The 269,139-nt window shown below is 65.3% G+C and overlaps 9 protein-coding genes across 23 annotated transcripts; 7 read left to right on the forward strand and 2 right to left on the reverse strand.

Moving 5' to 3' along the window:
- The first annotated feature begins 47,540 nt into the window (after positions 1-47,540).
- Positions 47,541-90,288, forward strand: NOTCH1 (notch receptor 1). Its single transcript, XM_080820754.1, has 34 exons — positions 47,541-47,652; positions 49,298-49,379; positions 65,426-65,688; positions 66,261-66,599; positions 68,575-68,697; positions 69,055-69,288; positions 69,626-69,781; positions 69,981-70,166; positions 70,311-70,424; positions 71,262-71,375; positions 71,503-71,736; positions 71,835-71,945; positions 72,396-72,588; positions 73,591-73,736; positions 73,878-73,991; positions 75,571-75,690; positions 75,979-76,131; positions 76,647-76,875; positions 77,470-77,671; positions 78,364-78,517; positions 78,604-78,788; positions 79,272-79,404; positions 79,716-79,973; positions 80,045-80,157; positions 80,600-81,171; positions 81,351-81,779; positions 82,267-82,415; positions 83,112-83,328; positions 83,466-83,553; positions 83,644-83,809; positions 84,356-84,651; positions 85,684-85,831; positions 85,921-86,018; positions 87,190-90,288. Exons 1-34 carry the CDS (start codon positions 47,592-47,594, stop codon positions 88,708-88,710), a joined length of 7,701 nt encoding a protein of 2,566 aa, XP_080676880.1. The 5' UTR covers positions 47,541-47,591; the 3' UTR covers positions 88,711-90,288.
- Positions 90,289-98,402: 8,114 nt separating this feature from the next.
- Positions 98,403-132,246, forward strand: SEC16A (SEC16 homolog A, endoplasmic reticulum export factor). Of its 5 annotated transcripts, XM_080819433.1 has the most exons (33): positions 98,403-98,533; positions 99,165-99,281; positions 103,640-106,175; positions 106,887-107,285; positions 109,084-109,223; positions 112,075-112,172; positions 113,249-113,375; positions 113,859-114,033; positions 114,132-114,306; positions 115,393-115,535; positions 116,092-116,153; positions 116,261-116,399; positions 116,806-117,051; positions 118,049-118,146; positions 118,780-118,861; positions 119,067-119,184; positions 119,370-119,481; positions 119,668-119,773; positions 120,367-120,507; positions 121,501-121,614; positions 121,792-121,984; positions 122,551-122,796; positions 123,208-123,290; positions 124,089-124,232; positions 126,383-126,463; positions 126,615-126,671; positions 126,778-126,889; positions 127,276-127,413; positions 127,632-127,726; positions 128,294-128,368; positions 128,834-128,893; positions 129,730-129,789; positions 130,623-132,246. In XM_080819433.1, exons 3-33 carry the CDS (start codon positions 103,704-103,706, stop codon positions 130,689-130,691), a joined length of 6,360 nt encoding a protein of 2,119 aa, XP_080675559.1. In that variant the 5' UTR covers positions 98,403-98,533; positions 99,165-99,281; positions 103,640-103,703; the 3' UTR covers positions 130,692-132,246. The 5 variants fall into 5 exon arrangements, with proteins under 5 accessions (XP_080675559.1, XP_080675555.1, XP_080675557.1 ...); XM_080819429.1 differs by having other exon boundaries at positions 103,640-107,285; positions 113,862-114,033; XM_080819431.1 differs by having other exon boundaries at positions 103,640-107,285; positions 109,087-109,223; positions 113,862-114,033.
- Positions 132,247-132,589: 343 nt separating this feature from the next.
- On the forward strand, positions 132,590-144,070 carry INPP5E (inositol polyphosphate-5-phosphatase E). Of its 3 annotated transcripts, XM_080819473.1 has the most exons (11): positions 132,590-132,651; positions 133,454-134,508; positions 138,234-138,357; positions 139,589-139,686; positions 140,214-140,338; positions 140,441-140,560; positions 140,773-140,880; positions 141,435-141,596; positions 141,677-141,792; positions 142,264-142,400; positions 142,713-144,070. In XM_080819473.1, the coding sequence occupies exons 2-11, from the start codon at positions 133,700-133,702 to the stop codon at positions 142,843-142,845; spliced, it is 1,932 nt and encodes a 643-aa protein (XP_080675599.1). In that variant the 5' UTR covers positions 132,590-132,651; positions 133,454-133,699; the 3' UTR covers positions 142,846-144,070. The 3 variants fall into 3 exon arrangements, with proteins under 3 accessions (XP_080675599.1, XP_080675601.1, XP_080675600.1); XM_080819475.1 differs by lacking the exon at positions 132,590-132,651 and having other exon boundaries at positions 133,574-134,508; positions 142,331-142,400; positions 142,713-143,708; XM_080819474.1 differs by lacking the exon at positions 132,590-132,651 and having other exon boundaries at positions 133,574-134,508; positions 142,264-142,380; positions 142,713-142,863.
- A 1,674-nt stretch (positions 144,071-145,744) lies between these two features.
- On the reverse strand, positions 145,745-154,862 carry PMPCA (peptidase, mitochondrial processing subunit alpha). Of its 3 annotated transcripts, none has more exons than XM_080819476.1 (13): positions 154,733-154,862; positions 153,443-153,645; positions 152,960-153,039; positions 152,636-152,718; positions 151,679-151,773; positions 150,549-150,649; positions 149,859-150,122; positions 149,105-149,197; positions 148,906-149,024; positions 148,718-148,808; positions 148,507-148,569; positions 147,052-147,196; positions 145,745-146,045 (listed from the first exon to the last, which is right to left on the reverse strand). In XM_080819476.1, the coding sequence occupies exons 1-13, from the start codon at positions 154,804-154,806 to the stop codon at positions 145,876-145,878; spliced, it is 1,581 nt and encodes a 526-aa protein (XP_080675602.1). In that variant the 5' UTR covers positions 154,807-154,862; the 3' UTR covers positions 145,745-145,875. The 3 variants fall into 3 exon arrangements, with proteins under 3 accessions (XP_080675602.1, XP_080675603.1, XP_080675604.1); XM_080819477.1 differs by having other exon boundaries at positions 145,745-146,041; positions 154,733-154,827; XM_080819478.1 differs by lacking the exons at positions 145,745-146,045; positions 147,052-147,196 and adding an exon at positions 147,664-148,316 and having other exon boundaries at positions 154,733-154,827.
- A 53-nt stretch (positions 154,863-154,915) lies between these two features.
- ENTR1 (endosome associated trafficking regulator 1) lies at positions 154,916-161,079 on the forward strand. Of its 2 annotated transcripts, XM_080819480.1 has the most exons (10): positions 154,916-155,129; positions 155,257-155,406; positions 156,036-156,104; positions 156,935-157,050; positions 157,328-157,741; positions 158,280-158,353; positions 158,669-158,780; positions 158,994-159,056; positions 159,399-159,538; positions 160,085-161,079. In XM_080819480.1, the coding sequence occupies exons 1-10, from the start codon at positions 155,060-155,062 to the stop codon at positions 160,179-160,181; spliced, it is 1,305 nt and encodes a 434-aa protein (XP_080675606.1). In that variant the 5' UTR covers positions 154,916-155,059; the 3' UTR covers positions 160,182-161,079. The 2 variants fall into 2 exon arrangements, with proteins under 2 accessions (XP_080675606.1, XP_080675605.1); XM_080819479.1 differs by lacking the exon at positions 155,257-155,406 and having other exon boundaries at positions 154,940-155,213.
- Positions 161,080-162,278: 1,199 nt separating this feature from the next.
- Positions 162,279-181,898, forward strand: SNAPC4 (small nuclear RNA activating complex polypeptide 4). Of its 3 annotated transcripts, none has more exons than XR_013967722.1 (24): positions 162,279-162,337; positions 162,971-163,109; positions 163,805-163,851; positions 164,787-164,954; positions 165,103-165,228; positions 165,753-165,831; positions 166,176-166,257; positions 167,025-167,129; positions 167,216-167,288; positions 167,636-167,800; positions 170,328-170,475; positions 170,585-170,691; positions 170,838-170,932; positions 172,523-172,617; positions 173,556-173,635; positions 173,951-174,430; positions 175,298-175,381; positions 175,517-175,757; positions 176,171-176,241; positions 176,704-176,814; positions 177,487-177,511; positions 178,053-179,683; positions 180,350-180,787; positions 181,693-181,898. XR_013967722.1 is itself a non-coding variant. In XM_080819562.1 (24 exons), the coding sequence occupies exons 2-23, from the start codon at positions 162,980-162,982 to the stop codon at positions 180,778-180,780; spliced, it is 4,260 nt and encodes a 1,419-aa protein (XP_080675688.1). In that variant the 5' UTR covers positions 162,279-162,337; positions 162,971-162,979; the 3' UTR covers positions 180,781-180,787; positions 181,693-181,898. The 3 variants fall into 3 exon arrangements, 1 of the variants encoding a protein (XP_080675688.1); XM_080819562.1 differs by having other exon boundaries at positions 180,664-180,787; XR_013967723.1 differs by having other exon boundaries at positions 162,298-162,316.
- Positions 181,899-184,930: 3,032 nt separating this feature from the next.
- Positions 184,931-191,871, forward strand: CARD9 (caspase recruitment domain family member 9; the record flags this gene model as incomplete). Of its 3 annotated transcripts, XM_080820680.1 has the most annotated exons (12): positions 184,931-185,114; positions 185,289-185,426; positions 185,994-186,298; positions 186,372-186,551; positions 186,709-186,858; positions 187,128-187,253; positions 188,584-188,775; positions 189,239-189,280; positions 189,494-189,539; positions 190,738-190,814; positions 191,246-191,322; positions 191,562-191,786. In XM_080820680.1, 12 exons carry the CDS (start codon positions 184,931-184,933, stop codon positions 191,659-191,661), a joined length of 1,617 nt encoding a protein of 538 aa, XP_080676806.1. In that variant the 3' UTR covers positions 191,662-191,786. The 3 variants fall into 3 exon arrangements, with proteins under 3 accessions (XP_080676806.1, XP_080676805.1, XP_080676807.1); XM_080820679.1 differs by lacking the exon at positions 190,738-190,814 and having other exon boundaries at positions 191,562-191,871; XM_080820681.1 differs by lacking the exons at positions 189,494-189,539; positions 190,738-190,814.
- DNLZ (DNL-type zinc finger) lies at positions 191,786-193,715 on the forward strand. Its single transcript, XM_080820683.1, has 3 exons — positions 191,786-192,189; positions 192,684-192,823; positions 193,461-193,715. The coding sequence occupies exons 1-3, from the start codon at positions 191,908-191,910 to the stop codon at positions 193,627-193,629; spliced, it is 591 nt and encodes a 196-aa protein (XP_080676809.1). The 5' UTR covers positions 191,786-191,907; the 3' UTR covers positions 193,630-193,715.
- A 2,128-nt stretch (positions 193,716-195,843) lies between these two features.
- Positions 195,844-223,289, reverse strand: GPSM1 (G protein signaling modulator 1; the record flags this gene model as incomplete). 2 transcript variants are annotated; one of them, XM_080820778.1, is made up of 14 exons in its annotated part: positions 195,844-197,492; positions 198,659-198,867; positions 199,289-199,445; positions 203,921-204,097; positions 204,919-204,989; positions 210,681-210,804; positions 211,979-212,087; positions 212,802-212,957; positions 213,639-213,754; positions 213,941-214,064; positions 214,599-214,741; positions 215,363-215,498; positions 216,208-216,429; positions 223,225-223,289. In XM_080820778.1, the coding sequence occupies 14 exons, from the start codon at positions 223,287-223,289 to the stop codon at positions 197,286-197,288; spliced, it is 2,016 nt and encodes a 671-aa protein (XP_080676904.1). In that variant the 3' UTR covers positions 195,844-197,285. The 2 variants fall into 2 exon arrangements, with proteins under 2 accessions (XP_080676904.1, XP_080676905.1); XM_080820779.1 differs by lacking the exon at positions 203,921-204,097.
- Positions 223,290-269,139: the final 45,850 nt, after the last annotated feature.

Consider the following 269,139-nt stretch of genomic DNA (forward strand, 5'->3'; position numbering starts at 1 on the left):
GGCTCTCACTCCGCGCTCTCTGGGTTCATCCCTTTTCTAGCAGGATCGCGGACAGACCGGCCTTCGGTCTGTCCCCTCTCCTGCGCTGGACGCGGCAGCTGCATGGGCTGCTGCACCCGCGCGTTCTCACCTCTCCGGGGCACACGCAGGCCTAGGAGGGGCAGGGCCGGGCCACGCGGCAGCCCCGTCTGAGCGCTGCCCCGTCTGACCGCTGGCCCCGGCGGCGTCTGAGGGCTCGCGGGCCAGCTCCCCACACGACCGACTGGGGCTCCTCTCTCCATGCGCGGGGCCGCCGTCCTGGGGGCCAGGCGTGGGAGTGAGCGCCCACCCCAGACCCACGCGTGCCGGACGGCCCAGGGATCAGCCCAGGGGGGCAGCGAGGCCAGCTCCCTGTTCCACGGGGACATGCTGGGCTCGGAGGGAAGCCCGGCTCCCAGCTTTGACTGGGGGCGCCGCCGGTCCTGCCTCCTCGAGGGTCCGTGTTCTCCCAATCCCGGGGGGCACGGCAGGAGTTTGCCACCCCCCCCTTCCCTGAGACCTGCCCAGGGCTTGAGCTGGATACTCGGCCTGGGGCAGGAGAATCCATGACCAAACAGCACTCCGGCGGGAGCTTCTAGAGGGTTCCAGAGGCACCCAGAGCTCCCTAGGCCCGAAGGAGAGTGGCCGGCCAGCTGTGGCCGGCAGCCAGCTGGGCTCAGCCCCACTGGGCTCCCTTGGATGCACAGGGGACCCAGCACCCGCCACCCCCTCAATGCATTCTTTTGGCTTGGACCCTCCCATCCCTCTGGGGCCCCCTTACCGCACGCTCACCCCTGGCTCTGTTCCCTGGTAGCCACCTGCCCAGCTTAGCCTGGGGGAAAGACCAGAACCTTCTCTGCTCACCAGCGTCCCGGCCCCGCCGATGCTCCTGGAAGCACGGTCCTCGTTACTGGGTGTTTGGGTGCCGTTTTGCCCCCTCTCGCGCGCCCAGAGCCCAGCTCTGCTCTTTGTCTGGAGGTGCTTCCTCACACAAAGGCATTTTTATTCCTGAACTCTTGGCCTGGTGCCCACAGCCTGTGGGCAGGGTCAAGCAGCAGCACCCCCCTGACCAGCTGACCCTCGAGCAGGCCGGTCACGCTGGGCATCGCTGCCCCCCTGCCCCGCCAGCCCCCTGCCGCTTGGCCCACACCGAGGCCCCTGTGACCAGAGGGATTTCAGGCTACAGCAGAAGGGGCCAGAGCCCAGCCCCGGGGACAAGGAGGGAGAGTCTGGCCGGCCCCGAGGGTTAACGGTAGCAGCCACTGCCCACCAGCCCGCTTCCTGCCCCCTGCCCTCGCACAGCTCAGGGGGCGGCACGCCATCCCCGCTCATAGGCAGGGAAACTGAGGCTGACGAGCAGAGCAAGGCTGGAAAACGCCAAGGCCTGTGGGTGCCGGTTTGTGGCCCCAAACCTGCCCTCAGACTGACTGCTGCCCCCGACGAGGCTGGCGGGCGCTGGCACTCGGGGCTGTGTCTGGGCAGGGCTCGCTGCCCCCATGTCCCCGGCACGGCCCGTCATCAGAGCTTCCCCGGTGTGGCTGAGGGGTGGCCTGTGCCCTGACACTCGGGCAGGACCGTCCCACGCACTGGCTTCCCAGAAGCTGCCCTCCCTGCCCCTGGCTGCCCACGGGTGATCGTGCGGGGCCTCTGGGCCCCCCATGCCAGCCGAGGCTTCTGGAGGGTTCGGGCTCACGGTGGTGCTCTGCCCGAAGCTGCCGGTCCGGTCTTCTCCGGGGAGGACTCGGGGGGCAGCCGCCGCGGAGCAGCCTGTCGGGAAGGGCGGGGCAGCCGAAAACCCCGGATGGCGTCCGCTTCTCCCCAGCAGAGACCAGGGCCACCTGGGACCCCATGCGTGGGGGCAGCTGACTGCCCGGTGGTCTGGAGCCCTGCCCCGCCTCCCTCTGCGCCCCACCCCCAGAGTTCCCAGGGGATGGGGTGCCCGGTCCCCTCCATGCCCCCAGCGCCTCACACAGACCCGACAAAGCAGGTGCCCAGAAGAGACTTGCCGAATGAAGGGGCCAAGACACCCCACGCTCCGGGACCAGGCCACAGGGTCCTACAGTATTCCCGGAGAAGCTGCTCCCCCCACAGTCACCCCCAGGCGTCGGGCCAGCCCACGGTTTAAGGGACCTTTGGCAGGTGGGCACCCAGCTCTCCGTGTGCTTGGTGGAAAGCAGCCCTACAGAGAGAGTCCCCTCGAGAGGGGAGAAGGATCCGAGAAAGGACAGGCAGAGGGCACTTGGGGCCCTTGCTTGCGGAGGAAGGTGCCCGGGGCGGCAGGTGGCTGGGGCAAGCCTGCGGGCGCGGCCTGGCCTCCTGGGTATTTCCCCGGAATGCCCTCCAGGGGCAGCTGCGGGGAAGGGCTGGGCCAGGCCGGCCTGTGTTGGGCAGTCGCAGTCGCCGGGCCCACGGCTCCTGGGCTTGCCTGCTGGGGCCCCTCCGCTTGGCCCTGCCTGAGAGGTCTCAGGTTCCCAGGACGGGGCTGGGGATGGGCTCCGTCCAAGGCCACGGGGCCCTGCCCTTCCCCAGATCCGCCCCCCCTCAGAACACAGGCAACTTCGGGCCTGTGTCTCTGTCACCAGAAGCTGGGCACACTGCCCAGTGGGGCCCAGTGGGGCCACGGATGAGTCCGTGGGGGGCTGGGAGCCAGGGGCGGGGCGGCTCTGGCCACACACACCATTTGCTGAGGCTGCCCAGCTGTGCCGGGCCTCACCCCTGAGAGGAGAGTTTCAGCCCATTTGCCATTGTCCCCCCACTGAGAACCTGTGGCTTCTCTCCTCAGGGAGTGGGGGCCTGTGCCCAGGAGAGGGGGAGGGGGGAGGGGGGAGGGAGGGCACGGAAAGATCCAGAGAAGAGACGAAGACAGGAACAGAAGCACAGAAAAGGCTGAAAGGGCCAGCCGCCCCTGCCAAGACAGGGCCCCAGGAGGGTCCGCCAGGCCCTCTCTGCTCCTCCGCCTCCCCCCAGCCTCAGGCCACGGGGACAGGTGAACCAGGGGCGGCCCACACACACTCCAGCAGCCCAGGCGGAGGCAGGGATCCCTTTGAAGTCAAGATCAGACGCTCAGGGTTTTGCTCGAGCCCTGGAAGAAGCAGCTGATGGGGAAGGGGGGCTGGCGAGCCTGGGGGACCTGGGAGCCCCCCTTTCTTCCTGGAGGAGGACGGCTCCAGGGAGGGTTGCCTTAACTGAGCCCATGTTGAGCACGCTCTCCGTGGGCAGGCCTGGCCCTGGTGCCTCCACACGCGGGGGCAGGCCCAGAAGGCAGCTCTCGGGTGGGCAGGAAGGTGTTGGGCGCAGCCACCCAGAAGGGGGGGTGAGGGCCCTAGGGTTGGGGGAGGCCTCCCAGGCCAAGGGGCTTGGGGCCAAACCTGGAGCACAAGCAGGATTGAGCCTGGGAGACCCAATCACTGCAGACTAAAGAGGAAATCATCTTCTTCAGTCTGGACACTAGACCTCTATTAATACCACCCAGCCAGCCTTCACACCCCGCCACTCTCCGCACACGGCATGCTCCCCTTGGCATCTCAAGCCCGTGGGCTCTATCCCAGGTTCAGCCCTGGCATGCACTCCCTTCTGGCCCCATGGGAAACTTCTAAGTGCCCGGTTCGTGGGGGATGGTCCAGCTGCCCCCAGGCTGGGGACGTCACCCTCCCGGCCCCACCCACAAAGCCTCCCTAGGCATATGTTGGCTCCCTCTGTAATTAGCCGCCAGTTGCACCTGCTTTGATCCCTGGCCTGGGAACCTGGCCTCTGCCTCCCCCACATGCCGCGTCAGGAGCAGCTGCCCACCTGGGCATCCTCCGGGCCCCCTGCCCGGAGCCCGCTGCCAGGCCTGGCCCTTTCCCTCGGCCCTGCCTCCCATTTCCAGTCCAGCTCTGGCCGTGGGCAACACAGCTCCCTCCACCAGCTTAGGGTGGCTGTGTGGTCTGGGAGGGGGAGGCTCCGGGGCAGCCCAGAATCATGAGCCAATCAGGACAGACCCTGACTCAGAAGCGCCATAAGTGGGGAGGGGTCTTGCCACACGGGACTCACGGGCTCCGGAGAGCTCAATTTCCACAGCCCGGGCATCCAGAGGGGCTGCTGGGCAGGGGAGAGCCCAGAGCTAGAAAAACAGCCAGAGCAGCATGGGGACCGGGCTCCCACCCCCGCCTGCCCAGCCCCGGGGCCAAGGAGGCGGGCTGGGGTCCCGAGGGGAAGCGCCTGCCCCATGGGCACTGGCCATCTAGGAAGCTGGGGCCAGCTGGGTCAGAGACCCCCCGCCACCCCGGGCCCCGGAGGCCTGCTCCTGGAAGGGCAAGGGCCCCTGAGATGGGCTGCTAGGGACAGATGCTCTTCGGGACCCCAGCCCCGGGGGGGAAGGAGGCTCACGGACACCCAGAAACTTTCCCTCCCTGACTATGGGCCAGTGGCCTTTGAAGTGGGAAGGTCTGCGGGGGCGGGAGGAGTCTTCGCACCGGGATAATTAGGGAGGACGGTTTCACTCTCTCTCACACACACGGAGCGAAACCAGCTGCGGACGCCCAGGGCAGAGCCGGCAGAGCTCCCCGGACAGGACCCAGGGCGGGTTCTCTGGGCTCCGGGCCTCCCTGGCTTCCATCCCCAAGAGGGGAGATGGCTGGACCCGCTCCCCCTGAGCCACCCACACATTTTGTAACTGCATGGCGGGGGGCCGGGGCCCTCCCCCCGCTGCTGCTCTGGGGGTCTCCGTGGCCTTTGGGATACCCTCAGGGCCTAGAATCTCTCCCTTCATCTCTCAGCGTCCTGCCACCCGGCGGCCAGCTCCTTGCCAGAGAATGAAGGGTGACATGGTGGCGCCTGGGGCTTTAGGCAGAAATCATGGCCAAACGCTGGTGCACTTCCTTTCCCAGGGAGGAGGGCAGGTAGAGGAGGCCAGGGCCCCAGGGCGGTGCCAGTAACCCCCATCTTGGCCAGGACACATCCCTCTCCCACCTGGGGCTGCACCTGGAGGGGTCTGGGCTCAGGGGAGGGTAGCAGGTGCGGGGCCAGCCCAGACCCCCCACCCTCACCGCTCCAGCACAGAACGTCCCTGCCTGCTCAGGGACAGAGCACAGGGCCTGGCCACCAGCCTCCCATCCGAGGGCTGGCGTGAGGCCAGGCCCTACTCCAGCCCCATCCCACTTCCGCTGGCAGCCAGGGCCTGTGCCGGTGAAGGAGGACCCAGGCTGAGCCCTCGGGGGATCCTGGGTCAACAAGGAGAATAGGCTGGAAGGTGGGGCTACAGGCCCGAAGCCGCGGCCGCCCCGTCTCACCCTCTCTGCCTGAGCACCGAGCCCCGTAGCACAGTAGCCCTGAGCCCTGAGCCCCTGCTTGGGTCAGTCCCCAGCCCCTCAGCCTCTTGCCCAAACCCGCGGTCTCAGCCGGGAGAGGGGCTCTGAGCGGCCGTCCCGAACACACGGCAGAGTGCGTGTCCGCAGCTGCGGCTCCTCCAGGCCCCGCGCACCCCTCCCGGCACCAACACTCGAGGCATAAACCCCACGGACTGTGCCCTCTCCCACTGGTCTGCGCGGTCCAGAAGACACGACAGGGCCTGGTGTTCACCCAGCCATCCGTCCGTCCGTCCACCCATCCACCCTCTACCCACCCTTCCCCCACCCACGTATCCAGCCACCGTCCATCCGTCCGTCCATCGACCTCCTCCCCTTCCATTCATCCAACATCCGCATCCACATGCACCTCCTCCTTGACGCACTCAGTACGGAATCTGGGAGCATCCACACTTGAACACAGAGGAGAGAACAGAGGTATGGGGCATCTTGAGGTCCTTAGGAAATGGGGTGTGGCCCTGCTGACCCAGGGCTGTCCAGCTTGCTGCAGCCTCCCCCGTCCCTGGTGTCCCCGGGGTCTCAGAGCCGCGGCCCAGGTCCAGCAACACCATTAACTTGGGTGGTTTGGGGGCTCCTGAGGTAGCCCGGGGAGTACTGAGCTCACTTCACACTGGGGATCCAACAGCACCCCCACGGGGGACCACGGCCCTGCCCCTCCCCCTCTGCCCTCAGCCAGCAGGAGCGGCGAGTGCACTCAGTGTCCTTGGGACTCAGGCTCGTCTGGCCCTGCCCAGCCCTGCTTCTCAGCCCTTGGCCAAGGGTGCACAGCCCAGGGGGGCAGAGGCCGTGCCCTAAGGGGCAGGTCCCTGGCCTGGGAAGGCCCCCAGGCAGGCAGCTGTCAGAGGAAGGAACCAATCAGTGGTTAGTGTGGCCCAGAGTCGGGGCAGTGGATGGCAGGCTGCCCCCCAGGACCCCCCCGTAGCGCAGGACATGCCAGGCCCCAGTTTCCCTATACTGCCGGACACCCAGGTGCCTCCAGCCGCAGGGGCCTCCCTGAGCCTGTCTGGGGAGCGGAGCACACTTCAAGCTCAGCCGAGATTCTGACTTGCTCGAGATCCTCAGAACCCACTCCCCACCCCACACGCACACCAACAGGTCAAAGGGCCTGGCCTGGCTGTGCCAGCCCTGGATGGGCTATCACAGCCAGCTTCCTGGAGGAGGCGGCATTTCCCTGACCCTTCGGTGGGGGGTGAACGTATGGGCCGAGATGATGGAGGGAAGAGCGGGGCCTGCTGGGGGCTGTGCAGGGGCCCGTCAGAGGCTGGAAGAAGAGGAGACCAGACTTGGGCACCCGACCTCCCGGCAGAAGCTCTCGGGTCTTGTGAGCAGAGCCTGGAGTCGGAGGCTGGCGAGGCCCTGTGGCTGCTCTTGTTCTCCCTTCCTTCCTCCCTTCCCAGGACCCGCCCGGCAGCTGCTCTGGGGGCTTGGGGAGCCCTAAGCGGTGGGATCGGGGCCCACAGGGACGTGGATTTCCTGTCCGGGAGCCGCCACGTCGGGGACCCCAGCCAGCCGCCGGCTCTGACACACACTCCCTCAGGAAATCCTGGCCCCATGGCGACACCCAGCTCAGGCAATCCGGAGCCCTGTGGGGTGCTCCCACGGGGCCAGCCAGTGGTCCTCCTACAGCCCCCCGCACGGGGCACCCTGCCAGCCCAGGTCCCCGGCCCTCCACTCCGGGCACAGCACCCCCATCACCCCGGGCCCTGGGCCTCACCAGCTCCTCCGAGTGGTGACTGGTACAGTTCCAACCCCAGCTTTCCTGGCTGCCTCCTCAGCCCTGCGACAGCCACTTGGGCTTCCCTGGGGGGGCTGAAGACAGCCCAGAGTCTGGGACCCATTGCGGACCCTCTCCCTGGGAAAACGCGTAACCGCACAGAATTTCACACCCAACTTTCAGAGTTTCAGGGGTTTACAGACCCAGGAAGCTCCGGACCATCTTGGGAGGAGTCCACGGGCCTCTGGCTAAGCCCTGACCGGGGAGGAGGTGTTCCCGCCCCACCCGCAGGTGCAAAAACAGAGGCTCAGAAGGGATGCAGACCCGAAGGGTGTCCGGGGTTGCTCAGAGCCCCGCAGGCTGGGTCTTGGCCTGCTGGCAGCTGGAGAGCCACGGCAAGGGGTGGGAGGCTCCCATGCCCCCCAGGCTCTCTGGGCTCCCCGGGGGGAAGCTCTGAGGCTGGGACAGCGGCTCCGTCACACCTGGGGCCTGGCGATGCCGGGGCCAGAGGACAGCCTCCCGCCGGCCCTGTCGCAGCACCCGCTGGTGGGGAATGCCGGTACTCCAGGGGCCCGGGCCGGCCCAGGCCCCGCCAGTATCCCCAGCATGGGGAAGAGCCTGCCCAGGGCTCAAATCCCAGCTGCAACCCCCAGCTGGCTGTGGAGACGGGGGCCACGTGGTTTCCCTTGACCTCAGTTTCCCTAGCTCACGGGAGCTGACCGCAAGTCGAAGACAGAGCCCTGGGCCCCAGAGCTTTCCTGAGAGACAAAGTCAGGCCTCCAAGCACAAACACCTCAGTCAGGCACACCTGGCCCCAGGCCTCTAAGCCTCTGGCCCGGTAGATTCCCCTGGGGCGGCTGGCCGGGCCTCCCAAGGCCTCAGTGTCCCCAGCTGTCCCCAGCTGTAAAGGGGAGATAGAATGTGGGCTTTTCAGGTTCGCCGAGCTGCTGTCTACAAAGTGGGCAGCGCGCTCTCGATCGGGGGTGGCCGATGGTGGCCAAGTCCCCCTCCTCACTCCGCTCTCCCAGGCCCGAGACTCAAGCCGAGAGAGAGGGCCGGGGTCATAGGGAGCAGTTCCGGGCGCTTCACGGGTCGGGCGCAGAGAAGGGCCTCTCACTGGGGTGGGGGAGGAAGCAAACGGAGCAGTTCACACCAGCTCAACCCAAAGCCTCAGAACCCTGATGAGGGCGGCAGCCCTGCCCCCACATAGTTCCCCCAACCCCAGCATCTCTGGAGCGCTGTGTCTAGGGTCCCACGTGTCTCTCCGGGACAGATTCGGGAGCGCAGCACGGGGCGGGGGCTTCCGCTGAGAACGCCGAAGGCCAGCTGTGCTCTAGAGGAGGGTCGACCCCAGCGCGGGGACAAGGAGCCCCCCCGGAGGCCCGAGGGACCGCCAACCTGCAGACGCTCTGTCACTCCCTGAGCCAGGGAACCCGCCCCGCCTCCTCCCGGTTTCGGAGTTTGTCCCACGTTTCCAGGCTCCTGGGGCAGGTGTTGGACACCCCTGCACCACCTCCCTGCCAGGATGAGGGGACCCTGGGGACACCACCCCTCCCCCACCCACTGGCTCCAAAAATCACTGCCTGGAGACACGGAGGCCCTGCAGGCCTGGCACTAGCCTCTGCCCCAGGGCCACCCCTGCCAGCCCTCAGTGGCTCTGCAGCACCCTGGACCCCTGTCTCTGGGCCACCGAGAGCACCTGTGTCCGAGGCGGCCTGGCTGCTGGGGATTACAAGGCCCCTTTCAAGAGCACCCCTGGGAATCCACAGTAGGGCCCTCATCTGAGGTGACTTCCGGGCCCTGACCCCGCTCGGCCTCGGGCTCTGAGCCTCCCTCTCCATCTGCCACCACACTGGGCTGCCTGCTCCCGGGGAGAGGCTCTGTCCCCATTTCCCCAGTGCCTGTCCCAGACTGGGTCTCGGAGGTGCAGCGAGGGGCCCCAAAGCTCCCAGTGGGGAAAGGAGTCCAGGAGACCCAGTGTCTGTCCCTGCCACCTCCTTTGGTCCTCAGCCAGGAGGCTGCCCCCGGGGTTCCCAGGAGTCCCTGGATGGGGGGGCCGTGCCGACTCCCTCCTCCCTGGGCCCGGGGTCAGGCTGCACTGAGATCTTACACCAACAGAGAGACCAAACCAAGGTGCTCAGGGCCCAGGCTGGGAGGTGGGGGCAGGTGCCTGGAGATGAGTGTCCTGGCAGGTGGATGCCAGGGCGGGATGGCAGCAGGGTGCGGGGGAGAGGGGAGGAGGGAAAGGGCAGAGAGGGGAGGTGCCCGGGCAGGTGTCTGCACACCCAAGCACAGGGCATGGTCTCCCAAGCAGAGGGCTCACGTGTGCACACGTGCACACACACACACACACACACACACACACCCCACCCTGGCTCTGTTCCCCCCCACCCCCGTCTCCTGCTGCTCCCTGTTTCTGAGGTCTGGGGGCTGCCGGGAGAGGGTTTTGTTAGGAAACTGAAGCCCCTGGGGTGTGGCAGGAGAGGACAGGCCCCAAGGTGCCGTGAGGCTCCGCCCAGCCTTGATGGCCTGCAGGGACAGCGGGCTCTGGACACTAGCCGCGAGGCAGCAGGGCCCAGCGGCCAGGACAAAGGGCCCTTTGTGCTTTCACCGCCTGCCTCACGGCCAGGGTTAAGGTGTCGGAATGAGCTCCTGGGATGTGCCCTCCCCCAACCCTCTGTATGCCAAGCTCCAGGGAGCAGGACAATGGCAATTACCTTGCCCCCAGCCCCCACTGCCTTCCTGAGCCGGACTAGAGCCTGGCAAGAAGGGGGGTGGGTGCTGGGCCCTGGAACCTTGCATCAAGGCCCAGGACCACCCTGGGCTCCCAGCTTCACTGTCCCTCCCTGGGGTGCCTCCCAAGGTGCCAGCGCCCCCCACCGCCAGACCTGAGGGTGCCGGGGGATCAGGTCTCAGGGGCTCCGTTCTGGGACCAGAGGCTGGGTCACCACCCCTTTGGGTGGTGGAGATGGGCAGACCCCTGCGGCGGGCTTGAGTGGAGGATGGGGGGACAAGGAGTGAGGTGGGAGAGAAGCTGAAGGGGAGAGGGGAGGAGGGTGTGTTGTCCTAGAGCTTGAAGGTTGGGGGCCTGGCTCTGTGAGCCCACCCCAACCCCACAGCAGGGACCTTTCATTCTTGGGGAGGGAAGGGCAGGCACACCCAGGGAGTGGCAGTGAGACCCCCTTTGGTCTGTCCTGTGCGCCCTTCCCTTCTGATCTCAAGACATCAGGTCCAGCCTCCTGTGGGTGCCTGCCTGCCCCCAGGACGGACCCCTGAGGACCGGGATGGGGGCAAGACAGCTTCCCAGGGTTCTGTGGGGAGGAGGGGAGCCACCCCGAGGGCTGGCTTCCTGGAAGGAGCCGCACCAGTCTCGGTGCCAGGCCCCTATCCGGCAGGGCTCCGTCTGCGGTCCCCAAGCACATGTGGAACCTCTGGCACGGGGAGGGGACAGAGCGGCCTGTCCCCGCCCCCGGCCTCGCCTGCTCAGTGCAGTGATGATGCTGCCAGCCTGGGCATCAGTCCACTGCCAGGATCCATCGAGAACCACGTGTGCCTGGCTGGACGTCCCTTGGTGCTCCCTGAGATGGACGCTCCTCCAAGCGGGGACAGACGGAACCTGAGCCGGGCAGCAGGCGGGCGGAAGGGGCGGTAGCTCAGGGCCACTGGGAGGCAGCGGGCGGGCCCCTCCCTGGAAGGAGAGGGACCTGTCCTCTGTCCTTTCTGCCCAGTTTCTCCTCCGCCTGGAGATCCTTGGCCACTCAGAGCGGGGCAGGTGGCGCGTCCCAGTCCTGGCAGCTGGGAGGAGGGCTGGGGCTGACCCCCAAGGCTGCTCACGGGCTTCCGGGCAGGTGTCCTCACGAGGAGCCCCTGCGAGCACAGCCCTCCCCAGGGAGGGAGGAGCTCACAGGCCCTGAGCAAGGTGGGAATCAGGGGTCCCCTTGGCTCCCGCCCACTAGGTAGCTGAGCCCCATGGGAACAGCTGGCAGGCCCCATTGGCCAGGGCTCGACAGAGCTGCCCTGTGGCCTCGCTGGGCCCTGACCACGACTGGCCGTGTGCGCCTGGCTCTAGCGTGAGCACCGATGAGCAGAGTCAGGACCCAGCTGGGAGGCTCGTGTCCCCAGGCTGTGACTCAGGATGCTGCCGGGGGTCTTGGGGAACCCAGACGGAGACAGGGTGGCCGCTGTGGCCTCAGCCCGTTCTCAGGTTACCCGGATTCCCGCAGGTGCCCAGTGGCCGGGGAGGGGCCTGGTCTGCGAAGGGGAGGAGAACGCCCTACGGAGAGCCCTATAACCTCCAAGGACCCAGGAAGGCCCCTCCTGCCCAGGGGGCCCTGGCTACCTCGCCACACCTGTTTGCTGCCCACGCCCACAGGGCTTTGGACACACACGCACACGCGTACACACGTGCACTGCCCGCCTCTCTCTGCTCTTACCGCTCAGGACGATGTTGGGGTCCACCCAAGGGCCCCACACATGTTGGGTTAGAACCAGAGGTGGGCCCCACAGGCCATGCTGGGCTCTGACGGGCAGCAGACAGATCGCCTGCAGCCTTGCTGACCGAGGGCCCGGGTTCCCGGGAGCCCCAGGGACAGGCCTGCTTCCGTGTCAGGAGCCTGGAGAAGATAGGCCTCGTGGGGCCGGGTCCCCAGCCGCGCTGCCGCCGCGTCCGCTCCCGAGGCCGGAGGCAGGAACCTGGTCTCACCAGGCACTCCCTCAGCCCGCCTTATTCTGGGCCAGCTCTGCTCTGGGCCCCAGTTTGCCCATCTGTAAACGGGACATCCCAGCCCTCAGATGCTTTCCCTGGTGCAGATGGCCCGAGATTCTGCTCTGGGAGTTTCTGGGCCTGGAGGTGAGGCCTGCAGGGTCGGGGAGGGCGAGAGGTGACAGGAGAACCAAGAAAGTCCGTGTGGGCAGAGCCAGGCCCAGAGGCAGGCTCCCTGTCTCCCACCAGCCCCTCCCCCACGACCCACCCTCACAATCCTGGAGCGTTTACGACCCCTCTCCCTCTCCCACTGCCTGCGCTCCCACCTCTCCCCGCTCTGAGGGCCTGAAGGCGGTGCATGCCACCTGCCAAGGGAGGGCGGGGCGGGAGCGAGCCCCATGAGCCCGGCCATGGAGCTCAAGACAGCCCAAGCCCAGCGAAACCCTCCAATAGCCCCAAGTCCTGGACCGAGAGCGGTCTGGGGGCTTCTCCCTTCACAGCCCAGCCCTCGTTCCCACTGCCCCCAACCCTGCAGGGGCCCCTGCCCGTGCTGGGCCTGGTCTCTGGAGGCAGCCTTGGGCTGAAGGCGGTGGCAGCCTGTCGAGACTTGCCCAGCTCCTAGAGACACCCGTCTCCCCAGGGCCCCTGCAGACCTGCCCCACGCGGCAAAGCCCAGCCCCTGGCACCCCTTCCCGCAGAGCTGGGGCTGGGAGGGGCTTTCTCAGGAGCAATGGGGGGGCCCAGCCCCCAGTCTTGGACACAGTAAAGACTGAAACTGGGAGTTTCGGGGGCAAGGCGGGGCGGGGGGCGGGGAGGGCCCAGGCAGGCAGGTGAGCGCAGCAGACTGGTTTCCCGATCCCCTGGAGGGCTCACCGTCTGACGCAGGCCTGGGTGGCCCGGGCCCCTCGCTTTCCCAAGGCGGGGAGGGCCCCCTACCCAGCAGAGCCTGAGAGAGCCAGCCTGGGGGCGTGGGCAGCAGCTGGGCGGCCTCAGTGTCCTCATCTGCAACTTGGGGCCGCTGGGCGTCTCATCACAGGGGCTGTTTGATGGAGTCTCTCCTCCGCCCCAGCGGCGCTGCCTCCTGTGGTCTCCAAGTGGCCCACCGGACCCGGGCTGGGAGGGCGTCCGGGGCCCGGGCTGGGAGGGCGTCCAGCGCCCCCCGGGCCCCCCAGGGCCCCAGCCGCATGGAAACCAGCCAGCCTGGGCTCGGACGCCGGCTTAATCTTTCGCTGAAAAGATAATTTCTTTCTGTGCCATTGTCGGGCACTGGGGTGGGGGTGGGGGACAAAGAGGCTTTTGTGCGGGCCGCTCTGGAAGGACCCCGCGAGGCCCAGCGTTTTCCCCTCCAAACGTAAAACCCTGCGACGGGAAGTCTTTCTCATAACCCGCCTCTTCTCAAGTACAGACTCACTTCTGTTCCAGAGGGCCAGGACGTGGCAGAGGGAGGGCCTGGCTGTCCCCTGCAGATGCCCCGAGCGCCCAGGAAGGAGGGAGGGCCGCCGCTCCCGGCCTGCGTGCGGCCGTGGGTGCGCAGAGGGGTTCAAGCAAACACGTTTCCCGGTGCCTACGGGGCTTCCAGCACCCACGGCGTCCCCGGGCTTGGGAGGTTCACTCCTCACCACCCCGCGGCCTGGCAGGAGGGCCAGAGGGCACAGAGCAGGGGCGCGGCCGCCACGCCCCCCTTGGCCCTGTGCACCTGCTGCGGCCTCTGGGAACGCAAACCAAAGGGGAAATCCCATACACCCACAAAATTAAGGACTCCCGGTGGGGCGTCTGAGCTGGGGGCCGCCTGAGCGCGTCCCCCCCGTGCTTCTGTGTCCCCCGACCCGCTCTGCACTCAGGGGACAAGCAGTCACCCTCCGGCTCAGGGCCTGCGGCTGCGCCACAGCCGGGATGCCCCCTGCAGAGGACGAGGTCCTCACTGGCAAACCCGCAGACATTCCCGTCCTCACACGCTCGCGTCCAACAACCCATCAGAGCGTTTCCTGGACCGTTCCGTGCTGTGACCAATCCCGCCCAGCAGATGAAGAGACGGGGGTCAGAGAGCAGCCCCACCGTACCCACCGGTGGGAGCGCATGGCCGGGGCATTTGGCAGGTGACACTCTCCCAGCTCCCCGAGGGCCACCCCTCTGGGCGTGGCAGGGTCAGCCCTGTCAGGGGCGCCTGTCCGCCAGTTCCTCGTGGGGCCTCCACAGTGGGACCCGGCAGACACTTTCTCCGGCATCAAGGCCAGTCCTCCGGACCCTTCCCCCCGTACCTGCGAGGGCAGCACAACCAGGGGTCCTGGGTGGGGGTGGGAACGGAGGAGGAAGGCCCCGCTGGGGGGGCCTGGCCCGGAGATGCAGCGAGGGCAGCCCTGGGAGGTGCAGGCGGGCTCTGGGCGCGGGGGTGGTGAGGGGGAGGAGGGCGGCTGCTGGAAACGCACTGACACTACACCCAGCTCCGCAGCCCAGACTGGGCGCCACCCTGTATGGGCGGCAGTGAGGTGACGTGCATACCCTCTGGTGTGTGTCCACCACGGGCCTGCCCGCCTGCCCCTCCCCAGACCTCTCGTTACACGGGGGGGAAGCCAAGCGGGTGGGAGTTCATCCAGGGACGCTGGGACCCCAGTACATGGGCGCCCACCCCCGTGACTTAGCAGCTCGGTGGGCAGCCCTGCTCACGGTCCCTCCGTGTCCGTGGTCAGCACCGTAGGGGGTCCCTGGGCAGTAACAGCAGAGCACAGGCCAGGGGCTGCCAACGAGAGCGGCTCTCCCAGCCCTGGGGCCACAGGTCTGAGTCCAGGCGTGGGATGCCCACTCCCTGCAGGGCCGCGGGGGGACGGTCCTCCCGCCTCCTCCGGCTCCCAGCGAGTCCATGTCTCTTGACTTGTGGCCATGTCCCCCCGGTCTCGGCTCCGTCTGTCCTCATGTGGCCTCTGCTCTGTGTCTCTGCCTCTCCTCTTCTCTTCTGAGGACACTGGGTGCCGGGCCCACCCTGATCAAGGATGATTTCATCTTGAGAGCCTTTCTGATTGCATTCGCACAGGCCCTATTTCCAAATAAAGTCACTTTCGGGGGTTCTGGGTGGTTGTGAATCTGGGGGGACCCTGCTCAGCTCGCTGCGGGCTCTCGGTGTCTGCTGGGCCCGCACAGGCAGCCGCCCCTCCAGGGGAAAGCCTGCTGCCGGCGCTGGGCTGACTCAGCCCTCCAGGGGCTCCCCCGGGCCTGGCACACCACGGTGTGACTCCGGCTGCGTGCACGGGTCAGCGTCCTGGCACCCGGCCCACGAGGCAGGACAGCTCGGTCCACAGCCAGAACTCTCTCTTTCTCTAGGCCTCACTCAAAACCAACAGTCTTCTGGGACCCCCACAACAGGGTCAGGGCGGTACCGGGCCCCTCAAACCCACAGAGGCCGGCAAAGCACTGCGGGGGCAGTTGCTCACAGCAGGGGCGCCTACAACCTCCTGCCATTGGAGAGGCCCCTGCTGGCTCCCTGTGGGCTTCTGGGCTGGCCGGGCTCTGCCCCAGGCTCCCAGACCACGGGCCCCCCCACGCCAGCCTGGCAGAGAAGCCGCCGGACCTCTGCCGGCCTCCCCGGCCCGCCGCTTGCCACTCCTGGCCCGACTGGAGTCCCTCGGCGTCATCCACCCGGTCCGATGGGGATGGCAGTCGGCTCGGAGCACACAGCAGGTGCCTGAGGTCTGCAGAGGCTCATCCGCCAGGTGACCCATCTGACCTCTGTGGGAGCCAGGACAGGGAGCCCAGCGGGCACAGCGTGGGGCGCCCCCTGTGCACCCTTGTAGCCTCCGAGCGGGCACCAGCCTGCCGCCCCCCGACGTCTGCCTGTGAGTTCCTGCCTTGCTAGAGGGGCTTCGACGTGGGTCTTCCTGACGGTCAGGCTCTCACTCCGCAGGAGAAGGAGCTCACATGAGGGTTTTGCCAGCTGCTAAGCAGAGCCCTCCCTTTGTACCCTCAGGGGGAGATAGTCTGCGGCCGGCCCCGTGAGCCCCCCTGGGAGACGCAGCTGGGTGGGACTCCATCACCACGGGGCTGAGCCTGTCTCACTGTGGTCCCCGATGTCCCTTCTCCAGGGCCCAGCCACAGGTCCCTCCGGGAAGCACTAGGGAGCCCCCATGTTCCTATACAACTTGGCTTTGGAGTTATGGGGTCCCTCCTCTAGTGGTAGGCTCGGTCCGATGAGCAGTGCCGGCTCAGGGCCTGGGGAGTGAGCCTGGGAGTGTGTCAGGGGCTGGGGTCAGCACGTTGTCCTGGTTCTTCTTAGCTGTGTCGCTGGGATAATCCCCTGCCTGCCCGTGGGCCCCGTGGCCTTGGCCTTATGGCAAATGGGCCTGCGGACACGCGTCCCACAGCTGGTGCCACATGTCTCCAGAGCAGGCCCCCCGGCTGCCGTGCTGCTCTGATACTCCCCAGCAGAGGGATGTGGGGTACTGGGGGGCCAGGCTCCGGACAGTGGCCCCTCCCGTCCACCGTGGCTCACAGGGAACGGCAGCCACAGCGCACCCCAGCCGTGTGGGGCCTGCTCCTGCTCCTCCCTGAGCACGTTGGCCTGGGGTGTCCTCCCCGCTAGGCTAGCGGAGGTGGATGGAGATGAGCGGAGGGTCCTCTGGCCCCTTCCAGAGCTCACCTTCTGACCGGCCCGCCTCCTTCTCCCATTGCTATTTGGGCAAGGCGAGCTGAATTTCAGAACCAGCTGCGGGGTTAAACCCTAAACCCTGAGGCAGGACCCTTGTATAAACAGACTGTCCCTCTCTGGACACATCCACGGCCCCTGCTCTCGCCCCGCGTCCTCCAGATCCCTGGCTATGGGGAGGTGTCAGCGGGTGCTGTCACCTCTCTCTGGCCAGTCCCTTTCCTCCCCCTGTGCTGTGGGACAGGGACTGGCCTGGAAGCAGGGGAGGCAGTCCTGTGGGGCCCCTGCCCAGATGCAGCCTCTGCGTGGGGCCCTCAGACACCCCCACTCCGTAGCGCTACTCCAGGTCACAGGGTCCCCTCTTCCCGGGTCAGCGCCCTGACTCTCCCCTCAGGGACTTCTCTGCCTCCCCGGTCATACCCGATTCCCACTGGTCCTGGAGCCCAGATTCCCCATCCCCAGCACTGGCCACACCATAAAGCCAGGCGCCAGTATGACCCTCATTGCCCGTGGGTGGAGAGGAGGTCAGGCTGGACACCGGCCCTGACCCGGACGTCACGACCCCTGTGGCTCCCAGGTGCTGGGGAGATAGACCCCCATGGCGGGGGCAGACCTGTCGCCCTCCCCTTCAGGGGTTGTGGGGCTCTTCAGCCACCTGGCAGGACAGTAGCCAGGTGCCAGGCCCTGCTCTGAGCACCCCACTCCTGGGGCCACTCTGGTCCCGCCAACCTCGTGTGGGTCCCCCTTGAAGCAGGCCTGAGGCCAGGATCCATGCGGCAGCCTTGGTTCGGGGACAGCGGGGAGGGCGGGAGCACGGGGGCCTCAGGCCACGGGGGGCAGAGGGGGCAGCACGAAGCACTCAGCCCAGAGCTTCTGGGGACAGCCCGTGCGTTGCCATCTCCAGCTCCAAGGTACTAGTCACCCTGGGCACTTAGGGCCTGTGTAAGGGCAAAGCGGGTGAGGATGTGGACCCCGGCCACAAGTGAGGGGACATGGGCGGTGCCACTGAGTTGGGGTGGGGGAGGGAGGGAGAGGCTGGCGCTGGGAACCACTGGTGTGGGGACCAGTGGTGAGTCAGCCGGCAAGACGGGGCAATCTGGGAGGGCTTCCTAGGGGCTGCCAACCCAGGCCTCACTGGGGAGGCCCCTTCTAAAGGGGGCCTGGAACCCACTAGATGAATACATCGTGGCCTCATTCAGTGGCGTGACTCCGGGGAAGGTGGTATCATTGCCCCCACTGTCCAGATGAGGAAAGAGAGCCCAGGGCAGCCGGGGGGCCTCCAAAGGACCCGCCCACAGCCTCCCAGGCAGCAGCTTCTCCGTGGCCCCAGAGCATCGCCTCCTCCGGCGACAGGCTCCAGAGGCCACCTGTAGCCCAGCTCCCCTCCTGGAGCTACAACCTGCCTCCCCCTGCCTTCCCAGCAGGCCTGTCCCCGGATGCCCACCACCAAACCCGCTCCTCTCAGCAGGTCGTGCCCCAGAAACCTGGGATTTTCCTCACGTCTCCCCTGCCCTGGCAACTACGTCTAACCACCAGCTAGGGTGAACCTCTAAAAAGTAGTCATAAACCACAGCATCCTCTGCTTAAAGTCTTTGACTTCCCATGGTAACAGGTCCGAGATCCAGTGCCTCCTTGTGCCCTGGGAGACCTTGTGTGATGGGCCCTGCTGAGCACCACGGTGACCTTCCTGCCCCAGCCCCTGGCTCCCCCACAGCCTTAGTCCCTTTCCTTCTGTTTCTTGGAGGTACCAAACACCCTCCTACCCCAGGACCTTTGCACAACCTGTTGCCTCTGACATGATGCTCCGCCCCAGCTCTTCGGGTCATTTAGGCAGCAAGGGGCCTTTCCTGACCACCTCGGGGCGATCACACATGCCCCGGAAGTGTTGGTGTCAAGTGTGTGCGGTGAACTCCTGAGGGCGGAGCCACACCTGTGCACAGTAGGCCCTCTGGGAACAAGTCAGTGAGGGCCTCGGCCAGGTGCCTGACCCTAAGGGACCCCAGCCCAGTGGCAGGTTCTGAGGGGGACAGATGGCTGGGGACGTGACGAGGGGCTGCTTGGGGAGCCCCCTGCCCACCCCAGGGCCTGTTTCTTGCCCTGACCCTCTGGGGTTCAAAGGGGCCTACAGGGGCAGACCAGACCAGTCGGAGAGGAAATCCTTGTATTTTTTGAGGACAAATGGAAACAAGCTCTTCTTGTTTATTTCCTGGTGCATTGTGGAGCCCTGAGAGGCGGTGGGGGGCGGGGGTACTCCGGTTAACTCTTTCTCCCCTGAATTTAATTGTCCCCCTTCCGGCCAGGCTCCTCCAGGCTCCGGCGCCTGGGGAACGGCTTTCCTGAAGCCGCAGGCTCCCGGTGTGGGGAGGGACTCAAAAGCCCGACAAATCAAAGCGGCAGGGACCGATAAGGCCCGTGGAGTCTGAACCCGGAAACGTGCCCACACTCCTTATTGGGGGGTGGGGGTCAGGACTGGAGCCAGGGGGTGTGCTGGGCCTCCGGAGGTAGGGACCCCTCCCCACAGCAGGGAGGAGCCACACTAAACCCTCAGCCCTTGGGCGGCTTTGGGGACCCTGGGCTGGGGGAGTGTGTCTGCGGCAAGTTTTTCCCATGACCTCATCCGGAAGGGCTGAGCGCAGGAGGTGAGCCTCCACCCCCCCCCCAGCCGCTGTCAGCCTGGGGGTGCTGTGCAGGGGCTGCCGGCGCCCCAGCGTCTTCAGCCAGGGCTGCCTGGGGCCTGGGCCCGGTAGATCCATGCAGGGGTCCCACGTGCCCCACCCTCTCCTTTGCACCCACCTGCCGGGCAGCCGGCCATGCACTGCTCGCCTGCAGCCTCCTGCCTCCGATGGAGGCCAGGGACCAGCCCACGGGCATGCAGCAGGGGGCCGAGCACACACAGGGGACTCAGCCCCAGGGAGGGTCCCTCTGGGAGGCCCGGGAGGCTGACCCCGGCAGGGTGGTCCCTGCCTGAGCCGGGAGGAGGAATGACAGCAGGTAGCCCCAGGCAGGGAACACCTGGGACAGGCCTGCGACCCATTCGGGACGGCCCCTCAGCAAGTGCCGGCTGGAGCTTGGGGACCTTGGCGGCTGGGGGGACACCCCAGCAGAGCCTGGAGAGGTCCTCTCCCGCCCGCCCTGCCTCTCCCTGCGGTGGCTTTGGCCTAGTCACCTCCCGCTCTGGCTCCCCCGCCCCCCCAGCAGAGGCTGGACTCCGCCTCCCGGACTTGGTTCTCACGGCTCCGGCGACTCCCACACGGCCCTGCAGATGGGCTTCCCGGACCCCCGCCCCCCCACTCTCTGGAAACATCAACCAGATGTTGGGACTGGGGCCTGTGGGCGCGGGAGGAAGTGGCTGGGGCCGGGGGTGGGGGGGACGTCAGCCTGGAGCGCAGGCAGGCCTGGCCGGGCTCAGAGAGAGACCGGAGTCCACGCCGCTCCCTCCCCGCGGTGCAGACCGGGGTCCTGAGGACCAGGAGGCCCCGGGGCAGACCTCACCCAGGCTGGGGGAGCACAGGCCTCCTTCTTGGCATCAGCCTCGCTGTGCCTCTGTCTCCCCGAGCCTGCCTCTCCACGGCGCACGTGGCAGAGGCCGGCGGAGTGCCTGCTTCTGCCCAGGGCCACCCCCGGCCTGCTGCCCACCCCTGCTGTCCACCCTCTGGCACCTTCAGAGGCCCCGCCCACGCGTGCTGGGTCCTCCAGGCCCGGGCCCCAGAGCCTGATGACAGCCCCATTCCTGTCCCGCACATACATAAGCACACACGCGTGCATGTGCACGCGTGGGCACATCTGAGCGTATGTGAGTGAATATCCATGTGGGCACACTCGTCCACAAACACCTGCTTGAGGACACGCACACACACTCACACGGGCACATGGGGGGGCCTCAGGCGTGTACACAAGCCCATGCCGCATTGACACATGCACGGGGCCTACACGTGTGTGCACATGCATGTGCAGGTGAGGCCGTGTTCCTGCACCCACGGTAACACCTGCACACCCGCCTGCACACTCACACGCCCACACATGCACCCAAAGCTTCCTTCTTCCCAGGAGCAGCTGTGTGAGCCCAGGCTCTGTACCCTGTCCTGGTCACGGAGCAGGCGGGACTGGGGGGGGACCCAAGAGGTGACCAGGGAACTGTGTGGTGCCCGGGGGCGATGGACACAGTCCATGAAGACAAACCCGGCCCAGAGCTCTCCAGTGCCCCTCACCTGCTCCCTGCACAGAAGGGCCAGGGCCAACTGCCCCGCCGCCCCCGGGGACGTCGAGAAGCCCCTCCTCCCCAGCATGGCCCCAGGCCTGGGCAGGAGGCTTGGGACTGGGACCTTCAGGTCCCACGCACACGGCCCATGTCTGCGAATAAACGTTCCCCGGGTACTTCCTGCCTGGACCCAGCCGGTATGCACGCGCCTGGGACCCAAGCCTGGGAGACCACGGGAGAGTGTGTGTGCGTGTGACAGGCCCCGCCGGGCCCCCAGCGGAGTGAGTGTGGGGGCCGGCGTCTGGCCTCCCTCTCCCTGGTTTGTGGGGTGCGGCGGGGTGCCCCCGGCGTCCGGGTCCCGGCCACTGCCGAGGACACAGATGACCCCACTCCCGCCTCTCTGTGGGTTCAGGAGGCCCCGCCCCTCCTCACGGCCTCAGCCCGACCTTGGGCGTCCTCCATGGACCCCGCGGGCCCACAGGCTCCCACCTCCCGGTGCGCACCATGTGGGGGGCTCCCAGAGACCCCACGGGTCTGACTCATGCTGTGCGCCCCGCAGATCCTCGCAGAACGAATGAGCGCGCCCAGGAAGGAGCAGAGAGCGAGCCAACGCGTGGCCGGGACGAGCCCGAGGACGCAGGACAGGGCTTCGGGGCTGGAAGAGGGGCTGTGCGTTCCCTTCTCCCAGCCCCTTCCAGAAAGGCCTTGCTCCGCACCCCTGCCCGACCGCCCTGCCTCCGGCTGGCCCCTGACCCAGTCTCTCCCTGCCGTCGTCTGCCATCCTGCACACGCGAGACCCAAAGGGACGTGGTTGCCTGAAGCATATGGGCCCAAACCCTTCAGCGCTGGGCTGGGGGCGGACGCCCCGGAGGGACCACGGGGAGGGCAGAGACTGCGCCACCTGGAAGCAGGTCCGGTGCCCCGTGTGCAGGCTCAGACAACCACTCGCGCACCGTGTGACCTCAAGCCGGTTGCTCACCCACTCTGGGTCTGTGAGTCGGGTGACCTGGGCCCCCGCTGGGCTGGCCTGTGGCCCCGTGACCCAAGGCACGCGGGCGAGGTCGGAGGGAGTGGTCCGCCCATGGGAAGCAGCGGGCAAGGTGGAAGGAAGGCTGGCTCCAGCCAGCCTGGGGGAAGGGTGAGTGCAGGGATGCCCCCCAGGGAGCTGCTCATTGTGGCCCGGGCCACAGGAAAGCGGGGAGGAAGTTGGGGGGGCTGCAGACCCCAAGCAGAGAGAGGGGAGGGGCTGGAGCAGGTGGGGCGGAGGCTCCCGAGCTGCCCAGGACACCCCCTGGAGACGGGGCAGTTCCCCCGTCACGGGCCAGCCCGTGGCAGCCCCTGCAGGCGGACGGAGAAGGGGGGTCCTGCCGCATGACACAGGTGGCTGGGGACCCCGACAAGCCCGGGATGGGGCGTGGGAGGGTCCAGGAGGCCCCCCAGCCCCGTGCCTGGGGGAGCCTCTGACGCAACGAACCACAGACTTGGCTGGAAAGAGCAGGCGTGTGTTCTCGGTCGCTCTGGAGGCCGGAGCCTGAAGTCACGACCGTGGCAGGGCCGTGCGTCTCCGCTCCTTCTGCACGCGGTCTCCCCTCCCGGACACCGCCTCCTCCTCGCACGACACCTGTCGCTGGACTTCTGGCCCGCCCTAGTGCAGGTGGATCTCATCTCCAGATCTTCACCTGACACCTGCCAAGACCCTCCTCCCAAGTCAGGTCTCGTCCTCAGCTTCCAGGGGGACGTGGACCGTCCTGGGGACTGGCACGCCACCCACCACAAATACTGCGGACCCCCAGTCCAGTACAAGATGCGTGCACAAGTGGGGCCCTCCCTGGTCCTGGCACTCAGTCCCCAGGCCCCTGAGGCAGGGTTAGCTGGGGAAGGTGTGGGGGCAGTGAGCCTGGAGGAGGGAGCGGCAGGGACAGGGGCTGGGAGGCGGGGCTGGGGCTAGCAGGTGGGCCTCCCGGTCTGTGACTGTCCTCTGTGCGAGGTCCTGGCAGCGTGTCCGGTGCTCTCCCTGAAGGCGGCCGGCCCTCCTTGCCGGGAAGTGGGAGGCTCTGGGCCCTGCAGCTTCTGGGGGACGGACAGCAATGGCTGTGGGCAGGCCCAGGGCAGGAAAGGAGACACCTCCTGGGGGCCCAAGGGCCTGGGAAGCCTGCAGCAGGTGCGTCCCCAGCTCCCGCAGCCCCGTCCGGGCTAAGGTTTCCCCGAGCTGGAGCCGGGTCTGGGCTGGGGCCTCCCCGCTGCGGGCCGGCCTGTGGCCCGGCTCCCAGCGTTGCAGAAATGTCTTTTTGTTGGTGGAACAAAGCAGCTTTGAGCCGGGCCCTTATCTCAGGCTGCGGTGAGACAGGACACCACAGCTCCGGGCAGGAGCCAGCCGGCCAGCTCGCACGGGGGGCCCCCACGCCCCCAGAGTGGCAGGGAGAGGCAGCTGGAAGGGGGTGAGGAGGAGGCTAGCGGGTGCGGTCTCCCACTGTGAGGGGTCTGCGTGGGCTCAGGAGGGGCACAGCAGGTAAGGCCCGGTAGACGCAGGAGGGCACAGGTGGGCACGGACGCATGCAGGCTGGGCCAGGATGGGGGTGGGCTGCCTTCCCAGGAGGAGGGAGCTGCTCACCCCGATACAGGCCTAGAAGCCTCTGCAGACAGAGCCTCTGACGCTGGCCACCCGGGGGGCGGGGCAGGAGCATTGACCTCCAGGAGTCCTTGCTGCCCAGCCCGCAGCCAGCCCTGTCCCAGGGAGCTCAGAGGCTGACCCAAGCGGCCTGGTGGCGGGGGGGGGGGGGTCACTCTGTCCCGCATCTGTGGCCAGGCTGGGCCCTGCCATCGCCCATCTGCAGTGAACCGGAGGGCCCCAGGGAGAACAGACACCCTGCTCTGCTCCCTCAGGATCCACCTCAGGCCTCCCGGAGTTCGGGTGCACCGGGAGAGACCCAGGGGAGAAGGCTGGAGGTCAGTGAGAGGAAACATGGCAGGCTTGAGCCCGTCGGCCCCGCACAGGGGACCAGCTCAGGTGGTGCTGTGCCCGCATGGGTCTGCAGAGCTCGGGGCCCCCCCGCCTCCCTTTCCCCCTCGTGTCTGTGTTGGGGGCACAGTGGGACTCGGAGTGAGCCACGGGTGGGCCACCAGCCCAGAGACCAGGGTGCTCCCAGCAGGAAGCCCTCTCATGGGGCCCAGAGACTGCCCAGCCCTTCTGGAAGGTAGGGGAGCAGGGGAGGGGCGGGAGGGGTGGGGGGAGCCCGACAGGAGCTCAGACTCCCTGACGGTGGGTCTGAGGCTGCAGCAGGGGCCCCCTTGCCTGGAGAGGCCTCTCTGGGCAGACACCATCCTGGCCCCACAGACTTCTCGGTCAGAGGAGGCCGTCCTGGTGGCTGGGCGGGGGGAGCCTCCCGGCTGTGCTCAGCGCTCCAGTTGGAGCGGTGCCCCAGGAGGACCAGACTCTGTGCCCTGTGGGGTGCCCCCAGCAGAGCCCCAGCATTGGCCAGCCTGGCCGCCCTTGCCCCCCCTGCCATGTGGCACCCCCCCACCCCGGCCCGGGGCCGGAGGCGGGGTCTGGCCTGGAGCAAACGGCCCTTCTGCTCTCCTCTCTGCCTCCCCACCTCCTGCTGACTTTCCCACAAACACTTTGGGACATAAAACACCTTCAGGGGAAGGATAGGGGCAGAGCCTCCCCCCGCCCCAGGTCCCTGTGCACAGACCCCACCGCCCGGGCCTCTGCTGGCCACTGGACTGGGAGACTGCTTCTCTGCCCACAATACCCGGACTGGTTCCCCGACAAGCAGCCTGTGTCTGGGAGTGCAGCCGCGGGGCCCCACGGCCTCCGTGGGGTGGGTTCTGGGTGTGTCGCTGGGGGGCCCCTCAGCATAGGGGACCCCCTGCTGCCCTGGCCTCACCGGCCTGATGCCAGCCCTCCGGCCCGGGGTTGGCTCGCTCGGCACCTGTTTTCATCTCAGCCTTCCTGCGTCCACCTACTGTGCAAATACCCACGAGGAGAGAGCCGACGGCCCTCAGGCACCGTCCTGGGCTCTGGGGACACGGCGCACGCAGAACGGAGGGGCGAGTGCTCCCGGCGCAGCCAGAGCCACGGCGGGAGCACGGGCTGAGCTGCAGGCGGAGGCGGTGAGGGGCCCAGCCGGCCAGGAAGGAATGCAGGGAAGGGTGTTCCAGCCAGAGGGAACAGCCAGTGTGAAGCGCTGAGCAGGTTCGAAGTGGTGTGAGGGAAGGGCTGTGGGGTCCAGGAGGCCACGGAGACAACTCCGGCGCTCACAGAGCACGGTGAGGGCGGGGGGAGGGGCAGTGGGGGGTACATTCTGCGTCATTCTGAAGCCTGACCGAGGGCGGCCAGCGGCCAGCACTCGCGGGGGTTGGAGACAGAGGGCGTTGAGATGCTGCAGGTTACAGGACACGGAAGGCTGGAGTCACCCGGGACGAGGGGAACCCGCAGAAACCCCAGGTCTGGGGGAAGGGAGAGCTCAGGGTCAGGAACAGTGAGGCTGAGAAGCTCCCCGGGCCACAGGGGTCGTGCCCGCTCGGCCCTCGGCACTCAGTCAGGCGGTTTCTGCGGGAAGTCGTCCAGGCTGACATGTGCTTTGGAGGTCGAGCCCTGATGTAGGGTTTGGAGCCACAGGTCAGCGGTCATAGCAAAGGAGGTGGGGAAAAGATGAGGGGCAGCCCTGGGCAGGGGCCGGGGGGAGGGGGGCCCCACTGAGGACGCAGAGAGGAGCGGCACCCAGGAGAAGAAGGAGCCCGGAGCCAGACGGTCGCCTGGGCTGTGAGTGACAGAAGCGCTTCTCCCCCAGTTCTGAGACCAAAAGTAAGAAATAGAGGTGGGATGGGCCCCTGTGGGCTGCTCTATCCAGTAGGACAGCCTGGCCATCCTGGGGGCTCTCCCTGCTGTTGGGGGTCCCCCCAGACAAGGCCACCATTAGTCGCACTTCAGAGAGGAGGTCGCAGAGCCGGGAGCCCCCAGGGCAGAGCCAGGACTGGAGTGTTTCCCACTGGGGAGCACAGGGCCCTTCAGCAGACCCAGTCTCTCCCCTCCACCCGCAGAATAAGCCCATAAAAGAACCTCGAGCGGGAGAGCGAGCAGGAAATGGGACGGAGGGACTGTTCCCGCTGCCACCGGGTAGGGCTCTGGGCAAGACGGGGCATCTCTCTCCGAGGGGCCCCTCTGGGAACGGGCCCAGTGGCCCTGAAAGGCGGAGCGGGGGGTCAGCTTGCAGCAGCCCCCCCCCAAGCTGGCTGCTCAGGCTGGTGGGAGGTGGGGGCCCCCAGTCATGGTGGCAGAGCCATGCCGGGGTCGAGGAGGGCAGCCTGGGGTCCCCCTGCGGCTCACACGGCGCACCCGAGAGCCAGACCCTGCGTGCTCCGGGCTAGGCCACCTTGGACCCCCTGCGGCCTCCCCGCTCCAGCCCTGGGACCCTCCTGTTTCCCCAGGTGGCTCCAGGCTCAGCGGTCCGGGGTCACATGCCCGGAATCTGCAGGCTCTTCTTTGAGACCCCTCTGTCCCCAACCAGGTGTGAGCTCCTCGTGGGCAGGGATGGAGGACCCCTCCCCCACGTCCCTCCCCCTTCCTCCTTTCCCCCATGGCCCCACAGGCCGAGCCCATTCCTGAGCGTGTTTGGGGCTAGGCCAGCCTGAGCTGAGGGACCCCCGTCAGCCAATCGAATCCTCAGAACGCAGCGGAGCCGGGGTCCCGGCTGGGCGCCCCCCCTCCTGCGGGCGGCTCCTCCCTCAACCAAGAGCCCCAGGGAGACGGGCTGGGGGGTGCTGGGGCGGCCTCTCTGCTCGTTCCCACGCTCACGGGTCCTGCCCTCAAGCCTGGGGCTCCCGGGGGGGGGGGCTGCTCTCTCCCTAATCCCTGCCCACACCTCCGTGAGGAGAGCTTTTACTAAATCTCCTCAAATTACCTCCTCGGAGCGAGTGCCCCATCTGTTTACTTCTCGACCCGTACCCGACCTCACCTTGGAGTAACACAAGCAAACCTCTCCATCTGTAGCCCGAAAGGCACACGACAAGATGCAACGAAATTCTGTTAAAAAAAAAAAAAAAGTAATAAAATCTGACTAGAGAACTACTTCCTTAACTTGATAAAATATCCTAACCCCAGACCGAGCTGTTCCTCATGGGGAAGCTTCTAGAAGCACAGCTGCTGAGCCGCGTCAGGACAGCAGTGCGGAAAGAGGAAGTGATGGTTATGTAGATGATCCTATTAAGCACCTAAAAACGGAAAGATTTCAAACAACAAAGGAATTCCTTGAGACCCTCCATGGGCGTAAACACCAACCCGGTAGCTGACGTATGAAGGAACAGAGCCTCTAGATGCTGGCTATAAACATTATAAAATAGTGGGAAATCAGTAAGAAATATGTCAGGCTCATATACATATATATTTAGAGAGAGAGGGAGAGAGCACGACGAACGGGAGGGGCGGAGGCCGGCGGGTGGGGCGGGGGGATCTCCAGCCGACTCTGAGCTGAGCACGGAGCCCAGCCCGGCTGGATCTCCAGACCCCGGGATCGTGACCTGAGCCGAAATCAAGAGTCAGACGCTTCACCGTGCCGCATTCCTGTGAAAAGAGCGTTCGGATGCAACTGAGGGTCATCCAGCGAGATCTCAGCACAGGGGAAGGCCCAGCCTTTTAATGCGCACTTAGTAACATAAACATATTGACTCCCTTTAATAAATCCATAATTTAGTTCGGATGGCACTCTGCTTTTCAAAAACTAACAGGACTTATTTTTAAATCAAACAAACTAGTTCAAAGGCTTGTGCGGAAAACTGCCTGAGCCAAAACAACCAAGAAAATTGTGAAAGAAAGAAGTGTGTGCTCATAAGGGTTACGTTTGGTTGCACACAACAGAGACTTCAACAGGTGGGTGCCTCTTTCTCTGTCTTGTGAAAGAAGCCCTGAGCCAGGGAGGCAGCCCAGGGCTATGGGGGCTCCACGGTATCCCAGACTCAGGATCCTCCCATCTCCCTGCCCCACTCTCCTGTGGCGTGGCTTCCCTTCTGGGTTGGCTGGGTGGCCCAAGGTGGCTGCTGGGATTCCGGTCATCACCCCCACATTCCAGGCAGCTGGAAGGAGAAAGGAAGGAGAAGCCTTCATGCCCTCCTCTACAGGGAGAGTCCTTAGAAGTGCCATACCTTCCTTTTGCTCCCCTCTCTCTGACCAGAACCTAGCCCCGTGGCCACATCTTGCTGCAACGAAGCTAGGAAAGGCAGGTGGTTCCTGCTTTGCTGCCTCTCCTAAAATCAGGTGACAAAGAAGGAAGAGAGAAGGCCACAGATGCCAGGGTGGGATCCCGCAGTTTCTGCCAAGGTGACAAGAGGGGACTAGCCCCTCCAAGTATTAAAATGTTTATAAAGCTACACTAATTAAAAGAGTGTGATACTCCACAAAAATAAGCAGGTAGATTAATGGAACTGAGTAAGCCCAGAAACAGACTCGAGGACGTAAGGGAGTTCAGTGTGTGACAAGGATGGCATCTCGAATCAGTGAGGAAAGTTGGGTCACTCAAGTGCCCGTCCACACCCGGCAGGGCAGGCGGCCGCTGGGAAAGGGTGAGCTGCATCTGTATCTGACGCTTCACACCAGGACAAATTCCCAACAGGTCAGGTTTCAAGGTAAAAAATAAAACCACAGGGGCGCCTGGGTGGCTCAGTGGGTTAATGCCTCTGCCTTCAGCTCGGGTCATGGTCCCAGGGTCCTGGGATCGAGCCCCGCATCGGGCTCTCTGCTCGGGCTCTCTGCTCAGCGGGAAGCCTGCTTCCCTTCCTCTCTCTCTGCCTGCCTCTCTGCCTGCTTGTGATCTCTGTCTGTCAAATAAATAAATAAATAAATAATTAAAAAAAAAAAAAGACAAAGAAAACCACAAAGGCCAGAAGGAAACGGGGAAGAAATTTCCTCATTAACTCAAGGTAACACCTTCCTAGGCATGACACAAAATACAAAAACCAAACACACACACACACACACACACACACACAACTTCTTTTACGTTCAAAGACATAAGAAAACTTCTGCATAACAACCCCCACCCCCCGAAGCTATCGAGGTCTGCAGCTTAGCAACGTAGGGAAGATGTCTGCAAACTACATCACAGAGAAAAAGGGCTCGTTTCTCTCATATATAAAAAGCTCCAACAAATCAATAAAAACGGTTAACAATCCGGTAGGGGAAAAGCGAAAAAGCAAAGGACTTGAGCAGAGAGTCCACGAGAAAGGAAGCGCAGAGGCCCACGGATGTGTGAAAAGATGCTCGGCTTCACTGTGGGTGAGAGACATGCTCGCCGCAACTTCCACGAGGATGGCGATGGTCACAGGTGCGCCTGAGAGAGCAGCTACATCTTTGTCGCACACCGCTGCGGCGCCGTGAAGACCCAGGCTCGCACACGCTGCTCTAAGAGGTGGCAACCTCGCAGAGGCCATCTGGCCAAGTATAACCCTTTGAGCCAGCGGCCCCAGTCCCAGAGAGGCATCCAGCCCACAGATCCCAAGTCAGGGCGGCTCAGCTCCTGAGCTGGCCAGAAAAACCCCGATGTGCCCATCCGTGGACCGTAGAAGGCACACAGTGGGATATTCTGTGGGCCCCGGACGTGCCTCAGGGAGGCCGTCTTCCACGCACCATCTGGGTCCTCCCTGCGTTCTGAGCTACGACGACAAGGCGTGTCCGCAGGGAACAGCAGGAGGAGGCCAGCAACAGTAGGGAGGGGCCGAATGGGGGTGCTGGGGTCTCCCCAAACCCAGGCCACGTGCTCCAGGTCTGGGTCCAGCTCTGCAGGTGTAGGGGAAGGGGGAGGGTGACAAGGTTGCTTATTCATTCATCAGACACAGCTGCATGGCCCCAGAGCTCAGCCCTGACCAAGGAGGCCCTACCTTCAACTCGGACCCTGGCAGGACCCACAGGGCGACACTGTGGACGGACAGTGACCGTCCTGTGTGACGAAGGTCCTCCTGTAGTAGGCCAGGCCCCGAGGACGGGCACCTCCCAGGCTGGGGTCCCAGATGGAGGGCAGGCAGATGCCAGGCCAAGGGGAGGCCCAGGGAGCAGGCTGCCCTCTCCACAAAAGGAGGTTCCCTCAGCGGCTGGCGGTTCAGCCCGGAGATGGGGGAGGAGGCGGGGGGGGGCACTCTCCCCTCCCTGTGGGGGGCCCCCTTTCTGGGGATCCTGGCCTGGGTTCATCCGTGCCTCATTTGCATGGCCATTCATCCTCTCCCATGTTTCCCAGCCACCCCAGAGACTGGGGCCTGGTCCCCCTGCCAGTCCCCCCCCCACTACCCCTCCCCAGAGGGAAGGACAATGGTGGTGAGGAGGGGGGGGAGGGTCTCGCTGGCCTGGCCAGGCGGGCGGGAACCATTGTGTGTGAGGCCCTGAATGTTTGCACTGCAAGTGCCTTGGCTGCTGAATGGGGCACAAGCATCCCAAGAATGCTGCCTGAGCCTGCAGACGGCTATGCTCTGGAGCACTTGGCCAGCCCAGCACATCCTTGCCAAGCTTCTGAATCTTCCTGTCACTCACACCTGTTGGGACGGAAGGTGGAGAGGGATGAGGTTAGCCAGGTTTGGGCACCAGATGGGAGTGACCAAGGGCCGCCAAGCACAGTGGTATAGGTTGTGCACTGCACAACACCAGGGTGGCCTGTTCACCTAGGCACCCGCCAACCACTACCTGTGACTCTTCGGCCTCCCAGTTGACCTCAGTGATCTCCAAAGTAAAACGGGACAGGAGATTCCTGTCCTGAGAGAGTATCTCTCAGCCCAAGGAGGAGGCAGGAGGGGAGATGGGGCAGAAGGACAGTGAAAGGAAGGAAATCCAGTGGGGCTGTGAGAAGGGACCGGCCTGTAGTCTGACAGGCCAGGGGATCCCAGACACAGTGGTGAGTCCATCCCGCAGATCAAGGGGGCACTGCCGGCAGCCCAGAAGGTGCACCTGCTTCCTGTCTGAAATGAGGGGGTGGGTTGGGGCCCGCACCCCCAGGGTGTGGGAGGTGAGTAGGCCGACAGACGGGGGAGTGAGCACTCCAGAAGTTGCTGCCCGTGGGGCTGGTGTTGCTCTCAGAGATGGAGGTGCTGGGCTGTCCTGTTAGGAGTGGGGGGGGGGCACAGGGAGGGAGCACCTGGCGGCAGAGGGAACCGTGAGGGGAAAGGCCAGGGAGCGTGAACGGTGTCGGGGTGAGATGGCGGCCAAGGGGCAGGCTGCCCATGGCATCAGCAACCGGCGAGGCTGGCACATGGCGGGGGAGGACAAGGGAAGAGAGTGGCTGGCTCGAGGGGAAAGGGACCCGGAGGGGCAGGCAGGAGGCCCAGAGGCCAAAGGGTCTGCCCACGTTCCCTGACCCAGCAGTGGGACTTTGCGCTGTCCCGGAAGCAGGTTTCCCGTGGAAGCCGTGGAGAACTTGGGGGTTGCAGGGCCCTGACCTGGCCCCGGCAAAGGGACACTGACAGGCAGCACGCCAGCCAGGACAGGGGCTCGGACCAGGCCAGGATCCCCAAGAGGCCTGAACTGGGGGAGGGCGGCTCCTCCTTTCTCTTTGTGAGCCAGTGGCTGGGCCCTGGCCGGCTCCCTGGGGACGACGCAGAGAGAGACGGACATTCTCGCCAGCTCCGAGGGGACAAAGAGGGGCAGAGCCCTCCCAGCCACACTGCGCTCTGTGACCTTGGGCCAGTGGCGCCCTGCCTCAGTTTCCCACCTGTACAATGGGCGTGGCCGCTGTCCTGGCCTGCCAGGGCTGAGGCGGGACTCTGGGACGCTGCTCCGTGGAGCTGGCGGAGAAGGTCCCCGTCGGTGTCAGAACAGGCTCCCTGGGGGACCCAGCACTGGGAGCAGGAGCACGTGGCAAGTGGGACAGGGCATCCGGTGGTGCTGTGAGGGCTGTGCTTTCGTGGTGAGGATGGGGACAGTGAGGCACAGAGAGAAGCAGGGGCTTGCCAAGGACACGGGGTGGGGTGTGGTGATCAGAGGGCAGACAGCAGGAGGAGATGATGGGGGCCCTGGTCACCAGGCCTGGCCCAGGAGTCATCGAAGCAGTAGTCTGGGCCATCTGAGGGGAGTCTCGGGGCACATGACCCGGGCCGCAGCTGGGGTGTGGGGGAGCCGGGCTCAAGTGGCATGTTCAGCAAGAGCCGTCTCCCTGACCGCTGACCCGACGTGACCCTGGCCAAGGGCCAGCTCGGACCACAGCTGTGTGCCTGGCAGAGCCCAAGCCACCAGCGTGCAGGAAGCTGTGTGTCACCGGGAGGAAGCCCTCTCTCTCCTCCTTCCCTCTCCGAAGCCGAAGCCGCTGCGGCTTCCCAGCCTGGACCCCCCCCCCCCAGCAACAACAGCCCAGTGGAGCCCAGGGCCGAGTGGGGTGCCCCGCCCCTGACACGCACGCACTTGCAGCCCGGGACAGTCACCCGGGAGCTGGCGGGCACGGAGCGGGTGAATGCCGGGGTTCGCCAGGCTCTAGGATCCCCTACCTTTCCCTCTGCACAGCGAGGCCGTGGAGATGAGTTAGGCCTGACCAGTGGTGGGGGGAAGGCCCCCCAAAGAGGGGACACTGGGCTAGAATGGGTGCCCGAGGACCATATCTCAGAGTCAGAGAGACGGTGGGGGTATGAGGGGCTGCACCTGGGGGACCCGGTGTGGTCTCCAGCTGTGCAGGGGGGAAGGCCTCCAGCGAGGGGCCAGGACAGAGAGAAGCTTCTGCACCACACCCTCCCCGGTCGTGGGGGTTGGCCCCCCATTTCAGGCAGGGCCCAAGTGCCCGTTGGGGCCAGCAGGAAGCAGGTCTCAGCCCAGCTCTGGTCCCTGGCCCAGGGTCCTGGCTCTGCTCCGGGGCCCCAGCTGTGTGCCTGGCGAGAACAGGGTGAAGGGAGGCCTGGGCTGGGGTCAGGGGCTGGAGGGACTAGAGGGTCGGGGTCAGCCACCCCAGATGTGGGTGGTAGGGCTGGCCATCTGGACAGAGTGGCGTGGCCTCGCAGCAGGCCAGCGCCCCCTCCCCAGGTTCTCCCAGGCCTGGCCCGGCCCTTGCCTGCCCCCCAGGATACCTGGGGAAACAAAGACCCGGGGCCCTTTGACTGGCTCTCACCTTTCCCTGCACCTCGGCCCGTGTTTCGGAAAAGGGGGCCAGTTCAGGGGACTCCCGGCCCATCCACAGTGAGGGACCTGGGTCCAAACCAGGTCACCTCCCTCCTGGAGCCAAGCTTGCTCCCCTAGGGAGGGGGACAGTGCCGGGCTGACCTCTGGGCACGGGACAGGACCAGGTGGGCCTGCTGCCCGGGGAGAGAGGCTTCACCCTACTCAGAACATAAAAGTGCCCACTTGACATATGTGTGTAAATGTTTATTTATTTTCAAGTTTTCTTTCTAAGTAATCCCTAACCCCCACGTGGGACTCAAACTCACGACCCTGAGACCAAGCGTCGCAGGCTCTACCGACTGAGCCGGCCGGGCACCCCAAAGATGGGCGCTCTGAAGGGAAGGATTTGGTGGCGTCTGGTACTTTCTCGCCACCGTGCCGCCGGCACCCGGTCCCGGTCCTCAGCCCGGAGCAGAGCCCGCTGAGCCCCCGGCCCCTGGCCGTCTCTGGGATTCCCTCCCGAGTACACATCCCCTCTACGCGGCCCGCCGCACGCGCCCCCCAGCCCGGCGCCGGGGCGTCCCGCAGAGCACACCGCGTTCCACGCTCCTTACGCTGCAGCGCGAGCCAGGGCTCGGCCTCCTGCCTTTACTCCTTCTTGAGACGTGCTGGGGCGGAGGCCAGCCTGTCCCGGCGAGGCCATCCCGGCCGTCCCCGGCTCCACCTGCGCACAGCCCTGTGAGGAAGCTGGTGCTGCCCCAGGTTCGGGGCGAGAACACTGAGGCCGCAGAGCGGGCTTCCCCGCAGGCCGCTGGGCTCGCCCCCCGCCCCACCGATGCAGGCACCGCGGCAGAGGCGCCGGAGTGTGGGGGCCGTCTCCACCAGGGGACAGGGGAGCGTGGCCTGGGGCTGGCCGGCAGGGAGAGCAGACGCACGCCCCGCTCAGCCTGAGGAGCCGGGGCGTCCCGTGGGGGTGCCGCGCCGGGGACCCTGTGCTGAGCCGGGGCAGCCGTGGGGCTTTAGGCGGAGTGTCCAGGCCCCTAGGGCTGTGCAAGGGAGAAGCTTCCAGGAGCTCCCTCAGGAGCGAGGCGAGAGGCGAGGCGTCCTTGGCGTCCCAGGCTCCCCGGGGCCAGGGGAGACCCAGATCTGCGCACGGGACCCCAAGCCCTGGCTCTTGGCTTGTGTGTGGTCCTGGGGGCTTTGCGTGCTCTGCTGGAGGCTCAGACCGTCTCCCCAGAAATGTTTCAGCACCTGTGGGACCTTGGAGAGGTGCTGAGGCAGCTGTGGGGCGGCCCGGTTGGAATCCCGCCGCTACCTGTCCTTACCATGGGTCTCGGTTTCCTCATCTTTGAATGGCCCTACCTCACAGGTTTGTTGTGATGACAAATCAAAAGAAATCAGTGTGGGGGGTGCCCAGCCAGCTCAGTGGGGGGACCGTGCGACTGTTGATCTCGGGGTCCTGGGTGCAAATCCCACGCTGGGCATAGAGTGCACTTAAAAAAATGTTTTTAAAACAGCAAGCGGTCAGAGTGGTGCCCACTGGTACGAGGCCGGGCACGGTCATTCCACTGCCTCCCCCCACCCGAGCTGCAGGACTGGAGTGCCCTGCGGGAGCCTAGCCCCTGGGACCACCCCTGCCACGTGGGGAGGGAAGGCCCATCTGTGGCCGCTCTGGGAGTGGGGTCGGGGGAGGACTGCAGGCTCGCTGTGCAGAAGCCGGATTCGCTGAGCCTTGCCCATCCGGGGACACTCGCTGGGCCTGCTCCGTGCCAGGCCCTGCGGGCACCGGCTGGACCTCCCTGCCCACCAGAGCCCCGAGGCAGTACCCAAAGGCAGCGGGACTGGAGCCTGGAACTGGAGCTTCTCCCAGGGGTCCAGCTCAGCCCTCCATCCCTTCCCCGCGCTCAGCCCAGCCGGCCTTGGGAGAAGCGCTGTCTGGACCCCCAGGTGCAGAAGCGAGTCCTCCTCGAAGGCCAGCGCACTGGAGCTCCAGGCCGCTTTCAGGGCGGGGACGCCAAGCCCCATCCATGTCCTCATTAAGGCCCCACAGGGTGTGGGGGTGGGAGAGGAGGTAGCAGGGGGCTGGGGCCGTAGTGTAGACCCCACGGCCAGCCATGCATCCCGAGGGCCCGGGGCTCAGAAACCGCCTCTGAGCCGGTGGGGGGCCAAGCACCAAGAAGGGGTGGTCCTGGCTGTGAGAACTGGCCGCTTCCCACCGACTCCCCTGCGGACCCCCTGGGGCACATGCTGACCCAGGGACAGACGCTGGGGGCCTGGGTGGAGGGCCTCTGCGTCTGGGGTGAAGGTCGAGCCCATAAACCACACGGTTTTGTAAGATGGTCCACACCACGGGCCACGAACGGGAGCAGAATGTGGCAGGAACCCACGCGGCTGTTTCCCCAGCGGCCGGGGGTCTTAATTCACGTGGGCACGTCGTGGGCAGGTCGTGCCTTTGAGGCTCTGTCCGCTCTGGCCGGCTAGAGCTCTGGGCTGAGGCCACGCCGTGCTTGGCCCTCCCCACCGCCCATCACAGAGCCAGCATCTCTAACTCTGCTGGAACTTTCCACAGACACGACTTTCAACAGCTGCACGTCCTCGGTCAGGCAGATGAGCGCGGGTCTCCGCGGGCGCCTCCCATCCGGGCCGATCCCGGTCTCTGACGGTCACACCGACTGCAGCGGGAGGGGCCTGGGAGGCAGGCTCTCGGGCTTCGCCGGAGCTCCTCGAGACAAGCTCCCGGGGGCAGAACACCCCTGGCTCCGGACCACGGACGTCTTCTACTCATCCCTACACAGGGAAGCAACCTGGACCGGGGCCGGACCTTCCGCTGAGCCGTCCTCTGCCCACACCGCAGAGGCCCGGGAGACGTGCGCTCTGGCTGAGCAGGGTACCTGCGCGGATCTCACCCAATTTCAAGGAATTCTCACACCGTGGGATGCCGGGGTCAGGTTTCCCCTGGGAGTGGTGACTCAGAGGTCCCCAGAATCCGCCAAGGTCTGGGGTGTGCTGACAAAGGCAGGCTGGGGTCAAGGGTGGGCCACCAGACCCAGAAGCAGAGACCGGCCGCTGACTCCTGGGGTCACCTCGAGCCGGTCCCCTCCCCACTGGGCCTCAGTTTCCCATGCACAGCTCCAGCTGGCAAGGAGGGGCATAGGACTAGGGGCCATGCTGGTGGGGGGGGGGCAGGTCCTTCCGCAGATGGGGCCCCCACCCTGGGGCTGGGCCACAGCGAGCCCTGAGAGCTGGCTGGGAAGCTGGGGCTTCATCTGGGGTGTCAAGTAGGTGCTCCCGAAAGCCACACATCCCAGGTCCCCAGCGTTGGGACCCTCGGCCTGAGAGCTGGTTCAGCAGTGGGGGGTGGGGTGGGGATGGGAGACAGAGACATTGAGAAGTCATCATTTCCTGCTCGTTTTAAACATTTTGTGAGACCCTTTGACCCAGCCCTTTCCTTTCTCCCCGGGCCTCCCGCCTCCCGTCGATTTTCCTGTTTACTGCGCCCCAGAGGCTGGCCCTGACCCGGCTTCGCTGGGGCCAGTTCCCGAAAGGATGGTTGGATGCCATTTCCAGCTTCAGGCCCCCAGGTCCTGAGCAGCTGGGCTGGCTGGGGCAGGGTCCTCTCCCACTGCCAGGTCTGAGTCCGGACCACATCGTCCCCTCCTTGGAAGGGCCTCCTGGCTTCTCCAGACCCACTTATGTTCCCTCCCGCAGAGGAAGGGCCCTGTAGGGGGGACACAGGGACCCCTCCCCCTCCTCCTCCTCCTCCCCCTCCTCCGTCAAGGGCCTCCAGCTAAGCTACAACGGGCCACCTACCTGCCCACAGTCTGTGAGGCTGGGGCTCTTGAAGGCCAAAACCCAGCGCCCAGAGCAAGGTGCACGGCTTGGCCCAGGCTTTGTTCAGTAAATGCCCCCCAGTTGTGAATGTGAGCCAGGGGTGTCGGAGTCTGGGACCCAAGGAGGACCCACCACCATCCTGACAAGCACATTTGCAAGGGTCAGTTTGGTTTGGGAGCAAGGTGGTGGTGACCCCCGCCTTCCAAAGTCCAGAACAGTCCCTGCTGGGGGATGCTGTTGAGGTGTCTCGGGGATGGGATGCTTCAGGGAAGGGCTCCACGTGATCCTATAAGCGCCTGCCTTGCTGTGTGAGCTACCACACACCCGAGGCAGCTCCGGCTGCCCAGGGCGGTCTGCGGTCAGGCCGCGTGGACCATCAGACCAGGAGAGCCCGAAGTCGTCATAACATCTGGCGTTCCCAGCCTGGGCTCACTTTTCAATCCTTGGCCAGACCTGTGGGGTGAGTGGGGTAGGAAGGAATATTCCCGTTTTCCAAAGGGGGAAAGTAAGGCTCTGAAAGGTGAGGTGACTCCTCCAAGGTCATGAAGACAGTGAGCGGCAGGACGAAGCTTCGGACCCCGGCTTTCTGCCGTCAGCGAAGGAGAGGACAGTCCTGGGGGATTTCCTGTCCTGGGGGGTCTGGCAGGATGCTGGGGACAGGGGCCGTGGGCTGAAGAGCCCGGTGCCAGGGGAGGCTGTTGCCCCCAAGGGCCAGGCTGGTGCGTCTGGCTCCTGGCCAGCTCCCAGGCTAGGCTCGAGGCTGGGCAGTGTCCAGGAGCCTCACGGGGACACGCAGCAGCGTGGCTGCCAAGGTGGGAACTTTCTTCTAAGTGTAAACAGAAGCAGTGGCCCCCAGAGGCCTCTGATGCCTGCTGTGTGGCTCTGAGGTCCCCCGAGCGGAAACACCTGCTCAGCCCGGGGGACGCAGGCGGCCGGCACAGCTCCGTGCGTGAGAGCGCGCCAGGACCTGGCCCCTTCCCAGGTAGAGCCGGTACACCCTCCCCTCAAACAGGGGCCGGGCCACACAGCCCCTGCTCCACTCGGCAGAGGAAGTGAGCAGGGGGGCAGCTGGAGGGGGTGCCTAGTGCTGGGCCTGGCTGGGGAGGGGCTGGCAGTGCGGCCACCACCTGGGCCAAGGTGGCCTGGGGAGAAAGCAGGTGGCTTCGGTGTCTGCTGTGATAGGTGGCGGCCGAGGGGCTGCACTAGGCCCCAAGGGGGCTGGCCACGGGGGCTTTCTCGGGCTGCCCTGGCAGCGGTGCAGACGCAAGTGAGTGGGCCTCCTGGAGGAGGAGCTGTTGGCTGCTGTTTGACAGGTTAGTGGGTCAGCTCAGGAAGCCCCGAGTGGTCATTCACATGCCAGCTGGACAGGCCAGCAGCAGTTGCCCCAGCCAGAGAGCTTCTGGAGAGGTCTGAGGAGGGAAGCAGGCTCCCTGGGCCATGCTGTATGCGGTCCTCTCCCTCTCCACTCCCTGTCCCAGTGGTCCTGCAGGCAGCCCCTAGCTGGACGGACCACTGTGAATAAAAGGAGAAGATGAAGATTTCATTGCTTTGGAAACAGTAGAGCCCTGGAAGGATAAATGGGGTTTTTAAGAACAGCTTCAGGTGTGGCTGGATCCAGGAGTTCCAGTGATGCCATCTAGTCTTTATCTCTGTCTCTGCGCTCCTCGAGCTCCACTCCCCACAGTAGGACAAAGACAGCTTGAGTGCCCCCGGCTCAGTGTCTCTTGCAGAAGATGGACTCTGTCCTGGCCAGCCTGGATCACACACCCCCTCTTGGGTCTGGCTCAGAAGGTCACCCAACTGTACTCATGCATCCGTCCACACATTGAGCGTCCACATTGTGCCGGACACTGCAGCACCCCCAGGTTGTCCCCCAACCCCAGACCTCAGGAGCGAGTTCTGATCCAATGGCATAAACCATGTTGAATGAAACCTTATGGAAAAAACTACTATTTCTGCCCCTACTGGTGGGCTTAGCCATCAGGTGGGACACGTGAGGAAGGTGCCCGGAAGAGGAGTCCTCGGGTGCTGGCAGCCACACGGTCCAAGACTGTCCCCCTGGGGTTCTAAGAACAAGAGAAGCGCCTGTTTCATTTTAAACGTGGCCTCTGCTGGGCGTTGCAGACGGCGGAACTTTCTTTATGCTCGTTCTTTGTGTCTGAATTTTTACAATGGGAGGAGAAATACCATTTTCTTTTGTGTAAAAAAATGTTAACTGGTAAATACAAACATGTTTGTTTTTCCTCAGTTGGTGCTGAAGTGAGAAAAAAAGTAACTTTGCACAAAGAGATGAGGGTAGGGAGGCCCAGGCCTCCAACGGCTGACAGTGTGGCCCCGCCCTAGGCCACTCTGCCTCAGTTTCCCCCTTGAGGAGCTGCAGCTGCCACCGGCTAGCTGAGACCAGGAGGAGGATGCCCCCTCAGAGGCCGTGTTCTCAGGCCATCCCTGAGTCTCCGCCCTTCTGGTCCCTGACCTTGACCTTCGTGGCTCAGGGGTCACGGCCCTCCCACAGCCGAGCGGAGGAGTCCAGGTGGGAACAGGGCCCTCCTCTCTGGGCTCCAAGGAGCCGGGGCCTCCCGTTGGGGTGGGGCAGGCAGGCGGGCTCCCTGGAGGCGGCACTGGCCAGGACGGGGCTCCCCACACCTCACGGCACCGTCCTTCCTCAGGGCCTCATGGGACAGAGGCCTGGACTGCTGTCAACACAGGGCCCAGCTCGGGAGTGGGCCACACGTGCCACGGGGACAATCCGCAGTGGGGAGGGGGCAGGTGCCTCTGGGAAATGGGCACCGGCTCCTCCCCTTCTGCCCAGAGGGAGGCTGAACCAACACCTCCCTGGTCCTGCAGAAACGGGAAACATGACACCTTGGAGGACGCCTCAGCCGGTCTCCGGCTCCCTGAGGAAGAAGCACACGGAGGAGACCAAACCCTCCGACGGGCCAGGACCTCCTGGGGCTTCCTCACCGCTCCCTGGAGCACGGGGACTGGGACCCACCGTCGCTGACATCCCTTCTCCATCCCTCAGGGCCGCCGTGTCCTTTCCTGGGAAGGGTCGGGCCCCGGGCTCAGACGGAGCAGGCCGGACGGACAGACGGAACAGGACGGGCGGACGCGGCAGTTCGGCTATGAAGCTTGCCCGCGCATTTCTCCCGCGTGTTTCCTGGAAAGCCTGGAGCGCCCGCGACCCCGCCTCAGTCACGGGGTCAGGCTGTCGTCTCTCGGCCTCCCCGCGACCGGGCACCACGGGCCGTGGACACAGTGGCGCTCTCCCTGCTTGCTGTGGCGGGGAGGTGAACCCCCGACATCGGGCATCTGGGCGCCTGTTACGGCTGTGCCCACGTGCCCACGGTGGACTGGGAGGCAGGGGACCGAGAACCTCTGCCCTCTCCACCCTCCTGGGATGCCCCCAAAGCCATCTATGAGGGAACCCCAGTCACGCTGCCCTCGGCCCTCACGTCAGTCCCCAGGGTCACTCTCCCAAGTGCCCGTCAACGTGGCGCTTTCAGACCGCAGAGGCTTATGCTCCCCCGGTTCTGGGGTGGGAAGTCTGACAGGCGTCGCAGGGCACGCTCCCTACAGAGGCCGTGGGGGTCCCTCCCGCCTGTCCCCGCTCCTGCCGCTGCTGGTGATCCTCACAGTCCCATGCGTCCCTGCTGCTCTGGTCCCGCGGCCACGAGTCACTGGGGGAGGCCCCAGCCCTCCCCGGCCTGCCTCATCTCAACGCGACCACACCTGCGAGGGCCGTGAGGGAGACGTGGTGTGTGGACAGGAGCAAATTCACCCAGATTTCCATCGAAGGACCCACCATGGGCCTGCGGCTCACCGGGCAGTCACCGACTCCTTGGGGCATCCGCGGTGGGTCCCCTCGGGAGCAGGGAGGCCGGGTGAGGAAGGGAGCTGCTCCGGCAGAATGTTCTTCCCCACGTGTCTGCACACCGGCCTCTCCCTTCCCCGGGTCTCTGCTCCTGGGTCACCTCCTCAGGGAAGCCTCCTGCACTGACCCCCACCCCAGACGGTACCCCAGCACTCTCCTCCTGCCTTCTCTTCCTCCCCCAGGGAGGAAGGAGCAGGGGCACCCCCATGCCCAGCCCAGAGCCACGGAGAAGGGACGCTCTGGGTCACTGTCCCGTGTCAGCACCGAGCACGGCAGGAAGGTGCCCCATAAGCACACCCCGGGTCCAGGAGACATAGCGACCTCCTCCACAGCCCTGCTCAGATCTACCCAGCAGCTCCCCAGGCCCCCTGAGTGCACTGAGTTTGTCCCACTGTCCAGGCTGGCGTCGGCCCAGGTAGCCATGCAGCCCGGGACGGGACGCGTAACTGCTAACCCAGGGGAGGGGCCCAGCTCCACAGACAGACGGACGGCTGGGCAGATGGGCAGGCAGGGTGCTGTGGCCTATGACCCGGCACATGGCGTCTGGCTCCCTGGTACCCGCAGGCCCTCGGCAACGGTGTGGGAGGGACAGGGACACCTGCGTGTTCTTTCCTCGAATCACCTCCAAGGCTTGCCGTCCTAAGTGGGAAGCCGACGTGAGTACAGCCTCACTTGGGAAAGGAGGCCCGATGGCCCTCTTCAGTGAGGGCCTCTGGGCAGCGGGGGGAGGGGTGCAGGTCCCTCTCACGGGCAGCATCCCCCCCCTCCGCCACCGCAATTCGCAGGCTCACCCCTCCCCAGCCCTGCCCTCTGGGAACCAGCTTTCCTCCGAAGTAGGAGAGCCCGTGCGTGCGTGATACCACCGGAGAGTCCCTCCCCACCCAGCCTCACGGGGCAGCCACATGCACAAGGTGCCCGCGTGCTGGGTGCTCAGCCCACACCCAGACCCCCACACCCAGACATCCACCTCCCCCCTGCCCAGAGCAGGGCACCGGCCTGAATGCAAGTCCCGAGTCGGGGGGCTTGGCCCAGCCCCAGCATCCCGGACCTGGCCTGACAGTGGCCCCGGGTGCCGTGTCCAAGTCCTGGCTGCAGCTGCAAGGCCCCCCACAGACACACACCCTAATCCCATTAGGGCCCGCCTGCTGGTACTGGCTGGGCGAGAGTATGCTGTCTCCCCTCCGCCGGGTGACGGGCCGGGCGGGGCGCGCCGATCTGATCTGATCTGCTCCGTGCAAAGACCCTCCGGTGGCTGAGGAACCCCAAGACAGGCTGGGGCGGGCCAGGAGCCCTCTCCTCCAGCTGGGCCAACGCACGCCCGCCACATGAAAGACTTGCCTTTCCTTGCTGATTTTTGAAAATTATTGCACCAAATGTTTACCAGTGAAACGCCGATTGTGATGATAAGGAGGCTGGGGGAGCCAAGAGAAAGAGCCCAGGGCGGGAGAGAGGGAGGTCACAAAACCCCCTTTCTGGGCACGGAGCTCCAATCCCAGAGCGTCCGCTGGAATTTGCCACCAAAGAGCCTGTTTTTATTTAAATGGCCCTGAGCGAGTCTCTGACTAAGCTAACATTCCCACGCCAACACTCAGGCATCTCTCGTTTTTTGGCCGACTTTTTCCTTAGCTGTCAAGGCAGAAATACAGAAGATTTCTGGTCTTACTGAAGGACCGGGTGCGGGGGGGGGTTTCCCTTCCCCTGGGAGACAAGGAACGAGCTCCAGCTGGGCTCTACCTGCGGCCTCCGAGCTGCGGTTTGCTTCAGGAGCACGCGTCCCCCCCGCGCCCTGTGGGCCGAACCCCGATTTCCAGCCCTGCTCGCTCTGCGGCAGGGGGGCCCGGGGGAAGTGTGGGGGAGGACGGAAGTTCTAAACATGTTTAAATGTGTCGGGAGCAAGCGGGGGTGGGGGGAGCCTGAGAAAGAGGCTGCGCTGAGGACGGTGGAGCCCCACCTGGGCCGCAGGCGCCCCGGCCCCCTTGCGTAATTCTTCCCTGTGAAAATAAAAGTGGACTAACTTTTAAAGGGAAATTTCCAGCTATTTTTAACCCCAGAAAGGAAGAAAGGGGAGGCCGGGAGAGAGGGAGGGAGAGAGGGAGGAGGGGCTCCCCGTGCAGCCAGCCGGCCTTTCCGTGAGTGACTCAGGCCTGTGCTAAGCCGCCGTTTCTACCGAGCCTGAGGGGTGGGGCTGAGCAGTTTCGTCCCCTGGGGCCCTCTCTTTTGGGAGAAAGTTCTGGGCTGCAGCCAACCGGGCTGGGCAGGGTGGGAGGTCCCCAGAGCTGTCCTCCTCGGAGTCCCCCCTTCCCCCCCGACAGGTTCTGTGGGGTCCTGGAACCCATGGGGTGAGGACTGGTGTGGGCAGACCCCGGTGCCGGGCTGGGCTCCACAACCACACTCAGAGCATGGGTGTCCTGTCCATCCCCCGGGCATGGGGACAGCTTCCCTGCTGGGTCCCAGCCCCCTTGGCCAGCCCCTGCCTGGAGGGTCATGTCTGAGCTCCAAAACCCTCTCAGAGCCTGTGCCCATGACGTTCCTCCTCCACGGAGCTCCCCTGATTTTTTCGGCATCCAAACAGTACCCTGGAGCCCCACAGAGCTTTCCTCCTCGGAGCCTCAGCCTCCAAGGGACACCCAGAGGTGAGCCACCAAACCCTGAGCGTCCCAGCCCCAGGCCCGGCTGGGCTGGGTTCCAGTTCTGTGGCCCGCTGAGGGGATCCGGGAACCTGGAGAGGTCCACGCGGGGCTCTTCCTTCTCAGGGCACGGGACTCCATGCCCAGGGCCACCTGCAGCGGGGGTTTCTGCTCTGAGCAGTGCAGGGGCTGCTGGGAGAGGCAGGTGGTCTCTGTCGGGCTTTGGCGCCCTGGCAGCCCGTGTCTCAAGTGACAAGTCTGTGGTCGTCACAGGCCACCCCAGCCCATGCTCACCAGCTCACCTGCTCAGCAAGGCGGGCTACCTGTTCAGGGACTTGCCCGGGCAACACACTCCCCGGGCTCCGGGCCGGGCTCCGTGATGCCAACCCTCCTTCCCAGCGCTCACCGGCAGGAGGGAGCGGGCCCTCGGCCTGCGCTGACAAGAGGCCTTGGGCCTCCTGCGCAGTGACCGCTGGGGTAAGTAGGTGTACAGGACTCCCGCAGGCAGGGCCCCGTGCAGAGCCCCAGGTTCCTGCTAGTCACAGCCGCACGGGGAGTGACAGACGCCATCCCGGGGCTCTGGGACGGCTTCCTGGAGGAGGAGAAGGCTAAGGGGTGAGGGGTCGTTTCTGCAGACGACAAGACGGGCGGACAGCAGAGCGAGGCTCTGACCCAGCGCTGACGGGCCCCCAGGGAGACGCCCAGCCCCTGCAGGTGGCGCCAGCCAGCCCGCTCCTCGCTCCTCGGGCCGACGGCTGGGTACACGCCTGGGCCTGGTGACTGCAGACCCCAGCAAGGGGCAAACGGGGAAGTGACTGTAGAGCCCGGCCTAGACCCTTCCTCCTCAGAACAAGGGGGAGCCCTCCAAGGTCTGCTTGAACCCATCCCCAGGAAAGCACAGCAGCACGCTAGGGGCCCCGCATCCAGCTCAGGGGACTGGGTGGCTCGGCCCGCCTGTCCACCCGAAGCAGGGCCACAAAGCCCTAAGTCCACACCTTGGGAAAACTCTCAGCCCTCTGGGAAATGCTCCCGTTTGGTCGCAAAGAGAAAAAAGTGGGTAGGACTCTGGAAAGGACGTGGCAAAAGGGCCACTGAGGCCCAGGGGGCAGTGCTGGTCCCTTGGGGGGCCAGTGGCCAGAGTCCGGTGCTGGGCCCGCACCTGGCGGTGGCTGGTTGTGGCTGGGGTAACAGGCTGGACACTCCTCAGGCCCCCGGGCTCTCTTTACAAGAAGGTCAGATATGTTTTACAATCAGCTTCAAAAGGTGGTGAGTGAGGCCCTGCCCCCGTTACAGGCCAGACCCTCAGCCCCGTTTGTGAGTTCCTTCCCCTTTGCTTCAGAACCCCTGAACCCACACCAAGCAGACCTGGGCTCACACCCTAAGTCCCACCGGCTGCCCCCACCTCACGAACCACATCGGTGGTGCCTGCCCGGCCCACCGCAGCCCTCCAGGGGCCCACCTGCCGCTGTGGACAGAGGCCCAGACCTGGCCTGGCCAGGAGCCAGCCTTGGCCTAGCTTCTCTGAACACTCAGGAGCATCTGCTTACTTTTCTCCAACCCCAAAGGGCTGTGAGGGGCTCCGGGGGGCCCAGAAGCACCCAGACCGACCACAGCGGGAGGAGTGGGCCCAGCACCCCCCAACCAGGAGACTTGGGCCTCACCGCTCCTTAGAATCCTGGGGAGCTCTAAACACATTGCCCACCCCCCCCCAAGCAGGCTGAGTCACTGCTGACCACCCCCTTGCCAAATGGGCCGGGAGGGGTTTTCTTATGGGGGCAGGAATGGCCCAAACGTCAGCATGGCCTCCCCAGCCCGCCCTGACCATGGCACCCCAGTATCTGGAGGCAGCAGGGAGGGGAGCGGACCCAAATCAGTCCGCCTGAAGTGAGCGTGCGGGGCCCTTCTCTCCGCTGGGGCCCGAAAGCTCACCAGGGGAGACACCGAGAACCTGAGCTGGCCCCTGGCCATGGCCAGCAGCCTCTCCGGAAGCCAGCCCTGCAGCCTCACCCCTACTGGTTCAAGCTCCCCAGCCGGCCTGGGACCCCTTCCCCAGCAGCCTTGTCTCAACCAGGAGCCCAGCCCCTCGCCGCCCCACCCCCCACCTCCCATCAGGTTTCTGGAGTGGCCTGTGCCCTGCGTCTACCTCCCTTCCTTTGCTTCTCCCAGGTGCCCCACATCTACCATCCACACGTCCTAGACTGGCCAAATCCCTCCCCTCCCTTCCCCTCCCCTCCCTCCAAACCCCTGGCCTGGAAAGTTTGATCAAGATGGGTCAGGCCAGGCCAGAAAGCTCAGGCCTAATTTGTGAACGAAAAAGCTCTGGATCCCCATGCCAGGGCCCTGCCCACCCCCACCCGTCTCAGGCCAGCCACAAACCCTTCCCAGCCCCAGCTACTCTGGCTTTCCTGGGTCTCCTTGGCCCCTCTTGCCCGTGGGGTACCCCAGGCAGCAGGTGGCACAGGGCGGGAAGTCTGGGAAGCTTGGCTGTCCTGTCTGCCAGGGTCTGGGGAGAGCCCTGGCTCCTGCCTGAGGCCCAGAGTGGAGTTAGCACAGCTGGGCAGACCCAGGCAGTGCTCCCCTCCGCAGTGCTCCCTCCTCCCCTCCTCTCTCTGGAGCTCCCCCCTCCACTCCTCCTTCCAAGGCTCCCTCTTCCCCTCCTTCCAGAGCTGCTCCAAGGCAGAAGCGTGAAAACCTGCTCCCAAGCCAGGGCTGAACTTCTGGCCCAAAGCCCATTGACAGAAAGCAGGGCCCCAGCGGAGGGCACCCAGGCAGGGGCTCAGGGAGGAGGGGGTTTCTCCTGAAGCCTTCAGTTCTTCCCCGAGAGTAGAGGGGGTGTGGTGCGCAGAGCCCTGTGCCTGTGGGCTGGGGAGGAGGGGACAGAGAGGGACTTTGCAGCCACCCTCTTCCTTCTACGGACAATCTGCTCCTCCAGGCCCCCCGCTGCTCTTACATAAACATGTCTCTGCCTCCAGGCGCCTCAGCTCCCGGGCACTGGCCCCGAGAGAAGTTACCCCAGGCTCTGGGAAGTGCAGCCAGCTTCTGGGGGGAGACAGGGGCAGCTGCCCTGGCCTGGCCTGGCTGTTCCTCCAGCACTCACAGCATCCCAGCCGCCACCAGTGCCACACACAAGCCCGGCGTGACAGGTGCGCTGAGAAGAGTCAGGTGTCCAGTCTGCCCACCACCAGCCATCCCACTCTGCCCACGCTGCGGGGCTCCCCGCAAGGGCTGCTTCGCTGCCAGCCCCGGGGCTCTACGGACCCCAGGTGCTCCTTCCCCAGGGTCCTTCACCCAGCTAGGGCCCTCTCAGCCTTCAAGGCTCCCCTCTGGCATCACCTACCCCAGAAGCCCCCCAGGACGCGGCGCCGGGGGGTTGGACCGCCCTGTGTTGGGACAGGGGTGTCTGTCCCCAGGGCCAGGCCATTAACTTTGCTTTCAGGGGGGACTGTGGCAGACATTTCGAACGCCCAGCGCTTAACCCGGCTGGGCACAGGATGCCCAAATCTGGCATCGCGGCGGAGAAATAAATCATGTGGAAGGAGCACGTGGGAGGCGCCCAGGGCTGCATAGGCGCTAGCAACGGGACTGGGGGGCTCGTGCGCTTTCCGGGGCATCTTAGGCTGCAGGCACCAGAAAAGGGGCTGGACTGTGACCAAGGAGCATCTAGGGGCGGGTCCCTCCTGGGGGAGCGGCAGCGCAATCGTGTGGCCAGGCGTTGGCCCCAGGTTGTCTCGTTGGGGCCCCCAGAACCCTCTTTCCAGAAACCGCAGCCCTGGTGCCACCGTCCCTCGGGGTCGCTAGAGCTAGAGCGTCCGTCGGGTCTCAGGGCTGCTGGGAGGAGAGCCCTGGTTCAGGGCTTACGTACGGCTGTCGGGGGCACGACCTCTCCCGCCCCGGGCCTGGGGACCCCTAAACGGCCTCGGCCGCCCGTCCCCACCGCGCACGGTCCCCTCAGACTCCCCTGTGCCCACTCCGTCCGCGCCTCCTCCGCTATTGAGATGCAAATCTTTGCCAATTGTCGCCGAGCGCGGCGACCGTCGGAGCCGGATCCTTCCGCAGTCCGGAACCAAACTTTTTGCCGCTGAAAACTTTCGAACAAGAAGTAGTCCCTAGGGCTGGCCCCCGGCGCCCCTTCGCCCCGCCACGGCCTCCAGCACCGGGGGACCGGGGTTCCGGGGCTCCGGACGCGCGCCCAGCCCGAGCCGACGCGGGCGGACGGCGCGCGCGCAGGGGCGAGGCCAGCGAGGGCGAGGGGTGCGGAGGGATCGGCGGGGCGGGCCCGGGGGGCGGGGCCGGCGGGCGGGGGCGGGGCGCACGGCGGCCCGCGCCTCACTAGTGCCTCGGCCGCGGGAGGGAGCGCAGGGGCGCGGGGCGCGGGCGCGGGCGCGAGCGCAGCGGAGGAACGAGCCGGGGAACGAGCGGGGGCACGAGCCGGGCCCGGAGGCCGCGGGGGTCCCAGCGCCGCCCGCCCGCCGAGAAGCAGGGAGCAGCCGCGGGCCGCCGCCGCTCGTGGGGCCGTCCGGCGCGCGCCCGTGCGCCCGAGCCCGCCGTCCCGGCGCAGGAGGCCGCCCTCGGCGCAGCGGGCAGCGGGCGGGCAGGCATGCCGCCGCTCCCGGCGCCCCTGCTCTGCCTGGCGCTGCTGCCCGCGCTCGCCGCACGAGGTAGGCGCCCGCCCGCGAGCCCGCAACTTTTCCGCGCCCTCCGGAAACTTTGGCTGCGCCTTGCGCGCGCGCCCCGGGCGGCTGGGAGCGGGCGGCCAGCGCGGGGAGGGGGGACCCGGCGACCCGGGGCGCGGGGAGAAGGACCGAGCCTCCCCCGCGCCGCCTGCGCGACCGGGGTGGGCCCGCGCCGCCCGCGCCTGGAGCCGGGCTTGAAGCCGGGCGTGGGGCGCTGGGGACCCCGGGGCCCCGGGAGGCCCAGCCCTGGGCTCGCCCCGTCAGCCACGCGTGGGGCTTGCCGCCGGGGCAGGCGGGCGAGCTGCCTACTGCTTTTCGATTTGAATCGAGTCGGTTTTGGTTTCCTGTTGCTTTGGGGGCCAGTATCTTTTCCCTCGCCGCTGGCCCGCGCCGCGGGCGGATGCTGGGGCGCTGAGCGTGGGGTCCGGGCCGTCGCGCTGCCTTTACGGAGCTGTGCGGCGCGGCCAGGCTGCCGGGCGTGGTGGGCTGCGGGGCGCCAGGCGGACCGGCCTCCTCCCCATTCAGGACAGTTGGCGAAGGGCCGGGCGAGGGGCGCGGACCCGGGGGTCTCTTTCCCACGCGCGATCGCTGCCCCCAGCCAGGCCCCCCGGCGGTCTGGCCGGGGCAGGGGCCGGGGTGGCGCGGGGGTGCGGAACCCCCAGCCGGGACTGGCGGGACTTTCACTTTGCGGGTTGGAGTTTGGAGACCCTGCGAGGGTGAAGGGGGACGTGGAGGAGGCGCGCGCGACCCTCTCCACTTCACGTCGAAGGATCCAGTGGAGATTAATTCCTCTCTGGCCCCTAAAAGTTGGAGGGGAGACTTAGCGCCCCCTCCAGAAGGTGGGATCCCAAGTCACACCCGTCCCCACCCCCCGAGGGGCTTAATTTACACAGCGCTGGTGAGATGGGGAGGCAGCAACCGGCTTGATCCCTTCTGGGGAAGGGGGTCGAATTCCTTCCAAACGGGTGTCTTCGTTCCCCTCCCCTGGATGAAGCTGAAGATGCCCGCCCCCCAGGGGCAGGTATTGGGTGTCCTAGAGGCGGGGCCGAGGTGTAGCCCGGTGCCCCAGGAGGCGGCCCTGGTGACAATGGGCTGCTCTGATTCCTAGGCGGGCGGGTCGTCAAGCCTCGCAGCTGTCGCCTTTTCCCACGAGCTGGGGGGGTGGGCAGTGTGGCCACCCCACCCCTCAGCACCGCCCCCTCATAGAACATGTTTGAACAGCAAGACAGTCCTGGTGGCTGGATAGGGGCCCAGCCCCCCTGGGCTCCCCGCTGAAGCCCCATTGAAGAGGGGTCGGGGGTGCTTGGGAGAGTGGCCCAGGGTCATGTTAGATTTCTTCACTGTTGTCCAGATGGCATCTCAGGCCACCCTGTCCACTTTGAGCATGACCTGCCCACCTGCCACCCAGCCAGCCTGTTACCCCTCCTCCCCATTTCTGACCACGGAACTCTGGGCAGAGTGTTGAAGCCCCTTAGGGTTCACATTTGGGAGTTTCCGAGGTCCCCTGCCCCCAGCAAGCCCATGACCTTGTAGGTAGAGGGGTGGCTATGCCGCTTGGGGGGGGGTGTCCTTCCCTGGGCTCAGGGCCCTCCAGCCGCCCAGGCTGACCTGTTGTCTTGCCCCTCCCCAGGTCTGCGATGTTCCCAGCCCAGTGAGAGCTGCCTGAATGGCGGGAAGTGTGAAGTGTTCCCCAACGGCACCGAGGCCTGTGTGTGAGTACGCACCCCTGCGCCCCTGTGGGGACCTGTTGCTTTTGTTGGGAGCAGAGCCCCTGCCTTGTGCATCAGGGGCCAGCAGGGACAGAACACTAGGCCATTGTCTTGTGGAGATGGCCCAGAAGGCTGGGCGCGGTCACGTGCTACTTTTATTGGACAAAGTCTGGCAATTACTTAATCACCAGCAATTACACTGTGTGTGTGGAGCTGGTCCGGCTGCTGGAGGTTCGAGCACGCCTTTGTGGGCCACCTTGGACTCCTGGGGTGTGCTAGGTGGGAATTCCCGGTACCCCATTTCTCTCAAGTCCCTGAGAAACAAGTGACCCGCCGGGAGGCTGTGGGCCTTCAGAGAGGCCGGGTCCCTGGTGGGTGCCTCCTCTGGGCAGGGCCTCTGAGCCAGAAATGGGCTGGTTCAAAGCCAGACCCGCCCCTCTGGGCCTTCCCGGCTCCCCCTCTCTGACCTCAGGGGAGGTTGGGGAGCTCATCCCCCAGGCTGGTGGGGGTGCGCGTGCCTGCCGGGCTCGGGTTCTGTCTTGGCATCTGTAGCTCCAACCTCCCTCCCCTTCCCCCCGCACCGTCCGGCCCATCACCCCACCCATCGGCTGCCAGGCCTTGGTCCCCGAAGCTGGGGCAGGAATGTGTGTTGTGGGGTGTGTACCCGCGGCTCGCCCCGATTGGGAAGGGGACTCCTGGTTTAGTCCCGCACCCGCCTGCCCGTGCGCACCGGCCGCAGAGGAGTGTTTCTGTTGCGCTGGTGGCCTGTGGCTTGACTTGGTGAGGTGGGAGTCCAAGGAGGCGGTTGGTGGCTGGAGGAAGGGCCCCTCCTCCCCTGGGGTGGGGGGCAGGGGCACAGAGGAAGCAGGGGCTCCCCAGCCAGTCCGGGTCCTCCTCGGGCGAGCTGCATTCCCACTGCTAAGGGCCCCTTCCCTTGACAACCCTTGGCCCGTGGGCAAGCAGCCCCTCCTTCCCCTGCCCCCACCCTCCCCGAACTGAAGCCAATTAAGCAGGTCTGTGAGCAGTTTAATAGACAAAGAGGATTGTGTCTTTGTCAGACGCTAATGAATGCACACTACTTTTTTTTTTTTTTTTGGTTTTTTGGGTCCTTTTTCTTTTCCTGCAGAAGCCTCACCAACGCTTGATGCCCTAAATCTTGTTTCCTTTCATTCAGAGACCGACAGCTGGGATTCAGGGGAAGCGCGGGGGCTATTGTCGGGAGGCGGATTAATGCCGAGTGATTAATTATGCGTGGCTTCCCAGAATGCATGACTCCCGACTCCCTTCCCGCCGGCCCTGCTCTCACCCATGGGGTGTGGGGGGGTCCCTGCACTTCTGCAGAGGCTCTGGGAAGGCAGGAGAGGCGCTGCGCTGGGGAAGGTGGGAGCCAGCTTTCATCAGTGCCACCAAGTAGCAGGGACATCCCGGCCCAGGAGCCACTGGGGTCTCCCTGGGCTGGAGCCAAGGCCACAAGGGGGCTGCCTTGGGATGTGGCCCCCTCCTTTCCGTTGGGGTGAGACCCTTCCAGGGCACAGAGTGATAGTGCAGTGTGCCCTCCCTTCCCTCCGTCCTAGCACCCTGCCAGCCGGAGCCCGGCCACTGGGGGCTGGGGTGGCAGGCTTGTCTCCTCCCTGGGGCCTGAGGCCCCCTCCTCCTTGGCGGGAAGCCTGCCTCGGTCTGGCCTGGCGCTCAGCCGAGCTCGGCCCACAGAGACCCCATTGTGCACACCCCACAGATCCACTTGGAAGACGGAACGGAAGCCCTGTCCTCAGAGGCCCTACCTCTGGGTCGCACCGAATTGGAGACTGGGGAGTAGGGATGGGGTGCCAGCCAGGCCCAGCTGTGGAGAGGCCCAGGTCTGGACTCGGGATGCTGCTTGGGGACGTCATGGCCACTCCTGTGCTGGGCCCTGGCTCCCTCTGCGCCTGGGGCCAGGGCCTTCTGCTGCGACCTTCTGTTCCCCTTGAGGCCCCGGGAAGTCTGCTAGGGTGGGAAGCGGAGCGGGGAAGGCCCTTTCTTTCCCCCAAGGTGTGAGGGCGGAGGCCCCTGGTGCCAGCCTAGGTAGGAATTCCGACTCTGTAGCATTCGTCCTGGACTCTCTCTCAGAAAGTCCTTGACCTCTTTGGGTCGGTTTGCTGGCTCCCCTGTGGAGACGGTAGTGTCCCAGGCCGGACATGTTAGTACCTGGTGAGTCATATGTTTCCACCCGAAAAAGAAGAAATCTTCCCCGGAACCCCACTAGTCAGGTGGCTGTAGGGCTCAGGGTTGGGAAAGAGGTTTTTGTTGGTGTGAAAGCCTTCCCAGGACCGCCACCAGGACTGGTGGGCCAGTGGCTGCCAGGGACAGGCTGTGGGGCCTGTTCCTGTGGGCCGAGCACCAGGCCCAGGGCAGTCAGTGCCGGGGTCAGGGGACACTCACGAGGGCTCCCACTCTTTTCTTTTGTTTGGAGGAGGGAGAAGGCCCAAGGGGATTGTTGTCCACTGGGGTGAGTGTGCATCCTCCATCTGAAAGCCTTACGGTGGGGGGCTGCCCCCGCCCGTGAGAAAGTCTGCTCCCCGGGTCGCCGCCCCGGTGATCGCAGAAACAGGCTGAGCCATCGCGCTTAGAGCACCTGGGAGGGAAGTCCAGCGGGCTGGCAGCTGGGGGCTTAGCCCCGGGACCATCCCGTGTTTGAGGCTGGCTCCGCCACCCACCAGCTCTGTGACCCCAGGTCGCCGGGTCACCTGAGCTCCGACCCACGACTGATCTTTCCGTGGTGTGAAGATTGTGTAAGAGCCGCCGGCCGAGTGTCCGGTCCCCCCGCTTCTCCCTTCGAGCTGACCGGGCGGGTTTCAGGATCCTCGTTCTTGAGTGTCTGGTCGGCCCACCAGTCCATTCGGAGGCGACAGAAGACGCTGCCCGGGGAGGGGCTCCCCGGAGCTGGTGGTTTTATTGCCACCGCTGGCTCGCATCCCCAGTCCCCTGTGCTCTCCCCCAAGATGCTTCTGAGCACCTGCCTGGTGCTGCCCGAGGTGCCGGCTGGCGGGCGCAGGTCCGCCCCAGCCCGGGCCCCCGTGGGGGTGCTGCTGTGACTTTCCCGGCAGCACCACGTGGGTGTGACGTGTCGGCGGAGGTGAGCGCAGTGGGCGGGGCAGCCTGACCCGGGGCTGACATGGCTCCGGCCTGTGACACCATGTGGGTCGGGTACGGGGCGGGGGTGGGGGGTGGGGCGCCCTGCCCAGATGGCAGAGCACAAAGTGGCACCTGGCCCACCCGCCCCTCTCTCTCTCTAAGCCTGTGTCCCTACCCGCCGCCCTGTCGCACCCGCGCCGTCCCCAGCTCTCCGTGGCTGCTCTCCGAGGAAGCAGGGCCCAAGGGACAACTTCCCTTTACCAGAGGAGGTCGGGAGGCTTGGGCGGGGGAAGTGACGGGGCCTGGCTTCAGAGGGACTGTTCCGTCAGCTCCCGTCACCTGGTCTGGCGGTTTCCACTGAGTCACCTGGGAGTCTTGGGCAAGGCTGGGGGAGGGACAGCCTGACTCTCCAGGCCACCGTGGGGCTTCCTCTGTGTCTGCGGCGTCTGGGACCCGGAACCGGGTTAGACACATACGGGCGAGACACCCAGGGTGAACCAGCCCGGCCTCCCCTGCTTACCTGCTCCGTGGGGAGACCTTAAGGAACTCGCCTTCTTTTGAAGGAAGGCGTCTCCTGGGGCCAGGCCCTGCCCCTGCACCGTGGCTAATGTTTTTCCCGTAGCAAGAAATACATATTTTGTTTTAAGAGAAAGGAAACTGTGCCCTTTGCAGGAAGAGGGTGGGTTCGGGTCAGCTGTTGATGGAGGAGAAGCTCTTCAGCAGGATGGCGGGGGGGGGGTGCAGCTCGGGGCTGGGACCCCCAGCAGCTGGCGGCAGGGGAGGGGCCCACGGGACCCCACAGGAGCCGGCGACGGCCCCCGCTGCACTCACCATGCTTTCCACAGCAGCCGGGGCACGCCGGGCCGCGGGGTGCACCGTCCCGGAGCAGGGAGGGCACCTTTCCTGTTTCGCGTCTTGTCTAGAAATAGTGGGAGGATGTGGCTTGCAGACCTGGTCGAGCGTCTAGATTGCTTTCCTCAACAACATAGCAGGAAGACGTCCGTGCACAGATGGTCGCCTTGACCGGCCCCCGAAGGCCCCGGCAGACCCGTTTCTCGGCTGGCTCACACCCCCTCCAGGTGCTGGCCGCTGCCCGCTGGTGCTGGCCAGCGCTGCTTATCTTTTTTTTTTAAGCCAGTTTACAGGTGGGAACAACTGAGGCTGCGAGGGGAAGGGGCCGGGCCGGGGCTGGGGCTCTGTCTAGGTCGGCTCAGCACTCCGTGTGCAGCCGTAGCCGCAGGTCGCCACAGGCCGTGACAGGCAGCCGGCTTCGGGGCATCGGACTGTGGGGCTGGCGTTTCTGTGGGTCCTGAGGCTCCCCGGGACGGCCGGGGCTTGGCTGGCTCTGGTGGGCTGTGTGGGCTCCCCACCCATGTCCTGCCATGCACAGTCTAGAAGATGGCGGGGCCCCCTTCAGACACACATCGCCTCCCCTAGGACTCAGTTTCCCCCTCTGCCCCTCCATGGCATCCCAGCAGGACCCTGCGACGGGCCCATAAATGCCCGGGTCGGGACGGGAGTGCCTGGCAGTGAGGGGGGGCCAGGCGGGAGGGCAGGTTCTGTGAGTCTGGGCCCCGCTGTAGGCTCCGGTGTTCCCAGCAGATGCCCGCCCCCCTCCCCGGGCTGGGCAGTGCCCGCTGGGGAGGGTGCAGTGAAGCACAGGTGTTCTGGTGGAGGGTGGACAGGCCAAGGAAGACCCTTTTCAGGAGCGGCCCGGGCCCTGGGGTGTCTTCTCAAACCGGGCCCCACCCCCCCGCCCCAGGACAGAGGGGCTGACAGGTGGGTTGGGGGGCTACATAGATGGGCATTTGGGGGATCAGTCACAGGCATCACGAGTTTTGCTGCTTTAGCCACTCGGAGCGCACCATCGGGCACCTACTGTGTTCCTAAGGCTGTGCCGGCACCAGCGCCATCCGGCTTGGGGCCTGCCGTCTGTCCACAGGCCAGCCCTGCGGCACCGCATCTCCTCTCCCGCACTGCAGGGCCTGCGTCTGCCTTGCCCGCCTCCAACATCTACTCAGTGCTCAGTAAAAACCCTCCTCCCGGCGCAGCAGGGAGGTGGTGGCACCCACCTGCCTTGGACCCCATGTCCCTGAGACGTCAGGGATGGGCTGGCGCTGGGCGTCAACACCCAGGTCCTGTGGTCTCGGGCTGAAGTACAGCGGAGGTGGGGGTTGGAAGGCTTCCTGGAGGAACTGGCACTCGTCTCCGGGCCTGGGTGGCCAGCCTGCAGTCCCAGTGACCCTAGGCGTGCGGCTTGGCATGTCCCCAGGGGAGTCACCCGGGAAGGCCTGACTTGCCTGTGGCCCCGGCCTGCTCAGGTCCACATCCACTCTGGACCCTGCTCTCACTGGCCGCCAAGCATCAGGCCGCCCCGAGGAGCTCGCAGGGCTGCGGTGGGAGGAGGGTCTTACTGAGTACTTAGTAGGTGCTGGGGCAGGCGAGGCAGACACAGGCCCTGCCGCGTGGGAGAGGAGATGTGGTGCCGCAGGACACGCTGCAGGACAGACAGCAGGCCCCGGGAGCGGGGTGTGCGGTCATCGCCCGCTGGCCTTTCTGGACTCGCAGGATGGGCTCAGAGTTACTGGGTGTGGCCCTGTGGAAGACACAGAGGGCTGGGGCCCGGCCCCTCGCTCTCAGACACAGACGGGGTCCCTGCAGGCTGCCTTTAGACTAAGGCAGGCTCCGTGTCTCCCCCGGGGCAGCACCACGGTCCCTCCCGGTCAGGGTCCCTCCCAGTCAGGGTCCCTCCCGGTCAGGGTCCCTCCCGGTCAGGGTCCCTCCCGGTCAGGCAGACTTGGGCACGTTGGCACCCGGGCTCACCCCTGTCGGTGGGGGCGCGGCTTTCTCGGCTTCTCTGAGACCCGTGGAATTCTGGGGCAGAAACTCTCCCCCGCAGTGTTTCGCCAAGTGGCAGCAACGTCCCACCCTGCGCCCCCTGCTCCTGGGGGGTAGCGTCCCGGCAAAGGCAGAGGCGTTGCACAGCTTTCTCCTGGCTGGGCTGGTCCGGGGCGGGGACAGCGGGTCAAGCCATTAGCGCTTTCAGGCGAATTACTTTGCTTAAGCCCCTGCTCCCTGGCACCCCCCCTGACGCTTCTTTGAGTGGGTCTGGGACCCCTCGGTCTCCCGCCGGACAGCCGACCCCCTCCTGCCGCCACCACCATTTGTTGTCCTGTGGGTCTTGAGTTCTCCTGGGCGGGGGGCGGGGGCTTTCTCAGGAGGTCACACCTGCGCCTCCCTGCCCCGCCCCCGAGCAAATGAAGGCAGCTCTCCTGGGTGCACAGCTGCCAGGAAGAAGGGCCTGGGGTCCCGCTCTCACGGTGGGCCTTGGTGGGGAGATGTGCACTGGGGAGCCGGGCCTCAGACGCCCACACGTGCAGCTTCCAAACCCAAGCGTCCCCCGGACACAGCGGCCAGCCCCCGGCCGGGTCTCGGTCTGGGACGCCCCACACGGTCCTGGCCCAGCCGTGGCTTTGGACCCTTCAGCCCGAGAGCTCGCCCTGCCGAGTTGGGGATGCTCGCTCCCCGGGCACCCCCCGCCCCTGGGCTGCTCAGAGATGGGTGGGCGTGTGGGTGGGGGCCGCTGAGATGCTCACCAGAGAAGTGGCCACATTCTGGTGTCGGTGCCGGTCTGGGGCTGGGACCCATCCTGGCCACATGCTAATGAGCGGGTGAGGGTTTGTCCCCAGCTGTCCCAGGTCACCCATCAGTGGGCCGGCTGTCCGTCGTGTGCTCTCGAGGGCTGCAGTTGGTTCCGTTAAGCTGGGTAAGCGGCGCCCTTGTCGCTGTTGACACTGTTCATTTGCTGGGCAAACTGCTCCCCCGTGGGGGAGCTGAGGCCTCAGGGAGCTGGGCGGATGGTCACGGCCGTCCCGCCGTCACAGCAGTGGGCCCCGGGAGGCTGGGGTTTGAGAGGTGGCCCCAGAACATCTGAGACACCCCCCACCCCAAGACTTCTTGGACCCACACGGGGTCATGCAATAGGATAGGAGGATGCCGCGGTGGCCCTCGGGCCCTCGGCTGCTCCCTTCTCTGGGGACACTTCCGGGCCCGGGCGGTCGCTCGGCTGCTGGCCTTCTGCCTTCACCACCCCACGGTCGTGGCCTGGCCTGGGTCACAGCTGAGCCACAGGCATCCGCCCAGGGGGCCAGAACCGAGGACCCGGCCAGACCCGCGGTTGACCCTCTGCTGACCGGCCTGGGTCACAGCGCCTGCTCAGTGCGCCTGCCCTGGTGGGGTGTCCCCTTCCGCGACAGGAGGAAGTAGCACAGGCCTCCCACCAGCCCGGCCAGGCTGCGGGAGACAGGCGGGGGCGGGGGGTAGCCGCGGCAGGACGGCGGGAGGGGGGTAGGCGGGGAGAGCGGCAGCTGGCAGCCTCTGGAAAGGTCTGTCCAGGCCTGCGCAGCAGGGCCCTTCATGGGGCTGGGGACCTGCCTCCCACCATTTCCTCTGTGTCGGTTGCTGGTGAGCGGAAACTGCACAGTTACTGGAAATGAGAGGTTTGGGGAAGAAGCCAGAGTTTTGAGTGTGTGTGTTTTTCCCCCGACAGCTTTTCAGTAAGAGCAACGCTGAGCTCAGCCCAGGCGGTGGAGAGGGTCCTGCCGCATGTCCACCCGCCCCTCAGAGCCTCTGTGTCCCCTCCCTCCGGGGCCTGGGTGAGGTGACTACCTCTGGGCCTTCCGGGCCAACCTGTCCGCCTGGCTGGTCCCGGCTCCCATGGGCGGCCCATGGGGCGGGGCGGCCCCCTCCCCACTTCCCCTCCCCGGGGTCAGAGTGAGGGCGGTCTCGGCCCTGTCTGCCCAAGAGCCCGGCAGTCCAGGCTGTGTGTCCCGGCGTCCACATGTCGCCGGGACTCAGCGTGTGGCAGCCTGTTCCCCTGGTGCTCGGCAGGCACCGTGCTCTGCTTCTGAGCCCAGGCTAGTGCTGGGGGTGGGCATACAGCGGGAAGTTGAGGCCAGAGGCCGCTGGGCGGCTTGAGATTCTGGAAGGAGGGGCAGTCCCGGTTGCCCTGAGCAGGGCTTTCCCCCGTTTTAGCATGCTGCTCCCGCGGAGCTGGGGTGGTGTTTCTTTTCTTTTCTTTTCTTTTTTTAAAGATTTTATTTATTTATTTGACAGACAGAGATCACAAGTAGGCAGAGAGCCAGGCAGAGAGAGAAGGAAGCAGACTCCCTGCTGAGCAGAGAGCCCGATGCGGGGCTTGATCCCAGGACCCCGGGATCATGACCTGAGCTGAAGGCAGAGGCTTTAACCAACTGAGCCACCCAGATGCCCCTGGGGTGGTGTTTCTATCAGCAACACAGGCCGTGGAATGCGCTTCCTCCCCCCACCCCCGGGCTGTGTGGCCTTGGGCTACCCACTCACCTCTCTGAGCTCCTTTCCCTTGGGGAGGACGGGGACCAGGCGCCTCGAGCCGGGTGAGGCGTCCCGCAGAGCTCCTGGCTGGCAGGTGCAGCCCTTATGGCCCGTCTGGGGTGATTCCAAGTCAGTATCCCCTTTCGGTCTGTCTGGGTTCACACGTGGCTCTAACATGGTCGGTCCCTGACAGCAGGTTGGGTGAGTTCTTCTCTGCACCAGAGCCCTCCTCTCATGCTCCGAGGCCTCGTCCAGAAAGTTCTCCTGAGACAGGCCCCACCCGGGCACTTAGGCCGAGCTCATGCTAGGGCAGAGGGTCAAGCACAGCCGGAGAACCGCCTGCTTTCCGTGCAGGGGAAAGCCCTCCCGAGGGCCTAGACCTGTGCCAGCTGTCTCCGGACAGCCAGGTGTCCCCAGGGGATGAAAGTGCAGGCCCCACCTTCACCTCCTCGACCCCGGGCCTGGCCTCTGTCTTCTGGCATTTGCTGCGTCCCAGGGCACCTCAGAGGCCGTGCCGGGCCTGGGGTGACGGCCAGGGCTACACAGCCAGGTACGCAAGCCTGCGGGGGAGCGTGGGGCCTGGTCTCAGGGTGGGGGTGCTCAGTGGGCATGAGTGGGCAGCGGAGGCCAGAGAGGAAGGGCTGGTGAGTGGTGCAGGACGGGAGTGACCTCTAGGACCACCACAGACCGTATTCCCGTGCTGCGGCCCGGCCGGAGGGAGCCCACAGGTGGCCCCGCCGGGTCCCCGCAGGCAGGGTAGCCCTGCCATGTGCAGCAGGGAGCAGGCTGGCGTGAGCTCCGGCCCTCTCGTGCCAGCGCCTATGGCTAGGAAAGCCCCCTAGCCCCGTGGAGGAGGATGACCGGTCCTCCCGCTGGACGAGGGCTGCAGGGGAGCTGGGCCCAGAGACAGCCCACCGCCAGCTGGCTGGGAGGCTTCCTGATTCCCAGACCCCCACCCCCCACCCTGGGTTTTGTGTTTCAGCTGAGCTGGGGGTAGGAATGCATTGTCTGCTGCGTCCCTCTGGGGCTGGGGCGGTCAGGTGAGAAACCCAGGCCTCCTGGGCGGGGTATCTGGGGTGTAGGGGACACACACACCCTCCTGCTGGACCCGTAGCTGCTTCCGGGCGGGACTGGGGGGCGGCCTGGCTCTGATGGCCCCTGGGGGACTGGCTGCTGGTTAAGAGCTGTGTTCAAGTCCAGCTGGTGCAGTGGGCATAACGTGCCTGGGCCCTGGTTTCCTCATCTGTGAAATGGCCCCAGTATGTGCCTGCAGGGCCGGCGTGGGAGCCCGGTGAGGGGAAGCTGGTGGGGTCTCAGCACAGGCTCTGTTTCTTCATTCTGGAAGCCGCGTGAGAGGGTTCTTGGCGTACTCTGCAGACTCCGGAAAGGAGCTCAAGTGCCCCTGGGGGTCCACCCTGGCCGGCCGGGGGTCAAGGGTGTCACTGTGCAGGCTTCTCCTCTCCCCACGCCTCCTGAGACGGCAAGTGCTCCTAGGAGCGGAGGCGGGAAGTTGCCAGAGTCATTTCTGGCTTTGGTGGGAGCTCAGTCTGCGGTTGCTGACTTCATTAATCGAGTTTTGGATTAAGCCCTCCCTATGGCCTCGTGTGCCTGTCGATTCCTTCATTGCTTCTGAGCGATTGCGGGTATGGGTCTGGGCTCCGCCCTGCTTGGGAGCAGAGGCCCCTGCCTTTGTGGGGGGCAGTGGGCCTTCGGGAGAGCCCAGGAGAGGTCACACCTGCCACCCTTGTCTCTAGTTTGGGGCTCTGTCTTTTGGCGGACCGGGGCGGGGGCGAGGATTCTCTGAGTGGGGGTGGGCAGCAGACTTTCCTCACACGCCTCATCTCCACGGGGCTCTCTCATGACCCTGGGGGACCCTGTTCTTGCTGGCTGTGCCAACCAGCAGCCCTCCCCACCCCATAGGTGGGCCTGGGTTGTCTCTGTCCCCGCTGCTGAGCCATCTCGGAAAGCTTCCCCGTTCCCGCACTGGCTCCCGCACTGGCCTCTCCCTCCCTCCAGACCACCGGCCACTTCCCACGCCGAGGGTGGGGCAGCCCCGAGTGACATGGGGACAATGAGCCACTGGGGGCATTGTTTTCCCTGCTGTGGGAAGGGTGACTTCCCAGGAGAACAGGCTCCTCCCCCACACGAAGGGCTTCCCCCGAGTCGGGGAAGGGAGCCGGGTTCTTCCTGCATTTCCTTTTCCCGGCACATTTTAGACCTTCCCAAGATGCGACTTGGGGAAAAGATTCAAGACAAAGAGCCAGCAGGACCGCCAGCAGCTGTTGGGGCCGGAAAGCCTGGGCCCTGGGTCAGTTCTTACATCTCCAGTGGGGGGGTGCTCTCCCCAGAGCTGAGCTGTCCTGGCCGTTCCCAGTGGGAAAGGACGCCAGGTCCCCAGATGGGCCACCGTTGGGGGAGGCCCCCAGAGGTCGCCGAGCTCCCTGCCCAGCCTGTGGTCGTCACATCATCCCTCAGCTGTTGCCTCCTGTAAGACAGGTGGCCCCTGCTGGGATATGGGGGGGGGGGGACTTGGACTGGCCCTGCCCAAGGGAGGGGCCGAGTCCTAGGACTCCCCACCTCCCCCCGCCAAGCCTTGACCCGAGAAAGGCTCGAGCTCACTGACCCCACTACCCGTGGCTGTAGCTCCGGGAACCTCGGGTCTGAGGTCTTCCTGACCTGCCCTCGGGCTACCCCTGTAGCAAAGCACAGGTGGCCCCATTTAGGTGGGACACGGATTCTCTTCTCCCCAGGCCAGGGGTCTCCAACCTCCCGGCCCAGCTGCCAGGGGTGGGCGGGCCCTAGTTTTGTGTCTGGTGTTGGTGGTGTGGCTGGAAGGTGCTGGTCCTTCGCCGAACAGCATAGGATTGGGCTCTGGGAGGAGCAGCAGGCAGCCAGACTCCCCCGGCCCTGGTCACCAGTGGACATCAGTGATGTTGACTTGGTTGACCCAGACACAGCAGGAGCCCAAGGGCCCCCGAACTGCTTCCTGGGCAGAAGGCTCGTGGAGGGGCAGCAGGGGTGTTGTGGGGAGGGGCTTCTAGGCAGGCAGTCCGCTGCAGGCCGGGCGGGGGCCATGTGGGTGTTGGGTAGCTTGGGGGCCGGGGTGGTGAGGAGTGAACCTCCTTGTTCTGCTCCCCAGTAACCGTTCCTGCGGCCACGGGGCACGGGCCCTGCCGGTGGTGGTGGGAAGCTGGCGCTTCTGCGGGGCCGGGTGGACTCGGTTAAGGAGGGACGCTGATCACATCCCGGTGCCTCTCCATAGCAAGGAGCCCTGGCTGCAGGCTGCCCGGCGGGCTGGACGCGGTGCTCCTTCCCTGCGACGGGTGGCGCGGGCCTTGCTCCCCTTTGGAGTGCTCCCCCCCGAGTCCTCCTGCACCAGAGCTCGTCCAGGTCCCAGCAGGGTGGGTCGCCCCTGGGAGGGCGTGTCCTTGCGTCCCCGCAACTCTCCGTGAACACGCAGAGCTCAGCTGGGTCCCTCCGCGTGCTCCCAGCGACGCGGTGACTCACGCAGAAGCCAAGTCCCGCGCGGGCGAGCGCGCGTCCCCTCCGCCGGACGGTGAGGTCGCCGGACGACACGCACGAGGGCCCTCTGAGCACGTGCAGTCCGTTGAGCTCCCCCCGACTCCACTGCACTCGGGAAACTGAGGCCCAGGCAGAGTGGGACGGAGAGCCCCTCCCGCGCCCGAGCCCCCAGAGCCTCTCTGCTCCCGCTACACTCCCCCCGCACCCCAGGGAGCAGCTCTCCTGGGGTATCGGGTTCCTCCCGCAGGGACGGAGGGAGGGGTACCCCGTCGCTGCCCCCGGCCCTCAGCTGGCCAGGGTGCAGACCCCGTGCTTCCCTCTGGACCACAAACTCCTTGAGGGCAGAGCCGAGCCCAGCTCTCCTCACCCCTCCCTCCCTCTCTGTCTCCAAGTTTGGGGCCGAGGGAGCTGTCCTCTGTCCCCTGGGGGTGGCAGATGGCTGCTTAGCTTAGAAAGGAAAACAGCACAATTTAGAATTAGTCCCGGGTGAAAGGTCACAGCAACATCTGCCTCCAGATGCTTTCTGGAGTCGCATTTCTATGGAGCGTTGGGCGGGGAGGGAGTGGGTGGAGAGACTGGGGTGGGGACAAAGCCGGCCGGGGCTGGGGACAGGAGGCCCAGCAGCCTTTCGGCTGTCCTCCGTGGGCCAGGGTGTCTGCCGGAAGCCTGGCCCGTCTCGGCCCCCTCCGCGGCCTTCCCCCGGAGCCCCCAGCCCACCTGTCCCTCACCTGCCACGGCCAGCGTGGGTCGGCCTGACAGGCAGGCGGGCAGCGCAGAGGACGGAAGAAAGGGCAGGTGGGGGGGACAGATGCTGGGTGGCCTCTGGGAGGGAGCCGCTGTCCCTGTCCGGTCTGCAGGGGGCTCCCCACCCTGCCTGGACGGGAGGATGTGCGGACCCGCAGGAGGTTTCATTCGGGTCACTTGAGGCCCCGCCCTGGGCCCGCTCTAGGCTGGCCGCTGTCAGGTGCTGTTCCCTTGGCCAGGCCGGGGCCCCTCCCCACCAGGCACTTACTTACGGCAGCCCCCCAGGACAGGCACGGAGGACAGACCGGCCTCCTGGTCCCTCCAGCCCCCTCTGGGAAGTCTGGGGGCTGTGGGCAGAGGAGCCCACAGGTGTCCATCCCCAGGCAGCTCCCGTGCTGTGGCCGGGTGGGGAGAGAGGTGTACACAGAGGCAGAAGGGAGAGACGGCAGGGCCGGGGGCTGGAGCGGGGACAGGCACAGTGGGGAAAGGGTGGCCTCCAGGACTGGCCCAAAGCTAACCCAAGCACCTGCCATCCCAGACCCTGTGTCTGGCTCAGGGCTTCCCCTTGGCTCAGGCTCCTGGCTGAGCCCAGGTTGTAGGTCGTACCCCACACAGCCCCACAAAGCATCTGCCTCTACTGTCCGGTCTGCAGGGACCCCCCTCTTCCCTCGTGGGCCTGGCCGTCCTGGAGCTGGGGTGCTGGTGGTGGATGGCGGCCACGCCCAGGCCCAGCCCAGGAGCCGGCCAGGCTGGACAGCATGCCTTCACGGTGGTGTCTGCCTGGCCTGGGCAGGACTAGGGAAGACAATGGGCCTTCTCAGCTGCTGCTTTCCCCCAACAGAGGAGCCTCCCTGGCCCCTGCCCCGCCCGCCCTGGTTGGCGGCCCGCCGCGCCCGGCTGGGAGCAGCTGCCGCCCGCGTCCCCGGCCACAGGCGCACCTGCTCCCCGGCCAGCCTTTGTCCACGCTACTGACGCCTGATGTCTTGGCGTACGTTCCCCCGCTGGCCTCATCGGCAAGGATGCCACCCATCCCGGTGGGTTGTCCCACGATCTTGCCACCAGAGTCCCCCTCCTGAGCCGGAGCAGGGGGGCTGTTCACAGGGGCGCTGTCCCACTGCTGGAGGGTTGAGGGATGAGCCTGTCCATCTGGGGATGCCCAGCATCCCAACAAGTTAGGAATCCGTCTAGTGGCAGGGGGACCCAGGGACACCCCCTCAGGGACCCTGAAGGCTTCCCTCCCCTCAAACCAGCAGGGCTCCGAGAGACGGGGTGGTGTGGTCAAGGTAGGCTCCCACCCTGCTCTGATGGCCCAGCGTCCTCCACCCACCACCCACCACCCGCCCGCCCCATCAGTGGCTGGGAGAGAAAAAAGAGCCTTTTCTCCCAGCAGGAGCAGTGGCCAGCTCCTGCCTGACAATGGAGGGCATTGATAGGTTGGGGGAGGTGCTGCCCGTCCCCCCACACCCGTCCCGTGTTGCTCCTCTCCGGGCTCCCAGTACCGCTCAGGCCAGGAGCAGACGGTCAGTGACTCCCCAGAGTCCTGGAGTGTGGTGGTGTGGGGGGTCCCTGTGCCAGAGCTGCCAGCCCCACAGCCTGCTTCCCCAGCGGGCTGGGCGGGAGCCTGGCTCTGTCCTGAGTTACCTCCCTGCCCCCCACAAAGGGCGACTGGTTTTCCTGAGGCCAGCTGGCTTGGGACTGTTGGCTTCTGACAACAGACGGTGGGCCAGGGTGGCCATTTTGTGTCGTCCTTGTCGCCTTCCCCAAGTGGCTGCCACAGATAAAAACCTGCAGGGAGACAGATGCAGCCCAGGCCCTGGGGACAGACAGGGGACAGCTCATTGCTGAGAGATGCAGAGACCCTGAGACCCCGGCTCCCCAAACTGCCACCCCGCCCATGTGGCTCTGGCTCTAGCCCCTGGGGCGGGCCGGGGGCAGTGAGGACCGGCAGACTGCCACCTGCTGAGGGGTCCCCGTGGGACGGCCGTGGCTGTCGCTTCGGGGCCAGGGCCAGGGCCAGGGGCAGCCCCTTCTTGGCGGGGCTCTGGCAGATGGGTGTTTCCGGGGGCCTGAGCTTCCCCGCCCACCCCCGCCTCTGCCAGGGGGCGGAGGGCCTGCCAACCCGGTGCCTGGAGCTGTGGGTGTGGCATCCCACCGGCCTTCCCAGGCCGCCGTGGGCCAGAGGCGGGCCAGGGCCCTGTTACGCCTCACAGCCTGCGCCCCTGGGAAGAACGACGCCTGACTAGTCCCAGGGCCTCACTGCACTTCCCCTCGAGTGCGAGGCCACAGGGTGACCTCAATGGCCCATTTGAGGCCCAGGCTCCAGAAACTGGGCCAACAGGTGTCTGAGGGGGGGCTCTGGGATGGGGGGTGGTCTGTGCAGAGCCCCATCCCTGCAAAGAACCTGTGAGATGCCCCCTTCCCAGTTTTTCCACTCCTGATGGAGCCTGAGCAGCGGGTTCTGGGGCAGGGCACCGAGCAGGCCGACGTGGCGGCCTTCAACCCCCACGCCCCAGCCCCGGGCGGGCTCACCGAGAACTCGGGAAGGATGCACTTCTGGGCACCTTGATTTCTGTTGCTGTGAAATGGGTGTATTTACTTGCGGCTGATGTAACCCTAACCCTAACCGTGTCTGGGCGCTGGGCGTGGGGGACCAGGGGGTGGGGACTGTGTCCCAGCAGTGTTCCTGTCAGCTAAGAGCCCTCAGCAGAGGGAACTCCACCTCAGAAAGGAAACGGGGAGCAGTCTCCCGTGTTTCAGGCCTCCGTGTGCTCGCGATCGCGTCCGCATCCGTATTGAAGCAGAAAAGCCGTGAACCCTTTTATTACCCAAATAAGGCTTGCTGGTTGCAGGAGAGCTAGCGGGGAGAAGCGGACAAGCCCCCAAACAGGGGCGCCACGGAGCGCTCCTTCCTGGGGCACGGCTGGGACTGGCCGCGTGGCCCCCTCTGCTGGCTCGCCCAGCCGCTCACGCAGACGCCCGCGCGGGTTTTGAAACCCAGGCTGTGCCCACTGTGCGTTCTGCTCTCCAGCCCGTTGCCCCAATTAACATGATCGTTTCTTTTTATTGAGGTGGAATTCGCTGAATGTGAAGTTAACCACTTTAAAGCATCTAGTTTGGAGGCGGTTGGCACGTCCGTGGTCTTGTGCAACCACCTCCCGTGTCTGGTCCCAGAACCTTCCGCAGCCCCGGAGGAGCCCCCAGCCCGCGCCCGGCCGCACGAGCTGCGGGCCCTGCCAACGCCGGGATGGGGAGCCGGGGCCAGGCCGGGGCGGGGGGCCGGGGCGCCGGCATGAGTAACTGCTCTGGCGTGTCCCCCACAGCTGCGGCGGGGCCTTCGCGGGCCAGCGGTGCCAGGCGCCCAACCCCTGCGTCAGCGCCCCCTGCAAGAACGCTGGGACGTGCCACGCCGTGGACCGTGGTGGTCTGGTGGACTATGCCTGCACCTGCCGCCTGGGCTTCTCCGGGCCCCTCTGCCTGACGCCCCGAGACAACGCCTGCCTGTCCACCCCCTGCCGCAACGGGGGCACCTGTGACCTGCTCACGCTCGCCGAGTACAAGTGCCGCTGCCCCCCGGGCTGGTCAGGTGAGAGCGGGTGGCAGCCCTGAGGACCCCCGGTCCTGGCCCTGCCCCGGCTGCCCACGTGCCGGGACGCGCAGGGCCGAGGCCGAGCCCGTCGGCGTGGCAGGGAGAGGCTCTAGGGCTCTTTTCAGGCCGTTGGGGTTGGTGACCCCTACCCTAGAGTCTGCGAGCCCCTTTCCAGCCCTGAAATTGTCTGGCTTCGGCTGCTCTGGGGCCCCCGCTCCTCCCCCGCTCCACGAGGACGGGGCTTCTCCGTCTGGTCGTGCGCTCGGGGGCGGGCCAGGTCTCGGTGAGGAGCTCTGACTCCGCACCGGGCCCTGGAGGGGACAGACCAGCTCAGGTCTTGAGGTCGCCTCCCCTCCGCCAGCCGTGCGTCCCGGGCACCTCAGTCCCTATCCACAGGAAGATGGCCACGTCCTACTGTCGGGTCATGGGGACTAAAGAGACGCCGCTTTAGGTCTGTGCGGGGTGGGCTCCTCCGTGGTGCCCGGAAGCCACCCCCGGGGCCTGGAGGAGGCTCTGGGCGCAGCCAGCCAGAAGCCCGTGTGACCCGCTCGCTGCCCCTCGCCCACCAGGGAAGACGTGCCAGCAGGCCGACCCCTGCGCCTCCAACCCCTGTGCCAACGGCGGCCAGTGCCTGCCCTTCGAGGCCTCGTACATCTGCGGCTGCCCGCCCGGCTTCCACGGCCCCACCTGCCGGCAGGACGTGAACGAGTGCAGCCAGAACCCCAGGCTCTGCCGCAACGGGGGCACCTGCCACAACGAGGTCGGCTCCTACCGCTGCGCCTGCCGCGCCACCCACACCGGCCCCCACTGCGAGCTCCCCTACGTGCCCTGCAGCCCCTCCCCCTGCCAGAATGGGGGCACCTGCCGCCCCACGGGGGACACCACCCACGAGTGCGCCTGCCTGCCAGGTACCGTCCTGCCGGCCGAGGGGGCCCCAGGGCTGCGGGAATGGGGTGTCCAGTGTTGGGGCAGGGAAGGGTCTGGAAGGGTTACCAGTCAGGAGGCGGACTGCATGGGGTCCGGGTGTCACCCCAGTCCCTGGCCATCACTCTGCCCCCTGGGGGGCTCTGCTGTGACCCCCCCAACACTTGTTCCCCTGCCCCCTTTGGTAGGGACCCAGGATCCCTGCAGCCCCCGGGACGGGCTCATCGGTGAGATGCAGCCCTGGGTGAATCAAGCTGGAAGGGGTTCCCTCCGCCCCCCAGGCACCCCTGCACTCATGGCCCCTGGCTCTTTGCCCTGCTCTGGAACTCCTGGGTTAGGCACGAGCCCCCTCTTCTTGAATTCCCTGGAAACCACGTGCCAGTGGTGAAGCTCACCACAGCCTACCTCCCGTTTCGCTGGGACATGTCCTGCCTCGCTGGTGGCTTGTCTCCTGTGGGTATGGGGGACCGTGAGGGGTGGCCACCCACGGCTGGCCCCCGGTAACTCCACTGGCCCCGCTGCATGGGCTGGTCTTTGCACCATAGTTTCTGAGTCAGTTTTGCTGCTGCTGATCTAAAAACTACTGATGGGAAGCTTGCAAACCTCGCAGTCTGTGGGCTGCACGGCCGGCCCTTACCTGGGCCTGGGGCAGGGGAGGAGCCGGAGCCGAGAAGGTGGGGTCGTGGGGTTTGGCTGCTGGGTGTACAGGGCCTAGCTGATCTGGGGTTACCGGGAGGGCTGCCCCAGCTGCCATACGCCCCGGCCCCAGCAAAGGGGAAGTGTCCTGCCTGCCTGCTGGCCGCGGAGCCCTGGGTCTTGTCACCGCATCAGCTGCCTTTGCTGCAGACGCCAGGCGCGGGCACTTCCTGGGTAGCGCTGGGTGTTCCCCTTCCTACCTGACCGCCCCAGTGCCGCTGGCTGTTTGGATCGCCCAGGCGGGCTGAGAACTAAGCCCACGTGCCAGGCCCACCCCTGGGTTCTGGGTTCAGTTGCCTTTCTGCTGGCCCGGTGAGCTCGGGCCTGGGACCCCCCATCCAGCCACGTGGCTCACGAGGAGCCTGCCTTCCCGGGGCCACAGTGAGGGCTGGAGGACCCACCAGAGGATACCCCATGCCCGGAGCTTGTCCAAGGGTTGGGGGAAGCCATGGTCAAGGCCCGCTCCAGCACATGTGGGAGCCACAGCCCGGGCTCTGGGCTCCCACTTGGAGGGAGCGTCCTCCAGAATGCTACCCACTTAGCACCTTGGCTCTTTCTGGCCTCTTGCTTCGGCCCCCACAGCACTGGTGGGGTAGGGGGGCCCCGAGGGAGGAGACGGCTGCTCCAATGGCAAGAGAGGGGTTCAAAGGCACCCCGGGAGGGGCATTAATTAGTGGGCGGCTGTAGGCTTGGGCTGTTGCCAGCACGCCTTTCTTGGTTGATGATTGAGCGAGTGGGGGTTGAGCGGGTTAATAGCTGACCGGCGGGGAGGCCGTGAGGCAGAGGTTGGCCCCAGCTGGGGGAGCCACACCTCTGTTCCCGGGAGGATGAGGACCACGTGTGGGTCCCTGCCCAGAACCCTCCCCAGCCCCAGGCAGTTCCCTAAGATGGGGCATGTGCTGCGCCCCCATGGGGCGCCCTGGGGACCCCCACATGGTGCCTGGCCTGGAGGCAGCCACAGGGAACTCTACTATACGAGACTGTTTCCAAGTGAGTCTCCAGAGTCCTGCATTCCTCAGTCCCTGTCTGTTCGGCAGGCCCTGGGCCAAGGGATCACTGAGAGAGGAGCGTGTCACCCGTGGGCACTGGAATGTGGGGCCTGGTCCCACGGAGAACAGGGGACAAGGCCTGGACCCCAAAGGCCCCAAGGCAGCGGGCACCCCAGGGCAGGCCACAGAGGGGCAGCACCCTGCCCATGGGTGCGGTGGGTCCAGCCAGGAGGACGCTGGGGCCTGACCGGACCCCCGGCTCCTTCCGCCACAGGCTTCACCGGCCAGAACTGTGAGGAGAACGTGGACGACTGTCCCGGGAACAACTGCGGGAACGGAGGGGCCTGCGTGGACGGCGTGAACACCTACAACTGCCGCTGCCCGCCCGAGTGGACAGGTGCGGCCGCCCGGTCTGGCGCGCAGGGACGGCGTGGCCTGGGGCAGCCCTGGCCTGCCACCAGCGTCTGAGGTCCCTGCCCCCGTGGCCACACCCACGCGACCTCAGCTGCCCGGCATGGCCCATCCGCAGCCTGGCCCCGGGTGGCCCCATGCTGCAGCCGGGCTCCCTGGGTCTGGGCCACGTTTGGGGCTCCAATCCAGTGGGAGGCGCACAAGCGTGGCCCCCGAGCCCCGTGCCCACGGCAGGGCAGTGGCTTGGGCTGCTGGTGGGTGGAAGGCTTTGCGGCGGAGGTGGACCCCTCGCGGCCCAGGGCCCTGGCGGCGTTCGCCCAGCCCGACGGTCTTGGCCCCGCAGGTCAGTACTGCACCGAGGACGTGGACGAGTGCCAGCTGATGCCGAACGCCTGCCAGAACGGCGGGACGTGCCACAACAGCCACGGCGGCTACACCTGCGTGTGCGTCAACGGCTGGACAGGCGAGGACTGCAGCGAGAACATCGACGACTGCGCCAGTGCTGCCTGCTTCCACGGCGCCACCTGCCACGACCGCGTGGCCTCTTTCTACTGCGAGTGTCCCCATGGCCGCACGGGTGAGCGCCAGGCTGGAGGAGCGGGGCCGTCCAGGGGGGCGGGCAGCAGGGGGAGGGCACCACTGGCTCGGCGGCTCCCCCAGCCCCGCCTGGCAGGCACACCGTCACTGGGACACGCAGATGGCAGCTCCCGGAGCCCCCAGAGATGGCGCGAGAGGGGCCTTTCTGGAGGGAAGAGGGCTGGGGCACGCCGGGGCAGGCCTACTGGCGACGAACCTCCCGGCGTGACCCGGGTGTCGTGAGCCTGACGGGGCCGCTCGGTAGCATGGCCGTGGGAGGCCAGTCATCCCCAGGCGGGGGGGTGGGGGTGCCTGGCTGACCGCTGCCGCCCCGCCAGGTCTGCTCTGCCACTTGAACGACGCGTGCATCAGCAACCCGTGCAATGAGGGCTCCAACTGTGACACCAACCCTGTGAACGGCAAAGCCATCTGCACCTGCCCCTCGGGGTACACGGGGCCGGCCTGCAGCCAGGATGTGGACGAGTGCTCGCTGGGTGCGTTAGGTCGAGGGATGCGGCGGGGGGCACAGCCAAGGGGGCTGCTGGACCAGTGTTTCCAATCCGATGGGGGAGCCATCGCTTGGAGGACTGCCAGTCTGATGGGGGAGGCGGGCCTGTCGCCCGCACGGTCCAGAGGCCAGGGTGCCTGAAGCAGACTCTCACCGGGACTGCACACCCCCCGCCCCCCTGCCAGGTGCCAACCCTTGTGAGCACGCGGGCAAGTGCATCAACACGCTGGGCTCCTTTGAGTGCCAGTGTCTGCAGGGCTACACTGGCCCCCGCTGCGAGATCGACGTCAACGAGTGCATCTCAAACCCGTGTCAGAATGACGCTACCTGCCTGGACCAGATCGGGGAGTTCCAGTGCATCTGCATGCCTGGTACGATGGGCCGGCCTCTGGGCTGGCGGGGCAGGCCCTGGGGTGCTGGGCTGTCAGCTCTGCGGGCAGCGGGAGCTGGGCGCCACATCCTCTGGGCCCAGGCTGTTCACGGCCCCTGAACCCCCTCACCGTCCCCCACCCCAGGCTACGAGGGCGTGCACTGTGAGATCAACACGGACGAGTGTGCCAGCAGCCCCTGTCTCCAGAACGGCCACTGCCTGGACAAAATCAACGAGTTTCTGTGCGAGTGCCCCACGGGTGAGGCCCGTCCCCTGCAGGGCTGCCGCCGAGCCCCACACTCTCTGGGCCGGGAGCCCCGACACTCTGCTGGGGTGGGGACGGTTCCTGGGCTCCATCCTGTAGGAGCGTCTCCCTACTGCCCTGAGGGGGTGCTACACAGCTGCCCCCGGGGCTGGGGGACAAGGACTTCATCTTAGGAATGACTAGGCCAGGCTGGACAGGGGCTGCTGGCCCCCCACCTTGCTGGGGGCATGAGAGGAGCCCAGGACCCAGAAATCCTCCTTGCTGCCAGGGTTCCCTCGGGACAAGAGCACCCTGGGAGAGCAGTGTACTCCCTGGACCTCTGAGGGGCATGGGTGGGGAAGAGGGGCCAGCCTGGCTCTTGGAGGGCTCGCAGCTGGGAGGGAGTCGGCCTGGCCTGCACTCCCAGCAGTGGGCATGACCTGTCATGGACAGTGGACATAGCCCGCAGTGGACGTGACCGTCAGGAGGGGCTCAGGGCGGGAGGGGTCTGTAAGCCTAGGGGTGCGGGGCCCCAGGAGGCGTTAGCAGGTTAGAGCCTGGGCCTGCAGGGTATAAATCGGCCATCCCAAACCCTGGGGACCTCCTTCACAGCCCGACGCAGCTGAGGACACAGCAGCTGAGCTCAGCTGGGCAAGGGCCCTCTTGGAGGGGCAGGAGCTGAAAGGGACAAGAAGAGAGACTGGGAGGCGTCCCGAGCCCGGGCTGGGCTGCAGCAGGCTCTGGGGAGCCCATCACAGGAGCTCCCCGCTCCGGTCCAGCTGGGGCTCAGCGGGGGCCCCCCGGCACCACTGCCTCTGACAGCAGTGACAGCAGCCCCTCCCCCGGCCGCAGGCTTCACCGGACATCTGTGTCAGTATGACGTGGACGAGTGCGCAAGCACGCCCTGCGAGAACGGCGCCAAGTGCCTGGACGGGCCCAGCACCTACACCTGCGTGTGCACAGAAGGTGGGGCCGTGGGGGTGGGGACGGGGGCGAGGGGAGGGTCTCCCGTGGGGAAAGGCACAGGAGGGCCAGACCCAGCCGGCGGCCTTCCGGGAGCAGCCGCCCTGACGCCCCGGGCCCTGCCCCGCAGGCTACACAGGGCCACACTGTGAGGTGGACATTGACGAGTGTGACCCCGACCCGTGCCACTACGGGGTGTGCAAGGACGGGGTGGCCACCTTCACCTGCCTGTGCCGGCCGGGCTACACGGGCCACCACTGCGAGAGCAACATCAACGAGTGCCACAGCCAGCCCTGCCGCCACGGCGGCACCTGCCAGGACCGCGACAACGCCTACCTCTGCGCCTGCCTCAAGGGGACCACAGGTGCCTGGCTGGGGGCCGGGGGTGGGGGGCAGGGGGGCGCAGGGGCGGGGGGCCTGGGGGCGGGCACCGGGGCTGACCGCTGCTCTGCCCACCGCCAGGACCCAACTGCGAGACAAACCTGGACGACTGCGCCAGCAGCCCCTGCGACTCAGGCACGTGCCTGGACAAGATCGATGGCTACGAGTGCGCGTGTGAGCCCGGCTACACAGGTGAGCGGCCCGGGGCCCCAGGTGGGCCAGGTTGGGGGCCGCCGAGGGCAGGGCGCTGCGGGCCACCTCCCAGGCCCAGCTCCCGGGCTGCCCGCCGCGGTCATACGGTGGCGAGTGCGGGAGGCCCGGGGCTCTGAGTAGCGCCGGGACAGGCACCCTCGGGCCTCTGGTCCCTGGTCAGAGCCAGACGCCTGCGCGCACATCCTGCATCTGCCGCAGCCCGGCGGGGCAGCGTGGTGGGGCAGCGCGGCGGGGCAGTTGGGATGACGCGGGCCCTATCCCCAGGGACCCTGCACTCACTCCGAAGCCCCTGTGGACCCAGGGAGGGCGTTGTGTGGCATCCCCGGGTCAGCAGAGGGGAACCGGGCCTTGCTCACTGAGGCGCCTCCTCTTGCCGGGGGAGCTCGGGGGCCCCCGGAGCGTGCGTGTCTGAGCCCCACCCGCCCACAGGGAGCATGTGCAACGTGAATATTGACGACTGCGCGAGCGGCCCGTGCCACCACGGGGGCACCTGTGAGGACGGCATCAACAGCTTCACGTGCCGCTGTGCCGAGGGCTACCACGGGCCCACCTGCCTGTCCGAGGTCAACGAGTGCAGCAGCAACCCCTGCGTCCATGGGGCCTGCCGCGACAGCCTCAACGGGTAGGCACGGGGTGGGGGCGCTGTCGGGGGGCAGAGCCCCACACGGGCCAGCTCGGGGTGCAGGTCCGAGGTGACCCGGGGCACGTGTGACGTGCTCATCTGTCCCGTTCCTTGTCCCGGCTGCTGCCAGCTCCCGAACTGTGCTGAGTTCACATTCGTGAGGTGGCTGAGGTCACCCAAAGACGGGGGCCTGGGGGGTGAGCTGCGTGACCTCCCAGCAAAGGGGAGGGGCTGGAGGTGGAGTGAAGCCCTGAGGCCAGAGATGGAAGGTGGTGCACCCGAGTCAGCAGGGGTTGGGAGAGCTTCCGGGCGGAGGGTGCAGGGAGCTACCGGGAGGGTGGCGCCCAGACCGCGGGAGGCCTGGCGCCCCCGCTGGGTTGCTTCTGAGGTTCACCCTGTCCGACCACTCCCCCAGCAAGTGCACTCTTCCTTCGAGTTCTGTGAGCCGTCCTGGCACACTCTAAGCCTCGCGGACCGGGTCTGGGGACACCCAGTTGGTGGGTGACTGCCTGGCCCATGGGACGGGCGTCCAATGCGGGTGCCGTGTGTGCACCTGAGCCTGTCTCCTGCGGCGTGTCATGGGACACGCGGCTGGCATCCTGAGAGCTGGGGAGCCGGTTGGTGTGGTGTGGGAGAACCTCGCTCATGGGGTGTCAGCAGGGCGAGGGCACGGGGCGACGAGGGCTCGCTTGGTCTCTGACACCCGCTGCATGCCCCGCACTGCCCTGTGGGGGTGGGGCTGTGGACGTGGGCGGGGAGCCCTTGCTCTGTGTTCAAGGCCACGTGCTGGCTGAGTGGCAGGGGGCCTGACCATGTTCCTGGATGAGGTGCTGTCCCAGAGGTGGTGGAAACCCTGTGTCGGGCCTGGGGTGCTGTTACTACCACTTTAAGGGGCTCTGACAGTCAGAGTGGACCATGGACCAGCATCTCTGCTGTCAGACTATAGGATGGTGTTAGAGCCGGGAGCGTGGGCATGCGTGAACCGCCCCGTGGTCCCTACAGGTACAAGTGTGACTGTGACCCTGGGTGGAGTGGGGCCGACTGTGGCGTGAACGACGACGAGTGTGAGTCCAACCCCTGTGCCAATGGTGGCGCCTGCAGGGACATGACCAGCGGCTACGTGTGCACCTGCCGTGAGGGCTTCAGTGGTGAGTGAGCGGGGCCGGGTGGGGGACTCTGGGCCGACCCGCGGTCCCGCCACGGGCACCGGCCGCCGCCGGGGTGGGGACCGTGTGGGGCTCATGGCCCCACGGTGATGGGCGTGCTGACTGTCGGCGCTCTCTCTCCAGGCCCCAACTGCCAAACCAACATCAACGAGTGTGCCTCCAACCCGTGCCTGAACCGGGGCTCGTGCATCGATGACGTGGCCGGCTATAAGTGCAGCTGCCCGCTGCCCTACACAGGTGCGGGTGGGGCGGGCCGGGCAGGCGGGGCCGGCCACTGGGGGAGGGGCATGGTGCCACAGCGGCTGGCCAGCGGCTGGCCTGCACGCCTCTGGGCCCCGCCTTGAGGCTCAGGCCTGGCCACACTTGGGCCTCCCCCTGTGGGGGTCCTTGCCAGATCCACTGCAGACATACGGAAAGCTGGGGACGCGTCGTCATAGGAGTCTGTCCCAGACCGTTGGTTCGGCCGGCCGGCTGGCCCACCCGGGAGCCGCAGTCCTCCGCAGTAGAGCTAGGAGCTGGGCCTTGGCCTCCACTACCCGGTGTCCACACTGCGTGGGCCCCTGGGGCCAGACTGCACACCCCCCCCCACCTTGCTGGCCAGGCTTGAGGGATCCCTTTGATGGCAGGCCTTCTTTGTGCTGGGGAACAAGGAGCCCTCTGTGAGGACCAGCAGAGGCGGGAGGCGTTTCCCTGGGTGTCCTGGCGTCCGCCGTTAGCCCGGCCAACAGGATCGCAGGACACGGTCCCCTCTGTGGAAGAGATTTACAGAGTGCTGCAGGACAAAAGTCCACAACCGGTCCTGCCACTGGGTCCCCGGGAGTGGGCAGGGGGCGCTGCCGCCGAGCCTGGAGGCCTGGAGGCGATCCTGTCAGGCCAGGCAGATGGGGTGGGGGCTGGGCCCGTGCTGGCGGCCCCACGACATTGGGTAGCTGGTGGCCAGCGTGGTACTTTCTTTGATCGAGGCTGGGGACCTGGATTTTCTCTCCTGCCTCGATGAGGAAGCTCCCAGCTGGTGGCCGCCCAGGGGCCCCATTGCTGGGGACAGACGGGTCCTTTTCGGACGCAGTATCAGAGGCTGGCGGGCCTGGTGGGGAGGAGCTGGCCTGTGCTGACCGGCTTCCCGTCTGCCCACTTCCTGCTTCCCTCTGCACAATTGTCGGAAACTCTGGCGAATTTCCTGCCTGCCTAGGTCACCGTGGAAACAGATAGAAAGAAAGGCTCTGGAAAATCACCCAGCAGGCCGGGGAGATAATGGGCCATGGGGAAGATAGTGCTTCCTTTCTTCCCCGGGAGTCGACCCCCACGGCTGTAAACAGGAAGGCTGTCTGCTGGGCTCTCAGGAAAGTCACCCCAGTGTGACACTCCTAGCGAGACTCCCTTCCCTGTGCCGCGGTCCTGTGTCACTGGGGCTCCTCCCCTGCTGTCCGGCCTCTGCTCGGGGGCCTCCAGGGCCTCCAGGACCAGGCCCTGGCTGCCCGTGGCACAGAGCCCTTGGGAGGTGCTCCCAGGCCTCCCGGAGACCAGGAGAGGGGGTGAGGCTGCGAGCAGCCTGGGCCCCTGTGATGTGGTGGGGACCGCCGGTCTGCTCCCAAGGGGTTGGCGCCCAGGCTGTATACTGCAGAGATGTTTTGGAGCAGGGCGTCCCTCTGATTTGTCTTCAGGGCCCCGTTTGGGTCCTGACCCAGCCAGGAGCTTGCCGGGGGTCCCCGTGCAGCCCCATTCACCCGCCGTGGGGCCAGTCATCGGGAGGCGCCGTGGGGCGTGGACCCGCCGGACCAGGCTCCCTGGGTCTCAGCCCTTGTCCCCTTCCCCTTAGGAGCCACGTGCGAGGTGGTGCTGGCCCCGTGCGCTCCTGGCCCCTGCAGAAATGGGGGCGTGTGCAAGGAGTCTGAGGACTACGAGAGTTTCTCCTGCGTCTGCCCCATGGGCTGGCAAGGTGAGGCCTCCTGCCCTGCAGCCCTGCCTGGGTGCGGCCCCCTGGGGCAGGAGGCCTGGGGCCGAGCCAGCAGGGAGCAGGGGCTCAAGAAGCAGGCGCGGGCCTGATGGAGCCGTACCGCCCTGAGTTCTGTCATCGGCCCAGGGTCGGGGGCTCGCAAGTCAGAGCGCCCTTCCTTCCCGGGATGTCCCCAGAGGACTGTCCTGGGGCACGGGAGGCCCCGCTGCCGGGAGGAGGCGAGAGAGGCCTGGAGGTGGGGGGCTGAACCCGCACCCCCCATCCCCCCAGGACAGACCTGTGAGGTCGACATTAACGAGTGTGTGAAGAGCCCGTGCCGGAACGGCGCCTCCTGCCAGAACACCGACGGCGGCTACCGCTGCCACTGCCACGCGGGCTTCACAGGGCACACCTGCGAGACGGACGTGGACGACTGCCGGCCAAGTGAGTGGCCCTGCCAGCCTGGCCCCCCGAGATGCTCTGGGGCCTGCAGCTTCTCGCGTGGCCATAGGGCAGGGAGCGGGCTGGGGTCCGCTGGGAGGACGGGTGTGGCAGCACCTGGGGGCACGCCCGGGGCACACCACAGGAAGTGCCAGGGGTAGCCTCTTGTGGACCGAGGAGGGTGGTCCTGGGTGGCCCCAGAAGCCTCCAGAGCCGGACTGCCGGTGCCTCACGGTGGGTTCTGGGAGCTCCTCCCGCAGCGCCGTGCCTGGCCCCACCGGGCGTGTCTTCATCGGTCCTGGTTGTGACCCACCAAGGAGCAGGGCTCTCAGGCAACCTGAGAAACCAAGCATGTTGTCCGGAGCCGCCAAGCAAGCAGGGGCGTCGAGAGCCCGGCTCCGTCCGCCTTCAGGCCTGCACGTTCGTCCCCACCCCGCAGCCTGGGGCTGGGGAGCATGTCGGGGAGCGCGGGCCCCCGGCGTCGGCCGCCCTCAGGCCTGCCTTCTGTTCCCACCCAGACCCGTGCCACAACGGCGGCTCCTGCACCGACGGCGTCAATGCGGCTTTCTGCAGTTGCCTGCCCGGCTTCCAGGGGCCCTTCTGCGAGGAGGACATCAACGAGTGCGCCAGCAACCCGTGCCGCCACGGGGCCAACTGCACGGACTGTGTGGACAGCTACACCTGCACCTGCCCCGCGGGCTTCAGCGGCATCCACTGTGAGAACAACACGCCCGACTGCACAGAGAGGCGAGTGCCGCGGGGCGAGCCGGACCGCGGGTGGAGGCGGCCGGGAGGCGGGCCGGGGGCCGGGTGCGGTGCCCCGTGCACCCAGCAGGTGCCTCCTGGGCCAGTCCTCACTGCCCGTCCAGTCAGACAGAGTCCCCTGGATCCTCAAAGGGCCAGCGGGAGAACCAGGAGGCCCGGCTGGCAGTTTCTCCGGAAGAGCTAACGTGCCTTCCCCTGCCCCACAGCACCAGCGCTGACCCACCCTGTTTCCTTCTTTACCTGGGCCGCCAGGGAGCTCCCCACTCAGTGATCTTGTCCTTTTTTCCCCACCACGGCCCTCTCTCGCGGTAGCCACACACGTTCTGGTTTCTTCCGCGCGTTTCCATTCAGCTGCATATTCCTGTGTTGTGAGGCTCTCAGCGAGGCTTGTAAGGGAGGCAGCGGGAGTGGGTGGCGGGAGGGCCTGAGGCCCCTGGCTCTGAGGTCGGCCGCGCGATGTCCCACCTGCTCTGGCTGTCCGGCCCCCCGCCGCCGCTGTCTGAGTCCAGGGAGCAGCTGCCCGCGGGTTCCCACAGCCGCGCTCACCCGTCCCCGCTGCCGCTTGCTCACCTCCAGCTCCTGCTTCAATGGTGGTACCTGTGTGGACGGCATCAACTCCTTTACCTGCCTGTGTCCGCCGGGCTTCACGGGCAGCTACTGCCAACACGATGTCAACGAGTGCGATTCGCGGCCCTGCCTGCACGGGGGCACCTGCCAGGACAGTTACGGAACCTATAAGTGTACCTGCCCCCAGGGCTACACGGGCCTCAATTGCCAGGTGAGTGAGTGGGCTGTGGGGGGGCCCAGCAGGTGATGGCCAAGGCGGGGCACCGGCCCCCAGTGTGTCGTCACAGCCACCCCGCGGGCCCCACTCACGTCGGCCTCCCTGCGCCACTCAGGAAAGCAGGAGGGCTAGGAGGGCTAGGAGGGCATGGTCACAGGGCTCCCAGGGACCCCGATTGCCAGCCCAGGGCCCAGCCCAAGGCCGCACCGTCCCTGGAGGAAGCAAGTGCAGAGCTGGGGCTTTCAGGTCAGGAGCAGAGGTTTATGGAGTGAGATCAAGAAGGGGAGGAAAACAGCTAAAAACCAGCTTTTTTATAGAAAATACACAAAAGTATTAAAGATGTATTTTTATTGAAGATTTTCACATCAGATACTTGTTACAGAAAGTCCCAACAGACTAGTTTACTTCCCAAGAAGAACCTTCCTTCAGGAAAGGCCGATCGGGATTAGCCAAGGGCCCAGAGAAAGAGCGCACGCCCCCCCCCGCCCCCCCCCCCGGCCAACCTGCTCCTGGGCAGAGGGAGGGGCAGCCCCCAGGCCTCAGCTTCCGCGTCCGTAGGGTGGGCTCCCAGCCCCCACCCCGGGCATGGGGTACTCCGGCAGGTGTGTGCTGGGTACCTGTAGGTGGGTGGGCCCAGGCTGGATCTGGGGGGTCGTGAGAGTCCGGACACCCCCTGCCGCCCCCAGAGCCTCGTGCGCTGGTGCGACTCCTCCCCCTGCAAGAACGGTGGCAAGTGCTGGCAGACCAGCGCCCGGTACCGGTGTGAGTGCCACAGCGGCTGGACCGGCCTCTACTGCGACGTGCCCAACGTGTCCTGTGAGGTGGCCGCCCAGCGGCAAGGTAAGCAGCTGCGGATGACCCGGCGCCCCCGGGGGTCCCCCGCCTGCCGCCCTGGCTCACGCCCCGACCCCTCACCTGCCCGCCAGACATCAACGTCACCCACCTGTGCCGAAACGGGGGGCTCTGCGTAGATGCGGGCAACACCCACCATTGCCGCTGCCAGGCGGGCTACACGGGCAGCTACTGCGAGGACCAGGTGGACGAGTGCTCGCCCAGCCCCTGCCAGAACGGGGCCACCTGCACCGACTACCCTGGTGGCTACTCCTGTGAGGTGGGCACCCCTCCTGCAGGGGCGGGGGATGCTGCTGGGAGGGCCACTGCGCGCCAGGCCCTAGGCTGCAAGCAAGCACGGCAGGGAAGACTAAACCAGACAGATATGGTCGTGGGAAGTGAGGGCTGTGACAATCAGGGAGGACTGCCTGGTGGAGGCGTCCATGGAAGAGGAAGATCACTCGGAAATATGGCGTAGAGTCGCCCTCTGTGTCCTCTTCCCCAGAGCTTTCCCTCTGAGCTCAGCCGACACCTGCTGAGAGGTGACACCTGTTCCAGAGACAAGCTTTGGCCCAGGCTCTGACCCTTCTCAGAGTCCACTGGGTGGGGGTCTTTCTCTGGGTTGGCCAGGGTGAGGAACTCAAGCCTTCACTGGTTAAGAGGGTAGCCCGTGTGGCCCTGTCAGCCCTCGCAGGGTGCAGAGGGCCACAGCTCAGTCCCCCACTGAGCCACGGGCCTCTGCCCCTTGCCCGTGTCCCTGCAGTGTGTGGCCGGGTACCATGGCGTGAACTGCTCCGAGGAGATCAACGAGTGTCTGTCCCAGCCGTGCCGGAACGGGGGCACCTGCATCGACCTCACCAACACCTACAAGTGCTCCTGTCCCCGGGGCACACAGGGTAAGGACTCGCCACACCCCAGGGCTGGGATCCAGGGCCAAGTGGGCGCATCGGGCGCTGGCCACAAGCATGCCAGACCCAGTCCCAGCTTCCGTTCCGCCTCGTGGGGCTGAGCAGAGCAAGATCCAAGGAATGGAGCCTAGCCAGGCCGCCGGCACAGGGCAGCCTGTTGGGTGGGGGCCCTGTGGGTGCGTCCTCTCTCCTGAGCATCTGTGTGGTCCCATCCTGACTCCTGGAGGGAGCGCCCTTGGGACGGAGCTAGGCCAGCATGTGGCCAGCACAGGTCCCTGACAGCACCCGGGCTTCCGCAGGCACGCACTGTGAGGTCAACGTGGATGACTGCAGCCCCCCTGTCGACCCTGTCTCCCGGGGCCCCAAGTGCTTTAACAACGGCACCTGTGTGGACCAGGTGGGCGGCTACAGCTGCACCTGCCCACCCGGCTTCGTGGGCGAGCGCTGTGAGGGGGACGTGAACGAGTGCCTGTCCAACCCCTGTGACGCCCGTGGCACCCAGAACTGCGTGCAGCGCGTCAACGACTTCTACTGCGAGTGCCGCGCCGGCCACACTGGTGGGTGCCGTGGGTGGGCGGGGCAAAGGCTGGGCCGCCCGTGGCCGGTGCCTCATGCCCACTCTCTTCAGGACGCCGCTGCGAGTCGGTCATCAATGGCTGCAAAGGCAGGCCCTGCCAGAACGGGGGCACCTGCGCGGTGGCCTCCAACACTGCCCGCGGGTTCATCTGCAAGTGCCCGGCGGTAGGTGCCACGTGGGGGCTGCTTGGTGTTTGGTGGTGGGAGAGTGCCCCCTTGCTGCCATGATCACGGAGCGCCAGAGGACAAGGGTCGGCTGGAGCTAGGCCGCGTCCTCCTAGCTCCCAGACCCAGGCTTTCTGCTGGGAGCTCATTTTCAGAGGCATTCGGGGTTCACGGCGCCGTGGTGCGGGCACTGGCCACGCCCCTTTCTCCCCAGTCCCGCCTGTAGGGGTGACGAGGGGTCGGCCCACACTGGTGCCGCCGCTGCTGGTCAGGGTTCCAAGGAACCCAGCGGACACGCACCCTCCAGGGCTCAGGGCCCACAGCTCCCGGAGCACCCCTGACAACCCCTGGGCTTCCGGCGCGTGGCGGGGTGGGGGGTGCTGTGCCATCCAGCACACGGGCTGCGGGCCCCCTGACGCGCGGCCGGTGCCTGTCCCCCCAGGGCTTCGAGGGCGCCACGTGCGAGAACGACGCGCGCGCCTGTGGGAGCCGGCGCTGCCTCAACGGCGGCACGTGCATCTCGGGCCCGCGCAGCCCCACCTGCCTGTGCCTGGGCGCCTTCACCGGCCCTGAGTGCCAGTTCCCGGCCGGCAGCCCCTGCCTGGGCGGAAACCCCTGCTACAACCAGGGCAGCTGCGAGCCCACCGCTGAGAGCCCCTTCTACCGCTGCCTGTGCCCCGCCAAGTTCAACGGGCTCCTGTGCCACATCCTGGACTACAGCTTCGGGGGCGGCCTGGGCCTGGACATCCCGCCGCCGCAGATCGAGGAGGCGTGCGCGCTGCCCGAGTGCCGCGAGGAGGCGGGCAACAAGGTGTGCAGCCTGGCCTGCAACAACCACGCGTGCGGCTGGGACGGCGGCGACTGCTCGCTCAACTTCAACGACCCCTGGCAGAACTGCTCGCAGTCGCTGCAGTGCTGGAAGTACTTCAGCAACGGCCGCTGCGACAGCCAGTGCAGCTCTGCCGGCTGCCTGTTCGACGGCTTCGACTGCCAGCGCGCGGAGGGCCAGTGCAAGTGAGGCGGCGGGCGGGCCCGGGCGGCGCTCGGGGAGGGCGAGGGGAGGAGGGGGGGTGGGGCACAGGTAGCTCGGCGGGCGCAGGCCGGGGTCCGGCGGAGGGGGCGGGCTGGGGGGTGCTGCCGGCTGGGCGGGGCCGGGTGACAGCCCACGCGCCCCCGCGTCCCTCCGTCCGCAGCCCCCTGTACGACCAGTACTGCAAAGACCACTTTGGTGACGGGCACTGCGACCAGGGCTGCAACAGCGCCGAGTGCGAGTGGGACGGGCTGGACTGCGCGGAGCACATGCCCGAGCGGCTGGCGGCCGGCGCGCTGGTGCTGGTGGTGCTGACGCCGCCCGCGCAGCTGCGCAACCGCTCCCTGCACTTCCTGCGGGAGCTCAGCCGCCTGCTGCACACCAACGTGGTGTTCAAGCGCGACGCCCACGGCCAGCCCATGATCTTCCCGTACTACGGCCGCGAGGAGGAGCTGCGCAAGCACCCCATCAAGCGCGCGGTCGACGGCTGGGCCGCACCTGGCGCCCTGCTGGACCGGGTGGAGGCCGCCCTCCTGCCGGGCGGTGGCGCCGGCCGCCGGCGCAGGGAGCTGGACCCCATGGATATCCGCGGGTGAGTAGCTCCAGTGACTCCCCTGGGCCCTCTGAACTTGACGGCGGGACACACGGAGGGTCCGACAAGACCGGGGGCTTCCGGGGCACTTCCCGGCACCTCCCAGCAGGGGTGCAGCGCCTGGGGTCAGCTCCCAGATAAGGACTGGACTCCCGGGATCTCTGTCCTCCTGAGATGGGAGAAGGACATTTGCGGCCCCCGGTGGGAAGGCGGAGGGCAGCAGGTCTGGCTGGGAGAGCACTTTGAGGGGTCTCAGGTGCCACGGCCCTGCTGCATGCGGTGCTGGGCTTGGTGGGCTGCAGAGAGCATGGTCTGCCTCCGGGGTGGTTCTGTGCCGCCGGGGCTCCCTGTGGCCCCGGGGCCACCTCACCCATCCTGGGAGTGCCCCTCTCCCCCACTGCGACGATGTTGTGGGCCTGAGGGGTAAACGGGGCAACCGCGGCGGCAGACTGGAGGTCTGAGCCCCCTGACCTGGGTGTTCCCCCAGATCCATCGTGTACCTGGAGATCGACAACCGGCAATGTGTCCAGTCGTCCTCACAGTGCTTCCAGAGCGCCACGGACGTGGCTGCCTTTCTGGGCGCCCTGGCCTCGCTGGGGAGCCTCAACATCCCTTATAAGATCGAGGCTGTGCAGAGTGAGTGGTCTGCCCCAGCCCTGCTCCCGGGGGACGGTTTGCTGGCTTCTAAGGAAAGTCTGCCTGGGAGGGGGCATGTCTCCCAGTCGCCCCCCAAATGTCCGCATTCTTTGTGCCGTTTTCCGCCCGCGGGTGCATGTCACGCCTTCTGGAACTCAGGAAGCACTTTTGTGGGATCTTCTGCCTGGTGTGCCCTCCGTACCCGTAGTAACAGCTGTCGATGCGGCTGGCCCAGGGGACGGACACATCTGTCAGGAAGTGGGAGCCTTTTTCTCCCCCCGCTCGCTCCCCTGATTTTTCTTTCTTGGGTATTATTTCAAAATCATTACAGCTTTTTAAAAAAGAGAGAGAGGGGGAAGAATTGATCGGTGTCATGTGAAGTGTTGAAGTTTGTATCTCGAAAATCCCCCTAAATCCTTTGTCTTAACAGCTCAATGCAAGTGCAGTGATTTGAAGTTGGCTAATCCTTCTCCCTTAAAGGAGAAAAAAGTAAAAGCCGTCTCCAGACAGTCGGCTGGTGCAGGAGAGAATTTAGCGATAGTTTGCAATTCTGATTAATCGCGTAGAAAATGACCTTATTTTGGGGGGCGGGATGGAGGAGAGCGGGTGAGAAGGCGCCCAGCCGCGGAGCCAGTCCGCTGCCCCCCGGCTGCCGGCCTGCCGCGGAGCCACCGCCTGATGTCCGGGCGCCCGCAGGTGAGACCGTGGAGCCGCCCCCGCCCCCGCAGCTGCACTTCATGTACGTGGCCGTGGCCGCCTTCGTGCTGCTCTTCTTTGTGGGCTGCGGGGTGCTGCTGTCCCGTAAGCGCCGGCGGCAGCATGGACAGCTCTGGTTCCCCGAGGGCTTCAAGGTGTCGGAGGCCAGCAAGAAGAAGCGGCGGGAGCCCCTCGGCGAGGACTCCGTGGGCCTCAAGTTAGTGGACGCGCCGCGGCCTTCGGGGGCTTGGGGGAGATGGGGTGCACCCCTGCCGACCCACAGGCCACGCCTCGCGCGGTCCGCGGCCTCAGGAGAGCCCCACTCAGTCCCGCCTCCCGCCCCTCTGCCCCTAGGCCCCTGAAGAGCGCCTCAGACGGCGCCCTCATAGACGACAACCAGAATGAGTGGGGTGACGAGGACCTGGACGCCAAGAAGTTCCGGGTGAGTCCGGCGGGCTCCGGGGCCTCCCCAGGCGGCCACCCCCTGCCCCAGCCTGCACGTGACGGGGCCCTCCGCTCGCCCCTTCCTCAGTTCGAGGAGCCGGTGGTTCTTCCCGACCTGGATGACCAGACAGACCACCGGCAGTGGACCCAGCAGCACCTGGACGCCGCCGACCTGCGCGTGTCGGCCATGGCCCCCACGCCGCCCCAGGGCGAAGCCGACACTGACTGCATGGACGTCAACGTCCGAGGGCCAGGTAGGTGCACAGCCGGCCACCTTCACCGCCCCCCAGAGGCTCTCAGGATAGGGTCGCCCTCGTCCAGCAGCCTGCCAGGGGTCGGCATTCTGGAAGCAGAGCACCAGGGGTGTGGGGGGCGGGGAGGAAGCTGTGTCCCTCCTTGGAGCAGGGTGGGACCTCCCGGGGGGCTCCGCTCGTAGCCAGCTCCCGCCTGGGGGAGGCTCTCCGCCCACCCGATCGACGCTTGTCCTGAAACGTCCGTTTGAGGAGCTGACTTCCCAGCCGCACATTTCTTGCGCGGTCTCTTCACGGCTGGGTTATTGGTGAGGGTCTCATGCAGGTCAGGAAGCAGAGTCACAGGGTCGCCTTTGCCCACCAGCCATTTGGCAGCCGGACTTGGCTCTGACCCTTGAGAAGCTCAAGTTGATTTTGGGGGCCCCAGGTGCCACAGGCTGGGCCGCACGTCCACACGCTGCCCACCAGCTCGGGACCATCAGCACGCCTGCCAGTGCCGCCGCTGGGGGCCCGCCTTCCTGACGGAGCCCTTGCCCCACTTTCACACAGACGGCTTCACGCCCCTCATGATCGCCTCCTGCAGCGGCGGGGGCCTGGAGACGGGCAACAGCGAGGAGGAGGAGGACGCGCCGGCCGTCATCTCCGACTTCATCTACCAGGGCGCTAGCCTGCACAACCAGACAGACCGCACCGGCGAGACCGCCCTGCACCTGGCCGCCCGCTACTCGCGCTCCGATGCGGCCAAGCGCCTGTTGGAGGCCAGCGCAGATGCCAACATCCAGGACAACATGGGGCGGACCCCGCTGCACGCGGCTGTGTCTGCCGACGCACAGGGCGTCTTCCAGGTGGGCAGCCGCCGCCACGTGTGCCCTTTCACCAGCCCCTGGCCCACCCACCCGCCTCCCGGTCCGGGCTGGCGACTAGGCCACGGGGCACCAGAGCCCCAACACTGAGTGGAGCCCATAGTATCCCGGCAGCCCTGCAGCTCTGAGTCAGGCACGTGCAGGATGGCAGGCTGGAGGGGGGCCTGCAGGAGGCTGACGTGACCTGGGGGTGGAGGGTGGGGGCTTGGCTGGAAGCTTGGCTGGAGGCGTGGCTCATGGCAGTGAGAAGGGCTTCCCGGCTGCCGCCTGCTGCAGTGGCCCCAGGGCTTTACCTCGCGGGGAGCCCAGGGATTGGGGGGGTCGTCACGAAGCTGTTACCGTAGTAATTTGTGGTGCGTTATCCTCCTAGAGAAGTAAGGAAGTGAGGCTGTTGAGGGAGCACCGGGCAGACGAGCCCCTGGAGGCAGGCTCTGGCTGTGTCCACTCTGACGGCCTCTCAGGCGTGTGGACGTGTAAATCCCGTGGGCGCTCCATGGGAGTGAGGCCAGCCCTGGTGCTGCCCGGCGCCCCGCCCCTTGCCCCACCAGGGAACAGTGACCCTCCTTCCCGCCGGGGACCCAGGGCGCAGCGGCACCCAAAGGACGGCTGGCGGTTCTGTGTCCTGCGTGGACGCGGCATAGCTCAGCAGTTCTCAGTCTGTGGTCCAGGCGTGGCTCTGCCCACTGTGGCTGGGCAGGGATTTAATCCTTCTGTGTCCTGGGGCGGGTGGGGAGGGTGGCAGCCAGGCCCAGGGTGAGGATGAGACATCCTCACTTGGGCATCGAGGGGATGGGTCCGTGTGGGCAGCATAGCCAGCGCCCCAGCCCCTGCTCCCCCAGCTGTGGCTGGCGCAGTTCCACCCTTCCTGTGCTCCTGCCGTCGTCCACGCTGGCTGGGCCCGTGCGGACCCCGGGAGGGGCTCTGTGGCATCATGGGCTGGTTCCCGGGCATGGGTTCCAGGCCAGCAGCCTCAGAGCCCGGTGTGCCAAGCCTGAGCCCTGCCCTGTCGTCTAGATCCTCATCCGGAACCGAGCCACAGACCTGGACGCCCGCATGCACGATGGCACGACGCCGCTGATCCTGGCCGCCCGGCTGGCTGTGGAGGGCATGCTGGAGGACCTGATCAACTCGCACGCGGATGTCAACGCCGTGGATGACCTGGGTAAGGCGGGCTGCAGCCCGGCCCACGGTGGGGGGGGTGGGGCACCACCGCCCGGGCTGCCCCAGCCTAGCCTCTGCTTCTGCACACAGGCAAGTCTGCTCTGCACTGGGCCGCCGCCGTGAACAATGTGGAGGCGGCCGTCGTGCTGCTGAAGAGCGGAGCCAACAAAGACATGCAGAGCAACAAGGTAGGCTCGGCCGGGGCCGGGCTGGCGGCTCCCGCCACCCGGCGCCACCCCTTTCTTCTGAGCACGGCAGCACCGTACCCCCGGCGTGAACCCCTGGGCTCTGACTTCCAAAGCTGGGAGGGCCCCGCGAGGAGCCCTGAGCTCGGGGCCTGTGCACAGCTCGCTCTTGGACCCGCGTCCACGTGCTTCCTCACGCCTTCCAAGCACTCGTGTGCTCAGCACGCGGCATGGCCGTGGCTGTCCCGTGTCACCGAGATCGGCACCACACCTTCTGTCCTCGGTGGTCACCAGGGTGCGGAGGGTTGAAGCAGGTGGTGCAGAGAGAGCCCGGGCGCTGCTGGGTGTGGGGTGTGGGGCTTGGCATGGTGTGAGGCCCCTGGGTGTGGAGCTGAGTGGCCCCTTCCTGCCGGTGGAACCACGGCTCCTGGGGCTCACCATTGCTCAGTATGTGCCCAAGGCTCAGGAAAGCCCATAGACTGAGCTCTGGGGGCTCACAGGGTGCAGGCAGACACCCTAGCTCCCCCGCAGCCGAGCCCTGCCTACATCTCCCTGACCCCCCCCCCAGGTCTCCCTCCTTCCTTCCTGGGGGAGACAGCAGCCATTGGACCCTGGCATTCCTGAGTCCTCTGCGGGTGACATGTAACCCCTTGCCTCCCACTGGGGAGGCTGAGCCTCCGAAAGGCAGGAACTGTCAGAGGGCATCAGGCCGTGGCCAAAGCCCTGTGTGAGGCAGGGAGGCACCATCCGGCCGCGCAGCCGCCTCCCGGGTACGGGTGGCAGACAGGGAAACCGAGGTTCCGGGAAGGAACCAAGGCTCCCTTGGGGACCGTCCGGGATGGGGCACCCCCACCCTGGTGCCCGAGGACACACTGCAGCCCCTGAAGTTGCTGCGCTGTTGTGGCCGTGCTGTGCTGGTGGCCAGGGGGAGGTCTGTGTCTGTCTGTCCAGGGTCTGTGTCCCCCGTGCTGCTGAAGTCCCGGTGACTCAGGACGCAGGGTCCCGCAGACCGCCTCGGAGCGGCTCAGGAGATGGACATTAAGGCTGTTTGTAAGACCTGACCTGGGCAGCGGACAGTGGGGTTACGGGACAGGCCCCTCGTGAGCATCTCTCTGCCTTGATGACGGGGCGTGGGTGGGGGCGACCTCTTCACCTCCCTGCCTGTCTGCTCCAGGAGGAGACACCCCTGTTCCTGGCTGCTCGGGAGGGCAGCTATGAGACCGCCAAGGTGCTGCTGGACCACTTCGCCAACCGGGACATCACAGACCACATGGACCGTCTGCCTCGTGACATCGCACAAGAACGCATGCACCACGACATCGTGCGGCTGCTGGACGAGTACAGCCTGGTGCGCAGTCCACCGCTGCACGGCACCGCCCTGGGCGGTGCACCCACCCTGTCCCCGCCGCTCTGCTCCCCCAACGGCTACCTGGGCAACCTCAAGCCGGCCGTGCCAGGCAAGAAGGCCCGCAAACCCAGCACCAAGGGCCTGGCCTGCGGCAGCAAGGACGCCAAGGACCTCAAGGCGCGGAGGAAGAAATCCCAAGACGGCAAGGGCTGCCTGCTGGACAGCTCGAGCGTGCTGTCGCCCGTGGACTCCCTTGAGTCGCCCCACGGCTACCTGTCGGACGTGGCCTCGCCGCCCCTCCTGTCCTCTCCGTTCCAGCAGTCCCCGTCTGTGCCCCTCAGCCACTTGCCCGGCATGCCCGACGCCCACCTGGGTGTTGGCCACTTGAGCGTGGCTGCCAAGCCCGAGATGGCAGCCTTGGGTGCGGGCGGCCGGCTGGCCTTCGAGGGGGGCCCGCCCCGGCTCTCCCACCTGCCCGTGGCCTCCAGCACCAGCACGGTCCTGGGCGCCGGTGCGAGCGGCACGGCCATGAATTTCAGCGTAGGGGGAGCTGCAGGCTTGAACGGCCAGTGCGAGTGGCTGTCCCGGCTGCAGAACGGCCTGGTGCCCGGCCAGTACAACCCGCTGCGCGGGAGCGTGGCGCCCGGGCCCCTGGGCACGCAGGCCCCCACCCTGCAGCACGGGATGCTGGGCCCGCTGCACGCCGGCCTCTCCACCACGGCCGCCCTGTCCCAGATGATGAGCTACCAGGCCCTGCCCAGCACGCGCCTGGCCGGCCAGCCGCACCTGGAGCCGCACCTGGAGCCGCACCTGGTGCAGGCGCAGCCGCCGCCGCCGCCGCCGAACTTGCAGATGCAGCAGCCGGGCCTGCCGCCGCCCGGCGTCCCGCCAACGCAGCCCCTGCCGCCGCAGCCCCCGCAGCCGCACCTGGGCGTGAGCTCGGCCGCCGGCGGCCACCTGGGCCGGGGCTTCCTGGGCGGCGAGCCGAGCCAGGCGGACGTGCCGCCGCCGCTGGGCCCCGGCGGCCTGGCGGTGCACACCGTCCTGCCGCAGGACACCCAGGCGCTGCCCACCGCGCTGCCCGCCGCGCTGGCCCCGCCCATGACCACCGCCCAGTTCCTGACCCCGCCCTCACAGCACAGCTACTCGTCCTCGCCCGCGGACAACACCCCCAGCCACCAGCTGCAGGTGCCCGAGCACCCCTTCCTCACCCCGTCCCCCGAGTCCCCGGACCAGTGGTCCAGCTCGTCCCCGCACTCGCACGTGTCCGACTGGTCGGAGGGCATCTCCAGCCCGCCCACCAGCACGCAGGCCCACGTGGCGCACGTGCCCGAGGCGCTCAAGTAGACCGCGCGGGGCGCCTGCGGGCTCTGCCCCCGCCCCCGGCGGACCCAAGGGACGGTTGCTTAGGAAACAAGTTTTTATACAAAATAAAAGGACAAGGATTTTAATTTTTTTTTTTTAGTATTTATTTATGTACTTTTATTTTACAAGGAAACACTGCCTTTTTATTTATATGTAATGTTTTCTATGGCTCCAGGTAACAACTTTTATCTGTTCCAAGAAAATAAACTAGTTCTCAGCCGTGGTTTTCCTACTTGTGATAAATATGGTTACGTATTTGTAAAATACAAAGATTCATGATTTATAGATGCCATTAATTTATTGATTTTTTTTTTCCTTCAAAATCTAAAAAGAAACAATGTTGGAGAAGGGAGGTTTGACCCGGCATGGTCCAGACTGCTGCCAGGGTGCCTGGACCCGCTGCCACCCCCCACCCCGCATCCCCTGCTTTGTGGGAGATGTGTCCAGACCCAATAAGAACCCCCGTCACACCTTGGCACGTGGATTAATTTGCATCTAAAATAGGGACATAAAATGTCAAATGATGGGGGTCGTACATTTTGGTGGCTTTTTTTAAACGATATTTTTGAAAACATGCTTTTAAAGATGTGTTCTTGGGGTGTCCCAGAGCACACTTCCTGGTACCGATCATGAATCTTTGTTGTGGGTTCAGTATTATTGCCCGGTTGTGGATTGGTCTTGTGAGCTCCTGTTCCTTCCAGAAGCTCCTCTGCCCGCACGCCTGGATGTTCAGGCACGTGTAAGAGAGAGGAGTCCGGTGGCCGTGGGGCGCTCACCTGGGGCGCCACGTGGAAGAATCCTACCCTTTTCTGGGGAAAGACACTGCCTGGGTGACGCCGATGAGCCGGCAGCACTGGGCCTGGGCTCAGCTGGCGGCCCCGTTCCCTCGAGAGACTTCCCAGAGCAGCCTCTGCCCAGGCTTTGGAAAAGCACGGCTGCGTCTGGCTTCGGTCCACAGAGGAGGCTCATCCCAGGGCCCAGCGAGGCTTGAGGGTGCAAGTAGCTGAGACGGCGCCCCTTGGGGCGCGGGAGCCAGCGCGAGGACCACCCCTCCCGGTAATGGGGGGGTGGCGTGTGCCCGGGGAGGGAGCAGATTCTTGCAAAATCAAGTATAAGCCTGTGGCAAAGTAAATGTCTGTAAATACATTGTCAAAGGTGGATTTTGTTTAAAAAATCTGAATGAACAAGTCTGTCGGGGTCATGCTGGCGAGGGACGTCAGGACATGGCTCTGCTCGCGACCCAGGCCTGGCGACCTGACCTGCAGCTGCCTGGACTGTAGCTCCGAAGAGCAAACCCAGGGAAGGCTCCCGTTGCCTCCTCCAGGCAGCCTCCCTGGCCTTGACGGAGGCAGTGTTGTGCCATCCCTAGTGGGCATGACCAGACACGCCCTAAGATGTCGATTCTTAGTGTGTTTTGTAAAAATAGAGTGTAGTTTACAGAAAAAAAAAAACTTTTTAAAAAAGTTATCTACGTGCAAAACTGTAGGTGATGAAAATGCTGTATTTTTTTTTCATCTTTTTTTGTTAACTGATATGCAATAAAAGTAATGCTGATGGTCATCCCGATTTTGCTAAACCTGGTGGTGGCATCTGCTCCCTTTCTTGGACGAAGGGAGGGCAGGCCATTCTATCCAAGGGAACCGGCAGTTCTTCTGCCCCTTCTGATGGGGAGGGTTGGAGACCAGCCAGCCCTAGTCTCTTAGAGTTTCCACAGTGTCTCTGCGTCTGTGTGGGCCGGACCCCCCTGCAGGGGCCTCCTGGGTCTGGGAACGTGGCTGTCACGACAGGAGGCTTGATTTAGGCTTCCCCCATCTGTTTCAGTCAGAGGGGCAGGGCACCGCTTACCCAACCTAGGGATGGCAGCCGGGAGCTCGCTGTGGGCAGGAGGTATACGGGGAGGGGCGCAGAGGCCACAATGGGAAATCCAGACCCCAGCAGGAGGACAAAGGGGGCCACGGAAGCATCTGAGCAGGGGCACCACGGGGGTGACGGAGGGAGTGGGGAAGGGTCTGTGAAGCCGAGGGAGTACCACCGAGGAGGCCTACCCCTGCCAGGCACCCACAGGGGCCTCCCCTTCTCCCCTCTGCCTCCACCCGGCCCCACCCCAGCCGGTGGATTCAAACCAGATTGACAGAGGGAAAGTCTGGTATCCCCTTCTGTGGCAAAGTGCCTCCCAGCCTCCGCAAGCCCAGGTGCGAGCCCAAGATCTCCTCGCTGAGTTTGGAGGCTTCATTCCCACCTGGCACAGTGTCAGGCCCCAGGTTGTGTAGACCGGACAATAGGTTCCAGGAAACGGAATATGGTGAGCGGCCCAGCGGTTGTGTACGGAGAAAGTAGACCCAGTCTGAGATCTGCCCCAAGATCTCCCAGCACCCCGTGACACAGCTCCTAGGCGTACGCGCAAAAGCACCACCAATGGGCCAAACAAGTCCACACACGCCCCTGTCCACAGCGGCATGAGTCATAGCAGCCAAGAGGTGGGAACGGTCCAAAGCCCATTGGCTGGTGCATGGGTCAACGAGGTGTGGTAGGCCACGCCGTGATGGCTCATTTTATGTGTCGGCTTGGTTGGGCCATTTGGCCAAACACGAGAGTGTTTCTGGATGAGATGAACATTTGAATCCGCGGCCCTCAGCATGGGTGGGCCTCGCCCCATCACTTGACGGCCCGCACAGCCCGGAAGGGCTGAGCAAGAAGGAAGTCCTTCTGCCTCACGCTTGTCCGGGAACACAGCTCCTTTCCTCCCTCTGATGTTGGACTGAAGCATCAGCTTCTCTTGGGACTCAAGCCTGCTGACTTCCCAACAAAAACTTAACTGTCAGCTCTGCCGGTTCTGAGGCCTTCGGACTCAGGCTGGAACCTCCAGGACCCACGGTCCCTGGGCGCCAGCTTTCTGACCACAGACCTGGGGACTCCTCAGCCTCCGCGGTCTTATGAGCCAGCTCCTGATCAGAAATCTCTTGATACCTACGTGCAGCCCTGTTGGTCCCGTTGGTCTGGAGAACCCACGCTGAGCACACGGTGAATACTGTTCGGCCCCAGAGAGGAGCAAAGGCCTGACTCACAGCACAGAGCGGCCAGACCCCGACACAGGAGGCTGAGCCAGACACATCACTGCCCCAAACAGGGGGGCCCAAAGGGACAGAAGGCAGACTGGGGGCCCCGGGGCCTGCCTGCTCGGTCTGGGGAGCGACTGTGGGGCCATGAAACGTGGGTGTGCACGTGGCTGCGGGTCGCACAGCATTCCGAATGTACTAACTGTGACTGATTTGCTCACTCCAGCAGCGGCCACTCTGTGTTTCATCTCAGTCATTGCTTCAGAAGAACTCCCGGCGGTGTTTGAAGTTTCCAAGAAGCTTGTTTGGGTCGTGGGATCCGCTGATGCAGTGGGATGGGCCTCGGGGGTCCTGATGCTCCCCAAAGTCACCAGAGCCCCTGGCGGCTTGAAGGGGGCCCAGAGAGGAGGGCGGGCCTTGGAGCGCTACACTGGGTGTGCTGGAGACGGGGCCCTGCCCGTGTTTCCCCGGGGAGGCCTGCCCCTGGCCACAGGCTCTGTCCTGCCCTACCAGCCCAGCAGCCTCTTCCCCAGGGACTCATCCCCACCCACCTGCCTCGCAACCACTGGCGGAGCTTCCCACCCGTTTTTCTCCCTGGGGCCCAAACCTGCTCCCTGACTCGAGCCCCCCCACCAGCAGGGCTCTCCCTCTACCCTGTGGTCCTCATTCCCCGATGTCCACCCTGAGCCAGCCTATTCTGCCGGTCCCCACCCTCAGAATGACCCCCATCTAGACACCACAGTCCTCCCCGAGAGGACACGGGCCCTGACTTGGGGCATCTGCTACGGCTAAACTGTGTCCCCCCCAGAATTTCTACACAAGACCCGAGGTCTCGGGATGTCGGGATGCGGCCGTCTGGGGAGAGAGGATGAAGGTACACTGAGGCCGTCCGGGTGCACCTCCTCCGGTATGGCCGGTGTCCTCATAAAGAGATGAGGACAGAGACACGCACAGGAGACCACCAGGTGGGGACATGGGAGCACATGGCCATCGACGAGCACAGGAGGGGGACCTCAGGAGGAGCCGGCCCTGCCTGCGCCCATCTCAGATGTCCAGCCTCCGGGAGGTGAGCACATTCACTTCTGTTAACCCCAGCAGACAATCTGAGGGGCCAAAGGCACATCCCGGGGGCCAGGGCACCGGGAGCCCCTGTCCGCGGGCCTCCTCCCTCCTCAGGAGGCTCGCACTCTGCGACACCCCAGCACATGAGAGCAGCACCAGAGCTGCCTGCCCATCCCCGAGGCTCCCTTCCCTGGCGGGTTGGAACGGGGGACGTTCTTCGGAGCCGCGTCTTCCTGCAGACGTATAATGCAGCCCACAAATGCAATTTTAAATATCTCAGCAGCCACATAAAAAAAAGGGAAAAGAAACCAAAAAAGCTTATTCATACATCTTAGATAACCCAATATATCCAAAATATTAGCATCTCAACATGTAATTGACATAAAGATTTAACGAGATCATTTACATTCTCTCTCTCTCTCTCTCTCATACTATGGCTTTAAGACCCAGTGTGTGTTTTGGGCTTTCAGCACACCTCCGTGTGGACCGGCCCCGTGCTCAGCTGCCCCGTGTGGCTCATGCCCGCCACGCTGGACGGCACAGGTTCCAAGGTGGCCTCCCGGCACCTGATGGCGCCCAGGAAGCCCGAGACACGGCATCGGCATGGTTCTTCCAAGGAGATCCCCAAATGTGGCTCTGCCCCCTTCTGGCCAGAGCAAGGAGGGGACGGCATCAGTGCCCAGAGATTTAACAGCCCGGCAGGGTGGCCGCGGGGCTGAGCTCCGCTCCATGGCCACTGACAGCCTCCAGAGCATATCGGCCGGCCAAGACTGGGCTCGGTGCTGGAGGCCATCTTCACGCTGGTGCCGCTCGGGTCCCACTGCAGACCGGTGACGGGTCTTTCATGGGCTGGCCTGATCTAGAAACCAACCCAGAGCCCCTCGGGAGGAGACAGCGCTGTCGGCACAGACGGGCCGTGGAGGGCTTCCCGGGGCCACTCCTTGTGGGACCACCCACAGTGGGGGTCCCTGGCACAGTGCCAAAGAGTTCGTCTGTCCAAGTGCCTCAAGCAGGAACCTAAGCAATGTGGTCCGGCTGGACGCCAGGGCACACGGAGACCAGAAGCCCTGCGTCTCAGAGTGTCGCCTGGGGGCGCGGTGACGGGTTTGGGGAGCCCTCGGTCGGGCTTGTGTGTCCTGTGGGTCTTGGAGGGGCCCCACGCCCAGCGGGTCCCAAGCGGGTGTGACCTTCCGGCAGCCCGAGGGGCCGCCCCAGGTGAGCCCGGGCTGCAAACGCGGCTGCACCTGCCTCGTGGGCCCGGCCTCGCTCCCCGGTTTGTGTCATCTTGGTTTCACCTTCCTCGTGGCCACCGTTGGGCCAGAGGCGGGTGACTCAGCACCTCTGCGCCGCGGTGTTCTCAGAGGTAAAGTAGGAGCTGCTCACGGCCACCCTCCTGAGCCCGTGGAGGGGACCCGGGAGGTCGCCGACAGAAAGCTCCCGGCGCGCGGTTAAGGACGCAAAAATGGCGCAGCTGCCGTTACGACGAGTTCTAAAACCATTGCGCTCCCCACGCTCGCACGCCCGTGTTGTCCAAAGCCCAGCGGTTGTCCTCCCATCCGGCATTTGCACTACAAACACGTCGCTCTCGGTGGGAGGGGGCGGGCGTGGGAGGGGTCTGGAGGCTGGATTGCGAGGTTCTCCATGCAGCCCTGGGGCTACTCCTGGACCAGAGAGCCCGCGACGTGTGCCCAGAGCTCACCACAAATCTAGGCTTCTCTGCGGTCATACTTACCGCCCATCCGGTTTTATGTTTTCGATGACATCGCATCGTGTCTACGGTCAACGCGCCGGTGGTCTCAGAGCAAACACACCGCGTTAGACCTTCAGCCACCCTGTCCGGACGTTGCTTCTTCCTAAGCACTGGCCTCAGGAGAGTGCGGCCTGAAGGGAGGTACCTGCTCTCTGCCGTGCTTCCTTGTCTGTAGGATGGAGGAAAGGGAAGGCCGCGGGCAGCACCTGGCGAGGGACAGGGTAACACAGAACACAGGGGTCTTTACGGGAGAGAAACACTTTCCGGCCCCCGGAGCCGTGAGGACGAAGTCGGTGCGCGCAGCCGGAGAAGCACGCGCTCTGCCTGCCGCCAAGCCCAGCTCCGGGAGGACCGATGGACAACGAACGTGCTGTGATCAGCCCACCAGCCCCCGCTCCCGGGGCCGGGGGAGTGCAGAGAAGAACAATCCCCTGGAGAGGGCCGCGGTGCGGTGGTGATGTGAGGAGCCAGAGTCTTTCGTCCTGCTGCACTGGGGCCAGAGCCCACAGGGGCCCACGGTGTCCCTGAGGCCCGAGTTCCCAGGCGCACGCTTGCGGGCCCGCCGACTCGGAGGCAGCTCTCTGCCTCCACCTGCCGGCAGCGTCCGGCTAGTGCCCCCTCTGGCGAGCAGGTGGTCCCACCGGGACTTGATCATTTCTGGCTGCAGCTCACAAATCGCTCACGGTCCTCCCGTCACCGTGTTATAACCCCGTTTTACAGATGGAGAAGCTGAGGCTTAAAGGGGCAGGTGACTTTCCCAAGTGCGCCCATCTGAGCCAGGGCCGGTGACTCTCCTGGTCCCTGTTCTCAGAACCTTTCGGGAAGACCCATGGCTTGGCCACATCACTTCCAGACAAGAACACTAACGCTCAGGAGTTAGTGCTGAACCCAGCGTGGAACCCGGCAACGGGCAGATCTGGGCGTTCTTCCGTGCTCCAGGTCAGCCCTTCTGTCTTCCCAATCCACAATGCCCTGGCCTGAGAGTACTCCCCACGGACGCTCAGGGCTCTTGCCCTCCTGTCCTGTGTGCTCCTTTGGCTGACGTGTGTGCTGGTGCTGTGCAGGGGGGCCACAGCTGCAGCCGGCAGCGAGAGAGCTGGGTCCTGCCCTCGGGAGTCACCAGTCTGGCCCAGCAGCCTAACTGCTCCCCTGAGGCCCTAAGGCCACCTCCTGGGCTTCTCTCAATCGCACCTTGCCAGAGCCTGGGAGAGGCCAGACTGATGATGTCACCTCTGGTGGGGAGCCCCCGAGAGCCTCCTTGCTTTCAGAAGTCAAATGCGGGACCCGAAGAGCCCCGGGCAAGGCACTCCCGCCCGAGGCCACCTCCCACTGTCTGTGTTCCTGCCCCTTGCCACTACAAAGCTTCTGTTTGCTTCAGCCACAAATGCGCCTTTTCCTCCATCCCTGGCTCTACCCTGTCACCAGCAGGTGGGACCCAGGCCTTGGCAGGTGCCCAGTGTCCATGCTCCCCAGGGCGGAGGCCTGGCCAGTCAGTCCCACAGCCATAGCTCCTAGCCATGCCTGGCACACAGTAGGGGCTCAGCAAACGACGCATACAGTTTTTTATAACACAATTTTTTTTTTTTTTAGATTCTATTTATTTATTTGACAGAGAGATCACACGTAGGAAGGGAGGCAGGCAGAGAGACGATGGGAAGCAGGCTCCCTGCTGAGCAGAGCGCCTGATGCGGGGCTCGATCCCAGGACCCCGGGATCATGACCTGAGCCGAAGGCAGAGGCTTTAACCCATGAGCCACCCAGGCGCCCCCGACGCATACAGTTTTGTGAAAGAGGTCTCTCTCGGTTCTTCCCCAGGGCCCCACTGCAGCTACCGGGACACGCCTCACTTTCTCACCTGCCTCCGACGGGGCCTCGCGTGGATCTAGCGTCCTTCTTGTGCTTCCCAGGACACCGCTCTCGCTGTGTCACCTTACATGTTTAGTACTTGGCTCAACAAGAAAAGAAAAAAAAAAGTTCTCTGAGGCTTGCCAGGTGCCAGGCACGTTTGCAGGTGCCAGGGAGGAGACAAGAGAGAAGGTGCCATGCTTGTGATTAGCCAGGGTCTGGATTTTTTCCTGCAAGATGCCCCCTGGGGTCTGGGACGGCTCTACTCCTGCTGGCTTTCTCCCCCAGCTGCCCCCCCCCCAGGTGCCTCCCTCTCCTTATACTCCTTACACACCACCGGCCGGCGCTCCACACCATGGGGGCCACAGAGGAGGCGCGAACACTCAGCTCTCTCTGCCCCCCGACCTGCGCTCTCCTGAGGGAAGGAACGTCCTCGTTCTCTGCATTCAGACCTGCTCAGCTGTACGGCCTGCTCTTCCCACCTCAGCAGCCCTAACACACTTTTCCCCTGGACTCCTCAGCTGGCCCTGTCTCACGGGGACAGCCCCTTGCTCTCTCCAGGCTGCCCCACCAGCACCCACTTACAAACCGCTCTCCTGGAGCTACTTTATGCCCTGCAGGAGTGAGAGGCAGAGGCTCATGGCTGTGAGCCACCAGCCTTCAGCTGCCGCATGGGGGGCCCCTGACCCCCTCCCACAATGTGCTCAAGGTCTAGACCAGCGTTGTCTGATGGAAGTATGCCAGGCACATGTGGAACTTTAAACTTCCGACGAGCTACAGTAGAGGAAACAGATGAAATAAACGTTAATGATATATTTTACTCAATATACCCCAAATGCTGTCATTTCCATGTGTGACAGAGAGCCGCCAGCGGGCCGTTTGATGCTCCCGGCACCCTGGCCTCTGTCATGGACTTAAAGCCCATCCCAGCTCCGCCCAGCCCCGCTCGCAGGTGCTCAGTGGCAGCCTTCTCTGGACTGCGCAGGCTGCTGGGAGGGGAGGACGGCTATGCTAGCCAGTGCAGAGCCCTGGGTCTGGGCGCGCTGTCCACAGGGCTGCAGCTCGTTACGGAGCTTTGTGTGAGGAACTAACGACGACTCAGGAAAGGGCGACTGACTCCAGCCCCCACAGTTGGTCTTCAGGGAGGTGGTGCCATTTGTATGTAGCCTCCATGAGCCAGGAAGGAGGAGGAAGGAGAGAACGAGGGACATGCTGCAGGTTGAGGGAAGGACGGCAGCTGCGGTCAAGGCAGTGCACCCCCCCACCTGGCTCAGGCCCCTTGCCCCTGACGGGCCCAGGACAGTCCAGTTCCTGCCTGCTGCTCGGCTAAAGCACCAAGAGCACGTGGTCCAGGTGCTCACCCCGCCGGGACTCCGGGCTGGTGCAGACGGGATGGTCAGGGAGGGCAAGGAAGCTTAAAAGCGGCGGACCTGGGGCTCAGAGTCCAGGCTGCCTGACCTTTGGCCTTCCTGCGGGCCCAGATCCCTCTCCTGCACACCAGGCCACGAAGGGCCAAGGCCGTGAGGGCCTCCGTTCTGGAGACTTAACAGGAGGGAGGAGGGGATGGGCCCTTGCACCTCTGCCTCTGTTTCCCCCTTTCGGGGGAGTTAACAGGGACCGCCGTCTCTGCCAAGCCGCTTGTTGGGACAAGGTGACCACAGCAGGAAGTGAATCGAGGGCGGCGAGGCCCGGGGCTGAGTTCCAGCGCACGCGGACTCTGTGTTCACATCGGTTGGGACCTTGATTTCTGCAAGGCAAATGTTAGCTTAACAGAGTGGCCACGTCAGATGGGCTGAAAGTCCCCCGGCAGGCCCTGGGGCCCTGACAGCGTGGCCGCTCCCGGCCAACGTCACAGCACGCAAGTGGCTGAGGCACGCTCCTTCCTCCTTCCCAGGCTCCCGAGGCCACGGGTGACCAGGGAGCCCTCCCGCCTGGGCAGGCCTCAGCGGCTGCTGCTGCACAGCTGCGGCGGGCGGCGCGGGCACCGCGGGCTGCAGTCGGGTGGGCAGCGGCGCGCCTCTTCCCGCCCTGAGGACGGAGCCGGGGCAAGCGCGGGCAGGCGGCGCTCCCCCCCCCCCCCGCAGCTATGCAGGTGAGCGGACCCGGCCTGGTGCCTGCTTCCCCACCGACTGGACCTCCCTCTCCTCGCGGGGAAACGTGGACACGCAGAGCAGCACCGCCTCGTCCCCGCGGTCCTCCACGGGAGGGCCCGGACGCCGCCGTCCACGGGCAGGAGCGGCAGGCCAGGCGCGGAGGCCGGTCCCTGGGGTGGGCGCGCGCAGCACGGGGCACCCGCTCAACGGCCGCGGGACGCCGAACCGGGCCCCGGCTCCCGTGCAGGCGGCCGGGGGGCTGCGGCGGGCTCGGAGGGAGGGGACGGCGGGAGCAGCGGGGCGGGGCCGGGGCCGGGGGCCGCCTACAGGACGACGCCAGGGTCGGGCTCCCGAGGGCCGCGCGCCGACCGAAACGAACTTCCCGGGCCCAACTGGAACCCCGAGCCGCCGGCGGCCGTAACCAGGCAACCCGCGAGCCGCCGCGAGGTGCGCCGGCGCAGCCCGCCGCGGCGCCGGCGCATGCGCGGCCGCCTCCCGCCGGCCTCCAGCCTTGGAGGAAGTCCAACGGCAGGGTGGGAGGGTCGCGCCTGCGCCAGGGCGCCGCCGAGTAGCCGTTGTCGGCGGGGGCGCCCGCTGGCCTCGGTCGTTCAAGGCTGGTTCTTCACCTAGGTCTGACTGAAGAGCCCCGACTCTCCTCCCACCCTAAGACGAGAAAAGACTGGGAGAAAGAGCCGGCGGAAGCAGCGCGACGTCTCCGAACCGCCCGCCGCGCGCCCGGCCCGGCAGGTGGGCGAAGGGCGGGTCGCAGGGGGGCGGGGCCAAGGGGCGAGGCCAAGGGGGCGGGACGAAGGGATGAGCGCCGAAAGATTGGTCGCAGGCGAGGGGCGGGGCCAACGGATGGGTGGCCGGCGAGGGAGAGGGCGGAGCGAACGTACGGGGCGCAGCGTCACGGGAGCGGCCGCGATGGGCGGGGCTGATGGGCGTGGTGGGCGGGCGTGGCGCGCGCTGACGTCGCGGTCGGACACGTCGGCGGCGCGGCGGCCGGAGCCGGATGTGCCAAGATGGCTGCTGCGGCTGTCGTGTCTGCGCTCGTCGGTGCAGCCGGGCCGGCTTCCGCCCGCGGCTCCTGAGGGCTTGGCCCGGGGGTCGCGGACGGACCGGGCGGGAGCCTTGGCAGCCCTGTGACGCGCCGGTGAGGGCCGGGGTCGGGCGGAGGGGAACGGCCGGACCGGGCCCAGCCCGGAGCGGACAGCGCGTCTCCGGGTGCCGCCGGGGGGTCGGGCAGGGGTGCCGGGGGCGGGTGGGGACCCGTGGGGCCGGGTGGGCCGGGCGCGCGGTCCGCCTGCCGCGGCTCTGGCGCCCGCCTCGTCAGACTGAGGTCGACCCCACAGGGAGGGCCGGCGCTGTGGCGGGCTCGGCTGTGCCGACCCTTGGGTTGGCCCCGGCGGCCTGCGTGGAGGGGGTGTCGGGATGGCTGGAGGGCAGAGCGGGCCGGCAAGTTTGGGAAGAGGGGCGGCGTGTCCGGGACTACTTCGGTTGCGCGTGTGCTTTGCTTGGAGGCTGCCGAGTGGTGGTGTCCCCGTCGGTTGAGAGGTGTCCCGCGAGCCGCGCTGGTGAGCGCACGGGCTCGCAGCGGTGGTGTCCGCCGGGAGCTCCGTGGCCGGGCGACCGAGGTGTCGCGGCGGAGGTCGGCCCCTTGGTTTACGCCGAGACTCAGAGGGCTGTGGGACAAGATCATTACAGCTTTTGGGGCGCAGACGTTGCGGTCGCGGGTGTGCGCGCGTCGCAGCCGTTTAGGATCGGTTTTCGCTGCTTCGCCTGCAGACGCTCTGAGATGGCTCGGAAGTGCCCCGAGCTGCCTCACGTGTGTGCGGACGTTAACGAGCGCTGTCCGCCAGCCGCGGGTGCGGCGGGAGCGAACCGGGTCACGCCTGGTGTTGCTACACTGGTGCTTGTGCAAGTTGGGCGCCGCCGGCTCCCTGCAGGTGTTCCTCCCCCGTGCTGTTTCCTGCCGTTCTGGGGGCTGTTGTCTTGCAGAGATGAGGCAGAGGCATGTTCCTGCCGTTCATTCACCCTAAATAGTAGTAAGTCCCCAGATCGTCCGGAAAGCACTCTCTAGCGTAGCCTGTTGATTTTAATGATTCCTTTTTGTTCTGTAAAGCTCCTTCCTGAATGTCGGTGCGTCCTTCAGGATCTTTGTCGTTTTCAACTTTTTTTTTTCTTAAAGATTTTATTTACTTATTTGACACAGACACAGCGAGAGAGAGGGAACACAAACGGGGGGAGTGGGAGAGGGAGAAGCAGGCTGCCCGCGGAGCAGGGACTCCATCGAGCCCTATTCGGAACGCGATCCCAGGACCCTGGGACCACGACCGGAACCAAAGGCCCATGCCTAACGACGGAGCCCCCGAGGTGCCCAGATCTTTGCCATTTTTAACAGTGTTTAGACTCTGTTCTCTAAATGTTTGATCCTGTACTTAGGAAGGTTGGAGTTTATGGTGTCTTTGGATGGAGCGTCCCAGAGTCTGACAGGGACATCCACACTCACAGTTGCCGTGAGGGAGATTGTAGGCAAAGGGTCGTCTCCCAGGTGCCTTGTGGCACTCCTGTGGGTTTACACACTCCTTGCTTGAGGCAGCAGCTCTGAGAGGATAGGCGTGGGCTTCAGGTGTCTCGGTCCCACAGTCAGGAATTTGTATTGGACATAGGTTGTGCTTAAGCATTTCCCAGAGATACAAGGCGGTCTGCTCGAGGGCTGGGGTTATGCCTCCGTAAGAGCAGCAGCTGGTGCCTCTGAAGTACTGCCCTTTAAGTCAGGTGGTTGGAGGTTACAGGATGACTTCCTGGAGGGAGTTGAGCCCCCTGGGGTCAGGAGAGAATGTTCACGGTTGTTCTGGTTGGTCTGGATGCAGTCGGCATACTGGTTAAAAAGCTCTCAGTTTTGGGCTGGGGGGAGAGAGTAGGGGATTCTACTCTGTAGGGAAGTGATAGCGTTTGCTTATAACGTGGTTTTTAGTCTGGGAGTTGAGAACGTAGTTTTTAAAGAAAGTTTCTGTAAGGAAAGCGTGTAAGTATAAACCCGTGAAGTTGACATTTTTGATAACACTTCCCTATTAAACAGTAGTAGGGATTAAGGCATCCCAGAATCTGCTGGGGATAGAACTTTGTAAGATAAAACCCAGAAGAAACCTTGGAAATTGTCATATTGCTTCTCTCACTTTACAGATGAAGAGACAGGGTCACAGAAAGACAGGGAGTGTGCCTGGCACCCTTCAGCGGGGCACCCAGCCTTGCTCTCCAGCCGCACCTCCGCGGGGTAATCCTCCGGGCCTCTGCCGTGTGTGGTTTTTCTTTTCTTTTCTTTCCTTCTTTCCTTTTTTTTTTTTTTCTTTTTAAAGAAAAGCTTTAAAAAGCTGCTTAGAATGGCCGAGGGTCCTCTGCTAGAGCCTTGCAAGGAGGAAGTTGTGTCTTTTTTTTTTTTTTTTTAAAGATTTTATTTATTTTTTTGACAGAGATCACAAGTAGGCAGAGAGGCCGGCAGAGAGAGAGGGAGAAGCAGGCTCCCCTCGGAGCAGAGAGCCCAATGCGGGGCCCGATCCCAGGACCCCGGGATCATGACCTGAGCCCAAGGCAGAGGCTTTCACCCACGGAGCCACCCAGGTGCCCCCAGGAAGTTGTGTCTTGGAGGGTGTCCTGGGTGCCTCTGTTGCGCAGATAACAGGAAGAGGTTCTGCTTGCTCTACTCGCAGTCCGTGGGAAGCTGAGCTGTAAACGCTCTTGGTTTTGAAACAGCGGCTTATAACCCAGTGAGGTCTCCAGTGCTGATCCTAATAGAGTGCATTAAATGTGATTGAGTTTCAGCGTGCTCTTCCCCAGGAAGGTTCCCTGGTGGCCTGGGACAGAGCCTGTGTGGGCAGCAGTGGTAGTGGACTAATGGATTCCTAGGACTAGTTTCCAGAGAGGCATAGGAGCTTTCCTTTGTAAATAGCTGTATTTAAGAGACATTCATAAGTGCGTTCTTGTATCTGGCTGCCAGAAAGATTTCCAAGAGCGTTAATGTTGTACCTGTGCAGAAACGTGTGGGCTAGGCTCTAGAGTCCTTCTGCGATTTCTCCCTCTGATGTTGACTTATCCCGGTGATGGGCTGAGCTTACCCTGTTTGTTTGTGAGCGTGGTACTAGGGGGAAGGACTTACACATAGAAAAAGACAGTGACTGGGTTTTTGTCTTAAAAGTACAGGTTAACTGTTCAAGATTATACTTAATGTATTTTATTTAGAAAAAAAGCCACTCCCGCAAGAAAAAATACTGTAAAGATGAGTTTGTCCTTTGTTTTCTATAAAAGTTTTGTTGGCATTCTCTTATTGAAAACTTTTGAATAAAGTCAGTTGGGCAGTTTTAGAGCTGCTTTAAGTTTACTTGGGGTTTTCATCCCGGGCATAGTTGTTACAGCTCTGGTGGGCAGAGGCCACTTGTCCTGCTGATGCTCTGCCAGCAGTCATCACACAGAAAAGGAGACCTTTTCCCCGGGGGCATAAAAGGCGTTTTTATTTATTTTAGATTTTGCAGCTTGTACTACTTTGTACTCTGTAATGCTCTTTCATTAAAATGGAAATATAAATCTTCAACTTTTGATGTTAACTCGTGTGAGAAGTGTGACGTGCAGTGTTAATAGAGGAGTAGGCTCTTTCGGGGTCTGGTGATAATTTGGGGAGTTACCGTCATACCTGGTAGTAAGACCAGCAGTCCAGTTGTGTTTCATCTCTGCCTGCTCGGTGAGAGTGTCGTGGAGGCATCCGGCATTCCGCGCGGGTATTCAGCTGGGTTACGAGCCGCGGAGAAGGCAGTGACTTGAGTGAAGTCGGTCAGGGAGCTCCGGGCGCGGCCTGCGTTTGCAACCCGGGCTGGTGGTGTCTGCCTTCTTGCCTGCGCACTCAGCGGCCCTCGCAGCAGCAGCAGCAGCCCCTCCAGGCCGCAGTTCTGGGCGGGAGGGGCTGGGAGCAGGAACAGCAGGCGTCGGGACCGAAGACGCAGACTCTTGAGTGGTTTCCAGCCTCTCTCTGTTTTTTTAGTTTTCCTAATTCTGTCTGGGAGTTTGAACATATGGATTTTATGCTAATTTCTTCTTTTTCTTTTTCCATTCAGATTAAGGAAAACCTATGTCCTGCTTCTTCTTGTAAGCAGCATCTAGTTGTGCAGAAGATCAGCCATGCAGCCGCCGCCGCAGGCAGCCCCGTCAGGCACGGTTGGGCCACCTCCAGCTGGGACTCCTCAGAGCATGTTCTGGTCCAACAGACCGTATAGGAAACAGGCAAATAATAACGCACCTGTAACTCCGATCACCTGCCCGCTGCAGCCGGTGACGGATCCGTTTGCTTTCAGTAGACAGGCGCTACAAAGTACATCGTTGGGCAGTTCGTCCAAAACCAGTGCACCCATTCTGCAAGGCCCGGCCCCACCAGCGTTCCTTCAGCACCCTGGTCTGCCTGTGGCTCACACGAATGCTGAGGATACCCCCCAAGGACCGGTGTTGCAGCCCAGAGCAGATGGCAGTCTGTTTTCCAGTGTGCTGACCCCTTCAGCACCATTGGATCCCGAGGGGAACAGGAGTGCCGCGGTGGCTCCCAGCTCAGAACCTGAAGCTCAGACTCTGCCACATCCTCAGTACGTTCCAGGAGCGGGTGCAGACAGTTCTCACGGGGGCCGTCCGCACACGAACACACTTGGGCCCGATAGGCCCCTGAGTAGGCAGAACCCACATGACAGTGCCACGGCATCAGCACCATCCCCTTTCTTCCCTCAGCCTCGTCAGCAAATGCCAGGGCAGTGGGGACCAGGGCAGGGAGGCGCACAACCCTCAGGTCAACATTATTGGCCCCGCCCGGAAGGACCTGTTCAGAACGAGCTACCCCACGCCTCCAGCGTTTCTCACTTCCCTGCTCCGTCTACCCTGCATCATGGTCCCAGCCACGAGCAGCTCAACCCGCTGGTGTCTTTGCCAGGACCCTTAGCCGGTGATGGAAGCAACGAGGCGGCCTGCCTGCAAAGTGGAAACCGTTCAGCAAATAACTTTGATCCTGAAAATGTGTTCAGGCAAAATTCTAAAGTTGGGAATCCTCGGGCGAGCCAGGAGCTCAGGCCAAATCCGGGAGTGAACAAAGAGCAGTCGCCGGACCTTGCTCTCAGTAATCCCCTCACTCAGGGAAATAGCCCAGAAAGCCATTTGCACTGCCCTCCAGGGGCCGGGACCAGCCGAGCCGTGTCAGAAGCGGACTCTGGGGCTCTCTCCATGTTTTTCCAAGGAGGAGAGACAGAAAATGAGGAGAACCTCTCATCCGAAAACACCGGCTCTGCTGGTCGGTCTGACTTCGGTGGCTTCTCCCCCAGCCCCGCACTTGGTCACCCTCCTGCACACATGGGAGCAGGCGGCATCTACCAGGCCTTTCCCCGAGGTTCCAACAGCGAGGCCACGCAGCAGGGAGGACACCCGCAACCTTACTTTTATCAGACTGCAGGCGCCCCGCCTGACCACCCCACCACAGCAAGCGCTCCCATGACCACGTGGGGCGGCGCACCCGGCGCAGGGGTGCACGCCGCCAGCAGCTCGCAGTCTGAGAATGTGGAAGACCTTGAATTCATTCAGAATCAGGAAGTTCTGCCAAGTGAGCCTCCGAGTTTGGACCTCTCCTCCCCCAGCGATCAAGTCAGATATGGGCCCCTGCCCGGGCCAGCCGTTCCCAGGCTTGGCGTTGTGGGTCACTCTGGAGGTGGGGGCCCAAATCTCGAGGCCCCGGATTCAGCACCGCACCCTGTGCGGTCTGATAGTGTGTCATCTGGTTACAGCGGCAAGAGCCACAGGAATCTCCCGAGTGTAGCCAGGCCCCAAGATGTAGGCACTTTCATTCAGCAAGAAGTTGGAAAACCTGAAGATGAGTCTCCGGGGAGTTTTTTTAAGCAAATTGATTCTTCTCCTATGGGAGGAGAGACAGACGAGACCACTGTGAACCAGAGTCACCACGGCAGCCTGTCCCAGCCCTCAACCCCAAGCCCCCCAAAACCCACTGGAATATTTCAGACAAGTGCAAATAGTTCTTTTGAACCAGTGAAATCCCACTTAGTTGGAGTCAAACCCATCGAGGTCGATCGCGCCAACATGGTGGGTGAGGTGAGAGGGGCCGTTGCCCACCAGAAGCCGCGCAGACCCGCTGCTGCCCCGCCTGACACCTCCCCTGGCAACCTGGAGCAGCCCCCGGACAACATGGAGACCCTGTTCACGCTCCAGGCCTGTTCTCCCCCCTTTTCTGTACCTGCGGAGCCGGGGCACGGGCTCGTGCACACCGGGGCACCGCTCCTGGAAACTCTGCCCCTGGCAGCCGAGAAAAGGCCTTTGGCCAGAGCCCAGGGGGTTGTGAAGTGTGAGAGCCCAGTGACGACGCTGTGGGCGCAGAACGAGTTGCCAGATTTTGGAGGCAACGTCCTTCTAGCTCCGGCTGCTCCTGCGCTGCACGTGCCTGTGAAACCGCAGCCGTCGGAAGTGATTCAGCCTCCGGATGAGGGCTTGTCCGCTCTGCAGGCCCGGCAGCCAGGCTCTGGCCTTCTGCAGAGTGGGGACAACACTGGTGCTTCTGAGAACCTTGAGAACCCTCCCAAGATGGGAGAAGAGGAGGCCCTCCCATCCCAGGCAAGTTCTGGCTATGCTAGTCTCTTATCCTCGCCGCCCACTGAATCTTTGCAGAACCCACCAGTCTTGATTGCCCAGCCTGATCGGAGCTATAATTTGGCTCAGCCCATTAATTTTTCTGTGTCCTTACTGAGTCCTAATGAGAAGAATCAGCCCTGGAGAGATGCTTTGGTCGGGGATAAACCCTCGGCAAGCAGCTGGGCTCTCGGGGGGGACTCTGGAGACAGTGCCCCTGTGTCTGGGAACACAGCCGGCCCTCTCACCCGCTCGCCTTTGCCTAACAGTTTCACGCACAGTGGTTTTCCACAAGTTCCTGGTACTTCAGAGATAGTTTCTAATCAGCCTGCTACTTTGCTGGTTCAGCCACCACCGCATCCAGTTCCAAAGAACTTGGTTTCAGAAAGCCAAAATACTGACAACGCAGAGAATGGTCTTCCCGAGTTGGTTAGTGGCCCTTCTGGAAGCACAGGCGTGACGTTGGTGCCGCCTGCGAACGCTGCCGCGGCACCTGCTGGTCATAAGGCAGATCGCTCCAGTCATCGGGAAGAAACTTCTGGAGCCCTAGACTTCACACTCAGTAGGACTTTGGAAAGTCCTCTAAGAATGTATAGCCCACCCCATTCTGACGGCTCCGCGTGTCCGCACGCTGCCAGCAGTCATCCGAGGCCACCTGGGCCAGGGCCGCGTAACTCAGACCGTTTCTACCAACAGGTGATGAAAGACACTCAGGACCAGCGTGGCCTCGAGAGAGCCCAGCAGGAGCCAGCACCGCCTCCTCCACAAGGGCCCAAACCGACATGTTCAGCACCTTCAGACCCGGGAAGTCCACCTGTGCAGGGACAGCCCCAAAACTCGGTCCCACCACCCCCAAGTCCAGCTCCGGCTGACACAGGTCAGCCGCTTCCGCCCCGGCCGCCTCGGTCCTCCAGCGCATCGGTCGCGTCCGCCAGCTCGAGCCAGGCAGCCGTGCGGTCGGACCAGCACTGGCTGCAGCCGCCTCCTCCAGACTTGGCGTCTTACTACTATTACAGACCGCTGTACGATGGCTACCAGTCCCATTACCCCTCGCTGTACCCGCTGGAGCCTGGCGTGGCCCCCCTCTATTACCAGGTATGGTCAAGCTCTCGCACTCGAGCCCCGTGACCAGTGGTTCCTTTCTCTAGAGTTGTGGGCCGTGGTGGGCTCCCGTTGCTTGGTTCAGAAGTAACCCATAGTGCCACCACCGTGCCGAGGGCTGGCACCGTGGCGGGGACAAGCGCGCCTCTCGTGGATGCCCAGTGCAGCCTGTCTCTTGGGAGTTTACTCTGCACGGCTGTGTGTTGCGTCGTAAGGGGTACCTGATTATTTCACACGGTATCCTTCAACTCCCGTGGCTGAGAAGCCGTCTGTCTCTTGTCCCAGCGGCGGCTTCTCTGTGGAGAAGCTTCGGGAAACTGGGATAGCCCCTGCGAGCTTCAGCGTGGTTTTGGTGCGAAACACCTACCTGGCGAGTCGCAGGGACCTGTAGTCTTTGAGGTCCTTCCTTGAGAATAAAAACGTTTAGAGGTAAAAGTTAGGTCTGGAACGTCATCCTAGTGAAACAGCTAAGGGGGATGAAATCACATAGACTCTGAGGCATGCGGTGGCCTCAGCAGCGGGGTGGGGGCGGCCGCCGTGCTGCACGGAAGCCTCGGCCTGCACACGGTGGCACGTGCCGGCGCGTGAGCCTTGCTGCGGGCGGGTTCTGCCCGGCCTGTGTCGCTCTGAAGCGCGTGCTTCGAGCATACACGTTGGATCGCTGTCTGCGTCTCATCACGTCTGGTCCCAGCCCGGCATCACCCGAGGTTAGCTGAGTGCAAAGGAGTGTGGACTAGAGGTTTGGAAAGCACGGTCCTCCTGGGCGGGGGCGGGTGGCCATCCTGGGCTCTCGTAGTCAGAGATGGATGGGGTTGGGCCGGGCGGCAGCTCCCAGCGACGGGAGGCTTGGGTCTCCTTTGTGGGCTTTGAGCATCTTTGGGAATGTGTGAAGAGCGCACAGCTAACCACCGAGAGCAGCAAATCCTAGATTCTGGAAGGAGCCTCTAGGACTCCTGTTGTTGCCACACGTGGAAATTGACTTCCGACGCGCCTAGAGCCGGGGGTGCTGGCAGAGTATGAGGGGGGCAGCGTACCCGCTTTGGGTCCTTTGTGCGGCGGCTATGTGTGCGTCCCGGGACCTCCAGCCAGAGCCCGGCATCACCTCTGGGAGCCCGCTTCCTGGTGCCCCCTGGCCTTGTCGCCGCAGCCTGCAGCAGTGGTCAGGAATGAGTCCGTTTTACGTGATTCCTCCTCTTTTGCCAGGTGATGGCAGAGAGTCAGGCTCGTAGACCAGAGGGCTGGTTCCGTCTCCTGCCGGGATCGCTTCATTCCTGCCCCCGGTCTTCACGTGGCCGCCCCTTAGAGACAGAGCCGTGGCCATTCATCGGTCCGTAATGGGGCTGAAAGCTTCAGGAGAGGAAAATGTGATCCTCTCTTGGAGGCTTCCCGGAGCTTGGGGACGCACACTGAGGCGGAACCCTGGGTAGTTTGCTTACCTAAGATGGTGTCTGAAACAGCACAAACTTGGGGGGGTCACAGCACCTCCACATTCAAGACCTCGGGGACCAGAAGCCCAGTGGGGCCCTCTAGAGTCTCCGTGGCTCCGTAGGGGCTGCCCGCTGACACACTGGCCGTCTGCTGAGTAGGCCCAGGGCGGTCCCTTCGAGGAGGATCCTGCCGCCCACCGACGGCCGCAGATTTCCGACTGTCGGCTTTCTGTTTTGCATGAAGGAAGCCCCCCGTCCAGTGCTTCTCGTGGAGGGCCGTCCCCGGTGCCATTTAGAGCTGGTGCCAGTGGCTTGATGTGTTGTCTCTTTACTGGTCTCTGATGTTAAACACACCCTTCTTCCAGCAGGATGTCTACGGCCTGTGTGAGCCCAGGTACAGGTCCTACGACAGCACGGCGTCTGCCTATGCTGAGAACTACCGCTACTCCGAGCCTGAGCGACCCAGCTCCCGAGCAAGTCACTGCTCAGACCGGCCACCTGCCAGGTGATGGGCCCCGTGGCGCTGGCTGTGGGAGTAACACGGTGCCCTGGGAAAGACAGCGCTCGTGAAGAGTTGTATCGGCGTGTTTCTTCTGTGTGTAATCGGCACAGGCAGAGCATACGGGCACTTTGGAATGGGACAAAGCCCTCCCCCTGCGGCCATGTTGTGCAGTCAGCCAGCACTGGGGCGGGCAGACCCTTGGCGGGGTCCTCTCGGGGCCAGCTGGTCACCCCACTGCTGAGGCACACTCGGCTCTGGCGTTCGGCTGCCGGGGTGTCCGGGGCCCTTAGACCGTGGCAGCTTTGCCCTCGCACTGAGCCTCTGCCGTGCCACTAATCACAGATGTGCTTGATTCTTCGGCCAGGACGACTGCCCACGTCCCTTTCCCAGCCCAGCCCTGCCCCCTGTGCCAGAGGCCCCTGCACACCTCTGTCCTGCTGCTCTCTCTTGCTGACCAGGCACATCTCGGCTGTGGGATTATGGATGAAGGGTTCTTCTTTCTTTCTTTTCTTTTCTTAAGGTCTGTTTATTCAAGAGAGAGCAAGAGTGCGGAGGGAGGGGTGGGGGAGGGAGAATGTCAAGCAGATTTCCTGCTGAGCGTGGGGTCCGACACTGGGCTTGACCTCACGACCCTGAGATCGTGATCTGGGCTGAGATCAAGAGTCGGATGCTTAACCAACCGAGCCTCCCAGGCACGCCTGGATGAGGGATTTTGAAAGATCCCTGACTTAGCCAAGCGGGACCTCAGCGGGGCCCGGGGCTCCCACTCAGAGCCGCAGGTAGAGCTGCAATGGGCAGCTGGCCTGTTCCCAGTGCGGTGTTGCTGCCTGCCTTCCAGAGCCCTTCCCCCGTACTCGCCCATCGTCAGGTTAGCGGCGGGACGAGTCACAGGGGTATGTTTTACTACCAGAGTACGTGGCTTCTTGAACTTGTAATAGAGGAGGTGTGATCGCCAATGGAGACCTCGTGCGTGTGCTGCCTTTCAGAATCTTGGGGTCCTGTTGCTGGTCCTTGGGGTCCTTGATAGCTTGTCTGCAGATGAGGCTCCGTCTGCGTGAGCCTTTGCCTTTCAAGCTGCCCTCTCCATGCACCACTGACCTGCATGTGGCCTAGCCTTCTAGGAACTTATGTAAGAAAGTTCCCAAGGGGTTAGCTCTTGGATAAGCACCTGGAAGGAGAGGTTTGAGGTTAAGTATTCTGACTCAGGGAAAGCCGCGGGCAAGTGATTCCTAGAAGCCCGTAGGCATGGAGCAGGGCCCGGCCAGGGCACAGCTCGCCACCCCGGTTCCTGTCTGCTTGCCCACCTGCAGGTTAACGTGGAACCTCATTCTGAGACACTGAAGGTGGCCCCGTGCCCTTGAAAGTCACCCAGCCAGAGGCCGTGCCAGGTTGCACAGGAGTGGTCCCATCCCATCTCACAGTGTCTCTGTCCTGTTGTCTTCACCGGTCTCCTGTGCCGGCTCTGTAGAGCAGCCTGTCCTTCCTGCCCTGCTTTGGTTGGCGGATGTGTGTGCGTGTGTATGTGTGCTCGTGCTTGGCATGAGCACGTCCCTGCACGAACGTGTCTTTCGTTTTTGTGGCTGTCTTTGCTGGTGGATGAACGGGCTTGGTTGGTGAGGGCAGCGAGGAGGTGGTGTGCTCTTGGTTCTGCCCTGTGTCAGATCATTATTCTGAGCCCACCACTGGTGTTGTTGGGCGGCCCCCACTCTGCAGATGGGTGGGGTGGAAGGTTCTCCTCCAAAGCCCTGGGAAGGGGCCTTGTTCCTACAGCTGAGCCACGGGAGTGGGTGTTCCTCCCGGGCCGCCCGGCCTCAGCTGAGTGAGACATTCCTGAAGAGCCTTGAGAAAATCACGTTTTAAATATCAAATATTGTCTAAAACTTGTTATTAACAAATACAAATGCTGGTAAGTGTTCCTGAGAGTCCGACTGCCCCGGAGGGCGGCTCAGTCGGCTCAGTGTCCAGCTCTTGATTTCGGCTCAGGTCTTGATCTCAGGGTTGTGAGATCGAGCCTCCCTGTAGGGCTCTGGGCTGGGTGTGGAGTCTGCTTGGGAGTGTCTCTCCCTCTGCCCCTCCCCTGTCCTCCCAGTCACTGCGTGCATGTGCTCTCTCTCTCTCATTCTGTTGGAGGGGGAAAAAAGGAATCTTACTCTGTGGAAGGTCTGACAGCTGACATCACTAAGTTCTGCTTTATGTGCGCTGAGTCAGACTAGTAGCTTGGTCTGTGAGGCCGGCCTCCATCAGGCGCCTTTTCGGTCTCACAACAGTCAATTTTAAGAGGCCCACGCCCGGGGCTAAGCCAGCCACAGCCCCGCACCTGGACGCACAGCGTGATGCGTCCAGAGAACGTGGCACATGGTCTGTGTGCGTGGGTTTGACGGCTCAGTGCGTTTTGCTCCCGCTGAGTGCGATTCCAGAGACCCGAGAACTCGTTTGAGCCTTGGCATGCAGGACTGAGCACACAGAGGGCGCCGGCTCGTGCATGCCGTGTGGCGCTTAAATAGGTACTCCAGAGGGGGGTTTTAAAAATTCTGTGTATTTGTCAGAGAGAGAGCACAAGCCAAGGAGGCAGCAGGCAGAAGGGGAAGCAGGCTCCGCGCCGAGCAGGGAGCCCGATGCGGGACTCGATCCCAGGACGCTGGGATCATGATCTGAGCCACGCAGGCGCCCCAAGAGAAGAATTTTAATGAGCCATGTGGGAGGGGGTCCCGGCCTCTCCCCGTGACTGTTTGGGATTTCTGGCGTGTGTTTTTGCGGGTGCCGACACCACGGCAGTTGAGTGCGTGGCCCGACATCCCAGGCTCGTCTCAGAAGTGAGTAGGCAGGTTGCTTTAATGGTGTCGTGTGCTTTCAGGCAAGGGTACCCCGAAGGTTACTACGATTCCAAAAGTGGATGGAGCGGCCAGAGTGACCACTATGCGGACTACTGCTCGGGCCAGTACGAGTACGGAGGTGCGTGCGGGCTTCCCCATGACCCCTGTGGGCGCGGCCCGGTGCCCGGCTGTGCTCTGCGATTGTTTCTCAGGAGACTTTTCCGTTTGTTAGTCCTCGTGTGTTTTTAATCCAGGAGCCAAAAGTAGTTGAAAGTAAGCTGTGTCTGGAAATGCTTATGTCGCTGTTTTTCATTAGGAAATGACGATTCGATTCTAGCGTTAATGTCTCTATCACGGTAGTCGTTTCCTTTGACTTTCTAGCAAAGCGTGGTGATGAGTAGTTCCAGAGCAGCCTTGTCTTTACATGGTTACTTAAACTGATCAAAGTAAATAAAGTGGGACACCAGCTTCTGGGTCGCACTGGCCACGTCTGGCATGCCAGTGGCCTCCCGTGGCCAGGAGCCTCCTACTTGTGCGGTGTAGACATCAGATGTCCCGGCTACACCAGGTGCTGCCTGCTGGTCTTGGCGTGTTCCTCCTGGTCCCCGTCCCCGTGTGCCCATCAGCGGCCCTGCCTCTCCCTACTGCGTGGTGCCAGGGAGGGTCCCGGGCCCACAGCCTCTTGGGTGTCCCTGCACGGCCACCCCGTCTGCTGCTTCCCACAGGCCTCTTTTCCTCCTGTGTTTGTACCGTTGGAAACTTAAAGTCCACTCACACGTGCCGAAAGTGGCACATCTAGTTTATAACGTTAACACTTTTTTTTTTTTTTTCGATTTTTTAGTTTTGGAATATTTCTTAAAACGTTCTAGGTCATGTTAGAAGACACGTAAGGGAAGTTTGTAGTCATGGGATTAAGTGTTAAAAAGTCGAGACTATGAACAAAATTTAACAGAGATGTCTTCTAGCGGATTTTTAATCATGTGTGTGGAGAGAACACCCAGTGGCCAGCAGGTGTCACGCATATAGGCGGGACACCACCCGGGTCTCACAGTTAATGGTCTCCAAGGTCATGCTGATTTGGGGGAGGAAAGTTGGGTTCCTCTAAGAGCCTGGAGGCATTCTTCAGTCCTGGGGTGGTACGGTGTCTCTGGCTCGGCTTTCTGAGGAATGTCTTATCTCTCCTGTTGTCATAAACCATGAATCCCCTGCTTACAGACCCAGGTCGCTGGGACCGGTACCACTATGGTTCCAGATTCAGGGATCCCCGCACCTGTGACCGGAGGTATTGGTATGATGCTGAATACGATGCATACAGGAAAGAGAACTATGCTTACGGCGACAGGTTGGTACAGCGCGCTTGATGAGAAGGGCTGCTCATAATCAGAGCTTTGCTCCTGCGTCTCTGCCCTCGTGTCTGTCAGTTACCCGAGTTGCTGTTGTGTTTGGGATCCTGGTGAGCAGCTGACACTGGGGTCACTGTCTGAAAGAGAACCAGGCCCTGCTGGCAGTTCCCACCTGGGCTGTTGGAGGGGAACTGGCCTCAGCACAGGCGCTGGAAGTCGGCTCCTCCTCTTCTTGGGTCTGGGAGAGGCGTGGCTGCGCAGACGCAGCATGAACTTGAAGGATGTTTCTCCAGATCTGAAGGCAGGGATCTGAACTTGGGCTTGGGATGTGGCTGCTCTCCCGAGGGAAGGGCCTGACTGGTCTTCTAAGGGTCACGATCCCCACGGGTGGTGACGACGTGGTGCTCGCTGTTGGGTAGCAAAGGGCTGTCGTCCTGGCGTCACCCACTGTCCTCTTTCCTCGCCTCTGTCCCTGGTTCCAGCAGGTCCGAGAGGTACGATGATCCTTGGAGGTACGACCCTCGCTTCACGGGCAGTTTTGACGATGACCCCGAGCCCCACAGGGATCCTTACGGGGAAGAGACGGACAGGCGCAGCGTGCACAGCGAGCGCTCGGCCCAGAGCCTGCGCAGTAGCTTCAGCTCCCACTCGCGTCAGGTGGGGACCCTCTCCCCGTCCCTTCATATGTGACCGCATGCCTGACTCCCCTGTGTTCCCAGGAGTTGATTTTTCCTGTTTGCTTTATGTTTTCCCAGAGTCAGATTTACAGAAATCACAGTGTGGCTGCTGCTCCCTATGAGGCCCTGCCTCCTCCCGGCTCCTTGCCTGGCGATTATGCCTATGGCGCCTACGGCAGCAATTTTGGCAGTGCCCAGGGCTTCCCGGAGTACGGCTACACTGCCGAAGTGGGCTGGCCCACCACAGAGCCAGGTGTGTGTGTGCGTGGCACCCAGTGCTTGCACAGGTGCAGAGGGAGGTCGAGTCACACTGCCAGCGTAGGCTCGCAAGCCTAGGGTGGTGGAGGGAATGGATTTCAGCTCGTGGGAATTGCTGGTGGCGTGGCCTAGTCTTTTGTGCAGAATAAGGACTGCTGTGAGTCCCAGAGCTTGTCACGGCGGCCAAGAGCTGCCCGGCCTGTCCGTAGTGGCCACGTCAGTGTGTCTCTGAGGACAGGCTCCTTGCCAGCCTCTTGGGTGCGGCCGCACTGCTTCCCGGTGCTGGCCACTTGGGTAAGTAGTTTGTGTGGGAAACTCCTCATTCCCGTTGCAAAGCTCTTGTGCACAGACTTGTTACCTGGGCCACGTTCTCAGCCCCTCTCGGAGACAATCCATCAGACGCTTTCCCTGGGAGCCATCGATTGCAGCGGTGTGTGTCAGGCCCTGTGCAAATCTCTGTGCGTCAGGCGTCAGCCGTCGTCATCCTTGTCGGTGCCCCGTGCTCGTCGCTGCCGGAAGCCGGCCTCTGGAGGAGGAGCTGGGGGCACGGACGCTCCGGTGGGGCCTCCGGCAGCCGGCGGCCAGACGCTGCTTCCGAGTAGCCTGTGCTCGATGCATGGGGCTGTTTTATAGGATTTTTGTTTCCAGAAGAGAATAGTTCTCATTTTTAACAGTTGAAACATTTTCTGACGTACACCTGAGTGCTCCTTTTTTTTCTTTTTTTTTTAAAAGATTTTATTTATTCTTCTGACAGAGATCACAAGTAGGCAGAGGGGCAGGCTGAGAGAGAGAGGAGGAAGCAGGCTCCCCACTGAGCAGAGAGCTCAATGCGGGGCTCGATCCCAGGACCCTGGGATCATGACCTGAGCCGAAGGCAGAGGCTTAACCCACTGAGCCACCCAGGCGCCCCCTAAGTGCTCCTTTTTGATAGGATGTTTCATAATTACCGCCTTCCGGGAAAGCCAGGTTGTTGTGATCAGTCCGACCTGGGGTGCCAGCCATATGGGCACTTGGAAAAGCTGTCCAAAAGCAGTAAAAGGTGACAAGCTGATTTTTTGTTTCTCACTTTATTTAAACGTAGCTCCGTCGAGACCAACTTCTCCAGAGAAGTTTTCAGTGCCTCACGTCTGTGCCAGGTTCGGGCCTGGGGGTCAGCTCATCAAAGTGGTCCCGAATCTGCCCTCGGAAGGACAGCCTGCGTTGGTTGAAATTCACAGCATGGAGGTAATTGCGTGAGTGGAAACTGCGTCACGGGACTGTGTTCCGAAGAAGCGACCTTGGAAGATGCTCTTTTCCCACGAGACTTCGGCTCACGGTGGTTGTGCTGTGCTGGGCCGTTTCTGCTCTCAGAGGGCGGGACGCTGAGCGCCTGGCGGGTGGCACCTTCAACTTAGTTCCGTTGAAGATTTGTTTTGTCTTTCTGTGTGTCTCTGGCTTGGCAGGGAGGACCCTGCTCGTGTTCACCTCGTGGCTTTTGATCACGGGTAGAGGAGCTTTGTGATCTGGTGGCAGGTGGGGTGGGGGCCTGTTCCGCGGCCCTGGCAGGCCTCTTCTGAGCATGTGTGAGGGCCCTGCCTCCATTGGCGGGGAGACCTGGTTCTAAGTGCTTCAGAAAGAGTTTGACAATCACGGTGGGGCAGCAGACAGGCCCGCGCTGTGGGGGGGCGGGCAGGGACGGCGCCGGGAACTTAGCCAGAGCGGCCGGCGGGCATGGGCGGGCGTCACTGCGCGCCTGCCCCCCGCGAGCTGCTTTCTCTCTGCACCCCTCCGCCCCCCTCAGACCTTGCTGCAGCACACGCCGGAGCAGGAGGAGCTGCGCTCGTTCCCGGGCCCGCTCGGCAAGTACGTTCCCCGCCGAAGCGTTCTCGGCGTCCGCGCGGAGGCGGCTGCCGCACTGGGCCTCGCAGACACGGGTGTCGCTGTTCACGGAGCGTGTGTCCTTCTTGCAGGGATGACACCCATAAAGCGGATGTCATTAATTTCGCACAGAGCAAAGCTACAAACTGTTTGCAGAACCAGAGTTTAATTGACAAAGAGTCTGCGAGTCTTCTTTGGAATTTCATTGTCCTCTTGTGCAGACAGAACGGGGTACGTTTCTGTTGGCCTGCGGCTCGGTCCCCCCAGAGGCCTTGGGTGGGAATCCCGCACCACACAGTGTGTGGCGGACAGTGGCGCTGTCCAGGGGCTCGCTCAGGGAGACTGTCCTTGTGGTGCTTTGGGGAAGTGGAATTCAAGGACGTGGGGTTTGGGGCGAAGGGAGGTTCGGGTCCGCCTCTGTCTGGTCATCTGCAGTCTGTCCCTCCTGCTCCCGGCCGCGTCCTGAGCAGTGGCTCGTGCCTGTGGAGTTGAGGGGAGGGTGCTCGCCCGAGGAGTCCTGTTCGGGGCCTCACTGGACCTGGACCAGTGCCCACCCCCCCCACCCCCCCGCCCGCCGGAGGAAGTTCTGTGTGGAGTGAAGCACTTTGTTCTCCTCCTGCCCCTGCGGCCCCTGCAGACCGTGGTGGGAACAGACCTCGCCGAGCTTTTGTTACGAGACCACAAAACCGCGTGGCTTCCCGGGAAGTCACCCAACGAGGCCAACCTGATTGATTTTACTAACGAGGCTGTGGAGCAAGTAGAGGAAGAGGAGTCCGGGGAGGCCCAGCTCTCGTTTCTCACCGACAACCAGGCTGCCGGCAGCAACACCCTCGAGAAGGAGACGGAGAGGTTCCGGGAGCTGCTGCTGTACGGCCGCAAGAAGGTGAGTGGCCGCGAGCCCCCGGGGTCCCCGGGTGGGCCCTAGCGTGCGCGGTCCTGCTCTCGGGAGCGGTGGCACCGTGACTGCGACCCGGGGCTAGTGTCTGTGGAGTCTGGTGTGTCCGCTCCCGGCAGCAGAGTCGTCTGCCGAAGGTTGCCAGGGTCGGAGACTTGCCCGTGCTCAGGTGCGCCCCTGCTGTGTACATGTCTCAGACAGACCCGTGCGCGGGACAGAAGTCAAACCGTCTCGCACGGTTAGGCATGCATTCGCTGTCACCTCAGCGGAGCGGGTGCCGGGGGGGGTGCCCCACAGTGGCCCAGCACCAAGCCCTGGCCACGGAGGGAAGCTCTCTGTGATTGTGCCGCCCGGAGGGTGGGCCGCGCCTGCGCTCTGGCGGCTGGGGTCTTGTGGGCCCAGAGTACTTGGTACTTCAAGGGCAGCTGGAAAGCTCTTATTTGGTGAATAAACCATTTTCATGTGGACATTTTACGACGGATCGGAGCTGTGGGATCTGTCAGCTTTGCTCAACGTTTCCCTCTGCTGTGAGCCGTCCATCTCTGTGAAGAGGCTGTCCCCTGAGTGCTACCCCAGATGATTCTGGATGCAGGGGGGCCGTGTTAGTAGAGACTCCGTCCGTGTGGAGGTGGTCATTGTGGAGGGCACAGTCGGAGGCAGCAGGACTGCTGCTCGCCCGTCCCTGTTCCTCATCCGGGTGCTTGCTCCGGACGCTGGCCGCGGGCAGCCGGCCCAGCAGCACGGGCCTTCGCAGACTCACTGCCCCAGCGACTTTCCGGCTCGGGCAGATGGGGAAAAGCGGGCTGCTGCTGTGTGTCTGAACCGGGCGCGTGTGTTGGCGGGCCCGTGACTCACGCACTCCTTCAGTGCGCTCCAGTCCCTTGCCCCCGCCGCCCACCATGCGTGATGACCCCCGGGTGTAGCTTCTGCTTGCGCACGTCACTGAAGTTCTGGGGACGTGGGTAACCACTGACATGCTTTGCAGGATGCTTTAGAGTCTGCGATGAAAAACGCCTTATGGGGTCACGCCCTGCTGCTTGCAAGTAAGATGGACAGCCGGACACACGCCCGCGTCATGACCAGGTAGAGAATCTTGCCGTGTAGCTGTTTCTGGGCACGTCCTGCTGGCCCAGTCGCGCTGCCTGGTCAGCTCTTGGAAGCACTGTGACCTGCAGGGCTTGTCATGGAAAGCTGAGGCATGTCCCCTGCACCGGGCTGCTGTCACACTGGCACGGGCATGCTGGGCCCTCTTCCCCGCGCTTGTGCTGCTGAGGGCCTTGTAAACGTTTTTTACCACAGAGTTTTCTACGCTCTGCAAAACCACCGTGAATTCTTTAGTCTTTATTTTCTCAATTCATTTGTTGAAATGCTGGGCTTTGTACACTGTGCCTGGGTCAGGCCCCCGACGGTCATCAAAGGGCCAAAATGAACCGGGCTTGTTTCTGTTTGTCATTTAAACAGGGCCAGCTGGGGCGCCTGGGTGGCTCCATGGGTGAAGCCTCTGCCTTCGGCTCAGGTCATGATCTCAGGGTCCTGGGATCGAGCCCCGCGTCGGGCTCTGCTCCGCAGGGAGCCTGCTTCCTTCTCTTTCTCTGCCTGCCTCTCTGCCTGCTTATGGTCTCTATCGAATGAATAAATAAAATCTTAAGGAAAAAAAAGAAAGTTTTACTAAAAAACAGGGCCAACTTAGCTTTTTCTCTCCTCGTGTCTGCCTAGGTTCGCCAACAGTCTTCCAATCAATGACCCTTTGCAGACAGTGTACCAGCTGATGTCGGGCCGGATGCCTGCTGCATCCACGGTCAGTGAACAGGGGCTCCCCAGGGTCCCCATGGCCTGGCTTCCTGGCTCGCTCTCGTGAGAGCTGGCCTCCCGGGCCACAAGGCCTGCGCTTTCTCTCGTCCCGGCTTCCGTGCCGTGTTCTTGGATCTCACCCGTGACGAGATGAAAGTGGCGCTCCCTTCTGAGGATAAGGGTTGGTTTGTTTGGCTTTTTTCTGAACTCAGTGTTGTGGAGACGAGAAGTGGGGGGATTGGAGGCCGCATCTCGCTATGGTTTTGTCCAATCTGAGCAGCAACGTGGACGTGGAGTCCCGGGCAGTGGCCACCATGGGCGACACTCTGGGTAGGTCGGGCGTGGGCGTGGAGGTCGGGGAGCCCGACTCGCTCGGGCGTGAGAGCTGCTGTCGGGGTCGGGAGGGTCCCGGGGTTTTGCCATTCGTGTGGCCCTTCTGGTGGTCGCTGTCCATGTGTTGAGGTTTTGGGAGAACTCAGAGGTCCTGAGCCCTGGCCTGCTGTGTGTCTCCTCAGCTTCCAAAGGGCTCTTAGATGCCGCGCACTTCTGCTACCTCATGGCCCAGGTCGGCTTGGGGGTTTACACAAAGAAAACCACAAAACTTGTCTTAATTGGATCGAACCACAGGTGAGGACCGTCGAGGTGTCTGTTTGCCTTTAGAAAGGAAGCGTCCCTCCGTCGGCTGACCCAGAAACGGCGCGCGTGCGCCTGGCAGCGGCAGCCTCCCGTCTTGGTGGCATGCCGTTGGTCCCGTGGTGTGACGTGCTTCTGGGTGCCTTGTTCGGATGCTGAAATTATTTCTTTCCTCAACAGTTTGCCATTTTTAAAGTTTGCAACCAATGAAGCTATCCAGAGGACAGAAGCCTATGAATACGCCCAGTCTCTTGGGGCACAGACCTGCTCCTTCCCCAATTTCCAGGTGAGCGGGAGCCACGATGGCCCATGGTTTTAACGAGTGGGTGGTCAGTGCTAGCAAATGTTTGTTCGTTGAGGGCTTTTGCGCTCTTCCCCCCCAAAATGATAGTTTTTGGAAATCCTGGGGAGTCCTTTGATCTGTACCTCTTGAGAAGTAAGTCATATCGAATTGAGGATTTTCTTTGCATTTAAAACGTTTCCCAAGTGTTTGGTTTCCAGTGCTTCCTGTGCACGGTGTGCAGTGTCGTGGGGAGGTTGTTCTGTGACCCTGCGGGTGTGTGGGTGTAAACGCTGTAGCGCAGGGTCTGTGGGGACGGCTGTCCCGCCATGCTTGCTGCTGGCTGGCCGGGGCGCTTGTGGTGACGAGCCCTGCGTGACAAGCCTACCAGGTGTGCTGAAGAGGAAGAGGGAGTTTCTGAGAAGCTTAGTTGCAGCTTTCATGAGAAGTGCTCTGGGGAGGGGCTCAGTGCTGCTGGGCGGCCGTGGGGCACATGCGAGGCGCACGGGGCGTTGGAGTAGTACCCCCTTCGGGGCTGTTGGGTGACACGGGGGCTGGGGAGGCATGTCAGGACAACCGTGCTATGCTCCCTGGTCCAGGTGTTCAAGTTCATCTACTCCTGCCGCCTGGCTGAAATGGGGTTGGCCACGCAGGCCTTCCACTACTGCGAGGTGATTGCCAAGAGCGTCCTGCTGCAGCCGCACAAGCACTCGCCCGTGCTCATCAGCCAGCTGGCTCAGGTAGCGTGTTCTCGGGCGCCCCCGCAGCGGCGTTGCATCCCTGCGCTCGGGCACGGAGGGGTGACCCTGTAGATGCTGGGGACTTCCTTCTTGAGCAGCTTGAGAAATTCAGGCGTCCTTGGGCAGGGAGTGGGTGTTTTGAACTTTTCGGGGACCTCCGCCCGCGACTGAAGCTGGGCCGTAGCTGCAGGGGGAGAAGGACCGCACGTCCAGGAAGTTCCCTGGGCGGGGTGGGGGGCAGTTCAACCCAGCGCCTCACAGTAGGAGCTCCTGGAGTCCAGCGGGCGGGCGGGGGTCCTGGCCGCTCCCAGCCGGCCTCGGTGTCTTCGCTCCGCAAGACAGACGCCGTGCGCGTGGCTCGCGGGAGCGGGGGAGGCGTGCGTGGGACGAGGCTGGTCGGCGGCCCGTGCACGCGGCCAGTGCACGCTCCCCTCCAGGACCTTCGTTCTGGGAAACGGGCTTCCGTGACAGCTGAGGGAGTGTGTTACTGTGGGGAGTCGGCGCCGTCCACGGACGGACACAGAACAGTCAGCGTGTCCCCGTTCCCGCGGCTTTGGCAGCTCTTCCTCAGGGCCCGCGTTCGTCACACCCCCCGTCCCGCACTCTCCCCGCCCTGTCCACGCACCCCCCAAGGCCGGTCGGAGTGTGCGCGTCCGGGGTTAGTCAGCGTTTTGATCCCTGAAGCCCAGTCTGTGGAGTCGGGGACGGGCAGCAGCAGCCCGCGACGGGGGCGCGGGGGCTCCGGCCGCTGCACGCGGGGCGCCGGGCTCGCCGGAGTCAGTCTGGGTCCCACACTCCCTTTCCGGCGACTCGGCAGCACGAGCGACGCGTCGGGCCGGGTCACCACCACACGCTTCAGAAACCTTAGGTGGCGGGAGCTCTTCGACCGGACCCTGAAGATGTCTTTTGTTCCGGATGGTGGTGGCCTTTGAAAACACGGTCCCTGGTCTCGCCAGGTCCTAACAGGGCCCTTTCCTCCCCGTGTGTGTCCAGATCGCGTCCCAGCTGCGGCTCTTCGACCCGCAGCTCCGAGAGAAGCCCGAGCAGGAGGCCTTCGTGGAGCCGGCCTGGTTGGTGCAGCTGCAGCGCGTGGACAGGCAGCTCAAGGTGCGCGGACGCTTCCGGTCTCGGGCCGGGAGGTCGGACACGCTCCGAGCGCGCGTGAGGGCGGAGAGTACGGTCGAGGGGTGAGCGGGTTGGGCAGCGCTCCCGGGAGAGGCAGGGTCCTCCTGAAGCGCGGCCGGGGTCAGGCTTTCAGGAACGCCTGCCCTGTCTCTCCCTCAGGAGGGCGCTGCGGCGTGGAGTCGGGACGGGACCTTCCCCCAGCGCTGTCCCAGCACCCCGAGCTCTGAGGCGGGCCCGTGTGATGGGCCGGCACTTGGCCCGCCGGGGGGCCCGGGCGCCGGCAATCCGCTGCTGGCGCCGCCTGTGCCCAGCGCTGAGCACCTCGGCCAGGGGGTGCGGCTGCTGCCTTCAGGTGAGCCCCGCGCTGCTGGAGAAGCCGCGGGTCCCCCCCCCCCCTCGCCGCGGCTGCTTCCGCACGTGGAACGCTGCCCTCCTGCCCGAGGAGAGCGGAGGGACGTGTCTTCCCTTCCCTCTCCCCACGCTTGCTCCCTCGGTGGGCCTGTTCGTCTCACGGCCTTAAGCAGCCGTCCGAGCGGGTGGGGGGCCTGCGGAGCTCTGGAGGGGGAGGAGGGGGGCGGGGAGGGCTCCGTGAACTCCGAACTCTCTGTTAGGCCCCTGCTCCCGGGTCGTGCTGGGGCCTTGCTGGGAGTCAGGGTCCAGGCCCCACGTGACACTTGACGATGTCCTCCCCTCGTCCCCAAGAAGCGAAGCGTACGTTCTGCTTTGCCCCCAATGACCGACGGCCTGGCATCGTCAGCACTCTTGCTGTGATGACCGGTTCTCTTACCCCGTAACAAGAGAACGTGGCCCCGCGAGAGGACGTGTGATAAAGTGTTGAACGGCCGCCTCTTTGCTTCCTCGAGTGCCCACAGTCCGCGCCAGTACCTCAGGCTTCTGTTCCCCGCTCTCTTGGTGCAGCTCCGCCGACGCTCCCCGACAACCAGCCGGCCCTCCCCGCCAGGGTGCCGTTGCTCCCGGTGTCCCCAGCCACGGGCCCCTTTGAGCTGGGGCCTGGCTGTGGCCCCCCGGCGGCTGCCTTTGGCTTTCCAGAGCCCTCTGGGTCTGACCCTGCGGCTCTGTACACGGGGCCTGGCCTGCCCCCTTGCGCACCGTCTCTGCAGGAAAGTGAGCACGCGCCCCAGGAGGCCAGGAGCCAGGACCCAGGTAGGCCGGCTGGAGCGCCAGCCCGCGAGCAGAGCTGGGGGGGTTGGCGTCGGAGGAGGCGGTTGGTGGAAGAGCCTTCAGTCGTCTGAACTGGACACGGGTTTTGTTCGTCAGCACGTGCTGAGAGTTCCGGAAGCCATAGGCTGGAGGGCTCACCGACTCAGTACTGCCTTCCTCCGGGACTCAGCTGCGCGTGGGCCTGCCTGTCTCTGTGCCCTTGAACGAGGTGCCGCGTGCACCCCGCTTTCCGAAAGAAACGTTTCCGAGAACCGTTCCGGCCTCAGACTCTGAGCCCCGCGGTGGGAGGCCCTCGGTCGGGGAGAAGCTGTGCCGTGTCGCGCGTATGTCACGTCAGCTCCTGTCCCGTGTCGGTGACACGGAGCCCACAGTGGCCCTCTCTTCTCTTGACAGGGGCGATGCTACCGGAGGCACTAGGTAGAAACTCTCTCCTGGAGCTGAGAGAAGAGGGTTTCGGTGGAACATTGGCTAACCTGGTACTTGGCCCCCTTCTTCCCCCCAAGCTCTTTGTTTTCCTTAAGTCACGTTGATCGGGGGCCCAGCCTTGCCGTTCTCCAGTCATAATGGGGGAACCGGGAAAGGCAGCCGTGGCTTGTTGCTCCTCGGCCGGAGAGGCCCTCGCTGCGTGCAGGGTCACTGGGAAGGCCTGACGAGCTCGACCGCTTAGTGGTGCACCGACAGCCCCTCTAGGGAGGCTGCGTTGCTGACGATGGCTTTTCCAAAACGGAGAAGCCTCCCCGGTCCTGCACCCTCTCTGCAGTAGGATCCCGGACTCCTCACTGTCCGGACGTCTTGAGATCCTAGCCGCGTGTCTCGGCTGCTCTGGCCGCAGCGGGGAGGGACGCGTGCTTTTCCGCGCGGTGTGTCCCGCAGCCGCCTCTACGCACACCGGGGCTGCCGTGGGCACGCCGCCACAGGCGCTTGCCGTAGGCCAGACTTCCGTTGGGCGTTCTTCCGTGAAAATATTCTCTTGTAAAGTGAGAGTTTATGGAAGGCGGGGTCTTCGCTCAGCAATAAGTATTCTGAAAAAAAAACGAGTCTTTGTTTTAACACGCCTCCTCCCCATCTGCAGCCAGCGTCCCCTTGACACACACACTTGCACCCCTTCTTCCCGCCCAGTAGTGCCCAGTGCACCCTGACACAGTTGCTTGGGGGAGCAGGCGGGAGGCAGGGGCTGCTGTCCCTTCCCCTCCCCCGCTCTCATCACTCAGGGGGTTTCAAGGCCCCCAGGGAGGTGCCTTGGGTGAGCCCGCTCCTGCGTTGCCTTGGGACAGGGCTCCTCCGGCGTGTCCCAGGACTCTGAGGCGCCCCCGGCGGGGGAGGGTGCCAGCTCCAGTGCTCTGCAGCCGCCGATGTCCGCTCCAGAAGTGAAGAGACCCGCACCAGCAAACAGGAAAGACACCAGGGAGCCCAAGAAGGTGACACATGGCCTGGCTTCAGCAGGGTGGGGACCTGGGGCCTGGGGAGGGGCACAGCTCCCACAGACCACTTTCCTCTACACTGGCAGCGGGCCAGGGCGTTCCCAGTGTCCTGAGCACCCACTGAAGCGTGCAAAGCTTCCTGGGTGTCTGTGTGTCCGTGTCCCTGTACGACCACTGGCCAGAGCAGAGTTGGAACGGGACCAGGAGGCCCCATGGGTCCCCATGGCCTGTCAGAACCCACCCCAGACGGTGGCCTCTTCAGACTTTGGGACCTGTCCCAGAACTTCCTGTAAAGGAGGTTAATCTTTTTTTTTCTTTTTTTTTTAAGATTTTATCCATTCATTTGACAGACAGAGATCACAGGCAGAGAGAGGGAGGGAAGCAGGCTCCCTGCCGAGCAGAGAGCCCGATGCGGGACTCGATCCAGAGACCCCGGGACCATGACCTGAGCCAAAGGCAGAGGCCCAACCCACTGAGCCATCCAGGTGCCCCCAGGAGGTTAATCTTTTGAAATCATCAGGTCATGGTATCAGTCATACGTAGTTGCTAAAATTTTATATTTCCTCTTTCTTGGTGATAGACATTGGCTTTTTTTTTTTTTAAAGATTTTATTTACTTGACAGAGAGAGAGAGATCACAAGTAGGCAGAAAGACAGGCAGAGAGAGAAGAGGAAGCAGGCTCCCTGCTGAGCCAAGAGCCTGATGCAGGACTCGATCCCAGGACCCTGAGACCATGACCTGAGCTGAAGTCAGACGCTTAACCCACTGAGCCACCCTGGCGCCCCAGCCTTTGTTTAGATGGGTGATGACGTAATAGCCACACGCGGGCTTTTTGTCTCTTGTTGGCAAAACCACTCCTTCCTCACAGGGTGTGCCCAGGGCCCGGGACAGCTGTGTGTCCAGTGTGGGAAGGTGCCACCAGGCACTTTTCCTGGACAGTTGTACGTGGTGACCTTCCCCCAGCAGAGCCAGAGAGGCCCAGTCATTCCTTGTCACCAGCCTGGCTGGTGACGTTCCTTGTCCCCGCACACACAGGGCGGCCGCCCCACGGCAGCCTCTCGGCGGGGGTTGTGGTGCCTCCTGGAGCTTTTGCTTCGCTCCCCTGACGAGTGGGAGTGCCGAGCACCTTTCTCACGCGCCTGTCACCGCCTGTGTGTTTTCCTGCGTGGTGCTGGCTTCTCTTCTCCCGCTTGAGCGTCTTGGCCCCAAGTCCTCTGTGACATGCGTGCGTCACCGGTGCCGTCCCCCAGCCTGCAGACCGCCTCTTCTCTCTCCACGCGGGTTTGCGCGGGCTTGCTCTTGATTTCCATACCATTTAGCAAATCGAACTTTAAGCGTTAGTGTCTTTTTTTTTTTAAGCTCATATTTATTTATTAGAGCGGCGAGCGCACAAGCAGGGGGAGGGGCAGAGGGTGCGGGAGCAGCCGGCTCCCCACCAAGCAGAGCGCCTGACAGGCCACATCCCAGGCCCCACCCCAGCTGGGGTCGTGACCCGAGCCGACACCAAGAGTTGGGCGCTCAAGAGACTGAGCCACCCAGGTCCCCCTTGACGCCTAGCATCACAGGGGGACACAGCTCAGATTCTGAGCGTGCGTGAGCCTGAGCTAGAAGAGGACGCTGAGCCGTCGTGAGCGCTGCGGAGCTCAGAGCGGCGGGTCTGCGAGCACACGCACCCGCTGCCTCCTTGTCTGTGTTTCCGCTGAGGCACGGCCTGCTGGGATGGAAGTGAGCGTCCCTGACACGTGCGTTCTCCCAGCATAGGCCACGGGGCGGGGGACTGTCCCATGTGCCCACAAGGACACGGCCGGTCTGCTTGCTGCTGCTCAGTCTGGGAGAATGCCAGGGCCTGCCGCTCGTTGGCATTTAGACAGGGAAAGCTCCATAAGGCACGTGTTCAGGTGTTAACCATTTTAACCATTTTTAAGGGCACGGTTCTGTGGCATTAGCCGCCCCCTCTGCCCGTCTCCGGGACTTGTGTTCTCAGACTGGACCTCAGCCCTGTTGCACACCGTGCCCCTCCCTTCCCGCATCTGTGTGTGCGGCTCCTCTGGGGCCTCCTGGGAGCCGGTCCTCAGGGCCTTTCGGTGCTGGGCTCACCTCAAGCGGCACCATGTCCTCAAGGCAGTTCTGACGGTTTTCATGTTTAGAGCGGCGAATCCTGGTTCTCCCGTTGGCTGCCGGGGAAAAGGAGGACAGAAGCTTATTTGCCAGACGACAAGAACAAATCGGTGAGTGCCGTGGAGCGCGGCCCCCAGGGGCGTGCACGTGCCTGTGCGTGGGGGTCTGCAGTGCGCGCGGGGCCCGGCCGCCGCCCAGGCCCAGAGGCCGCAGGCGCTGCTTCCGCTGGGCTCCTGACGTTACTTTTCACAATTGCGGCAGATCGTCTGGGATGAAAAGAAGAACCGGTGGGTGGACGTAAACGAGCCAGAGGAGGAGGTACGTCTGGGTTCCTCCCTCTGCTTGCCTGGGCCACCGCTTCGCGTGCCATCCCGGTGGCTCCGGGTCCGCAGGCAGGGCTCTGAGCCGGCTTTCCCCTCCACAGAGGAAGGCTCCGCCGCCCCCACCCATCTCGCTCCCCAAGGCTCCGCTTGCTGCGCCCCCCGGTCCTGGAGGGCCCCCGAGGGCCTCCGTGAACATGTTCTCTAGGAAAGCAGGTAACAGAGTCGAGCCAGAGATTAGAGTCGGTTTGAGAACTTGCTTGTTCTCCAGACATGTTGGAGTTTAAGGGCTGGAAGTACAGGGCAGATGGCAGTCTGTCTGTCTGCAAGGGCGTCCTAGTTTTCCTCGGGCGAGTCTGCAGGGGGCCCCCCACCGTCTCTAGAGCGCGGGAGCCCTGCTCTGCAGCCCCGGAGCTGCTAGTGAGCGGCGCGGCTCTGGTAGCCTCGATGTGCGGAACGGGCACCTCCCCCGGGGTAGCGGCCGGGCTGTGCCACGTGGAGAGCTGCGTCCCCGTCTGCTCTTCCCGCTCGGGGAAGGGGCACCCCGGGGGAACGGGATGCTCTGGGGCGCTGACCCAAATCTGCCGCTTCTCCCGGCGCAGCTGGAGCCAGAGCACGCTACGTGGACGTGTTGAACCCGGGGGGGCCCCAGCGGAGCGAGCCGGCTCCGGCGCCCGCGGACTTGTTTGCGCCCCTGGCCCCGCTCCCGATTCCTGCGCACGTGTTCGGACCAAACCCAGGTGGGCAGTGTGGCACCTTCTGACCTCTGATCCCTTTCCTGAGCTCCTCTGGCTTTCATCTCCCGTCAGAAGAGTGACCCGCCCAATGTGCAGAGAGCTGGGGCTCATCTGCTCATTCAGGGGCCCCTTCCGTGTCCCCCACGAGTGGGACTGTGGGGAACGACAGGCCGGCGGCGTTTTGAATGGAATGACAGCTTCCTGTGCTGTCCCCTTCACAGATGCAGAGGACGTCCCACCTGCAGGGGGGGCTGGCAGGGAAGGGCAGGCGCCTGCAGGTGGTCTGCCCAACGCAGAGCCGGCCTCGGAGCCCCAGGTGAGCAGGGCTGCAGGCCGGGCAGGAGGGCGGGGAGGGTTTGCCCCACACCCTGCCCGGGAGATTGGCCCGACCTTTGTGTCAGGCCCATTGTGCACCCGGGGACCAAGTCCGTGTGCGCAGGAAGTATCTTTGCTCTGAACAGATTCCCTCTAGAGATGGGGAGTGTGACCGTGTGCACGAGGCCTCGTGGTTGTCTCGCTGAAATCGTAGTGGGAAAGGTGGTTTTTAATTTTGGGAACTTGGGTGTGAAATCACAGAGAGTCTGGTGTCTGAGGGGGACAGTGGATTGCGAGCCTGGGTCCCTATTTAATGAGCTGCTTAACACGTAAGGGGTCACGTAATGCTTCAAAGTCTGTTTCCTGCTCCGAGCTGGGATGACCAGGCCATCTCGGGCCCGGGATCTGCGTTCCTCGGAGATGGGCGGCGGAGCGGTGGGGCCTGCTCAGACCGGCGCCTTCCGTGGAGCCCAGCGCCTCGGGGCCGGGCCTGGCCGGGCCGGGCGGGGGCGGGGGGCCCATGTGGTTCCACCTGGCGGGAGGGCTGCCCGTCGTCTTCCTCCTGCAGGCGTTCAGCTCTGCGGCTTTGCTCGCTGGCCCCGAGCTCCCACCCGCCAGCGAGGACCGCTCCCGTGGAGGAGAGGTAAGGCCCTCCCGCCAAAAGGACCTGCCCAGACGCCAGGCCCGGCACGTCGCTCGTGTGCACTGTCCACGTGGCTGCTTCCTTTAAAAGCGGGTCTTGACGAGTCGGAAGGGACAGTCGAGCAGCTTCTTAAAACCTGCCCGGTGTCACGTTTGCACAACAGACGGTCCCACTCGTGTGTGCAGAATCGCCCGGGGTCCCCACATTGAGCAGGGCTGGAGTGCACCTGTCCCCGGCTCTGCTCAGCACGGCCGGGCCGCCGAGGGCCCTCAGCTGGGGGTGTTTTCTCCCTAAAAGCTGCCCCCAAAGGCAGGCCTTCCTTGTAAGCTAACTCTGGCTCCTCTCCGTCCAGACTGTCCTGGTTCTGAGGGCGTCCTGCAGCTCTCGGGGGTTACACGGACCGCTCGGAGCGGCAGCATGCATGCTGATTTTCTATTTGTGTGTGTTTTGTGTGTGTTCCTGTAGCTTTCACGCTGTAGTTCACTGAGTTCATTGTCACGTGAAGTAAGCCAGCATTTTTATCAGGTACCTGTGCCTGGCGGTTCTCACTGGACACGCGTTGAACTGGGTCGCCTTTGTGTCCCCTCTGAGCGCACTGTGCTGGCTGGCCACCGTGCCCGTGTCACTAACGCGACCCGCTGCCTCCCCACCCGCCACACGCCGGAGGATGTAGTGTTCCTTTCTGCCCAGGTCCTCGGGGGGTCGTAGACCCCGATGTGCCTAGTGAATGAGTGCGGTCTGTTAACTGTTCTTTCTGGATTGGTTTTTCCATGTGGCCGGCCTCCGGCGTGGCCTCACCGTGTGTGAGTGGGTTTCCGAAGCCCACAGGGGGCAGGAGGGACTTCCGTTCTATGACCAAGTGTGAGACGGTGTCTCGTAGGCCAGGCCGGCAGCGGCAGGAAGCTGTCCTCCGGCCAGTCTGGGCGGGAGATAAAGGAATGCGTCATCTTTCGTGTGTATCGTGGGACAGAGCTTCCTTTGGCTCAGTAGAAGGCTTCGTGTGACCTTTTTCTTTGCGCACTAAAGCACTGGCTTTCGTAGCCGGGCCCTGAGGTCTCAAGTCCTCAGAAGCGTCTGCTAACTGCCCCACGTCAGCACGAACGGGGCATCTCGGTGCCGCACGCTCCTTGTCCCTGCATGTTCCGGTTTCGAGGCATTTCTCTCTGCATGCTGCTTTACGTGTCACCGTTTTCCCGTGGACCTTGGCGTAATTACGTCCAGGGCTGCGACAAGTGTCTCCACTCGCGTCCGTGGCTCCCTTAGAAGCACTGGGAGCGGGTCCCCAGGAGTGTGTCTGTTCACAAAGGCACCGAGCGCAGCGCTGTCTTGGCAGTGCTGACACGGCTCTCTGTGGTTCTCAGGCTCCCAGCGACCACCCCGGGGCAGCTGCACCCTTCTACAGCCCTGCTCAGTTTGCACAGGTCAGTGCCCTCCTGGCCCCCGGCCCGCACCTGCTGACCCTTCTCCCTTCTCGGTCGGCCCTTTCCCGCTCCTGGCTCCCGCGCTTTCCCGCCAACACGCTGCGCCGCGGGGTCTGTGTCTGACTCCCACGAGCCAGTCTGGGCCCTCCTCCCTGCCAGCCCGTGTCCTGCAGTTGGGGGTTGTTGCTGAATGTTCCCTTTCGTTTCTCTACCTCTGCCTTCTCTCTTCTCCGTGCCCAGTTTTTGCCCGTAGCAGACAGACTGGCTGCCGGTTTGGGGAGAGCCAGGGAGGGGTGGTCCTGGCATTTAGGATGTAAACGCTTGCCTGAGCCCAGGTGTCCTGGTACGGCCCCTTTCCTCACTGCCCGGGGTGTCTGGGCATGCTCCCTCTGCACCTGGCTCTCGTCCCCCTACCAGCCCGACCTTAGGGCTACTGCGTCCCCCCCAAGTTACAACCCGGCCACCGTGCACCTGCTTTTCCACTCCCAAGATGTGCTTTTTTCCGTCCTGTTACCGCCATCTTGTACTCATTATTTTACACAAATTCTTTGGCGCACATTCCAGCCGGGGTGTGCGAGGAGGCTCAGGTAAATGCCTCCGTGCTGCCCGCGGGCTCTCCCGGCGGCCGCTGCGGCCGGCCTCCTCGCTTCGCCACCTGGCCAAAGCGCACACCTTTAAGAACGACCGATTTGGTCCTGGCCTGGCCAGTTACCAGGGGCTGCCTGTGGGCCGGTGTAGATGGTCCCACCCACCCGAGTCTCGAGGTGTTCCCGGGGTGCCACTGGCCTCAGAGGCCTCGGGCACACGGAAGTCAGTGCCCTTCTCGTCTGCAGGCCTCGGCCCCCTCCGGAGGCTCCAGGATGGGGAGGATTGGCCAGAGGAAGTACCCGGCGTTGAGCTAGAAGAGTCCCCACCCTGGAGTAGCATCTGGAACCCTGAAGCCATCATTCTGCTCCACCAAGAACCCGGATGGCTCGCCTGCAATGTCCCCGCGTCCCCGAATGGGCACGCAGTGATGCCACGCGATCGAACCTGTTCTTCCGCCGCCGTCTCTGAAGGGTGGCCGGAGGCAGGTGCGCAGCCCCTGGAAGGCTGGAGCGGGCGCTCTTGGCTCCTTCGTTCCCCAACGGTGATTTAAGGGTAAAACTCTCTGTCCTGAAAGAGCCCCGCGCCGGGTGGGGCTGGAGGCGTCTTTGCTGCAGGAAGGATCTCGCTCTTGAGGAACCCAGGTGTCTCTGCAAACCTAACCGTGCTTTCCTGCCCCTCAACCCCCCATGGGGTTCTTTAAAATGCCAAGTGAAGAGTGAGCCTTGGGCCCAGGAGAGGCCCCACCGCCTTCCTGGTGGCCGTGGGAGGTCCTTTCTGCATCAAAGTCCCCGAGGAGCCGTGGACTCGGTGGCAAGAATTCGGTTCGCTTTCGAGAGGCCCGAGTCGCTGAAGCGCATCTCCGCCCGGTGGTAAAGACGTTTCCAGCTTCTTTTGTGGCCCGTGCGAGCCAGGGGCCCGGCTTTGCCTGTCCACAGGGGGCGGCCCTGCAGCTGTGCCCCCCTGCGGACTGGCCCCCATCGGTCCACCTTACTGAAACTGTCACTGTGACAAGTTGGACGGGGCTTTCTCCAGTCTGTGACGAGCCTGACAAGACACCTCGAGGGGCTGCGGTGCCCTCTGTGTCGCGGTCGGCATTGTGCTCTGTCCTGACTGGTCTTCACGGTGCCGTCCAGTTGCCTTGCTTTCTCTCGCCCGGTCGCCGTCCTCTTGGGGTGGTGACATCTGGAAGAGAGGGCGGAACGGACTGTTGACACGTGCTCTGAGTCTGAGGCGCTGTTCTTCCCGCACCAGATCCGCAGGTGGCGTGCGGCCCGCCAGCCGTGCGGAACCACAGAGGGGACCCTCCCCCCGGACTCCGAGCTTTATGGCTTCATCGACTGTTCAGAAAATTACTCTCTCGTTCTTGTTAGGTCTGAAGAGACTACGGAAAAGATTTAAGTATTTATAAGAATCATTAGAAAATAATTTCTGTAGGTTCCCCCGGGGAGCATAGTTTGCTTGGGGTCTTAAATCTAAGTGCAGAAATGGTCTCACTGTGGAATCCGTGCAGGCCTCCCGTTTCCCCCGGGCCCTGGGTCATCTCGGAAGGGCCACGGAAGTTGTCCCATGGTGTCGCCGACACGCATGTCTGGGCGCATTTGTTCACTTGGAGAGAGGCCAGGACTGGTTAACTGGTTGACGGGGCAGCAGCCTCTTGTGTCCCTTGGTCCGCGCTCAGTGGGGGTCCTGGGACCCCAGACCATCCTGGCGCCGCGCCCCCGGCTTCCTCTGCCTGGCCTGCCCACAGTCGCCTGCGCCAGCGACTTCCGATTCAAGAAGCCCCCTGCCAGGCCGGGCGGGAGCTGCTATTTTTCCTAAATGCAAATTGTTACACTGCGGATTGGTAAATAAAGTATTTTGCGCTCGCAAGCGCTGTCATCTGTTGTTTCCTTCTGTCTGGGGGTCACTGTGGGTAGTGGGGGGCGGGACAAGGCCCCTGCCTGGGGGTGCAGGCTGGAGGGGCTTTGTGTTGGGCGCAGGCGGGTCTGCTGGGGAGCCCCCACCCCAACCCCTCGACAGCAAGTGGGGTGCGCCCCTTGGGGAGGCCTGCCCCAGTGTGTGTGTCCCCCCCTCCCAGCCCCGCCCCCGGCTCGGCCCCGCCCCAGCCCAGGAAGCTGCTGGGTGGGGAAGGGGGGCTGCTCCGCGCTCGCGGGCGTGCGCTGGGTCCTCCGGCCGCCAGGGGCCGCTGCGGGGACCGAGCCCGGCCTTTCTCGGACGCCGTTGCCGGGGAGCGGCCGCAGGGCCGCAGGGCCGGCGAGCGGGCGGTGCGTTGAGGTGGGTGCAGGGCGGTCCCTGGGCGGCGGCGCGGGTGCAGGGCCCGGGGTGGCCCCTGGGCGGGTATGCTGGGCGATCTCCGGGCAGGGGTGCGAGTCTGGAGCGCGGCGTGACCCCTGGACGGGGGCGCGGATCCGGGGCGCAGGTCCGAAGCGCGGAGTGACTCCTGGGCCGGGGCGGGGGCGCGAGTCCGGAGCGCGGGGCGACCGGGAACGGCGCGGGTGCGTGAGTCCAGGGCGTGGGGTGACCCTTTGCAGGGCGGGGACGTGTATCCGGGGCGCGGGGCGACCCCGGGGTGGGGCGGGGGAGCGAGCCCGGAGCGAGGGTTGATCCCTGGGCGGGGGCTGGGGACACGGGCCGGGGGCGGGGTCCTCCTACGCTGCGGTCGTTGCCCTGCGGCCCCGCGGGCTCGCAGGTTCTGAGCGCGGGCCTGCGGCGGCGGAGGCGGCGCGGCGGGCGGAGGGGCCTCCCTCGGGGCGGGGTCTGCGGGAGGAGCGGCCGTGATGGGCACGCAGGTGAGTGAGGGTGCGGGGACCCCTTCCCCCGGCCGAGGCTGCTCGAACTGGCCTCGACCTTTGGGTTGTGGTTCTGCCCTGGTCCTCCGCCAGAGCCCCAGGAAGGCACAGGCCCCGTCCGGCGGCGGCTTCCCGGGAGGAGGCGGCGAGCGACACGTCCGAGTGTGTGTCCTGGCTCGACGGCTGCCGGCCTGCCCCTCTGTCTCCCTGCACCGCAGTGCCATGGGAGCAGTCACGTGTCACGGGGGTCGTGGCTGTCCCAGGCTAATAGCTCCGTTTTCCTGTAGGTTCCTGTGGGGGACGGCAGGACTTGTAGCTTCCCAGCCATGGAGCAACGGGCCCTGCCCCCACCGGCCGGCCCCGGGCCTGAAGGGGAGCCCCCGCGCCTTCTCTCCTCCGCAGCTGCCCGCTGCGGTCTGGCCGTGCATCCCTGACCCTGGGCTTCCCTGGCAGCCCAGAGCCGGAACTGTCCCCCCCCGGCGGCGGGAGAGGGTCGCGGGCTGCCAGCGCCCGCGAGAGCCGGCCCCTGGACTATGCCATCCAGGTTAGCGGGCGTGGGCCGTTCAGGGGCGTCTCCCCCGCAGCCCGCCGCCCAGGGCCATCTGCAGCCTGAAGACAGAATGCTCAAGGGACAGCTTCCAAACATGGGCAAAGACCTCGCAGCCCACCCAGGGTCCCCACCTGCCAACAATGGTCAGGGCCCTGAGAAGAGCCCAGTGCTCGCCCCGAAACTTCCAGCACAGATCAGCAACGAGGACCCACAAGCCAAGGCAACACCCTTCACTCCAAAGCCGCCGCCGCCGAGGCCCCGGCTGGAGCGAGCTCTGTCCCTGGACGAGAAGGCATGGAGGAGGCGGCGTTTTCCAAGCAGCCACGAGGACCTGGCGGCACGCGGCGGGGCCAGCCCCTCTAGGGGCTCCTCGCAGGACGAGGTCCCCAGGCCCCCCGCCCACACCGACTCCCCCCACTGCCTGAGCGCCTCCTTGCAGGAGATCCCCACGTCCCGCAGGGCCCAGGGCAGCGCGGGAGGGAGCCCTTCCTCGTGGGGTCACTGTATCTCCGGGATGGTCAGCACTTCCCTGGACATCCTGCACCGGGACGGGGCCTCAGCCCGGAGCCCCACCAGGCTACCCGCTGTGGACCAGAAGGTGGCCTCCGGTTCCCTGCGGCCGGCCGACCGGGTGGACTCGGGTCAGGCCGACCTCAAGGCCCGCCTGCCGAGCAGACTGTTCCGGGCCCACAGCAGCCTGGGCCCTGGCCGGCCACCGAGCCCCCTGGCCTCTGAGGCCAGATCCTCCTTCAGCCTGCTGGCGCCCATCCGCGCCAAGGACGTCCGGACCAGGTAGGGCCCCAGGGGGGCGGGGGGGCACCATTGGTGGCCTTGACTTTAGCGTTCGCGTGCGGCCTCCACTAGAAGCACGTGAAGGTTTTCTCACAACACTGTGCGGTGTAGAGGTGTGGAGCTAACCCCCCAGCTCCCAGCTCCTTCCCAGAGGGTCACGCCTTCCAGAACTTTCCCTCTGTGTTTCAGCACCAGTCAGGGCCGCGTGCCTACGAAACATGGTTCAGAGGCGTGCGTGACCTTCTCCGCACAGCGCTGCGTCTTGTGTGCTCTCCCTTGTGTGTGTCGGGACAGGCTCCTGGGGCTGTTGGCTGCGAGCCCCACTGGCCATTGGCTCCCATTGGCCCCACAACCACGGAAGACGCTTGGTTTCCAGGCCTTATGGGACCTGAGAAGCTAATGCATTTGGCCTTTGTTACAGCTTATAAAGAACCTAGCCAGGCGCTGCCCCACCCCCGCTGCCGCTGATGTCTCTCCTTTGCGCCGGGGTCCCCGATACTTCTGAGCCCATCCTGTCCAAGCCCACAAGTCTGGTCTTCTCTGGGGTCCTCAGCTGTGGGGCCCACGCTGCGGCTTGAACAGGCCTCCCCTGCCTGCTCCTCCGGTGCCGGGCCTGGCCGCTGACCCCTCTCGACACTCCTGCCACTTGGCCCGGGCCTCTGCTCCCTGCCTGGGCTGGGCCGGTTGTTTGAAGCACACACAGGCCCCGACTTGGGGGTCCCCATGCCACCCACTCCCCAACATGGCACCCAAGGCCCCAGGTGAGGCCCCGGCCCCACTTCCCTCACCAGACTCCTCACCACCACCCCACCTGCTGCCCTCTCCAGTCCAGACCAGGCCGGCACCTGCCCAGCCGGGCAGAGTCCGCAGAAGGTGGGGTGGTCACTGTGCTGGTGTCCGCCGCCTGTGACCCCAAAGCAGAAACCCTAAAACAACAAGACCATGTTCTCTCCCCCTTCTGGAGCCCTCGAGTCAGAGCCCACGGTGTCGCAGGGCTGCGCGCCTTCCGGAGGCCGGGGGAGGCTCCTTCCTGCCCTTTCAGCTCCCGGGGCCCCGGGGGCCCCGGTGGAGCTCCGCCAGGGTCTGCGTCTCTCCTCTCACGGGGGTGCTGGTCGCTGACTCTAGCACCCAAACAAAACCCGGGGCGCTCTCGGGTTGCCATCCTACACTAGCCACACTGCAACGCCCCCGTGGCCAGAGGTCCCCCCGCGCGCTCTTGTCGTCGGGAAGCAGGGGAAGCTGGGGGCGAGCACGGCTGCGCCAGCCAGAACTGGGTCCGCCGCTAGGGTTTTGGGCACGCGGCGCGCTCCGCACAGCCGCGGTCACCTGTGTGAGCACCACGCGGTGCCGAGGACGGGACTGTCGTCTCAGAACCGGCTCCTCGGTTCCCCGCTCTCACACGAGCAGCAAACAGCAGGTTGGTGGGGATCCCTCAGCCCAGATCCGCGTGCAAAGACCCCGTCTCCAGCCCCTCGGCGTGCCCTGGAGCGGGTGTGGGGTGCGCCGGGCTCAGGGAGCGGCTGCCCGCAGATGGGGGGCGGCCACACTTCACGTGAGGACACTGACGCTCGGATTTTGTGTCATTTTTCCGTGTCACCAAACACGGGGTTTTCTTCCCCAGCCGTTTGTAAGTGTGAAGACAGCGCTTAGCTCTGGACTGGCCACAAACAGGTGGGATGTGGCTGAGGTCGGCGTGGACGCCCCGTGCTCAGGGTGATGTGGGCCACAGGCACCACTGTGGCTGACCCCATGGCCTGGCGGGTCCTGAGAGGACACCGTGCCCTCAGGCGCAGAGTGGGGGCTCCTTGGGGGCCCCCAAGGCCAGGAGGCAGGGGCTCTCCAGGTGCCTGACTGCGGGGTGTGGCCACAGTCCCGGCGCGGGGCTGAGGCAGCAGGGCCCCCGTCTGGGCGCGATCGAGTGCGTGTCCTGCACGGCCCAGGCAGGATGTAGGAATCGCTCCTCCGGGCTCCTGAGAACCGCCTTCTGCTCGCAGCGGTCAGCCAGGGCTCGCGAGCCTCGCCGGAGATCTGACCTCCTTCAAAGGAGTGGGTTCCTACTCACAAGACTAAGGTGTGAGGTTTTCTTAGCGAGTTGGGGTGAAGAGTCATCAGAGGCTGGGAAAGTCCTCGGGGTGGCCGTTACAGACGCCGGGTTGGCTTCTCGAGGATGCCGCCGAGCGGGCCGTCCGTGGGGAAGCTGTGGTGCCGGGCCGGGCCAGCCGGTGCGAGGCCTGCTCTGCAGGCCTGGGCAGGGCAGCGTAGGGGGCAGAAGCCAGGCGCGACGGGCTGCACCCGGTGGTCCACCCCAGTGTTCGGAGCCCACCAGACCATCTTCCCGCACCGCAGTGCCCAGCTGCCAGGCCTTGGCACGGACCCCCCTTGGCCCCCACCCACCCGACAGATGGGACTGGGGCAGCCCTGCCAGCTGCCCCGGAAGGTGGAAAGAGCCCTCATTTGCACGCGGCCATCAAGGCGATGGCTGACGAGGGATGTTCTCATGGACAGATCGGCGTACCAGCCCACTGTGGTGTCGCCTGAGTAGGGATAGGACCCACGGAGCTTATCGGGGCACATCTGTAGGAAAGGGGGAGAGTCTAATTAGTGTCTGACACAGCCAGCACTCAGGAGGTGATGAAGCTCCCCTCTAGGCACTGGGGGGACCCATGGCCAGTGTGTACAGCAGATGATGGCACTGGGGGCGGGGGGGGGGACAGGTGGTCAGTGTCTGCTGCAGATGGCACTGGGGGGACTGGTGGCCAGTGTCTGCAGCAGGTGGATGGCACTAAAAGACCTAGGAGACAAAATGACCGAACACTGGTGTGGCCATTGCCTGGATGCTGATTCTGGGAGCATCCTGATCTCCAGCTGGGTGGGAAGAAGGTTCTGGAAGGGGAGCTCCCAGCAAAAGGAGGACCCCAGACAGTTGGAGAAAGGCGGACTCATGCGAACACCGTGCAAGGAGTGAGAGGTTGCAGGGAGGCTGGTGTCGCACCCCAGCGCAGGTGACCAGGCCTGTGTGCGCATGCTGGGCTTGTCCCTGTGTGCAGGAGAGAGCAGCCCGGTGGCCACGGCTAGACAAGTGTGTGAGCGCAGTTTTAGGACACTGTGTGTGATCCGTCGGCTGAGGACGATTTTTTCATGGTTGAGAAACCTGCTCTAATGTCTGCCGAGACATGAAAATTACACGACGTCAGAGCCTGCAGGCCCCCAGTGACACTCCATTCACTGCCCAGGCTCGGCCCCCTCGAGTGGGCTCCGCGAGGCCGCTGTCCCCAGGGTCCGACGCAGCTGGAACCATGCGCGCGCACACTGTGCTCCAGAACCCTTGAAGCAGGCGTGACCTGTGGTGGCCGCGAGGGTGGACACGTCCCCTGCACCTTTCAGGCCCCTGGAGGCCACGGTGAGGTGGAGGGCACGCATTACCCTGGCTGCTGCTGTCCAGGGCGGAGAGCCCAGATGTCCCCCTCAAGTTGCTCGTCTGAGGACGTGACGGAAAAGTTGAACGCGTGCCAGTGTCTGTAGAATGGGGCACAGAGAGGGTTTTCCGAGAGGGCCGTGGACCATCGCGCTGTGCCCCGTCGACCCGCAGGCTCTCGGGAAACCCCAGCTCTGGGAGAGCCTCCCGAAAACGGCGGGGGCCCGAGGCGACAGGTGTGCCTGGGCGTGTCCCCTGCACCTGGGTCGGTCTGTTCGGCTCCTCGACCCCGGCTGCTCGCTCTCCACAGGAGCTACCTGGAGGGGAGTCTCCTGGCGAGCGGGGCCCTCATGGGGGCGGAGGAGCTGGCCCGGTACTTCCCGGACCGCAGCATGGCCCTCTTCGTGGCCACCTGGAACATGCAGGGCCAGAAGGTAAGCCGCCCGCTCCCACTCCCGCTCCCACTCCGGTTCTCTCCCACGGCTGCCGGCCGCACACGGTCTGCCCGGGCTCTCCCCAGCAGCCGGGGCGCCCGGAAGGCCCCGGCCTCACCCGTCTCCCCACTGCCTGCTGGGGGAGGATGTGCTTTTCTGACCCACGTGTTTGTCTGTGGGGGAGCTTGCGGCTCCCAGCAGATGGGCGGGGAGCAGAGACCTCCCTGCGGGCCCCGCCCCCACGCACAACCTCCCCCCCGCCACCCCGCCGCCCCGCCCACACCCCACCGCCGGGCCGGCTGTGGCTGTCGGTGAGCCTGCGCGGCCGGGTCTGGTCCTTGTCACCTTGGGGTCACTTTGGGTTTCGTTCATTCGGCCACCTGGGTGCGGAGGTGACAGTGGAGACCTCCAGCCACTCTGCCGTGACGGCTGCTTTGTGTCCTGACTGCCAGTCGCCCAGGGCCAGACTGCACAAGCCTGAGGTCTGGCTCTCGCTTCAGGGCAGCCCCTCGGACCCCGTGCTGGTGGCTTTCTCGCCAGCTCAGCCGTGTCTCCCCGGGACGACTCACGGCAAGGACTGTCCTTGGGTTGGCGGTTTCCATCCCCTGTATGTGGGGTGCTCTGATTTCTGGGGGCTGGGCGTGGGCTTCCTGCACTGTGGGCGATCCTAGCACACCCCTGGGTGCAGCGAAGGGCATCGTGGTTGTCACGGTGGCGTCACAGAAGGACCTTCACTCCACACCGCAGTGGCCCGGGCTGGCCGTGGGGGACGGGTGCTGGGAGGAAACAGAAGGCAGGGCCACCTCCCGCTCAGGGTTTGGCTGAGTAACCAGGAGTCCGGACAACTCCGGAGGGAGACGGTGATTCTCCCTCGCGCTCAAGGAGGCAGGTGCCCGGGCTGGCGGCCTCACTGTCCCTGGGACACCACCGGGCCTGTCCAGGGGATGGCACTCTTGTCCAGGGCCCCTGAGGGTTCGGAGGCTACACACATCCAGCCACGGGGAGGAGCGCTCACTTCCCGGGCCACGGCACCCCGGCTCCGGGCAGCACCACCTCCCCACCCAGGGCATATCTGGGGGTGCGGGGCACAGAGACAGGCGTGGTGGTAACCAGTTGCGGTGGAGGGAGGCCTGCCTGGATGCGTCGCACGGGCCATGCTGGTCCCTGGGCTGTGGGAGAGGCTGGGTCGCTGGCCCCGCGGGAGCCCCTTGCTACACAGAGTTCCCTGCAGGAGCTGCCCCCGAACCTGGACGAGCTCCTGCTGCCCGCCGAGGCCGACTATGCCCAGGACCTGTACGTCGTCGGGGTCCAGGAGGGCTGCTCTGACAGGTAGGGAGCACCCCTGCCCCATGTCTGCCCAGCCCGTCAGCCCCATGGGTCCCTGGGAACGGCGCTGAGGTGGGCCTTCGGGGCCAGGGCTGCCCGCCAGAGCCGCCTCTGGGCCTGTGAGTAGCTCCGAGAGCTGAGAAAAAGCGAGCATCACTTGCTGATGGAGAGGCCGCGAAGAGTGGCGGAGCCCCGGCTACAGCCCGACCCCTGCGTAGGCTCCTAGGTCTGCAGCGTCCTGGCACTCGGGTGCCCCCCTCAGGCAGCCGCAGGAGGCCCGCCGCGTGCAGGTGCCCCCGACCTAGGGGAAGGGGCCGGGCTCCAGGCCCCCACAGTAGCCGGAGAGCACGGGCCTGGGACCAGCACCGGAGATGGACAAGGCCGCCCGGGGCCCTCGTGTTGCTTGTCCGTCCGCCACTCGCCCTGCAGGACGTGGCCAGACAGCGGGGCTCTCTGAGCTGCAGGGTGAGGGGCAGCGGGGCTGGGGGTTCCGGCTCCCCGTCCCAGGCTGTCCCGGTCTCCGTCCACAGGCGGGAGTGGGAGACGCGCCTGCAGGAGACGCTGGGCCCCCGCTACGTGACACTGTACTCGGCGGCGCACGGGGCGCTCTACATGTCCGTGCTCATCCGCAGGGACCTCATCTGGTTCTGCTCAGGTAGGCGGGCCGCTCTGCTCTGTGCCGCTGCCCGGGGCAGCCCCGGCCTCAGTGCAGCAGGGGCGCGCAGGGGCGGCCGTGTCACCCCGCTCTATCCCGCAGAGGTGGAGAGCTCCACGGTGACCACACGCATCGTATCTCACATCAAGACCAAGGGGGCCCTGGGCGTCAGCTTCACCTTCTTCGGCACCTCCCTCCTCTTCATCACGTCGCACTTCACCTGTGAGTCCCTGTCGCCGCCGGAAGGCAGAGGTCCCGCTACCCGTGACGGTGTCGTCCAGTCGCGCCCGGCTCCGTGGTGGGCCCCGGGGAGGAGGCCGTGGGGCAGATGCCGAGAGCACCCGGCAGTCCAGTGGCTGGGGGGCGGCGAGCACACGGGTGTCGCCCGTGTCTGCAAGCCCCACCGCAGAGGCCCGCATGCTCTGTCCTCCCAGCCGGCGACGGGAAGGTGAGCGAGCGGCTGCTGGACTACAGCAGGACCGTCCAGGGCCTGGCCTTGCCCAAGAGCGTGCCCGACACCAGCCCCTACCGCTCCGACGCCGGTGAGCTCCCCTCCACGTGCTTCTGCTTCGTTCTCTGGGTAGTTCGGTGAAAGTAGACTTTGGGAGCTTTTAAGAATCAAGGTCAGAAAAGTCTAGAAAGTCACCAGGTAACAGGAAAAAGACCGCTCTGAGGCCTGGTGCCGGGCTCCTCACGAGCTGGGGCGGTCAGCCCGTTTGGTGGCTGGTGTTCACGGGGAGCCCGGCCTCGCCAGCCCCGCTCTGCACGCCCCGCTCCCCCACAGGCCCTCCTGCCTCCCGGCTGCCCCATGGGCGCGGCGCCCTGGCAGACGCAGCATGCGTGGGAGGCGCGGGCTCCTGTGAGCACGGGCTGCCACGCGGTCCCCGGATGGCTGTTGCTGTGGGAAGTGAGACTCGTGAACCCGACTGTCGACCCGAGAAGCTGCGGGGCACTCCCCCCAAGGCTGGGGCGGCAGCGCCTTCCCTGGGGAGTCCTTGCCTGTGGCTCTGGCGGGACACCCACCAGACCGGTCCCTGTCGCTAAGGCGGGGTGAGCGCGGGGAGGGCCGGGCTCACGTGCTTTCCCGTTTGGCCAGCGGATGTCACCACCCGGTTCGATGGGGTGTTCTGGTTTGGAGACTTCAACTTCCGTCTGAGCGGCGGGCGCGTGGCCGTGGAGGCCATCCTGAAGCAGGACCTGGGGGAGAAGGTGTCGGCCCTGCTCCAGCATGACCAGCTCACCCAGGAGATGAAGAAAGGTGAGGGCCGGTGGGTGGGGGCGCCCCGCCCCCGAGAAGGCACGGCCTGCGGGGTTGACGCAGGGCTGGGACTGTTCCAGGGTCCATCTTCAAGGGTTTCCAGGAGCCAGACATCCACTTCCTGCCGTCGTACAAGTTCGACATCGGGAAGGACTCCTACGACACCACCTCCAAGCAGAGGACCCCCTCCTACACGGTGAGCAGTCCCCTGGGGCCGGCCCGGCTCCGCGGCTGAGCTCTGGGGCCGCAGGCTGACGCTGGGCGTGCGGGCAGCGCTCTGGGGGCTGCAGGGCCTGCAGGGTGCGGCCAGCCTCCGGCCTGAGCCGCTCCAGGCCAGTGACCACGGCTCTCGGAGGCTGCTGGGGCTGGGGGCGGTGCCCTCCGACAGAGGCCCTTCCAGGGGTCGGCTGCCGGTCCCAGGACGGCGAGGCACTTGCCGCACGCTGTCACTTGGCTGAGCTGTTTGTGGCGGGGCTCCCGCGGTTGGCTCCGGGGCTCAGGCCTGAAGCCGCTGCCTTGGCCTGGTCCACACCCTGTGCCCACACGCCAGTTGGTGCCCTGGGCCCAGGGGAGGGGCTCCAGAGGGTGGGGTCTGACGCAGGGACAGGCACGCAGATCAAGAAACCAGGGGGCGTCGGGACCCCCGTCCGTGGGCTCTTTTCTACAGGACCGGGTTATGTACAAGAGCCGCCACAAGGGTGACATCTGTCCCATCAAGTACTCCTCCTGCCCAGGCATCAAGACATCGGACCACCGCCCCGTGTACGGCCTGTTCCGGGTCAAAGTGAGGCCGGGGAGAGACAAGTCAGTACCCTGGCCACATGTCCTCACGTGTCCCGCTCTCGGGGCCCGGGGCGGGAGTAGGGGAGCGGGACTCCTGATCTGAAGTGGCTGTCACACAGACGACACGCCCAGGGTCGGGGCTGGCCGGCTCTCCCTGACACACGTGCCGCAGGCCCGGCCCGGGCCGCGGAGGGGTTTCTGGTCGCGGACGGTGGCCACGCTGCGGTGTGTGGCAGGTCCCAGTGGCCTGCAGGGAAGAGGCGTCGGAGTCGGCCTCCCAGCGGCTGCGGGACCAGCGCGGCCCCCCCCCAGCTGACGCCCTTTCTTCCACAGCATCCCGCTAGCTGCCGGCAAGTTTGACAGAGAACTGTACTTGATAGGAATTAAAAGACGCATTTCCAAAGAGCTCCAGAGGCAGCAGGCGCTGAGGGGCCAGCGCTCGAGCAGCATCTGCACTGTCTCCTGAGGGCGCCCGAGGACCCTCGTCACCCACGGGGGAGGTTACTTGACCACAAGCCCCTAAAACGACAGAAGGGGTTGCTGAGTGGGACTTCTCCTGCTTCTGGGCGGCGGTCGGACCCATGCTTGAGGCTGACCTGCTTCCTTACCGAGAACCCCACGGGCAGGCCAGAAGACCGGCCAGGCGGTACCACGGCGCCAGCGCCCGGAACGGAGCCAGCCACGCTCCTTGACAGCATGGCCCGAGTCAGGCCCCACGCCCGGCACGCCCCACGCGTGGTCCCTCGGGGCAGGTGTCCGGGTGGGGTGGGGCCCGGAGCGGCTCGCTCGCCCGCAGCTGATGTTGGCAGCGCTCACCTTATGGACCGGCCGTCCCGCTACCTGGGAGGTGCCCTTCTCTGTCTGAGCGCAGGGGTCCTGGCACTGAAGCGGGTGAGCTGCTCGGGGTCTCTGTCCCACCGGTGCTCGAGGACCAAGCCCAGGCCCAGCTGCTCAGGCCAGGGCCCGCTGACTTCCAAGGAGGGAGCGCGCTCCCGCAGCCCCACTGGGACAAGAAGGCCTGGCCTCTGGTCTTCGGGAGGCTAGCCCGGCCCCACCGGCCATGAAACCATTTCCCTGCCCCCTTCTGGTTTTGGTGATTTCAGACCATTTGCATACATGTCGTCAGCCTCAGATAGCGTTGACAAAGCTTCAGGTGTCCCCGCCACACCCCAGATCTCTTCTTTCTTCTGGGGCTGAGCCTGTGATCACCCATAATGGCTCCTAGAGATAGCCTCTGTGTGTGGGAAGACCAAGGGGCATCGATCTAGTCTTTTAAATTATTTATTTTTCCATATTTATATTTTTAAATAAATCCATATATTAAATCTTAAACTCTTTCTGGCCAAAGACTGAGTCCTAGAAAGAGCTCATCTGTACGCTCCGTCCGTCCGTTCTCCTGATGTCTCAGAGGACAAGGTCGTCCAATGGCAGGTCGGGCATACGCTGCGCCCAGCTGCCACCCCGACTGCGGGGCTGGCAGGAAAGGGCTTTTAAGGGGGAAGGGGACACCCCAGACCTGAGCGGAGGAAACAAGGCCCCTTCCGAAGGCGAGTGTACCCACCTTGTGAGCACCGACTTCCAAAGTACGGAGCCAGGCACAGCTGGTCTGACACAGGGGAGGGTCTGTTCACGAGACGGTCCAGTCAACTCCATCGGACCTGAAACTTGTCTGTCTGTATAAAATTTTGCTCAAAGAAACATGCTGTTGAGTTTTGAGTCGTGAACTGAAAATGTCTGTCACAGATTCTCGTGGTGAGGGGCCCGGACAGGCCTTTTCATGCACCTTCCTGGGTACCGTCCTGACGGGACCGAGCGATGGCGTGGCGTGTAGGCATCTGGCCTGAGACAGGGCTTCGTGTCTCTGGGGATCAGGACACAGATCATGGGTCCCGAGTCAGGAAACTCGCTTAAGAGCAGCCACGAGATCTGAGAGGAACAGGTTTCGCTAGGAAAGTCGGGTTAAAATCCCGACGAACGCAGAGAATGCGGGCCGGTCTCCGAAAACTAGCTTCAGGGTCGGGAAGCACGAGCAGGAAGGGGGTTCCCATGACCCAGCTCTCGTGGCCTCCCCGCACTCTGCTTGCGCCAAGCCTCCCTTGGGCACCTGCTGAGCCTGCGGCAGCCACCCTGAAAGCCACGTTGAGGGGGGGCATGACCACGTGCCGAAGGGGGGGCAGAGGTGCCCAGCCGTGATCAGGGAAGGAGCCAGCGGGAAAGCAGGACAGGCAGCTTGGCGCCAGCTTCCGAACAGACCCGGGGGCCTGGGCAGCAGCCAGATGTGGGCAGAGGCTCAAGTCCAGCTGCGCGGGCGCTCCGGCCAGCCCCAACACCCACCCGGGCCTCGGGTCTTCCCAGGCTCTGCCCTCCACCTCCCCTGGATGCTGCCCTTCCCCTGGGTAACCACAGAACGGCACAGTCCACGCTGCTGCCCACCTGCCCTCCAACTCAGGCTCGTCTCCCTCGGCCCCACCCCAGTGGGCACAGAGCCTGGCATCCCCCCCCAAAATGTAGTCAACGGTGCGTGTGTGGGAAAAGCATGGAAACAGGACGGCGGCCCTGGCAAAGTGGATTAAGTAACTGAAGAAACATTTACGCATTGATCTCCCCAAAGCAGCGCTGCCCTCCCGCCCGAGCGGCCGAGGCTGGGCCGCAGGCTCTGTCCCCAGCTGCCGAGTGCTAGGGACCGTGGCGGCCCTGCAGCCACGAGGTGGCCCGCATGGGCTCCGGGGACTCGACGTGCATTCGTGTCTGAGACCTACGAAGCTACCGCACGTCACTGACGTCACGGACCCCGCGGCGCTCCGCATCCAGCCACGCACCCGCGTGGACCTAGCGCTCCTCCACCTCCCAGCAAGCTCCTGGCTTTGCTCCCCCACCGGCCGCCGAGTCGGAGAACCCCGCCTCCCGTCCTGTGCGCTCAGACGCATCTTAAAGGAAAGGACGAGAGGCCTCGTGATACCGGGTCCAAGAGGACGCCCCTCGGAGACAGCTCGCTTGCCCACATCCAACCCTGTTCTAGGGCCGCTGCTGACTAAGACACCCCGTCCTCACGACGGTGAAGGGAAACGCTGTGCTGAGAAAAATGCTCCTCGAAGCCAACCAGAGACTCCTGCCCTGCCCCAGGGCCTGTGGGGAGGCTGGGCGGGCTCACGGGCCCCGTGGCCCCTGTGGGGAGACGGTCAGGCACTGACCGACTGACTATGACTGCTCACCTCCGGGAGCGCAGGATGGAAGGAAGAGCACTAACCCGCTCCCCCGCACCAGTCAGCCTGGAACTTTCCTGAGCCACCAGCTTCTAGCCACGCTGAGGGGAGACCTTTACTCCACTAAGTGGCCTCGTCAACAGCGAAGAACCAGAAGCTCGATGACATTAAACGTGTTCAAATTTAAGAGAAGAGTCCCATGGTTTGCACCGTTTATGAATCTTTGCACTAAACTCACACCCGAAGAAACACGCTGCACCCACCGCCCGGTCGGGCCGCGTCTCGGACGGCCTCTAGCGGAAGAGCCGGTAGGTCCTGGGCAGGCGCCCGTCTCGGCTGGACAGCGCCGCCTGGATGTGCTCGTAGGCGGGCAGGTCACTCAGGTCGCCCAGGGCGGCCACTGCGGGCTTCTTGCGGAGCATCTGCGAGGCAGCTCTCCGGATGTCCTCTGGTCTCACGCTGCCTGGCACAGGGGACGAAAGGACTTCAGGGGATCGGCCGCTTCCCGCACGGCTCTGTCTCTGTGTGTGGCTGCAGCCACGGAACGGCCCCGGGGGTCCAAGGCCAGGCTGTGGACTCCAGACTCCAGAGGGTCCAGATTCCACTGCGAGGAAAGGACCCGGTGAGGGAGCCTGAGGTCAGGGAGGTTTTCTTGGTGAAGGGGAAAGTACCAATGGTTTTAAAGGATTTTCAAATGCGAGACGTGTCGGTTCCCAGAGCAGCCGACACCCCTGTGCGGGGACAGCTCCGTCTGCACAGCGGCCCCGGGAGAGGCCGCAGGGAAGGAAAAGCACCCCCGCCCGGGCTCCGCAGGGTGCGCGGTCACACACGCAGCCTTCCGAGGCGGGACCCGGGGCCTCGGCGTGCGTGGGCACGGAAAGCGCAGCGTGGGAACACGGCGACGGTGACGCGGTGCTGCTACAGGAGACGAGGCCTCAGGGAGAGCGGCGGGCCAGGCGCCACGGCCTGAGGGGCTCCCTGAGGCAGGGTGAGGATGCGCCTGTGGACGAGGCACACGGGAGCTGCCACGAGGTAAGAGACATCACCACGGAACCACCGTCCCAACCCTTGTGGGCTCACGGACCCTCTGAGGAGCTGACGCGGCGTGGACAGACTCGTCCCCCAAAGCGGGAGGGACACACAGAGGAAACTCGAGGACTTCCGGTACGTCACCCCCGGGGGGGCCTTGGCGACCTGGGTGCAAGTCACAGAGGGAGCCCCCCCCCACCCCGGGGAGCCGCGTGTGGAGCGTCTCCGTCCGTTACCTCACCGAGCGCGCCCGGAAGCCCTGTGCGGCGGGCTCGGCCCCTCCGTGAGGCACCGGAAGCCAGAGTCGCAGCGCTGGGCTCTCAGGGACGGGGGGCAGGGCCGGCCCGGGGCGAGGGCTCGGGGGCACAAGAGCCACAGGTCAGCGGGGCCGTGCAGTCCCCCGGGAGGGAGCCCGATCGGGCCGGCGGGACGGTACTCACGGATGAGCGCACACAGCTCGTGCGGCAGCTTCCTGGAGCGCGTGGCCAGCACCTGCCTCCCCACGTCCTCGAAGATCACGGGCCTGGACTCGAGGTTCATCATGAGCATGGACATCAGCTGCGTCTTGGCCCGCTCCAGCTCCGCCTGAGACGCAACCCCCCGCCCCACGGTTCAGCTCGCGACGGCTCCCCCACCGTCGCCCGCTCTCGGCCGCGGCACGAGCAAGACGGATCTGAGAGTCGGGGGCTCCCCGCGCCCCCGGGCAGCTCCGAGGGGACCAGCTAGATCTACCGCAGTCTGGCCTTGAGCCGCGGAGCACATGAGACCGACAACACCGTGACTCCGGCAACTACTGCTCCCAGCGCTTCGCCGGACACCGGAGTGGTGACAGGCGGGGTGGCCGCGCGCTGGGAGACAGAGCCGAGATCCCGTGCGGTCGTCTCCGCGAGGACTCCTGAGTCCGGACGGCTTCTTCCTACTTTTCCTACTGCGGGCAAACACCGAACCCTTACCTCAGACTAGCTCCATTTCAATGGCAAGTATCTCCTAGCAGGCCGCCAACGAAGGCCTAACGTAAATTTCTAAATACGCATTCTTAAAATGAGTTTTTTGAAATACGCTTTTATTAGAAACAACTTTTTTTTTCCTGACTAAAGAGACCATGTGATTACTGCAAAAAACACGGACTGAGCAGGAAAGATCCGCAAGGGAAGGCCGTCCGCCAAGCCTCGTGGGCACTCAGGCCACGCGCTGGGGCTCTCCGCCCAGGCCTTCTACGCACACGCACAGAACCTGCTTATTCGTGCCAGCGCTGGCCCAGCAAGAAACAAGATCTCTAAACGCGTAAAGTGACAAAACCTAACCCCCCAAAAAACAAGGAAACAAAGACGTAGATTAAAATACAAAACGGGAGCTCAGCACGCCCGGTGGGCTCTGTCCGCAGAGCACGCGGCGCTCAGTCTCGGGGCCGTGAGCTCCAGCCCCATGCTGCGGAGATTACTTCAAAAATAAAATCGTAAAGACAAAACCAAACCAAACCAAAAAAGCAAAATAATAAATACACTGGAAGTGAGGGGAGAGCCTGAGAACCACCTGAAGGCACCTGCTCATCCGGTGCGATGTAGCTTTAACTCACACGCTCCTGCAGGGCGGCCGGACACACGAGACCGCTCAGTCTCATTCCTTCTGGCAAAGCCGAAGGAGGCCCCAGGCCAGGCAGGCGTGAGCAGGACCAGGGCAGGTGAGGCAGCAACTGTTCTTGGTGCTGAGAGCAGGGAGCAGGGGAGGAGCTCGGCTGTGGGCCTGGGCCACCCCGGGGGCTGCACCGTTCCGGCTGAGATGCCGGTGGGGCTGGGAGCACGGAGGACGGGCCCACTGCCAGCCACCCCCACACCACGTTCTCTAACCTGCTGACACCGCGGGGATATCTGGAGATGACTCTGTGCTGAACTTACCACGTCCACGGTTCCAGCCATTAAAATAAATTCCTTCGTGAGGATCTCCACCATTTCTCGAACCTTTAAGGAAGAGGGCACAGATGAAGTGCGATCCGGATCTAAGAGCCTCTCTTCCCACTCAGACGAAACGCCCGAGAGCCCGGCTCTGTGTCCTGACACACATGCCGCATAGGAAGCAGAGGCCGCCAGCTTTGGGCCCAGCCCTCACCTGCCGGGGGTCGGCGCTGGCGTGCACGCACAGGAGGCCCGTGTCCTCGTAACTGTGGTGGTACGAGGTTGCATTGTACATCCAGTGATGCCTGCGAGGGACAGGGACAAGGCGGTGGCAGAGTGCAAAAGTGCCCTCAGCTGGGCCTCATGGCCCCAGGGACAGCCGGTGAAAGCAAGTCAAGCTACCTGTTGAGCACGTTGAGGTAGAGCCTGGTGAACATGCCTTTGCCAGGCCCGCCCGCGGAGAAGGAGCCGCCGCCTCCCATCATCATGTTGAGAACGGCAAAGGGGATGAAGTCCTCCTCCTGCGGGAGACGTGAGGGCAGAACTTGGCCGGGGGGTGACGCCAGGCTCCCCGACGTGGTGGGACCCGGCTGAAACTCACCAAGAAGGAACAGCTCTCCAGTCCTATCATGATGTGCGTGAGCTCGGGGAACGGGGCGGGGCCCAGGCTGACGTCGGACATGTCTCTTTCCAGCTACAAGCAGAGAACGAACAGTGCGCCCACACGGAAAACAAGCAGGCCTCAAAAGCCTCTCAGGTCAGGTCAGCCTAAAGATGCTCCATGGGGCACCTGCGTGGTTTAGCTGAGTGTCCAGCTTTTGATGTCAAGGTTGTGAGTTCAAGTCCCACACTGGGCTCCGTGCTGGGCGTGGAGCCTACTTTCAAGAAACAAAACAAAGCAAAAGGCCCCACGACGGTTCTACAGAAACCGCGCGGGAGCGTCCGGACGTTCCTTCAGACACAGAAACGGTCCTGCGGCCTTCCACGAAAGCTGGATTCTTTTTTTTTTTTGTAAAGATTTTATTTATTTACTGCGGGGGGGAAGGGGAGAGAGAGAGAGCACAGAGGCAGAGGAAGAAGCCAACGCCTGCTAAGCAGGGGGCCCGATGTGGGGCTCGATCCTGGGACCACGACCCAAGCCAAAGGCTGACACTTAACCGACAGAGCCACCCCGGGGCCCCTAAACTCCTTAACAAGCTCTCAGCTTTGAGCAAGAACACGTCCTGCTCCAACCCCGGAACGTGTGTCGCGGTAAAGCCACGAACGTGTGGCTAATTCTAACAGCGGCGTGATGGCGCTGAGAACACGCCAAACCCAGAAACTGAAGAGCGCGCACACCCCCCACCCCGAGTTACCTTGACCACGCCCCCAGTGTACTGTGCTACTGATCTGTCCACGTCCACAGCCTTTGCACACCCCCAGGCTGGCCGGGCTCCCAGGAGGTGCTTTCTGGCACATTCCACCAGGTGCTCGTGCTCCACACCCACCCCTGCCAGCACCATGCGGTCGGGGGTGTAGTAGTTTCTCAGGTAGGAATGAAGCACTTCTCGATCAATCTTTACTATGTTTTCTGGGGGGCAGAAACGGTGGAGGCCAACTGTGTTTTCCTGATAAGCAGCCTAACAAAAGAAAGGAGAAACACGGTGACAGAGAGACCAGAGCCCGGTCTCCCCCTCAGCGGGGCCTGCCGTGACACCAGCTGTGACCGGAGAGGCCCAGGGGAGCTTAGCTTTGCTTGGCAGGAATAGTTTCGTGTGCTTATTAAAGCGGTAAAATCTCTCCCCAGAATGAAGCCTCAAAAAAAAGAAAAAAAACGAAACACAAAAACCCAAAAAGCACGTCAACTAAAATGCTCGTTCCGGAAATAGATGACGATCCTGTCCAAGAGTGAGGACATGAAGAACACGCGCGAGTTGCTGGTGCGGGAACGACAGAACTTCTGCCCACGCCTGCAGGACGGCAGACGCGCCCTCCCGACCATGCTGGTGCGGGGCCGGCGGGGAGGGCACTGACGCAGAGGCAGGTGCTTATGGGTTCTCTAGTACCTCGTGAATCATCTCCGTGAGAAGCGGTTCCGGGTCGGGCCGCATGTTAAGGTCCTCCAGCTCAAACTGGACAGCCATTCGTGTCATCTCTATTTCTTCATCTGCAGGGAACCCAGACAAGGCTCAGACCGCACCAGCCAGGAGAGAAATGGCGCCGGGCCCACGCCACCAGGCTGGGCCAAGGGTCATTGGCAGGCAGGCACCAGGAGCTCCTTGGCCTTCGTCTGGGTGGACCTGGGGGTGCTTGCGTGAGTGAGGGGGTCAGCAGCACGGGGCAGGGCCCAGAGACATTGGGCCTCTTCTCGGGTTCAGCCATGAGGCAGCCACCTGGACCGGCCCCAAACCCCGGCTTCTCAGGAGAGGCCCTCGGGCCCCTGACCCACCTGCCCCAAAGGACAGGGCGGGAAGGTATTTACAGAAGAGGCACCACCAAGCATCGCGGCAGCCACTTCACTAGCTCGTCGGAGCAAGTACTAGAAGGACTACAAGGCCAGGCTGACGGGGCCCACTCCGGCCCACCGCGGGCACGGAATTCACGGTCCTGCCACCACCAAGCCGAGCAAGGGGATGGACACAGGCACGCACACCGGCCCAGTGTTTACAGACAGTCTGAGGGGTGCCTGGGTGGCTCAGTTGCTAAGCGTCTGCCTTCGGCTCAGGTCACGATCCCACATCGGACTCCCTGCTCGGTGGGAAGCCGGCTTCTCCCTCTCCCACTCCCCATGCTTGTGTTCCCGCTCTCGCTGTCTGTCATAAATAAATAAAATCTTCCCAGGGGCACCTGGCTGACTCTGCCGAAGGAGCGTGCAACTCCTGATCGTGGGTTGTGAGCTCCAGCACAAGGTGCTGGAGGGTAAAGATGACTTAAACGAGTAAGTAAAAACTTTTTTAAAAAAGTAAAAAAAAGGAAGGACCTAATTTAACTAATTTAACTGAAGGCACAGAATTACATCAAAATACTAAGCACAAAAGACTTTCCCGACCATCAGCGTTATTTCCAAGGAAATCGTGCCAAGTCACTGGCAGCTGCGCGCGTGAGGGCTGCCTACAGTGCTCCTCCCCCGGGCCAGCACCTCCATGTGGCTCCCCAGGGCCCAGCCCCCAGCCCCCTCAGGCCGCCTAGGGCCCACCTGTGAGTCTGGGGTGCAGGACCACGTCAGCCAGCAAGCCAACCACCGTGTCCAGGCCTTTAGAATCAGCAGACACAGCATACATGGTGGTGTCCCTGGAAAGCAGCAATGGCACCAGGCACTGAGGTCAGCGCAGGTGCAGACCAACAGGCGCTGTCCCCTGCCCCCCGCACGGAGGACCGACACACACTCGCTATGTCCCATCTTACAGTGCGACTTCCAGCACGCACTGGAGTGACAGCAGCTGTCTAGCCAAGATGGACAGGAGCCATTCTGAGACATTTCCACGAGCACAGAACCCCTGCCACGGGGAGCCCTTTTATCATATGCTTCCGGAGCATCTGCTGCCCCGACTCACTGGCCAACGTAGTCAACGTGCAGTGCGCACGGCCTTACCCGGCTGAGGGACAGAGCCACACGTGGCAGACAAACACCACCTGCCCCACCCACTGCACCCCTATGTCTGTGGGCTGGCTGCATACTGGATCTCCCTGTTCCCAAAAAGCCCGCTGCCTCTTCCTGGCGGAGCCTCTCCCCATGCTGTCCTGGGCCGCCTCCTCCCCTCAGCCGCTTTGGCAAACTCCCTCCACACCAGTCCAATGACGAGTTTGCTATTGTTCCTTTCCTGACTCCACACCGGGTTGGCTGCCTTCCCCGTGCTCCCACCAGTCTCGGCTGCTGGCTCTCGTGTCCATTACCTGTGGTGCAGGACGGGGCCTGCTGTGTCCCTAGTGCCCAGCTGGCAGTCTCTAGAGACTACCTGGCTCTCCGGCGTGTTCTCTGCTCTAAACGATGCTGCCTACATGCTTCCCCTCACAAGTTCTCCACCCAGCCCAGCCCAGGCCAGGCTAACTTCTCACCACTAAGCCCTACAGCCTCTCCGGGGTGGGTTTCAGTGGGACTCTGGCCAAGGATAAGAACCACAGTTCCATGTGGGTCCAAAATAACCCGGCATACCTTGACGTCTGGCAGTCACAAATACCCCCGTGCTTTTCCAACGCCAGCAGAATTTCATCTTTACTGTCAAATCGATCTGTTGACTAGTAAAAATAAATAAGTAAACCTAAGTACCCAATCCAAACCAACCTCTAAAACACGTTCGAGAAAAAAAACTTGTTTACTATAAAAACATGCGAAATCAAATTATCTTTTAATCTAAAAATCTTTTAGTAGAATTACCTTAGCAACTTAGCCGCTTATTAAAATAACCATTTTAAAGAACATAGAAGTTGATAAATCCTTCTCAAATATAGTCTCGAAGATTACAAATAGGACACTGACCGAAAATGCCAATTTTTCCAAAAAGTGAGCAATTCCACTAAGATATTTTGCTTCGTATCTTGATCCTGAATTAATAAGAACTGGCAATAAAAAGAAAATGGACAGATTAAACCAAACGTTGAAAAGACTGGACTTAATCAAGAAAAACCTTGAAAACGGACGGTGATCAGACAGGCCGACCTAATTACACGAGGATGCCGGTGTGTCCACCACCTGGGCTAGGTCCCAGCGGCGACACGCCATGCCGACACAGACGGAGTTGTGCGCTTCACGTGTACGGTGGGAAAGTGTGGGGTTTCTAGGAAGGTAGAAAGGGGAAAAACCCACCGCCAGTGCGGCACTTCACGGTTCGCAGCTTTCAGGGCCTCTGCCGTCCTCTCCGCCCCCCCACCCCCAGCACGACTCGGGACAGTGCGTTAAGCTCAACAAGCGTGGGGCATGGAGACCAACGGGATGACGCGCGACACCAGCAACAGTACTTACCTCCTACGGTGCAAAATTGTCCGAATTTGTTTTGGGAGGCCACACGAAGCCCGTTCTCCAGCGTGGTGACTTTGGTTTCAAACTTTTCCTGCCCATCGACCGTAGCAAACACAGGCTCAGGCACGCCGGGTAAGGGGGACGAGAGTGGGACGCGGGGGTAGGCGCTGCCGCTGCTGAACCCTCTACGTGCAGGAGCTCCGGACCTAAACAGAGAAGTGGCGCCGTTACACAGACCCGAGCCCCCGAGCCTGCGGTGGCCATCTGGACGCAGGCGGTCTCGTTCCGTCCACACTAACACTCGATGTGCCCCTTTCTGCGGGTCTGTTTCCACACCCCTCCAGACCACACGCCGGGGTGATGAGGATCACCGCTGCTCGCTGCAAATCCTGGCTCGACCCCAGGGCGTTGCAGCAAGTTGGTCACTTCTTTAGGCCTCAACTGCCGTCTCTTGTACAGCAGCGGCCACACCGCACTCTCTTCGGAGCCGTGCGGGGCAAATCTCCCTCTCAGCCCCACGGGTGCAAACAGAAGCCAGACCCCTGAGCAGGCCCAGAAGCCCTGCACGGTGCGGACTCCAGCTGCCTCCCCAGGTCACGCCTTCGAGCGCTCCCCTCCACCCCCGCGAGGCCCCGGCCGGGAACACACTCGGTTCCCCAGCCCAGACGCTCCCGACCTTCCCGTCCGGGCCCGTCCGGCGCTCGCCTGCCCTTCTCTCACCCCGCGTCTAGCGCCGTGGGAGTGCCGCCGCCGCGCGCGCCTCCCGAAGTCACGCTCCCCGCTGCCCCGGGCCCCGCACCGCCCGCCTCCGGCTGGAAACGTTCGCGCGACCGCCCGCCCGCGCTCCCGCAGCGCCGGCCCGCACGGAGGGCCGCCCCCAACGGTGTCCGGGTGGACGCGCCCGCGGCCAGGAAGGCGGGAGAGCGAGTGGCGGGCGGAGAAAGCTCGACGTCCCGAGGCCCCGAGGCCCCGCGCGCTCGGCCTCACAAGGGGGCCCGCGGCAGGGCCGGGCCGGGCGCAGATGACACGTGGCCCCCGGCGGGCCCCATCGGCCCGGGAGGACAGGGCGGGAGAGGGCCCGGCGGCCCGGGAGAGGCCGGGCGAATGGGGCTCGGGGCCCGGACCCGGGGGCCCCGCCACGGCAGCGCCCTCCGCGCCTCGGACACAGGGCCAGGGTCCCGAAGCCCGAGCCCGCGGCGCCGCGTCTGCGCGTGGGGAAGCCAGAGGCTGAGCGTCCGGACTGACGCCCGCCGCCCCGACCCCCGGCCGGCCCCCGGCGTGACCCCGGCCCACCTCAGCCGCGAGCAGCGCCACGAGCCCGAGCCGCGCAGCAGCAGCCGCGCCGTCGCCAAGACCATAGCCGCCATCTTAAGTCCCCGCCCCCTGCTTCTGTCGTCACTTCCGGACCCGCCCCCGACGCCCCGCCCCTACGGCGCCGGCCCGCGGCGTTCGGGCGCGCGCTTCCGGTGCCGGGAGCGGAAGCCGCGGCGAGAGGCTGGGAGTGGCGGCCGGGCGGCGGGCGACGGGGGCGGGCGACTCGGGCCGCGGCCGGGGCGGAGCCGGGGCCATGGGGCCGCCGCTGCCGGGCTAGGGAGGGCCGGCGCCGCCGGGCCCGCGGCGATGGCGGGCTACGGGCGCCGCCCGGGCGTCCCCCCGCTGTCGCGAGCCCGGAGCCTCGTCATTCCGGACGGTGAGCGGCCGGGCCGGGCGGCGGGGCCGAGCCCGCCGGGCCCCGGGGCCGCCCCCTCCCCCGCCCCGCCGGGCCGGGCTGCAGGTGAGGCGGGCCGCGCGGCCAATCGCTGTCGTTGCTGTTGCAGCCCCCGCGTTCTCTGGGCGCCGGTCGTGTCTGCCCCAGCTAGACTGTGAGCGCCCCCGTGGCGGGGGCCTGGACTCCCACTTCCTCGGCATTCGGCCGACGTTTATGTGCTATGTGCCCAGCCCGGTGCTAGCTTCCGTGGGAGACACAGGTGAGACGCCAGCCTCGGGGAGCCCCCCGCCGGCCGGCCCGCAGGGACTCGCCGGAGCCCAGCTGGCTCCCGACCCAGCGATGGGCGCCCAGTGCGGCTGAGTGCGGGGCCCCTGGGGGCGCGGGTGCAGAGCGGCCCCTCCCGGCACAGACCCTTCCAGTGTAGGATGGTAAGTGCCAGAGAGAGGTACGCCCCAGGGAGCACCGTCAACCACCCCCTTCTTCCAGGAGAGGTGGGGGACGCGGGACAGTGTCCGGCTTTAGTCCGGGGTTACTCTCCCAGGAGCAGCCCCGCGGCAGGGTACCCAGGGTGAGGGGAGAGCCTCTAGGTGGGGTCTCATGGGGGCGTCATGGGAGAGTGGCAGTCAGTGAGGGTGCATTCAGGAGGCATCACGAGGCAGAGGAGGACACACGCAGCCACACTGGTCATCCGAGCTTACTGGGAGCTTTTTCTGAATCACACGTGCCGGGGCCCGTGGAAGCCACAGCGTCTCCACCTGCAGGGGCCGGGGGCTTGTGTTTGAGCAGTTCCCCGGCCTGTGGCAGTCACTGCGACAGAGACGCTGTGGTGAAAAGCAGTTGTCACAGAGGCCTCTGTGATTACATTAAGGCGATGACATCTCTTTGCAGATTTTGGCTACGGAAAGGGGAAATGTACTAAGCAAGGTCTGCCAGGAGCCCAGGAGACACGTTTTGGAGGTAGGGTGGTGGGCAGTCCTCTTGTTTTCCCTCTGCCCAACACAAAGTGCCAAACAGGTGCCTCATGGCGGGTTGTCGGTCTGACGGCATGTAATCACTGTGCCAAGTGGCGGAGGAGTCCCGCAGACTCAGTTCTAACCCCGGTGTAGAAAGGGCGCGGCTGCGAGGACAGATGAGCCTGATGTGCAGGGCTAGAGATGTGGGAAGGCACACCACAGGGGTCCGAAGAGGCAGCACAGGCTAGAAAAACGGGAGTCAGCTTTACACAAGGTTGGCGCCTGGCCTCAGATGGTCATTGCTGGTTAGGGATGGGGAGAGCGGGAAGGAGGTAGAGAAAGAGAGAAAAAAAGGAAGAATGGGTGAGCGGGGAAAGGGATAGAGGTGGAGCAGGGTTCCTCAAGCTGGCTGCGCTGTTGGAGCTCCTGGACGGCCCCCAGCACGGTTATACCCAGGGCAACTACCTGAGTCCGTGGGAGTGGTCTCCATGGGCAGCAAGGAGCAGGAGCCGGGGGGTTGGGAGTGGGAAGGAGAATTCTTAACTAAAACTCTACCCCCGATACGGGGCTCAAACTCATACCCCAACGTGAAGAGTCACCGGTCTTACTGCCTGAGCCAGCCAGGCACCCTGGGAAGGAAGTTCAGAATGTGGAAGAACAGCTGTTTTATTGGCTAGGTTTTTCATTTCCTAGCATCGCTGAATTCTGGTGGGATGAGGAGGGTGGCGGTCCTGATTTTAGATGTGGTTGTGTTCTAGAAAAATTAACGGGGACGTTTCTTTTCGATCACTTTTGGGAGACTTTTTGCAATTGTGTCGTGTCATACCGTTTCAGACGATAAACTTGAAGACCTTGCAGAGGCCAATCCGTTCTCCTTTAAAGAGTTTCTAAAAACCAAGAACCTCAGCTTGTCAGGAGAGGATCCAGGCAGCAACAGAATTTATTCAAAGGTAGATCCGAGGCGTCGTCTACGGTGACTGTACACAGAGAAACGGCCAGAGGACATCTCTCTTCCGACGCGGGAGACGCTGCAGGAGCTGGGGGGGCACAGGGAGCCGGCAGCTAACGCTGATGGGAAACTCGGGTGGAGAAGCTGCCGGGACCCTTCCCGGCTCTCCTCTTTCCTGGTAGACAGGACGGGGCTGTTCTTTCCACTGCCGAGCCCCTCGGAAGACAGGCTTCCAGCAGCTTCTGGGTCTGAGCTGTGCCTCCGGCTGTTTTCTTTAGGAAGCCACGAGACACACACTGGGACTTGGCCGCAACTCCCCGATCTCCCAGACTGTGGGGTATGGCCTGGAATATCAGCAGCCATTTTTTGAAGACCCCACGGGGGCTGGCGATCTTCTGGACGAGGATGAAGACGAGGATGAGGACGACGGGTGGAACGGAGCCTACTTGCCGTCCACTGTGGAGCAGACCCGCCCCTCGGGGGTCGCCGCCAGCACATCACCCTGCAGCACATACATCTCCTTTTTCTCCACCCCGTCGGAGCTGGTGGGGCCTGAGACCCTGCCCCCGTGGACGCTGAGCGACTCTGAGTCTCGCACCTCTCCTCCAGGGAGCCCCAGCACGGACTTCGTGGCCCACGGAGAGTCCCTGGGAGACAGGCATCTCCGGACGCTGCAGATTAGCTACGAAGCAGTAAGTGAGGGACTCCGAGTGGCGCCGCGTGTCCGAGTGGCGAATTTGCAGACGACCCGGAGCCTCCCGGTGGCCTTGGTGGCCTGGGGTCTTGGCACCAAGGACCAGACGGCCTGCGGTACAGCCGCCCACCAGAGCCCCTGTGTGGCACCTGGCATTGACAGATTCCCCGCGTGCCGTGCCACCGGCAGAGCCATGTGCGGGGCGGTGGGCTGCGGCCCGGCTGGGGCAGGATCCTCGGAGACCCTCTAAGATCCCGTCCTCAGGAAAGGGTCCATTTCAGGCGTCAGCTCAAGGATGTCTCGCTGTGTTCTGAGTAGAAGAAACGTCTTTATAGAGGAGATTATCACTTGAAAGAAGGTCAGGAGTAAAATCGACGTCCGTGACCCTAGGCCTTTAAAGGGAGAGTTCTCCACTCCTGGTTCTCCTCCTCTCCAGAATATTCGTTTATCAAGAAGTTGCAGAGCCAGTTTGCAGAAATGCAGCCTCCTTTTGAGTGAGACACAGAGTTTCTAATAGGGGTTTTCTTCCTCTGCAGTTGAAAGATGAAAACTCGAAGCTGAGAAGAAAGCTGACGGAGGTCCAGAGTTTCTCTGAGACTCAAACAGAAATGTACGTACGCCCTGAGTCAGCACTGCCTCCAGAATGCCAGCGAGCGTGCCCGTCCGTCTACTGTCCGGGACGGGGCGCCGGGGCGGGACCACGCTCGGCTTTCCCTATCCGCGGGTCATCCACATCACACACGCTCCTCGTGTTCTGAGTGAAAGCTCAGACCTGGACGTCACGCCCCCGCCAGCGGCGCTTGCGCAGAGCCGTGGGTCGCTGGCCTCGCGGTGGTCAGCCGCCTGCCCCACCAAGCCGCCTCTCAGACGCATTTGGACAGTGAGCTGCGTGGGTGATCGACAGCCTGGTCTTCTTTGTCCCCAGGGTGAGGACACTGGAGCGAAAGCTGGAAGCGAAAATGATCAAGGAGGAAAGTGACTACCACGATCTGGAGTCCGTGGTCCAGCAGGTGGAGCAGAACCTGGAGCTGATGACGGTACAGGGGCCGGGAGGGCGCGCGGGCATAGGGATGCGCCGGCTGTGTCCCCTCCTCCGCCGTCAGCCCGCAGAGGTGCAGTGCCGGGAGCGGCCCCTCACGGTGCGGGCTGGAGGCCCCTGGGTGGCCGCGGAGGGCCACCTTCACTCTGTTTCCGCGTCTTGCCGCGTTACATGGTGCTGGTGCTTTTTTGTTTCTTTTTTGTTGGGACAGAAACGGGCTATGAAGGCAGAAAATCACGTCATGAAGCTGAAACAGGAGATCAGCTTGCTCCAGGTGCGTGGCCAGCACGGGCACAGGGTCTGGGAGCCCCCCCAGCAGTGCTGGCTAGCGCAGTCCGGCCCCCGGCTCTCCCCCTGCCCGGTCCTCCCGGCCCTGTTTGCTCTACTCAGGGGCAGGGTGCTGGGCACAGGCTGCATCGTCCGGGATGGCACAGGGCCCCACACGAACTTCCTGATTCTGCGGAGGAGTGCTGAGGGTGGGCCCAAGGATGGGGGAAGCCCAGGTCCCCGGGGAGCCCCCTCAGGAGACGCCTGCCTCGGGGGCCAGCCCATGTCCCCTCACTGCCTGTGTCAAGGCTGTGGCTGCCAAACTGCTTCACTGCTCTCGCCACCGCAGGCACAGGTGTCCAACTTCAAGCGTGAGAACGAAGCCTTGCGCTCCGGCCAGGGCGCCAGCCTGGCGGTGGTCAAGCAGAACACCGACGTGGCCTTGCAGAACCTCCGTGTCGTCATGAACAATGCCCACTCCTCAATAAAGTGAGTGCGGGGGGGCCGAGGGCGCTGGGCATGGGCAGGGGTGAGGCTGAGAGGGCCGGCGGGCCTGGGGGGAACGGGGTCCTCAGCTCAGTGTTTGAAAGCACCACCACACTGGGCACAGCGGACAGGGCTCTGGGAGCAGACGTGCACTTGTTGGCGCTGTTAACCTTGAGGTTGCACCGCGTGTGCCCAGCTAGCAGGCGCCCGGAACCATCTGCGCGGTTTTTCCCGGAGCGCTGACCTCACACAGGTCGGAGTCCCAGCTCCGTCACCTGCCGCACATTTCTGTTCTGCACGGAGAGGAATAACAGCGTTTCCCTCTCGTCGTAAGAAGCAGATGGGTTCATCAGAGACCCCCCGGAGATGGCCGCTGTGGTCGCTCCCCGTGGGCGCCCGATCTGCCTGCCCTGGGCCCGGGCCCCTCTGGGGAGGAGCGGCGGCTGCCCGAGTCTGCTATCCCCTCGGGGACTGCTTTCTGGCTTCTGTTGGGGCCTCCGTCGGAGAGTCGTGGTAGCGGGCCCGTTAACAGCCACGTTTCCGTTTCAGGCAGCTGGTTTCGGGAGCTGAAACGTTGAATCTTGTTGCCGAAATCCTTAAATCTATAGACAGAATTTCTGAAATTAAAGATGAGGAGGAGTCTTGAGAATCCTGACGTGCTTCTAGGCCGCAGCCCCGCTCACAGCCGGACGTCTCTGCTCACCGGATTTGGAAATGCCGTTGTGTCTTTAAATATGTCGTGCTCACCCGTAGTAAAGCTATTTATCATGACCTGCTAATTTCGTGACCTGTGAAGTGTGAGCAGCCTCTGCAGGGAGAAGCAGCCCCCGTGTGAGAGCAGCACCAGCTTCTCCGCAGCCCTTCTGGGGGCTCGAGCTCCCGCTACTTCCCAGACTAATGCTCTATCGGAAGACGTTTCTATAAAAGCCAGTGATTTTTTGAAGTTACTAAACCTGAAAACCACAGTTCTGTAATGAGTGTCTTCCGTTGTCATTCTGGAATGTTAATTATAAGATAAGTCAATTGCTCGTCCGTGATTTTGACAGGAGAGAAAGCAGGGGAGCCGAGGTCAGTAGCTGCTTCCAAAGGCCTAGGGCCCTGCCACCTCCCTTGGGGCCCCTGCCGGCTTGGAGTCCACTCTTGCGGGCCCGTGGGCGTGCCTGCCATGGGAGACCTGAGCGCGGATGCCCCGTGCAGGGGCCCTGGGTCACCCAGGTGGGCCACTGTGTGCGGCCATCTAAGTGCACCTCTGTGCCACGGGGTGGGTTTGAAAAAGTGCTTTGGTTGAAGGGTTTCGATACGTGTTTCAAGGGGTTTATATCATGAGGTTTAGGCTTCAGGAGTTCGGAGTGCAGAGCCTCCCTGTGTTGGCACAAGGCCCTCCACGGTGCCTTTCCAACTGCTTTGCCACGTAGGGTGGGCGGAACATGCACTACGTGCCTTCTCGCCTATTTTCCTATAGATGTTATTTTTCTAAATAAATTTCCCTTTTCTCTCCTGTTCAAATTGGCAGCTTTTCTATTTAATAAATTGTAAAACTCCTACGAACTGTCCCTTTTTTTCTGACGTAACCAGGTCTTTATGCTTGAGAAGCACGGTGTTGTCTTCTGACTTGAGGGCGTGCATCTTGTCCTAGCGGGTGATTTGTGCTGGTAAATTAAGCATTAATCCGTGGCCTGTGGGGTCAAGGGTAGACTCACACCACGCTGCCCGGGCCTCACCACGGTGGCCCGCACACCAGACGCCGGAGCTGCGTGTTTTGGAGTGGGCACCGTTGGAACCTCGCGGAGGAGCATCCTTCAGTCACGCCGCTGAGCTTTTTAGAAGACGTTAGAGCTGGGAAACGTCACAGCCCGCGCTGCAGCCTGCGGGGAGAAGCCGGTTCGCGGCTCGGCGTCAGGGGCGAGGTGCTAGGGAGGTTCTCCTCTGGGTGTGCAAGGGGCTGGGGCGCTGCGAAAAGCCGGCCCTGGCGTCAGGGGCGAGGTGCTAGGGAGAGGTTCTCCTCTGGGTGTGCAAGGGGCTGGGGCGCTGCGAAAAGCCGGCCCTGACCTCTGCCCCCTGCAAGGGCAGGCAGAGGGGCCGCGGGGAGCGCGGAGCTTCCTCCCGCAGTGCTCCCGGCCGGAGGTTACTTGTGCGCACAGCCAGCGCCGCCTCAGGACTTCCAGCGTCGCGCGGCGGCCCGTTCGTCCGGTCTGGCTCTCCGGGGCGTCCCCGACCCTGACCCTGACACCAGGGGAAGGCGCGCTCCTGGTTTCCCGCGGCCCCTGCCGAGCCCCGGAGACGCCCCTCAGACGGGGCGCGGCGCCCCCGCCCTGCCCCCGCGCACGCCCGGCGCACGCCCCCAGGAGGAGCCACTGCCGGCGGGCCGCGCCGGGCTCGGGCCGCCCCCCGACGGCCTAGAGGTCCGCGCGGGGCCCCGAGGTTGGGGGCGGGTGGTGAGGCGGGCTCCGGCCCTGGCCGCCGCGGCGCGGAGCACCTGTCCGCTTTGCTCGCCGGAGCGAACAACAGACCCGGAGAGAGTTAGCACAGGCGGAGACGAGCGGGGTCCGGCGACCGAGGTCACCGCGCGGGGAAGAGGCGGAGGTCCAGCCCCGCCCACCAGCCCCGCCCACCAGCCCCGCCCCGGGCCGGCGCTCCGCAGTCCCGAGGGCGGCCGCGCGGGGGCAGCACCTCCCGGCCCCGGCCCGGCGTGCCCCGCGCTGCGGCCGCGGGGCGGGACTTCCGGTCTCGCGGTCGCCGGAAGTGTGGGGGGCGGCGGCGCCGCGGAGGGCGAGGTTGGCGGTGAGGCCCGTGGGGTCGGCGGTGAGCCCTGTGGGGTCGGCGGTGAGGCCGGCGGGGCCGTCGCCGGGGAGGGGCCCGGGCGGGGCGGGAGGCGCGGAGCCGGGGCCGCTGCCGCGCCGCGGCGGAGGCGGCAGCCGCGCTCGCGGCCGGTCGGGCTCCCTGGCCCCCGGCTCCTGGGTCGGGCCGCGCTCGGGAAGCCGCGGGACCCTCCTCCCTGCCCGGCCCCCCGCACGGGAGGTGCTTCAAGGAGCAGGTCCCGCGGGCGCCCTGTGGGTGCGGGGGCCCTGCCGCGTGCCCCCCGGGGCCGGCCGTGCCTGTGCTGCGCGCCGGGGCCTCGCCCCTGTGCCGTGGTGACCCGGCGTCCGCAGCCTGCCGTGTCGGCCCCGCTGCCCGTGCGGCCGCGGGAAGACGGGCTCTGCGGCCCTGCCGGTGTCCGCGCCCCTGCCGCCCGCTGGTCACAGCCTCCGAGCGGGCCGGCCGCGTGCGCAGGGCCTCAGCGCCCGGGGAGCCGCAGCGGGTGCTTGTGGGGTGTGGGGGCGTCCAACCACGGTCCAGGCTCCACATCCCGGCCAGACCGCCTGCTCTGGCCGGGCTTCTGTTGTCCCCCCCGCGGCTGGCATGTCTCTGAAGTCTTGGGGCCTGTGCCCGTGGCAGGTCGAGGTCATGGATGTTGACGCGGAAAGAGAGAAGATAGCGAAGGAGATTGCAGAGCTCGAGCGGATCCTGGACCCCAGCTCCTCCGGCGTCGGAGTGGGGGTCTCAGCATCCACCCTGGGCTTGGATTCCGATGCAGGTGAGCTCTCACGGGCTGCGGCTGGAGCCCATCCGGTCCCTTCCAGGCCAGTGCAGTGCTCAGCCACGCTGGCCTCGGCCTTTATTCCCCGAGGCAGTTGTTAGTGCTGGTCCTCAGAGGACCAGGAGTGAGCGCGCTGTCCGGTGAGGGCGGCCGGCTGTCCTCTCAGCGGTTGGAAGGTTGCAGGGGTCAGCTTGTCAGCGGCCATCATGCTGGACAGCTGAGAGCCACCCCCACGTGCTGTCCTCGGTGCTTCCCTGGGCCCGGAGCTGCTCTCGGGGTCAGAGTCTAGGAGAAACTGGGCCCTCAGGCCTCTCCCCAGCCTCGGGGGCAGCTCTGAGGCTGTTCTGCAGAGTTTCCGACTCCTCCAGGGTCTCAGCCCTGCCCCTGCCCCCAACTAACTCCAGCACCCCCAGGATGGGGCTGGCTCCTGCAAGGGCTCCCCGCGTGGTCCTGGTGCGTCTGCCCTCTCTGGCTGGCCCTGCCCTCGGTTCGGGGCCTGTCTTGCCTGCCGGTGAATAGCGCTCAGCTGCCGGCTGCTGGGGATGTAGGTGCCCTTCTGTCCCGAGGCTCTTCAGCTCTTCCCTTGCCGGTGGCCATCAGGAAGCGACCCTGTGCTGCACCTGCGGGTCGTTTCTGTGGTGGCTGTGGGCTCCCGTCGCCGTCACCTGCACAGTGTTTTTGTGTTCCCACAGATTCGCTGCCAGACGAGGACTCGGAGGCTGCGGGATCCCCAGGCTCGGTAACTACTGCCCTGAGCTGGCTGCGGTGCCCACCGAGGCAGACGCCACCCCTGCCAGTGCACCCAAGACCAAGGGGGGTGCTCGGAGCGCGTTTCAGGTTTTCCGTGTCCTTGTTATTGCCGGCGACGTGTCCCCAAGTATTTGTTGCCAAAATTGAAATTGCTCCAGGATGACCTTCGTCTGAGGCTCGGCGTTCACGTCTCCTGGCTCTCCCGAGCTTCCTGATGTGTGTGGGCGTGGGCGTGGCGCCACACGTGGGAGGTTTCGGGTGTGCTTGCCGCCCGGGTCTGGCTCCTGTGGCTTGCTTGTCTGTGCCCCAGTTTCCAGTGTACAGTGGGGCAGTCACAGCATAAGTCAGTCCCAGGACGGTGCCTGGCACGTAGTCCCTCAGTCAGGCTGGTTTTTAGTGCTACTTTTGTTTACGTTAGGATCGCACGTTAATTTGGAGAGTTTTTACAGTTTGTCGCGTGTTCTCTCACGAAGGCAGTAAGTGCGGAATCAATTCCAGTTTTTAACAGCAGGATAGTGTCCTTGGCGTAGATTCACTGTAGTTCCTCGCCCGAAGGTCCTGTGGATCGTTCCTGGGTTTTAGTCCTGCTGGCCATCCTCACACGTGTTGTCCCCTGGCGGTGACACGGGCACACGAGCCTGTTCTGAGCCTTGAGTGCCGTAGAAACGTTTATTGTGGAAAGAGGACGGTATTTAGCTCCTCGTACGTTCCCACCCGAGACATATTCCCAGATGTTTCTTTTCTCTGTCTGAAGTTACGGAATGTGCGCACGCTGGACACAGTCCCACATCGGCGGTCTCCTGCTAGTCCCGGGACCACAGCATGAGCTCAGAGGCTCGTTGCGCTGCCTTGGGTCCCGGGCTGGGGGGTCGGGGGCGGCGTCTGTGTGCCTCCTTCCTCAGCAGCAGTTTCCCTCGTAACCAGGAAGAGGAGCGGTGGGGTGAGGCCAGCAATGGTGAGGACGACCCCAAGGACAAGACCCTCCCCGAAGACCCAGAGACCTGCCTGCAGTTGAACATGGTCTACCAGGAGGTCATCCAGGAGAGGCTGGCGGAGGTCAGCCTCCTGCTGGCCCAGAACCGGGAGCAGCAGGTAGGACAGGGCCAGGCCCTCAGAACGCCCCTGGCCAGACACCCCAGAACCAGGGCTTTGAGCTGTGCTCCCTGACTGCCCAAGTCCTCTCATCCGCAAAGGGAGTCGCTGCCGCCTGACCCCAGGGGGCCCCTTGTATCTGCCGCAGGAGGAGATCATGTGTGACCTGGCAGGGTCCAAAGGCCCCAAGGCGAAGGACGGCAAGAGCCTGCCCCCGAGTCTGTACATAGGGCACTTCATGAAGCCCTACTTCAAGGACAGGGTGACCGGAGTGGTGAGTAGCAGGGGCCCTGCTCTCATCAGGGAGGTTGGGGGTGGGCGGCAGGCTGCATGGGAAGGAGCTCTCGTCTCCACGCCTCCTGTGGGTGTTGGGAATTCCCTGGGACTGTCCAGCATGATACTCTCCGGTCTCCTTAAACTCTTTTCGGTTGCTGGTGGTGAAAGGGTCTCCGGCCCTGGAGTGTGGCCTGCTAACCTTAGCTTCACAGATCATCCCCGGGGACGTTTCCGTAAGAGGTGGCACCATGGGCGGGGCAGCTTGGCCGAGTCGTGCCGGCCTGGTAGCGAGGTCCTGTGGAGCCACCGAGCCCGCCCCACACGCCTCCCGGCCCCCAGCCACTCCCTAGGGAGCAGCTCTGGGCCCAGGTGTCTGGTGCCGGGTCTCCCACGTGGCCAAGCTGCTCGAGGAGGCCGAGGGAAAGGCTCCAGGGTCCTAGTGGGGCCCAGAGCAACACGCTCAGCCCGTAAGGTGAATGTACCCGGGTCCTGGCCACGACGTGACAGTGCTTTATCGGGCAGGGGCCTCCCGCCAACGAAGAGACGCGGGAGAGGGCCGCCCAGGGCATCAAGGCCTTCGAGGAGCTCCTGGTGACTAAATGTACGTGCCCGGGCCGGGCCTCAGCACCACAGCCCTGCCTCTCCTCAGATGCTCTCCTGCTGTGCTGTGGGCTCTTTCGAGCCCTCACCCCTGGGACCGGCCCCTCAACGCCCCCGCCCGGCTCGCGCCGTGTGGGGATCTGCATCCCTACGGCTCACCGTCTGGTCTCCCTTTCTGAAGGCCCGGCTGTGAGCGCGGCCCAAGGCGTCCAGCTCCCTGGACAGAGGGCCACCTGCCCGCAGCCGGCCCCCTGCCCACCCCGTGGTCCTGGCCTGGTGGCGTGCCCACCACATGCTCGCATCAGGGTAGGGGAAGGCGCTGCCGACGCCCTTGTGTCTTGTCAGGGAAGAACTGGGAAAAGGCCTTGCTCCGAGGGTCAGTGGTCAGCGGCCGCCTGCGGCGCCTGCTCCAGCCCAAGCTACTGAAGTAAGTGTGCGCGGCTGCGGCCACCAGCCTCCCTGGTGAGCGGGGCGGTCCGGGCTGGACGTTGGTGACAGCTACTCGGTGTGGCTGCGCCCTCCACTTGCAGCAGGAGAGGCGCTGATCCCTGGGACTTTTCCCCAAAGAGGGCCCTGGGCTCGAGGTCGGGTGTGCGAGAACCGGGCAGGCCCGGCGGCCGCATTCAGTCGTGTTACTGGGGCAGTTTCTCTGCTCTGAACGCGGAGCGTTCGCGAGACGGTCTTTTTATGTTGTGCTGGTGTGACGGCGTGTGACTACGTCACATGCACTTGTGGCTGGGCCAGGGGTCCCAGGGGCTGCCTCTGGTGTCACGGCTTGGTGTGTGGGTCAGGATTTGTTTTCAGGGATGGGTTCCTCCTCCCTGGCCTCCAGAAGGGGCGACCACAGGCTTAAGTAGGCTTTGGCTTGTCGCCGGGCTGCTTGCAGAACACCTCCCTGCATACTGGGCCCAAGGCGGGCAGTTGGGACGCTGGACCAGTAGTCATTACTGTCTGTGCCTAATGCGACCATGGTGACAGCCAGGAGAGCGATCGTTGCTGATTCCCGTGGGCGGCCTTCTGCTTGGGGTTGGAGCCAGGCTTCGGCATCTGCTCCCTGACACGTGGGTTTATTCTGTGCAGGGACGCACGTGCTGGGGTCCTCGGGGAAGCCACGCTGGCCCCAGCACACCCACCCCTACCTCCCCGAGTGCGGCCGTGACATGGGTGACCCTGGTGTGTCTGCTTGCCCTGTAGGCTCGAGTACTTGCACCAGAAACGGAGTAGGGTGACAAGCGAGGAGGAGCGGCAGGTCCTGGAGAAGCAGAGCAAGGAGGCAGAGAGGGAGGTCCGGGAGATCCGGTGAGCTGGGTCTTACAGGGAGGGTGTGGCCTGCGGAGAGGTACGGAAGGCTTGGCATGACCCTGGCAGCCTGTCCCTTCTTCCAGGCAACTCCCAGAGGAGGCCTTGCTGGGGAACAGGCTGGACAGCCACGACTGGGAGAAGATTTCCAATGTTAATGTAAGTCGGGACAACACTGGGCCGATGGCTCACGGCCCTCCTGGCAGCTGAGGGCAGGGGCTGGGATCGGTAAGGTCCGATTCAGGCAGTCAGGCTATGTCCCCGGTGGCCGCACCTGCCAAGAGATGTCTGGGCAGCCGCACTTCAGGCCCGCGCCACTGGGGTGTGCTGTCTTTTCCGAGATGGACGAGTGGGAAGGTTCAGGCTTTATGCTTGGAGCCAAACCCCCATTTCTGGCTGTGTGAGTCCTGGCAACCTGGACAGGGATCCCATTTCTTCCCGGGTGCCGAGCCGCCAGCTGTCTGTGAGCGATGGCCCCTACAGGTTGGGTTTCTCTGCCGGTGCAGTTCGAGGGTGGCCGCAGTGCGGAGGAGATCCGGAAGTTCTGGCAGAACTGGGAGCATCCGAGCATCAACAAGCAGGAGTGGAGCGAGCAGGAGGTGGACCGGCTGAAAGCCATTGCGGCCCAGCACGGCCACCTGCAGTGGCAGAAGATCGCCGGGGAGCTGGGGGTGAGGACTGGAGGGGCCTCGGGTGCAGGTCTGGGAGGCTGGGCGGGCTTGGGGTTGCCACGGGCCCCAGGTCACAGCCCAGCGCTGGGGGCTGCACATGTCTTCATCTTGCCGCTCCTGAGGGTGTGGCTGGCAGGGAGCACGGCCGCTCCACCACTCTCTGGGCTGAGTCTCTGGAAGGTTCCGGTTCCTCAGCCTCCGGTCTCCGAGTGCTCACCTGGCCTCCCCTCCCTCCCAAGGCCTGTCCCTGGCTTCCTTCTGGAGCCTGCCTCGTTTCTGTCCAGCTCAGGAGTTGGTGCTGATGGGTCTGACAGGGACGCTTTTCCCGGTTTTCTCTGGGCTCTTGTGCTGTTTCTAAGGTGAGGACCGAGGGCTTCGCTCGGCCCCTGTCTCCGCCGTGCAGGTGTTGGAGGCTTGCCGCGCTGAGAACGGCTCTCTGTGACTCTCGCCACTTCCGTGGGCCTTAGCGTAGGGAGGTGCTTCTCTCACACGCGCTCAGGCGTCTCGGGAATCCTCCAGGCTGTGCCCTGGTTTGAGTTTCAGGGGCGCGCGGCCCGGGAGGCTGAGGCGTGCAGCCCTGTGTTGGAACCGGTCACTGCCACGGACAGGCACACGATCGCCGCGAACTGAGCTAAAGTGAACCAAAGCCAGAAACCAGTGTAGACCCCGAGGGTGGCAGATGGCCCGTCTGTCCTGCTGAGTTCGGCCAGAGCACCGTGCCAGCATCAGAAAGGCACGGTCCGTCCCCCGCCACCGTGTCTGCTGGCCCCGCTCCACACACGGAGCCGCCGAGGAACCTGGCACACGCACACTTAGGCTGTGTACCCTCAGTAAGCCAGGCTTAAAGTCATTGTTAGTCTTTTTAGTTTTGGGGGTTTTATTTAGCACATTGGTCGAGAGCCACGTTGGTTCACAGTAAACTGAGAGGAAGGCACGGAAACTCCCCGTACGTCTGTCCATCGCCCCCGCCATCGGCGTCCCTGCCAGAACGGCGCTTCTGTTTAACCCGGGACCGGCCTGTGCTGACGCGCCGGCACCCGAAGCCCACCGTAGCCGTCGGGTGGTCTTGCGGGCAGGGTGCCCTGTGTGGGCGCGGGCAGGGCGCGGGGACACGCGTCTGCGGGGCGGCCTCGCACACTCGGGTGCCCTGCCGGCCTCTCCCGGGACGGCCCGGAGCTGGGGTCCTGCCGCGTGCGGCCTGTCCGGACGGCCGCGTCCTCTCGGGAGTGCAGGTGCCTCCGGGCCCTCTCCTGGCTTGGCCGCTCGTGCTGCTTTAGTGCTAATAACACGCTGTTTTCCGGATGGACCTCGCTTTGTCCCTCCGCCTGCTGAGGGCATCTTGGTTACGCTTGGGATCCGGCGGCTGGGAAGCTGCTGTTGAGGTCTGTGCGCAGGCATTTGCGGGGACGTGAGTGTTCGGCCCTCCGGGTAAACGCCAAGGAGCCGTCGTGTGCTGAGAGGACGTCTGGTTCTGTCCTCCACAGTGGCCGCCCCATGCCGTGACCCCCAGCCACAAACGAGGGTCCTGCTGCCCCGCATCGTCCCCAGCGTGTGGCGGCGTCTGGGCTCCAGACGTGGCCGTCCTCACGGGCGCATGGCGGCGTCACATTCGCCTCTGAGACTCTGTGTTGCCGAACACATGACGCTTTCGTTCTCGCCCGCGTGTCATTGCTGGCCTGGTGTCCATGGAGATGTTTGGTTTATTTTTCATGGTTTTCTGATGAGCTTTAAAGACCATCCTGTGCATTCGGAATCACAGGCTTCTGCGGGTTTTTTTCTGCGCGGTTCATCTTCTCACTGCCCTGACCTTGTCTTCCATGGCTAGCAGGTCTCCGTCTTCACGACGGCCAGCCGCCCCAGTCTTTCTGGGACCGCGCTCTTGGCTTCGTTTCCTAAAAGGCATCCCCCACACCCAAACCTCCTGGGCCTGCGGGCTGCACGTGTCCAGCTGTATGTGTTCTCTGCTCCCCAAGGGTTTTCTTTAGGAGAAAAGAGTTCAAATCGAGGCACTGGTTTTCCCATCGGGGCACGAGTGAGGGGACAGGCTTGGGCCCCACGTCTGCCGTGGACATCGGCGGCTCACGAGCCGAGCGGGCGCACGTGTGGGGGCCAGGCTGCAGTCCTCCCCGGAGCTGTCCTAGGACGGTGTCCACCCCCACCCCCGACATGCAGGCACCGTTCAGCCGCCCTGTACAGAGGATTCAGGGAGGCCGGTCGGGGCCCAGCTTAGGGCAGCAGCGAGCCCCCGCGGTGTCAGAGGCACGTGCTCTGCGGGAGGCTCCGCCCCCAGCTGTGGAAGGGGCCGTTTCCCTGAGGAGCCCAGTGTCGCTTTGGGGTCACGTGGATGCAGCGTCCCGGGCTTTCAGGACGCGCTGTGTGTCTGCGCGCGCAGACTGGTGCTTCGTGGCCTTCTGGCCTCAGGCCCTCCGCTGTCCCCGCGGGGTCTGGTGGGAGCAGCTAGCTCACCGCTCTGCAGGGGGTGCGCGCCAGTGACGCCCACTCTGCTCTGTTCTGGGGTCTCGGGAAGACCAACCGCAGCGCCTTCCAGTGCCTGCAGAAGTACCAGCAGCACAACAAGGCCCTGAAGCGCAAGGAGTGGACGCGCGAGGAGGACCGCCTGCTCACCCAGCTCGTCCAGGAGATGCGCGTCGGCAGCCACATCCCCTACCGGAGGAGTGAGTGCCCGCCCGGGCGGAGGCAGCACGGTCACGACCGGCTGGTGGGGCTGGAGGGGAACGTCTGGGGTCACCCACCCTCCGCACCGCGGGGCCCCTCTGTCCCCAGTTGTCTACTACATGGAAGGGAGAGACTCCATGCAGCTCATCTATCGGTGGACCAAGAGCTTGGACCCCAGCCTGAAGAAGGGGTTCTGGGCCCCTGAGGAAGACGCGGTGAGTGGACGGCCGCAGAAGCCAAGGGGAGCCGTCCCCCGGGATGTGAGCCTAGCGCCCGCCATCCCTGCCAAAACGGACTGATGCGGCCTGGGGAGCTCGCGGTGACCTGTAGAGGCTCACGTGTTTCCCGTCCTGTCCTGCAGAAGCTGCTTCAAGCAGTTGCCAAGTACGGGCAGCAGGACTGGTTTAAAATCCGGGAAGAGGTGCCAGGTAGGAGCGATGCCCAGTGCCGAGACCGGTGAGTTGGACCTCGCTGGGGAGGGAGGCCTTGCTGGGGTCGCTTCCGGGGAGGCCAGGAGTGGGGGGTGAGCCATCTGTGGGCCCAGATGGTGTTGGTGGAGGCTGGGGTGGTCGTGGGAGCCCTGCGTACCCGGGGTGGCTGGTCACGCAGCAGGATCCCTGTTTTTTCGAACCAGGCTTTTGTAGAGGCACAAGCCACGGTGGCCCGGGGACGTTCCCTTGAGCCTGTGGCTCAAGTTCGTTTTCCAGATCCCTGACTGCGAGGTCTCTGGAAGGCCACCTGGGCGACCTCCTTTCCTCAGCCTGGCTTTTTGTTATGGTTTCTAATGACATAGTTCACGTGTCGTACAACATGTTCCCACGAGGGGTGTGGTCGGGGGGTCACTGTCATCGGTGAGCTGTGTGGCTGTCACCCCAGACACCTTCAGAGCATGTGACCGGCCCCAGGGAAATGCTGTTTCCCAACAACAAACAATTGAGGGCTCAAGCCGAGCCTTCTCCGGAGAGCACAGGAGACCAGGCTCGGCGGCCTCAGTTGCTGCGGAAACACCAGAGCAGCAGCGAGCCGGCACCTTGCGCACCTCGGGACGGGCGCTTTAAGACTGCGCCGGGGGGCGGGTGTAGACGAGGGCGCAGAGCCGCACCTACGGAGGACAGCGTGAGTTTCCTCGGGGAGCTGGCTGAGCCCCCGCTCGGCCGCTGGAACCGGGCACCTGCCCACATGTCGTCAGAGCCGCGCCACTCACAGCGGCCACACGCGGGAAGGGGGTGTCAGTTGGGGGGGGCAGGTCAATGACAAAAGTCGCTTTCATGCTGGATGGACGGTAGGGTACTGCTTGGCCTTAACAACGAAACCCAGGGCGGGCTCCTGGTTGGTGCGGTCGGTGGAATGTGTGACTCTTGATCTTGGGGCCGTGGGTTTGAGCCCCACGTTGGGTGTAGAGGGGATTAAAAAGAGACGTGGACGACAAAGTCCTGACACGCTCCCCCTGTGGGCACACCTTGGTGACGTGAGCACGTGCACAAGCATCTGTGTGGACGGGCATGCTGGTCACTCCTGGGTGTGTGCCTGCGAGGGGGGTTTCCGGGACACACGGGGCTGCCCTGGTCTCCCACAGCAGTGTCCCCATGGGAGGCTCCGGGAGCTCGGCACCCCCGGCAGCCCCCGCCGGCGCAGGGTGGCAGGTGGCGTCTCAGTGGCTTCTGTTGGCGGCCCCTGGCGTTGAGCGTTGGTGTGTGGACTGGCCCTTTGCATGTCTACTCTGGAGAAACGCCCATCTATGCCCTCCCGCCCGGTCACGAAAGCACGTTGTCCGTGTGTCATGGGTTTGTGTGCGTGGATACGTGCTCGGTTACAGGTCCCTCATTCAAAGCCACGTCGGCGCGGCTTTCCCGATGGCATCCTATAGACGCACTGAAAGGTTTTAATGTTGATGGAATTCAGTTCATCTGAATTTTCTGTTCAGTCCTGAGCTTTTGGTACCGGGTCCCAGAGCCCTTGCCGGCACGGGGACGGCCGTGGGAGCGGGGACAGCTGCAGGAGGGCATTGTGGCGCCCAAAATGCCCCCGTGTCTCTGCTGCCCCCAGGTACGTGCGGCGGCTGCAGGTTGGCTTGAAGAAGGGCCGGTGGGCCGCGGGCGAGGAGGGGAAGCTGCTCGAGCTGATCGACAAGCACGGCGTCGGTGAGTCCTGGCCCTGCCGCCCGGGGTCCCCGGGACCGCGGCTCGTGGCGATACCAGCCCCCTCCCTGTTCCCAGTGTCTCCCCAGCTTGGGGCAGCGGCTCTTTCCCCTTGTGCGCTGACGCGTGGTCGGGATGGAAGGTTCGGGGGCGCCTTGGCTCCACTCCTCCCCTGGAGACGGCTGCTCCCGGCTGCGCACGCCTGCCTGACCCACCCTGGGCCCGTTTCTGGGGCAGCTTCGTAAAGCTGAGTCAATCGGCGTGAGCTCACGGGTTCCGCTGTTTGCCGCTTTACGACGTAGCGTTGCGTCGTCCATTGTGAACCTTGTGTCTTCACGCGTCTTGTGCCTTCCCGCCGTTGTCGACAGCGCGTCCTGTCTTCCTGAGGAAGACCCCAGAACGGCCTCAGCTGCGCAGCCGCTGACGCACATTTCCATGGTTTCTCGTTTCGGCCCCAGAGCCGGCCTGAGTTTGCTCCCTGTTTGCGGCATTTCCTTAGGAACAGACCCGGGATGTGGGGTTGCCGGGTTCAGGCACACGCGGAATCCTGACTATGGCACGGCGTCCCACTGCCCTAAAGACAAGGCACCGTGTTCTCCTGCCTGTGTTGTCGGGAAGAGAATAACTTGCAGCGTTTGGTGTAGACGCTGGTGTACACGCTGGTGTAGACGCAGATAGGCAGGGGCCGCCTTCACATAAACGCAGATGGGTTCTTGCTTCTCGTCGTGCGTCCCTTCAAGTCTTTCTAAAGGCCTCGCTGTGCGCCGCCGTTCGGAAACTGCTTTCCCGCGGGGAGCCGTGCGCCATGGGCGTATCTTCTCAGGGAACGCGACGCAGGCCTCGTACAGAGGCGGCACGCGTGCGAGAAGAGCCTCTCGCTCAGCCTGTGAACTCGTCATCAAAGATGCGGGAAGCAACTTCCACGTTGTTGTGCTTTGCAGGTCGCTGGGCCAGGATAGCTTCTGAGCTGCCGCATCGGACGGGCTCGCAGTGTCTGAGCAAGTGGAAGGTCATGGTCAGGGTGCGTCTCCGCCGGGGCCCGTCCGAAAGCCCTGCCGCCGCGGGGCCGAGCGCGCTGCCGAGCGGCGAGAGGAGGGGGCACATCTGGTTTCCGGTCCTGGCGTCTCTTCTTCCCAGAAGCCGAGGGCAGAGAGCCCTGGCCTCTCCCGACAGCTGCTGTCCCCTCAAATCAGTCAGGGGCCGGGGGCCTGTGCTCCCGGTGCTCCGTGTCCCAGCACTGCTTGGGCTCTCTCCCCAAAGGGCTAGCCTGCCTGCCGGTCGCCCCTGGTCCGTGAGTCCTGGGCAGCCGAGGCCTCCAAGTAGCCTTTCCCCACAGAAGAAGCAGAGTCGGGGGAGGAGGAGACGGAGGCCCCTTCGCAGTGTGCGGTGGAGCTCCAGCAGCGGGGACAGCAGCAGCGGGGACAGCGGTGGCGAGGGCGGAGGCAGCGGCAGCAGCAGCAGCTGGGACAGTGAAGACTCGGAGCCAGGGGAAGCCCCGGAGGCCCAGGCGGGTGGCCAGGAGCTCCCATCGGCCCAGCACACCGTGCCGGACATGGACCTGTGGGTGCCTGCCAGGCAGAGCACTGGTGAGCCGTGTGGAGGGGGAGCCCAGGGCTGGCCAGGACGCCGTGCTGCCTCCCCCCGCCCTCCCAGGGGCTTCAGCGAGGCTCAGGAGAGCAGCAGAGCCGGTCGCCCCACCGAGGAGGCGGGCCAGGCAGACACTCCCTCCAGGACCCACAGCAACAGCACAAGAGGCATCGGGTGCCCAGACTCAGTGGACACTCACGTCTCAAACTCAGAGGAGCCAGCAGACAAGGTAGGCCATGGGCCCTGGTGCCACGTCCCACCTTGCTGCTCTGGGGTCGCGAAGCTAGAGCCGAGGCACCGCAGGCCAGTCTGACCTCACGTCGGTGGCCTTCCTGGGTGCGGCAGAGCGGACACCCTGGCTCGATAGAGCGCTCGCTTCTGGCTATCTCGGGAGAGTCACATCCAGAGCAGCCGCCTCTGTTTCCCCATGGGTTTGCTTTGCAAGCCGAGCAGGAGAGCTGCTGAGGGTACGGCCTGGTGGGCCCGTGGACTTGGAGCCGTTTCTGTCCCCGAGCAGCAGCGGGGTGGGGCAGAGGGCAGCAAGCAGGGGGTATCCTCCTGGCTTGCAAAAGGCCAGACACCTCTCCTGTGCAGGGTCCCACGGTCCACTTGCATGGGCCCACCTCGTCCAACCCCCTGTACGCCCGTCCGGTCAGTATCCGCCGTGTCGGAGCCCTGGCCGCCTGCCTGGCTCTGGCTGCGTACGGGGTTGCGGTGAGCAGGCTGCGTGTGCTGGGAGAGGTCGGAGACTCCACTAGGTGGCACCTGAGGGGACGGCAGGCTGTCCAGGCATCTGGACAGAGTGTATGCACCAGTCCCCGCTGTGCGTGGTTTCTCTGCCACGTCTGTGACCATCAGGCTCCCGTGGTGCCATCGGCAAGGGGCGCCAGCTGGAGGAGCAGGGACCTCTGCCGGTGCTGGCTGCAGCTGAGCCCGGCAGGCACGTGAGCGCCAGGCCTTTGGGGCCCGCCGAGGCCACCTTGCTTCAGGACACTTCCCACCACTCCGCGCTGGGATCTGGGTGCGGGGGTGTGCACGCTGCCCCTGCAGGCCCTGTGCTCCCCACGGGTCCAGCCTCACGCCATCTGTCCGTCAGAGCGGGAGTCGTCTGCTGAAGGTGCCGCTGGAGACTGTGCTGCGGGTGCTCAGGACCAACACGGCCCGCCGGCGCCAGACGCTGGTAGGGGCTGGCCCCCACCGCCACTGCCCTGGCGGCCCAGGGCCCCTCCCCGGTCCAGGGAGAAGGGGGTGTGGCATAGGCAGTCCAGGAGCCAAGCCTGGCTGGGAAGCCCAGGTGCCTGTCTTCCTTCCTCAGGAGAAACTGAGGCAGCCGCGCTTGCTCAACTCATCCCTGGGGACCAGCGCCAGTGACGGTGTGGCCGGGCCCCCTGTACGGCAGCTGTGGCACAGGACGATTGGGAGCAGGCGGCGGTGGCGGGGACACGCCCTACAGAGGAGGCTCCTTGAGCGTCAACTTCTGTTGGCCGTGAGCCCGTGGGTGGGTGATGTTGTCCTGCCGTGCTCCCCCCGGAGGCCTGCCACCGTACACACCCGAGGTATTGCCCCTGGGCTCCGCTGAGAGCCTCCTGTGGGGCCCGGGAGTGGGGAGACACAGGGCAGACACAGGGTCGCTCTGCTGGGGCAGGGGGGTGCATGGGGAAGTCCCCTCGGAGGGGTGAGTGGGTTTTGTCTCCGACCTGACTAGCCCAGGGAAGATGGTCTGGGAGCGACCAGCATTCGGGTCTCAGCTAGGGTCTTCTCGAGGCTTGGGTGCACGGTGCCCACGTGCAGGATTCTGGAGAGCTCGTCGTGTTCTCGGTGTTGGGGGGCTCCGAAGGCCAGTCAGGGCCAGCCTGGTCTCCGGGCTCCTGCCCTTCCGGCTGAGCGTGGTGGCAAATGGATGCAGGGTTCTTTGGGGCCAGAGAAGAGGGGCCTTGCTAACCACACGTGCGTGCCCTTGTTTCCTCAGCCGATGGCATCAGGAGGCAGTTGGAGGAAGCCCGGCTGGCCAGCACCCCTGCGTTCACCCTCTTCGTCCAGGTGAGGAGTCCAGTGAGGCAGAGCCTTGCTTGGGTGAAGGTGGGCCCACTCCTTGAGGTCTAACTCAGAAGGTTCAGACCCTTGAAAGGGTCTTTTGGTGGCCTGTGACGCTTGGCAGGCTGGTCCCTGTGGAAGGGGCAGCCCTGTTTCTACCACCATCAGTTAAACTCCGTCTGGAGAAGGAACAGGGTGCTGGGAAGTGCGTAAATGGATGCTTGGGGGACGAACGCCCCAGCCCGGTGGGAGCTCTGCTCCGATGCCCCCAGGCCCTGAGGCCGGGCAGGGGCTGAGCGAAGGGGTCGTGGTCTTAAGGGCTGTGCCAGCCTCCGGACCTGCCCTGAGCAGTGGTCAGAGCAGGCTCAAGTTCAATTGCAGACGCCCTCATCATCTCAGTTCTGGACGGGGAAGGGGGACAGGTTCTTGTCCGGCATGTGCCATGCGCGCATCCCACCCGTTCCTCAGTTGCTCCAGATCGATACTGCTGGCTGCATGGAGGTCGTTCGGGAGAGGAAGGCCCAGACTCCTGCCCTGCTCCAGACTGGCACTCGGGACCCAGCGCCTGGGCTTCCGCAGGTGAGGAGCAGGGGTGAGCACCGGGCGCAGGCTCACCTGGCTTGCGCCACCCCTCCCTCCCTTCCCAACACCAGGAAGTAAGAGACGGGACGTGTTCCCGGGTTCCCTAGAGGCTGGGCCAGTCCCTGAGAGCAGCCCTGCTGGCTCTTGGCCCCCTCGTGCCAGCCCTCCTAGCAGGTGTCTCCTTGTCTGCCTGGAGTCCTGAGGGCTTCGTGACACGTCCGCAGGGGCAGAGCCAGCGCCGGAGGCCTGCGTGGAGGCCTCCGAGCCCTTGGGCATCTACTGCTCTGGGCATCGGCCCCGCTGGGGTGGGATGCCAGGTGTGGGGTCCGTCAGCGAGAGGCCGTGTTCCTGGGTCCAGTCACAACTGAAGGGAATGACAGAATGGCCGGCTTGGCCCTTTGGAGCCCCATCCAGGCCCCAGAGCCCCCGAGTTCTGCCTGGAGAGCCAGGCTCCTGCTTCTCCCTCAGACCACACAGCCCTGACCCCACCATGATGAGCTCACCCGGTGGTTCCTGTAAGAGGATGTGGGGCAGGAGGGAGGCCGGCCTTGGTGCCTGGGGCCCCGCTCCCGTCGCAGGTGAGGGCAGGAGGAAGGTCTTGCTGTGGGTAGAGAAGTGGGCCTGGGCCTGGGCCTGGGACTTCCCGAAGCACTGGTTCTTGTGTTTCAGATGTCGCCGTCGCAGGACGCTGCAGGTACCGTCTGTCGCCGCTCTTGTCTTCAGCACCTAGGCTAGTGGGAAGGGGCGTTGTGTCTCGCGCTCTGAGCAGCACAGCCGTGGCCTCGGTGACAGGTCTTGTCCGAGTCCTACGGCTGGAACGGTAGCGCGCCTGCCGGGAGCGGGCGAGGCAGCTGCTCAGGCTCCTACCCTCCCTGCATATAAGCCAACACCCGGGCCGCCGCCAGGCTCCGCACGCCAGCAGCATCGAGCAAGGGTCTGGGGCCCGGGGAGACCCCGTGAGGCAGGTGGTGGTGCCCAGCAGTCGTGTTGGAGGTGCTGAAGGCCGGCATCAGTGTGCAGTACAAGCTGGCCGGTGCCCGGCGGGCCCTGCTGCCCTGGCCACGGCAGGAGCTCCGGGAGGTCTGGGAACGTGCGGATGAGACTCCCAAGGCTCCTGCTCTGTGCCCCCAGCAGCCGCCCACCCTCCCTGCACACCCTCCGCTGGGACATCTGGGAGGCCTGTCCGCGGTCCACTCACGTGGAGCTCACCTGCACGTGTCCTGTGTCCCCCGCAGGCCGCAGCCTCTGCAACCTGCCAGTGCGGGACGCTGCAAGGCCGAGCACCAGCCAGAAAGGGAGCAGGGGGTCGCGGCCCTGCCGTGCCGAGTCCGGTCCGCAGGCGCCCGTGCCAGCCCTGTGCGGCCCCCGCCCCAAGCCCAAGACTGTCTCCGAGCTGCTGCGGGAGAAGCGGCTTCGAGAGGCCCGGGCCAGGAAGGCCGCCGTAGGCCCCGTGGCTCTCCCGCCACAGCTGCTGCTCTCCTCGCCACTGGTGCTCCAGCCCCGTCTCCCAGAGGCGACCCCCAACCCCGCAGCCTTGGGCCCGGCTGCCGCAGACCCTGCAGCCACAGGACTGAGCGCTTCAGCTGAGGACAAGCGGCGCTCCGCCCTGCCCGTCTTGGCCTGCGGAGCTCCAATTCCCAGCCAGGTCCTCGTGAGCGGCCATCAGGGCGGCCTGGGACAGTCTCAGGCCCCCGCTGCATCCCGGAAGCAGGGCCTGCCGGAGGTGCCACTCTTCCTCCCTGCCAGCCCCAGCCCCGTTCAGCTGCCTGTCCAGCGCCTTGGCCTGATGCCAGCTCTGGCCACGCACAAGGGCGGGCCACACGTGGCAGCCAGCACCCCTCTGCCTGTCACCTGGGTGCTCACAGCCCAGGGACTGCTCCCAGTGCCAGCCGTGGTGGGCCTTCCTGGGCCAGCAGGGACCTCTGACCCCAAAGGACTGTCAGTGCCCCTGCCGCCTACCCTGCCTGGGATGCAGGCAGGCCAGGGCCCCAGGCCCCCTGGGCTGAGCCACCCTTCGCAGCCCCCAGCCAACGTGGACACAGACTCAGATCCTCCTTCTAAGTCAGACCTCTCCACCGTTCCGAGGTCCTGCCAATCCCAGAGTTCTGCGGAAGTGGGCGGTGACGGGGCCCATGCCCGTGGGGCGTCTTCCTTCCCTGGAGAGGCCCAAGTGGCCAGGGAAATAGCCGTGCCCAGGACACTCTCTCAGACGACCTTTACAGCAGACCGCCCCGAAGCAAGATCCCCGTCGTGCGGCCGGCCACCTCTGCAAGCGGGCACTGGCCCCGGGAGTGGCCCAGGAGGGACCCTGGGGTCCCCAGGGCCAGGGGGACTCACAGGGCCTCTGGGCCTGGAAAGGCCACCCCCACCCCGGCCTGGGGCTGAGAGGGGGACCCTGGACCTGGACCTCCTGTCCCAGGAGAGCAAGGCAGCCGTGCGGGAGTGGCTGAGGGGACAGCAGGGGGTGTGCGTGCCCCCGCTAGGGACCAGGCTGCCCTACCAGCCCCCCGCCTTGTGCAGCCTCCGGGCCTTGTCTGGACTCCTGCTCCACAAGGAGGCCTTGGAGCGGAGGGCCGCCTCCCTCACGTCCAGCGGGGCGGCCGGAGCCCTGCAGGCCTCGCTGGGACAGGTGCACCAGCAGCTCCGGGACAGCCCGGCCTACCTGCTGCTGAAGGCACGCTTCCTGGCCACATTCACCCTCCCCGCACTCCTGGCCACCCTGTCTCCACGCGGCGTCCCCACCACCCTGTCCGTGGCCACGAGGGCTGAGCCCGAGAGCGAGGGCGACCTGGGGGAGCTGGAGCTCACAGATGGCTGCCCCGCAGGGAGGCCTCGGGCCGGGCCGGCGGCCTCCCCCCGACTTCAGGTAGGTGGCCGTGGGCACAGGGCGCCGCCGCCCCCCCCCCCACCCCCGCCACCAGCGGCAGCGCCCACACCCAGTCGGGAGTCCTGGCCCACGGGTTGCTGAGGAGGAGGAAGCGGACTCCGGGCCTGCACAGTCTGCGGACAAGGCCCTGAGCCGGTGTGGAAAACAGAGGAAGGAAGCTCTCTGGCCCCTCGGCCCCTCTTGGGGCCCCCCCAAATAGTCTGCCCGAGGGAGCGGGTTATTTTGGGTCCCGGCACCCCATGTGCACTCAGACCCTCCACGGGGGCACGAGCGCTGCAGAGGTGGCCCTGCACGTCTGGGGACACCGAGATCCTTGCAGCTGCCAGCTCTGGCACCGTGTGCCCCGGAAGAGCTTTCTGAGCCATGGAGGCCAACTGCTTTCCTCATTCCCTGGCAAAAAGCCTGACAAACACAGGAAGTTGTGGCCCCGGGGCTCCTGGCAAGGTGTCCTCTGACCCTGTTCCTGGGGCCAGCAGGGGAGTTACGTCCTCTCACTGTGTGCCATGTCAGGGAGGCTGTGGGGTCTCCTGTCGCTGGTGCCCCGTCTCCAGCTAGGACTCACCTTTGTGCCATCAGGACAGCAGAGGGGGGTTTGGGGCTGGGCCTGTGGGAGGGAGAGCTTCCTGTCCCCTGTCCTGCTTGCAGGCTCTCCGCTGGCAGCCACCTGTGTTCCTCGGCACTGCCCTGCTGGCCTGGCTGGGAGAACCAGGACATGGGACGCTGGCTCTCTGGCGTCACCAAGGGAATTGGAGTCCCCAGGTGGGGATGCCCGGTTGGGGGGGGGGGGGCCAATGTCTACACTTCTGTGGCCTCCATTCATCCGCAAGCCACCATGTCTCCACAGGGACAGGTCTGGGAAGCCGTGTGTCCCTGGTGCCACGGTATCAAGACACAGCTTCCTCTCTGGCATGTTCTGCTGGGAGTCACTCTTGTCCCTCTCTGCCTGGGTTCTGTTACAGGGAGCCCCAGACCCTGGGCAGGGCTCTGACTCTTCCTGCCTAGACAGTTTTGACAACCTTGATGTGCTGAGAACTCGGCATGCCTGGCACACCCGGAAGAGGAGGCGGCTGGTGTGAGCGCAGGGTAAGCGCGGGCCTTCCCTGTGGCCATGCTCTGGGCGTGTGGGAGCCAACAGCTGCCCAGATGCAGGGTAGGCTGGCCCTTTGGAGCTCCTATCAAGTGTGATGGTGTTAGGTTGGGTGTGGGTATATATAGGCCTCTGGGGTCTTGGAGGCCCTGGGGTGGGCCATCTAACCCCCCTTTCCCACTGGTTTCCACGCCTCCGGCTGTGGTGCTTCCTGCTTGCTAGCACACATGTGCCTCAGGGCCTTTGCACTGCTATGCTGTTTATCTTTCTCCTCTGTCTGTAAGGCTCATTCCCTTATTCCAGTCACGTCTCTGCTCAGTGGTCAGCTGCTCAGAGACGCTATCCATGCTTTTTTGAGGCAGCGCCACAGTCCCAGCACCCATCTGTGTTGATGGTACTCTCCTCTCTACACCTGATGTGGTTTATAAGTGTCAGCTGTGGTATGAATGTGCGCCCACGTAGGCAGTAATGTGGTTGGTGCTGCTGGGGCCTCAGTGTGCGGATGGCAGGCACCAAGTAGGCACTCAGCACAGATTAGTTGAGTTCATGGGGTGGAGATCCCATGGAGGGAAGGACGTCCAGGTCTGCAGGTCCCCAGAGGTAGGAGTCAGCTCCTCTGAGCACAGTGGGGGCCGTGCCTGGAGAGGTCCTGGGTCTGGGACTAGGGCAGATGGATCCACAGAGGGGAGGCTGGCAGTGGGGGATGTCCCATGAGAAGCCCACCCAGGCTCCCGGGCCCACCCTCAGCAGGGTCCCTGCCTGGACCGCAGGTGGGCAGCCAGCCTGGTTCTGTGTCCCCCTGAGGCACGGTGCCGGCCTGTGCTGCTTGCCCTACAGTGCCGTCTGTGGGGTCTGGCTGAGGTCTGGGGGTCCCCACCATCCGGGCATCTCTGTGTTCCAGGAGGCAGGAGCTGTGCTGGACCCTGGTGAGCCCACCCGCCCAGAGAGCCCCGCCCCGACGCTTCTGGAGAAACAGCCAAAGCAGCCGGAGGATGGGGAGGCTCCGCCAGCAGGGCCCGTGCGACCACGGGGGTTGGCTGGCCCTCGAGCACAAATTGGGATGTTTGAAGGAATAAAGGAATAGCTAATTTTTTTATTAAAAGGCAAGCCCCAGGCTCTTGTGATGTCGTCCTGAGAGACTGGGCGTGTGCAGAGGGTTGGGGCCTCCTCCGGCCGTGTCTGGAGCTGGCTGGCTGGGCCCTGAGTCTGAGGAGGCCCTTGAACCCCAGGCCTCCATGTTGGGTGTGGGGGGCCCTTTCCACGAGACACTCTTGGGCCTTGGACCGAGGGACCTGCCGTGAGCTCCCAGGTGGCCGCTGGTCTTGGTGCGGCCACGGGGACTGGGGTGGACCCGCCACGCTGCCTTCTGGACCACACTGCCCACCGAGGTGGGCGCCTGGAGGCAGCGACGGCCTGGCTGCCCACAGATCCCGCAGCGGCCCCAGGCGAGCCCGCCTTCCTCCCTCGCGGCTGCTGCTTGGCAGGAGCCCAAGCCCCAGCCCCCGCCGCGGCTCTGAGGGACGCTCAGCCCAGGTCTTGGTGTGCAGCCTTTCAGGGCGCTTGGTTCTAGAGGCTTTGTTCCTGCGTCCCCGCTCCCCTGGGCGCCGTGCCCTCCACCTGCGGGGGTGCCCCCCCCCCCCCCCCGCGCAGCCCTGGGACCGCGCTTTCGCTTTGCAGCTTGCGCCTGGGCGCTGTTTCAGCTCGTGTCTGCCTTTGGACGTGTGGTTATTTAGAGGTTTCTGTGTAATTTTCAAATGTTCAGGGATTTTCCAGTTAGCGTTTTGTTACGGATTTCTAGTTCCTGATAACACAACGTGACGTTTCCGTCATTGAGTTTTCTCAAACGCCCACCGTGACAGGGACCCTGGTGGGTGCAGTTCCATCGGGGGCCCAGAACCGGCTGCTCCCGGAGGCGTGATGTCAGCCCCTGTCCTCCCGGAGACCCGCAGGGGTGGGGGGTGGGTGTCAGGCTGTCCGCGCCTGCCGGACTCGGATGCGCCGGAGGCCCAGGGACAGAGGATGGCCAGCCCGCGGGCAGGGAGCCGGTGCGGTGAGACGCGCTGCCTGGGGGGGTGGAGCCCGGAGCCCTGGTCTGGACCTTCCCTGCCTGCCCGGCTTCTCCCTAGCTGTTGCCTCCGCCTGGCAGCCAGCGTCTCTAGCCGACGAGGCATTGGCCTGGGGCTTTCCCTGGCACGAGCGGGGCTGGGGGCCTTCTGCCCTGGCGGTCGGCCCGACCTCTGCCGGCTGGGGAACAGCCCCTCTGAAAGCAGTTTGTGTGGCGTCGGGGTCCCAGGAGCCTGCTGCAGAGAGCTGGCTGAGGGGAGACGCTTCCTGGAAGGGACGCGCTTGTGCTGGGCTGCCTGTGGTGCGGGCTGGAGACCACGTGGGACAAGCGTGGCCAGGTCCCCGGCCTGCCGGCCGCAGCGGCCTTTCCAGCTGCGCGCCCTCCGGGTGCTGCATGGCAGCCCTCCTAGGATCAAGCCCCCAGGGTGGGCGGCTGCGCGTGTGGGCCCCGGCGGAGCGCCCGGAGCTGGGACCCCCACCCTCCTCTTGCAGGTTGCCCGCACTGCTGGTTCCCAGCCGGCCCCTGCTGGAGAAGCCTCCAGAGGCCTGTGTCCAGGCCAGAGCAGACTGGACGGTGCACTGGCCTCCTCCGGCTCCGGGGAGGGTCTCTGCTCACACTTCCACTTAGTGGGCGCCAGGGCTGGGCCTCCAGGCCTCCGAGCAGGACTTCCACTTCCCTCCGCCCCGCCTCCCGGGCCCTGCCAGGCAAGCGAATCAGAAGGCAGGCCCCAGGAGCGGCAACCTCGGGGAGGACTGCCCGGCTCCGTGGAGCTCCCCAGCACCGCAAGGAAGGCGCAGTTCTCCCCCCGGGCTCTGCCGGCTGGCTGGCAGCACCTCCTCCCGCTCATCCGACCAGGGTGGCCCAGGCTGACCCGCGTCCCACTGCGCAGGGGCCCCTCCAGGACCTCGAGGTAGGCAGGGCTGCTGCCCTTTCTGCAGGTGTCCAGGAAGAGCCTGTCCCTCTGCTCAGGGCTCCTGGGGCACGAGCCCTAGAAGGGCAGCAAGTGACCTCAACTCTTCTGCTTCGTCCGCCTTCACTGCCACGTGGTACCTGCTCGTTCATTTCTGTGGACTCAGCAGCAGGGGGTCAGGTGCAGGGAAGGCAGGGAGCGGGCTGAATGTCCCAAGGGCCGTCCACTGAGTTGCTGGAGTCCGCCTCTGGCTGGATGGGGTGACTGAGGGCCGCGGGAAGTCAGACTCCTGCAAAGACCCCACCGGCTGCCTCCGGAGCTTGGGGGACGCTGGCTGGAAACCACGTTCCCACGCCAGCTGAGGGCTCTCTCAGGCGGCCGGTCAGCAGCTCTGGTCCCACCACCAGGAGCCGGCTTCTGGCTCGGCCCAGGCCTCCAGACAGTGGTTCCCACTCCCGCTGGTGGAAAGGAGCCACAGTGGATGGTCCCAACCCGGATGGCCCCCTTGGCGAGCCGGCACGATGGTGCCCGAGTGGGAGAGGGAGAGGACCCCTGAGGTGTCTGGCACCCGGGACCTGAGAGCCCACAGAGGGCACCAGAGCGGCGCTGGGGCCGGTCGTGGGCGACGCAGCGGCCCCTCCCGGGACGGCGGGCCTGGCTGTCCCGTGGGCGGTCCATGGTTGCACCACCAGCCGCCTGCGGCCGCCGGAAAGAGAGGAGGTGGTGGGGCTAGGCTCTGAGTGGGTGCCACGTCCAGGAAGGAGGAAGTCCCCCACAGCCCTGCCTCACGCGCAGGCACAGGCAGGCGAGTCACGGCCTCAGGCTCGTGGCCTCAGGCTGGGGAGGCCCAGCCAGTGGGTAGGAGGCAGTGGCCCAGCAGCCCCACACTTTCGGGATAGGGAGTGCGGAGCCCAGAGCAGGGCCACGGTGCGGGGCATGCGGTTTTCTCAGATGCCACTTGTCCCTGGAGCCCTCCACGTCTTCCCCCACCATCATCAGAGCGACTCGGGGACAGAGAGAGCCCAGGTGCTGGGGGAGTGGCAGCAGGGCCCAGGTCTCGGCACCGGCACAGAGCAGGGAGGGCCGGGGCGGGTGAGGCCAGGGCCGGGCGTGCGACTGTCCCTCCCAGCAGCTCTCCCGCTGACCGCAGCCGTGACCACCGCCATGTCAGACTATGAGAACGAGGACCAGTGCTGGGGCGCTCTGGAGAGCTTCCGCGTGAAGCTCATCTCCATCATCGACCCCTCGCGCATCACGCCCTACCTGCGCCAGTGCAAGGTGCTGAGCCCCGACGACGAGGAGCAGGTGCTCAGTGACCCCAACCTGGTCATCCGCAAGCGGAAAGTGGGTCAGTGCTGCCTCAGCCGGGAGCGCCGGGCACAGCAACGGGCACCCCCAGCACCCACACCCGGTCCCGCCTGTGGGAAGTGGTGGCGCTTCTGGGCACAGCAGAGGCCCCAGGGGAGAGCCCAGGGCGGGTGGGCAGGACAGCCACGGCCCAGCCAGGCCCTGTGGGTTTCAGGCGTGCTCCTGGACATCCTGCAGCGGACCGGCCACAAGGGCTACGTAGCCTTCCTCGAGAGCCTGGAGCTCTACTACCCGCAGCTCTACAAGAAGGTCACGGGCAAGGAGCCCACCCGTGTCTTCTCCATGATCATCGGTGAGGCATGGGACCCCGCAGGCAGGCCGCCGAGGCTGGCCTCCTGACGGACAAACCGGGGACAAGAGCAAGTGTAAGGGGCGCAGGGCTCCGTCCTGCTCCTCTCTCTGCTGGAGGAAAGGCAGGCCCATGCTGGCGGAGGGGGCGGGGGGCTGCGCAGGCTGACAAACGGGTCAGAACCCCTCTGTCTGACCCCACCAAAGCCTCGGCTCCTGGAAGGACGGGCGTCTACTGGCGCTACCAATGGGCAAAGCTGCGCTTTCCCCGGCCTAGACGCGTGTCCTCTTGCCTCAATCAAGATCATGACAAAATGAGCCGAAGGGGGAGGGTGCCTGGCCTGAGGGCTCCGGTACCGGGGGGTGGGCCCAGTGTGGGCCGCAGGGTGAGTCAGGGGCTCCGCTTGCGTCCTCAAAGGGGAGCCCCAGCACCTCGGGGTGGCCGGTCGGCCGGGCCCCGCGTCTCCTGGAGGGGCCCGGCCGGCCCTCGGGCCGGGGGTGCAGCAGGGCGGGGGCGCGGCGGAGCGGCCGTGGGCCGGGCGGGCCCTCTGACGTGGCCCAGCCGTCGCAGACGCCTCGGGGGAGTCGGGCCTGACGCAGCTGCTGATGAGCGAGGTGCTGAAGCTGCAGCGGAGGGTGCTGGAGCTGACGCAGCGGCTGGGCTCCCGGGACGAGCTGGCCGCCGAGCTGCGGCTGAAGGACGGGCTGCTCCGCAAGCACCAGGAGCGCGCGCAGAGGCTCAGGGAGGAGTGCGAGGCCGGCGCCCGCGAGCTCCGGCGCTGCAAGGAGGAGAACTACGGCCTGGCCATGCGCCTGGCCCGCCAGAGCGAGGAGATGGGCGCCGCGCTCACGCACAGCCGCGACCTGCAGCTCGAGGTGCCCGCGCCCGCGGCCGGAGGGTGGCCAGGCGCCGGGGCGAGGCGGGCCGGCTGACGCGTCTGCCCCGCAGGTCGAGCGGCTCAAGCACTGCCTCGTGAGGGCGGAGGACGACTGCCGGGTGGAGCGCAGGAACACGCTGAAGCTACGGCACGCCGTGGAGCAGCGGCCCAGCCAGGAGCTGGTGTGGGAGCTGCAGCAGGAGAGGACGCTGCTGCGGGCGCGCGTGCGGGAGCTGGAGGCCGCCGCGCAGGTGGGGGCGGCCGGCGGGGCGGGCCCGGGCAGGAGCTGGGGGCCCTAGGCGGGTGGGGGCAGCGCTCAGGAGAGCGGGAAGGCCGGGCAGGACGCTGGTCCGAGAGCAGGGCCCACTCACGCTTAGCTGCTTCCTGCCGCCCCGTCCTGTTCACCAGCCCCAGGAAGGGAAGCCAGACAGGAGCAGCCCCTACGTCCAGGTGCCGGAGGGGGACTGGCGGCAGGCGCTGCGGGACCACCAAGAGCAGGCCGACACCATCCTGTCTCTGCGCAAGGCCCTGCGGCGGGGCGAGGCCCTGCACGCCCGGGTACGTGGCCGGCTGGGCTGAGGGACTGCCCCGTGTCCACGCGGCCCCTGGGATCCACACCCCGACCTCACCCCTTCCTGGAGGTGCAGGGGCGTGACCTGGCCCGTACTCCCCCAGGATGGCCAGGCCCCGGCTTTGGTCTGGAAGGTCAGGGCTGGCAGGGACCCCAGGGGCTCCAGCAGCCTCCCCCTCCCCCGGCCAGGCCCGACTGGGAGCCAGAACGGGCGGGCGCGGGGCCGGGGCGGGGGGCTAGCTGCCGGCTCCCGCAGTGCGTGGAGGAGAAGGAGATGTTCGAGCTGCAGTGCCTGGCCCTCCGGAAGGACTCCGAGATGTACAAGGACCGCATCGAGGCCGTGCTGCGGCAGATGGAGGAGGTGGCCAGTGAGAGGGACCAGGTAGGCCGCCTCTCACCCCGGGGGCGGGGCGCCTCGCCCTTCGCCCTTTCAGGGGAGGGCGCTTGTCAGAGAGCTCGGGGACGAGCGCGGAGGACCGGGAACACCCAGAAGGTGACCCCTCCCCCGCCGCCAGGAAAACCGCTCCACCAGCGGGTCGTACCTCCGGATTCTTTCCGAAGTACGAACAGTTCCATGTTTGTCTTACGAAACGGGAAGCTCTCTTGTTTGGCAAAGAGGTTTGTTAAAAATTGTTCAAAGATTTACTGATTTTAGAGAGAGCGAGAGAGCGTGCGTGGGTTGGGGGGCGAGGGAGAGAGGCTCCCAAGCAGACTCCTGGCCGAGTGGGGCTTGATCTCGCCACCCGAGACCATGACCTGAGCCGGAATCAAGAGCGGGGCACTCACCTGACAGAGCCGCCCAGGTGCCCCAGAAATAGCTTTTTTAACTTCAAACTCCGTTGGCCCTTTCGTGGGCTGGCTGTGCTCCTGGGAACCAGGGGCGGGAGTCCGTCTGGACTGGGTCCCCATCACTGCTTTCCGCCACCTTCCCGCCACATCACGTGGGGTCCTTTCTGGTCAGGTATGGTGGGTGCTTCAGTGACCGTCCGGAGGGGACCGGCAGCCTGTGCTAGGGACCTCTAGCTCTGCAGTCCCATGTTGGAAAGCCGCCCCACGGGGGCCAGAGTGTGCAGAGTGAGCATGGGGCACGGGGTCTGCCTTGAGGCCACAGGCGGTGGTGGCAAGCGGGAAGCAGCGCCGCCAGGCCGGGGAGCGGGGCTCCCACCTTCCCTCGGGGGCGGGCGGAGGAGAGGGGTCACTGTAGCCGCCGAAGGCAGGCCGCTAGCCAGGGACGCTGGGGATGGGCAGCCCCCGTGAGCAGCTAGGATTCTCTCTGGCTGGTCGTAAGGCAGAAGCAGGGACGGAAATGACGGCAATTTACAGTGGTTCCTCCAGTCCTGGCTGTTTCAGGCTGAGGGCTCTAGGGGATGTGAGTTAGCCTCCGGGCAGCGGGCCGGCTCCCGTGAGCCGCTCGGTGGGGTCGGAGTTGTATCCTCGGGTGTGGTCTGGCCGGTGTGCGCAGAGGGACGGGCGGTAAAGCACGGGGCACGCCCTGCTAGCCACCGAGTTAGTCCCCCACAGGCCGACAAAGCCGTGCGAGGGGCATGAGCGTGGGGGAGGGGGGATGTGCCCCTGGGCTGCGTGGGGGCGGGCGGGGGCTCTTCTGGGTTTGGGCTGGTAGATTTACCCACACTCCTGCGAGCCTTCAAGCACACTGGGCTGAGGGGAGCGGGGAGGGGGGCCGGGGACTCCCAGCGCCGTGGTCCCCGCAGGCCATCGCCACGCGGGAGGAGCTGCACACACAGCACTCTCGGAGCCTGCAGGAGAAGGACGCGCTGCGGAAGCAGGTCCGGGAGCTGGCCGAGAAGGCGGACGACCTGCAGCTCCAGCTGTTCCAGCGCGAGGGCCAGCTGCTGGCCGTGGAGGGCAGGCTCAAGCGGCAGCAGCTGGACGCGCTCGTCCTGGTGGGCCTCCTGGGGGCTGGGGGCCTTCCTAGTGCCCGCTGCTCAGAGCCGCAGCCCTGCCACAGTAGAGCCCAGGGGACTGGCCCTCAGGGGCAAGGGGATCCCCGGAGACACCAGAGCCCAAAGGAGGGGACTCCAGGCAGCCCAGGTCCAGGCCTGGCTTGGCTACTGCACCACGGGTGGCCTGGGGCAGGCCCCAGGCCTTCCTGAGCCCCCTCTGTCCTCTGTACGGGGTCCTTCTCCTGGGAGGTTGGAGGGGGCACAGCTCAGAACCTGGCAGGCCACTCTGGGGGTCAGGAGGGGTGTTTCGGGGTGCCAGTGGCGGCCACGGCCTGGAGAGGGGCCCCCTCTGAGGACAGGGCCTGGCCTGGGACCCCCTCACCAAGCCCCACCCCACCCCAGGCCCTGGGGGTGGCTGGGTTTCCCCACGGCCTGCTGACAGACTCCTCTTCTGTGACCACAGAGCTCCGACCTGGAGGACAGCTCACCCAGGAACTCCCAGGAGGTGCGTGTGACCCTCGGTGGGCTCCAGGCCACCATCCCCTACGGGACCTGGGCCAGCTGCTCTCCTCCCAGGCCTCAGCCGGGTGGGCTAACTGCCTTTGGGTCCTTGGGGCAGGCAGGCCCTTCCTGCCAGGTTGCCGAGAAACAGTGCAGCAGGTCGGGTGGGTCTCGGAGGGTGGTGGGCTGACGGGATGCCCGTCTCTCTCCCTGGTAGCTCTCGCTCCCCCTGGACCTGGAGGCCGTCCAGCTCTCAGACAAAGGTGAGGAGGGGGGCCGCTTCTCATGGACGAGTCCGGCCGAGGCCTCTTTGTCACCTTACTCGGCCCCATTCCTGACAGGGTACAGCCCTCTCCCATGGACCTCACAAGCCTACTTTACAGATGGGGACATTGAGGCTTGGAGGGACGAGTGACCCCCAGGCTCCCCAGCGAGCAAACAAGAGCCAGGTGTGGGGGGCCCGCACCCCAATTCTCATGTTGAGAGCGCGTCCCTCCATCGGAGCCCACTCGGGGCCCAGGAATGCAGCGCCGAGGCACCCTGCTCTCCCTGAGCTTCCGCTCGGGTGGGGGGCGGGGGAAGTCTGCCAGCGAGTGTGGGAGGCGCAAACAGAGGGGAAGGGGGGCGTCTCAGGGTCAGGCACAGAGATGGCAGAGAGATGGCCTGGGGAGTGACGAAGGGTGACAAGGGGTCGAGGGGCTCATTCTGAAGGTGGCTGCCAGAGGGGAGGTGGGGAGGAGGCGTGGGAAGCCAGACGGACCTCCTCAGCCTCAGGCCTGCCACCAGCCTCCGAGGGAGGCAAAAGAGGGACAGCCAGAGCAGACGTGAGGGAGCAGAGCTGTCCAGCGCTGAGCTTCAGGCCACGGAGCCCCAGCATGGGGACAGGTGGGCAGGACCCAGCAGGCAGTGAGTGGTAGGGGGAGACCCTGGGAGCTCCAGCCCAGGGTTGGTGTGGCCCCTTGAAGGAGCTGGGGTGGGCTTCAGGGTCAGAGGCTGAGGAAGGGAAAGTGCCAGCCCCGGGGGAGACCTGGATTGGGGTCTCTCCCCCTGTGACATCCGTGAGACTAGATGTTCAGGCTCCCATCCTGGCCAGTGTAGGGGAACCAGTCCATCTAGCACCTTCTGTCTGACGGTCCTGAGAGCCCTGAGCCCGTCCAGGCCCTGGCAGATCTTGAAAGGAGCAGGCAGCGTGGAATGCTGTGCTCCCAACCGCTGGGCGCAGAGCTCGATGGTGGGGCCCCGGTGGGCTTCCAGCAGCCTCTGCCTGCCTAGAGGGTCCGGAGTAGGCATTGACATCTCTGAGCTCCAGTCCTCTTGTGTACACAACGGGAGGCCTCTTGGGGCTCAAGCGAGGCCCCAGGAGATGGTGCAGGACTGGCCTGGCAGCTTCAGGGGAGAGGAGGTGGCCAGGTGTGGTCCCAACAGCTGGGAAGGACCCACAGGCCTACTCCTCCATTCCAGGTGGCCCGGCGGACGGGGACAGCCCACAGCAGCCCTTTGCGGCTCTGCAGGAGGAGCAGCTTTCCCTGACCCCCAGTGTAAGGCTGCCCTGGGGTCCCTGCTGCCCAGGGGCGCCCCTGGCACGGGCCTCTGTGTGACTGAGCCGGGAAGGCCGACTGTGCAAGCTGGATGCTTGGGGGTGATGGCAGGGGTCTCCGCCCACGGGCTCTGGGCTGCACAAGCCGGGAGCCGAGTACCCCCTGGTCGGCTGCGGCAGCGGGCAGGGGGCAGCAGGAGCGGGCAGGGGGCAGCGGCATTGGGCAGCGGGTAGCGGGCCGGGCGTGGTAGCCGTCGGAAGCCTGTGTTCGAGGCCCCGGGGCGCGGCGGCACCAGGACTCCGGCCCTCTGCGCGGCTTGCCGGCCGGCCATGCGTCCCGGCTCTGCGCGGTCCTCCGGACGCGGGCTGCGCGGTCGCGGGGCGGGGACCCCCCCCAACACTCCAGCGGCCTGAGCCCCGTTCCTCCCCCAGGACGCGGGCCCGAGCGGCGGGGAGCCCCCCGAGAAGGAACGGCGGCGCCTCAAGGAGAGCTTCGAGAACTACCGCAGGTGCGCCGCGGGGGCGGGGGTCCGGCCAGGGGGCGGGGACGGGGCGGGGGGGGGTGCGGCCCCGGAGCGGGGGGGCTGGCCGGGGGGTGGGGACGGGGCGGGGGTGCGGCCCCGGGGGGGACTGGCCGGGGGGGCAGGGGCGGGGACGGGACGGGGCGGGGCGGGGGTGCGGCCCCGAGGGGGGACTGGCCGGGGGGCGGGGGCGCGGCCGGCCCCGCGGACACGCGCTCGCCCCGCAGGAAGCGCGCGCTTCGGAAGATGCAGCCCGGCGCGCGGCCGGCGGAGGCGGACTGGGAGAACACCACGGGCAGCGACAACACCGACACCGAGGGCTCCTAGCCAGCCCCGAGCGCGGGGACCACGCCGCGCCGGGCCGGGGGTGTGCTCTGGGCGGGAAGCACTGTCAGATGCAGTTCCGTGAATAAACGACCGGGGTCCCGGTACCGTGTCCTCCGCCCGCCTCGCTCCCGCGTACACCCCGAGCCGCGCGCGCACCTCCCGCCTCTAGGGGGCAGCAGAGCGCGGCCTGCCAGTCGGCGGACGGAAGCCGAAAAGGGCCGTTGACGCCGCGTGCCCGCTTCCAAGATGGCGGCAGTACGGCTTCAGCCGCGTGGAGCGGGAGGGGGGAAACGGGGCGAGGCGGGGCAGCCGAGGTCGGAGGGCGGAATGCTGCGGGCTGCGCTGAGCCGCGTGCCGCCGCTACTGAGCCGCAGGTGGCCCCAGGGGCCCCGCCTGAGGGGGTTGTGGGGACGCGGGGGCGGCCCGGAGGCTGCGGAGAGAAGGCAGACCGGTGTCAGGGTCTGGGGCTGGCGGCGGTTGAGCTCGGGGCCCGGGGCCGCGCACTACCAGCTTGTCTACACTTGCAAGGTGAGCGTGCGACGGGTGCGAAGCTGGCTCTCCGGGAGCGGAGGACAGTATGGAGGGGTGGAGCCGTCCCCGAGGGCGGGGTCTTTCTGGGGGAGGGGTGGAGCCGCCCCGGGGGCGGGGCCTTTCCGGGAGGGGGTGGAGCTGTCCCGGGGGGCGGGGACCTTCCGGGAGGGGGTGGAGCTGTCCCCGGGGGCGCGGTCTTTGCAGGAGAGAGGTGGAGCCGCCCCCGGGGGCGGGGCATTTCCGGGAGGGGGTGGAGCTGTCCCAGGGGGCGGGGCCTTTCCGGGAGGGGGTGGAGCTGTCCCAGGGGGCGCGGTCTTTCCAGGAGAGAGGTGGAGCCGTCCCCGGGGGCGGGGCCCAGCACACCGGGTCGGTGTGCTGTCACAGGAGGCGGAGGCCCGGCCCCGGGGTGAAGTCGATCCTCGGAGGGGGCGGGGTCTTCCTGAGGGGCGGGGCCAGGCACTTGGCGTCACCTGGGCTGCGGGTGTCCCCAGGTGTGTGGGAGCCGGTCCTCCAAGCGCATCTCCAAGCTGGCCTATCACCGGGGCGTGGTCATTGTGACCTGCCCCGGCTGCCAGAAGCACCACGTCATCGCCGACAACCTGGGCTGGTTCTCAGACCTGGATGGGAAGAGGTGAGGCCCCGCGGGCAGGGTGGGAGGACAGGCCCGAGCACCCGCTGGCCTGCGGGTTTGGGGCCCCCTTCCTGTCGGGAGCCCCGGGGAGCCTGCGCCCCCAGCCTCCTCGGCACAGGAGGGGCTTTGGGTTTGAGTTTCGGGGAAACCAGGAACGACTTGGGCAGGGATGGGCCCAGCCTCCCATGGCCCTCACCGCTGGCCTGTCGGGGTCGGGGCTGTGAAGTGAGGGGCGCGCTGGGCTGATTCCCTTTTGTCTTGGGCTCCCTCGTCCCCACAGAGAGGTGTGGAGGGTCAGCTCCGGCGGGGGGCCTAGTGCCTCACTCGTGTCCTCTGCCCACGCTGGCCCGTCGGTCAGGCCAGACTCGGGGTGTGTGTGAGGCGGTGTGCACCCCCTGGGCAGGCGCCTCCTGGCTGGGGGTCCTGGGCCGTTCCGCTTGAGGGCGGGTTGGTAAAAGCTGCTTCTGGGGGCTCTGAAGAGTCCGGAGGTCAGCATGTGGGGAGCTCGTGGCCACACCAGAGTGGGGACCCACGCTCCCAGCTCCAGCCTGGCCCCGGGCTGCCCTGGGGTGGTGCTGAAGAGCCCAGGTACAGGGTGGGGGCCCTGGGAGCGTCACGACGCCTCCTTCTCTCTCAGGAATATTGAAGAAATCCTGGCGGCCAGAGGGGAGAAGGTGTGCCGAGTGGCTGGCGAGGGGGCCCTAGAGCTGGTTTTAGAGGCTGCCGGGAACCCCAGATCCACCCCTGCTCCAGAAGGGGGTGAGGACCAGGACCCCACTCATCCTGGCAAGACGGAGCCCAGCTGACTCTGTCTTCTGCCTTCCGGAAGATGCTTCGGCCGGGGGCCGCCTGGGCTGGCCTGTTTTCTCTCAATAAACACACGTCCCGTGGAGATGATGGGGCCTGGCGCCTTCTTCTCGTCCCTGGTTCCGGAGTCAGAAGGACTCCCAGGAGCCTCCGCCAGGTGGTGGTCCTGGTCCTCCACGGTCCCTCTGCGCAGAGGACAGGCCCTGTACTTGCTCGCTGGCGGTGCTGTGTCTGTGTGGGAGGAGACGGGGCGGGGAGCCCGAGCCCCCTGGCCGTGGCCGGTGTCCCCGGACGGGTCCCTCTGCTCCCTGAACTGTGCCTTCCCACCCGATGAAGCCGGGAGACCCTGTTAGGTGGAAGGGCGGGAAGACGAGACGTGGGACAGGCGTGGGGCAGCGGGGACGTGCTCTGCAGGCCGGGACCCTGGGCTTGCTGGGTCTGGCGGGGACCTGGAAGGCATGGCCGATCAGCCACTCTTTTTCCTGGGGAGCAGCACCCGCCATGGGTCCCATCTGGCCAGACACGGGGAGGTCCTCCCTGTCCCCGTTCCTCCTGTGCCCCCTTGCCGACCCTGATACTTCCTGCAGGGCACCGGGGAGCCCACGCCGCCCTCGGCCCTGACCCTTGGCTGCGGGCCAGAGGGGGTCCGCACATCAGGCTGCTAACCGTGACCACGGGGGCGGGTGGGCGGCCGCGGTGGCAAGGCGGGGGTGGGAGTCTCGGTGGGCCGCGTGCCCCACATGGTGCCCTGCCCCCAGGGGCGTGCGGTCTGTCTCCCAGCCGTGTCTGACGGCTGCTCAGGATGTGCTGTGTTTATGGGAGGAGCGCGGGTATTTCCAGAAGTGTGACCTTCATCATTAATCACCAGCCACAGCCCCGCAGGTCCTGGAGCATTGGAGCACTGCGTCAGCGCCCCGGCTCTGCCATTGTTCCCCAGGGCGTTGGCAGTGTGTGTGTGTGACTCAATTACCCCCTTTCTTTCCCCGGGCAAACAACCACCTATTATCCCCCTCAGAGCCTCCCTCTCGGAGACTCGGCCTGGAGGCTGAGCCAGCCCCTGCGCCTGCCCCTCCCCGCAGGCCTCGGGAGGCAGTGCCGGGCCTGTGCCTGACTGCCTCATTGTCCCCTGGGAGCCCGCTGGACCTGACAGAGGACGGACAGAGGACGGCGGCCTGGGCCAATCCCGCTCTCCACAGATGGGGAAACTGAGGCCGGGGTGTGGATGTGGGGATAGGCCACATTTATATTTCCCGTATTCTGATGCTTGACGTCCAGGCCCCACTGACCCTGGAGGGGCTGAACGCACCCCATGGCCAGGTACCAGCCAACGAGGGGGCCCCACTGCCGAGCTCCTGAGACGGTCCACACCGTTGCGTCCCTGGGAAACCACAGCTCCTGGAGGCACTGAGTGGCAGTGCGGCACCCCGTGGCAGAGCCGCCTTGGTTCCCAAAGCACCAAGGACTGTCGGGTCAGGGTCTCTGTGACAGCCCCCCGGGGCCCCTGGGGGTGCCCCCTCTGTGGGCATGTCCTGACTGCGGTCCTCCCTGCAGACCTCCCTCCCAACCTGCTTTTGGCCTCCCCGGTCCACCCGCACCTCAGGGGTCTCCCGACCCCCACTCCCGCCCGGCTGTGCAGCCTCCTGTGGTCAGGCTGGTGCCCTGGGCCCAGCAGGTCACTACAGGAGAGGTGAGTGAGGCACCTCCTGCCTTGCTGGGTCCCCGGACCCCTCAGCTTTCCTCCTGGGGACACGGTGCCATAGAGCAGCTGGGGGTTGGGGTGTCTGCTGGGGGTGTGCTCCCCAAGCCTGCTCCCCCTCTTCGCAGACGGCTCCATTGCACTCATCAGCCCGTGGTGCCAGGGGTATGACATCATGGGTGCTCTGCACCTTGTTCCGTGGCCCGGAGCAGGTCCTGGGTGGGTGGGCCACGGCTCTGCTACTGCTGAGAACTCAGGACTGGAGAGGCAAGCGCTCCTGGACACTGTGTGACTCTGTCCACTTAACACAGACAGCCACTCCCAGGGTGAGAACAGAACAAACCTGCCACCAGGTGGCTGGCTGGCACCATTGTGGGGGTGGGCTTGTAGCACAGTGGTGGCCCCAGGCCCTTTGCACAGTGCAGGGTTGCTTACCCAGGTGAGGTCAATCACCTGGGGCTCCCTGAAGGACCCAAATCCCCTCATCCTTAGAGCTAATTCTGACACAGACATTATTCACTTGGCAGACTTTATTTTTTTGGGAAAAACAAAAAAAATGTACCTCTTGGGTTGGAAAGGACCCACTGACAGCATGGCAGACACGCGTGAGCAATAAATATGCATGTACATTCAAGTATGTGGGGCGGCCCGGGAGAAGCCCGTGTTCTGGCATCGGACCCCACACCCTTCAGAGCATGGTCACTGTGGGCCCAGGGCCCCCAGGCTGTACTGTGGGATGGGGGTCTGGCTGTCTCCCCACGCTAGGAGACCCTCAGAGAGAGACCGAGGAGCCCGGCTGAGGCACCTCCTGGGGAGAAGGTAGCCCCCACACCCTAGGGGCCATGGGGTCGAGGTGTGGGGCCAGGGGCTTGCCAGAGGGCTGGTGGCAGGCCAAGGCTGCAGCCCCGTCTCCTGCCCAATCCCGTGGGCTGGTGGTGTGTGCGGGCTGGACCCTCCCCACAGGAGAAGGCAGTGATGTCATCTTCCCAGCTGAGGGCCGGGTGCTCACTTGGAGGCACAGGATTGAGCCGAGCTGAGCACCCCCGGCTTCTGCGAGCCGCCCCTGGCCCTGGTGTGGTCAGGGAGCTGACCTCGCTGCCGGCTGGCATTCCAGCCCGGGCCTGGAATGTGACATCCCCGAAAGCCCAGGGGCTTTTGGGGCTTAGGGCTGAGGGTGTCACAGCTTATCCCCACCCTTCCCCTCACCTCCCTCAAGGCCCCTGCCTGCTCTGGACTGGGTGCCAGCTGGGGCTGGGGGCCAGGGCCCGGCGACGATGTGTAGGGACACCTGGCCTGCCTGCACCATCCTGTCGGGCTCCAGGCTTTCTGAGCCGCCTTCTACCTCCTCCAGCCCAGAGGCGGCGAGCAGGTGGGCTGGCACGCAAGGGGCTGGGGCTGGGCCAAGCATGTCCGCTCCGTCATCCCTGGGACCCTCCCTGGGAGGACAGAAGCGTCCACGTTGCTGGCAGGCCCCGTGGCAGCGGCTTCAGAGCAGCCTTTGGGGGCTTAGGGGCGGCCGCGGAGTCTTCACATTTGCCGGGCAGGCCGGAGGGACAGAGCCGGGCAGAGCGGGGGGAGGCCAGGGAGGGTTAGGGACGAGGAAGCTGCAGGCCAGGCCTGGGGCAGGGAGGGGGCGGGGAGAAGGCCAGGCCAGGCGGGTCGGGGCAGGCCTGCAGAAAGCTGTGTCCCACGTGGGAGCCGGTCCAGGACAGGGCTAGGCCCACCCACCCAGGGCAGCCCTGGCCCGAGCCTGCCCCCTCAAGAGGGGGACGCTGTAGGGGCCGTGTGCCCAGCATCGGCCACAGTGGGAAGGGCCAGAGGGCGCAGAGCCTGCCCTCAGCCATGGCCTCCGGAGGAATGGGCTTCTCGAGGGGCTGTGGGCATCCCAGGTGACAGTGAGCCCCCTGGCCCCAAGGCCCAGAGCTGGGCTGGGGCCAGCCTGGCCGTGGCGGCAGGGTCTTAGCTGGCCCCGGGCTGACACTGCTGCCGGGGCTCGGGGCTCCCACCCGCCTCCCGCTCGGGGCTCCCGGCAAGGTCCACCCGCTGCTCATCCATCCGCTTGGCCTGCACCCTCTGGATGAGGCTGAAGAAGTCCTCGTCGGGCATGGTGGGGCCGCGGGGCGGCACGTCAGGAGGCGGGCAGCGCTGGTCATCGATCCTGGAGGACTGGGCAGACAGAGACTCGTCGGTTGGCAGCTCGGGCCTCCCCCGCCTCGGAGGACCCAGCCTCGCGCACCGGCCCAGCGGTCCTTGGTCTCGGGGACAAGGCCCAGGCAGGGGTTCTGGCCAGCGGCTCTCTCTGCGTTTACCGGTAAAATCAGCCCCGCGGGCAGTGCTGGGAGCCCCGGCCCCAAGAACGAGGAGCCTCTGCCCAGGCCACCCAGGGAGGGAGGGCTGAGTCACCACCAGGCGTGGGGCAGCAGGCCAGGCTGCGGGGCTGCCGGCTGGCCTTCCCGTACACACCCAAGACCCCCCGACAGGGATGCCTTCAGGAGCCCCGGGGGCAGGACTGGGGGCTGCAGCTCCCCGAGCCCAAGGTGCGAAGCTCCCCAGGGCGCCCCGTCAGGCCAGGGGTCTCGGGTGGGACTGAGGAGGCCCTGGGGCTCCTGTGCAGGGCGTGGAGCAGAAGGGCTGGGAGCCGATGCGGCTGCCAGCGCGTGCGGGCGTGCGGGCGGGCGTGCGGGCGGGCGTGCGGGCGGGCGTGTGGGCAGGGGCCCGGGGGCTCGGGGTTCTCTGCAGGGGCCACTTCGGAGGATTTCCGGACTCGCCCAGGGCCGCGCTTTCCTCTGCTCTGTGGGAACGAACGTCACGTCTGGAAACCACGCCGTCCCCCAGGCTGCGGCCTTTCCTGCAGCCTTGCATGAGGTCCCTGAACCCTTCTGCTATCTTGCCCTGCCTGGGGGGCCAGGGGCTGCACCACACCCTGGCGGCACCCCCCAGCCAGAACTCCTGCCCCGTGAGGAACGGCCAGCCTGAGGGTGTCGGGGGGGCCAGGAGCACCTGTGGGCACCCGGTGACATGGGTGCAGCCGGCCTGAGCCGGACCGGCCCGAGCCCACCGCAGGCATGAGGAGCTTCCACCCCACACGAAGGTGAAGGGGCCGCGGGCCGCTTGGAGGTGGAGAGGGACGCGGGGTGCGGGGGGCCCACAGGGGGGCGGGCACAAGGAGGAGGGCACGGGGGGCCATTGGCAAGCATGGTGGGAGATGGGCGGGCACGGGGGGAGACGGCAGGCATGGGGAGGGGGGCACAGGGGGCACAGGGTGGGCACGGGGGAAGACGGGGGCGGGCACGGGGAGGAGGGTGCCCCCAATCCCCCAGCCGCAGGCCCACCTGGCACTTGACAAGCATGTTGAAGAAGTCATCCCCCGGCTCCTGTGGGTCCCCATCACCGCGCAGACGGCCCAGGTTGCTGTGGGTGACGCGCAGCCCGGGCAGGCTGCCCACGCTGGCCCGCTGGTCGTCCAGCCGGCGGCTCTGGGAGCTGGCAATGAGGTCCAGGAGTTCCTCGGTCTGCGGGGAGGCCGTCAGCGAGGGCTGGGCTGTGGGAGCGAGGTGGGGAGGGGGGCCCCATGGGCCGGGTCAGGCCAGGGACCCATCCCACCCTCCACACTTTGGGGGACATGGGTCTCCCAGCAGCGACCCCAGATGCCCTGGGCTGTCCCTGCCACAGGCCCCACGCCCACCCATGGGGGCTCCTAGGTGCCAGGAAGAAGGCCTGGCTTCCCACGCCTGCTCCTGGCCCGCGATGCGCCCTGACATGGTATGCCCCGGGGAGCAGGGAGGACGACAGGCTTCGTGGGACGCAGCTTTGGGGGAGACAGGAGACGAGGTGGTGACAAGGGGCACTTTTGCAGCAGGGGTATCCCTCCCCTCGGGAGCAAAGGCTCGCGGGGGGCACCGTGGCGGAGGGTGGGGGGTGAGCGTGGCAAGGACAAGGGGAGCTCCGTGGGGGGCACTCACCGACCCTCTCCTCTGGGGTGGGGGCAGCTGTGGCCTCGGAGGCCCCAGGCTGGCCCTCCTCCAGGGGACAGCGCTGGTCGTCCATACGGCTGCTCTGGAACTTGCTCAGGAGATCAAAGAAACACTCTTCGTCGGAGGATGGGGCCCGAGGGATGCTCTGGGGGGTGGGGGGGCATGCAGCCAGCATTGGCTCCGGCCAGCCACGGTGGCCCGGCTCCGGCCACCGGCCCCTCAGGCCCCCAGACAGCACTGAGGTTGCTGCTCAGCCCGGGATGAGGTCGGGACCCTCGCCCCACCTGCCCATCCTCCTCCCCCACCCCACCACCAACCCCTGCTTGCCCTCCTGGAGCGCTTCCCAGCAGCGTCCCTGTGCCCCATGTCCCCCACCCGTGCCCCACGGGACTCTATGCCACGCTTGTCATGAGCTCCAGCTGTGCCGGTAGCTCTGGGACCCAACCACCCAGCATGGCACTCGCTAGGGGCAGCCAAACGCACGAATCAACCAGTAGCGAGTGAGTGACTAGACCCTGGGCCGGCAGGAAGCCCTGCTGCCCAGCTCCCGTATCACAGTGGCCTGTCTGTGCGAGGGCCCCGGCAGCAGTGACGGTGGATCCGGGACCAGCAGTTTCAGGTCATATCACCAGAGGCAGGGAGCCACAGCTGGGGGAGGTGAGGGCTCCTGTGTTCCACCCCAGTCCCACCCCTTCTGCGGTTAGACCTGTGGGCAGGCCCAGAGAACAGATGTGTGGCGGCCAGGACCCTGGGTGTGGGATGTTCAGGCTAAAGAGAAGGTGCGGCCGTCCCCCAGCCCCCTGCACGCTGGCTGAGGTGTCCAGGCTCTGCTCTGAGTGGCTGGGGGGCAGAGCCTGGACACACTGAGGGATTCTGGGAGATGCCATCAGTGTGCAGCCCGGATGGTGGGGAGGGCTGACCCAGGGGCCACCCGCAAGGTCTGGGCAAGCCCCACTGATGAGGCCAGGGAGGGGGTGGTGGTGCTCAGAGGGAGGGGGGATGGGAAGTGGAGTCCGGGCCACTGGACCTGCCTGAGTCCCAACTGGCAAACCCAGTCCCCCTCTGGGCCTCAGTTTACACATCCATAGGAGGGGAGGCTGGAAGAAGTGGTCTCTCAGGGCCCCGAGGGTGACTGGGAGGGGCTGGCCTCCAGAGGCCGCCTTGGCTGCGGACTGAGTCCTCCCCCTCCCTCTGACGCCGGTGCCCCCTGCCCAGCCCTGGCCTGTCCACCTCTTGGCTGGTTGAGGGGGCCTCCTGGGGCCTGCTCAGAGCCTTGCTCATGGAGAGACCACAACGGCAACGGTGTCACCTCCTGAGTGCTGGCTGGGGCCCAGATCTCCCGACGACCTCCCACCACCCTGCTGCAGAGGCGGGTACCAGGGTGGGGGAGATTGGTTGGGGATCCCCCAAACAGGCCCAGCCTGGGCCCCCGGGGCCGCACGGTCCCCAAAAGCCAAGAGGAATCCAGGGAGGGGCAACCGCGTGGGTGGTCCTGACACAGCCTACGGGGGAGCCGTGCCCGCGGCCGGTGTGGGAGGACAGCGGCCCCTCCCCTGTCCCACCAGGGCAGGCCCAGACCCAAGGCTGAGGGTGTTTGAAGAGCCCCCGATGCAGGGCTCTGCTGTCCTGCGTCCTGGCCCAAGACCCCACAGAGCCCGGAGCGAACCGAAAGCTGGTACAGAGTGCACAGGGGCCCGGGCCGGGGCGGGGAGGGGCCCGGGGGTGCTGCTCTTGGTGGAGTGGTCAGGTCCAAGCATCAGCTCTGCACGGGTGGGGGTCATGTAGGTGCCTCCCCGGGAGGTCAAGGGCTGTTCACAGGCTGCTTGGGGCCCTGGGGTCAGCCAGGTGTAGGGGTACATGCCGTACCCCCCCACTGCTGGGGACCGCAGGTGGACTGTGGGTCAGGTGAAGGGAGCCAACCCCTCCCAGAGAAGGTGTAGCCGCGGGGCCCCTCTTCTCTAGACACCCGGGCCCTCAGCACTCCAGCCTCCCCAGGCTGAGCTAAGTGCTGTTTGCCAGAGGCTTCCCCTGGTCCATCACCCCGTAGCTGGGGCTAGGCAGAGAGGGCCCCAGAGCAGAGCTGTGCGGGCCCCCTGGGAAGGGCTAGGGCCTCCGTCGTTTGGGGGGGGGTTTGTGGGGCTGAGGCTCTGGACAGCAGAGAGGCCCTGCTCGCGTGGTTTGCCACCCTGGGTCCCCACAGGACACGCTGCGCCCTCTCCGTGAGCCCCTGACTCGGGCTCCCTGGGTCCTGCTGGACTTCTGGCCTGGGACTCGCTGGCTCCCCGCACCCCTGCCTTGGCCGGGTGCAGAGGTGCTGAGCTCACCCCAACAGCACCAACCCCAGGACAACAGCTCTGCTCTGCAACCCCCCCTCCAGCGTCACACATCCCCGAGTGCTCCCTGAGCCTCCCGCGCCGGGGACCCGACACTCACACTGGAACCGCAGCTCCCCTCCAGCGGGCTGCGCGCTATGTGCTGTCCCCAGGCTCGGCCATGTGGCGTCTGCGCTGCCCCCGTAGGCTCAGTGCTTAAATAGGCCCCAGGGGCGCACTGTCCCCGCCCCGGAGGGCCCCCCTCCCTGCGCTCACTCGCTCCCGCGGGCGCACACTCACACACGAGGCACAGACGCGCACGCACACGCTCTGTAAACACTGAGACTATTTCCAGCACGGAGGGCTCCTGCTCTGGCCCACGGGCGGTCAGGCCGAGGGGCAAGGGGGATGGAACCTGTCTGAGAAGCAGCCTTCCCGTGGACAGGGGCCACCGACGGGGGTCTGGCTTCCTTCCAAGCTGGGTCAGCCCAGAAGTCGTCTCCTTTTTCAGCCCTGACTCCTGAGGCCGGAGCCGGGTCTGCCATGGCCACACGAGGAGCCAGAAGGATGCTGGCCCTTCCCACGAACACGGGCTGTGCGGCCACTCCCCGTGCAGCAGCCCCAGGGGCCACCACCACCCACAGCGTCCTCTCTGCTCCTGCCACTCACCACGGGGTCCCTGCCCTGCACCGGGCGGTCAGTGGAGCCTTGGCCTCTGGCTGGCCCCCAGGACAGTCCTCCTCGCGCTGGCCCAGGGCCCAGTGCAGGCAGACCCTGGGGCACTGGGGGGAACTGGGTAGGAGCCCTGGCAGGAGGGGAGGACGGGATGGGGACGCAGAGCCCCCAGGGCCCTCTCTGTCCTGCACCTACTGGGAGCTCAGAGTAGGAGGGCCAGCCCACAGCTCTGACGGTGGGGAGCTGGGCCAGTGTCTTCGGGACAGGGGGGATCAGGCTGCCACTGGGGTCCCGGCCTCCAGCTGGGGCCAGCCTTGGCTCTCCACCACTGGCATTTCCTGCAAAGGTGTCCCCACAGCCCAGAGCCCTGCCAGGTCTCTGAGGAGCAGAGCTGGGGTTCCAGGAGCTGACCACGGCCTTGGAATGCCAGCTCTACCATTCCTAGCTGGGTGCCCTCAGACCACCTCCCTCACTGCCCTGTGCGTCAGTTTCCCTTCTTAGGGCTGCTATAAAGGGATTACATGTGGCCTGAACATTGGCTGCTATCCACGTTTGGTAGAAAGCGCCCCCTCCCCCGGATGGCAGCACCGGGACGCAGCTAGGGCCGGGTTACCATGGGGAAGGGCCTTCGTTCAAAGCCCGCTGTGGCTCTCGGGTGCCTGGGGGTCCCCCCCAGCCAGACACTTTCTGGAGGGACCGTGACACTCGGGGCCGGCGCAGCCCTGCTCCCCATGTCCTACCCCAGGAGGAGTTCCCAGGGCCCCCAAAGCCCCGTGTGATGGTGGCAAGGCCCCTGCACCGAGGGCTGGGGGCCCCAGACACACGGTGTGGGCGGCAGCCCCACTCTGCCGGGGCCTCAGGGGCGCCCCCCTCCTCCCCCCTCTCCCTCCACGGACACAGACCCGGGCTGGCAGGCTGGAGGGCAGGGCCGGGGTCACACGGGGTTGGCAGAGGCCCTCCAGGCTCAAGGGAAAGACGGGCACAGAGCAGCCCTCCGAGGCTGCGAATACCAGCGCGGCGCCCACGCTCCTCAGTGTCGGGGCAGGTGCTGATTAAGCCCTCGGGGGAAACTGTTTTTAGACAATTCCCAGGCGTCTGGGCCCAGGTGTTCTGTGTGCCTGGGGGTGAGGGTGGCGTTCCAGGCTGACCTCTGAACCTGGCTCCGCGGGGCCTCCCAAACCCTGACCAGCTTCCTCGAGCCCAGACGGGCCAGCCCCGTCTCGCGGACACAGTGCAGACACCCGCCAGGAGCGGGAGGTCCCTGTCCCTCTGCCCCCACCCGTCCGCATCCGACTGCCGGCCCATCGCTCCCTCACCCACCATCCGTCCGCCTCTGGCTCTGGACGCTGTGTACCCAGACAGAGCTGCCGGCCGGGCCCGAGGGCCTGTGGTCCCCCCAAGGCCGTCCTACACACCCCCAAACACGAGGCCTCCGGTCCAGTTTCTCTATGGCCTGGGCCCATCCGAGGCCAGGACACAACGGGTGGAATGCTGTCCCTGCACCTCGCGCCCTGCGCTCAGGCCTGGGGGTGGCACAGGCCCGTGGCTTCTGCCCCCGGCGGGTGGGGGGGGTGGGCGCCTGGCCCGGCCCAGGTCTGCAGCCCAGGACGGCACCCGAGAAGAGGTCGCCTACCGTGCGGGGGACCTGCACCCGGACGTCCGCGCTGTCCAGCGGGGAGTGGCCGCCCTCTCGGGGCCTCTCGGCAGCCTCCAGCCCCTCCTGGTATTTCCTGCTCCTCATGGGGAGAGGGAGCACGTCCCTGCCCGGCCCCCGCCACTCCCCCACCTGGTGGCTGTCTCCATTCTGCTCCTGGGGAGGGGGAGGAAGGCCAGGCATGGGCGGGGGCCATCAGCAATCCCAAACCCACGCTCCCTGGCGCGGGACCCCAAAAGGAGAGAGCAGCAGCTCTGTCTCCCAGACTCGCACTTAAGCTCTCAGGGGTCAGAGAGGGGAGGGAGAGAGGGCCTGAGGGGACGGAGAGGCAGGGCAAGGCGCTGGAGGAGCTGCGAGCGAGGCGGCTGACCCCACACTGAGCAACGAGTGACCACAGCAGCCACGCGCCTTGTTGCCCAACAGACCCCCGCACCGAACCCCATCCACGCTGGAGGAACCAGAGGCTCAGAGAGGGTAGCTCGCTCCCCCAGGGCGACACAGCGCCCACCTCCGGCAGGTACAGCGCAGGCCCAGAGCCGGACCCTGCCCCGTGTCCAGTCGCTTGGGGGCTTGCCAAGGCCCAGCTGCTCCCGCTGGAACGAGGGGAGCACCCAGGAATGGAGCCGCCCAGGACGCTGGGGACCGTGGCTGGGTGGGGGCTTGGAGTCTACAGTGGGTAAGGACTGGGGCTTGTCCCCCCGGGGCACACGGCTGGTGGGACCCTGGGATGAAGTGGGAAGGGACAGGGCCTTGCGGGGGCCTCTCTGGGGGCCGATGGCTGGGCTTGCGTCTCAGGCTGCGGAGGGCACCTTGGTCTCCGGTCGCGGGGATGCGACACAGACTGGGGTGGGGGATGGAGGCAGCTCAGCAAGTACTGGGCCAGCCTCAGGGACCTGCTCTCCGAGCTCAGCTGCTCACGGCCAGGGGCTGCCCCTCCGGCCCCGGGGCCCCAGCCGCCCACCCTGAGCCCCACTCACCCGCTCCAGGGGGAGCCTCAGCAGGCCCCAGGTCTCTGCACTCAGCCTCTGTGTCCTCTTGGGCCTGGCACCTGGAAGACAGCAGGCCCGGTCAGCCTGGCACTGACCAGGGGCCGAGAGGTGGGCTGGCCCAGGCCACCGGGTTCTCCGGGGAGGGTCAGGGTGTCAGCCTGCACCCTGGGGACTGGCGGGGGACGTCCACCTCACGGTCCCTTGCGGAAGCAGACACAGTGTCCACATGACCTCGCACCCCCCAACTGGACAAGCAGTTGGGAGTGGGGATGGGGCAGACTCCCTAGGGCCTGGGCGGGGTCTGGCCTTGGCGCTCCCCACAGGTCCAGAGTCTGAGCTCCTGTCGTGCCCGGGGCCTCCCTCACCAAACTCCGTGCAGATGGGGCCTCGGACCCTGATCTGTTCACTGCTCAACCTACACGCACACGGGCAGCCCAGGTCCTCCCAGGAGCCGAACAACCCTCCAGCTACACACACAGGCTGGGCACCCGCTGGGGGCCCCTGTGCAAGGGTGGGGCTGTGCGAGGCGAGGAAGTGCTGAGGCTAAGGCCTGCGGTGTGGCAGACGCTCCAGGGTCCTGTCTTGGCAGCACCGGACCTTGGACCCACGGCCTGCCCTTGGGCTCGGTGCCCCCGGCAGACTGGGCCTGCAGGCCTGTCGCCAGCCGCGCGGAGTGAGCCCAGGGGAAGCGTCTGACCGCGGCTGGCGTGTTGTGGACACCCGCAGGCTGCATATTGCGAGGACAGCCTGCCCTCCGTGGCTACCCCCGCACGGCACGGCCTCCACGCGAACACCCGCGGCGGACAGCGCAGCAGCCCGACCCCCCCCCCGGGCCCACACGCGCTGCCTGAGACACGGTCCCCAGAGCAAGAGGGGCCGGCTCAGGAGGTCATTCAGACCAGCCCAGACCGAACGCCCAGGGCTTCGTAAAAGCGGAGTAGTGTCCAGCCCTGCCCCCTGTCCCGGCCTCGGGGTTCTGAAGAAGCCACACCCTGCTCCCCACTCTCCAGAGGCCTTGGGTGGAAAAGCGGTGGCTCTCGGAGGAGGGGGTGGGGGCCGCTGTCCCAGCAGGCCAGGGAGGGGACAGCTGCAGCAGCCTGACCAGGAGATGGTGGCCTGCAGCTACCTGGGCCCAGGACCTGGGGCTGTCCGCTGCCCCCTCCCCACGCCTTCAGCTGCCGCAGTCAGGGCCAAGCCTGCCTCTGCCCCCTGCACGCGGCCCCTGGCCAGCAGGCAGCGCCCAGGTGCCGACCCCATGTCGTGCGGCCGAAGGAGCTGGAGCGGGCCCGGGGGGGGGCGTCCCCTCTGTGTGTTTCCTCATAAGGGCACCCACCCCCACCCGTCCCCCCCCCCCGGACCGGGCAGACAGCTCTGAAGAAACACTGGGGTCCATCCCACAGCAACTGGTGCCTGGGGGCCACGACCAGCCGTGGAAGTAACGGAGGGGCACCTCCGTCCCGGGGACAGCTGAGTGGCCCGTCAGGATGGGCAGGCCTCTGTGCATAGCCCGTTACTCACCACAGCCAGCGACAACCCGGTTCCATCTCCCGCCATGGGCGGGCTGGTGGCCCTGTCTTCTCTGCCCCCTGATACCCCAGGGCCCAATTCGATGTCCCCACCTCGTGTGCTGGGCCCCGCCTGGCTGGACGCTCAGGCGCAGGCCGCGGTGGAGGCTGAAATGCCGCTCTGAGACACGGCCTGTGTCCGGTTCCGGGGTGGGTCCCCTCGTGGCCCTCTGAGCCTGGCTAAATGCACCCTCTGTCGGGAGAGCGGGCTGCCCTCACTGGGGCATGCAGGCCACACCAGCGCTGGCGCGCGTCCCATCCCTCCCAGCCCAGAGGGTGAGGTCTGGAAACTTCCCTGAGCACCACCCCACTTCTGCCTGCGTCTGACCAGCACCCTCGTCATTTCTGCCCTACCAGTCTCATGCTGCGCCCACCCCCGACCCCCTCCCATGTGCAACTTGTCCCACCTGCACGGGCAATCCCGCTTTCTAACTGCGTGGCTGTGTCCCCCCAGCTCCTCCCTGCCTTCAGTCTCTTCCAAAATCCCAGCAGCTCCACCTTCAAAACAGATCCAGAATCTGAGCCCTCCTCACGTTGCTGGGATCTGAGCCGTGCCTCCCTCGTCTGCCTCCCTGCTCTTTGACCCTGTCCACGCTGCGGGGCCAGAGAGATGCCTGCAGGGTGTGTTAGATCTGCTTCCTCTGTTCACCCTGCCGGGGCCCCCTCCCCCTTATGGCTTCCCCCAGCCAGGCTTCCCCAGGCCCCAGGGCCTTTGCACGGCTATTCTCCGTTTAAGTTCAGGCTCACTCCCTCCTCCCACCTCCCCTTCTAAGTCTATGCTCAGATGTCACTGCTATGGACCAAACGTATGTGTCCCCCACATTCCATATTGAAGACCCCAACGGCACCGTGATGACATTGGAAGTGGTACCCTGAGAGGTGATCAGGGTCGAGCTGAGGCCCTGCGGGTGTTGGGGTGGGTGCCCCTGTGAGAAAACGGAGCCCCCTCTACCCCCAGACCCCACCGTCCTGGCTCCCTGCTCTCGCACCTCCAGTCCCCAGCAGCAGCGGAACCATCAGAAGTAAACATCCAGGTCTTTAACCCTCCTGGTCCGCGGTGTTCGGTTCCGCTCCCGAGCTGAAGGAGGCAGCGGCCCCCGCGAGGCCATGTGCACTCACACCCAGCCTCACGCTGTTCCTTCTTCCCAAACACCTGCAGCGCGTTATCCGTCCGCTACTGTCTGCCACACGTTGTCACCTCTGGTCACCTTGGGCGGGCTCGCTCCCTGATGAGCAGGCCGTGTTTCCGGGTGTTTATTACGTGGGACCCGGCACACCCGGCTGCCCTCCCAAGACTCTGGATACCGGGGCTCAAGATAGGAGACCGCCAGCCTTGGTCACAGGGCCTGGAGACACAGAGCCAGGGTCCGGGCGTGAGAGGTCACGTCCACTTGGCAAACTCCAGCAGTTCAAGCCTGGAGCAGCCAGGAAAGGGACAGGCGTGAGGACAGCCAGGACCCCTGCGGCCTTGAAGTCTTCGGCCGTGTGTCGTAGGTGCCTGGCTCGTGAATGGGGAACAGGCCACCTGCTGAGTGTGCGGAGGGACAGGGAAGTGTCCACATCTTCAGCCCGCCCCAGGGAGTGCCCTCATCCCTGCCCCAGGACAACAGAGGGCCCAGTTCCCGGGCGGGGCAGTGGGGCACAGCTGGGTCAAATCACCGGGTCGGCCAGCCAGGACTGGGCGGAGCCAGGGTCTGCAGCCACAGCTGCGGCTCAGACATTCGCTGTGCACATCCCAGCCCGCTATGGTGGCCAAACGCAGGGTCCGTGGACGGCCCATACCCTGTGGGACACAAGACCGCTGGGTCCAGCTCCCCAGGGCTCAGGGCCGGCCCCACCCTCTCACAACGAACTGATCGGGCTGCCACGTCCCTGGGGGATGCTGTGGGACCTGCACCTGACATGCCCTCGCCGGGAAGGGCAGGCACACGGCCCGGCAGGAGACCGGACTCAGGCCCAGGCCCCTGCGGCCGGCCGGGAGGAGCCTGTGCCCACCCAGACTTGTTCTGGGGTCTCTGCTGGGGCGGGGGCTGCAAGGCTGGGACCTATGATCAACCCACAGACTGAGCCACGCCCCGCGCCAGGCCCTGGGTCCTCCAACCTCAAAGCATAAAGGACTCTTGTTTCTCTCGCAACAGTAAAGAAAAGCTCGAGTCTGCTGCCCGCCCGCTGCGGCCCTGCCCGCCGCGGCCCCTCTTCACATCCTCCCAGGGCTCCAGGATGTGGGGCAGGTAACCCCCCTCCCTGGTCTCCCCCGGCCCCCTTCCGCCCCCCCCCCCCACGAACGGACACGCTGTACACACAAGTGCACCATCCCTACCCGCGAGGGTCCGTTTCCAGCCGCCCTTCTGGAAACTGGGCCAGGCCCCCACCCACGCTCCGTGTGCGTGCTCGGAGTCGGTGAGGGAGTGATCCGGCCCCGACAGGAGTGTCCCGCGGTGCTCCCCGCACAAGGCCCAGCCCCTGCCAGGCTCACCTGAACAGGGGTTCTCCTTCAGAGCTGCCCAGACTCCGGGGGCCTGCCTGTCCCCAGAAGCTGCACTGCAGGGCCCGAGGGCCCCCGGAGCCGCCCGGGGCCCCCACACCTGCCTCCATGGCCTGAGCAGGCTGCTCTGGAGGGCGGCCCATGCCAGCGCCGGCAGCGGGCGGGGTGGGGGCTTCCGGAGGCCCCGGCTGGGGAGGGTCTGGGCACTGGGCAGGGCAGCACAGCGGGCCTGGGGAGGACAGAAGCTGCCTTGTTTCCAGCACGGCCCCGCCGCCGGCCCGTGGCGCTCCCCGCCTTTCCTCGGTTCCTCGGCTCGCAGAAGGGGGCCAGAGCGGCACAACCTGGAGCAGCCCCGCCCCCGCGGGAGCCTTTCCAGAAGCCCGGCCCAGCCCCGCCCCCACTTGCTGCTGGCTTCCTGGGGGGGGGGGGTGGCTCGCAGGGCCAGGGGCTCCAAGCAGAGCTGCCCACCTTCAGGAAAACCCCACCCAAAGGGTCGATGCCGTCCTATACATCCTGGGGCAGGACGGGGGACGAGGGGGGAGCCCTCCTCCACCCCACCCCCTTCAGCCACAGCACCCCAAAACGAGGGTGGTTGGGGGTCCCAGAAGTCTTTGCGCCTTCACTCCTGTCCTCACCCGAGTGGGAGCGACATGTGCGCCCCGTTTCCCAGGACAGGGCAAGCTCAGAAACCCCCAGCACGAGGCGTGGAAACCCTGCAGCCCCTCCACAGGGCCCACATTCCCCAGCCTCCTCCCCAGCAGGCCTGCCGGGCTCCGGAGGCTGGGGCAGGGCGGGCAGGCACCCCTGGGGAACACAGCCATGAGGGGACTGGGGCCAAAACTCAAAGAACCATAGGTTGGGGTCCGTGCAGGCAGGGAGGGGACGGCTAGCTCTCTGCTTGGAGCCTGCCCCGCACCCACCTACTGCCCCCTGGGAAGCCAGCTCAGGGTGCCCCCCCCCCGGGCCCCACACTTTTTATCCATTTTTTGCTTTGCAAGGAACATTCTGTCCCCATGTGTCCCTGTGTGCCTAATGATGTGGACTTGCGTGGGGGGACCCACAGCCCGTGAATGAGGTCATTACAGCTGCCTTGGCCCACCCCGGGCTTAGCACCCTGAGCCTCTCTGGCTGACGCAGCCTCCGACTCCCGCCCCCGGGGCCCAGCCCTCAGCCCGGAGCAGGAGGATCACCGAGACAGGGGCAGTGAGTGGCCCTCTCCTCGTCTTCCCCGTCCCCACGGTGTCACCGGGTGATAAGCCAGGGGTGCTCAGGGTGACCACAGGCACTCATTGCCGCAGAGACAACAAAGCACCGGCCTGCAGACCTCATGTTCAGGCCACACTTTCGTCCACACCGTCCCAGCTCCTGAATGCCTTCCTACCCCATACTTTCCAGTCTCCTGATTCCTGGGGAATCCCCTGACCTGGGGAAACAGGGCCGTCTGTCTGTGCTCTGAGCGCCCTGGACCCTGGACCCCCCACCCCTCATCTGGGTGCTCCAGAGCAGAGCCGAGAAGGGGTGCCCGTGCAGACACCCCTGCGGTCGGGGCAGACCACCCTCACTGGGCAGCTCTGCCCAAAATTCTCCCGCTGACCTTCTGGTCAACTGCACCCAGAAACCCAGGCACAAGCCCATGCCCCACGCACCCCACCCCGGGGCGCCTCCGACCAGACCCCTGCCCACCCAGTCCGGGAACTCACCTTGGGCCTCGTAACCAGCCAGGTCTGGCTTCTCGGTGGCCGCGGGACTGGGCATCCGGCCCAGCAGCAGCTGGAGCTGCGCCACGTTCATGCGGGCCGTGAGCTCCCCGCTGCGGTCCCCGACCTGCAGCCGAGCGGGGCCCAGTCAGTGCGCAGGTGAGCGGGGAGGCTCCGGCGGACCGTCGCTGAGCCCCGCGCCTCCAAGGGAACCATCCCTCACTGTGCCTCAGGGATGGAGTCGGGGGGGGTTGGCCCTGGCTAGGGGGGGCCATGTGGGCCCCAAGCAGCACCCCCACACCCCAGGAATGCCCGGGCCTCAGGCAGCCAGCCCTGTGCCACGTGGGGCACTCCTGCCGGAGCGCCCTTCAAAAGCAGGTGGCCCGCCCCGGACCCCACCTTTCTCAGTCCTGCAGCTTCCCGTGCACCCTCGGGCCCCTCAGGCCCCCCCTCCAGGGTCCCAGGTCAGAACAAGAGGATGACCCTGCTGCACGGGGGAGAGTACACTGCCCGAGAACAAGCCCGAACATGGTGAGTGGGCCATGGCCAGACCTCCAGTGGAGCCCTGGGGCCACTGGTGTGCCCCCACCTATGCTCAGGGGGCCATGGGGGCCGGCCTTGCTGGGGTTGGCTCTCCCGACCCAAGCTTCCCTGTTCCCCACCTCCTGGGCTCCTATGGGTCTTGCCCATAGCAAGCACGGGGCTGTGATGGGTCTGGGTGGGCACTGGGTGTGTGCTGGGGGGATGTGGCCGTGTCACTGGGGCCGAGGACGATGGGACTGAGAGAAGGGGGCAGGCTAGGCACCGGGAAGCCAGAGGCCACCTGGGACGACCTGACCATAGTAGGAGGGTCCTGGGTCCAGGGTCCCTCGGACACCCCGTCTCCCATCCCCAGTACGGTGTCCAGCTGGGGGGTCCCAGGGGAAGAGCCTGGGGGGCGGCCATGACTTTGTTCCCCTGGGCTGCCTGTGGCAGGTCATTTCCACCTTGGCCTGGCCAGGTCCCATCGGGGACATAGGACCCGGGCATGAGTGGGCCCACAGGGAATGCTGACGCTCTAGGGGTAGGACACAGGCCCCCTGCTCCCCTCCCCCCACACCCTGACTGCAGAGATAAGCACCCACTGGCCTCTGGAGGCCCAGCACACGACAGCCCGTGAGGGATGGAGGAACGTCCAGCCAGGAGCCAGAGCACACAGAGGAGCCTGGTCCCAGGTGGGCCGGGCACTGGGGGGCCTCTGAGGCCAGCTAAGGCAGCCGCTGGGGACACGTGGCAGGGCAGGCAGGGCAGGCCAGGCTCACCTCCTGGGAGATCTCCAGGTGTTTCTTGGCGAAAGTCAAGGCCTGTGCCGGGCTCCCCATGGACACGTAGGCATTCCCCAAACTCCAGCACGCCCGGCCCTCGCCCACTCTGCCAGGGTGGGAAACAGGTCACAGGTGCAGCCCGTGGCCTGCCGGGCCTCGCTGGCCCCCTACAGGCCAATGCGGCTCTCACCCCCATGCTCTCCTCCGTCCTCGGGGGCACAGACAGGGGCACTCCCCAAGTCATTAATCTTTCAATTAGGGTGAAAAATCACGCAAAGTAAAGGCAACCACTTCAGGGCCAGCCCAGGGGCTCCGTGCACGTAACGATCCATAGCCATCACCATCCGGTTCCAAAACGTCGTCCCCCCAGGAGCAAGAGCTGGCCACTTGAAGCCCCCGGACAGGACAGCCGGCCAGGAGCCCTCTCCTCCCCTCGAGAGGCGCACAGCCCACGGTTCCGAGGCCCCTGCCCCGGCCGCCGCCCGCACCTGCGTGTGTGTTCAGACTTCTGTGTCTCCTCGGAGACACGGGGAGCTCAAGGGCCACGGATGGACGCGGAGACGAGGGCCCGCCCCCAACCAGCCCGCCCCCAGGGCTGCCACAGCAGTTGGCCCAGCGCCCACTGGGTCTCACCGAGTCCCACTTGGTGCATGGCGGGGCCCGAGCTGGAGGGAGGCTGAGGCCAGGCAGGGCTCGGAGTCGCCTGGCGGTCAGCGGCGGGCCAGGGCCTCGCTGGAAGCGGCTTGCGGCTCAGCCCATGAGGACCGGCCGGAATCCCCCGGGCCGGGCCCGCCCCCAGCGTCCCCGAGGCCCCGCACACCTGTCGGCCAGCTCCTGGGCGATGAGCAGGTGCCGCAGGTGGTACTCGGCCGCGCGCTCGTAGTCCTGCAGCAGGGTGTACGTGTTGCCCAGGCTGTAGCAGGCCTGCGCCTCCACCGCCTGGTCCTTGAGCTGCCTCGAGAGCTGCAGCGTCTTCCTGAGGAGGGCGCAGGGGTCAGCCCCAGGGAGGAGGGTTTCCAGCACCCCCCTTCCCTGGGGGCCCCCCTCAGCGGGGTGGACAGTGGGCGATAGGGATGCAGTCCATCTGCGCAGTGCCCTCAGCCCCAGGGTCCCACGGGGGTCTCCAGAGAGGACCAGGGACAGCACACCCCAGCTCGGGGTCCTGACTCGGGATGTCAGGGCTCGGGACGGGACCCGGGGCTGGTGACCCGGTCTCTGCGACTCAGGCCAGGAGGTGGACGGCTTGCAGAGCCTCCCAGCACAAGCCAGGGATGCCCAGGAGCCCACGTGGTCTTTACCCTCTGAGTCCCTACGAGACGGATTGCACCTGCGCCCTAGGGGCGTCGTGGGGAGCAAAGGCAGCCGCGGGGTTCCACCGACAGCCGGCGCCAGGAGGCCCTCCGCCAAGGCCGGCTGCGTCCCCGGCACGCGGTGGCTTCTGCCGGCACTTACCGAGTGAAGGTCGTTCTTCCCGTCTCTGGCAGCCCCCGGATGAGGGCTTTGTCAGGCCACCCTTCTGGGGAGGCCCAGAACCCCCCACTGGCCCCTGGGAAGGCTGGTAGGTCAGGCTCACCTCTGACCTTGGGCTGGTGTCCAGGTGGCCCCCCTCCCCCTGGCTGGGCTGGGCAGGTGGGGGCGGGCGGGCAGGCCTGCCTACTTGTAGTACTCAGCAGCCACGTCGAAGCGCCCCAGGAAGATGTGGGCGTTCCCCAGGTTGCTGTAGGCCCTCCTCTCGGCCGCCTTGTCTCCAAATTCCTTAGCGATGGCCAGGCGCTGAGGACACAGACCCGAGGCCCGGCTGGTCACACAGCAGCCCTGGGACCCGAGGCGGACAGCAGACACAGCCTACTGGCCCAGGGCAGCCAGGCCAACGTCTGCACGTGCAGAAGGGTCTGCCCGGGTCCCCGCACCGAGCGCCAACGAAGCCACGTGGCTGGGGGAGCCCCGCAGCGCACTCACCTCCTTGTGGAAGGCCGTGGCCTCCATGAAGCTCCCCAGCAGGTAGTGGGTGTTGCCTAGGTTGCCGTAGGCCCTGCCCTGGGCCGCCCGGTCGCCCAGCTCCTTCACCAGGGACAGATTCCTCCTGGGGATCGCGTCTGTCTGAGCCACGTCCCTCTCGATGCATGGGAAGCAGGGGCCCCGTGACCCCCCCACCCCGACCAGGCTAGAGGGCGATGAGCAGGCGGCCTCCACTTGGCTCCTCCCAGGAGCGCGCCCCAGTGGGCGCCGTGTGAGCTCCGGGGCCGAGTCGGGGCTCGTGTGCCCCAGGCCTCTCCCGTGCACAGACGCTCGGCCCCACGCCCCCGGCCTTCTTGCGGCCCGAAGTTTTCTAAAAGCCGCACGTGGCTTCTCCGCACCGCCGTGGATGACTGACGTGTGGCGAGACGCCGGGGGCTGGGGTGGAGCCCCACCAGACCCTGAGCACGGGTGCAGTGGGGGGTGGGGAGGGAGAGCTGACCGGGCCATCGCCACGCGGGGGTCTGTGGAGAGCCGAGGGGGCCAGATAGGGGCGCCTGCCACGCCCCGTGGCCAGCAGCAGGGCCTCAGGAAGCGCGAGGGAAAGCGTGGACACCCCGCGGCCACCGGCTCTGCGGGCGCCCCTGCCCACCCCACTCACTCATAGAACTCGGAGGCTCTGCGCAGTGGCTCCCGGACGTCCGGCGGCAGGTGCCCGGGGTCCTGCGCGGCGGTCCAGGACAGCTGCTTGCCCTTGGCATGGTACACGTTGCCGATGTTGTACAGCGCCCTCGCCTCCCCAACCTGAGGGTGGCACCGAGGTTGGGGGACCTCTGTAGACCGGGCCCCAAGGAGCCCACAGTCCCCCGTTCCTATGTCCCCTGAGGCAAGGACCTGGAGGGGGGCGATCGCCGCAGCCAGATGCTAAGGTAGGGCCGGAGCCCCAAGAAGGGCTGGGGGGCCTCGCGTGTGACGACCGCTCTCTGAGGACACCCCGAGTGACTGAGTCACAGGAGAGGGGTGGCCATGCCTGGTAACGGGCACCCCTCTTGTGTCTGCTGCCCAGGGGGAGGAAGGGCCTCCCAGCCAGGCCTGGCCCCCTTAGCTGTGACTTGGGGTGAGTCACCCCGTTTCCTTATATGTGCTGATCTCACAGGGTCACAGAGGGAGGTCACAGAGCAGGACAGTCAAGTGTCCGCACCGGGCCGGGCCCACAGCTTCCCCATCCCCCTGCTGCCAGGCGGCCACGTCTCCCTCTGGAGCCCAGAGCGGGGAGGTCGGTGAGAGGAAGGGCCCACACGGATGACAGGGGGCTGGAGCCTCTAGCTGGGGCAGCGGGCCAGGCCGTCCTCCATCTCCCTCCCACGGGGGACAGCGTGGGGCCACAGGTCGGGGGCACCGCCCCCCAGGGAGCCACTGGCTGACCTTGTCCCCCTGCTCTCGGGCGATGTCCAGGTGCCTCTGGCAGCAGGCGACGGCCTCGTCAAAGCGGCCCAGAACCTTCAGTGTGTTGCCCAGGTTCCCACTGGCCTTGGCCTCCCCCATGCGGTCCCCGATGGTCCTGGTGGGCAGTGGGGGGTGAGCGGCCAGGCTGAGGGCTCCAGATGCTGCGTCCGGGAGGGAGGCAGGGCAGGGCTGGGGCTGGCCTGGCAGGACCGGCCCTGAGCCGACTGGGGCAATGCCGGGCAGGGGTCCTGTGGCTGGCGGGCGAGGCCCCCTCGGGCAGCCCCCGGGGTGGGGGGTCCAGCTGGGGGTCGCTTCTCTGCGGGGCCCAGCCTGCAGCTGTCAGGGCCTGGGGGGCGCCGGATGGAGATGGGGAGAGCCGGGGAGAAGGGGGCACCTGGCAGTGTGAGTAACTTTGGACATGCTGGCGGGGTACGGAGGACACGGCCTGGGCTCGCTGGCCAGGGAAGGGCCTATGGGCACGGTGGGTGGGAGCCCCGGGGAGCTCCACTCCCGCTCAGGGGCCCCCGCTGCTGACTGCACGCGCGAGGGAGGAGCAGAGGCTGGGAGACAAGCAAGGGAGGGTGTTCGGGGTTGAGAGCAGCTCGAGCCAAGGCCCGGGGGCTGCGGGAGGGTGGAGACCTTCTGGAACACAGGTGGTCGCCCCCCCAACCGACACACACATAGTCCCGGAGGCAGGCCCACAAGCGGACACACTCGGGATAGCAGGGCACAGCCACGCCCACGGGCAGACAGACTGACCCGGGTCCCGGTCCCCCTGCGGGCTCCTAGCCGCCGAGCTCCCCGAGGCAGGCGCCCGCGCTCACCGCGCCAGCAGCAGGTCGTGCCGGTGGTACTCCAGGGCCCGGGAGTACTCCTTCAGGTAGAAGTAGGCGTTGCCCAGCTGGCTGTAGATGGCACTCAGCGTCTTCAGGTCCTCGGTGCCCACCTGCACCGCCGCCTCAAAGAACGCCGCGCCTGCCTTGAAGTCCCCGGCTTTGCAGAGACGCTCCCCCTCCAGGGCAAGCTCCAGGCACGAGGCCTCCATCCTGGGCGGAGGGGAGGAAAGTCACAGCCTGCCTCTCACGCAGCCCTGCAGGGGACGCGGGCTCCCACCCTGTCGTCACGAGGACCACGAGGCCCTCCGACAGCAGGACCTACACTGCACATGTGCGTGCTGTGCCCGGGAGCAGGTGCCAGGGCCGGTGGCACGCCCGTCCCCCAGCTGGCACACCTGTGCAGCTCACCGAGGGCATCTCACTGTCCACCCCTCACTACCAGGACTCAGGGGCTCCGGGCAAAGGCGTGAGTCTGTGACCACAACAAATCCTCAGGCCACAGCGGCCAAGCTCCAAACACAGCCTCCCAAGAAGTCTCAGGCGCCTGGGTGAGGGCCACCCCTGGAGCCACATCCCTCCTCCAGGGCGGCCTCGGCAGCCTGGGATGGGCCCTGAGCGTCACCAAGGACAACCGAGGCTCAGAGAGGCTTGGAGAGCTGGCCAAGACCACACGGGCAGAACATGACCCCTCCTCGTCCTAGAGTACGCCCCCACACTCCAAGGTCTCCATGGGGGGCTGCGGGCTCAGGCATCATCTGTTCTCACCTCCCATCCTTGGGGGAGGCATGGCTGCATCTGAGGCAAGAGTCAGCCAGCCCTGGGAGCCGAGGAGTGGGGGAGGACAGGACAGGACCGCGTCTTAGGATGAACCCGAGCCCTGGAAATTGTTCCGGGTTCCTGGCCCGTGAAGCCAGCCCGACCCCAAGGGTCCAGACTTCCATGTGACAACCCGGGCCCTGGCCGGAGGCTGCGCCAGCCCCTCCTCCCCTGACCTTTGGGCAGGGGCTTCAGAGAAGCAGGGCCCTGCTTGGCCCCTAAGGTGGGGTCTGGGCCCCCCAGCTGCTAGCCCGGGCCCTGCAGTCCCTGGGCCTTAGACCACCTATTCTGGGAGCCTCGTGTGTGTGGGTCACTCAGTCAGGCCAGCCCTGGTTTGGGCCCTCCCAGCTGTGGGGCCCTGGGCAGACCACATCACCACTCAGAGTCTCGGTTTCCTCCTCTGTCCTCTTCCGGCTGGTCCTGTGGGTTCCAGGCTCAAGGCCTGGCCCGTGGCCCTGCCCTTGGGTCGGAGAGTGGGGCCCCAAGCTGGAGGGCACCCTGGCAGGTGACCGTACATGCAGCCCTGGAAAAGTGGGGGGCATGTTCCGCACGGCCGAGGGTCAACCCGACCACCGGGGTCCGGGTCTGTGGAAAGCCTACAGGTAACTGAAAACGTCCACACCGAACGGCCCACGTGGCCCAGGGCACCTGCCCCTCAGCTTTGTTGGGTCGCGCAGCGATCAGCAGTTACTGGGGGGAACACACGGCTCCCCTCAGCCAACCAACAAATCTGTCTAGGGGATGTGCTTCTCCACCATTTAACCAAACCCCCTTTGATACAAACCGCCCCGCCCTGCCCACTTCACCTCTGCATCGTCAGGAAAACACGCACTTTCAACATTTCCAAAAGCACCGCTTACCAAGAGGCAGGGGTGCACCTGGGGAGCCCTGAGACGCTGAGCCCAGCGCCCCACACCCCATGGGCTCAGAGCTCTCTGCTGGGAAGCCCCCCACCTTCACAGCACTGCTTGCCCAGCCCCACCCCCCAGCATTGGGGCCGCTCCTCCGGGGAGGGCTGGGCTCTGGGACCTGGCACCGCCCCACCCACGCCAGGTTCGAGCCCCCTCCGAGAGTCGGGGGTCAGAGCTTTGGCCTCATACCCACCCCACTCTGGGAAAGCCCATCCAGATGCCATGCTGCAGGAGCCCCCCAGTGGCCTACCCCCATAACCACTGCCACGCGTGGGGCTCCTTAATCTAGGCCCGCCAGGCCTCACCCAGCTGGACACCAGGCCATGTGACGCCGTGGGCCAACCTCTCCTCCCAGTGGCCTTAGCAGCCTCGGGGCTGTGACGCTGCCGTGTCCGGACCAAGCTCACCCTGCTGGCTCTGACCGGGTCGACAGTGGGAGAGAGGGGGGACGGCTGCCCCCAACCCCGCGGGCCTGCCTGGACACCACGGTGAAGGAGGATTCTGGTGCGGGAAGCGCCCGCGGCCCAAAAAAGCAGGAGGCGGGGGGTCCGCGGAGGGGTGTCGGGCGTGGCCACCCTGAGTCCCAGACTGGCCGGTCTAACCCCGGCCCCCAGGATCGTGAGGACGCCCCCGGGACAGGCCGCAGGCAGGGAATCCGGGCCGGGAGCCCCACCCCCTCTGCTGAGCCCGAGAGCCCCCCACGGCCCCTTGACCTCCAGCACCCCCCCCCCGCCCCCGTCACCACCCAGCACACCTCTTCCTCTGCAGGTTACGCATCTTCTGCACGTAGAGCCACAGCTCCAGGCCCACGGGCAGCAGCAGGGGGCGGGGCCGCGGGGCACCGTACACCACCTTGCACACGGCCTTCTCTGCCAGGCTCAGGGCCACAGGCTGGCCCTCGGCAGAGGCGGCCGGCATGGCAGGGCTCCAGGCCTCCCTCCGGGCCCACCAGCTCCCGGCCCACGTCGGCTGCCAGTCCCGGAGATGCCCCGGCCTCGTGGTCCCCCTGCTTCCACCCACGCCAGAGCGGTGGGCCAAAGGCTCTGGCGTCCCAAGTTCCAGGAGACCCCAGGTCCTCAGGCAGGCTGTCCAGGGCCTCCTGCGGACTGAGGGGGATCAAGGGATCAGGGCAGCTCAGAGCCGGGGATCAGCACCGTCAGCAGGCAGGGCAGGGCCCAGGCGGGGGAGAGGCTCTCTCTGCCAGGCCACTTGCCCAGCTCAGCAACGGGCATGGGGGTGGCAGAGGGCTCCAAGGCTGTGCAGCTCTGAACCATGGGAACAGGAAGGGGGTGCAGCTCTGGGGTTCCCTCTGATCCCGAAACTACTCGGAGTCAGAGCACACGGAGAAACCGAGAACAAGAGGGAGGGTGGGAGGCCCAGGGCAAAGACCAGCCCAGGTACAGGATCTCAAGGCCAGCACCGGCCTTGGGGGCCCTGTTCACTAGGCGGCGGGGTCTGGTGAGGCTGAGTCTCCGGAGGGCCCGGGGCAGGTGAGGACAGGGATGGGGGATCTGGTCCCAGGCTGCCGGCCGCACCAGGTCCTACTTCCCAGTGTCCAGACCGAGTACCCCCACCACGCTAAGGCTTCTGCCAATACCCCCGTCCACCCCCCCCAGGACCGCTCAGCTGACAGGTATGGGGCGGGCCTGGGTCACCGCCTTTTTACCGGCTCCTATTAACGAACTAGAGCTCCGAATCCTCAGATCAACCCCAGGCCCCCTACTCTGCCTCCCAGGGCCCGCCTGAAGGGCAGGCTACCCTCCCCTGTCTTCCCTGAGACCCACCCAGCCTGGCCAGGGCCATCCCTGCTCAGGGAAGAAGATTCCGGAGCCTCTGCCCTGACACCACCTCTGCAGGCCCGTGGGTGTTTGCCCCGCCGCCTGGCACGTGCCCACTTACACAAGCGACGGACCGGTCTGCAGCCGCACTGGGCCGCCCACTCCAGCACCAGTTTGTGGAGCGAGCCTTCCTGCCCTCTAGCCACACGTCCTCCCTGCAGGACTGCCCGGGGCCTGTCCACCCCACAGGCTATCAGGAGCCCCACTTTCGGGGCACGAGAGCCCCTGCAGCTCTGGGCTGGGCTGACCAGAGTTCGCAGAGCTCCCCAGGGCTGTGGCCTCAGCTCCCCGGCAGCCTCACCATCCTTACCCTGGGAGGGACAGCCTTCCCACCTGGGATGTGTCGCCCTTCCTTGCAAGGGCCCACCAGGCCGGCCTCCCCAGAGGCCAGACCACAGTGGCCGGGAAGAAGGACACCGTCTGCCAAGCTCCTGCCGCCCGCCCACAGGCTTACGGGTTAATAAAATGGTTATGGACTCCCCAGTGGCCAACCTTACTCTTTGGCCACATCACGCCCACACCTTTCCAGCCCAGCCTTGGCATCCAAGACAGCAGCCCCGCAGAAGCCCTCAGCCCAGCCTCACTCGGACCAAGCTGCTGTGCTCTCCATCAGGCTCCTGCCCTCACCCCCCATCCCGCCAGCCTCTGGGGGGTCCTCCAGGGCAGACACCACGGCTGGTCTCCAAGCCAGGCCCCCGGCTCCCACCACACAGGGTTAGCTGGGGGCTGTGTCCCCCTTCCCTCCATTCTCTGCTAAACGCAGTCACTGTCCTCCCTCTCCAGGGACGTCTGTCCCAGTCCGGGCCACCAAGCTGATGTTCCAGGGCCCCCGCTCACCCCATCCCGCTGCCCCCAAAATCAAAGCCACCCTGACTCCCTTCCACACGGAGCTCCCAGCACAGGGCGGGGAGCACGGTGGGAACCGGAGTTGCCGGTGGAGAACACGTGTGTCACCCAGCCTGGGAAAGCGCTGGGGGTTGGTCTCTAGTGAGCCCTGGGGCCAGGCCGCGAGCCTGCAGACGCCCTGCCACTGCCAGTGCCTGGGATACAGTGGAAGAAGCCATAGTGGGAACGGGTGGGGGGCGGAAGGCCGTCCCACTCCTGAGGATGGCCCTGTCTGGCCACCTTATGCTTGGGACCCACGTCTAACAGGGCACCCCACAGTGGGGGTGCTCACCACTCCCTCAGGGCCTCCCCACTTTCAGGGACCTCCTGGCCACCTGCCCCTCCCCTGAACCCTCCTCTCCCAGGCCCGCCGGCCCCTCCCTCCCCAACCCCCATTCCAGGGAGGAGACTCTGCCTCCTCAACACCGTCCCCTCCCCGGGGCCCCATCTGGGGACTCGTTGGGCCCATGGGCACACTCACGCCCCTCTCTGCGTGCATTCCGAGCCCAAGTCCCCCAGACCCCACATCACCAGGCACGGATCCGGCATGGGAAGGGAGCTGCTGGGGGCGGGCTAGGCCCGGCCCAGAGCTTCCCCCCGACGACTGTCCGCACAGTGCTTAAACCAAATGGCCGCTCACGGCCCCCTCAGCTGCCATAGGTGGGCTTCCTGGCCTGAGTATCCAGGGGGTGGACGACCTCCTGACGCCTTCCCCCAGCCCAGAGGAAGCGCCTCCCTCCTCTCCAGCTAACAGCCCCCACCCGTCCAGGATGCTCCCACAAACGCTCCCCGACTCCCACCCCTGCCTGCCAGCCTCCAAAAGCCAGCACTGAGTGGGACCCGCCTGCCCACAGCTGACTGTGGGTACCCAAACACCCCTGTGAGCGGTGTCCGCACAGGCCCGCAGGAGGGCGTGCGGCAGCGCACACCAAGTCTGTGCTCGGCTTGCCCCTTCGAGCTCAACTCAGCTCTCAGCTGGCAAGGATGCCTGGCTGGGCTCAGGGCCTCGGCCAACGTCCCCTCTGAGCTCTGTCCCTGCCAAGGACGGCTCCCCCCGGCCAGGGTCCTGCCTGGCGTGTTACTGCTGGGCCCTAGCACCGGCCCACATCCCCGACTCCCAGGTCGAGACTGTGGATGTGGACCAGCACGAAAGGGACCCCAGGCTCAGCTGTGCAGGGGATCCTCTAGGGCGGGCCTCCGGTGTCAGCTGCCATGAAACCCACCCGCACACCCCTCCCCCTACATGGGGCCCAGGAACCAGGCCGGGGGGCTCAGCACTCAATCCTGGGACCACACAATGGCGGCTGTGTCTGACCAGTGGCACAGGGACCAAGGTGGGAGGAGCGGCAGGCCTCCTTTTCACTCGCCACCAGGGCCTCATTCTGCACTTTGGGGGGGAGGGCGAGGGGGGGTGCACAAAACAGGGCTTTGCTGCTGACACACTGGCAAGCTGGGGCTGGAGACTCCTCTTGGGCAAGGCTGGGCCCCTCGAAGGCCCAGCATCTGGGGAGGCCGCCAGGTCCTAGGAATGATGGTGTCCGTCCAAGTCCAAGCTGGGGACCCATCAGGCGCCCTGGAGGCAGCCAGTCCAGCCCCTGCCCGGCACTTGTGCCGACTGTACTGGGCCCCCGATCCCTGGCAGACTCCATGCCCCTGGGAGGACCTGGTGCCCATGTGCTCGGGCACCTGGCATTGCCGTGCAGGACGCCCTGGCCCGAGGTCAGCAGGCAGGCACGCCCGCAGGTGTCAGCCAGAAAGCGCGGGCCGCCGGCCTCCATGCAGGGGCCCGGAGGCTGGAGCCTTCTCAGGCAGACACGCACCCCACCCGGCTGGCTGGCTCTGCAGCCTGGATTCCAGCCCGCGGTCCCCTGAGCCCCAGATTCATGGTGGGGCGGGGGGGACAAAGCTGGGTCCCTTCAGCCATGCCGCTTCCAGAGACCCCAAACCGCGGTGGTGGGGAGGTGGTGCCGGGCTTGGGAGGGAGCTCCTGGCGGGCCCCCTCCACACACCTGCTGGACCAGGCGGCCCAGCTGTCAGGAGCGCAGCTGGGAAGCCCAGGGTCTCCCTCCCACTGTCCCAGGGCAGGGGGTGGGGGCGGTCCAGCAAGCAGCAGCCCACCCCAGCCCACCGACCATCCTGACCACCGGCTAAATCTGGCACCGGAAAGGCACCAGCCCTGGGAAGCCTGCGGCCCCCACCCTCAGTGGCCCCCACCCCTGCATGTCCTCCCCCAACGCCCCCCTCCCTTGCGGGCACCCCCCCACCAGGGGTGTCCCCTTCCTCTGCATCCCCTCCTTCACCCCGGTGCCCCCTACCCCAGCACCCCGTCCTCCCCCGCCCCCGCCCCCGCGGTCGCCCCCCACCCCTGCACCCCTCCTCCCCCGCGCCTCCACCGCCCGCCAGCCCGCAGGGAGGGCGCGTCTCCGCCACGTTGCGCGCCCACCGCAGCCTTTGTTCCGGGCCTCCCGCCTCCTGCCGCGGGTCCCCGCGCGTCCCGCCCGTCCCCGCGCGTCCCCGCCCGTCCCCGCAGGCCCCCGCCGGTCCGCCCAGCCTACCTGGAGTAGAGGCGCCGGGCCGGGCCGGGCAGCTCGTCCGCGGCGGGCGGGGCCGGGCCGGCCATGGGGCTGGGGTCGCGGAGGGCCGGGGGCGCACGCCCCCCCACCCCGCTCGCGCCGCCCTGCGCCTGTCCCCGTCCGCTGTCCGCCGCCCACCGTCCACCGTCCGTCCCTCCGTCGGTCTGTCCGCCCGCCCGCGGGAGGCGCCGAGGAAGTGATGCGCGCGGGGCACCGCCCCTCCCGCCGTGGCCGTGATGTCACCGCCGCCCGCGAGGGGAGGGGGCGCAGACGGAGCCGCGGGTCCCTCCCCCCGCGCGCGGCCCCGGGGAGGGGGCGGGGCCTCTGCGCAAGAGCGTCCCTGCCCCCCAGGACCCCCTCATTCCCCAGCTCGGGGCTAGGGGGGCATGGGGGCAGGGGCCTGGCTCTGGGCTTGGCCACTGGGCCCCAGGGTTCTTCTGGGACCGCAGGGCGCCTGGGTGTCCCTGCAGCCCTGCCGGCCTCCCCACCCCCACGCGGGGGGCGTTTGAGGCCTCCTTGCCTTTATTTGGAGGGCGGCCAGCCCCCCTTGGTGGTCCCCTGCCCCCCTCATGTCCAGCCCCAACATGCCCACCCCCTTCTCAACTGGCAGTGGGTGCTGGCCCTGGGGTGACCCTCTGCCTGCCTTAGAGACAGCCAGGGAGCTGATGGGAAACACTGCTCTGTGCCCCTGTGTGACTTCCCTGGTCCTCTGGAGGGGGCCTGGGATCTGCACTCACCGGGATCTGTGGGGCCTGGCCCGGGGAGTCCCCCACCCTGCTGTTTTTTACTTCCCAAACCTGGGGTCACTGCCTCGGCCTCCCGACCATGGTCTCACTTGTGAAATGTGAGTGGAGGGACCCTGCGCCCACGCCCCCCACTACCACCCACCCGCGTCCCCGCTGGGCCCCTCTGTGGCAGCCTGCGAGCCCTGCCGGCTGACACCTTACCCCGAGGCCTCCCACTCTGGGCTCTGCAGGGCTTTCGGGGCCTTTCCCCAGGGCAGCGCCTGCAGTGGCGGGGGGCACGCAGAAGGCCCCTTGGGCACACCTGGGTCTCACCTGGTTCTGTCCTGCTGTTCTCAGTCCCAGCCTTCCTGGTGCAGCCAGGGGACTCCGGACCTTGGAAGAGTCGCTGAGGCCCAATGGGACAGCGACAACTCTGGGAGCAGGAAGCGGGCCACTTTCCCAGGAGAGCTGCCCTAAGGTCAGGGAAATGCCAGGGCCTCCAGCGGGACCCTCAGCGGAACGCCGCCCACAGGCAGAGGCCGTGGGCAACACAACTAAACAGAAGATAGAAAAGAGCCTGTTGGCCCCGGGGCTAGTTTGTTTTTCCTACGGAAGAGAGGCAGCGGGAATGAGAACCATCTGTGCCCAAAGTCTTGGCGGCCTGGCGGCTCATCCCACTCGACCTCCCCCGTGACCACAGGACCTGGGCAAGGCCTCGCTCCCCCGCTGGGGCCAGGCTGCTGGCTGGGGGGGGCGGGGGGGCTGTGGGCGGGGCCACCCCCCTTATCTGCCATAGCCCCAGGCCCGTGTCCTTGGGGTGCCTCCCCAGCGGGGCGGGGCGGGCGTCGCTCTGAGGCTGGGGCCCCGCCTCTGCCAGACTGGAGCTCAGCGTCCCCGGGAGGCCGCGGCTGCTGGCTCCTGTGGGTCCCCTGGGTCTACAGCCGGGGGGCCTGGTGCCAAGAAGGCCCTCAGAGTGACGGGATGTGAGTGGCAGAATGGGGAGAAAAGTGCGGCCCCCGTGGCAGTCACCGCGGGGGAAGCACCTTGTTTCCCTGCCTGGAAACGGGCAGACTGGGGAGCCGGGGCCCCGGGCTGGGGGAGTCTCTGCTTTATTATCAGAGCTTCCCGGGGGAGCTGGGGCCCTCTGGGGGTGCTGTGCAGTGAGCTGGTCCACAGCTCAGGCTGACAGGCCTGGCAGGACTGCCCCCTGTCCCTGCACCGGGTCACCTGCCACGAGCCGTTCTCCTTCTCTGAGCCCCAGTTCTACCACCCGGGAATAGGGTTCGGCGGCTCCTGCAGGGACCGTGAAGGCTCGTGGGGGAGTGGGTGCTGCTCCTCACTGTCCGTGGCTCACTGAGAGCTCAGGGAGCACCAGCACTGGGACCACTCTGCCTGGGCGGTTGGGCCTGGTCCCCACTGGGCCCCGATGGTGGTCCTGGGTCCTGGCTGGACCCAACTCCTCTCTCCTGCCCAGAGAACCCGTGCAGGGAGATGGCCCGTGATGAGGGCTGCCACCGGGCGACAGGCCAGTGGGCGTTGCCCCCCACCTGTGAGACGGAGCACATCACTGGTCCAGAGAGCAGGGGGCTCCTGGGTGACAGGTCTGGGCCGGAGTGGGGGGCACGTCTTTACACTCTGCCTTGTAACTGCCTCCCCACTGCATGATGCCGGGTGCACCAGCCAGACAGAGCGCTCCCACGGGGGCTGCGAGCACGCGCCCTCCCTCCATCCCTCCATCCATCCCTAATGGGCCTCATTCCCAAAGGAGCTTTAGAGGGAAGTAAAGCGATTTCCTGCCCAGACACATCCCTGAGTGGAACGCAAGGGGTAGGTACAGGCAGCAACGCTGACCCTGGTCTGGGAGGCACCTGGTCTCGAGGGCTGACACGTGGCATCCGGAGGGCCCGGGCGTTCCTGTCAGCACGCGTCAGCCCCGGTGCTACCTCCCTCCGAGGGCACCTGCAGCGCGCCTGCCCCGCCCTTCGCCACTCAGCCTTCCCGGCACCCTGCCTCGCCGGCACACCCCTCCTGTTGTAGAGGCGAGCACACAGAGCAGTGGTGTCCCGACTGGGCCAAGGGGACTGGGCCGCAGGGGCACGGATGGCATCACACCCTGGTCTCCTGCCTCACCCCTTCCTGGATCTGTCCTCTGCATCTGTCCCCAGGACACGCGTGGCGGGAGATGACGGTGGATGGTTGCAGGGCTCTTTCTGAGCCCCTGGAAGTGGGGAGACCTGGTGGGCTCGCCAGGCTCCCCACGGGCCCGGGATGAAGGCCGGGCCGGCGGAGGGCGTGCAGGCTGCCTGGAGCTATCCGAGGGCGAGCAGACGGGCATAGGGCTTCAGCAGGGCGTGCGGCCCCCGAGGCCCCTGGGTGTTGGCTGAGGCCGGGGGTGATGAGGATGTTCCCGTGGCCGGTGTGGCTGCTCCTCGCCCGTGGTCTCCCAGACCCCACCCCACCCCCCGCCTTCAGCTCCCACCCCTGCGGCAAGGCTGCTCCCGCAGGGCCCAGTGGGACCTGGAGCACGGCCAGAGCGGATCACTCGGGTGTACTGTGTTCCCGACGATCTCGTGACCCAGAGAAGGAACTTACTGTCCCACACAGTTGTCGGGCAAGTGCCAACTCCCGTGGCACCGAGTCCCCTCATGGGTCACCCAGCAGCCGTTTCCTCTCTCCTCGGGCCCTTCCAAAGTCCTCAGAGAGTGGGGTCTGCTGGGCGGGGTCTGTCGGGCGGGCGTGCGGCTGCACGGGCACGGGCCGCGGGGAGCTGGCAGGAAACGGTCTATCTGCCCACCCCCGGGACCGCGTGCCCAGGAAATAGCTGGAGGTCCGAGGGAGGCCACCCACCACCCACGACATCCACGACAGCTGGCCATGCGGCATTCCTGTGGCCCTGGCTGGCTGGCTGCTCACGCCCCCGGAGCTGCGGGAGGTGGGATACATTCACCTGCCGGAGGCGGGACGGCAGGTCAGTCTGTGCGGCTCGGCCTCCGTGATGCCCCACCCATCTGTGTCCCCGGCCCCGGGCCTGGCAGATGCGGGGACGTGGAGAGAGAGGGAGACAGAGACGGAGACACGGAGAGAGAGGGAGGGCTGACCCTTGCGGTGGAGTCGGGGGGCTCCTGGTTCCCATGCTGGTGTGTGTGAGGGGAGGGGCGTCGAAACGTGAGCCTACACTGGACGGAGGAGGAGAGGAGACGTCCAGCCCCAACCGACCCGAGGAAGCCCCTGACGGCAAAAGAAAAGGCAGCGGGTTTTCCCCTTTTAGGGGTTCCCTGCCCACAGCTCCCCATTCCAGGAGCGCCACTGGGGCTAAAAGCCACCCCCAGCCCTTCAGCCCGTCGACCTTGGCCAAGCTCCCTGCCCCTTTGGCACCTGTCCCGGCAGCCATGGGGTGGTGATGTGACAGGACAGCGGGCGAGGCGCTGTGAGCACTCGCCAGGCTCCGCCGACATGGGGTGAAGCCCTCTGTGTTGTCTCCGGGGCCGGCGTGCACACGAGCGCACGCCGGCTGGCTGAGAACAACGTTGTTCTCTCTCGGCTCCAGAGCCCGGCAGAGTCCAGGTGTCCCGGGGCTGCACTCCGTCCTGAGGCTCTGGGGGAGTGTCCTCCCTGCCTGTCCCAGCCCCTGGGGCTCCTGGCGCCCCTCCACCTCCGCTCCGTCCTCAAAGGCCCTGTCCCCTCCTCTGGAAGGGCCGGCCATCGGACACAGCGCCGCCGACCCCAGGATGGTCTCATCCTGAGGTCCTTCACTTAAGTACGCCTACAAAGACCTTTTTTCCAAACTGGGTCACATTGACACCAGGTACATGTCTTTTGGGGACCCCCGCTACCCTCACTTCCCGGTGCTTCCTTCCACGGCTGCTACGTGACTCAGGCCACGTGGTTTTGTGCTCTCCTTGCCGCGTACCGTTAGCTCACGAGCACTACCCAGGCCTCACAAAGAGGTTTGCGCAGACGTGACTGGGGGCTGGGCTGTGTGACATTCGTCCGTGGGTGTGCCGCGGCTCCTTGACCAGGCCCTTGCTACCCCTCTCCCCCTTGTCCCGGGGAAGCGGAGCACCTGGGGTCCTGGGCGTGGGAGCGGTCCCTGGAACAGAGCCGTCACGCGAGAGAAAACCTCTGTCCGTGGGGACTCTGCCTGTCTAGAATGCAGGGACAGTATGCAGCTTGGGACACCACAGGCCCGTGTCAGTGTCGCCCCCCGGAGCAGGGGACGAGCCGGGAAGCAGGCCCGGCCCAGCACAGCAACTCACAAGCTTGGGCCCCAGCTGTCCCCTGGGTCTCTCTCCCCTCCCAAACACGAGCCTGGAGAGTGACAGGCTGCTGGGGAGCCCTTGGCACAGGCCTAGAACACATCACACGCTCTGCAAGGGACAGCTGTCACCGGGAGACTTACTCCTGCGCGGACGTCCCACCTCCCTGGCCGGACTCCTCTTGCCTGGCCTGGAGGTCTGGGCAGAGGCAGGGCCCTTCTCAGGCAGCAAGATGGTGGCGGGGGCGGGGGGGTCATGTCTGGGGCCACCAGAGGCTGAGGGACCGGGTCGGCCTGCTAGCAAGGGGCCTGGAGACCTGGCTGGAATGAGAGGAGTCCCCAGGGCCCTGGGCCCCGCAGGAGGGGCCTCCACCCTCAGGACCTACCTCCCCTCCCCTTCCTCACTCCCCCAGGCTTGGCCCTTGAGTGCTGGGGGCTCACCACATAGGAGCCACATGTCACATCAGGAGGAGGCCTGGTCCCGTGGGACCCCCTCACTCCCGTGGGCCCCCCCCACGTGCACCTGTGTCTGTGAGGGCCAGACTCCCAAAGGCCCCACCTACTGCCAGGTGTCCCATGTCCTGCCCTGCCTCTGGCCTCCCATGCGGTCACCCCCACCCAGGCCTCGGGTGGCCAGGCAGGCTAGAGGGATGTGTTCCAACGGCCCGGGGCGGGGTAGGAGGACGGCGGGGTGCTCAGGGGGCCCGTGGCCTGGGCACAGTGAGAACGGGGACTCAGGGAAGGCAGCGGCCGGCACGGGAAGCAGGACGGGAAGCTATGGGGGGCACAGGACTTGGGGCCGAGCGAGGACGCGGCCGGCTCCCCGGGACAACCAGCGCGGGAGGTCTGGGGAAGCACCGAGTGCCCCTTCCCCGTGCTGATGAGACCTATGCCCGGACCTGGCCGCTGGCCGCCAGGAAGGCAGTCCGAGAGGAGCCGCCTGCCTCCGTGGGGTCCCCCCGCGAGGTCTGGCTCTCGGTCCGGCAGCAGAGAGGGGCCTAGGGAAGCAGGAGAAGGGGCCACACCTCTTGCCCGCCCCCACCCAACCCTCACCCTCGCCCACCCAGGGTCTGTTCCCAGAGCCTGGGCCCTGCGGGTTCCCGGAAGCTATGGTTGCCGTGGAAACCTGCATCCTGGAGCCCCTCCTCCCGCGGGTTCTGCAGGAAGCTCAGCCAGGCCTCCTCCTCTCCAGCCCTCTGTGGCCTCAGGGTGGGGTGCTTTTCATAGCTCATTCTTCCGTGCTGCCCCGGAGGAAGGACGGCGAGTCCTTTCCCTAATTTCCAAATCACCGGGTCAGCTCTGTGGGAGAGGGAGGGATGCTGGAGACCCTGGGCCCTGGGTTCCCGTGCACGGTTTTCACTTTCCCCTTGGTGTGGGGCCCCCGCACCAGTGGCCCTAACCCACCTGGGGGGAACGATGAAGCACTCGGCGGGGGCGGGCAGCTGTCCCTTAGCGCAGCCCGGCAGGCGTCCACTCGAGGCCCTAGGGAGCCTCTGGAGCCCCACCATTCTGGTCCTCCAAACCGCAAGCCTCCTGAGATGGGGGCATGGACATTTCCCAAGTGTCTGGCCTGGAACACCCGGGAAGGGAGCAGAAGGAAGGAAGGAGAGACGGGTCTGGCACCTCCCTCCCCAGACATAGGACCCCGGGCTTCCAGGCTGCCTCCTTTCCCTGCAGGACTGGTCAGAGCTCAGAGCCAGGCTGATTGGACAATTAGGGACCCACTGGGGACAAACCAGCTGTGTGCATTTGCTTTAGGCCCCTTGGAAGCCCCATTAAAATGACCGTAAGGAGTTTCTTTGTTAATTTACAAGCTCATAAAGACACAGAGGACCCAAGAGGGAGGTAAGTAGCTGGGGGCCGGCCCTCAGGTGCCATGGGGGGGGGCTGGATTCCAGAGGCGACGCCCCACAGCTGGAGGTTGGGACCAAGGGCCCCCACCCGCAGAGGCAGAGAGCCATGGAATGGAAGTGCTTCCAGAGCCCCCTCCCTCTGGCTCCACCCCCCAAGCAAGAGAGCGGAGGGGTCTTCTCAGGGTCTGGCCAGCCCCGAAGGTTTGGGGTGCGCAGCCCGCCGTCCCTCAGAGTGACCGGTTTGACCTTGGCCCCACCTGCTGCAGGTCAGTTTCTCCGGACACGGGGGCCAAGGCAGAGTTTGGGGTGCACGACGTGGGTCAGGAGTCTACACCAGGTGGCCAGGCCTGCGGGGCTCTGGCTGAGGGAGACCTGCTCCCACCCCTGGGTCCCCAGGCCCAGCTGTCCTTCCTGCTGGGGACGCAGCCCGCAGGGGGATCCTGAGCGAGGCACCCTCCCCTGTCGGAGTCTGGCCCGGGGGCACTCCCGGCTGTGTTCTCCTTGCTGTGGCTGCGTCCTCGGCCGGAGCCGTCCCCCCACGCACTCTGAGGAAAGTGGGAGCCGCGTCACGGGTCGGACGTGCCTATAACGCAGGGCGTGGTGCTGGCTGAGGCCCCGTGGGCAGAGCAGGCCAACCCGCGCCCTGAGACCCCCTCCTGCAAAGAGCCCCTCCTGCCCTTCCGGAACGAGGAGGCCCAAGAGAGTCGCCCGGTGGCCGAGCTCTGGAGTCCCGTGCCACCCCGAGTGCTGGCAGGCTGGGCGTTTGGGGGCAGGGAAAGCTGGACCGACTTTGGACCCTAAGAACTCACAGAGCTGGGCACATGGGTGGCCTCCATCTCTATCAGTGTGGCCAGCGCCCCTCGGGCCAGCACCAAGGCAGCTGGTGACCCCAGCCCGCAGGGCAGGGCTGGGTCTGCGTGGCTTCGCACCGCCTCCTGGCGAGTGCTCGCTGATGGGCAGAAAACGGAGGGAGAGAGAGACCTGCATGTATTGTACCCACACCCTGAGCCTCTGCCCAGACCTCCTTTCCTGCACCGTTCACTCCTTTCCTTTTTAGGTTCCTAACCAGCCGGGAGGCCACCAGCCACTGCCCTTCCGGCGTCTCTCTTCCACACACGGGGACCAGGTGCAGAGCCCCTCCCCCGGGGAGGCCATCCTGTCTGCACAGCCTTCTGCCCTGTCCCCTCCTGGAAGGAGAGCTCCTTGCTGCCGCACCTGCTCCGGCTTGACTCCCAGGGGCCCGCCCGGTGACCAAGCTCGGCGCGCCCTGCCCCTTCAGCTGCCTGGCTGGGCCGGCTCCCCTCTGCAGCCAGAGGGCCGGGCTGAGGGCTGGGTGCCGCAGCAGAGGGTGCCATGGGGCCCGGACCACGGTTCTGGGTGAGCCTCTTCCGTCCCACGTGGGCTGGGTAGGGCCACTGGGCCTCGTGCGTGGGAGGCCTGGCCAGACTCAGCTCGAGATGGCCATACTCAGTGCCAGGCCCGGCTGGGCTTGGGGCCCAGCTGCACACTGGACTTACGTGCCGGAAGGCACGTGTCTCAGTCTGCTCGGGCTGCGTGACAAAACTCGGCCACCTCACGCCAGGAGGTCTTGCCCTGTGTCTCTGACATCAGTGGAGCAGGGCAACCCCTGTGTGTGCCCATTCTGGCTCCCACCGCCCAGCTCCAGGTGCCAGATGTCTCTGAGGGCTGAGGCGGCCCAGCCAGCGCGCAGAGCGTGGTCGAGGCAGCGGGGTCACACCTCTCCTGACCCCCGGGCCCCTGGATGCAGCTGCCTCCAGTGTGGTCTTGCTTGGAAGGCCAAGCTCTGGGCCAAGGGGTCCTGGCCAAGTGCCTCGATGTTTCAGGACAGTGCCCAGCAGCTCCCCAGGGCCGAGGGGCTGCTCCCCCATGCCGCTTCTGGGAAGGGCGGGCGTACCCCCCGAGTAAGAGACCAGGCTGCTCCGAGTTTCTCTGTCCCCAAACCCGAAGTTCCTGAACACTGAGAGGAATCTTTTGGTACAAGATTTTACTAGAATCTGTTTGGGAGGGAAAGACCCCCCTTCTGGGGGGAGGGGGTGGCAGGGACCAGCAGGGTGGGGGGAAACTCCCTGGGGGGCTGGCTCCCCTGGCCGTGACAGAGAGAAGGCACCACGTCAGCGGGGCCGGGGAGGGCCCTGACTTCCATCAGGCAGGCCGCCCGTCCCGGGACTCCTGGGCGCCCCTGGAGTGCGAGTTCGGAGCTGGCAGGGCTGTGGGCAGCACGGTTCCCCGCACACTGACCCGCACCCACTGCTGAAAACCTCCCGTAAGGACCGCACGTACGGGCACAGATCTTAGCCAGATAACCAAAGCCCAGGACCCACATGCAGGTCCAGGCACAGAATGCACTGCTGGGGCCCCCCAAGACCCTCCTGTCTCTCCACCGCCAAGGTGAGTGCCCCGGGGAGCCCTCCCTGAGCCACAAGACGCCTAGAGGCAGGAGACACTCAGGTTTTGAGTTTCGCAACTGGGCTTCCCATTGGCTCTGCCTCCTCCCGTCTCCCTGTCTCCCCGCACTGGGCACTTCCCTGCTGTCTGGAAGCCTGACCGGTCTCAGGAGTCCCCCCAGCCCCACACCGTGCCTCCAGGACAGAGCTCCTAGATGCCAGCCGCACTTGGGGGGGGGGGCGGCTGCTAGAGGTCCCTCTGGGGCAGAGATGGAGGGCAGAGAGGGAGCAGTCTGGACCGCACTAGAGATCCCCCCCTACCTGCCTCCCGCCCCATCCCCACAGCCACGGGGCCCCAAGCGTGTGTCTCCTGCCCAGGTGGGCTGGAGCAGCAGGTGAGGCTGTGCCCCACCCCCCCAGATTCCCGGAAGCCAGCCTGGAGGAGGAGCCTGCATCCATGGACTCCGAGGTTTCTCTGGCAACATCAGGGCGGGTCTCCCAGACTCCTCCCCCACCTCCCGGGCACCTGGAGGTACAGGTGCCCCGTGTCGTCGTGTCTGTGCTCCATCGGTGGGCCTTGGAGCCACGGCCGCTGCCCTGCGCCCTCCCCGCAGACAGCTGGTGAGTACCCTGGCGGGGGGCCCTACCTGAGCCCCGCCTGGCCTGCCCCAGTGTCTTGGGAGAGGGTGTGGGGGGCACGGGCAGGTTGGGAAGGGGATTAGCCTTTCCTTCCTGCATTGGAGGTGGCTGAGAGCAGGGTAGACATCCGTCTCTGTCCTGCCTTCCTGAGGAGGGGTCTCCCTGTCTGGAGCTCCCTCTGAGGCAGAGCCAGGCTGCCCCTGGGAGTGCGATGCCCCCGAGCCCTACCCGGGGGGGGGGGGGCTGCTTGCCTCTGGGCTCAGGTGCTGCTGTAAGGTCAGCACTAGACTCCCCTGATGACCTGTGCCTCAGTTTCCCCATGTGTACGAGGGGGTGAATACACTCCCGGCTCCCGGTTGGGGCTGATGGGTGGTTCTGCATTGGGTCCCCCAGCAAGGCCATCATCTGACAAGGAGGCCAGCCCAGCCTGGGTCCAGTCTAGCTAACTCCCTGGGCACAGGGCCCGTCGGGCCGTCCTGTCCTGCTGGGAGGCTCCCGTCCGGCAGTGTGAGTTGCAGGTTGAGGGAGAAGGAGAAGGAGACCCATGGACTCCGGCTGACTGTTCTGAGCCGTCTGAAGATGGTTTGGGCCCCGGGGGTGTGTCTGTGTCCACAGGCTCCTTCTGAGAGTCCCCAGGTGCCCGGCCGGCTCCGGTCTGGAGGAACCAGGGCCTAGGGCAGGTCTCCGCTCTGTGTTTTGTGACTGTGGGCAAGGTGACAACGCCTCCCTCGCCGGCTCAGGGAGGAGCCCCGGGTCGCCTGGGGAACGCCCCGGGCGCGGGACCTGGCCCCTGGCAGGGTGCCCCAAGCAGTCTCCACAAGTGACCCAGCAGCCTGAGGGGGGGCATGTGGGGCAGGGGGACGAGGACAGGGGCAGGACCTGGGGGCGGGCGGAGCTCCCTGCTGACTCTCTGTGGGCATGGCTGCGAGTGCCTCTTGGCAGGAGTGGATGGTGGCTCCGGGGTCCCCCGGGCCACAGGTTCCATGGGCGGTGGCGTCACGGGTCTTGGTTGTGTGGCCGCGGACGTTTGCTGGAGCCGAGAGGCCGTGGGGGGGCGGGCAGCTTCCGCTCCACCGCACTCACGCGCGGGGCCCCCTCTGCCCGCCGACCCGGCCACTTGAGGCTGGCCAGGGTGTTTATCTCTGCCCCACCTCGCCCACCAGGGCTTCCATCTGTCGTCCCTGATGGTGCCCTCCTCCCAACGGCCAACCGTCTTCCCCAGATCGCTGGCTGTGTCACCGCCTCCCCGCCCACGCGTCTGCCGCCCTGGGGGCCCAACCAGCTGCGAGGAGTCCCTCAGCCTCTGTGAGCGGCCAGCGGAGACGCTGTGGCCGTTGTGGCAAAGTGGGTGGCAGAGGCGGGGGGACACCGCCCTGGCCAGACTCCCGCACGAAGCCTGTGGCAGCCAGGCCAGCCCGCCCTGCCTGCCCCGCTCTGCAGACCTGGGCAGTGTGCATGTGTGTGCATCTGTGTCCCGTGTGCCCCGGAGGGGAGTGTGTGCTTTTGTGCAAGAGGGCCTAGTAGGACAGACGATTTGTTGCTGCGTGTCTCCCCAGACACCATCGGAGCTTGGGTCAGTCTCCCACTACTTCTTTTTGGCCCTTGAAGCCCCGCCCCCGCCGCCGCCCCCCCCCCCGCAACTGCTGCTGCTGGGGGGGTGGGGGGCGCTTGCAGGCGGGGGCGTGTGGCCGCTGGAGACTCCAGCCTGGGTACAGGGCCAGTCTGGGTGTGTTTGCCGCAGGGACCGCTGAGTACCCGGGGCTGGGTCTGAGCAGGTGGCTGTAGGGGGTCACAGCCACGTCCACGCCCGTGCCAGCTATGGTGGCTGGCACGATCTCTGTGGTCTCAAACCCTGGGGCCCAGGGGCTGTGGGCGTGGTGGGCCCTTCTCCTTCACGCTCCACTGACCCAGTCCCCAAGCCTGCTTGGTCCGCTTGGGGCTTGCTGCCCCGGGGACGGGCAGGTGAGAAGCCACATCCAGCTCCTAGAGCCCCCCACCCCGTCCCACCCCTCCAGCCTGCCTGGGAGCAGCCCAGCAGGGGCTTGGGCCAGAACTGTAGCGTGGTCTGAACTGTGAGGGGCTGTGGGTGGCCCCCCGACCCCGGGACAAAGGGCAGGAGTCCTGGTGAGTTGCCGCTTTCTGGAGGCACTTTGCAGATACCCCATGGGACGGGCCAGTGGTGGGGACCTGGGCTGGCCATCCAGGCGCTGGGGTGGGCTGGGGAGGGCCGAGGTGTGCGGGCTTCCTTTCCTCAGTCTGCCCCCTCAGGCCGCCCCCCCAGGTGAGCACTGGGTCTCTGATTCTCCCTTTACTGACGAACGAGCCACCTGCCTGAGGTCAGCAGCGGGCCCCTGGGACATTGAGGGGCTGGGCAGGGCGTGCTGACACTTAGCTTGCTCTCCACAGTGAGCCTCAGGCCAGAAAGCCCACCCTTGTGGCCCTCCCCACCCCCCCCACTTCTTCTTTTTTTTTTTTTTTAGATTTTTAATTTATTTATTTGAAAGAGAGAGAGAGATTACAAGTAGGCATAGAGGCAGGCAGAGAGGCAGGCAGAGAGGGAGGGAGAAGCAGGCTCCCTGCTGAGCAGAGAGCCCGATGCGGGGCTCGATCCCAGGACCCTGAGATCATGACCTGAGCCGAAGGCAGAGGCTTTAACCCACTGAGCCACCCAGGTACCCCCCCACCCCCCCACTTCTGACCCTGCCGCAACCCTGGGCTGTAGGACCGCTCAGGGAGATAAAGTCACACAGGACCCTGCCATGCTGGGGCTCTTGCCGGGAGCTGTCCCTGTCCCCCAGTGTCCCCAGTCCCCGTGGGGGGCAGAGGAGTGGGCACCAGGACGCAGTGGGGCTGGCATTGGTGGGTCCTGGACCAGGAAGGAGGTGGGGGGGTCAGGATGGGAGTGCCTGCCACGGCCAGGGGACCCTCCAGCGGGGCCTGCCTCTCTGTTCAGGGCTGGTGGAGACGTGGGGGCCAGACCTGTGTACGGGTGCCCCCATCCCAGGCTGTGGCTGCCGGTCCCCACACCGCGGCTGGTGGCCCTGGCCGTGGCCCGGCTCACAGAGCTCCTGTCACCCCAGCAGGAGCCAGAGCACTGGGGTCGGGCATGCCACCACAGGCCAGCGGTGCACAGAGGGTCCTGGGCAGGCAGAGGCCTCGGGGGCCAGTGCGTCGCCCAACGGGGAACCGGTCCAGAAGGGGGGCGGCTGGTGGAGCAGGGGGCGGGGCAGGCGCTCTGGGCTGGTCCCAGCTCACGGGGTTGCTGCGATGCGGGGGTCGTGTACACCGTCACACACTCGTTCCTGGATTCTCCTTTTACTGACTCCGGAGCGTGGCCACCGGCGGCCGAGTTTACAACCCCACCGCTTCCTACAGAGGCCACTGCTCCAGACCCACGGTTCTCCTGCTCGTGGGAAACCGGGACCACCAGATGACCTCCAGAGACATGTGGACATTGGCTACAGTTGCCACAGCTCAGGATGACCCTTTCCCACTGCCCCTGAGGGAGCAGGGCTAGGAAATCAGGTGGACGCTGGGGAGGATGCCTCCCAGGACATCAGCCAATGTAGGCGCCCCAGGGCCAGGCAGGGGCGTGGCCCTCCAGTACAGACCCCAGGGGCCACAGTGACCGTGGGGTCCATCAGTAGAGGCCGTAGGGGCCACAGTGACCGCAGGGTCCATCAACAGAGGCGGGGGGGGCCACAGTGACCGTGGGGTCCATCAGTAGAGGCCGCGGGGGCCACAGTGACCGCGGGGTCCGTCAGTAGAGGCCGGGGGTGCCGCAGTGACCACGGGGTCCATCAGTAGAGGCCGCGGGGGTTTTCTGTCCAGCATGGGGGAGACTCTCTGTGAATCAGCGGAGGCTGATTCTGGGAGTCTCTGGGAGTTGTCTCTGGGAGTCTCCTCAGTTGTCCGGCCTCTAAGAGTAGTATAGGGGACACCGTGGTCACCCCCTGGTGATGTCCCCTAAGCTTGCCAGCCCCCGTGTAGCAGAAGCTGTCTGCGGGCCCCGTGTATCCCCCACAGGTCTCAGGAACCTGCGTGGGCCACGCGGCTCTCCTGGAAGGGCTGCTTTCCCAAACCCCCGGGGCAGCCCTCTGTGACACCAGTCCCTCGCAGACATCGTGAAGAAACATGGGGGTGGGGCGCGTGGCATTTTGGCCTCACCGGGCGATGTCCCCAGTGGAACAGGCCAGCCAGGGCAGGGCAGACTCTCGGGGCCATCGGCAGGGGGACCATGTCATTAGTCTAGGCTACCAGGTGCGGTCGAGGGCCCTGGGGCCAAAGGCTGGGTCTGGGGTCCTGCCGGCTCTACGGTCTGAGGCGCACGCTTTTCTCCCCTTGTCCCAACTGCAGGAGAAGCTGGTTTGGGAGTAGAAGGGACAGAACCTCACATTCCGGGCAGGGCCTGTCCCTGGGGCGGCCCCTTTCTCCTGCTAGTGGCTGAACATGGGGCCATGTCCTCTGTGACCAGGGTCCCGCTGGGCTCAGAGCCCTGCCCTTTGTCCTGTCCTGGGGGCAACCGTCTCCAGGCATCCCTGGCTCCCCAGGACGGGCTCTTAGAGTAAGCGTCAAGGAAGCTCTCCGTTCTGCCTGCAGTTAGGAGGTCTTCTGCGGCAGAGCCCCTTGCTCTGGGCACCCTGAAAGTGAAGCGTTTGTGGCCGGCTCAGCCATCCCGCTGCTCGTGGACACGGGCCGCCCTGCTCCGTGCCTCCTGCTGGCGCGAACTCACCAGAAGCTCACAATGGCCAGAGGCAGGGCAGGGTGGGGCGTCTGGTCACCCAAGGTTACTCAGCCGGCGGGGGCAGAGCGGGGGTTTGAAGCAGCTCTCCTCCTCGGGGCCATGCCAAGCTCAGAGCCCGCTGACAACAGCACCCACGTCTTCCCCACCACACTGCCCCGCCAGGGTCGGCAAGAAGGCGACAGGACGCCCACTTCAGGTGGACCCGCCCGGGGTGCTCCCCTAGGAGGGCAGGGCCAGGGACGCGGCCTGGGGCTCCCGGGGCTCAGACTTCTTCAGCCAGCACGTCCGGGGGCCAAAGGATGCCCTGAACGTGTGCCAGGGAGAACTGAGAAGCCAGGCCCGCTCGCCCTGACCGGCCCCAAGGAGCCGAAGGCAGCAGCCTGGGCGGTGGCTCCCAGCGGGCTTCGGGCTGGAGGACTGAGACTCTCGGCCAGCCGCTGGGGCCGTGTCCTGGGCTGGCTCCCCGGGGCCCCTAGGCTGACATTGCCCGGAACGGGGCTTGAGCCTGGAGTCAAGCCCCACCTCTGCCCCCAGCCCTGCACTGTGGCTGCCCCCCGCCCCCCTCTAGCTGAGCCCACCCCCCAGTCCTGGCCGGTCCACTTGCCACACACACAGCTACGGACTCCTGTGCCCTGGGAGGACAGGGGCGGGCCTGCCCACGGCCCCAGCAGGAGTCGAAGGCCTTGCTGTCGCTGAGTGACATGGGGTAATTATGCTGTCACAGGCCACCCAGAATTCTCTCCCATCCTGCTGAGAGACAGCTGGTTAGGAAGGCTCCCCCAGGCCATCACCAGCCTGGGGCCCGGCAGCCCGCCATGCCCACCCAGTTTCCACGACTATCCTGAGGGTTTCCATCGTGGGCCAGGGGGCTGGGGTAGGCCAGCCCTCTGGCTCGCAGAGGCCACCCCGTCCTGAACAGGGATGGACACCGGGCTACAGGCCGGCGGGCGGCCCTGGGAAAGCACCAGCTGACCCCAGGCAGGTGGCGACTGGAAGCTCACTGGGCTCTGCCCTTGACCTGGCCCGGTGGCCATGTTGACCTTGGTCATGGGGGTGCTGCCTGCCTGCCTAGGAGAAGTGATCCAGCCCCACCCCAAAGATAACCAGAGATGCTGCCCCCTCTCACTCTGGCTCCTCGGGACCCTGGGCCGCCCCGCCACCCGAAGGGCCAGAGCCAAGCCAGGTAGTGTTTGTGCTGACGAGGCGGGAGCCCTGTGAGGGACGGCCTCCTTGCCCAGGAGGGTGGCCGGGTCAGCGTAAGGCTGGAGGAGGACTTGGGGGGCCAGTGTGCCCCTGCTGCACGCCTTTACTGGGCCCTCAGTCTCCCCGTCTGTGAATTGGGTTGAGGTTCGTGCCTGCCTCCAAGCTCGAGGTGGCAGTCGGAGAGAAGGTCATGGCACTGCCCTGCCTGGGGGCGTCCTGTCGGCTCCCTACCTTTCTCGGTTGTGGGCACCCTGAGACAGGAGAGCAAGGGAGCAGGGCGGGGGCTGGAGGGACGCACGGTCTGAGATGCTCCTCTGGTCAGCACGGCTGGGTCTCCCAGCCTGACTCCTGGTCTGCTTCTCTGTCCCCAGGGAATCCGGGCTCTGTCGCCCTGAGGCTGAGGATGAGACCATGGCTGCCCTGAGGTGGCCCGGGCCCTCCCGGCAGCCAGGTGACCTGCGGGGAGCTCCCCACATGGCCTGGTCTGACAGCATCGAGCAGCCAGGCCCCCGGGGGAAGGCCCGCAACCACCCGGTGTGGTCAGAAGGCGAGGAGGCCAAGGATGGGGACAGCTCGGTGTCATCAGGCCGCCTCTCCGGCTCCTCTGGGGGCCACGAGCCCTGCACGTCTCCCCCCGGGTCCTGGAAGGAGAGGCCCCCCCAGGTGCTGGGGCCCCGGCGGCAGCCCAGAGAGAGCAGCCCACGGCTGGAGCTGCTGAGGGACAGGATCCGGGCCCAGGCCCAGTGGCAGGCCAGCTGCGCCTCCTTGGGCACCTCTGCCCCGTCCAGCGCCTCACGCCTCTGCAGAGCCTCCAAGCCAGACGCCCGGAGGAAGGCCGCAAGGCCGAAGAAGGCCCCTCCGGCCCCGTGGGAGGCCCTCGGGCCCCGGGCTTCTGCCGCAGGTGCTGCTTGAAGGCGAGCGAGTGGCTGCTACGAGGGGCCTTGCCCCGCGGGGTCTGCACGGAACCCGCCCTCACGGTGCCCCTCTCGCTCCTCTCCAGGCTTAGGTGCCCTGAGGGTGGCTCCGTGTGGAGTGGAAGACAAGACGACCCCCAGCCTGGGCTGCAAGCTCTCCGGGGCCCCTCAGCGCCGGGCCTCAGGTGAGGGGCTGCACGGCTGGCCATCCCGGCAGCCCCCCTCCCGGGCCTCCTGGCGGCGGTCAGGTGGGACGGATCCGGACCCTGCGGCTTCCCTCTGTCTATGCCACCGGCTCTAGTGTGACCCCGCCCAGAGCACACTAACGAGGCCCCCACCAGAGAAGGGCCAGGCCCAGATTTGGACCGAGCCTGCTGTTTCTGGAACGCGGCTTCCCAACCTCTGCCTCCCCCTCAGGGCAGGAAGGCGGGCAGGCCCTGCGAGGCAGCCCAGGGGCAAAGGGCAGGGGGTTCCCTGTACAGAATGGGTGCCGTCTTTCCCGCGTAGTCACATACCAGCCACAGGGCTGGGCTGAGCCTTCCCCTGGGCCTGGGAGGTGCTGAGTGCTCTGTCGCGGGTAGGCAGGCTTCGTGCAGGTGGGAAGGGGCCAGGGGCCAAGGGAAGGTTTGGGCTCATTCCTTCACTCAACAGATAGGAGGGGTGAGGTTGGAGAGGCAGACAGGAGCCACGCTTGGAGGCCAGAGGGAGGTACACTTGAAGAGTCTGGAATGCACTTAGATGTCCCAGCTGGACATCTAAGCTGTCAGATGCTGGCTGGGTCCAAGGGTCCTGCCAGTCTGAGCCAAGGCGACAGCATCCAGCTCTGGCCCAGCCATGGGCTGCAGCCGCTCCCCGTGCCAGGCGCCCAGGCCGGCGGGGGCTCACAGCGCTCACCCCACCTTCTCCTCCCCTGCCCACGGGGACCCCAATGGCTTCAGCTCCCCAAGCACCCCCACCCCTCAGAGGACACTGGGCTGCTCAGCCCCGGTCAGGACTGGCCACGGGTCACTTGAGAACTCAGCATCTAGTGTCATTGGTCACCATTCTTGGCCGTCATGTCTCTTCCTCTGCGCGTTAGAACCCTCTGGACGCAGCTGTAGGGCAGGGCCTAGGTCTTTTCTTTTTTCTTTTTAAATTATGCTAAGACACACATAATAAGATTTACCCTCTTCACCACTTTTCAGTGCGCAGTCGGGGACGACAGCGCGTTCACACTGTTGTGCACTGTCCCCCTGTCCGTCCCCAGGACGTGGTCCTCTGCCCAGACCGAGCTCTGTCCCGTCACACGCAGACCTGTCCCCTGCCCTCGCCACAGCCTCCTGTCTGTGGGTCTGACTCCTCTAGGGCCCTGTGTCTCTGGACCTACAGAATCAGGGCTTTTCGTGTGGGCTGGACTGCCGGAGGCCCCTCCTGCCGGCAGGTTCCGGGCAGTGAGGACGGAGGAGCGGCCCAGGCCTGGAGAGTCCTTGGGGCAGGCTCTTCCCAAGCGCCGCTGGCCCCGCTCACACAGCAGCGGCCGATTGGCTTGGCTTCCTCGTGCCCCCGCAGAGGCAGCCGTGCCCCAGCCACAGACAAAGACGCTGAGGCCGAACGGCACGGGAAAGGTGACCACACTGGCCCTCGGGAAGCTGGTCCCCTCCTGCCAGCCTCTGTGTTTGTCACGGGACTTGACTACCTCCACCCCCTTGGGGTCTCCATGTCCCCTCCTATCCAGCCAGGTGGACCCCACCACGCAAAGCCCCTGTGGCCCTTGTTCTCACCCCCCTGCCCCCGCCGAGCCCCCGTCCGGCCTGGCTGGCCGCCGCTCCGGGACAGCCCGCGGAGTCGGCTTAAAGGCTGTAGGTCGGCCTGAGGTGGGCCGGGGAGACCCAGCTGGGCAGCCACTCCGTCCTCCTCTCGGCCCAGGCATGCCGGGATCTGTGACCCGTCGGGGCCCTAGGAGGGAGGGTATGGAGGGCCCAGGCCTGGTTGGGGGTCTCTCCCGGGGTGACCCCATGCAGACCGCTGCGGGGGGTGGGCCGTCAAGCGGATCCCTCTGGTCCTGCTCTCGGCCGCCGGCTCTGGCACGGGTCCAGGGAGCCGGCCGGGCGGGCGCAGAAGCAGGACGGCCTCTGTGAAAGCCGCTGCTCACCTTCCCTCCCTCTCCCCCCCCCCCCCCGGAGCTCCACGGGAGAAAGACGGAAGGCAGAGTCGTTCTTGCAAGAGCGGGACGAGCCCCAGGTCGCCCATCCCCCGGAGAGCCGCCAAAAACCGAGGTAAGGTCTGGGCCGCGACAGGGCCTGGGGGAGAAAGGCCGTGACCCCGCTCACCGGGCGGGCACACGCCTTTCTGGTACGTGGTTTCTGGTGCCGAGACAGCTGGCCGCCAGCAGAGGCCCAGGCTGCTGTGGGATCGGCAGGGGCTGGGCTTGGGCGGGGGCGGGGGGGGTCTTCAGGGCATGGGGGAGGGGCAGTCCTGGTGTCCGCATCGGGGACCCGCAGACCCTGGCCGTCACCGCGGTGCCAGGGGTCCCCCCCACGCAAGGGTCACCCCCGGCGATGGAGAGAAAGCCAGCAGCGGGCTGTCCTTGCAACGCCCCCAGACCGAGGCGGTCTCCCGGCACACAGAGCCGCTCACTCTCCGTGCTTCGCACACACGGATGGCGCCATCCCGCACGCGCGCGTGTGAGTGGGCGGCTGCGAGGTGTCCGGGGGACGAGGTGTCGGCTCTGCGTCCACAGCATCCCCGGGAGCCGCCGTGCCGTGGCCTGCAGCAGTGGGCCCCTGGTGGAGGGAGCGCTTTCCCTCTCCGCCCGGTCTGGCTTTGACTCCGGGCAACAAGCCCAGAACACCTGCTTTCACCTGGGCCCTTAGTGGCAGGAAAGGCCTGGCATCGCGTCCATGGTCTCTGGGCCCTCTGGGGACTTGAAGCAGGGGTGCGCGTTGGCCGACCACGTCCCAGGAGAGTCACAGGAAGACGCGGGGATGGTGATGGGCTTGAGGTCCCAAAGGAATGTCTCCTTCAGGCGTCTCTCCCCTGGGGCCAGGCTGGGGTGGTGGGTGGAGGCGTCTGGCAGGGACCCAGCAGTCCAGCCTGGGTAGGCTTGGGGCCGTGCCCTCGGACCGGACCAGGCAGTCCCCAGGAGGGACCTGTGTGGCGTGTGGGGAACGAGAAAGGCAGTGTCCCTCTGGGCGGTCAGTGCAGAGTGGCCGCCCTCCCCGGACAGCAGCCTGGTGACCCTCACAACCCTCCTCCAAGGCAGGTGGGCTCGCATGCTGTCGATGGGGACACTGAGGCTCCCAGAGGTCCACGCGGGCGAGCCAGCTCCAGGCCTGTGGCCCTCACCCGAGAGAGCCGGGCGGTGAGCGCTCTGCCCGTGCCCTGAGCCCATCTCTCTGCTGCGCACCCTCAGACCCGCACCTCTGCTGGGGGCAGTGCTGGCTCCGGCGGGATGCGTGACCTCCTCCCTCCTCCATGCTGGCTTCTGGGGCCCTCGAGGGAGGCAGGCGGCCGCCGGCCACTGGGACAGACACGTTTATTCAGCAGGGCAGGAGGCGACAGGAGAGGAGGGCAAACCCCGCCTCGAACCTGACAGGGAGGGACGCTGGGAGCCATGCAGAAGGTTCTAGAAGGTTCTAGAAGGCCCACTGAAAAGGCACAAGATATCACAGTTTTCTGCATCGTTGTCTCCTCCTGCCCCTCAGCTTTGTGGTTTGCTTTATTTTAACGGTCTGCTTGACAAATGACCTGCTTTCTGCCTGACACGGGGTCACAGGGCGTGCCATGGCTGCATCCATCATCGTAACCACGTGTCACCCTGACGGACTGGACCATTAGTTGCTGTCAGTGACCAAGTCACAGCTGGGCTAAGGAGGGATGAGCTTGGGGTCAGAGGTCGGAGCCACAGGACTCGGGAATTGGATGAATTAGGAATTTGCTGTAGTTAACAAAAAATTAAATCGCAATACTTATAAAATATTCATCCATCCGGGCTGAGGGAAAATGAAGCCCAATATTTAATTTCAGATTATAGCCCCTCACTTTGCATTTTTTATCATAGATTAGGTCGGCCCTGGAACTCTGACAGGGCACCTGGGGACTTCATCCATTTCCGCAGATTAAAAATCCTCTTGTAAAAAAATTAATTGCCATTAAACTGCTTGGCAGAAGAAAAAATGTGCCCATCAGGACCCATTTATCGACCCAGACCCTTCTGGCGGGCTAATGGGGGGTGAGCGGCCAGGGACGGAGGGGCCTGGGAGGGGCCTGGCCAGCAGGCAGCCCCCTTGCCCGGGGCAGGGGTCCCTGCGTGGTGTCCCCACGGAGGGAGCCGTGGTGGTGATTTTGCGCGGCTCAGCAGTGCCGGGGGCCAGGGCGCCGGAGCCTCGCTGGGGAGCCCCACCCCACTGGTCCCTTCCAAAGCCCCGACTCGCCCTCCCCGGCCAGTCCCTGCGGTGAGAGTGACCACTTTCCTGCTTGTGGTCCTGCAGACGAGGAGACTAAGTGAAGTCACTCGCCCCAAGGCCCGTAGCCTGCCCCGGGCAGGGCTGGAGCGTGACCTTGCTCTCACCTGCGGGTGTCCCGGGGGGTCTGTGTGGGAGCGCGTGGCCTCAGGGGCCCTCCCTGGAGGGGTGTGGCCTTGGGGGCAGGTCCTGGAGGGATGTGGCTTTACAAAGGGCAAGACCGCAAGGTGGTCTAGCCTTGGGTCTTGCCCTGGAGGCCTGGGCTTCCGGGCCTGGCCGAGGTCCTTCCTCCAGGCGTGGCCTATGAAGGGCGTGGCTGGATGTGGCCCGTGCCCCTTTTGGGGGCTGCTGCTCCAGGCATGTGATTATCTCTGGGTCTAGGTGGTGGGGGAGGGATCCTGTTGGTTGCCTGCCCCGGGGGTCAGTCTCTGCATAGTCTGGGCTGTAAGGCACCCTTCCTTGGCAAAAATGCCCTCCTTCGTGGGAGGCAGGACAGGTCTTGGCCTGGGAGGTCTAGCTTCCTGTCCAGGGCTGGCTCTGGGGGAGATGCAGCGTGCGTGTGTGTATGCATGTGTGTGTGTGCATGTATGCATGTATATGAGCATGTGTCTATGCGTGTGAACACACGTGTCTCCGTCTGTATGTCTGTGTGAGTCTGTTTGTATATTGTGCCTGTATACATGTCTATGTGTGTGCATGCATGTGCGTGTCTGTTTATGTGTGTGTGTCTGTGTGTGACTGTGTGCTTGTCTGTGTGCACACATGTGCATGTCTGTGTGCATGTGCATGTCTCTGTGAGTGTGAACACACGTGCGCATGTCTGTGTGTGTCTCTGTGAGTGTGAACACGTGCGCACGTCTGCACGCATGTGTGTATGTCTGTGCATGCACGTATGTGCATGTCTCTGCATGCGTGTCTCCGTGAATGTGAACACATGCGTGCATGTCTGTGTGAGTGTGAACACGTGTGTGCATATCGGGGTGGGTAGCTAAGGCTTGGCCGCTGCTCTGGCCTCTGCCGGCAGCGTGGTCTGTAATGGTGGGGGGGCTGATGCTGGCAGTGGTGTGTAGTGTGGGATTATGCAGTAGGGCTTTCATAAATGATGTTTCTTATGGGACAGCATGTGCGGCGGAAAGCTCATTCATGCTTCAGAGGCAGTGGGCGTCTGTGTCCCTGCTCCCTGGGACCCCTTGTCCCATGGCCGGGACACGCTCGTAGGTGGAGCCTCACAGCAAAAACTGTGTGTGGTCCGATCAGGGCCGAGGTCAGCCGTAGCACAGACTCGCACTCGCGCCGCCTCCCGTCTCTGGCCCTTGCTGGGATGGGCCGGCGTTGACCCAGGCTGTGCGGGGCGCCTGGGCCCGTGGCCTTGGTTTTACTTGGCTTTACAGGCAAAGCCGTGGGGAGCGGGTTTTGTTATCCCACTGACCGAGTGTCAAAGAAGTCAGGTCGCCATCCAGAGTCATCCTGGGACTCGGCCGGGCCTGTTGCTGGCCAGTGGCTGAGACTCACCCCAGCTCCTCTGAGAGTGTGTGACCTGTCTCCGGGGGCTGCCCGGGGCCGAAGACCTCCTCGTGTGGGCCCGCCTTCGGAAGGCCCCAGCCACTCCGTTGTGTGGACGTTTTCTCCGTTTAAGATTCTGAGTTGGTTGGTGTTTACGCCTGGAGGAAAGGACCAGCCCTGGCCAGGGCCCTCCTCGGGCCGCTCCCGCCCTCCCCGGGCTCCCTGCAGAGATGAGTCCCCCACCGCGGACTTAGGTAGCTGGTACCTCTCCGCCTGGGCCCCTCCCTGCTCTGCTGGGACGTCTGGAGGGCGGGCTTGGAGCAGGGAAGAGGTGGCCTGGGGTGCTGCAGCAGGCTCTCCCCAGCCGCCTGTCGAGCGCCCTGCCAACCCACCATCAGGACTTGGAGAAATCCTTATATTTAAAAGCCAAGGAAAGGCTCCCAGGAGGCAGGCCCCGGCCGTCTTGTGTTTCCCACCATAGGGAGTGCAGGATCAGAGTGTCAGTGGTTCCCCTAGCAAACACATCAACCCCCACTCATGCTGTTTTCGCCAAGTCTAGAGTGGGTGTCTCTGTGCCGGGTGCTGGGCAGAGCTTCGAGTCACCCACATGCAGCGCCTGTGTCCATGATGTGTGTGAGGGCCTCGGGCAAGCTCCCTGGGAGCAGGGCGGAGAATGCCTGGGCGGGGAGCTCACTCTGCTCCTTCCGGGGCCCCACAGCTCCGGACACCTGTGACCCCCTGTCTTTGCAGGAGATAGCAGGAAAGTCGGAGCGGCCGAGAGCTCCCCTGTCTGCCCCCGGATGCCCAGCCCAGCCTCTGTCCGCCATGACCTGCCACTGTCCACCAATACACCCCACCTGGCTTCCTGCGATCAGCCTGTGACCATCCAAAATGCTTTGACTATCCTTAGAGACCTCCGCCAGCAGATCCAGGCTGGGCTGGAGCTGGCCCGGCATCGCCACCCCAGCGGAGGGCTGAAGCTAGGACGGTCAAACCTGTGGCTACAGGACCCGGCAGAGAGGAGGCAATGGGGCCCCTGGAGCACCCCAGATGTGCGGGGCTCCTTCTCGAAGAGTCCTCAAGCAGGGACAAAAGGGAGGCGCTCCTCCCTGGAGAGTGCCGGCAGCTTCCCCACCGGGCATCACTGGAGCACCCTGGCTGGGTGGGAGTCCTGTCCCCAGCGGACTGGAGCGGCCCAAGGGCGGAACCCCTCCTTCCAGAGGCCTGGGGACCCCCCCGAGAAGCTGACCTCCTTGCCTCAACGGCCCTGGAGCGCCTTGGCCGGGCAGGCCTCCGGGTCCCAGCAGACTGGAGTGGCCCGAAGACGGAACCCCTCCTTCCAGAGGCCCGGGGGCCCCCCTGAGAGCCTGACCTCCTTGCCCCGACAGCCCGGGAGCGCCTCAGCCGGGCAGGCCTCCGGGTCCCAGCGGACCCGGGCCACTTATGCAAACTGGGAGACCCCTGCCTGGACACCCTGGAGCCCTTGTGGCCCACGGTCCTGGAGCGCCTCCTTCCCGCAGGGCGCCAGCACCCTGTGCAAGGCCAGAGGCTTGCGCCCGCCGCCCTCGGGGGTGGAGCACAGCTGGCTGAGGCCCGCCGGGGGGGCCCCTGGGAGGGAGAAGGAGGGGCGGGTGCCACCGCCCTGCCCGAAGCCCCGGGGGGCCCTGGGCCACCCCTACAGTGCTGAGGCGCTGCGGGAGTTCATGCGCCAGAAGACACAGGCCCGTCGGCGGCAGGCCTTGGAGGAGAAGGCCTCGGCCGCGCGCGCCCTGGAGCTGAGGAACCAACGGCTGCAGGACGTATACAGGGAGCAGCGGGAGGCCGTCCTCGGCAAGGCCATCCCTAGGGTCTCCCAGACGAACCCCGGCATTGTGACCTTCTTTCCGCACTGTGAGCAGTCCAGGGTACGTGCTGGGGGCGGTGAGGGTGCGGGGCTGGACAGCTCGGCCTCCGAGCTCCCAGCAGACCCAGAGGCTGCCCCCCCAGGCCACGTAGGGGAGGGACCCACTGCCTCTGCCTCTGCCCTGGACAGGGAGCCCCCACGGGGTCCAGCCTAGCCCCTCCAGAGGTCAGGGCTCGTTGGGCCGAGACACAGGGCCTCGGGGTCTTCCGGCCCGGCCGGGGCTCTGACTGTGCTCCCTTCTGCTCTAGGGCCTGGAAGCTCCTGGGAGCCTGGGGCCGCCTGTGCTGGAATGGAGCAAGGTGACCTCTGGCATGGTGCTGGGGGACCAGGAGGCCCCGGGCAGGTGGGTAGATGGGCTGCCGTTGCTGGGTGGGGCTCCCTCTGCCCAGAGCCGGTGATCATGGGGGACACCGGATCTCACGGCCCATTCACGGTGCACGAGGCAGGGGCATCGAGCCACCCCCCCACCCCCGTGTTGGGGGACCACGCCCTCTCCCTGCTCACAGAACATTTCAGCACCCCACCCAAAAGCAAACCACATGCTCGACAGCCGCTGCCCCTGCGGCCTGGCTGCGTTCCGCCTCCGCGGACGCATCTGTGGGGATGGCTCCCAGGAACGGGGTCCCGCAGCGCCGGGTCGCTGGGGTCTGGCTTCTTCCTTGGAGCGTTCTGGGTCCACCTGCTGCAGCGCGCGGCGGGCTTTGTTCCTTCTCTACGGCCGAACAAGATTCCCCGGCGCGACCTGCCGCACACGGCATGGCCGTCGGCCGGCAGGTCGGCGTTTGGGCCACCTCCCCCTTTTGGCGGCAGCAGATGAGTTGTTGGGATGCCCGTTTTGTGTCATGCTGGGGACCTGGGAATGACATCGCCGGGCGCCTCTCCGGGGAAAGTCTGTGTTCCACTCCTGGGGAGCCGGCGGGGGCTTTCCTCACCGGCTGGCCATTCTGCACCCGCCCCCGCAGCAGGGGGGTCCGGCTTCCTCTGTGTCCCACCAGCCTCCTTTTCTGGTTTTTCCCTTCTGTTTTTGCTTTGCTTTCACTATGCGTACTTTATTTTTTTAAGACTGTATTTCTTTGAGAGAGAGAGAGCAAGAGCAGGGGAGGGGCGGGGGGGCAGGCTCCCCGCTGAGCAGGGAGACCGACACAAGACTCGATCCCGGGACCCCCGGGATCATGATCTGAGCCGAAGGCAGATGCCCAAATGGAGGAGCCCCAGGCGCCCCGACTATTGTGTTTGCTAACAGAGCCAGGGCAGCTGCCCCGAAGGCCCCTCCCTGGGCCTCTGGAAGGGTCAGGAGTCTGCCCCCATGTTGCTCAGGGCACCCCTGCAGGGCCCAGGTCCACAGAGCGGCCCAGGAGGCTGCGTGGTTTTTACCTGTTTAAACTTGACGTCCGGTGGGTGCAGCTCAGTGAGCGTTTGCAGGTTCCTGCCCCCGGACCGGAGCAACCCGCACCCACAGGCAGCCCCGCCCTCTGCAGAAAGGCCAGCAGAGGGGCTCCTGGCCGCTCTGACCTGATGCCCCCGGGGTCCTCCCCGACAGGCAAGGCTGTGGATCCTTCGTCTTCCTCCTTGTGTTCTTTTTTCCCTCCACGTTTTAGAGAAATTTAGAGAAATACACTTAATGTGGATTTACCGTCTTCACCGCTTTTACGTGCACAGTCCGGGGGCGTCGGCACACTCATACTGCTGGACACCGTCCCCGCCGTCCGTCCCTGGGACGTGATCGTCTGCCAACACCGGACTCTGTCCGGTGAAACCCTGTTCCCAGCCCCCGGCGCCCCACTCCCTTCCCTGCATCTGTGGTCTGACTCCTCTGGGCCCTCCTGGGGGCGGATCCTTCGGGGTCGGTCCCTCCGTGCCCCATAGACCTCGCTGGGGACCACATCCTCCTCGTTCATCCGCAGTGTGACTGGTGTCGGGATTCCTCCCTTTTTATGGAAAAGTGATGTTTTTGTTATTGTTGAGTCGTAGGCGTTCCTCATACATCCGGGCATTGACCTTATGAGATATGGGACTTGTGATAACGCCCCCCTCCCAGGCGCTGCAGTCTTGGCTGCCGGTTGTCCACGCACACACGCTGTGCGTCCGAGACACTTTGCTTGATCTATTTCTTCCCTTGTCGCCCAGGCTTTCAGTGTGAAACCCCAGAACTCGGTCTTTCTCAGGCCCTGTGCGGCCAGCTCTTGTCTAAAGACCCCGTAGCCACACCTCCGGCAGCAGATAGTCACTGTCATCAGACGCGCTCCTTCCCAGAAGCTGTGCCGGGCTCACCCCTGCACACCTGTGCTTCCAACACGCTGCAGCCTGACCCTCTCCACCCTCTCTCCCTGCAGCTTCTGCCTGTGTTTGAACAGAGCCTTGAACCGCTCTGAGACTCTAGAGATGGGTGGCCCCCGGGACGGCTGGGATGGTGCCCCCATGCTGACGTCCTCCCGCTCCTCCCCGGGCCCCCTGAAGCTCCAGGACCTGACCACCCGCCCCCCGCGCCCAGGCATGTGCATCTACCTGGACCCTGAGGAGAGCGAGCGCCTGGGCACCCCAGGGCCCCTGCATTTCCGCTATAAGCAGGCCCGGCTGCAGGCACTGGAGACCATGGCCAATGTCCTGAAGCAGCGGATCGACATCCTCACGGCCAAGCTGCACAGGCCGGAGACACTGGATGCTCTCGGGGACCCGGTGTCAGACCCCAGCACCGTGCCTGCCGCCCCCGTCTGTTCGGGGGCCCTGGTGCCCGACGGGAGCAGAGGGGGCCCCTGGGACTGGGCTGACGAGCCGGCCAGGACACTGGTCTCTCCCACCTGCTTCCTGGACCAGAGGCCACTGCCGTGGAGCCCCGACTGGGAGAGGCGGCAGAGCGTGAGCCCGAGGGGCCACCACTACAGGGAGCCCCGAGGTAGAGCCGCTGCCCGGGCCACGAGCGGCTCCCAGCCCCACCAGGGGCCAAGGGGACCCCACTTTCTCCCCGCCCCTCAGCTTCCTCTCCCTAAAAGGGGGATAATGATGGTGATACCATAGCAGATGTCTGGGCCACCTGGGGGGTCACTGGGGACAGCCCTGGCAGAGCCCAGACATGCACTGAGCTTTCCATCAGTTACAGACCTTGTCAACACCTTGGCCCTGGCGGGAGGAGGGGTGAGGCCTGGCCCTGAGGCTCATGTGCCCACCACCTCCCTGCCCTGCCTCTGAAGAGGGGTGAGAAAGTGGACAGAGCCCTCCAGGCGGCTCCTGCGCTGGGGGCGGGGGTGCCCCTCCCTCCCCCCCCCCAGCGGCTCCTTCCTGTCTGCCAGTTGCTGATGTCCCTTTCCCCAAAGGTTTCATTGAGGACGGGCGTTTGGAGCTGGATAACAGGCTGGCAAGAAACACGGCTTCCTTCCAGACACTCGGCCCCTTCATCGGGAGGTGAGCCTGCGCGTCCCCCACGCGCCCCCCACACCACGAGCCGCTGGCAGGGCACAGCGGGTGCACAGGGGTGCACAGGGGTCTGGGCGCAGCCGGGCTGCTGGGGGAGGAACCCAGCTCCTGACCCGACGGTGAGAAGCCCCCACACCAAGGTCAGGCCCCGCTGGCTCTGGCGCTGGCCACACGGTGGCTCAGACTCCACTCTGGCTGGGCTGTGGGCAGGGGGCTCCCGACCCCAGCTGGACACGGCCGGCCGCATCTTCCTGTGGCTCTACCCGCCCAGCGCAGCGCGAGGCCTTCGGGGGGTCCCGTTGGTGGAACAGAATGCTTGCTGCCAGCAGGGGGCAGCATTGGGCTGGGCGTCTGGTTCTCCGCCACCAGCACCCCAGAGCCAGTGGAGAGGTCAGGGAGGGGAGAATCCGCAGAGGCTGCCCCGGGGCCTGAGCTCCAGGCCGACGCCCCACATTTGCACGTCCCCCTGCTGCACGGCGGGCAGAGGGCCCAGCAGCTCTCACCGCCAGGGGTTCCCACCCAGGGGCCCCCACAGCCGGGCGCCGCATCCTCCCCGGCCCCCGGCCCCGACCAGGCTGTGCATGGTCGTGCCCTGGACGGTCCAGCAGCCTTCCTGTGCAGGGGTCAGGGCGCAGGGACTTGTGGGGCCCTCAGCGTGTCCAGAAAAGCTGCCTGGCCTGTCCCTTGCCGCTCGCTGCTCGCAGCTCTGTGGCCTCTGGTTGCCTCCCTCACTGCCCGGGTCCAAGGTTGAAGGTGAAAGCCTCCTTGTTCAGCTTGCGGCCCTCCCTCTGCTGCCCCAGGCTGGTGCCCCCAACTTCTCCAGACCGAGGGCCTGGCCCATCCTGCCGCCTCTCAGGCCAGCTTCTGAGTTGGGGTGGGGCCGTGCCCCACACTGTCCCTTCCTTGCTGGGACCACGGGGCTCTGTCTGGCTGGGCACCCAGCCTGTCTGCAGCATGGCACGGTGAGGATGCCGCCCCCGCTCTCCAAGGGCCCGTCCACTCCAGCATCTCTGGAAGGAAGTGTGGGGGAGGGCGCACCCCAGCTGTGTGCGTGAGGCCCCCCCAGAGCCTTCCTGCACCTTGGGACTGTGCTGTCAGACCCCCGTGAGATGTGTTCTCATTCCCACTTTACAGACAGCAACACTGAGGCCCAGAGAGACCAAGTGACATGGCCGGGCTCCCACAGCTCATGGGAGGCTGGACCCCAGCGCCCACGGTTCTCCCACTGCGCCCATTCCCGGGTCTGGTGCGCTCGGACTGGGCCCTGAGAGCTCGTCAGACGTGCAGAGCCCCTGGCCCACCCCTCCCCCACCCCCGGCCCTCCTGAGCCTGGTGCACAAGTCCTGCAGGGGATCATCTGAGAACCCCTGCCCTGGGAAGTCTAGGCCCGAGGTCAACGAGGCCCGTGGGCCCCTGGCTATCTGTGGGTGAAGCCATATGGGCAGCCAGCCACGCTCAGCGCCAGGTTCATCAACACACAGCGGGGCTGGGTCATATCCCCAGAGGCGGGGACTATGTGGCCAGCAAAGCCCACATGTTTGCTGTGTGTCCCTTTGTGGGGCGTGTTTGCTGACCCTAGCTGATCAGCCGATGGCCTCATCTCCTTCAAGGAGAGCCGCTGGGTAGCCTTGCAGGGACGTGTCCCCTCCTGTCCCCTCCTGTCCCCTCATGGTCACACGCTCCTGCAGCAGCTCCTGCCCCATCCTGGGGTCTTCCTGGATTCAGCCCCCTGCTCGTCCCATCGCCTCGCCCGGGCTGCTCCCTCTTTCCAGGACCCTCTTCCCAGCCGTCTCCCCTGCAAGGCCATGGGCTGCAGGGGCAGGGGCCACGGGAGGAGGGTCATGCCCGCCACCCCCGCCCGTCTCCAGCGGTCCCGAGTCGCTGTGTGCCTGGGGGAGAAACATGACGTGAGGCAGGGCTGTGTGCCCCACAGATGCCGGCACCCTGTTCCCATGGTCATTTCGGGGCATGGCGGCTCTCCTGGCCTCCCGCTGTCTCAGGAAAGGACCCCCTCCCGCCTCCCTCCTAATCCTGTTAGTGACCTGTGCTGGCCAGCCTCAGGGCAGGGGGTTAGGGTGGCCTGAGCGGGGTCCGGTCTCCGAGTCCAGCAGGCCCGGTGTGACCCCCGTGTCCTCGGACACCTGGCTGGCTCAGGCTCCCTCCGTGGGATGCGGCAGCATTTCAGGCCATGAGCAGGGAGTGGTGAGGGTTAGGGCTGGTGTGTCTGCCCTGCTCTGCTCTGGGCCTGGAGGACAATGCCCCTGCAGATGGTAGAAGGGACGACGGAAACAGAGAGCGTGCCCCATGCCCCTCATCCCCTGAGTGGCCATCTCCCCACGAAGGGCCTGGCATGGGAGCTGACCCAGAGCAGGCCCGAGCTTCCGGGCAGAGGGCGTTCTGGTCCAGCACAGTGCCTAGCAGTGACGGCGGAAGCCGGGCCTCAGCCGTCTGAGCTCCCGAGGGTCCCAGGGCCCCCTGCTGCTGCTCACGGATGACGCCCGCCCCCCAGCTGGGGGACACTGCTGGCGTCAGCATCTATGGGTGTCACCAGCTCACTGATGCCCTCACGGATGCCCTCTGGTCACAGGCCCATTCCCCTTAGGCTTCAGCTCTGGACACAGCGGGTCTGAGAGCTGCTTTGTTTAGGCCGAGGGAACCCGGGTCACTGCCCCCCAGCCCCCCAGCTGCCTCGTACCATGTGGGTGTATCCTCCCGACTCTGCTCACGTGTGTGTCTGTGTGCCCCCAGCTCCCTTGGGGTGCCAGCCGTGCTGGACCCCACCTGCGGCTCCCTGCGGCTGGAGGACGTGCCGGCGGCCCGAGGGGCAGGCTTGCTCGCGCCCTGGACCGTGCGAGGCTGCGGTAAGGGCGAGCCGGCGGACAGGCCCTGGGCTGGCTGGTCGGGTGGCCGGGGAGGTCCGCTGGGGACCCCCTCCACTGCCTGACGCTCTGGTGCGTTCCTGTGGGTTAGAGAGATCGTTTTCTATGTGGAGAGCATCCACGCATCAGTATTAAAGTTTTCTGGAGGCTTTCGGGACCCAGCTGCGTGCTGTGTGCTCTCGCCACGCTTCTGTCGTGACCGACACCTGCTTCGTTGAGGGCCCACTAAGGGCCCCGCTCCCAGGCCGCCGCCTCTGAGCATCCGCGGGCCCAGGTTTCTCTGCCTTTCCTTTTGCTTCTGAAGGGTGTTGTCCTGGGTTTCAGATGAGGAGACTGGCTGGGGACCACGGGGCTGGTGCAGAGCCAGGGTGCAGGGGTGCGTGGGGCGGTGCCCTGCCTGGAGCGCTGAGCGGCCTGGATGGGCTGGGGGGTGCTCCTGGCACAGCGGCTGGGGACGCATGTAGAAAGCAGCCTGTTGGGGGAGGAGGGGTCCGTGCCATTCCCATCTCGTGGTCAGTCTCCCCCACCTCCCTGCCTGGGGGACTCCCAGCCTGTGGGGTTGGCGCTGGGGAGCCTCACGCCTGGCCCTTCGTCTGCCCCTCTCCTGAGGCCCCGGGAGCCTTCGCAACCCGCTAATTCACTCGTTTGTTCCTCCCTCCGCTCTTCCAGCTTGTGCCCACTGAGCATCTGCTGTGCCCAACGCCAGCCTGAGATCTGGCCCTTCCCTGGAGGCACCTGCTTTTAGTGGGGGCGGGCGTCGGGAGACGCTCGAGTGAGGGCACACAGCATGGCAGGTTCTGAGCGATCAGTGACAAGGACGAGTGACTGGCTTCCTGGCAGAGACTTCCACCCTGTTTCCAGTCCTAGAAAGTGTGGCCCAGAGAGGGGCAGTGAGGGGCCCAGGGACACCCAGGGAGGAGCCGGGATTAGGGCTTGGACGCAGGTGTCGGCACACTGCCCGCCCCTTGCTGCCCGACTGGAAGGCTGGCTGAGCGGGGGCATGGCTGGCTGTTGTGAGGGTCGAGGGTGATTCCTAGTGGCCTGGGGGTGACTGCCTCCTGGCCAAGATCCTGCAAGGGGGTCGGGCTCTGGCCTTCCCTCCAGGGGGGCAGCCCACTCCTTCACCCCCAGCCCCGTCCACCATGCCCGCAGGGCCAAGCAGCAGGAGTGGCTTCTTGCTCTTGGGAGGGGCGTCCACCGTGGGGGGGGCGGTCCCCAGAGACCCCCTGAGAGGCCCCGGCAGGAGGGAGCTCTACAGTCCCTGCACCGAGGTTGGGGTGAGGACCCAGGAGGCTCTGGGTTCGGTGGCTTCAGGGGACAGTGGGAACGGCCCCAGGCCTGTCCACACCTCCACACCTGGGCCCTGGCTGCCAGGAACCTGGCGTAGTTGTGTGTTCCTGAAAGCTGGGGGAGCACAGGTGGCCCTTTCTGTCGACTGTCAAATGGGGTGACGAGAAGCTTAGAGTCGAGGCAGAAAGCCCGTGACCCTGAGGACAGCCACTGCGGGGCTCCGAACTTCCACTGCTGCTGGTCAGCAGTGCCCTGTGTCTCTGGCCCTTCTGAGGGCACCTGGCACACATGCGCCCCCCCGACTCGCGCTCCCCACGTGGTATCTACCTGCGTGGGGGAGTCAACATCAGCGGGGCGCAGGCAACCCTGCCTGGAGCCATGGGGAGGGGCGTGAGAGCAGAGAAGGGGACCCTCTCTGCATCCCAGTGGGAAAACCATCTGGCACCGGCTGCAAGGACCCCCACCACCGAGGCGTGAGCTTCCCCACGGACTCATTCGGGAGCAGTGGTCAGGGGCTCGCCTGGGCTCCAGGGCAAGGACAGGCCTTCCTGCAGAGCAGCCCCTCTCCGCAGGCGCCCCTCCAGCAGGCGAGGGGCTGGGCTGAGTTAGAGAGGGCCCCGTGCCACCTGCCATGGGGCCTCGGGGTCCCCAGGGCTCCCACCCACACCTGCCGTGCCTTCCAGAGAAAGGAGACAGGCAGAGCTGTCCCTGCTCTGGGACACGTCCGTGAACAGCCCTCCGGGTGCCTCTGAGTCTGGTCTGGGAGGAGCTGTCGGCCAGGGGCCCTGGCAGCTTCACCAGCAGAACTTGAGGCCAGGTGCCAGGCCGTCCAGAAAAGCCTGCTGCTCTCCCTGGCCGCACCTCCAGGCTGCCTCTCCAGGAGGCAGGGAGCAGGAGGCAAGACGAGGTGGAGGCTCACCCCGACTTCTCGCTCCCCCCCACGTCGCTCCTTACACGGACTGTGGGGCAGGGCCTGTCTCTCTGTGCACAGACTGAAATTCTCCCACAGGATCTCTACCCTGAGGCTACAGACCGCCCCCAAGACTCATTTGAAATCCGAGCTGCCCCAGTCTAGAGTGGCTGAGAGCAGGATCTCAGGTAGCCGGAGACCAAGCAGCGAGCACACCAGAGCGCATGTGCCTGGAGTGACACCTGGTGTGACACCTCCTCCAGGAAGCCTCCCAGACGACACTTGGGCTGCGCCAGGTCCTGCCGCCCCCCCAGTCATAGCTCGTGGGCCGTGAACACTTGACGGTCTGAGACCACGTTATCTGGTGGAACCCTCTGGAAGGAGGAGAGTGTTCTAGATTCTGAGAGATCCAGTATGGTAGCCATCAGCCACATTGGCTGTCTAGCCGGGGATACGGGGCCAGTGTGGCCGAAGCATGGCATGTTGGGTTTTAGTTCCTTTTCACTTAAGTGTAAATGTCAGTGGCGCGTGTGGTGGCCGATGACCTGGGCCGGAGACCGGGAGACGTCAGCTCCCGGGCCAGTGGTGCTCCCTCCCAGGGCATGGTGTCCTGTCAGCTCCCTTCCGGCTTCAGGTCTGATTCCCCGAGCCGAGCCTCACAACTGGGGACGCGCTTGTCGTGACACACCTGCTGTGGGGACAACCCGCTTTTTCTTGGGTCGCGGCTCAGAGCTCAGGGCCACGGAGCCCTGTCTGCCTGGTGACCAGGGGGTGCTGATGCGATGTGGCCCTCCCTGGAACTGTGAACCTGCTGGGTGCCTGCAGGATGGTCGGGCCTGGGGGTCCCGAGCACCTTCTCTGCCTCCAGCTTATCCCAGTGGCCACAAAACAAAAGCGAGGGAGGATATTTCCTTCTTGAGGGAACTTGAGCTCGGAAGAGACTTCAAGCCCTTCTCCCCAACGGGTCTCCATTCCCTGTGGAGGCCAGCAGGGAGGGAAGGGGGACCCCACGCTCAGCACATGTTAGATGGCCTGAGCCCCTGCTTCTCCCCCGCTTCATGCTTCAGAGTTTTCTCAGTGCTGTGCAAATGCCCTGGGGCTGGTTTCGCTGCAGTCCACAGCCGCTCCATCCATGCAAAGCCGGGTCGCTCTGCTCTGGAGCAGGAGAACAGTCTGGGGGATGATTTTCTCTCTGTACCCTGGCCAGTGACGACAACGGTCATCCAAGAGCTACCAGGAGAGCCCAAGCCCAGGGAGTGAGCCCGCACGCCCTCCTCTGCCCGCTCCCACCAGGCACAGGCCCAGAAGACAGAAGGTGGGCCGAGGAGGGAGCAGCGGCCACCCCTCTGACCATGGAGTCGCCCTAGAGTCAGCCGCCCAGGAGCCAGGAGCACCAACAGCGTGCAGAGCCCGAGCCGGAGCCCCCCACTGCCCTCGGGGACTCCCTGGGCTGGGCGGGGAGGCAGAGGTTCCCGTGCTCATTCTCCAGAGCGAGCCCAGACATCTCAGGGACGCCTGGGGACCGCCCAGCTGAGACCCCGATTACAGGGGCGGCGGCTGCCCTCTGCCCCACATGTGCTCGGTCAACTCGCTGCCGGGGAGGCCGGCGTGTTCCCGCCGAGGCACTGAAGGGCTGGCAATGTGTCCCAGGTTCCCCAGAGCAGGCGGGATCAGCCAAGGTCTGTGTGCGCGGCTCCTGCCGTCTGCAGACTCGGCGCGGCTCCCGGGGGAGTGCAGCAGGAGCCCCAGGCAGAGGCGGAGTCGTCGCAGCAGCCAGCTGCCCCAGCTGCCTCGCCCTGCCCCGGGCTGCACCCGTCCACCGTCCCCGGGGCCGTGCTGGGAGTCGGGCGCCCGCCCTCCTGTGGGCCGAGGGCTGAGGCCGCTCAGCTGCCCCTTCTCTGTGGCTCCGCAGCTCAGCGCTCCGGGCACCTTGCCAACATCCCCTGGAAGTCCCCGAGCTCTCTCAAGTCCCTGCAGGTGCGTCCTGCCCCCACCCTGTCGGGCTGATGACAGCTGCGTCCCCGGTAGGCCCGCCTGGGTGGGGTGACCTGGGAGTTACCCTCGCCCCTCTGAGGCTGAGCGGAGAGGCCGAGTGGGGGGCTTCTGGGGACGTCCCTCAGGGAAGTGTTGGCACCACCTGCCCTCTGGGGCTCAGGGCTTTGGGGCAGCCACGGGGGCAGCACTGTGGGGCGCCCCAGGAATCCTGAGGCTCAGACCCTCCCTGCAGCTGGACCGGGAGAAGCCGGAGCAGGCGCTTCTGCGGCAGCGGGCGGAGCTGGGGGTCTGGGAGACGCAGAAGGCCCTGGACCAGCTGCTCTTCAAGCACCAGCTGGAGGTCAGCCGGCCGAGGGCTCGAGCGCTCTCCACGGGCGTGCCCCACTCCCTGCCAGGGGGCAGTGCCGCCCCGCCTGCCCCCGCCCCGAGCCCGGGGCCCCCCCAGATGGATTCGGCTCTCTGATTGCGTGCGGGCCACCTGCCTCTCTGGAAGGGCAAGCAGGGGAGGGTGTGGCCACAGTGTCACCTGAACCGCGGGCCCGCGGTGCCCGAAAGAGGACAGCATGGCTGCCTGCCAGAGGACAGCTCCGTGGGCCACACACAGATGCTCAGTTTTTTTTTTTTTTTTAAAGATTTTATTTATTTGTCAGAGAGAGCGAGCACAGGCAGACAGAGAGGCAGGCAGAGGCAGAGGGAGAAGCAGGCTCCCCGCTGAGCAAGGAGCCCGATGTGGGACTCGATCCCAGGATGCTGGGATCATGACCTGAGCCGAAGGCAGCCACTTAACCAACTGAGCCACCCAGGCGTCCCACAGACGCTCAGTTTAAAGCAGAAACAGGATGTTTGGGCCCACCACTAACCCAGGGGTTCCTGGCTGAGGGCACTGATGACCGCCTGAGCCGCTGTCCCGGGCGTGCTGGCACCCACCCGAGTCCTGGGCCCTCTGCTGAGGGCCTTGTGAGCTGATGATGTGTGCAGGACACAGCCCTGGCAGGTCTGCCGGGAGGGCCAGGGGCCCCACATCTCCAAACCACCTCTGCCCAGCCCCCTGCGCTCGTTGGTCCGGGTGGTACAGATGCCGCCCTCACCCCCCCGCCCTGGGAGTGACGTCTGCGATCTCCTTGGATGTGACCAACCTTCTCTGTGGCTTTGGTTGGGGACTATCGGGATATACTCACAGTACAGTTGGGGAGGTGTTCCCAGGAGGGTACCCGAGCCCAGGGGAATGTGTGCAAACACGTACATGCATGTGCCTGTGTGTGCGGGTACCATACACTCGCCCCCGGGTTCCAGCTCTCTCCTTCCCCTAGCTGCAGCTGGGGCGCAGGGCTGTGGCTCCCCGGCTGTCTGAGCCCCAGCTCTGGCCTTTCTCTGTGACTGCTCGGCACCTGCCCCCTTCCCCCAGCCTGCCACGTCCAGCCCTGTCTGGAGGGAAGGGGGGGTGCCTGTCAGCCCCACCTGGAGGACAGACAAAGGAGGCCTCCGAGGTCGGGGCCCCCACGACACACTCTGCCTTCCCATCCTTGCAGCATCTGATGGAGAAGCACTGCCCCCAGGCCAGGCCAGACCCGGCTTCGGCTTCTGCTTCGGAGCGGGAGCGGCCACGGGTGTGTGGAGTCCTGGAGCCCACAACCTCTCCGAGCACCGAGACCGCCAGCCCCAGGTGGGGCCCCGGGTGGAGCTGGCCACAGCCTCCCGACATAGCAGAGGCCAGGCCGGCCCGGTGGGACGGGTGCAGGCGGCTGGTGCCATCTCCAGCACTTTCCCCCACAGATCACAACCAGCCAGGGGCAGAGACGCTGCCACACCCTCCCAGGGTCCCCAGGAAGGACAGCAGAGTCAGGAGGACAAGTCCACTTCTGCAGGTGAGAGTCCTCAAAACACGCGTGGGGCAGGCAGAGGGGCTGGTTTCAGACATGCACCCCCTCCGCCTGCCGGAGGGCTCTCCCGGGGCTTCCCCTTCCCTTTCCCGGGCGACACCTGCCTTAGACGGTTCAGGAACTCCACGAGTCTCCTTTATTGTTGGAAACACTCTGTCCCCTCTGAAGGTGTCTGCACACGCCCATTTCCCGTGCTGGCTTTCGTCGGTGTAGACGGGATTCTGTCTCTGGCTTCACTCTGCCTGGACGTCCGTTCGCATGGATGGTGCTGGTGACACTGTCCCTTCGCTCTCGTAAAGCCTAGGGACAAACTCCTTTCATCTTTGCCGAACGTAGACGTCCAGGTGGATGTTTTTCCTCCCGGTTGACACGCTGCCCAGTCCTCCGGCTTGCCCTGTGGGCAACGAGAAAGCTGGGGTCAGGCTTTCTGGGGTCAGGCTCTCCTCCCGCGCAGGAGGCGCCTTTCACCTCCGGCTGCCTCTCCCGCTTTCTCTTCCTTAAGGGCTATGACGGGTTCGGGTGAAGTTTCTCTGTCTCTTGCGCTCGGGGCGTGTTGTGAACTTGTACCTGCAGGTGTGCTGTATTCGTTGTGTTTCGGAAGGTCCGGCCACACTCACTCCTGTGTCCTCACCTCGCCTCCACTCACCTGGGCGTTTCGTCACCTTCGGTTCTTTCTATGTGCTTGTTTTTTTCTTCTTTTCTTCTGTGTTTCCTTCTGGAGAGTTCCGACTGCTGTGCCTTCAAGTTCATCCCTCCTTTCCTCTGCGGCGTCCGATCTGTCGCTAATCCCACTCAGCATCTTTTTCTTCCCAAGCATTTGGGCTTCGTCTCTAAAAGTTCCATCTGGACACTTTTTTATATCATCCCTGGTTCTACTTGACTCTTTAAACATTGGGAATGCAGTTATAAATGCTTCTAAAGTCCTTCTCTGGCCCGTTCTACCATCTAGTTCGGTCTCAGCTGATGGAGTACTCTCGTTATGGGCCGTGCTTTCTTGCTTCTTCACGTACCTGCTGGACACTTTGAATTTTACCCTGTTGGGAGCTACGATTGTGTGCTGCCACACACGGTTGTGAGCTTTGTTCTGGAATGCAGTCCCTTGGACGCAGTCAGATCCTTCCAGGTGTTGCCATGATAATTGCCAAGAGGCTGTGAGGCAGGGCTCAGTCTGCGACCAAGGCAGGACCTTCTGTGAACTCTGCCCTAAGACCCCTGGATCATGAGGTTCTCCAGTCTGGCTAGTGGGGACGCGTGCGATGTAGGCTTTCTGCTCCTTCCCAGGCTTCTCTCCCCAGCATGGGTAACTTCCTCATATGGTTCCCGCCAAAGGCTCGTGGGAGACCCTCCAAATCTCCAGGTTCTCCCTGTGTGGCTCTCTCCTCCCTGGTCCTTCTTCCATGAGTTTTAGCTGCCTGGGTCTCTCCAGATTTCCAGCCCCATCTCCTCTCCTCGAGAGGTCTGCAAGGCTCTGCTTCAGTGTCCCCCCCGTACACTGCAGCCTAGAAACATTCTCAAGGCAGTAAACTGTGACAATCAGGGGTCTCAACCGTTTTCTGTCTCTCAGGGATCACTCGTGCTTTATTGCCTGATGTCCAGTGTCTGGAAAATTGTTCTTTCGTGTGTGTGTGTGTGTGTGTGTGTGTGTGAACATTTATGTGTGTGTATGTGCATATACATGTCACCTTTTTGTTTTATTGCATTTTAAAGTTATATTTAGTGGGACGATAAATCCCAATCCAATCCCTTTTGCTCTCTTGGTGGGAAACACAAGTCCTCAAACAAACATTTTAAAACTATAGAGTCCTTTCTGCATCCCAGTCAGCACCGAGCGACAGCTAGCAGTGCTCGGCGGCAAGAGCTGCTCAGGCTCAGATTTGGGCTCTGTCACCCCACCTGCTTGGTGCTGGACCTCAGATGGGTCACACTCTGTCTTGGGGCCTCGGTCTCTGCCTCTGCGGAAGGGAAGCTACGGGACTAAGTCCCCCCCGAGGCCCCTCTACCTGGGGTCCGGTCTTTTGTACATCAGTGGGTTCACATACAACCTCACGTTGGGACAAAGAGACGGTTGAATTCTCCTGGTGTGAAGCTGTGTGTGTGTGGCGGGGACTGAACTACCCCAGACATCCCACTTGAGAGGCCCTCCTGGAGAAAAGGGCCTTGGAACCCCTGCATGACCCAAACACCGTGTGCTTTCTGTCCCCAGAGCCCAGACAGGAAGTGAGAGCGGACCAAGCTCCTTTCCAGCGGCCCCTGGCCAGGCTTGACCCTCGGGTCAGCCCCACCCACCAGGTACAGGGAGCCGTGTGCTGGGGAGGGGTTCAGGGGAGGCACTGGCAGCAGCTTTTTTTTTTTTTGAAAGAGAAAGTGGGAGACAGCATGCGCCAGCGGGGAGAGGAGCAGAGGGGGAGGGAGAAGCAGGCTCCCTGCTGAGCAAGGAGCCCCATGTGGGGCTGGACCCCAGGATGCTGGGATCACGACCTGGGATCACGATCCCAGGCGAGGGCAGGCGCTTCACTGAGCCCCCCAGGGGCGCCTGGCAGCTGCTTTTAGACTCAGATCCTCCCGCTGACTGCCTGGAGCCATTAGGTGCTGAGGCCCACCTCACCGGGAGCCCGCACCCAGGGTGACTCCTCTGCAGATTCTGGGCTGGGGGAGGCAGTCCCCGGCACCAGCATCACCCACCCTTCCAACTGACACCCACCCAGGCCCCGTCCTCGTGCCTGCAGCAGTAGGTGAGGGCAGGCATTTCGACAAAGTGCTTCAAGCAGGGCTGATCCCCACCTTTCAGGCCGCACATTTCAGGGCAGGTGGCCCAGTCTTTCCCCGACCCTCTTGGGCACAGAGTGCTCAGCCTGGATGAGGGCTGGGGACGAGCCCAAGACGATGAGGACCCCGCCCTGCCCTTGGGCGCTCACAGTCGGGAAGGGGGTACTCCGCCTCAGGAAAGGAGGCACGACAGGGCGGGTGGGTGGGGGTTGGTGGGAGTTGGGAGGAGTGAGGCGGCAGTCCGGGAGGGCTTCTTGGAGGCGGTGGCCTCCCCTGGGCGGGGCAACGCTCCCACCCGGCGAGGCTGGTCCCGGAGTGACCTGCTCGGTCTGTCCCACCACAGTGGAGCCCGGCGGGGCCCTGGAAAGCCGACATCGCCGGAGGACCCGGCCACTTCACGCTCCAGATGCTCGAGATGAGCCTGCGGGAGGAGGAGCTGCGCGCGCAGCACCAGACCGCGCTGCTGCGCCTGCGCGAGAAAGCGCTGGAGGAAAGGATGCGCGCTGAGCTGGCCTGGTTGGAGCAGCAGCGAGGGTGAGCGCATGCGCAGTCCCTCCCCCACCCGCTCGGGCCCGCCCCCCGGCGCCGGGCCCCGCCCCCGAGCCGCGCGCCGGACCGTGTGGCCGGGTTGCAGACTGCGCCGCTCCCAGTCGTGAGGGTGTTCGCGGGAGGTTCGCGAAGCCCCTGAGGCACCGGGAACAAACGCCCGAACCCGCCCGCGGTGCCGCCTCCCCCGGGAGCCGCGGCCGGTCCTGCCGTCTGGTCGAGCGGCGCTCGCGGCCGCTGACGGCGTTCGGACACGCGCCCCGGCCGGAGAACCTTCCCGCGCCGCCCTGCGCCGCCGCCCGCAGGGGCGCGCCCGGCTCCGCACACGCCCGCAGCCGGCGGCCGGCCTCGAGCCGCCTCCCGCCGTGCGCCCTCACCCCCGGCGGGCAGGGAGACGCCTGCAGAGTAGAGGCCTGCGGGCGGGCCGTGGCCGTGAGGACGGATCCCTGACTCCGCGGCCCGCTGGCCAGGCCGTGTCCGTGAGGACGGACGCACGGATACCGACGCGTGTTCCCTCTCCGGCGCCGAAAAGTGCCCCCGTGGAGCGCTTCCCAGGCTGTGCGCGTGTGGTTGCATGACGTGCCCCTCCCCAAGGGACCCTCTGGGCGGCTGGAGCTCCGGGGTGCAAGGCATCGCCCTCCCTGCATCGGTCAGGCCCGAAAGTGGTCATGAAGCATAGGCGGGAAGAGGGGCAGCCTGGGCTGGGCCCCCAGGTCCCCTGGGTTCCCCCAGCCCGTCAGAGCTGTGGGCAGGGGCCATCCCGGGTCCACCTGGCTGGCCAGGGCTGGCCGTGTCTGCAGTTTTCCACATCCGCTTGCTGGATGCGAGGTGGGCAGCGTGAGGTGGGCAGCGCGAGGTGGGCAGTGGGTCCTGCCTCCTCCCTCAGGTGTCTGGGCCGCAAGGGGAACGCCGCGGTGCTGGCAGTCTTGGCAGAGAGGCAGAAGCAGGCCCTCAGCAGCCTTGAGCGGGAGCAGGTAAGGGGCAGCTCAGCCCCGAGGGGTGGGTGGGCAGCCGGCGCCGACTGGGTCCTGCCACCCTCCGGGCTGGCTCGTGAGCGCTCTGCACCACCCCGTGATAGTTCCCCGCCATCAGCGCCCTCCCGGGGAGCTCCGGACCCTGTGGTGTGAGGGGAGCGTCCAGGGCCCAGAGGGGGCAGCGTGGCCTCAGTCCTGCCCCCTGTGGCCTCCTGGAGCCTCGCCAACGGGAGAATGACAGCAGTGCCTGCTGTGGGGGCTACAGGGGCCTTAGCACAGCCAGCACCGCCCAGGGGGGGATTGTGCACGACCGCAGAGGGGCTCACTAGCTGCTCCGAGCCCAGTGTCCCGGGGCCACTCTGTGGTGGGACCAGTGTTAGCCCCTTTATGCAGATGGAGAAACTGAGGCTCAGTGTAGGGGGCTTGCCTTACTCAGGGACCCGCAGAGGGGCAGTGAGGGGTGATGCTAGGCTGACAGCAACCCTCCCCCCAGATAGCCTGTAAGGGCCAGAATCCCAGGCAGAGGGGCCAACGGGAGGAGACCCAGACAGATGAATGCAGGGGACAGACACCATGACCGTGAGCTGTGAAGGCAGCTTAGAAGGGGCTCGAGTTATGACATGGCAATGCAGTGGTGAACCAGGCAGTCTGAGCCCCTGACCACTGGGGCTTGAGCAAGGGATCCAGCTCTTGGGAACCTTGAGAGGGGACATAGCTCTTCCAACCTATAAAAGGTGCCACCACCCGGGGACGGTGCACAGAGACCAAGCACGTGCTCTGGGCAAGGTGGCTCTGCCGAACGGCGTCCCTCCAGAGGCAAAGCAGGGACCGGAGGACACCTGCGGACGAGTCCAGGGGGCGGGGGCAGGGCCCAGAACCTGGAGAGAGGGAGGGCTGTGTGGGGGAGGGCAGAAGTGCAGCCAGCCTGTCCCGACCCAGGTTGGGGAGTCCAGGGAACAACACCCTACCTTCCCTCCCGCCTCCTGCCAAGCCTCCTGTTGGCCAAACCCAAGGGCGGCCAACATGCTGAGCAGCGTGAGGAAGGCACCTGGAGGGGCTCAGGGAAGGCCCCCCTGGAGCCGGGACGCCCCCCAAGCCCCTCCCCGCTCATCACTCTCATCCCGTGGGTCTCTCTCTGTGCGCGGCGGGGGTTGGGCTGACTTTGCCTCTGACTGGTTCAGAGAGAGATCCGGTGCCTGCAGAACGCTTACCGGTTCTCGCACGAGGAGAGGAAGTTGCTTCTGCAGCACCAGAGGGACATCCTGTCCCTGCGGACGGCTGTGGCGCAGCTGCAGCAGGAGCTCGAGGCCCGGACCCGGCTGCCTCAGGTGGGCGCACTCCCCGGGCTGGAGGCTTGTCCCCTGCCACCCGGTTGCTCTGTGGGACAGTGCGGGACCCCCGTCAATACGCCTCAAGCCAGCGCGGGGAGGGCCTGGGGGAGGTCTAATGGGAGGGCAGGAGGCGGTCGCCTCCTTTGGGGACCAAGGAGGTTTCCTGGATACCCCAGCCCTGGTTAGGCTCTCCACGGGGAGCTAGACCCCACCCCCCACCATAGTAGGGGAAGGTGCTCCAGGCTCAGGGGTGGGGGTGAGAAGCCCAGTGGGAAGGAGGGGGTTAGACTAGAGCTGGGGCTGGGGCTGGGGCTGGTGGTGGCTGAGGCAAGAAGGAAGGGTGGCCTGGGCTCCTAGCGGGACAGCCCCTTGGGGAACACCAAGCTGCAAAGGTGTCCTTGCTCCGACTCCCCGTCCCCACCAGCTGTCGCATGGAGGGGGTCGTGTGGACACTGAACGGGGCGGACATCCCCAGCCTCAACGTCTCCTCCGTTGAGATGGGGATGCTGACGGCCTCACCTGGCAGGGTGAGGATGGAAAGAACTGGGTTCTGCGGGGTGAGCAGCGGGTGGTGTGCGCCCCGCCCTAGGCCGACCTGCAGGACAGGTGACCCAGGACTGCCCGTCGCCAGAGCGTGGCCTTGAGTGTGGGCACGGTGACTCGAGGCAGCCTCGGGCAAGGAATCCCAGCCCTAGGCCTTATGTCTGCACCTGCCTCGGGGCAGTTAGCTCCGACGCGCGGGCTGCTGGGAAGTTCGAGCCGCCTGTCTCCACCCTCGAGAGCACCAGCCTCAGCGCCGCAGCCCGGGCAGCCAGCGGCCTCCGCACATACAGCCTGCCCCCTGCGTTGCCTGGGAGCAGGTGACACAAGTGTGTTTCACACTGCTCCCTGGTGCTGTTTCTCAGAGGTCTGGCCCCGAAGTCAAGCCTGCTCAGATGGAGGGGCCGGCACTGGGCTCCCTGTGCCCGTCAGCACCTGGCGGCCCCGCCAGCCCCAGCCCCCGGAGAAGCTCCGAGAGCCCACGCGCCCAACAGTGAGTTGTCAGCGGCACTCCTGGTCTCCGTGCTCTCCATTAAAGCCTTTCCTGTGCGGAGTGGCCCCGGTGCTCATGGCTGCTGGGCCCTGCGCGTCTCAGCCCTGCTGGTGGGGAGGGGGCGGCCCTGGAGACCCTGAGGGGACCCTGCTCCAGCCGGCTGGCCCATGGGGATGTGGGCAGAGGCCAGCGCGGCCCTGGGGTCCAGTGGGAGGAACACCGCAGAGGAGCACAGCGCTGGCTCACTCCTAGCTGGGCTGCTGGCTAGAGTGTGGCCCTGGGGTGCCCTCCCTTCTCTGAGCCTGGCTCCTCGTCTGTGAAAGGGGACAGGGCTGCCACCATCCCTTGGCTACGTGGGGTGCAGGGAGACAAAACAACTAGACAGGCTTTGCTGGGGGGCAGCAGGTGGCCCCCGTGTGCCCCTCCCCAGCAGCCAGGAGCCCCCTCCGAGGCTGGCTTGTGGCTTTCCTACCAGCTGTGACGCCTGGGCCTTCTCTCACAGGCCTGGCCACGTGGCTGCTGGCCTCGTTTTGCGGCAAAAGGGCCTCTCCTGGCTGATGAGGGGGCGCTGCCCTGAGAGGGTGGAGGGGGAGTCCGATGACCAGGACCCCGACCCAGAGCCCTGTGGGAGAGAGCAAGCTGCTTTTCCCATCACGACTGTCCTACATCCGTTCCCGTTTGCCTTATAAAATGGCCCCAGGGCTGTCGGCCCACCAGCCAGCAAGCTGGGGGAGAGGACACAGGAGGCAGCCCCTACCCAGGGAAGAGCTCCCCGCCCCCCCCAGGAGCGGCCTTCACAGGGACCCCCGCCTGCCTGCGGGAGCACCAGCGCCTCCAGTGGCCCTCTGCCCCCACGGCAGGACCCTTTGCCTGCCTCCTCCTGGCAAGGGGGTCCTGGCCCACTCAGCTGCCCGGCCACAAGCCCCGCTTGCCTTCCCTGTGAGAGGGCTTTGCAAATAAATCTCAGCGTGGACTGATGTACCCTTCACGTTGCCTTCGATGGCCGGGCTCGGGGATCTCGGAAGAGGCTTCCAGGCCCACTGTACCCCGTCGGTCCCAGGGAGCCGGGTTTGGAAGGCTGTGTGGGTGGGGCCGTGTGCACAGGCTGTGGGTAGGCCTGGGTCCCGTGGGGGCCAGCTGTCCCCCGAGGGGGCGAGGCCTCGCTTGATTTCTCATGACACCAGCGAGGCACTAGTCACGGTCGGAAAGTTAGGGAACAGAGGAGCTGTGTACGCAGAAGGAAAAATCTCAAATTTCTCACAACCACCTCCTTCCTCCTTGAGAGAGACCTTTGATTTTTTGCAGAAGGTCAGGCCGCGCAGAGAACAGGAACTTCTTTCTTTGGCTCCGGCAAGAGGAGCTAGGGGGAACTGGGGGTGGGCTAGGGCCCTCGGGGCCACTCCCTGTGCTGCTCGGCGCCCACCCCGGGCTCCTGGCCTGAGACCGTGGGTGTGGCGAGGGGGTGGGCAGGACGATAAGCCTTTTAAGGGCAAGGGGGCTCCCATTCCAGGTTATTTAGCTGGTCCTGTCCCCAAGGCAGTGCTGAGGGGTGGGTGATGGGCTCAGGCCCAGCCCCCTTGCTCTGTGCTCAGAGTCCTTGCTCCTGGGGCCGGGCAGGGGCCTGCATCCGGGACACCCCAGAGTGGACAGCTGCCTCCCAGGCTTTGTCCCAGAGAAGTCAGAGCTCCAGCCCCTGAGTGGTCCCCTCCTTCAAAGGCCCAAGATTACAGGCTTTGGGATGGCCCCGGGACCCCACGCCCTGTTCACGCCCCCAATGTGAGTTTGACCCCACTGCGGGGAGACGGGGAGACGCTGGGCAGGGGAGGGCAGCGAGCCGTACCTGGTTGTAGTGTGCGCCTTGGGGGAGGGGGGCAGAAACGAGGCGGCGGAGCCTGAGAGAGGCGGCTGGGCCGCAGCAGGGCTCCCCACGGCACTGACCTTCGATCCAGGCCCTTGCCTCCAGCCACCTCCTTGAGGCTACGACGATGGGGGAGGGGGCTCTTGATGGCCGTCCATGTGCCCTGAGCACGGCAGCAGGTCTGGATGTGCGGCATCTGGGCCTCCCAGAGTGCAGGGGAGCCCAGTGGCCGGTCTCCCCTGTGCTCAGGACAGACGCCTCCCTCCCATCGCGCCGCAGAACCACGCCTATGCCCTGTTAGCCCCCAGCCATGGCCCCGTCTGGGGGCAACGGCCTGGTGGGCAGGGCCCAGGCCCTGTCTTCCCTCACCCGTGTGCTGACCACTCAGCCACTGTCCACAACTGTGCCCTGGACACATGCCATCCTGCCCGTGGAGTG

The sequence above is a fragment of the Martes martes genome (genome assembly GCF_963455335.1).
Source record: "Martes martes genome assembly, chromosome: 12".
NCBI lineage: Eukaryota > Metazoa > Chordata > Mammalia > Carnivora > Mustelidae > Martes > Martes martes.

What these genes read in the sequence shown, in the direction of transcription:
- PMPCA (XM_080819476.1), bottom strand. Translation starts at nt 154,806, where the DNA reads ATGGCGGCTATGGTCTTGGCGACGGCGCGGCTGCTGCTGCGCGGCTCG. An exon ending in ACACTGGGGGCGTGGTCAAG is followed by an intron (nt 149,198 to 149,858) that starts GTAACTCGGGGT and finishes CTCTGCTTGTAG; the next exon opens with CTGGAAAGAGACATGTCCGA. An exon ending in TACCTCAACGTGCTCAACAG is followed by an intron (nt 148,809 to 148,905) that starts GTAGCTTGACTT and finishes TGTCCCTCGCAG; the next exon opens with GCATCACTGGATGTACAATG.
- ENTR1 (XM_080819480.1), top strand. Translation starts at nt 155,060, where the DNA reads ATGGCGGGCTACGGGCGCCGCCCGGGCGTCCCCCCGCTGTCGCGAGCC. An exon ending in GCAACAGAATTTATTCAAAG is followed by an intron (nt 157,051 to 157,327) that starts GTAGATCCGAGG and finishes TGTTTTCTTTAG; the next exon opens with GAAGCCACGAGACACACACT. An exon ending in TGCAGATTAGCTACGAAGCA is followed by an intron (nt 157,742 to 158,279) that starts GTAAGTGAGGGA and finishes CTTCCTCTGCAG; the next exon opens with TTGAAAGATGAAAACTCGAA.
- INPP5E (XM_080819473.1), top strand. Translation starts at nt 133,700, where the DNA reads ATGCCATCCAGGTTAGCGGGCGTGGGCCGTTCAGGGGCGTCTCCCCCG. An exon ending in CAGGAGGGCTGCTCTGACAG is followed by an intron (nt 139,687 to 140,213) that starts GTAGGGAGCACC and finishes CTCCGTCCACAG; the next exon opens with GCGGGAGTGGGAGACGCGCC. An exon ending in CATCACGTCGCACTTCACCT is followed by an intron (nt 140,561 to 140,772) that starts GTGAGTCCCTGT and finishes CTGTCCTCCCAG; the next exon opens with CCGGCGACGGGAAGGTGAGC.
- SNAPC4 (XM_080819562.1), top strand. Translation starts at nt 162,980, where the DNA reads ATGGATGTTGACGCGGAAAGAGAGAAGATAGCGAAGGAGATTGCAGAG. An exon ending in CTCCAGCCCAAGCTACTGAA is followed by an intron (nt 166,258 to 167,024) that starts GTAAGTGTGCGC and finishes CTTGCCCTGTAG; the next exon opens with GCTCGAGTACTTGCACCAGA. An exon ending in CGTTCACCCTCTTCGTCCAG is followed by an intron (nt 176,242 to 176,703) that starts GTGAGGAGTCCA and finishes CCCGTTCCTCAG; the next exon opens with TTGCTCCAGATCGATACTGC.
- NOTCH1 (XM_080820754.1), top strand. Translation starts at nt 47,592, where the DNA reads ATGCCGCCGCTCCCGGCGCCCCTGCTCTGCCTGGCGCTGCTGCCCGCG. An exon ending in GCCCGCGCTCGCCGCACGAG is followed by an intron (nt 47,653 to 49,297) that starts GTAGGCGCCCGC and finishes GCCCCTCCCCAG; the next exon opens with GTCTGCGATGTTCCCAGCCC. An exon ending in AACGGCACCGAGGCCTGTGT is followed by an intron (nt 49,380 to 65,425) that starts GTGAGTACGCAC and finishes TGTCCCCCACAG; the next exon opens with CTGCGGCGGGGCCTTCGCGG.
- SEC16A (XM_080819429.1), top strand. Translation starts at nt 103,704, where the DNA reads ATGCAGCCGCCGCCGCAGGCAGCCCCGTCAGGCACGGTTGGGCCACCT. An exon ending in TCATCAGCCAGCTGGCTCAG is followed by an intron (nt 120,508 to 121,500) that starts GTAGCGTGTTCT and finishes GTGTGTGTCCAG; the next exon opens with ATCGCGTCCCAGCTGCGGCT. An exon ending in CATGTTCTCTAGGAAAGCAG is followed by an intron (nt 126,890 to 127,275) that starts GTAACAGAGTCG and finishes CTCCCGGCGCAG; the next exon opens with CTGGAGCCAGAGCACGCTAC.
- DNLZ (XM_080820683.1), top strand. Translation starts at nt 191,908, where the DNA reads ATGGCGGCAGTACGGCTTCAGCCGCGTGGAGCGGGAGGGGGGAAACGG. An exon ending in AGCTTGTCTACACTTGCAAG is followed by an intron (nt 192,190 to 192,683) that starts GTGAGCGTGCGA and finishes GGGTGTCCCCAG; the next exon opens with GTGTGTGGGAGCCGGTCCTC. An exon ending in TCAGACCTGGATGGGAAGAG is followed by an intron (nt 192,824 to 193,460) that starts GTGAGGCCCCGC and finishes CTTCTCTCTCAG; the next exon opens with GAATATTGAAGAAATCCTGG.